We start from the raw sequence: 286,140 nt of genomic DNA, 5'->3' as shown, positions 1-286,140 counted from the left end.
GAAGTCGGACGCTTAACCGACTGCGCCACCCAGGCGCCCCAGGATCTGGTCATTTTAAACCCAATTTGAGTTCCATTATTTTGTTCTGGGAACGGAATACATAGGAAATGTTGTATCACCCTTCAAGGTTGATGACAGAATCATGGTATCAGTTAGACAACCTCCACAATTGTTTGAAACAGAGATTCACAAAAGAATGGCTTAAAAAATATGTGGGTCTTTTTCTCTAACCTAAGGTGATGCGCAGAAGTAGGTGGTTTTGAGCCGGTACAGCAGGTGGAAGAGTCCACGGAGTCTCACAGTCTTTCCATCTTTCTGTTCTGCCATCCTTAGGGTGTAGCTTCCATTCTTTAGTGTGCCTTAAGGTCACGAGGTGGCTATGAGAGCCACACCATCTCATCTATATTCCAGGCAGGAAGAAGGAGGAGGTGAAAAAAGATTAAAAAAAAAAAAAAAGCATATATGAACCCAGTTAGCCCCTCTTTATTATTTCGTTTTCTTCCAAGATTTTATTTAAATTCAAGTTGGTTAACATATAGTACAGTATGGGTTTCAGGAGGAGAATTTAATGATTCATCAGTTACATATGGCACCCAGTGCTCATCCCAACAAGTGCCCTCCTTCATGCCCATCACCCACCCACCTTCTCTCCAGCAACCCTCAGTTTGTTCTCTATTATTAAGAGTCTCTCATGGTTTGCCTCCCCCTCTGTTTTTATCTTATTTTATTTTTCCTTCCCTTCCCCTAGGTTCATCTGTTTTGTTTCTTAAAATTCCACATGTGAGTGAAATCATATGATATTTGTCTTTCTCTGACTGACTTATTTCGCTTAGCATAATACACTCTAGTTCCATCCACGTCGTTGCAAATGGCAGGATTTCATTCTTTTTGATGGAGTCAGCCCCTCTTTTAAGGAGCTTTTCTAGAAGCCTCATCCAGTAATGGTCACTCATACCTCATTGGCCAGAACTTAGTACAAGTCTTAGTGCTTAGCTTAAGGGAGGATTGGAACTATTTTTTTTTTAAGGTGGCCACTTTGGTATTTCTAACAAAGTCTGATTTCTTTTACTAAGAAAAGAGGAGAGTGGCTACTGGTGAGCCCCTTCCCACCTCTGTCATAACTTTACTTTGCTTGACCTGACTCGGGTGAGTTATGATGGTCAAGGTCAGCCATGAGAAGCATTTTTATAGAGACGAAAGTGTAAGCCTCTCAACCGTAAGAAACTTTGAGGTGAGCCTGGCCAGCTCTAAACCCTTCCCAGCAGCATCCCGTCTCTGGGGGGCCTCAGGTAGGAAAGCACCTATACATGAACTTGACTTTGTCCGGTGGCTCCTATGAGCCTCAGGGGAGCTAATGCATGTAACAGCACCTCATAAAATATGGGGTACTACCATCGTCCAGGACCGCACTACTTAATGGGGTCCAAGAACCCGGAGCATCGGCACCACCTGGGAGCTTGCCAGAAATGAACATTCTCAGCCGCCCCTCCAGCCCTACTGAGCCAGAATCTGCATTTTAACGGGGTCCCAGGTGATGCAGGAGCACATTTAGGCCTAACAAGCATTTCTGTGAAGAATTGTGAGCTTGTCTCCTAGGGAAGGCCAGGTGACAGGAGACCGGTAAGCTCGCCCCAGACGCTTCCTCAAGCCTGATCAAGTATCTTGGGAAAATCACTCTCCCCAGCTGGGCTCTACCTTCCCACCTGTTACAACAGTGGCTCGCACCAGAGCTTCACTCCATGAACGTGGTCTTGGACCCGCTTTCAGCAGCAGAAGGGAGGGGAGCCTACCTCGCCAGTCTTCGTGCCAGTTTCGTGCTACGAAACATTTGGTTATTAACAAGAATCCTTTAAAAGACTGCTTGATGTTTGGGACTAAATAAAGCTGTGCTCCCACTCCAATTGAGCTTATAATAGAGTCTAATTTTATAAAGGAGCCGATTAATGGCTTTGTAAATATAAAAGAAAGGATCCCTGCTTCTTTCTTTCTTGACCAGAAGGCCCCCGAAGTTCGTCTTGTAAAAATGTCAAATCTTGCTTTAAAGAATGGCAGGACTTCTCCAAGGAGAATAACAGGAAGTGACTCACAGAGGGCACCCCGAGGCAGTTCCACTCGACAAAGGGGCCCCCTGCGCAGTAATGCGAGGCTGCTGGTAGCTGCAGGAGGAAGGTGCCCCGCCTACCCATGGGTGTGTGTGTGTGCGTTCGTGCGCACGCACGCGCACACACACACACACCAGCAGGCACAGTCTTCTCTAAGCTGGGACTGTCTGTGGGGCCTGGGGGCAGCTGGCATGCTGGTCCCCAGAGACAGAGCAGCATGGGAGGCTGAGAGCCAACACAGACAGCATTTGCCGCTTCAAGAAAACTTGCCTAGAGATAAGGCTAAATGAACCACCCCGAGCTGCCAGCCTAGAGACTCTTACCTGTACTGCACTCGCTTTGGGTCTCACCTTGATCCCATTTGATGAGCGGGTGGAGGCGGGAAGATGCCTCTCCTGGTGTTTTGTGGACTAACTCAGACCTGAATCTTCTATTCTGCCATCTACCCCTCCCACCTGCCCCCTTTCCATCCCATCTCCCTCTTCTTCTATTCCTTCCTCAGTCCCCAGGCTTGCGCTGTCCAAGGCCCTCACTGAGGACAGTGGTTCTTCCCCAGACTCCCCCGGTTCACACACTGTCCCACATTTCTGAAGCAGCCTCAACGCAGAACAGAATCACACTCTTGTGCCCCATAGGGAAGGTCTCCCCTGGCTCAAAAGAGCTGCCTTTTAGGCTATGGAACGAACCTCTCGGGGCCACCAGCGTCTTATCCAGGATTTTTTATGCAGTGGGGGGCCCCCGTGGTGGGATGGGGAGCAGACAAAGCCCATGGTTCCAGAGCCTCCACATCGTGTCTGAGCTGTTCCCTGCATAGTGCTGGCATGTGTAGAGTTTAAGGATAGAAATCTTCCAAGGCATCTCAGAGTGCAGTTAGGCAGAGAAGGTTCCTGAGGTGGAGCCCAGAGCTGCTTTGGCAGGGAACAGGAAGGCGAGGACATTTCCAGGATTATGCAGAGACCCACTGAGGGATGGCAGGGCCTGAATGGGAAACAACGAATGGCTAGATCAGAGGTAAAGTGCCCATTATGGAAGACCCAGGCGCCATCGTTCTTTTTCTCCCTGGGCCTGTCTGAGCCATGTAGCCCCTGCCTGAAGCCAGCTGTGCACACGTGGGGCCGGCTGGGGCCAGCTGATGAAACAGCTACAATGGCACCGGGAGCTGGATGCCACACAGGAAAGGTGGCCAGGTCGCTGTAACCTGCACTGTGTTTTGCAGAATTCTCTGTGCGTTCATTGTAAAGTAGTCACCCTCTAAGAGAACAGAAACGCATCCAGAATCTCTCCCCTTTGGCCCCCGAACTTCTGTGTTTTGACATTTCTGGCCCTGGCCATTGCACCCCAGGTCTCTACCCTGGGGTGTCCTCTTATTCTCTCCCTCCGCGGCGCGCGGAGCTGTGAGCATGAAAGAGCCAAGCACGCATCTCAGAGAGGATCCCAAGTAGCCTTTCCTTTTTTTATGCACATCAAAGTTAGGCCCACAGAGGGGATGGGACTTGCTCCAGGTCACTTAGCAAGTTGGGGGCAAAGCAGGAGGTCAGGCCCCTGCTGTGCTGTGAGGAAGGGCGGGGAGGTTTTCTCAGCATCGCGTAGAAGGATCCGGAAAGCAGCTGCAGGCCCCGGTGGCTCTGAGAAAAGGCTGCTGTGGGGCTCATCAGAGCATTCTTAAGTGTAATTGACTTTTAGGCATTAAATTTTTACCAGAATGAGCTCACAAGGTCTGTAGGGAGAAGGAAAGTGCCTGGCATTTCCTGCCTCTTGGGGCTGCGTCTGGGGTGCAGAAAGCTCATCCTCGGGGCTGCAGTGTGAAGTCCTCTCCTGGGAGAGAGAAGAGGGGTGAGGCCCTGGGAGAGAGTGCAGATCAGGATGCAGGGTTCAGTGGCCGCCTGATTCTCATTAAATCTAGGGGAAGAAGGGGGGGATGGGAGCCAAGAGCACCTACCCAACAGCCCTCAGGCAGTCAAGCCTGTTGGATGAGTGCCCACTGCAGGGGAGGGGAGAAGAGACATGTAACGCAGTCCCTGCTCATAGGGAGCATCCCTCCCTCCCCTGACCATGCTCACTCACCATTCCGTCCCTGAACCTGTCCCACCATCAGTCATGGACCTTGGGTTGGATCACTACCAATCTCAGGGCATCGGTTTTCTTTTCTACACACGGCAATGAGGAGTTGGTCAAGATGATGTCTTGAAGTTTTTTGAGCTTTGTCATTCCTCAATGAGGGAGTTACCCCAGGTCTTATCCCAAGAGCACCTCCCCCCTCCCCCCAACCCCAGGTAGGGTATCACCTTTGATGTGCAGGTGGCAAGGCTTAGCAGCCCTCCCCGGAACAGTAGCAGCCTGCCCCTGTGGACTTGAGCGCTGAAATAAAGATCCAGAGGCTTACGGAGACTTCCACTTAGATCCAAAAAACTCAAGAACTGGCCCTTTTTTTTTTAATATAGGCTTATTGACATATAATTGACATACCATGAACTGCACATTTTTAAAGTGTACAATTGGATAAATTTTGATATTTATTATTCACTTATAAAACCATCACCAGTATCAAGATAGTCAACATATCCATCATTCCCCAAAGTTTCCTCATTCACCTTTGTCCTCCCTCTTACCAACCCTTCCTTCCCCCAGCCCCTGATCCCCGCTGATTGACTTTCTGTCACTACCGTTCAGTTTATGTTTCCCGGAGTTTTATAGAAATGGAAACATGCAGCCCGTATTCATTTGTATCCAGTTTATTTCATCTAGAATAATTCTTTCGAGCATCATTCATGTTATGACTTGTACAAATAGTTTGCTCCATTGTACCAAGTAGTACAGCATTGGATGGATATACCACAATTCATTTATCCATTCACCTGTTAATGGACATTTGACTTGTTTGCAGTTTGAAATGAAAGGGCGCTAAGAGCCAACATAAAAACACATGAAAGCATAAAGTTCACTCGTATAAGCAAAGGGGTGCCTGGGTGGCTCAGTTGGCTAAGCATCTGACTCGTGATCTCAGCTCAGGTCTCGATCTCAGGGTAGTGAGCGTAAGCCCCGGGTTGCATGGAGCCTACTTAAAAAACAAAAACATAACAAAACAAAAACTCACTGGTGAAGGTAAATATATAGTCAAACTCAAAATACTCTAACACTATCACGGTGGTGTATAAATCACTTTTATCTCTAGTATAAAAGTTAAAAGTCAGTAGTATTAAAAATAACTGTAGCTACAATACATGTTAATGGATACACAATATAAAGAGATACAAGGCGTGATGTCAATATCATTAAATGTGGAGACAGGAGAAGTAAAGGTATAGGGTTTTGTATGTGATTGAATGTAAGTTTTTATTAGTTTTAAAGAGATTGTTAGAGCCATAAGATGTTTTATGTAAGCCTTGTGGTAATAACCAAACAAACGCAAAATACTGCCAAGAGATACGCAAAAGATGAAGAGAAAGGAATTAAAGCCTTTCACACCACTATGAAAAATAAATAACAAAGGAAGAAAATGACAGAGGAAGAAAGGAACTACAAACAGACAGAAAACAATTAACAAAATGGTAATAGTAAGTCTTTACTTCTCAGTAATTACGTGCACATGGATTAAATTCTCCAATCCAAAGTCCTGAGACCTGACACCATAAACTCTTGGAGGCCAACATAGGGGAAAAGCTCTTTGCCATTGGTCTTGGCGATAATTTTTTGGATATGACACCAAAAGCACAGGCAACAAAGCTAAAATGAACAGGTGGGACTACATCGAACTAAAAAGCTTCCACACAGCAAAGGAAACCATCGACAAAAGAAAAGGCAACCTATGAAATGGAAGAAAATATTTGCAAAGCATATATCAGATTAAGGATTAATATCCAAAGCATATAAAGAACTCAATAGCAAAAAACCAAATAACGCAATTTAAAAATGCACAAGGGATCTGAGTAGACACTTTTCCGAAAAAGATATAAAAAATTGGGGCGCCTGGGTGGCGCAGTCGGTTAAGCGTCCGACTTCAGCCAGGTCACGATCTCACGGTCCGTGGGTTCGAGCCCCGCGTCGGGCTCTGGGCTGATGGCTCAGAGCCTGGACCCTTTTTCCGATTCTGTGTGTCCCTCTCTCTCTGCCCCTCCCCCGTTCATGCTCTGTCTCTCTCTGTCCCAAAAATAAATAAAAAACGTTGAAAAAAAATTAAAAAAAAAATGGCCAACAGGTACTCAATATCACTAATTATCAGGGAAATGCAAGTCAAAACTAATGAGATATCACCTCACCCCTGTTAGAACGGCTATTATCAGGGGCACCTGGGGGGCTCGCCGGTGAAGCAACCCACTTCGGCTCAGGTCATGATCTCACAGTTTGTGAGTTCGAGCCCCGCATCAGGTGGCTCGAGCCCCATTCCAGACTCTGCACTCTCACTCCCTTTGTCTCTCGCTCTCCCTCTCTGCCCCTCACTCACTCACTCTTTCTCAAAAAAAAATAAATAAATAATACTAATGGCTATTATCAAAAAGATAAGACGTAACAAGTGTCGATAAAGGTGTGGAGTAAAAGGAACCCTTGTATATTGTTGGTGGGAATGTAAATCGGTACAGCTATTGTGGAAAACACTATGCAAGTTCCTCAAAAAATAAAAAATAGAACTAACCGTACAATGCAGCAGGCCCATTACTGGATATATATCTAAAGGAAATGAAATCACTTTCTCGAAGAAGTATCTGCACTCCAATTATCAATTGCAGCATTATTCATAACCACCAAGATGTAAAAATGACCTAAGAGTCCATCAACAGATAAACAGATTTTAAAAATGTGAACGAAATATCATTTGGAATGGGAATGGAATATCACGTAGCCGTGAAAAAAGAAGGAAATCCTGTCATTTGTGACAACATAGAAGAACCTGGAGGGCATTATGCTAACTGGAGTAAGCCAGACCCAGCAAGACAAATGCTGCATGATTTCACTTATCTATGGAATCTAGAAAACATCAAACTCCTAGAACCCGAAAGTAGAAAGGGGGTCAGCAGGAGCTGCGGGTGGGGTGAAGAAAGGGAAACATATCCAGGTTAAAGGGTGTAAGCTTTCAGTTGCGAGATGAATTAAGCTCTGGGAATTGAACGTACAGCAAGGTGACTATAGTTAATAACACTGTGTCATACACCAGACATTTGCTAGGAAACTAAGTGAGGCGTTGGACGTGGGAATTAGCTTGATTGCGGTAACCATTTCACAATGTATCCGTGTCTCAAACCATCATGCTGTGTACCTTAAATATACACAATTTTTATACCTCAATAAAGCTGGGGAAAAAAATAGAGTGCATCAGTGTGATTTGGATCCGGAAGTGATTTTAACATTTGGATCCGGAAGTGATTTTAACATTTGGATCCGGAAGTGATTTTAACATTTGGATCCGGAAGTGATTTTAAAATACGAAAAGAGCTTAGAGGAGGTAAGGGCATTCGAACGTCCAACGGCTCAGCAGACACAGTGGTTTTCGGGGGACTGTGTGCTTGTCCCGGGTGGCTTGGGCCGGGGATGGAGATTACGGTGGACTAAATCAGCACCCCCACGATACCTCTTGTACCGTCGCGGTCATGTTAGCACGCTTGAAGCTGACGTTAATAGCCATACATAAATTGTCCAAAAGGAGATAGACTAACCAGAGTTTGTCTGGAGAAGGAGGGGGAGAGCGGGAAAAGGATGGAAACTACATCAAAATGTTAGGGAACCGAGTACATGGACAGAACTGAGGATGTGACATGTGCGGGGTGGGAGGGGGTGGGGGGGCAGCATCTGTGTCCCCCCGCTGTAGGGGATGTTTCCACAATGCAAGAACTTGGAAAACATGCGTTATCTCCAGAGGAGAAGAGGGGGGTGGTGAAAGGTTCACGGACGTAACCGGGGAGACTCTGTCCCCCCCCCCCCCCTCGACTCCAGTCACACTACCCCTTTGTGTCTGGCCAGTGGAGGGCAGCGGCTGATAGCTTGCGCTCTGTGGCCCGACTGCTTGGGTTTGAATCCTGCCAGGGCCCCACGTTGGCTAGGTGGCCTTGAACAGGCCTCTTATACCCCGTACATGCCTCAGTTTTCTCATTAGAACGGTGAGGATTAAAACCAGTCTTTGTCTAATAGAGCCGTTGTGCCGATGAAACGGGGTCGTCCCGGTAAAGTGGCACCGGGTCCAGAATAAGCGTTCAATAAATGTTAGCTCTTGTTTCCTTACCGCCTCTCTGATTACTCCTTGTGCAGCCACGGGGACAGGACTGCCCAGTGAATGACCCTGGCGCTTCTCTCTGTGTTGCCAGGCAACAAGCTCTCCGGACCGGCGGCTCCCCCTCCTTGAGCGGGAGGAGCTCGCACAGGATTTCAACTTTCCCAAGGGCACCGAGCACGAGTGGCTGACATTCCAAGACGGCTCCCCAGAGCAGCCGGCTCCCGAGCCTGGACTGTGTATACGGCAAGGTCTCATGCTTGCTCCACAGACAGGGAGAAGAGCGGGCAGTGGGGTCCTTTCCTGGAACCCAACGACCCCGCGTCCTGGTTCCTGGCTTGCTTCCTGGTGGAAGGGGTGGGAGGGTGGGACCACGTAACTCATCCTGTTGGCTGTGAATTTCTCGTGAAGCCCGCTCCACGCCCAAACGGCCTGGCATCGTGTTTCCCTTCCCCTGCCTCCCCACGCCCTTGGCCGAACTGTCTCTCCTCCTCGTCTTTACCCTCTGAAAGCATGTCCCCCGGGGCGAGGCCCCTGCCTCCTTCTAGATCTGGGTATGCTCCTCTCCTCCATGAGTTCATCTGTTCCTGGGGCTTCAAACGCCATCCCTGCTCATGCCTTATCCTCGCGGTCTTGGCTGGACACCGTCACTTGGACGGAATCTTAAACCTTCAAAATGTTCCCAACTGTTAAAAATGTTATGAATTGGTAAAAAATAAAAAAAATAAATAAATAATTTCCTCTGCCAGGGGTGCCTGGGTGGCTCCGTCGGTTGGACGTCCGACTTCAGCTCGGGTCGTGATCTCACGGTCTGTGGGTTCAAGCCCCGTGTCGGGCTCTGTGCTGACAGCTCGGAGCCTGGAGCCCGCTTCGGATTCTGGGTCTCCCCCTCTCTCTGCCCCTCCCCCACTCATGCTCTGTCTCTCTCTCTCTCTGTCAAAAATAAATGAACATTAAAAAAAATTTATATAAAAAATTTCCTCCCCTGTACCCGTGAAATCAAATGACTTCTTGCCCTCCTATAGTCATGAACTTGGCAACTTGTACTGCTGTCTACCCTGTCACCTTGACCCTCAAGTCCTAAGGTTCCCCCTGGATCCCTGCACCACGGCCGGTCAGTGGGCACAAGCATCCTAGGGTCACACTGCATTGCCCCTGCCTCCCTCCTCAGTGCCTCTTCCCCTCCAAGACCAGTATTCTGCTCTCTTTCCACTGTATTCCACCCTGCATCCTCTGATTAGTTTTTCTCCCCGTTTCAAACACCTTCAGTGCCTCCCTATTACCTAAATATGTTATAGCTCCTCACCCTGGCATTTAAGGCTCTTCAGAGAACAGCCCATTTCCAAGATTCTGTTGGGGCTGCTCCACCAAGGTGCTCTTACGTCCCAATGGGTCAGTTGGATGGCTGGTCCTTCCTTACACCTTCTACACCTTCTCCTTCCCCTCCACGGCGCCACCTCTGCCGTCTCCACTTTAACACCCTCCCGAGCCAGCTTCCCTTGCCACAATCCTGCACATCTATCAGTGTCACGTCGGGTACCCCACTTTCTCTTGTGAAGCCTTCCCGGGAGCTTGCCTACTACAGTCACACTCTCGAGAACAGAGGGATGTCCCTGGTTTACTGCACCTGTTACGTTGCATTGTATTATTATCCCATGAGTCCTTGTCTAACTCCCCTCCCCACCAGCGTATGTGCTCGTGACGTTAAGGGCTATTGGCTGTGAGCAGTTTACCCAGGGTGCTCCTGCACTGGCCCTCAGGGACATGGCTGTCGATTGAATTCAGCAGGGGCTGATTTGCCTGGAAATACAACTCAGAAGACAAGACGCCTGGCTTCTTGTGCCTGTAGGACTGTTTGCCCTGGACATGCAGCTTAGCCCCAGGAGGACAGAGTATCGTCTCTGTGTCCTGGGGGTACCCTGGAGCCCCGCACAGTGCGAGCTCTCTCAGAGGAGAGAGACTTCTAGCACCCGCCCAGGATTTGGATAATTCGCCCGCCTTGGCTTTCCTCCCTTAGCCCTTTGGGTCTCCCAGTGCCAGGCTCACACACAGATGCCGGGCAGCGCTCGGAAAAGAGCACGTCGGGCATTTGCTGCCATCTAGTGAAGGAAGCGTGGCTCAGTCTGTGGCTAAAGCGAAGCAGAGCCTGTGCCCTCCCCGCGACAAGGAGCAGCAGGTCAGAGGCTCAGACCTGAGACCCGGGGCCGCTGGCAGGCACCGGCCCCTCCAGCCTGCCTGCAGCCCCGGTTTGCACAGGGTTTTCCTCCACGCCTCCACTGTCACGAGGTAGGTGCTCCGCCCCCAGGGCAGCCTCTTTGCCAAGCCTGTCTTGGTCTGTAGACACCTCCAGTTTTTAGGGAGGTCCTGGGCCTTTTGAGAGAGGCCTGGTTGGTTCTCTGGACTGCATTTCACGCATTCAGCCAGAACTGAATGTAGGGCTCATCAGCTCACCCGCTATGGCTCCCCCACCCAGGGGTCCGTGTGTGGCTAAGAAGGTGCTCTCCCTGCCCAAGGTGGCCACTGCAGATATTTTAAGTGAGGCTTTCTTTCTTTTTCCCCTAATGTTTTTTTTACTTTTGAGAGAGAGAGACAGAGTGCAAGCTGGGGTGGGGCACAGAGAGATGGAGACACAGAATCCGAAGCAGGTTCCAGACTCTGAGCTGTCAGCAGAGAGCCTGACGCGGGGCTCGAACTCACAAACCATGAGATCATGACCTGAGCCGAAGTCGGACGCCCAACTGACTAAACCCCCCAGGCGCCCCATTAAGGGAGGCTTTCTTACTGGTTCCAGCCAGTGGTGTGCTGGGGCCAGCTCATGAGAACTGGTCGGGCATCTCTTCCCCGCTCCACATTCAGTAATATCACGTCGGTAGCCTGAAATCAGGCCTGATGGGAGAGTTCACCACAGAAATCAGTACATGTTACAAATCGTGGCCCTTTTTTTTTTTTTCCTGAAGAGCCAGTTGCTATACATTTATCAGCATATGACTGGCTTCCATCGAAATTCGAAGCAAAGCACCACTTTTAAATGACTACTTAGACAACCGCCAAACAAGATGTTTTTTTAGTGTGCCATCTGAATGAAAGGCCAACTAAAAGTCTCATTTATTTATTTATTTTTTCGAAATGTATATAACGGAGATTGCAGCTGGTGAAAGATAGGGTGGTAACTGAGAAGTCAAGATCATGCCTTAGGTTCAAAACAAAACCAAAATACTAATGGCTGGTAAAAAAAATATCTGCAATAGGTTATTTATTTATTAGCAGGTTTTGAATTTTTACTCATCATGCAAAGGAGTTATATGGGATAAGCCACATACTTGCATTGGGGAAAACATTGAACGAAGGTATTGAACAATGTGCTTAGAAACAATATGGAAAAACACCATCTACAGTTTTAATGTGGTTTTTGTTTTGTTTATTCTTTTTTTTCTCCATGATTTGAAGTGTGTTTCAATCCTAACATTGGTGTGTCCTCTACAGCCCTTCTAGTGTCTTCCTTGCTAAGATACTGCCAGTGGTTCATAGTCAGGCAGCCTTATCGTCTATCTCTGTAAGAACCATTTGAAATACACATTGACATATCACTTCTTTTAGGCAGAAAAAGAAATGGGATGGCTATTTTGGGGAGTCAGTTGCTTGTTCACACACCGAGCTGTGGACCCCTGGAGCTGAGAGGCCGGAGGCAAGGTTGTGAGGCTGTGAGGTAAGGGTGGAGGTAGGGGCTCAGTCGTAGTGGACCTTGCCCTCGGCCACCCCGGAGCTGGAGAGGTCTCCATTGCAGAGTGTCTGGAGTGGTGAACGAGGCCCGTCTTCTAAGGCACACATGGACATCTTCAGCTTGTATTTTCGAAAGGCCTTTTGAATAACAGCAGCACATCTTTCCTCTTCCTTCCTCTTGGTGGTGGTGACTATGGGTTCATACAACTTCTTGGAAGGGTTGGCCTCCATGAACTTCTCCTCCATCATTGCTTTCATGCTGTCCAGGCCGCTGGAGTCACCAAGTACCCTAGTGGTGAACGCGAAGAGAATATCCAGGCAGTGGAGGCGATCTCCACTCACCATGGGCAAGTCCATCATTAGGAACTGAAATCTGTTTGGCTTTGCCACCCGTAAAGGCTCAGGAAGGGCATCGGCAAAGTCAGAAAGGGCAGGATACTTGATAAACTGTGTTGCCTCTGGGTCAAACTTTTCCCAGACTTCATAGAATATTTCAAAGTCATCTTCACCCAAAGGGTCCTCGCTTTCTTCAGTGGCAGTATTGAAGTTCTCTAAGATCACAGCAATGTACATGTTGACAACAATGAGGAAGGAAATGATGATGTAACTAACAAAGTAGGCTATGGCTATGGCAGGGAGGTGACGGCTGTCTAAGTTGGGGTTGCATGAATCATTTGATTGCAGCATGGGCCTGAGGAGGGCATCCCAGCCTGCCGAGGTGGTGATCTGGAAGAGACAGAGTATGCTGCCAACAAAAGTCTTGAAGTTGAATATGTCATCAATTCCAAACCCTTCCTTCACTTTGCAAAAGCAGTTCATACCAAAAATGGCATAGATAAACATAACCAGAAAAAGCAGAAGACCAATGTTGAACAGAGAGGGAAGGGACATCATCAGAGCAAAAAGGAGGGTTCTAATTCCTCGGGCTGCCCGAACAAGTCTCAGGATCCGACCAATCCGAGCCAAGCGCACAACTCTGAAGAGCGTTGGAGGGAAGGGAATGTGCTGCTGGTTCTCCAAGGCAGAAACCATGGCACCTTAGGAGAAGGAGATAGGTCGATTAATTTCCAGCAGGCACACTGCTTTCAGATCCAGCTTGTCGCTCCTGCCTTGGAATCTTAGCGTGACCGACTTTTCTCGGTACTTTGCAATTTACGCACCGCACACTTACCAATATCAGGGCAATATCTATCTGTGCCTTAACTTGGAAAATAATTTCCAAGCACCGTACAACTTTAAGATGGGACTTTGGAGGGAATAGGAGATGATCTAAAATATTGAAGGCACCCAAGGAATGGAAAGAGAATGCAGTTTATAAAAGACTATTTTGTGAGTTATCTCATACACTCGAAGTACATTTTCTGTGCCGGGTATTGAAAGTCATTCACGGGATAAATAGTTTTCCATATTTGTTGGAAATGGAAGTGGAAAACAGATGGAAAACAGATAAACTAAGGATGGAGTCCTTCCGATTAGAGCGCAGGGAGGGATGCCTGTTACCGAAGGTTGGCTTGAACCTGAGCTGTCATCAGAAACTGTGGAAACTCTAACCCCAAAACTCCTTAAAAAGGCCAGTTCCTATTTGTGTAGGGGAATGTGAGCACAGCCTGCTACAGGTGATGACAGGGCTGGAGGGAGAAGGTGTTGGGAGGCTCAAATCTGGGCGGAAGCTGCCACGGGCGTCTCATATTTGTCAATATGCTCATCCCAAGGAAGGACTCCTGGGGTCTGCTCAAAGAGCTTGAGGGACTGGAGATACTTTCCGTATTGCTGAAGACACCCCCCAAAAGAGCATCTCGAGCAGAGGTTTCCGCAAACAGCTGAATATTTGCCCTAAAATGTCATCCTGTTCTCTCATCACCTGCTCTGCAAGGAAATGATACAGGATTTGAAACAGCTCACATTTTGGCCTAAATATTATAGAACGGCTGGAACCTGCTTACCCTGTGTAGATATGGCCTTGGTCTTGCTCTGGGGGGTCCTCTGAGGTCATTAGAGGTGGTGGGCAGCCAGAATTGTCTGCTATCACCTAATGACTAAAGAGAAGTGGTGGATAATATACTTCACCAACTGCCCTGTTGTGCCAATGAAGTTAAATTCACATGTTAATTTTGCAGCCAACGCTGGTAGATGTGGAATTTATTAAGTTCCAATTTAGCAACAACTGGAGGAGGTCCACCCTTTAAGGCCACCTCCTCCACGAATATTTGTCTGACTAATTGAGCCAACAGTAACCCGTCCTTTATCTGAGCTTAATTCTTCTGTGTACCATGAGATTTGGTGTGCAGCTAATTCCTCGGTTTCTGACTCTTTAAGGTGAGTAAGTCGCAATACGTCACCTGCCTCGTTAACTCCTAGAGAGATTCGCTTTGACTCGCACTCATTTTGTATTTATCTAAAAGCTTAGGAAAGAGCTTGAGAAAGCGTAGAAGCTTAGTGTTGGGTGGCATATCTATTTACTGGCAAAGGCAGATAAAATGCTGCCCACATCGGTGAGTAGGATTTGGCTCAGCGCATGCATTTTCTCATCCACTGGAGCAAAGTGCGATATACAGTGCTCTGCTGGGGTCTGTTCAAATTGCCTAGCAGTTGTTCAAAGGACAGAAGTAAGAGATACTCCCACAAACTGCACAATGGCTGGCACTGCCTGGAAGGAGCTCAGTAAGTGGTGAGACAAGTGAGCTGCTCTCTACATATTGGAGGAAGGGCTCTTCAAGTTCTCCGAGGGCTGTGCCAGACCCATCCTTACCACAGTTTTCTGGTTTTGCTGTTGCTGTCAGTTTCACCAGGACTTGGGATTGGAATTGATTGATGAACATAAGCGATCCATTTCACTGTAGGCGTGTGGAAGGATCTATTGCTAAACTTTATCTACATAAGTTTCATGGCTTAGAAGCCAGAACAGACTATCATCCGTACCATTTTCTCGTTCTTGGAAACATCGGCATTGCTGCCGTAGTGATAGGAACCAAAATATTTTGATCTCGCGTATCTGTTGAACGCATCCTTTCTGAAGGAGCACAAAAGCTCCCACTTGTGAAGTCAGTTTTCATTATCTTCATTGCTTTTTGAACTACGAGAATGGCCTCTGGGTGGTTGCACGCAATTATAAAAAGTCAAATTATCGGTTTAGTTAAAAGCAAACTGCAAAAACCCAGAGTGTTAACTCTCACGGTTTAGCCATGAAGAATTTAATTTCAAAGTTGATGTGTGTGTGTATGTATGTGTGTTAGAAAAGGTATACAGCAACAGCTCTTTTTTTTTCTGTATTCTTCTTCCATAAATCTTCTAGGTAATCCTGCTTATGTTAAGAAAAATATACTGATTATAGAGTAAGGCTGGTTGGTGAATGGGGTCCAAGCAGTAGAGACAAGCATCGTTCATGCTGTGGTTTAGGTTAATGTGGGATTCAGAATAAAGAGAAAGCTCTGCTTATCTTTAGGACACACTCTTGGAAGCCCAATTTGGAAGCCATGGAGGCCCTGTATGGGAGGTGAGAGAGGGCCTAGGAATGTCCCAGGGATACAGTAATTGTGATCTGATATCCACATGGATTTTGAACTAAGGAAAACCGTGGGAACTAAGTGCCAAATCCTTCAAACTAAAAGATGCTCACGAGAGCTTATAGTTGCACAGGAAAGGTAGAGCTTTGGCTCAACTATGTGACTGTACCAGGTACCCCCACAAACACTTTAAGGTCATCTTAACTTTGTCTCTCTCCACTGAATAAATGGATCCGCACATTTATTGGACTCTATTTCACTCATGTAAACAGTCAAGAGAATGAAGATTGCTCCGTATCTCCTAGCAACTTCCCAGGAGAGAATGGCATCAATACACCTATTTTTTCAGAATCCACGTTAAGCCTAATTTGTTGCGTTGCGGATAGTCTGGACACGCTACCAAATGATAAGATTTACTTCTAGCTCTCAGATGAAGGCCCCTCTGGCTTCTGATTTTACTTACTAACAATAGAGAGAACCACGATCACACAGTCGAATAAGTTCCAGCCATTGGTGAAGTAGTATTGCCTCAAAGCAAAGATTTTGATGAGACACTCAATTGTAAAGATGACCACAAAGGCCAGGTTGAGATCCTCAAGGATGGCTTTTGTGTCTTTGGGATGGTTATTTGATTCAGCCATCATGATAACCATGTTGAGGAAAATGAGGATGATGATGATGACGTCAAAGACCTGGTTTGTGACCAGGTCGAACGCGAGACCCTGGCATTTATTCTGAGAGGGGGGAAAAAAAAAGAAATCTTAGATCATTTTGCATTGTAAGAACGAAGTCACATACATAAGGAAGACACACACGACAGAATTTGTCCTCCCTTACAATTAAAGCAGTTTGTTGAAAAATGAACACCCTTTTTAAACAAGAAATTCTTGCATATACATGTTCATTTAAATTTAATTACATGACTGCTTTTAAGCTGTAGGCTTACAGCTTTAATTCCATTTTAAAACACAAAAAATTAAAAATTCTTAGTAACAGCATAACTTTGATATGATGGATGATGTTTTGCTGAAATAGAACAGCTCATGTTGGGTTTAATGACAAAAAGATGACCTTTGGTCTCTATACTTCATCTGTTTCTTTACTTTGACTTCAATAATACCTGCTTACATAAGTATGCTGGACAAAATGGAATTCACATCCCCAAGGCTCCGTTCATTAATTCAGAATAGTCAGACCTTGTACTTAACCCAAACTCTGTATGCGAGCAGTTCTTGAATGCCAATGTTCCACATGTGGCTCACTTGAAAATAAGGCTAGGTAAATGGGATTGTGAGGCAATGATTACTAAAGACAGAAATGGAAAAATGATTTCATTTTATTACTGGTGGTGAACTTGCACAGTTGGCTGGTACACAGATGGCCATCCGATGCACAGTTGCTCTGGTACAGGTTCTATCTCAAGTTTGCACACCTAACCCACCACACGCAGTGATATGACTCAACTATTCCACTATATTTTCCGTAATCTAACGGCTGTGAAGCACTACTTTGCTCTTAGTGGAAAGCTATTCTTAAACACAAACTCATACACTAATATTGCATAGCATGCTTGACTATAAATTGATTGTTTTATAATATATGTACATGTTAAGGTATTTTGTATTATCACCCAATCAAAAATATACACACGCCAGTCTACTTGGAAAACTCCTAAACCCCTAAGAATCATCATTAGAACTCTAGCATCTGTTATGGTAATCAGGCAAAAGATGATGGTGGCTTGTGGTGGTGATAGTGGAGAGAGATATAAGCATTTAGGCCGAAGAGCTAAGAGGGAAGTAAATGCAGGAAGGGAAGTGGCTGCAGGAAAATGATAAGCTGAGGCTATCATCTCAGGCTGGTGGAACCGGTCAGCCAGCCACAGAGCAGACAGTGAGGAATTTCAGAGGGAGATGTTAAGATCTGTCCTGAGAACATTGAGTTTGAGGCACCAGTGAGGCATCCGAGGGCCCTGGGCAGGTAACAGTATGGGTACGGAGCTCAGGTGCAGAGCTGGAACGCAGATGTGGAGTTCAAGGGCACCAGTGCCGACATGACTTAAAACCATGAGAGTGAACGGTATCAGTCAGGAAGGGCGAGAGCAATGAGAAGAGGGGTTAGGGACAGCACTGGAGGGATACTACGCGTAAGTTGGTGTCTTCCAAATTTTGTCCCAGAATCATTAAAGGAGTCTGGAGGAGAAACTTGAAAGTCAATTGCATTTGCTATGTGAGAATGCATCTGGGAAGTCAGAAAGGAACTGGAGAAAAGGTACTTTTAAGGGCGCTGTCCGGGGAAGCCCAGTGAGTGGCAAGAATTAAGAGTGAGGGAGGGTAAGCCTAGGCCTAAGAGTTCAACTCTGACAAACAGAGGAGATCAAGAATACAAGGTAGCTAAGTTGGCAGAGATAAAAAAGCATTTGCATGTACAAAAAAGCGTTAGAATGTACAGTGAATCCTGCATCTCAGTACCATTTTTAAACCGGTAATGGAGCCCCCCTCCCCCCCGCCACTGTGTGGATGGTTCAGGAAGAATCAGAAATGACTCCAGATCCCTTCCTCTACTGTTAAAAAGAAAATGCATCACTGCTCAGGTAAAAACAGTTAGATTTCCCCCCCATGCAATTGTTATTCATCTGTCCCAAAGATAATATTTAGATTTTAGAGACTGAAAAAAGTCAGTAGGAGGGGCGCCTGGGTGGCTCAGTCGGTTGAGGGCCAGACTTCAGCACAGGTCATGATTTTACAGTTTGTGGGTTCGAACCCCGCGTCGGGCTCTGTGCTGACAGCTCGGAGCCTGGAGCCTGCTTCGGATTCTGTGTCTCCCTCGCTCTCTGCCCCTCCCCCACTTGCGCTCTGTCTCTCTCGCTCTCAAAAATAAATAAGCATTTAAAAAAAATTTTTTTTAATGTCAGTAGGGAGATCAAGTTGCAAGTTAAGTGCTAACAGCTGATGTAAAGTCTTAAATTCAGGGACATCGGGGAGTATGTATTTACCTCTTGCAAGACTGCTGTCTGGAACATAGAAGTTAACGTAAACCTGATGCGTTAACTGGGGAAATGATACTCGGTTGTTGGAATCGCTCGGTGTGAAGCTATGACTGGTAAGCTGCAGCTACACAGGGGATTACGGGGTGACACCTACCCGCAGACAATCCATGGGCCACAAATGCCATAAGACATGGTTCAAGCACGGAGGTGGCAGCTTCCCTGGGGTAAAGTAGCTCGTGCCCACTGGAAGCTCGGCGCTTGCAGCCTAGCATGCAAAGTGCAGCGGAAAGGCCTAGAAGCTGCATCTGTGCCCTTGCAACATCTGTCTGGCTGTGTGCTTGCTTCATACCCTTTATGAGGTCGACGGGTAAATACGTGGGAACATACTGTGTCTCTTGAGTCTTCCAGTTAATTTCAAACCTAGGACCAACCAGTCCCGAATCAGCGGTTGCACAACACCCACGGGCAAATAAAAATTCTCTCTTTTCTGTTGGCTCGAGGTCAAATGACAACCTCCTCAAATATAGTTATATCATTAACCTCCCAGTGAAAAATTCTTCCTGGTATAAATTCTAAACCCTTTGCCCGAACAGTCATAGGTATTTTTAGCGCAACGCAAATATTTAATCCTAGTGGCGTGGACTCTGTGTGGACCCTCGAACATAACCTCTCACTCAGCTAATGGTTACGGACAATACACACTATGCCACGCTCTATTCTGCGTCACGGGAATAGCAGTAAACGAAACATACCTTGGATCATTTGGGGTCTCGTGTTCGAGTGGAAGTCTCTATGTCCTCTACACGCTGCAGACATCAAGCCCCTCTTCCATATTGCCTTCCTGAACTTTTCAGCAACCTCCCTACCTTGAAACTCACTTGTCAGAGCTGCTAACTATGGTTAGCCATCCCTTTTTAATCTGGTGTGCCCCATTTCCAGAGCCTCAATTAAGCTGCAAGCCTGAGACAGCCCCAGACTACCTGAGAAAGCACGATTCACAGACAGCAGGGGTCAGATCTGGCCTGCAGTTGGTTTTTGTGTCGCCTGGGAGCTCAGCATGGGTGTCACATTTTTTTAATGTTTGGGGGAAAACTCACGAGAAAAATAAAATGTCAGCATGTGAAAATTAAAGAAATCCAAGTTTCAGTGTCTATAAATCAAGTTGCCCTAGAACACAGCCATGCTTTATGACCATTAGTTCAATACTGTCTACGGCTGCCTTTGTGCTAATGCCAGAGTGGAGACCACGCGGCCCGCAAAGCCTGAAATATTTACTATCTGACCCTTTGCGGAAAAAGGTGTGTCAACTCCCGATACAGAAACTTCGTCGTAAATGCTGGTGAGGCGGAAGCCAGTAGGCATGGCCTAGACTTCACACCAGAAAAGACCGGTCAAGGATAGTGTAAATACATTCTAAACTGGTCAAGATTTAGTCAAAACTACAGGGAGAAATCACCTCACACCTGTCACGGTGGGCGGAATTAACAACGTAAGAAACAACAGGTGTTGGTAAGGACGTGGAGAAAAAGGAACCCTCTTGCCCTGTTGGTGTGAATGCAAACCGGGGCAGCCATTGTGCAAAACAGTATGGAGTTTCCTCAAACACTTAAAAGTAGAACTACCTTAAGGTCCCACAATCGCACTCCTAGATATTTGCCCAAAGAACATAAACATACTAATTTGGGGGGATACATCCACCCCGATATTTATAACAGCCTATCTACAATAGCCAAATTATGGGAACAGTCCCAAGTGTCCATCAACTAATGAATGGGCAAAGGTGGATATACACAATGGAGTATCACTCAGCCATAAAAAGAATGAAATTTTGCTACTTGCAACAACATGGAGGGAGCTAGAGCCAAGTGAAATAAGTCAGTCAGAGAAAGACAAACACCATAGGATCACACTTGCATGGGGAATTTAAGAAACAAAACCAACGAGCAAAGAGAGGAAAAAGAAAGAGAGAGAGAGAGAGACAAACAAAGAAACAGACTCTTAACTGCAGAGAACACACTGAGGATTACCAGGGGGAGCTGTGTAGGGGGAGGGGTGAAATAAGTGATGAAGATTAAGGAGTGCACTTGTCGTGGGGTGCCTGGGTGGCTCAGTCAGTTAAGCTTCCACCTCTTGATTTCGGCTCAGGTCACGATCTCACGGTTTGTGAGTTTGAGCCCCGCGTTGGGTTCTGCAATGATAGTGTGGCGCCTGCTTGGGGTTCTCTCTCTCCCCCTCTGTCTCTCTGCCCCTCCCCCACTTGTGTTCTCTCTCTCTCTCTCTCTCTCTCAAGAAATAAACGTACAAAAAAAAAGGGGGGAGTGCACTTGTTGCAATCATCACCAAGTGATGTACGGAAGTTTTGAATCACTATACTCTACACCTGAAACTAATATAACACTGTGCGTTAACCACAACTGGAATTTAAAATTAAAAAAGAAAAAAAGATTTAAACTGTTAAGTTCACATCATTGCAATAAGCATATACTAAACACCTATTGTGCGCTTACCAAAAAGCAAATGAAAGGTTTTTTGCCCAAGTTCTTATTATTGAATTTGAATGTCTCATTTCCTTAAAGACACTAGTGTATCTGGGTTTTTATGGAGTTCTTAGATAATGTGTGTAAACTTAGAAAATAAAGGAGAATGGCACAGTAGACATCTGAGCTCAAGACTACTTAATAGATCTATGTGTTTAGAACAAATCAATTGCTCTCACCAGAGGCCTCGGAATGGGCTTTTGAGGTTTTTTGGATCCTAATTTTTTCATTGCATTATAGTATTTCTTCTGTTCTTCTGTCATAAAAATATCTTCACCACCTAAGTATATGGAGAAGATGAGAGCTAATTATCATTAACAGTATTTTTTTTTTTGGAAACAAGTTCTAAATTTTCAGAAACAGTTTCAAAATTCTGCTACATTCTATCCTAAAATTCCAGTGGGAAGCAAAAGAGGCGGGACTCTAGGGGAAGGCTGAAAGGTAACAGGGTTTAAATTAAGGAATGAGGAAATAATGTTACTTTTATCAGCTATATTTTACTTTTTAGAATGTCAACAAAGATTACTTACTCTTTGCAAACAGCCATGGAATCTTTACAAGAACTGAATATATTTCAGGTTTCATAAATCAAACCACAGTGCAACAAAAATCTAGTAACAAACATTTAAACAAAAACTCTCACGAAGTGGCAATTAAAATTCTCCCGAATAAGTGTATAAATGCACATACCACCATTAATAGGATTTCATAAGATTTGTTCCGACCAATTCTCAGAAAACAGTAACAACTAGAGAGCTTTAAATGTCACTATTGAGCAAGAAAGAATAGAAATATGAACAAGAATTTCTGTTTCTGGAAAACTTGGGAGGGAGTAAAATATCTAGAAATGCTGAGTAAATCAGAACAAATTCTTTTAAAACGTACAGCTAAACTGGCACAAAAGACAGGAAAATCTCCAGGGTCTGAAAATCAATAGTGATCAAAAAAGACAGAGAGTAGGAAACTAGCTTGAAGCCATTGTGGGCCAAGAGCATTTGCTAATCTCTGTAAAAACTAGAATCTTGGGCCTTAATAAGTATAAGGGAGTCATGACAGAAAAAGGCAGTGGGTTTATGCCAAGATGCCTCCATGAATCTGGGACTCCCCAAGTGCTACCAATGAAAGGGTGAAGAAGAAAACAGAATCTGTCTGTTGGTGGAGGAAGATAAGTAGGAAACTTAGTTTGGACTCTGGGTAAAAATCCAGTCTTCCCTGATAATTTGTGAATCCAGGCCTGCCTTGATGACAGTGTGGGATTTGAATTTTCACCCTACCAGTGTAGACCAAAAATATACTGCCTTATGGCAGTGTTTTCAACAATGGTGCTGGGGAAACTGGATATCCCCAATTTTCCCAGCACTAAGAATAAAGGTAAATCCTTACTTAACACCACACACACAAAAAAATAGCTCAAAAAAGATCAAAGACATAAAGGTAAGATCTAAAACAATAAAACTCTTAGAAGAAAACATAGGACAAAAACTTCACAACGTTAGATTTGGCAATGATTTCTTGCATGTGATGTGAAAGGCACAGAGAACAAAATTAAAAATAGACAAATTGGACTTCATGAAAATTTTTAAATTTTGTACATTAAAAGACATTATCAGTGGAGCCAAAAGGCAACTCACAGAATGGGGGGAAATATTTACATATATATACATACATATATATATATGTATATGTATTTATTTTATATATGTATATATCATATACATATTTTTCTATGATTTTATTTTTAAGTAATATTTATACCCAACATGGGGCTCAAACTCAAACCCGAGACCAAGAGTCGCACACTTCACTGACTCAGCCAGCCAGGTGCCCCTTATATATCAGAAATCATGTATCTGATAAGGGATTAATCAGAATATATGGAAAACTCCTAAAACTTAAAAACAAAAAAACCAAACAGCCAATGTCAGAGAAATGACTATGGGTGTTCTCTTCTAGAATTTTATGGTTTTAAGTCTCACATTTAGGTTTTTGATCCATTTTGAGTTTATTTTGGGGTATGGTGTTAGAAAGTGGTCCAGTTTCATTCTTTTACGCGTAGCTGTCCTGTTTTCCCAACGCCGCTTATTGAAGAGACTGTTTTTCACCCATTGTATATTCTTGCCTCCTTTGTCACAGATTAATTCACCAGATAAGCATGTATTTATTTCTGGGCTCTCTATCCTGTTCCATTGGTCTGTGTGTCTATTTGTGCCCCAGTGCCATGCTGCTTTGATTACTACAGCTTTGTAGCATATCTTAAAATCTGAAATTGCAATACTTCCAGCTTTGTTCTTCTTTCTCAAGATTGCTTTGACTCTTCAGGGTCTTTTGTGGTTCCACACAAAGTTTCGTGTTATTTGTTCTTGTTCTGTGAAAAATGCTGTTGGTATTTTGATGGGGATTGCATTGAATTCATAGATTGCTTTGGGTAGTATGGACATTTTAACAATATTAATTCTTCCAGTCCATGAGCATGGAATATCTTTCCATTTGTATCATCTTCGATTTCTTTCATCAATGTTTGTAGTTTTCAGAGTATAGGTCTTTCACCTCTGTGATTAAATTTATTCCTAGGCATTTTATTCTTTTAAGTGTAATTGTAAATGGAGTTGTTTTCTTAGTTTCTCTTTCTGCTACTTCATTATCAGTGTATTAAAATGCTACCAATTGGTGGGTATTAATTTTGTGTCCTGCACATTTACTGAACTTATCTATTACTTCTGGTAGTTTTTTGGTAGAGTCTTTAGGATTTTGTTTGTATCGTTTCATGTCATCTGCAAATAGTGGCAATTTAACTTCTTTAACAATATGGATGACTCATTCCTTTTTTCTTGTCTCCAGCCATGGCTGGAACTTCCAGTACTATGTTGAATAAAAGTGCCAAGAGTGAATATGTTTGTCTTCTTCCTGATCTTAGAGGAAAAGCTCTCAGTTTCCCCTCCACTGAGTATGATGTTAGCTGTGGGCTTTTCGTATATGGCCTTTAATACGTTGAGGTATTTCCTTCTAAATCCCCTTTGTTAAGAGTTTTTTATCATGAATGAGTGTAGTATTTTTGTCAATATTTTTCTAGATGTCTCCTGAGGCAAGGGGGAAAAAAAGCAAAGATAAATTATCAGGAGTACATCAAAATAAAAACTTTTGCACGGTGAAGAAAACCATCAACAAAACAAAAAGGCAACCTACTAAATGGGAGAAGACCTTTACAAATGATTTATCCAGTAAGGGTAAATATCTAAAATATATAAAGAACTTATACAACTCAACAGCCCAATTAAAAAATGGACAGGGGACCTGAATAGACACTTTTCCAAAGAGGACATACAAATGGCCAACAGACACATGAAAAAGGGCTCAACATCACTGTTGGGATCTTGATGCAAATCAAAATCACAGTGAGATATCACCTCACACCTGTCAGAATGACTAAAATAAAAAGGATAAGAAAGAACGAGTGTTGACAAGAATGTGGAGAAAAAGGAGCCCTCACGCACATTGGTAGGAATGCAAAATGGTGCAGCCACCGTGGAAAACAGTACGGAGGTTCCCCAAAACATTAAAAATAGAAATAGCATATGATCCAATAATTCTACTCCTGGGTATTTACCAAGAGAAAATGAAAACGCTAACTTAAAAAGATGCACACACCTCTATGTTTATTGTAGCATTATTTATAATAGCCAAGACATGGAAGAAACCTAAGCATCTATTGATAGACGAATGGAGAAGGAAGATGTACTTCAGGGCGGGTGCCTGGGTGGCTCAGTCGGTTAAGCATCTGAATCTGGCTCAGGTCATGATCTCACGGTTCATGAATCCGAGCCCCACATCGGGCTCTCTGCTGTCAGTGCGGAACCCGCTTTGGATCCTCTGTCTCCCTCTCTCCCTCTCTGCCCATGCAGGGCGCACTCTCTCTCTGTTCCTCTCTCCCTCAAAAATAAATAGACATTAAAAAAAAGGGAAGATGTGGCACACATGTGTGCAATATTATGCGACCATTAAAAAAGGAGGAGTTTGTGCCATTTGTGACCACCTGGGTGGGCCTAGAGCGTATTATGCTAAGTAAAATAAGTCAAACTGAGAAAGACAAATTCCACATGATTTCACACCGACGCGGAATCTAAAAACCAAACGGATAAATAAACAGAAAGCAGAATCAGACCTAGAATACAGAGAACAAAGTGATGATTGCCAGAGGGAAGGGGGGAGGGGGGCAAAATGGGGGAGGGGAGTGGGAGACCCAGGCTTCCAGTTATGGAGGGAATAAGTCATGGGAACAAAAGGCACGGCATATGGAATAGAGGCAGTGATACTGTAATAATGTTGAAGAGTGACAGATGGCAGCCACACCGTGGTGAACACACCGTAACGTATAACCTTGGCAAATCACTATGTGCTACACCTGAAAGTAATGTGATATCATGCGTCCACTATACTCTAAATAAATAAATAAATAAATAAATAAATAAATAAATAAAACAATCCAATTCAGAAACTGGCAAAGGACTCGACTAGCCATGTGTCTAAAGAAGACATATAAATAGGCAACAGGCCTATGAAAAACAAAAAAAAATGCTCACCACCGGGAGTCAGAGATATCTGCACACCGATGTTCACGGCAGCTCTAGTCACGAAAGCTAAAATGTGGAAGCAACCCAGGTTGCTTCACCGTCCATCAAGAGCTGAGCGGCTGGGCAAAATGCGGCATATATACGCGGTGGAATATTCTTCAGCCTTAAAAAAGGAGATTCTGACATATGCTACAGCACGGACGAACCTTGAGGACACGATGCTGAGGGAAATAAGTCCATCACAAATGGACAAATGCCATAGAATTCCACTTACACGAGGTACTCAGAGCAGCCAGATTCATAGCAAAAGAAAGTAGAATGGGAGTTGCCAAGGGCTGGGGGAGGGGGAAGGAAAATGGGGAGGCAGGGTTGAACAGGTACAGAGTTTCGGTTTTACAAGATGAAAAGAGTTGTGGGGATGGGTAGGGGTGATGATTGCACAACATTATGAATGTACTTAATACCCCTGAACTGTACATGGAAAATGGTTAAGGTGGTAAATTTTATGTTATGTATATTGTACCACCGTAAAAAAAATAAATAAATACATTTTTTTTGTAAAAAAAAAAAAAAATGCAGCCCTAGAAGTTAACCAGATTGTCTCAGGATGCCTGGCAGATATGCGTCTTCAGTAATCATATGCATCATGACAGTATGTATTAGTGCTGTTATTCTGAGACTGTCCTGTGTGTGTGTTGGGGTATAAAGCAAAAATGAGTAATCATGGAAAATGTTAATTCTATCATTTCCTGTGCCCATGAGAATCGGTTTTCTCAGCATGGGAAAGAAGAGATTCAATTCAAGTTATTATCAGAGAAGAGGTTAAGTGAAAACCTTACAGTTCTCAACTTGAATGACCAGTATTCATATTTCTACATACATTTCCTTGAAGTCCTAAATGTAAATAGCTCTGGCCACTGAAAAATCCTAGAAGCAATGGCAATGAGCGTTCCAGGTTGTGATCTTGGGATACCACCTCCCCACGCCACCCCCCGCAAAAAAAAAACAAAAAAAAAAAAAAACAGAACTCCTTAGAGAAATGGCTGATTCTTGATCTGGCACAGGAGTGATACCACTTAGCCCTGGAACATCTTGTCATTCCAGATGGCAAGGAAGCTGTCAAACGGGAGGACCTGATTTTAATCCTGATTTGAAAAGAAACAAACTTTAAGATCACTTGGTCAAAGGATGAAAGATAAATATTTTAAGAAAATGAAAGACTCAAAGAAATCTGAATGTTGACTGGGAACTTGACAAGCTTAAAGATTTCATGTTAAACTTCTTAGGTGTGATCATGGACTGTGTTTATGTTTAAAAAGAGATATGTCTTGAAATATCGGTGGATGAAATGATGTGCTGTCATTTGCTCTGTTGAAAAACCTGGTGGCAGGATTGGATAAGGGGAGAGATGCCATAAAGATGTTTTTTTTTTTTAATTTTTAAAAATGCTTTATTCACTTTTGAGTGAGAAAGAGAGACAGAGCATGAACAGGGGGAGGGGCAGAGAGAGAGAGAGAAAAATAGAATCCGAAGCAGGTTCCAGGCTCTGAGCTGTCCGCACAGAGCCCAACGCGGGGCTTGAACTCACGAACAGTGAGATCATGACCTGAGCGAAAGTCGAACGTCTAACCAAATGAGCCACCCAAGCGCCCCCATAAAGAAGCTCTTAAATCAATAAACATGTTGGGTGATGGGTAGTGTAGGTTCATTTTAGTAGACTCTTGTGCATGTTGGAAATCTTCTACAATAAAAGGTAAAGACAAAACGAAATGCCATGGCCTGATCAAAACAGTGATTTCAAATGTAAGCTGAAATCTAAAATCACAAGGCCTTGACATCCAAATTATAAGTATTGACTGAAGTCAAGCCGCATATAACAGAGGTGACGCCACACCACACACCTCCAAGTAATAGCAGCAGTAAACTTACAGAAGGACAATGAGTGACTTTCCCAGAAGTCACTAAAGGCTAATCAGGGGCACCTGGGAGGCTCAGTCAGTTAAACGTCTGACTTCGGCTCAGGTCATGATCTCACGCACGGTTTGTGGGTTCGAGCCCCGCGTCAGGCTCTGTGCCGACAGCTCGGAGCCTGGAGCCTGCTTCAGATTCTGTGTCTCCCTCTCTCTCTGCCCCTCCCTTGCTCTCTCTCTCTCTCTCTCTCTCTCACTCTCTCTCAAAAATAAACATTAAAAAAATATTTTTAATAAGTAACAAAGCTAATCAGTATCGGTCTACATTTTGGATAGATTACAAGAGTTCAAGAAAAATTGAAAAGAGCCATAAAAAAGTTAGAAAACCAAAGGTGAATATTTAGTTACCTGATTTTAGGATTTGGGGATTCAGTTCCTACATGTAAGAGAAGAAGCCAAAAAAGGACAAGATTGGGAGTTCGGCCCCATAAAAATACTAAATGCCTACAAATCAAAAATGTCATTACAGAAATATAAGAAGCAAGTCACAAATTGGACTTAATATATAAAAACATAAGAAAAAATGACAATTTCCATTTGGAAAAGAGACAAAGGGAGAAATATAGCCATCAATCTGAAAAATATATAAGCTCACAAATGATTAAATAAATGAATATAAAACAATGAGATAACACCTTTACCCATCAAGCTGGAAACGAAAAATTATAAAAATACGAATGATGAGAACAGAGCAAACAGGCATTTTTATATCTTGCAATCCTGTTGCAAGGAGCGCCGAGCACAGCATTTCTGAAAGGTTATTTGACAATATATGTTTAATGCCTTAAATTCTAGAAACTTATCCTGAGAAAATAATCACAGATACAGAGAGAATTTCAAGAATGTTCACGATTGTTTTAGAAGAGCAAGAAATTTAGAAATGACCTAAATGTCCAAAAAAGAAGGGAATGATTAAGATAAATTACTATCTATCTATAATATGAGATGCAATTCAGCCCTGAAAATTCTCACAATAGAGATGATTTCATCACATGGGCTCAGTACTAATGGGGAAGGGGGGTGCTACAAAATTAAAAATATTCTGTCATCTCAACCATGTACAAGGAATACATATTTAGTGAGAAAGTAACTGATGAGGCTTACTCTAAACCTGTTATCATCTAGTGACCACCTTAGTGGCAATTAAATTTTTTTAGTCTTCTTTTATTTTCCACATTCACTAAACATCCCCTTATAGACTACAGAATCAGAAAAAAAATACACATCTGTTTATTACAATGCATGACGAAAAAAATCTCCCTAAAAAAACCCTGCCTCTTCCCCAACCAACTTGTTTCCAAGTAAGTTCACAAAATCTGCCGAGACTCGCGTGCTGGGAGCCAGGACACAAGTTTGCTGGGAAAGGAGAGTTCTTCTTTTTGTCTTGGGTTACAAGGTACACTTGAAAGGTTACTTAAATATGACTGTAGAGTCATAAATACTAATCCTAGTACGTGTTTTTCTGTTGGGGTTCAACAATGTCCTCTGTGTAAGGGGGTAGAATGGAGAATAAAAAGCAGCGATTTAATAGAAACCAGCTATCCTCAATCTCTTTTCAGCCATATCTCCAAGAATCTTCTCCAGGTGGCTTTGTTCCCATGCAGATGATGCTTTGCACCACAATCTAGATCAGCACTGTGTTCCTTCCAAGCCCTTTGGGGAAGACGTAAAACCACCAAATCAGAACAACCCCCATACTTATCTTTTTCTGCTGTTGGTTGAAGTTGTCAATAATAACACCGATGAAGAGATTCAGAGTAAAGAATGAGCCAAAGATGATAAAAGCCACGAAGAAAAGGTAGTTTTGTGGGTTCTCCTCAAACCCTGGCTGTAGTTCTTTCTGTTAGGGAGTTTTTTAAACAAGAAAAGAAAACAATTACTGGAGAAAATTAGAAGCCATCTTAACTACCTTATCTAAAAGACCACAGTGTCTCTCGGCAGGAGCTTTAGCTCCCCAGCCTCCTCCAACCAGCCATGGCTCGTGCAGGGAGACCCTCTTTAAGCTTCCCCTTGAGGGGCTTAAGTTGTACCATGCAATGGGGAGGGCATGTGAAAAGAGGCGTAGGCTTTTTCTCCTAAGCAATAGAGAATCATGAAAGGGTTGTAAGATTGGGGAATGGCATGACCCCATGTGTCCTTTGAGAAGGTCTCTAGAATGTCTATATGGACACATAACTGGAAGGAGCCAGACTGGAGATGAGGCCACTGGAGAAGGGGCACAGTCCCTTCAGGCAGAGGTGACTACCAACTCTTGATGAACAGCTACATCCTTCAGATAGAGCCCACTGTTGTATCTAGTCTGTGCTTGTGCCCGGTCACTCTTGAATTCCCAGTACCTGGCATACTTTGTGACATGTAGATTCTCAATACACCTTGGATGGATGGATGGATGGATGAGTGAATTAGTAATCAAGCGCTAGAGCAGACGCAAAAATGGACCACAACTAACTTCCCCCAACTCAAGGTGTGACCAAAAGCATCCAAAATCCCCTTTGTCCAAGTTCTTCACATTGTCATTGGCTTTATGCAGTTTGGGAACAGGTGACAGGAAGATTTCTCTATTCTTTCTCCAGATGACATGCGAAGATATATCTATGAGTGTTAATAGCTCTGTCACTTGTTGAATGTTTTTATGATGTTTGCTATTTAATACCCACCACACAGACTAATGTAATGAAGGTAATATTTGAAAATATTTTTGTCTTTTGCCTTGAAGTGTACCTGGCCTTGGTCCCAATTGGCTTGAGATGTCCATTTGTTTGAACTAAGGGTAGCCATTAGTACCAAAACTATATAATGGAAAGAATCACCACTCAGCATCTGACATTTAAAATAAGGTTATAATGCAGGCTAACCATCCTGCAAAGGGAGGTTCAACTAGGGTAAGTAAATGATAAAAGCTCACCTCTCTTGTACCCAGAAAAAGCAGTAGAGAGACAGAGAATATCAGAGTCATGAGATGTGTATCCTGATTCTCCCTCCATGGGTTTGGAGAGGGGACTTGGGATTCAGTAAATTGAAAGGAACATGAAGCGGGGAAAGAGGATAGTTTTGCTCAACTTCTGTATTTTTCTAAAAGGAAGCTGCTGCCGGGAAGGCCTGGGATACATTGTGCAGGCAGGATGACTTAAGAGGTTAGAGTAGCATACTTGGACAGAAAGAGTCTCTCAAACTTTTCAGTTTTCATGAGGCTGGGAAATGGAGTTGATAGCCATGGGCCCGCCCTGATGGGCTTTTGGTAAGTGATGGGAGTAGCCTGCTGGGCCAGGGAGCCAAGTAGAGGACATGACAGAGAGTCAGTGTTTAAGGCCAGGAAGAGTTAAGGGGGGAGAAAGGCCCATGTTTTCAACAATATTTGAGACCCGCAAGATTCTCTGTGACTACACAGACAAGGATATCATCATGCTAGGTGCCAGCACATACCAGCTATAATGTCCCAGGACCAGCATCAGGATGGGCATCCCTCCACCACCGCCACCCACCTATCATTCGCTCAGGGAACATACGTAAGCCACACTTCCTGCAGACTTCTGCATAAGATTCCCTCCCCATCCCCCATCTCCACCTCAAGGCAAATGGATGCCTAAGGTAAACTAGGGTGAAGGTCATATACTCAAAAGACAAAAATTAAGCACATTAATACTTTAAAATACTGCATTTGTTATAATTTACTACTGTACCACTTCTCATACCCCCAGTGCTGCCTCTACCAGCTCACATGTATTGAACATCCACTATGTGCCAGGCATCAATTCTGCAGACTCTCAAACAGAACAACATGTGTGTGACGACAAGGAAAAAATAATGCTGGCTCCATTCTTGATTCAACCTTTTGCTTACTCCATGGCTTTGGGCAGCATTCTTCCCTTCTACTCCTCAGTTCTCCCTACTGGGAAATAGAAATGGCCTAGATGGCTGAGTACCCTTCCAACTTTGGGAATCCATGATTTTACTTCTTACTTAACTAGAATTTAACAGGTGGCAATCGCCAGAAGCCCGTTTAGTCTCTGGAGAGACTGTAGCCATGGGAAGCCTCTCTTATCGGACGCACTCCATCTGTAAGGTCTTCCCACAGCCCTTGGCTGGCACCCTTTGAAATCTGGCTTCTGCCTGTATACCCATTTGGAAAAGAAGTGAGAGAGGAAAATGAAGGCATTCTGTGATTCTGTTGCTTCTGGCTTCAAAGCATCCCAAATCCCTTTTGTCCAAGTTCTCCTCCGTGAGAGGTTGTTCCTTGGTCACTATGGAGAAACAGGACTGGGCTTTGGAGCAGAATGGAATGGAACACTCATCAGAAGATGAATGGAAACTTTTTTTTTTTTTTTGATCCCTATTTCATAGTGTTTGTCCCAAGGAAAACAGGGCAAGAACGCTAGCCAGTGGAACTACGACGTGGGAAGTTCTAGACCGTGTAGTGATGACATCCCTGATGTGACCCTGGCACTCTCTGTAACATGGCAGAACACAAGCTCACCCCTCTGGAGTCGACAGCTGCATACATGATATCCATCCAGCCCTTGAATGTTGCCTGCAACAAAAGCAGAGAAACATGAACACAGAGACTTGCTATCTACAGATGAGTGCCGTAAAACAGCCAGCGAGGCCCAGTGGGCAGATGCGTCCAAGACGATGCCCCACCCTTCCAGGACGGAATGGCCAGGTGAAAGAGAATTCCTTTCCTTTACAAAGGAATTCAGACTATGGGTGTCTTGTGGGTTGTTTTTTTTTTTCTTCTTCTTCATTTATACAAAATAAAGAGTTGTTTTTTTTTTTTTTTTAAAGAAATTCCTGCCTTAAAAATTTCTGGAGAAGCTGTGTTAAAGCTGCCGGAAAGAGCCTGGCTGAGGCTTCCCTCGTGCCTCATGTTTGTGCTGTTCAAGCCCTGGCAACCGTGGTTTGACCAGAGGACTGACTTCCCACAAAGAAATGCTGCTTAGCAACTGAGTCTCCGCTCCTGTTTGGCTCTGGAGAGTAAGGCGCCATACGGGACAGGGTGAGAGACGTACAGGGCCTTGCGTGGAGGTTGAGGCTCAGTAAACAAGAAAGTTGGAGACACTCAGTGGGGGGCAGTTCCAGAGGGCACTGGCTTCCACATGAGGAACCGGGATTCGATTCTACCAGCTCAATGCAGTCACTGTGTTTTTCATTAACCTGAGCAACAGTTTATGCTTCTTTTAAGGTTTCTCTCCTCAGAGTGAAAAATATACCAACGGCACTTACCACTTGCAAGAGGGCAAGGTAAGCCATTCCCACATTGTCAAAGTTGACCGGCGGGGTGACCCAAGAGAAATTTCCACTTTCGCATTGACTTTGGTTTGCAACAACGCTGTAATTTATAACTGAGTTTGTATCTGATACATTAATGCATCTTCCAAATTTTCCAGAGAAGAAGTTTACTCCCAGGATACAAAATATGAGCCAGAAAATGAGGCAGACAAGCAAAACATTCAGAATGGCAGGTATGGCACCTATGAGAGCATTGACGACCACCTTAAAAAAGAAAACGGAAGAAAAAGTAGGATTCACCAAGCTCCGGATCTCAGGATGGGCCTGATGTGCAGGACTGGACCTCTTAGGGTCTGTCTTTACTTTCTACCCTCAAACTCCCAACCCCGCATCCTAGGACAAGCCCTGCTCTCGGCTCCATATGGACCCGTTTCTCTTGTCACTGAGGATCACTTGAGAAGTGTCCTCTGATGACAGTGTCACAGACCTATGGGACACCTGCCCTAGGATTGAAGGAAAGCCGGAACCCATCTTGCCTACCACAGAATGCACGCTACGTCCTGAGTTTTTCATCTCTCAAATTCTAAACAGCGCGTTAGGTAGGAAGGAGTCCAGAAACAGCTTGACGATTTAAGGGAAGCCCAGCCCAAGAAGAACGATTGGTGTTTCCACCTCTCCCTGACAGCTGACCTTCCTCCCCTTTGCTGAAGAACGTACCTTCATTCCTTCAAACTGGGACAGTGCACGCAGGGGCCTCAGTGCTCGTAGAGTCCTGAAGGACTTCAAGCTCTTTAGGTCGATGAGACTGGTCACAGAGACCTGGTGAGAAGAGAAGCGATAGGTAGTGTACCTGACTTGGCTCCCAGCGAAGCCAGTGGGGGGCTGGTAGCCCTCATTCCGAGAGGCAGACACAGGGTGTCCTCGGTGGATTATCCAGAAACAGAAGCCAGCCAGCCTTCTAGAAGTCAGAAGGCAAGTGAAGAGGCTATTTTTGCTCCAGTCTGACAAAGCTACAACCCATGCAGGTGAGGGCAATGCACTTACATGATTTGTTTAATGAAAGACAAAGAAAAGTGAGAAATTGTTAAAGGAAACCAAAGGACATGACAATGATGTGTCACTTAGGGTCCTGAATTGGATCCTGGACTAGGGGGAGGTGAGGGAAGGTGACACAGGTGGATAGAAAGAATTAACCATAAAGGACCTTATTGAAACGATTGACAAAATTAGAAAATGTGTATGGATCTTACTATTGAGTCACGTTAAATTTCCTAACTTTGATAATGGTGCTGTGACCGTGTGAGACAATGTCATTGTTCTCAGGAAATATACACTGGAATGTTTAGGGGTAAAGAGGTGTGGTGCCTGCAACCTAATCTCAAGCAGTTTAGCAAGAAAAATGAAGAGAAAAGGACAAAGCAGATGGGGTGAAATGTTAACAACTGGTGAATCTGGGGAAAGAGTATAAGGGGTTCTTTAGGCTGTTTCTTGCAACTTTTCTGTAACATCCTCAACTATCCGTTTCAATATCAAAATTAAAAGTTACAATGAAATAATAAATTGTTTGCTAGTATTTCCCCTCACTCAGTTAAATTTGGGGGGGAATTAAATCCAATTTTCTCTCCCAACATACTTCTTCCCAATGAGTCAGGACTAAGGATTGGAAAGCTCTATAACCACACTAAATTGAAACTTAAATATAATGAGCTTAAGTTGCACACCACCATCTGCGGATTCCAGTCACTATCATCGATTATGCAGAGGCTCAGCTTGCAAGACGGGTTGCTCAGCGGGACAGGAAGTGAGTTATCCTACAACTGACTATGCTGATATTAGAGTTCGCTATTATCTAAAACCATTCCTCACTAATCCTGCCAATCTCATCGTAGTAGTAAAATACTGGCAAATTCAGAGAAATTAAGTGAGTTGGTATGGCAGAATGACAAAATTTTTAAATGGGTAATTCAGCTTTTAAAAAATTATCGATTCAAAATGCTCTTATTTTTAAAGGTTTCCTAAAATAGGCTGTTTGTTTGTAATGGCACTGCCTGTCGGGAGAGTTATTTCAGCAGCTTTTCCACAAATACTCCTTCTACCTGGTTCCTGGCAAGAGGGAAAAGAAAGGCACAGCTTAACGGTTCTTCTGGCTTTACCCAGTAGCTGTTATGGGTGGGGAAGAAGGGTCCCTAGAGGGACATTGTACACCTCTTCACCTGGAATCCGATCCCCAGTCTCCGTTCCACTAGATTCAGAAGCACTGATGAGACACGCAGACATAAAAACACCCGCATTCTTTCCCACTCTACAGTCTTCTGCTGCTTTTTATCTTATCTTTTTTTCCTATCTAACTTGCATTTATCAGTCCGCACCGTGTGAACGGTCACCATTTTGATACATATCTTTTTTTCCTTGTGGTTTATTCCTTTTAACTGTTGTAAAATATTACAGTACATAAATATTCATATTTTATGGATCCATTCCCCCTTGGTGAGTATCTAGGTTATTTCAATTTCTTTGCTGCTATGAACAACAAACTGGACAGCTGTATGCATTTCTTCTGCCTACGTACTCAAGAATTTTCCTTACATGTCTAACTAGAAGTGGTATTTCTGGATAGTAAATTACAAATTGGGCTCATTTGCAATTTTACTTAATAGTGCAAAATTTTTCTGGGGCACCTGGGTGGCTTAGTTGGTTAAGTGTCTGACTTTTGATTTCAGCTCAGGTCATGATCCCAGGGTTACAGGATCGAGCCCCATATCAGGCTCGGTGCTGAGTGTGGAGCCTGCTTGGGATTCTCTCTCTCCTTCTGTCCCTCTGTCCTGCTCTCTCTCTCTCTCTAAAAATAAACAAATAAACCTTTTTTAAAAATACTGCAAAAATGTCCCTGAAATTTTATTACATTAGTAGCAGTGATTAGAGATTCCATTTTCTTATATCTTTCTAAGTATTACAGATTATCCAACTTTAAAATTTTTGTCAGTCTGATGAGTAACACAGTTTCTCATTTTAACATGTACTTCTGTGCTAATTGGTGATGCAGCTAGTATGTATTTCTTCATATATTTATTACAACTTGAGTTCCTTATGTGAATTACCTGTTTGCATCCTTCTCCCATTCTTACATTGGGTTGTCTTTCTCTTAAGAGCTGTAGGGAGTTTTTTATACCATGGATAATAATTTTCTGTTATGTATATGTCAAATACTGTCTCCAGGCCCTAGCCTGTCTTTATAATTACAATTCTACTGAATAAAAAACCCAGAAGTTTTACATTTTGGGATAGTTGAATTCAATTATGTTCTTATGGTTGTGTTTGTATTTTTCTTTTTACATACATTTTTTTTTAAGTCCAACCATTTATTTTGAGAGACAGAGTGCATGCAAGCAGGGGAGGGGAAGAGAGAGAGGGAGAGAAGATCCCACACAGGCTTCTTGCTGTCAGTGCAGAACCCAGTGCAGGTCTCCAACTCACAAACTGTGAGATCATTACCTGAGTCGAAATCCAGTGTTGGATGTTTAACCGACTGAGCCACCCAGGCGCCCCTCTATTTTTCTACTTCAAAATTGTAAAGATCATTTTACACAATGCTGATTAACAAGCAGTGTAAAAGGATTACTCACAGACATTCTCTTACTTAATCTGCACAATAATTTTCTGAATTAAGTACATTTTATATCACCTACCATGTTACAGACAAGGAAACCCAAAGCCCAGAGGATTAACAACTTACTTCAAGTGGAATTGGCGTTCACACCCTGGCCTATGTGATGCTAAAGCTAATAATAGCAATAGTGGACCACACTTATCCAGTGCCTTGTCTGGGATTTATAAAGCATATAATTATAAGATTATTTCTTTCCTTGTTCTACTCATTTTTGTTCCGTTCATTTTGTTATCAAGGTTATACTTGTCTCATTAAGTAAAGTTTGTAAGCTTCCTCTCTTTTCTTATTCTTTGTCACAATTTGAATAAGGTTGGGGTTAACTGCCTATCTTAGTTCAGGCTGCTGTAACAGAATATCGTAGCCTGGGTTGCTTATAAATAATGGAAATTTATTTCTCACAGTCTGGAGCTGGGAAGTCCAAGATCAAGGTGTCAGCAGAATCACTGTCTGGTGAGAGGCCACATCCTGGCTCACCTATTGCTTTCTTCTCCCTGTGTCTTCCCGTGACAGAAGGGGTGAGGAAGCTCTGTGGGGTTCTCTTTTATAGCAACTGTAGTTCCATTCATGAGGGCTCTTCCCTCATAACCTCAGCTCGTAACCTAATAAACACCTCTAAATAGGAACACATCGAGGATTACGTTTCAACATATGAATTTTAGGGGATGCAAACATTCAGTATATAGCACTACTCCTTGAAAGTTTGATACAACTTGCCTGTAAAACCATCTCGGCCTGGTACCTTTTTTGACAGTGTGGTATTGAACTACTGTTTTGGTATTTTAAATGGTTATTGTTAGATTTATGCTTTCCATTTTGTATCTGGTCAAATTTTGGCACTCAGTAAAAAGTCTATACTCTCATTTTTATTAATGTGAAGATCTATGTCAAAAGAAGGAAGCACTTTGATTAAGGTTGCACAGAAAAAGCACAGACAAGAGAGCTTTAGGATCAGTTTCCTGAGTTGAGGTCAGTGGACCACAGGTCCCTAGAATGGAGATGCCAATCATTTGTCCACTGTCTTATGGGTTCTTCACTCTAATATAAGAAGATAATGGATTCAGAATGATTTGCACCCTGGAAACTGACAGGGTTGACAGACGTGGATATATTTATTTCCTTTTATCACTCCTGTTGGAGCTCCCATAGCACTGCTGCCTTTCTAAAATGCCTGAAACATATGGCTACTTGTGTCCACCAATAATTTTTTTAATTTTTATTTAAACTCTAGTTAGTTAACATACAGTGCAATACTGGTTTCAGGAGTAGAATTCAGTGATTCATCACTTACATACAACACCCAGTGCTCATCCCAACAAGTGCCCTCCTTAATGCCCACCACCCATCTAGCCCATCTCCCTACCCACCTCCCCTCCAGCAACACTCAGTCTGTTCTTTATTGTTAAGAGTCTCTTATGGTTTGTTTCCCTCTTTCCCTTTCTCCCCCTTCCCATATGTTTATCTGTTTCTTAAATCCCACACATGAGTAAAACCATATGGTTTTTGTCTTTCTCAGTGTGACTTATTTCGCTTAGCATAATACACTCTGGTTCTATCTACATTGTTTCAAATGGCAAGATTTCATTCTTTTGATGGCTGAGTAATATTCCACTATGTACATATATACCACATCTTCTTTACCCATTCATGAGTCGATGGACGCTTGGGTGTGTCCACCAACATTAGCAACATTATGGTTCTCCAAATAGGTATGCTGACCACATGGTTTATGCACGTATCATGTCTACTTCTTTAAATAGCAGGGACAAAGTCTAACTAGTTAGCTCATGGTAGAAAGGATATCAATGTTAAAATCAAGGGCTTTAGAGTGAGGCTTCCCGGGTTTTTGAGTTTCACCTCCGCCATTTCTAGCCAATCTTTGACACGTTTCTTAACTTCTCTATGACTTAGTTTCTTCCTGCGTATATGAGAAAAGTAATAGTGCCTACCGTACTGAGTGGTTGTGATAGCTAAAAGAGAGAATGCATGTGAAGCATATAGCAGAGTATCTGGTACAGACAAAGCTTTTGATAAGTGTGATATACTATTATTAGCTTTAGCATCACACAGACCAAGGTGTGAGTCCCAGTTTCATCTGAAGCAAGTTGCTAACCACCTGAGCTTCAAAGTTCTTTGTCCGTAATCTGGTAGGTGATGTATAACTCTGCTTAAGCCAGAGCACTGATGTGCAGATTAAATGAAAGAATGTTCTTATGTTGCTTGACAATCAAAAGGGAGACCAGCTTAGTCTACTGGCTTCTGACCTGCTTGGAGAAGTCTTCAGAGAAAATAGAAAGTTGGAAGGAGAAGGGTAGGACACTCAATATTATTCTAGGCATACATCAGACATAAGCAGCGCTTATGGAGAGAACTGGATGAGTCATCATGGAAAGGGCTGGGGTGGTGAGAATATGAAGTGCAGTGCGAAGAATGTGACCCAGAACAGACGGGACTGCTGATGGGTAGATGACGACTATTTGCAAGTACTGTGGAGAAAAATATTTTGGAGAGGCACCCATATAAGGCACACAGGAAAGGCAGCTCCCGTATGATGCCCACCCCTCCCCTCCCCCCAACCCTTGCCCGCATGGGACACAGATATGGTAAACTTACAATTACAATGATGAAGTCAAGCCAGCACCAGACACTGGTGAAATACTTCCCAAATCCAAAGGCTACCCATTTTAGACCCATCTCCAGGATAAAAATGTATGTGAAAATATGGTCAGTACAATTAAGTAATGCTTGGATATTGGGTCGTTTCTCAAGGTGAATATCTTCAAATACCTGAAATGATAAAGCATAGCCATGGGCCAGGTTGAATATTTGCACAGAACTGCTTGAGGACTTTACTTTTTAATTTTTCTTCCTTATTTGAATAAACTAGTATCTCTTTTGGTGACAAGGTTTTGCTCAAAAGGTATTAAGGATGAAATGTCTCAGTGGAATCAATTCCTTGAGTAAGTAAAACCACAAGAAGGAAGATCCTATTTCTAGACTTCCATTGCCACAAGAGCTCCCTAGGTTCTCATCACTGACCCCTGAAATATGAAAACATCTTCCTAACAGATCACCACACAATTTCCTGATCTTCCTGATCCTTCCAACTCTTGTCAACAATATCTTGCCAACGTTTCCAGAACCACTCAGTGAAATATTCCATCTCTCTCATCCTCCTAGTTACTTTAGTAGCCCTATTCAGTGGCTCTCCATTGCCTGTAACACCTTAGGTCCAAACACCTTAGCTCCCACTCTAAATCCAGCCAACCCTGATGCCAACGACCTACCACAAACAGCCTTACCACTTACCCCTGTGCTCACGATGTATGTGCTCATTTTTATGTGTACCAACACATGCAAAAGTTGAGGAAGTTCTGGGCTAGTGTAAATTACTTTGAATGTGAAACATTCATTCAATGTGATCATGAAAATGAGACGCCTTAGCTTCTGAAGAGACCCTTTTTCATGCTACATGCAAGCATCTCCCTCATTCAAAGTGCATATGTGATTCTTCGGGGTCTATATAACTAGGGTAAAAACTGAGAGTGAAAAAAAAGAAGATAAGGGGACCTAGTACTGAACCTGTCAAGACATCTGGGCAAACACTGAAGGCAAGAAAGAAATCGGTCCTGCTGTTGAGTACGAAGGTAAGCCCACGGCCCCATGGCCCTAGGGAACAATAATGCAAAAGAATAAAACAGTCTGACTTTCAACTCCTAGGTGGGCTTTGACTGGAGAAGACCCTCCACTTCCTCTTGTCCCCTGTCATCTCCTCATCATTTTTGAAGTCTCATTTTGGCTGATATTTTCCATAGGAAACTGTCCTTCTTCCACCAAGAATGAGTTAGATGCCCATTCTACATGGCCCCATGTCATCCACTGCTTCTCTGAGTGTATCACTATGGTCCTGGTCTATAATTCTTGGACCCCATCTGTCTTCCCTACTAGACTCCCTGCTCCTGGAAGTCAGGGACTTATCTGTGTGTTTGCCTCTTAAAGACAGACAAATGGGAATGGTGTGGAAGCTCAGTTCCTCTGTCATTTTGGAAGCTGAGCAGCAAGCTGGCTCAGCAGATCTGTTTGCTCTGCAGAAGAGTAGGCCAATATTAGCAACTGAGCTTTGGAGGCTCCCACATTATAATGAGGACATTTAAGGAAATGTCCAGGAAGCTTGTCCAGGAAGCTCCCATTATTACACAGTTGTCCAGACCAGGGCTTCCCAAACTCTAATGAGTCCCGAAGCATCTAGGTTCTGATTTCAGCGGGCCTGGGGTGGGCCCAAGACTGCATTTCTAACAAGTTTCCAAGTGATACTAAAGCTGCTGGTCCACACAGCACAGACAGTGGCAAGAGACCAGATGTTTCCTGTCTTCCTTTCTCTGCAGATACGTTAAGTGGAACTAGACCCGAGTCCCTCTCCTATAACCCTCAACATTGTGTGTTCAGTCTTGCTTTGTCCAACCTACACTTCTCTTAACATAACAAAGATGAGAACTAGAAGGAGGGTACCATGTCTCCCTGGCCTTCTGACAACACCGTGCTTTCCCACTGAGTAACACAGGGTTTGGTAGACACCAATTACCATTGTGGAATAAATGAAGAGCCCTATTACTTGAATAAGGTAAATAGCCAGTGAAAATGTAAGCCCAGAAGACTTCAGGGGATCCTAGACCAAGGGTTCGCAACAAAAAGTAAGAGAGTTCTCTGATACGGTTTAGAAAAATTTACTTTTTTTTTTCTTGAGAAATAATTTGTACTGCAAGTAGATAAATGGAGATGGGTGCTGATCATAGGGTCTGGGGGGCCCCAGCGTGCACTCATCTGCTTTCACCTGGAGATCACACAAACGTAAAGCACTAGCCAGGAAAGCAGTGGTGATGAAGCAAGACATTTCCTTGTCCCTTCCAATGGCTAGTGACTTAATGTTCTGTGACCCCAAATCAATAAGGGAGAACCTAAGGTTCCATTCACTTACATACCAAATAGTAAGAGAGTTTAGTTATATATTCTGTCCATTTTAAGGGAAAACACAAGATAGAAGGGGACGAAGGGAAAGAGAGAGAGAAACATGTAGGTAGTAAGGAAGAAGATACTATCACTCAAGGGTGGGAGGCAAAGAGAAGGCAAGGACCAAAAGGTGAGGAGAGAGAGAAGGAAGGATATATGCTATGGAGGCCAATGGATTTGGAGTTATTTCCAAACCTCACTGGGACACACCTGACACCTCAGTCTAGAAGGATCTGCCATGTACATAAAGCAGTATCTCTTTGTTTCTCCTCCCAAGGGAACAGGAGTGGTGGAAAATACCAAGACAACGTATTATATCCTCATCTGGTCCCTGTAGCCTTTCGCTCTTAATGTTTTACCTTTTGGAGAGCAGCTCTATGTTCTTCTAGAAAAGAGAGGTAGAAACATTGCTGTCCAGAGGAAGAAATATGTAGGATACAGTGAAAATGTCTAGAAATTCTCCAAGAATGAGGGACAGGCCTGGGGTCAAGGGCAGGCTCCAGTAGCCACTTTAAAGTGCTGATTTGAGTCACGCTTCCCCACAGGTAAAGTGCCTTTGGCTTGGGGACTTGCCAGTTGGAGCATGACTCTAGAAGTTGGGTAAAATCTTGCCCTTGAGGGGACCCAGCAGCAGAGATCCTGCTTCTGCCTTGTCTCCCCACATTCACAGTCCCATGTCAGAATGTAGCCCAGCTGCCTTGATCCCCAATGTCCCCACAAGACCGTGATAATTTACCAGTGCCCCACTGCTCAGCAGAATCACAAAGATAACAAAGCTCTCAAACCAACTGTGTTTCACTATTTGGTAGCAGGTTTTCCGCAGGTTCCACCAAATGATCCAGTGGGACTTTCTCTTGTCCATGGCACAGCATGGGAAGCAGTGACCCAGGCCTGCAAGAAATAAGCAGTAGCATTATCATTAGTGCCTGCCTTGAACTGTATTAATAATCCTAACTCTTCATCCCTGCCTTTATGCTTATCCCTTACCTTTGCAGTTTTTCCCACTGAAGAAAGAGGTGAAGTCGTTTTCCAACCCCTCAGTTCCGGGCTTGGCCATATGACTTGATTTGGCCAATAGAGCAGAGTGAAAGTCACACATGCCAGGCCCGAGCTTCAGCCTTTACAGGCCGTGCATGTGTCCACTTGCTCTCCAGGACCATTTCCATAAGAAAGGAATATTTGGGCCAGCCCACTGGTTTCAGGAGAAGGAGGATGGACATGTGGTACAGAACCAAATGGCCCAGGTAAGCCCAGGCTAGGTTGGCCGGCTCCCAGTCATTACCACTCATACGAATAAAGCCAGCCAAAATCAGCAGAGATACCAGCCTAGATGAGCGGAATCATGTAGATGCACGTTCACTCTTGTGTGCCACTGGGGCTGCATGGCTGTTTGTTATACTGCAATTTCTTTTGGCAATAGTAAGCTGTGTCCTAAGGACTGAGGGGAATGAGGTAAGCAGGGGCACAGGCTCTGTGAACCACCCAAACCACACAGGGGAGAATCTGATCCACTGTCGAGGTGCTTGCACATAGCTGAACATTTGCCTTCAACACACACGAGCCCTCGGCATGAATCACGTCACCCTTCTCCCCTTGTCTCCTCCGCCCAACCTCCAAGTCCTGTGGATGCTAATTTCACAGTGATCACAACATTCCACTCCCTTCCTCATCATCTTCCTAAGCAACCGTGAGGTCTCCTCAGTCTGTCCCTGCCATCCTCCATTGTTTAGAACACCAATAGGTCAATCTCCCTGAAAGGTTATTTCTTCTTTTATGCCACCCCTCCCTTCTTGAAACCAACCTTTCTTCTCCAACTCCACTGCTGACAACCTGTGCATACCTCAAAGACCAGTCCAAATGTAAGTCAGGAGAACGGTGATCTATTCCTAGCCTGACTTCTGACCCCGTGGGAAGTTGGGGGGCCGTCAAACAACCTGGAATATGTTTCAAACCATTCTTGGTGTCTTGTCTGAGACCGGTCTAGTGTCGAACTTATGGAGAAATTTTTAATTTTTAGATTCATTCATTCACTTAAGTCCCTATCTATCTATCTATCTATCTATCTATCTATCTATCTATGTTGAGCCCATAATCTAGGAAAGATTCCATTCTCACCCTAGAGATACAATATTAAGTCACTGCCTATGTTTTTAAGGACCTCACAAGAGAGACAGACACAAATAAATTCCCCACATGAATATAGGAAATAATAAAGGCACATAGGAACGAACCACTATAACTACTCAAGGAATCAGGAGAGACTGCATTTATTGATTGCTTATTATATGCCAGATACTCTTCTAGAAGGTGATTTACATTCACTCATTTAATACTAACAATAACCCTTTGCAGTAGATACTAGTATTATAGCCATCTTATAAATGAGGCACAGAGTGGCTAAGTAAATTAAGTCACACAGCTAGTAAGTGGAGAGGCCAAAATTAAACTCAGGCAGTCTGGGTCCAGAGCCAAAGGTCCTAACTACAATGCTATCTTTCTTTCAGAGAAAAATCTTGAGGGATGGCAGGGCTCCATTCAACCTTGGTCAGGTTCCCTTTTCTACCACCTCGTCCACGTCCTGACAATGGGTGTACTGGGGGTTAGAGAAAGTGGAAGACATATTGGCCCAGGGGGCTCTCTCGGAAAGTTTTCTAGAGTTTCTACCCTAGTTGTTAGGTTATATAAGTTGAGCCCACCTAAATCAAGAATTTCCTGAAATCTCCTTTGCCTGGATCTGATAATGGCCCCAAGAATTGATAGATGCCCTCTCTTCACTTTTGTCTCCAGTAGAAGTAGAAAGAAGGCATCTACAGAGCTTCCAAGAATAACAGAATTTCCTCCAAATGTTCTGCGAACTGGATGCAGGAATACTGCCACTTACCTTTGGGAAAACATCTCTCTGGTTCTTTTTTGGGAACCATTTCCGGTACCCTTGCGAAAGGATCCTGTGGATCAATGGTGCTACATTCTGAGAAAACACTGGTAGTATCAGACTTCTGCACATGAGAACAAAGGAAAAAGGGAATCATTTACCAAGACTGTTTGTCACCATGGTAGCACCTGATACCTTAGTGTGTGACATTTTAGGAATAAAGCTAGCTAGACAAAGATTCCAGGTATAGGGGTTTCTAGAAAGTGTCCCTCTCATTGGGTGTTTTTAAAAAGTGCTCTGAGTAGCCCTGACATTAGGAGAGAATTTCCTAACTGCTCTCCCTGGCTGAAAAAAAGACAAGGTATATGAAGATACAGTGTCTCAACCTTCCCCCCGCTACAAATCATATCTCTGATACACTACCTAACTCCAAATAGGGAAGCTGGGTGATGAGGTGAAGGCTACTTTACTGAGACTAATTTTCAGCTCTCTCAATCCCTAGAAGAGTAGGCCTATGTTAGTGGCTCTCATTGATTTTTGTCTTCCAGGATACATTTTGACAATGTCTAGAGACACTTTTGATTTCACAACTGGGGGATACTATTTGCATCTAGTGGGTAGATGCCACGAATGTTGCCAAACATCCTACAGTAGACAGAAGAACCTACCACCATGAGGAATTATCATGCCCCAAATGTCTTAGTGGAGAGGTTAAGAAACCCTGGCCTACACCTTTGCTTAAGATCGGACTCTGGCAATTGGTTCCGCATTAGTCTTGATAGCCATAGTGACTGTCTTGGAGAATGTGTATGGATAAGCCACAGGTTCCTCTTGGGAGCACCCTGGGAAAATTACCTTTCGGGGGTTCTGTGCTGACAGATAAATGTCACCTTCAGAGAACACATCAATTTCCACACTTTGAGCTCCTGGGCTGGTAGACGTCTTGGTCTCCTGAGGGAGTTCATAGGCCTGACACAGAGGAGGCCAATTAAGTACAATTAATATTCCTCCTGGACAGCTCACTTGAGATAAAACAACTTTGAATTATGACATTTTACTCCTTTTCTTTTCACTTTTTAAAACTCTCCTGGAGAAACTCCACACAAAATAATTCTGGGAAAGCTACCATAAGAAACAGGTAATGAAACTTACCCAAAAGTCATTTAAGCAAAACTATATGGTTTTGGTACAAAATTCACCAAATAATTCAGAAGGGAATGGCTAAATAATAAATTATTTAAAAAGTGGTACTGGTATAATTATCCCTGAAACAAATAATATAATACAGAATGCAGTAAAAATAAAATCCACAATGATTTGATGTACTAATATAAAAATAGATGAGTAAAAAATGTTAGAAGAATAATTTGGAAAATAATTTTTTTTTATTCTTTGGGGTACAGAGGGTTGGCTTAGTGAAATAGAAAAGGGCATAAAGAGACAAATGAAGATGTATTACTACAGAAAAATACAAAGTAAATTTTGTGTGACAACCTGCGGGTATATTCAAGAAAGATGTACAAAGTCATGCAGGTATATGTGATTACACCTGCAGGTATAATCAAGAAGGATGTCACGTTGTATGTAAATATTCCTGTGACTCTGACACTCTAAGGTCATAATTTAAGAACACTTCTCCCATTCGAACACATGCATGGACACATTACACACACACACACACACACACACACACACACACACACACACGAAACACAGGTAAATGTATCTATGGACCAGACACAGAACAGAAATATGTAGTAACAATTTAAAGTGTGTAGCAGAGAGGGGCTCCTGGGGGGATTCAGTCGGTTGGGTGTCTGACTTCGGCTCAGGACATGATCTCATGCTTTGTGAGTTCAAGCCCCGCGTCGGGCTCTGTGCTGACAGCTCGGGAGCCTGGAGCCTGCTTCAGATTCTGCGTCTCCTCCTCTCTCTTCCACTCCAACGCTCATGCTCTGTCTCTCTCTGTCTCTCAGTCATAAATAAACATTAAAAAAAAATTAAAGTGTGTAGCAGAGAATGATAACTAAAAGTGCCCCATATGAGGAAGGGAACCACAGCTATGTCCACAGCTTGAAACTGGGGACTGGGTTGAAGTTCTTGCACTTAAGAGAGAAGGCCAAAACAAGTTGTCAAAGCTTGGAATTACAATTATACACAGCTGCCTATCTAGGGAGGCAGAAGGAAGGAAGGCCTCAGCAATAAGACCTGAGTAAAGGTACCTACTGGATCTGAAATACGCCTAGTGTCACTATTAGACAAGAATCTCAGGTTGGCAATTTAAGACTTGGTTCTGCGCTGGTTGCCCCAGAAGTATCTATTAAAGACATCACAGAACTTAGACTGCAGAGGGAGTGACAGATCCTCTCACTAAAGATGAAATTTTAAACGAAGACTCCGAAATACAGGAGGAGACAAACAAATCAGTAGCCCTGTAAATTAACTACTAGGAGGTGGATCTACTTGAGAAAAAAACAAAATCATATAGTAATCTGGAAGTGTCATCAAAATGAGTAAGTTTAGGATTTAATCAAAAGTATACAGAGTTTCACTTCCTGAATGGCAATGTAAGGAGTTCTGTGGACATGTTCTCCAGAGAAATGAGCCTAAGTGGGGAAAAATATTTTTAAGAAATCACTTAGAGTCTCTGGAAATTGTCCTAAGGGCATACAGCAAAGGAAGAAACATTTATTCAAAAAAATCTTCAGAATTCAGGAACTGCAGCAGGAGTCCATGGCAATCGAGCCATGAGTTCCCTCTCCCTCTCACCTTCAAGCTCAGTTTGATGGAAGCCTTACTTGAGGCAGCTGTGACAAAGATGAGGTTCCCTCTATCCTCAGCCCCCAAGGAAGGGATATGTATCTTATCAGGAGGTGGAGATCACTAGCTTTTCTTATCCTCTCCAATGCGGAGTTGACGAGGCCACGTTCCTGGTGAATGTGGCCAAGAATTTGGGCTCTCTTTTTCAAACCAGTCTCCTAGGACAGAGACTATTCCAGGCTCCCCAGCTTGATAATACTGGAATCCTGATAAGCCTCACGCCAGCTAGTTTGTAGGGAAGAGGTTCCCTCTTTTTACAAAGACGGAAGCTGAGAAGATGTGAGACCACTGCCCCTCCAAGCACTTGCATTAGTAGCTAAGGGCTTTTGTCTATGGAAGGAGGCATTCCATAAGAAACAAGAACTTTGAAGCTCTCCACAAAAGAATCGACTTTATCTGACACAATGTGAGGGAGTCCAAGCCTAAGGGTATTCTTGAAAACAACGGAGATTTTGACGGTAAGCAAGTAAGAAGAGACTGGTGGCTCTTCATTAAAAGCAACAAACTCTAATTTGGATGTAGGTCTTAAAAAATAAAAAAATAAATTTAAAAAAAGCAACAAACTAAACCACAGGTCAGCAAGTTCACCACAGAGAACCGAGGAAAGAGACAACTGAGAAGAATCTCCCTGGGTTGGGGGCGGAGGGGAGGGACCTGAGTGGCTCAGTCAGTTGAACATCTGACCTCGGCTCAGGTCATGATCTCGCAGTTTGTGAGTTTGAGCCCCACACTGGGTTCACTGCTGTCAGTCTGTCAGCTCAGATCCCACTTTGGATCCTCTGTCCCCTTCTCTCTGCCCCTCCCCGGCTTGCGTGCCTCCAATAAATAAATAAATAAATAAATAAATAAATAAATAAATATTTTTTTAAAGAAGGAGGAGGAGGAGGAGGAGGAGGAAGAGGAGGAGAAGAATCTCCCTGGGGTCAGAACAAATCTCCAAGACTGGCCTAATAAGTAAACCCTACCTGAATTTAATTAGGTCAGACTGCGGAGCAATCAATGCCCTGTGGTATCGTCAAAAACAATAGAGCAATTAAGCCAGCAATTAGTTGAGCCTAAAATCTGGGTGTGACGCCATATATGGCAGACAGAGTAACAGAGAGATCTTGGAAAGAGACAGTCAAAGAGAGACCTACTAAAATAACTGTCATCCTGCAGTGACGGCCAGCAAACCCAAGGATGTGCCCTCCAAAGTGGCACCAAAGACTTCACATTTGTGTGTGTGTGTGCGGTGAGGGGAGGTAGGAAAAGGAGGGAATAGATTTCACTAGAATAGTCTAGCCAAGTCACCAAAGAATCCCCAGAGAGGAGAAAAGGGAATAAGTTCCAGGTCCGCTACAACATATTAAAATGTTTTAAACAGTTTTAAACAGAAATTATAAAACATGGGAAAAAGCCCAGGAAAGTATGACCCATACATAGGAAGAAAGAGGACAACATATACTGCCTGTGAGAGGGCCTGGATGCCAGAGTTAATAAACAAAGAATACAAAACAGTGAGTATAAATATGTTCAAAGAATTTTTAACAATATTTAATAAATAAGGGATGCTATGATAACAATGTATAATCAAATACAGATTATCAATGAAGTGAGAAAAGTTATTTAAAAAACAATAAAAATTCGGGGCGCCTGGGTGGCTCAGTCGGTTGAGCGTCCGACTTCGGCTCAGGTCATGATCTCACGGTTTGTGAGGTCGAGCCCCGCATCGGGCTCTGTGCTGACAGCTCAGAGCCTGGAGCCTGCTTCAGATTCTGGGTCTCCCTCTCTCTCTTCCCCTTCCCTGCTCATGCTCTGTCTCTCTCTGTCTCTCAAAAATGAATAAACCTTAAAAAAAATATTTTTTAAAAAACAATAAAAATTCTAGAGTTGAAATGTGTAATAACGGAAATGAAAAACTCACTAAGTTGAGCAACAGTACATCTGAACTGGCAGAAGAAAGAATCAGTGGACTTGAAGAGGGATCAGGACAGATTGTACAATCCAAAGAGCACAGGAAAGAAAGAAGAGAGAAAACCTAAAGGAAACTCAGAGGAATGTAGGACACTATTAAGCACACCAACCACAAAGAAAGGAGAGAGAAAAAGGAGCAGAATAATGGCTGAAGACTTCCCAATTTTGACCAAAAATATTAATCGACACCTTTAAGAAGCTCAGAAAACTCAAAATAGGATAAACACAAAGGGATCCAAACATAGATATACCATAGTAAAAATGCTGAAAGCCAAGGACAGAGGAAATATTGAAAATAGCAAGAAAGAAGCCATTCATCATGTACCATGGGATTCCAACAAAATTAACAGCTGACTTCTTATTAGAAACAATGGAGACTAGAAAGCAGTGGAATGATATGCCATGAGTGCTGAAATTAAAAAGCAAATGTGAACCAAGATTTTATTATCCAGCAAAACTATCTTTCAAAAATGAAGGTGAAATAAAGACATTCCCAGATTAACAAAAAGGAAATTCTTGGCTAGCTGACCCACCTTACAAAAAAATGCTGAAAAAGATCTTTCAGGCTGAAAGTAAGTGATCCTAAATGATAGTAAAAGTGCACACAAGAGAGCAAAGAGCGGAGGTAAAGGTAAGTCTGTAATTATAAAAGATGAGAAAAATGCATATTTCTTTTCTTCCCTTCTGATTTCCAAAGAAATCATCTGAAACAGTTTAAAATTAACGTATTTTTGGACATGTAACGTATAAAAATAAAATATATGTGAGAATAATAATACCAAAGAGGCAACCAGGAGCAAAGTTTTATTGTAGTAAGGATATGACACCTGAAGGTAACTCACATTCACAGAAACAAATGAAGAGAGCTAGAAATGATAGATGAGAAAATTAATAAACTTTATAAATAGATACTTGTTTTCCTTCTTTTCTCAGCTTCACTAGTAAACATATAATTATATAAAGCAACGATAAAAGTGTATTGTTGTGTTTTTAACATATATGAATGCAATATGTATAATAAAAATAGTACAAAAATGTGGGAGAGGGAACAGAGCTACACATGAGTAATGTTTCTGTATCTCATTAGAACTAAGTTAACTTATCAGACATCAATTCTGAAGAAGTTACATGTATGTGGCAGCTCCTAGAGCAATCAATAAGGAAGTAACTCAAAAAATGATGTGAAAGTCGTTAAAGGAATGAAGATGTTATACTAGAAAATACTTAAATAATGCAAAATAAGGCAATAAAGGAGGAAAAGAGGAATAAAAACACATGGAACTTATAAAAACAAAAAGTAAAATATTAGTAGACAAACTAGATCAATAATAATATTAAATGTGAATGGGTCAAACAATCTAATAAAAAGGTAGAAAATGTTAGACTGGATAAGAAAACAAGATCCAATTATGTACTGTCTACAGAAGAGACATTTTAGATTCAAAGATACAAACAGTTTGAAAGTAAAAGGATGGAAAAAGCTATCATACAAGCAGAAGCCAGAATAAAGCTGTAATAACTATATTAATATCATACAAAACAGACTTTGAAACAAAAAAATTTACTAGAGATAAAGAGGGACATTTTATAATGACTACAAATCACTATATCAGAAAGATATAACATTTATAAACATGTATGCACCTAACAGAGGAGCCACAAAATATATGAGGCAAAAACTGACAGAATTGAAGGGAGAAATAGACACTTCAATAATAATAGTTGGAGACGTCAATAACCCATTTTCAAAAATGAATATAACAACTAAGTAGAAGATAGAAATAGAAGACTCGAACAACCTGATCTATCAATTATACTGAAAAGACACCTGTGGAATCCTCAACTCCAAACAGCAGAATATACATTCTTCTCCCATGCACACGGAACACTTCCAGGATAGACAATATGCTAGGCCATAAAACAATCGTCAATAAATTTAAATGTATTGAAATTGTACAGACTGTGTTCTCCGATCATAATGAAATAAAATTGGAAGAACAAAAAGACACTTGAAAAATCACAACTATGTGGAAATTAAACAAAACATTCCTAAACAACCAATTTGACTTGTAGTCAAATAAAAAATCACAAAAGATATTAGACTTTAAGGCTTGAAGTATAAAAGACTTTAAGATCAATGGAAATAAAAATATTATATGCCAAAATACATTGTTGGATACATATAGCTAACGTAGCACTTAGAGGGAAATTTATAGCTATAGATACCTACAATTAAAAAACATCTCAAATCAATAACCTAACCTTCCACCTTAAGGCACTGGGAGAGGAAGAGAAAACTAACTCAAAACAAGCATACATAAGCATACAGTAAGTATTTGAGCAGAGATTCAGAAAATAATAGATATAATCAACAAAATCAAACGTTGATTATTTTAAAAGATCAACAAAATTGACAAAACTTTAATAAGACTGGCCAAGAGAAAATGAAAGATCAAATTGCTAAAATCAGGAACAAGGGGGGACATTGCTATCAACCTTACAGAAACCAAAAGGATTCCAAGGAAATATTATGATTAACTATATGTTAACAAATCAGATAACTTCAAAAAAAGGACATATTCCTAGAAATACAAAAACTACCAAAACAGCCACAAGAAGAAACAGAAAATCAGAACATCCCTGTAATTCCTATAACAAAGTAAACAGATTTAATTTGTAATTTAAAAACTTCTCACGGAGGGTGGCTCAGTCGGTTAAGTGACTTCCGCTCAGGTCATGATCTCAGGGTTTGTGAGTTTGAGCCCCACATCAGGCTCTGTGCTGACAGCTCAGAGCCTGGAGCCTGCTTCAGATTCTCTGTCTCCCTCTCTCTCTCTGCTCCTCCCCTGTTCATGCTCTGTCTCTCTCTCTCTCTTCCAGTTTCTGGTCTGACATGTAAGAAGGCATGGAAGTCTCCACTCCATCCTAACATGTGAAAAGCTAAACGAACTGGAAAACCAATAACTCTTCTTAGAGCCATAAGAGAAATAAGTCCAGGGCAAATTATTGTCCCCCAAATTGGAGAGAAAGACAGGATAATACAGAGAATCACAATTTACCAAAGAGGAAGCCCAGGAGCAAAATCCTCCGTGGGAATCAGTCCCCAAGGAGGGAAACCTAAACTGTAATTGACAAACTGCTGGAGGCTCAGTGTGGCCAAGTCTAAGAGATAAAAGTCCTAGGGGACCCAGTCAACAGAGGCCCCCACACATTTGTGAGTTTTAACTCTTAGGGCTCTACCAGGTTCTCACAGTAAATGTAGGAGAAAAATCCACACTTGCTTCCAGCAGGGGGAGAGTAAAAGGAACCATTTTGAAACATGCTAGAGAATTCTATTCTTAACAAGCCCTTCCCTCAAGAGAAACTAACCAGAGCCTAACCTGCTGGGGTTTTATCAGGACCTAACTTACCCCGGGGTGGGAAATACCCGACTCTAGCTCACGCTAGCCACACTGAGAAGCACTGTTCACGGTCCAGAAGCACAGGCTCACTAAAAGACTGAGATCTAATCATAGGACCACAGAGCTTCTTCATTCCCCTCAAACCTCACCAACACATTGATAAAGGCCCATTTAGAGCATTTCCATCTACCCAGCACATCATGTCTGATTCTGAAGAAAAAATAGAAGGCAGACTAGAAGGCAAAAAATATAGGCTGAAGAGACAGGCAAGCATCAGAACCAGTCTCAATATGGCAGTGTTGTTGGAATTGTCAGACCAGGAATTTAAAACAGCTATGATTAAAATACTCGGGGCTCTAATGGACAGAGTAGACAGCATGCAAGAACACACAGGCAAATTGAGCAAGAGAGATGAAAATTCTAAGAAAGGATTTAAAAAATGCTAGAGATCTAACACATTGTAATAGAAATAAAGAATGTCACTGATGGGCCTATTAGTAGACTGGATACAGCTGAGGAAAGGATCTCTGAGCTTGAGGCTATCTCAGTAAACATCTCCAAACCTGAAAGACAAAGAGAACAAATACGGGGAAAAAAAGGAACAGAATCCTTAAGACCTGTGGGGCACCTACATAGGTGAAACATACATGTAATGGGAATACCAGAAGGAGAAGAGAGAAAAGAACAGAATATTTGAAACAATACACACAATGTTCTAGCCTCAATTATAACTGATAATATTTGGATGGACCCCAGGACATCAAGCTCAAGTGAAACAAGTCAGAGAAAGACAAATACAGCACGGTATCACTTATGTGTGAAATCTAAAAAAGCCAAATTTGCAGAGACAGAGAACGGAATGGTAGTTAACAGGGGCTAGGGGGTGGGGGTTGGGGGGAGTGGGTAGCTGTTGGTCCCAAAATACAAACTTTCAGTTAGAAGATGAATAAGGATATAATGTACAGTGTTGTGATTATAATTAATAATACTATGGTATATACTTGAAAGTTGCTAAGAGAGTAAACCTTAAATATTCTTACCACAATAAAGAAATAATTATGTGACATGACAGAGGTGTTAGCTAATACTATGGTGGTAATCATAGTATAAGGAGGCCCATGTTAACCTGATACCAAAACCAGGCAGACACATTATAAGGGGAAAACCTAGGGATGCAAAATCTTTAACAAAATACTAGCCAGTTGGATGCAAATATACATAAGAGGATAATAATATACCATGCCCGAATAGGGATAATCCAAGAAATGCCTAAGTGATTTAGCATCCAAAATAAATGTTAAAAATGATTATCCCAATAAATATAGGAAAAGTATTTCAGAAAAATCGATATACATTCATAATTTAAAAAAAAATAAAACTTCCTGGCAAATGGAATGAAGGGAACTTCCTCCACTAAGATCTTACTTAATGGCAAAAGACTTTATGTTTCTAACTAAGACCAGGAGCAAGGCAAGGAATACATTCCCATGATTCCTATTCAACATTATACCAAAGGTTCTAACCAATGGAATAAGGCAAGAAAAAAAAAGCCCACATAAAAAAAAAAAAAAAAGAAGTTTTTATTTACAGATGAAATACTTATATGCCTAGAAAATCCTAAGGAAACTACAAAAAAGCTATTGGAATTAATAAGTCAGTTTACCAACACTGCAGGATAGATACAAAGTCAAAACACAAAAGCCTATTTATATCCATGTGCTAATACCGAACATTCAGAAACTAAAATTTTGAAAATTACATTTACAATAACGTAAAAATATTAACAGATAGAGCCAATTTGATTTTTGACAAAGATACCAAGTTGATTCAGTGGGATAAGAACAGTCTTTTCAAAATACGGTACTATAATCACTCATATATACAGGAAAAAATGACTCAACTCATATCATACACAAGAATTAAGTTGAAATGGATCATAGACCTGAACCTGAGAGTTAAACCTGTAAAATTCTCAAAGCAAACATACGGGAAAATATGTCCAGTTTTGGGTTATACAAAGATTTCTTAGAATGGAATGAAAACCCACGGACCATAGGAATAATATTGATGAGTGATACTTCACCAAAATTAAAAATTTCTGCTCACTGGAAGATACCGGGAAGAAAATAAAAGATGAACCACAGGCAGTTAGAAAATTTGTGCAGTGTTATACCTATCAAAGGACTTGTATCCAAATATGTAATCGACTCTTACAACTCAATAATAAGAAATAAAGATGGACAATAGATACTTTACCAACGAAGATATATTATGCAGTATCATTATTTATCAGTGACATGAAACTTGAAACCACAATGAGATACCGCCACAAACCCGTTAGAATGATTACAATGATTGCTAATGGGAATGCAATATGCTACAACCACTGTGGAAAACTCAGGAATATTGAGACAGCCCAGCTGCATCCAGAATGAAGCCTGTAGTTGTTTATTTAGGGCGCTTATCTCCCACCACTTCTCGCCTACTGGTCCGTTCAGAGACTTTGTTCTCACCACCATCTCCTTCTCTGTGCTGTTCAGTTCACTTCCCACCTTTCAGCTAATCCAAACGCTACGCTTCTTTCAGGGCTCAACCGCAGTCACTTGATTCCCCTGTCACCCTGGCCCACTCTGATCTCGCTCCCCCCTGGACTCCTCTGCCATCTCTCCACCTCCGTACGTGCGGGAGCACGATTCGAACCGGCACTAGGATGTGCACGCAAATACTGCATGGCGCTCAGAACAGGGCGGGCCACCAGTGCCCCATGGCAGCTCTCCCTTCATGTGACCTCTACGTCTACGTATGAAGCTTCGTACCTGTTTGCCAGCCTCAGGGGGTGCAACGCACTGTGCACTGATTTTGCCAGAAGATTCAAAATCATCCTCTTCCTCTGCAAGTGGGGCCAACCAAGTCCGGTCATGCTCTACACTCAAGGTCTTTGGTGCAGACGTGACTACACCGAACTCCTCCCAGGTCTCCGAGCCCCTTTTCACCCCTGCGACCAGTGGAATGATGTCTTTGCTTTTGGCAGGAGGGCCTCCCGACACCTCTTTTTGCTGCGGTAACGTTTGCCTCCTGCACCACGTGTGACAAAAACGCGCAAGAGTATGGATTACAAAGCAAAAAGCCCGGTGGAACCGATCCAGGGCTAACTGGACTTTGGTTTTTTTGGCCTCTCCATCCAAGCTTCCATCCCTCTCCTCATTACTGAAGGAATTGAGCAGCAAGGCAATGAAGAGGTTGAGTACCTGGGGTGGGGCAGGGGGAGGGGAGACACAAGGGGAATAGGAAGCTTAGCAGACGGGAAGATACAGTAGGTTTCCGGAGCAACTTCTCCCCCAAGACCCAAAACTAACTCAAATGAGAGTTCTACGTCCTTCTGGCTTCTAAGAAAGTTTACCTATAAAATGAATAAGAGGAGAAAAATTGAGGAAGAGAGCAAGGTAAAAGAAAAACGGAAGGGAAATGGTGCAAACAGCCCAAGTCTGGCTTGTCTACATACAAGCAACAGATGTTGTAAACCCTGGCCATGGTAAAGCAGAGCTGTGTGGCCATGTATATTCCTTGGGGATCCGTCGAATCCTGGCTTTGGTTTTCCTGGAATTGCCCACAGGGATATGGGTCTGATGTCTCATACTGCTGTGGAGTCCTCTCCTGTTGGTACAGTTTGAGAGAGGATGTGCTTTGGGCAGGCTTTTTAGGTCCTATTGCCTGAACCACAACAAAGTATTGGGACTGAGCCGGAGGGGTTGGAATCGAATCTGCGACTCTTCTGTTGAAGCTTGGATCAATTTAAATTCAGATCATCTCATCAGCTTCCTACTTGGGGTTTTTTTGCTGACACTTACACACCCTCCCATTCATCATCTTTACCTCCTCAAGCGCCTTTGTGGCTGTCACCCACTCAAAAATAGACTGCCTTCGGGGAGGCGTATCTCATGAGCTTGAATGGGTCTCGTCACTCTCCCTCAGCTTCACCATAAGAATTCCCAACTGTAGATCTTTGCTCAAGCTTTCCTCTCTTTGCTAAGTCCACCTTGCCTCTTTTGTTTTTGTAATTTTTTTTTTTTTTGAGAGAGAGAGAGAGTGTAAGCAGGGGAGGGGCAGAGAGAGAGGGGGACAGAGGATCCGAAGCACTCTCTGGGCTGACAGCAGCGAGAGTGATGTGGGGCCTGAAATCACAAACCGTGAGATCATGACCTGAGCTGAAGTTGGACACTCAACCGACTGAGCCGCCCAGGCGCCACCTCCTTGCCTCTTGAGTACCCTTCTCAAGTACTGTATCTTCCACACATCCTTTGTTAACACTCCGTTCCCACTCCCACTGGTGGTACCCTGTTCTGAAACTTTTGTATCCCTTACTGTCTTTCTAACAACACTGATCTCGTACATAGGATGAAGCAATGGTGTTCATGCGGATGGTTCATTATATTTGCACGATAGCCCCAACTTGATTCTCAAGACCTTGTGGTCAGATGTCCTGTGTGTCTCTTGTCTCTTCATATCTTTACTGGGTACCCAATTAGCTAATAGTGTCTATGTTTCCGGCTGCAGGTAATAGACTCAAGGTAACTTACACAACAAGAAAATGTAACATAACAAGATGCTTGAAAATAAAACAGGGGGATGGGGTGTCTGGGTGGCTCAGTTGGTTAAGCGTCTGACTCTTGATTTCAGCTCAGGTCATGATGTCACAGTTGTGAGATCAAGCCCCGTCCCAAGCTTGGGATTCTCTCTTTCTCCCACTCTGTCCCCCCCTGCTTGCACACATGTGCGTGTTCTCTCTCTCTCTCTCCCTCTCTCTCAAAAAATAAAATAAAATAAAAAAATAAAATATGGGGAACATGAAGATAGGTTCGTTCCACCTTTTCCCTCTACCTTCCTAACAACTTTGTGTTAGGCTGGCTCTTCTCCTGCTTGGATAATGTTTGCAGCTCTGAGATGAATCAGTCTTTAATAAAAAGGCCCAGGGAAAGTAAAAGGACCATTTTTTTTTTTTAGCTCATCCCTTTTTTTTTTTTTAAGACCAAGAAATCTTCCTTACTAGATATCCCTTTACATCTTATTGCCCAAATTAAGTCACACATCCCTACCTCAGCCATTCATGGACAAAGAGAATACAATTATCTTAGAATAATCACCTGTAGTAGAATAGATATTGAGGCATCAGTCAACATGAGCGCTGTGTGACGAGGAGGTTTTGTTTCATGCTTATAATAATTTCCTCAAGTCAAATTCAAATGCATATTTTAATATCATATAACAATACATGCATAATTTTATATTTAGAGTAATGATCACTAGCGAAGCATTGCAAAAGAAGGTAATGCATCCGTTTAGTCCGTATATTAAAAAAAAAGATATAAGACACTCACCACGAGTTTTCCTATCACCATGATCAACAGAAAGACGACAACGCACAGTGGTTTACTAGTTTCTTGCATACATTCCCACATGTTTTCGATCCATTCCCCACAGAGGATGCGGAATACCACCAGAAAGGAACGGTAGAAGTCCCCCATGTGCCAGCGTCGTAAACATGGGACTGTAGGGCCACAGGATTTGGTGTTATTCCTTACAGAATTGAATTTAGAGCCAAAAAGCTGCATGCCAACTACTGAGAAAATGAAGACCACAATGGCCAGGACCACGGTCAGGTTTCCCAGGGCTCCGACGGAGTGACCAATTATCTTTATCAGTGTGTTTAAAGTCGGCCAGGATTTGGCTAACTTGAAAACCCTTAGCTGTAGAAACAGACGATAAACAAAAGTGGAAGAAAAGCCTGTTAAAGACAAATTCCATCTGCTCAGCTATGTAGTAAATGACACGTTCCCAAAGCACAGCATTTATGATTATCAAAAATCTTTTCAAAGCCAAATCCATCCTAAACATAGTCATCAACTCCTTGTCCTACGCTAACACCCATATTTACTTTTTGTTTTAAAAATGGAAATATTTGGGGCGCCTGGGTGGCTCAGTCAGTTAAGTGTCTGACTTCAGCTCAGGTCATGATCTCACGGTTCGTTGGTCGGAGCCCCGCGTCAGGCTCTGTGCTGACAGCTCAGAGCCTGGAGCCTGCTTCGAATTCTGTGTCTCCCTCTCCCTCTGCCCTCCCTGCTCATGCTGTCTCTCTCTCGCTGTCTCTCTCGCTCTCTCTCTCTCAAAAATAAATAAACATTAAAAAAGTTAAAAAAAATAAAAATGGAAATATTCTACAGAGAACAAACTAAGGGTTGCTGGAGGGGAAGTGGGTAGGGGGATAGGCTAGATGGGTGATGGGTATTAAGGAGGGCACTTGTTGGGATGGGCACTGGGATATATGTAAGTGATGAATCACTAAATTCTACTCCTGAAACCAATATACACTATATGTTAACTAACTAGAATTTAAATAAATTTAAAAAAAGAAATATTTTGTTCTGATTTTTGTTAAATGATACTTTGGAGTCATGAGATGGTGGAATTAAGCATACGTGTCTGTTGCATAAAATGAAATGTTTTGGAATTCTATACTATAGAATACTATAGAATACTATACCCAGAGTCAAAAATGTCTGGCCCAAGGACCAAATCCAGCCAATGCCTGTTTTGGTATGGCCTAAGGGCTTAGAATATTTTACATTTTTAAATGGTTAGACAATAATCAAAAGAAGGGTATTTCATCACACATGAGAACTGTATGAAGTTCAAATTTCCACGCCTGTAAATAAAATTCTATCAGAACACAATCACGTCCATTTCTTCTCGAATGTCTATGGCTACTTCTGTGCTATAACAGCAGAGTTGAATGATTTCGACAGAGACCATATAGCCTATAATGCTGAAAATATTTACCATCTGGCCTTTTACAGAAAAAAAATGCTAACTCCTGCTTTACATAATTCAGGTCACAAGTCTGAATCTAAACTGTCTAACAGTGATGAGAGTAATATGACATTTTGTACCCAGGAGAGAAAAAGCAATCAGCTACTCAAAACACACACACTTTTTCCAAAAAGAACATTTTTTCCCTGGAACCTTATAGATCCTGTAGGAGACAACGTGGCAACTACGTTCATAGGTCATTTCCTACATTAACTTCCAATGTAAACCAATGGGTTTCATTCCAAACCACAATCCTATCAACTATTTGGGAGAAACATTTCATGTCAGTAAGACTTATGGCCCAAGAGAAGGATCAGCGCTGTGTCCCCAGAGGGTAGATGGGAGAAATCACGGTTCTGTTCTCATATAGACAACTCCACAGAGTCCCTCCCCTCAGAGCATGGCTGTAATAAGCCTAAACAATCGTAAAGCAAATGTAACTTTGCCCACCTGAGCACCAATAAAACTTCAGGAGAGCAGCCTAAAACGATGCATGACTTTGGGCAGTGTGATCACCTAACATATCCCAAGTATAAAATGTACACCTTCTGTAACTGGGGCAACTGTCTTACTCCTGGAAATCTCATCCCTGCCAAAATCAAAAGCAAATCTCTGGAAGGGGACAAAAGGCCACCTTTTCTGGCTTCCTGCTTCCCCTGTTAGATGTGGTCTCTCTGTAGCTTTCTATCCATACTTCTCATGGGGTCTGTCACGTTCTCTACTTTGCCTCATGGTCATTTCTGGCCCTGCCTTGTCTCGTCTCTAGATGCCAGACTCCTTGAAGACAGTACTTTTCCTTACCTTTCAGCCCTCCTTCGGGTCAGCTCCTATCAGGTGCCTCTGCAAAGGTCACCAGCATGCCTCCATGGGCAGTAGATGGAGGGCCGAGACGACAGGATGGGAATGTGGCCCTGGAAGCCGTGAGGTGGAACCTCGTGCCTGTCGGTCTTCACCCCCCCTTGGTGAGCCCAGATGTGAGGGTGCCTGGCTCAGAGCTCAGGGGTGGGTGGTGGGGAAGAGATGGAGGGAGGGGTGGTACGCTAATCAAGGAGCAGAATCCTGACACCAGAAGACACAACACTGCACCTGCTTGCCTAAACGATCATCTTGGGAGTGGGGAGGGAGGGGTTCAGCTGGGAGGAGACTCCCGCAGACTCCCAAGAATATCCAAAACCTGGGTGGCAGGGGGAGCACAGTTTTGAGTCTCTGGTTAAGGCAAGAGGAGTTCAAGTTGAGTGCAAAATAGCCACTGAACTCACTCAAGACTCTCGTCAACCCTGGCAGCTAAGGCATTTCAGTCAAATACAACAGTAAGTGCCTTACCACTCTTAAGGAATGGAAAAACAGAGGACTTTGTTTTCCTACAACTACACTGTTCATCACATCTGCAAAACTCAGAAGAGCGACGATGCTGTCAAAAATGTTCCAGCCTCGGCGGAAGTAGTTGTAGGGATCGAGCGCGATGATTTTTAGGCACATCTCTGCCATGAAAATGCCAGTGAAAACCTGCAGTGAGACAGGGAAGAATGAGAAAAGGGAGCTACTGCTCCTTGAAGATACAATTCTAAGAATGGTCCAAGGGAATTGCAGAAGTCACGAAGAAATACAGCGCATTTTGATTTACTTGGCTCCTCTCCCCCCATTCCTCTCCCCATAGTGCCCATTCCAGTGTTCCCAAACTCGCAGACATCGGCATAGAGAATAAATATTAGTTCCCATTCAGCTGAAAATAAGGCAGAGTGATAGAAAATGTCAAGTGATCCCTCCTCTAAGTTCCTTTAAAATGTCAATGAAAGTTCCAAAATGGGGGAGGCGGGGAGTACACGGCAGCTCTGAAAACTGAAGATAAATATCCTCCATAAAGCAGAACCCAGGAGGAGTTCACCCAACCACTTTGATCAGAAAAAGATTTAAAAGGGGCCCAGAGCAGAGACTTGAAAAAACACTGCCGGGAACAGGAAACATCGTTGAGCAACTCAATATGTAGGCTCAGCCTCTATGATGAATACCATGGGCTAAACCCCACATTGGTCATGGTTGAAAGGAGGAGAGGTGAGTTGGCGTATAATCCTAAACATTCACTCGCAGAATGCAGGGTTCCTTATTCCAGAACAAAATACCGGAGAATCAAAAAGAAGGGCAAGAGTTACAGAAAGCGCTAAACGATGTGATTTCCACAGGCACAAATATATGTTTTTGGTTTTGTCTTTGAAAATTAGATAAATACAGGCTGAAAAACACTGCAGTGTTGAATAAGCAGCAGCCAAATTCTATATCATCTACATTTTTGCAGACGATAAAACAAAGCATTTCTTCATAGCAAATAGCACATTCTCTCTCACACATACACAAATAAATAGATATGAGAAAACAATAGTATGAAATAATATGAAATATGAAAACAACAGCATGAAATAAGTAATAATAGTATGAAATAAGGTAATATAAAAAGGTTGTCAGCTATAGGACTCTACAGCTTTGGAAAAGAAAAAGAAACACCCCAGAAATGATTTTTAAACGTCCTTATTAAAAGTAACAGATGATCCATTTTTATAAATAATTTGATGACGTACTATTTATCTTTAAAAATCCCTAAAATAAAGTGACACAAGTTAAAAAAAAGGGGGGGGGAGGGGGGAATAGGCAAAGATAAATCCAAGATAGGCAAATAGAAATCAAGGGGGCAAAACCAAAAACCAAAAACCAAAAAACCCAAAGCTCGTATCAGTCTTTTCCCTTTAAATATTTCTATCTACTTCTGCCCAAAGCTGCAACCAGAGTCTAAAAGCACGCAGTGTTACCTGTTCTAGTTAATTGTGCTGGACTGATCCCTGTCCCCTTTTGAGCTCCTCCTCCCCCTCCTGTCCCCTTCAGGCTTAAACTGTCTAGCCCTACAGCAACCCTACATGCCTTGGAACCATGGGTTTTGCAAGCCGACTCAACTGCTACTCATGGCTTTTCGGGAGCTCAACGTACTCCCCTGATTTAAGCTGTCCCAAAGCCTAGGGAGTCCATTTTCAAGTCCAGTCCCACAGAACCTCCACAGGCCAGTTAAAGCCTCGTCCACCCATCAGAGGAGGGAGGCTTGGATGTGTTCTTGGGAACTCAGGGCTCCAAAGCCTCCTTCCACCGCTGCTACGGGGGCACAGATGAGGTGGCTACACCCTCGTATCGTGTGCCTAGGGAATGGGGCGCAGGGGATGGAAGCACAGGCTACGTGGCCAGCAATGCAGGTTTCGTGTCAATTTTCAGGGGCCGGGGTGCAGCCGCTGCCTGTGAACTCAGACACCAACAATGTCCCTGGGCCTCCTTCTATACCACTTCTGGGGAGAGTGAAGAAGAATGTCACTTAATTATCCAACTTCTGACTGCAAAATGCAGCTTCACCTCAACACCCAGAACGTCTAATCAGTGGGAAATCTGAGAGGGTGGCTTTTGTCATTTCCCACACTTGGATCAGAAAATGAAGAGATGGACAGACAGGCCACCTTTGCAACTGGAAAGCCCTGTCTAGGGGCATGACTTTGGGTTCTTTGGGTTATTCTCTGGAACTAATCTAATAACTCCATCCACCAGGAGGTGATGAAGGATGGCTCTGCTGACTCTGTTGAGCCGGGAACCATGGTCTCGTGGGCACAGCTTTCTGTCTCCAAGGGAAATAACACTGTCAGCCCATGTCTGGGATACGTCAGCAGGAGATAGCTGAATACGCTGGCCTAGAGCCCAGAAGACACCAGCCTATTAGAAGGGACCATGTGTGTTAGTTTCATCGAGCAGCATGAAATCTGATCTGACCCACACACACCCACAAGGGCACTTCCTCCCAAGGGCAGTTTGGGGAAAGAAACTTAAATGCAGACTGTATGGAGAGCCACCTTGGTCCTGCACTGTGGTCCCACTGGATCCCTGCTCCTCCTGAGGGGCCCTGGAACTGAGGGTGACAGTTACCTAAACCTGATGCATGGAAGCAGCTCTGTGAACCAGCTTCTGATTCAATAGGCATAGCGGGTTCCGATCAGCGGAAAATAATTAAAAAACACATACGTACATATTGCCTAGAAATCCTCTGCAATGCTAAAAAATGATCATCTTTGCCAACAGGACCATAGGAAATAAGTTTCTGCTTTGTATTCCCCTCATCTTTAAAATTTTCCTTAGTTTTAAAATTAAAAAAAAAATGTATTACTTTTTTAAGCTGGAAAAATAAAATAAAACTTTAAGAATAAATGGCTACAATTTGCAACTATGTAGATGGAACTAGCGGGTATTATGCTAGGCGAAATTAGTCAGAGAAAGACAAATATCATCTGACTTCACTCATATGAGGAATTTAAGATACAAAAAAGATGAGCATAAGGGAAGGGAAGCAAAAATAATATAAAAACAAGGAGGGGGACAAAACATAAGAGACACTTCAATACAGAGAACAAACAGAGGGTTGCTGGAGGGGTTGTGCGAGGGGGGATGGGCTAAATGGGGAAGGGGCATTAAGGAATCTACTCCTGAAATCATTGTTGCACCATATGCTAACTAACTTGGATGTAAATTAAACAATAAATAAATTAAAAAAAAGAAAAAGAAAAAATGGCTACATACTCTGGTAAGATTTTTAGCCTATTCACTCATTAGCTAATTAGGATAGAACATTCAGCGGGTAATTTGCTATTTCTGATATTTAGGAGACTAATTAATCCTCGGGAAAAATGCCTTCTCCGGGAACAATAAATTGAGCAGTTCATGAAACGTCTGCTCTCCTACCTTAATTTTCCCAATTTAACTTGGATTAGATACATCTAACGAGAAACATACTGAAGCAGGCTCAAGTCGGGAGCCCCACCCCACCTTCATAAGCATTGTACTTCATAAGCTTTGCACATAAGCATAAGCTTTCCCTCCTGGGAAAGCAAGCCTCCCACAGCTGCCACGCCCTGGCCCACCTTTCCAGGGGGAATAATAACTAGTAATGGCAGTCACATTATTTTGTGACAAATGATGCCATCAGCATCACTGGGGACCATGAGACACGTTACCAAGGGTCTCTGGACATCATTAACGTTTTCTTGCCCCCAAGATCGTGCCAAATAGCTGACCTTTTAAGATGGCTGCTGCCTTCTGGCTTACCACTGGATGGCTAAAGAGATGCCTTGGCATACCAGAGGGCCAACACGGGGGCCATGGAAAATTACCAAATGAGTAAAAACAAAATTCTAACAGTTGTATTTGCCCTCGACTCTACTTAAGGGGACCAGGGACCTAGGCTAGGTTAGGCCACTTACAAAATGTTTAGACTTTGAAAGAGTTATAAGTCACAGTTTGGAATATTTGTATACTTTAAAAAGCCTAAAGTTACCAAATTCCCTGTATACAACATATACTCAAAACTCTGGTCCATTTTGTGATGCTCCAAGGCCAAGAAGACAGTGTTGATTACGATGCAGATGGTGATGACCAGCTCAGTAAAGGGGTCGGTCGTCACGACTCGCAGGGCCTTCTTAACGCACAGCCACTGGGGGCTGCAGTTCCACACGAGGTATCTGGACGCCACGTTTCCCCCACACGGGAGGCAAGGCTCCTGCGATTTTTCTTGCTCTGGAGAAGGAGAATGGGAGAGCAGTTGAGTAGTTAGCTATGAATCCATCTGGCCGCTGTTTGCCTGAGTGCATTCCACTCTCTTCCCCCCCTCTTCCCTACGGTCTCTTGTGAACAACGTGATCAGCCAAGAAGGGCGCTGACGGGTGCAGCCAGAAAGGTTTGCCATATACAACTTCCCTGCGGTACAGCCGTGTACATCCAGTCTTTATACTTGTGTTGAGCATCTGGGAGCTGAGCCGCACCGTTAGAGATACAGATGGGGAAGTCAACACTCACAGGCTGTGAACCCATGAGAGAGAAAGGTATAAGCTCAAATTATGTTCATTCAAGGCAGACCACGGTGACAGCTGTACCAGAGGCACACAGAGCTACCAGGGCTCAGAGGAAGGCCAGGTATTCAGGCAGGGGCATCTTTTGTTTTGAAGCAAAAGGTACTCTATCAGCAGGTTGAATTCAGGCCACAAGGCCACTGTACCCCTGATTTCCGATTTCCCCGGCACCATTTCAAGAGACTCATACAAGCCAAATGAAGCGATGCAATAGGGCTCAAAAGTGCTAAGGACGAATCTGACCCCGTCCCTGTAAGGACTTGGGTCCTGCCTTTGAACACCAACCCCTCAGTTGGGGATCCTGGTTACCTGCTGTTGATGAGGTCCATCAGATGATTCCAGCCTATCTACACAGGTCTTCCACTTTGCATGCCAGATTCCTAACTCTAACTTCCATGACAACCGTCACCTTCTGGAAACTTCTGTGTCGTCTCTTCTTTGGTCACTGTCATTGCCACTGCGACCCCCTGTGACTGCCTGGCCTGATCAGGGTGGGTAAGGGTGGGGGTCTTGTCTGTACTCTTGGTCCTAAATGCCAAAGCTAGCCAGTTCCCACCAATACCCAAGGGCCAACTCAGGGTGGGCCTGCTTCCTCAAGCCACTTGGCTCCCATGCTCCAAAGAGGCACAAGAAGCCACTCTGCAGGAAGCAGAAGGGGCTACAGAGGGCTTCTGGGGGAGATGGAAAGAAGGAAAAGGGAGGGACGTCACTGCAGTTGGGCTGTCCCTGGGGCCAGGAGGGCAGAGCTTACCCTGCATGGTGATGGTGAGGATGCTGACGGCACTCAGGGCCCTCTGCCTTTGGAAGGGGTCCCCGTGCTCATCACAGAAATCCACTGACAGATTCTGGGACAGCCGTTTGGTTTGCTCTAGGATGTGTGGCTGTAAGAGAAGGAAGGCATGGTAGACCTTCAAAGGGAAGGGACTGCCCCTCCTCAAAAGGTCACAGGCTACTCTGTTTGAACGCCACGTGCCTGGAAAGCACTTAGTATCTTATGTAGCTCCGCTCCCTTCCATCTCACGGCAGGACGAAGGTTCAGCTTTCCTGTTTCAGATTTCATAAATAACTAAAACGCAGGGTGGCGTTCACACTTTTTCATGTATGCACATTTCCAGGATCCTAACCATGGAAATGTTCCTTTCTCTGTGATTTATTCATTGTCAACAAAGAGCAAACGAAATTTTACAAAAAACGAAGGAGCAGTAAACGGTTCAGGACACAAAAGCAATAAAAAGTCAAAATTAGAAACAATGTCTTGGGGTGGCAGGAGTGGGGGATAGATACTTTTAGAAGGGTGGATGGGGCCAGGTTAGAATGGCTGCCTAAACTGATTTTGAAACAGTCAGTAACTAAAAAGAACAGCCAAAATAAATATGACAAAGTCTATGTACTAAACCTCAAGCACTCTCCCAGGCTGTGCTTGGGGGCTCGACTCTCGCCTTACCTACAATTCTAAAGTCTCTGGACACGACAGTACATAAATCTTCAGCTACCTAGATGACGTATTTCCCTGACGTTCTGACCAACCGTGGCCCCAGAGGGAACTATTTTATTTTAGTTAAGTTTATTCATTTATTCTGAGAGAGAAAGCATGAGTTGGGGAGGGGCAGAGAGAGGAGAGAGAGAGAATCCCAAGCAGGCTTCACGCTGTCAGCACGGAGCCCCATGCGGGGTTCAAACCGTGAGATCATGACCTGAGTTGAAGTCAGATGCTTAACTGACTGAGCCGCCCAGGGGCCCCAGTGATAAGCTATTTTAAAGGCAACCTGTAGTCTTTCTATAGCTATTTCCTATTTTGGCTTAGGGAAAAGACACGTTTTATTAGCTGTCTGCTCTTGGTCTATTGTTTTGTGAAATGAGAAAAAAAAAACCCTTCAAAATATTAAAAAGTATTTGCAGGCTCTTCAATATGCTATGGTCTGACATTAGAGAAGCCTCTAAACTGAAAGATGGGTCCCTGTCACTCCACCAGAGACCTGCACACAGCAATGGACGAGGTCTGCCCACCTACTTCTGTAAAGGCCCCCGACCCCCTTTCCCCACCTCCCCTCAGGCATGCACCCTCCCTTCCGACCACTTCACCTCTTCCTCCCATCTCAGAAAAGTGGCTCTCGCCATGATTCCCTGGCCTGTATCTTCAACATTTTCCTCTCCTCCGATTTCTCTCTCCACAGTTAAAACATGTTCAAACATCCCCCACCACACTGATAAAGATAGGGTTTTTCTCTACCCCTCATAGCTTCATATCCACTTGGCCTACAAAACATCCCTGCTAGGATGCCCCACAGGCATTTCAAACTTGCCACACCCAAAACTGAGCTCGCCATCCTTCCCTCCCCCAGGACAAGCTCCTTTCCGGTCTCGGTAAACTACCGTCCATCAAGTTGGCTACCCAAGCAATCAACCTGGCATCTTCCCCCTCTCTGCATCTATCTAGTCAAGTGCCAAATTTTCTCTTCTGGAAATCACTGTACCACTATTGTCTCTTCATCCTCTTGCCCTCACCACAGTTTAAGCCCCTGTTGCCTCTTACTTGGATTGCCACCACAACTTCTCAACTGGTTCCCTCCAGTCTCGTCCTGCTCTGGTCCGGTCTCTTCAGTGCATCTAGGATTTCAAAACTGTCAACCTGGTCAAGTCACTCTTTTGCTTAAAACCTTTCACGGGCGCCCGGGGGGCTCAGTCGGTTGAGTGTCCAACTTTGGCTCAGGTCATGACCTCATGGTTCATGAGTTCAAGCCCCGTATCGTACCAGGCTCTCTGCTGTCGGCTCAGAGCCTGGAGCTGCTTTGGATTCTGTGTCTCCCTCTCTCTCTGCCCCTCCCCTGCTCGCACTCTGTCTCTTTCTCTATCTCAAAAATAAATAAATATTTAAAAAAACAAACAAACAACTTTCAATACTGCTTAGCCCTTGGTCCCTGAGTAAAGGGTGAGCCCCTCAGCTCGGCTTCAAGGCCTTTTGTGATGACCCCATCCTACCGCTATAGCCTCTTGCCAGGCCGTCTCCAGCCTCATACACACATGCACGTGCACACACACACTCACAAGTGTTCTACGAGGTCACATTCTCTCGCTCTCCTTCGCCGCCAGGCCTTTGCGTGTGCCGCTCCCTCTACCTGTGGTGCTCCATTCACTTTTTACCCAGGGATGAAACATTAATTCATCCTTTGGGCACAGATGCTTTTTTCCTCTGGGAACTCTTCTGATCCATGGCTCTTCTGCCCCCCACCCTCCCAAGTCATAGATGCTGCCGTTGGCTGGATATGTATGTCCCCGGGTCCTCCCTGAGGGCTTTCTCTGGCGACCTGACCACCCTCTGCCCTAATGAACACAAAGTCAGAAATGCAGGAAAATGATTGTCACCTGAATCCAGCAGTCTGGAACCAATGATGGACCAAAGTCGGTGTATAAATACTCTAGTGCCCTCACTCCACGGAGATTAAACTCCAAGTACCTTCAGTGGTAACCAGCTTAAGGACGAACCTTAGTTGGCCACTTTATCTTCCGTGTAACCCTTCTTCTCACTCCTCTTGGTGCTTCTTGGGATCACTTCCCAAATAATCTACCCGCACTTTAACGTCTCAGGGTTTGCTTCGCAAGGAACCCCCGCTAAGACATGGCTTCTCCTCTGTTCTCCCATATGTGATCATCATGTCAGCTGTCATACTAAGCAATAACTGCCTCCTTGTTCGTGTGTCTTCATCGTTAGTCGTCTGTTTCAGACATCTCATAGAGCCCTCGTACCTACCCCAGTGCCATGTGGCTGGTAAACCCTGTCAACACTTCAAATAGATGTTTGTAAAGAAATGGGTAGTTGAACAGATGCATGGATGTGGGAAAGTACGTGCAAATGGATGAATGACTAAATGAATGAATGAATCCCTTCAATTAGGCTGACAACTTGACCTGTCCCCCTAACGGTGCTATAGGATCATTAATCCCTGGGCCGAGACTTGCCTTTTTCGTGGAATCTTCATCAGAATCTGATTCTGGAGGCTGGTCTTTCCCAGAGTCTCTCAAAAAAAAGGACTTTCGTTTCCTATTACCAAATAGCTTTCTCTTCTTTGGGGAAAAAGATGATGCCTCAAGGGAATTAAGTGAACTTCTGTCAATTCCCATGGCAACCAGAGCCTTAGAAAGTGAACAAAAGCAATTAATAAACAGATTATACCTCCCCATAAAACACTGCAAATGACCTGACCTCCGTGAGCGTTCTCTCCTCCCTTCTGGAGGCGTCCACCCACTTAGATTGCTCATCGCCGACTTGGAATAGGCTAGCTTTGTTATTATTTACCAGAGGGACATATCCTGTTTATTTATCCACAGAGACTGTAGCCTCAAAGGCAAGGTTAATGCTTTCATGTCTCTATCGCTAAACCGTAGCACGGCACTCTATACGTGTCTGTGCCTGATGATGCCGGTATTAAACATGGTGGGGCCTCCCTCTGACAAATCTCCGTGGAGGCTGAGAAAGAGAACAAAACATGTTCCTGAAGTCTTCGAATTGGAAAAATGTAAAGACGCCAAGAAACAATGAGAATGGCCTGTAAATATGACGGGAATTTCAAGAAGGGAGAGGTAATCACGGCTATTGTGTCTAGAGCACCATTGTACTTTCCCAAAGCCTCGGCAAGAAAGGCCCTGAATACAAGCATCTCCGGGTTCCCATCAACAAGCCTGGAGCACAGCCTTAATTTACATATATGTATATTTTATCCTCTAGCCCCGGTTTGGGGTCTGTCCTACAAGGCCCAGGTCTCAGAAGACCGAGGATTTCCTGCTCTCAAGAGCTCTGTGCCTGGACAGCTCAGGAAGAACAGCAGCAGAGCCAGTCTTCAAGGGGCTTAAATTCTCCAAAAAGCATAGTAGAGAAGGCTCTGAGCCCCGGCCTAAGGCTCAAGGCTTCGTGACCTCTGCAGTCCACCCCCTAAGCAGACCCCACTGTCTGACGCTGCGTGTCCCTACCTCCTTTTCCTCCTTCAGCAGCCGCTGGGCTTCCTGGAACATCTTCTCCTTGGCCTCGGTCTCGGCAGCTACGTTTCTGTTCTGCTCCTCGTAAGCCATGGTGACAACAGCCAGGGTTAAGTTAATCAGGTAGAAGGAGCCCAGGAAGATGACCACCACGAAGAAGAAGACTGAGAAAAGCCCTGAGGTACGCAAGGTCTGCAAAGGACACAGCACACGCTTGCGTCTGAAGCCTTGTTCTGCAGGAGGTGACCGTCACCTCGAGGAGACACAGCACAGTGGCAAGCGGCCCGCCCCCAGCACCGGTTGGCTGAGCCGCCCACAGCAGCATCATGGATAGCCTCCCGTTCCTGGGGGGCTGCTGCTGCCCATCAGTGAGGAGAGGCCGGCCCTGAACTCCCATGTGAGTCTCGGAACTTTATGATGACTTTCTCAAGGGTATTTGCATTTTAGAATTGAAAAGGCAGGAGAGAAAGGAATGCTTCCTGAAAACCCCAGCATGGGTAGCAGAATCGCAGGCTGCAGGGAATCTGGAGAGGGGCGGCATTTCTAGGAAAAGGAGGCACTTTTTTTGGCATTTCTAACGGAATATCTGAAGTAGAACCTAACAGTACAACTGCTGAGGACAGAGAGCAGAGGACAATGGCGGGGAGTGGATGGCAAGTTATGAATAAACAACAGAAATGTCAATGAGTGATGGAGGGGGAGGGAGGGAGGGAGGAGAGGGAGAGGAGGGGGAGGGGGAGGGAGGGTAATTGATAACCTGTTGATAAAGCTTCTCCCAGGAATCTTGGGTTATCAGCCGAAACATGGACAGAAAAGACCAGCCAAAGTTGTCAAAATTGGTATAATTATAGTCAGGATTCCTTTTGGTGTGGTTGCACTGAAATTGTTCAGAACAGGCACTAGATGGAAACAAAGGAACAGAGGAGGAATTACATTCCAGGCCAGCTTTGCTCCTGCCTCCCGCCCATCCTGACCAACGCACCTGCTCTTCTGGGGACCACGGCTCCCATTGGAAAGCCCTAGAGCTTTTGTCACGTGACTGTGCCCCAGCTGCCAAGCTTCCCAGCCTGCACCTTACTGTGGGCACTCACTGGCTCTTTTCAACTGGATTGATTAGTAAGTTCATATTAGCAGGTTTTTTCTTTTCATTAAATGGGAGCGTTCTTTGACCGCTCTCTTGCGCCTTGTTTTTTTTCATGGAACAAGATAGCACGGAGGCCTTTCCACACGACCATACAGGGAAATATCTCATTTCTTTTCGTGCCTTACAGCCCGATGATTTATTTAACTGCTGTGCTAATGGTGAAGATTTATGCTTCAGTTGTTAAGTCTTTTTGGTCTCACAAACATTTGGGTTCTATTTTACAAACAGTGGATATCGTGTACATGGGTCTTTGCCCACGTCATCAGAGCACACATCACTAAGTGCATCTATCAGATAATACTAAGGGTACATACTTTCTTCATTTTTGATAAGTACAGCATTTTGATCGAAGGAATACATGCATACAGTTTAAAAGCCATGTGGTACCCAAAGACTTGTAATTAAGACCTTTATCACCACTCTTTAACCACCATTTACATACCCCAAAGTCAACAACTTTCAACTCGTTTATGTCCGTACCTCTAAAGATAATGTTTATGCCGATATCTCTCAATTTTAGTCCTTGGTGATTAGGTTGCTGCTCTGGTAGATGAGGGTTAGCTCCCCAATATCCTATCCCACTCCATCACCACTTACATCCCTCTTTCCAGAAAAGTACCGCGGCCTTGGTTGATGGCTCTCCCCAGTCAGATCCATTTTTTGTTGGCTCTTGTGTGTTGCTTTTTCCAAGTTGTATTTCCTCATTTTTCTGGAACAAATCTCAAGTGGCTTATTAAGAAGACTGGGTGATCTTTGCCTATGTGAGTATACTTTTATCCTGCCTTCACAGTTGATGGTTTGGTCAGAAGTAGAATTCTGGTTTGAAAATAATTTTTCCTTAGAAATATGAAGGCATTGTGCAGTGGTTATCCTGTGTCGCTGTTGAGAATTCTGATGTCATTTTGATTTTTGTTCCTTTGTGGGTAACCTTTTTCTCTTTAAGATCTTGACTCCTAAAGGTTCTGAAATGCCACAATAATGCCCTTGGCATGGCCTTTCTTCATTCACGGTGTTGGGCACTTTATGGGACACGGAGGGACAGAGAGACGTGCATCCTCAAGCTCAGGAAAATTCTTTGTATTGTTGCATTGCTAATTTTCTCCCTTTTGTTTTTTCTGTACTCTGTTTCAGAAATTTCTATTTAGTTGAAAGTTGGAATTTCTGGATTGATACTTATTCTCATATTTTCTGTCTCTGTTGTTGCTACTTTCTGGGGAGTATTTCCTCAACTTAATCTTTAAAAAAAAATTTTTTTAATGTATTTATTTTAGGGAGAGAGAGCGCGCGCGCGCGCACACGTGCGCACAAATGGGGGAGGGGCACAAAGATACAGAGGATCTGAATCGGGCTCTGTGCTGACAGCAGAGAACCCAGTGTAGGGCTCGAACTCATAAACCATGGAATCATGACCTGAGCCAAAGTTGGACGCTTAACCGACTAAGCCACCCAGGTGCCCCTCTTCAACTTAATCTTTTAATTCTATTATTGAGTTTTTGTAATCATGTTACAAAAAAAACTTGTGTTCACTGTTCCTTTTTTTATGTTTATATTAAAAATTTTAATATAATAATTAAGTAAATAATAATTTAATAATTAAATAATATTTAAATTTTTAATGTTTATATTTATTTTTGAGACAGAGAGAGACAGAGCATTGACTGGGGGAGGGGCAGAGAGAGAGGGAGACACAGAATCTGAAGCAGGCTCCAGGCTCCGGAGCTGTCAGCACAGAGCCCAACGCGGGGCTGAACTCACAAACTGGAAATCATGACCTGAGCCGAAGTCAGACGCTCAACCGACTGAGCCACCCAGACACCCCTGTCCCTTTTTCATAATGAGCTATTTTTGTTTTTATGTATACAATAGCTCTTTTAATTTCACTGAGGACCCTATTTAAGGTTTTAAAAGTCCTTGTTGGTTCTCTCTAAACTGTTGTTTTGTCCACAGCTCTTATGGCCTGAATGTTTGGGTCCTCCTGAAATTTGTACCTCGCAGTTGTTATCTTCAGTGGGATACTGTTTGGAGGTGGGGCCTGTGGGTGGTGATTAGAGCAGGAGAGTGGAACCCTCATGATGGGATTCGTACCCTCATAAAAGAGACCCCAGAGAGCTCTCTCACCCCCTTTCTGCCATGCGAGGACACAGCAGAGAAGACTGCCACCTACAATCTGGAAGAGATCCCCACTAGAACCCAACCAAGCTGGTGCCCTCATCTTGAACTACCAGCCTCCAGAGCTGTGAGAAATAAATTCCTGTTGTCGATAAGTCACTCCGTCTACTGTATTTTATTATAGCTGCCTGAACTATGACAACGATCATTTTTCCCATTTCTTTATGTCGGCCCCTTTATGCCAAAGGCTTTCTTCAGATACCTGGTAAGCCTGGGATGTTCAGTCACATTTAATCAAAGGTCCTGACAAATTGACTGGGAGTTTGCTTGGTGGGCAGAATAGGACTCGGTGAGGGGTAGACTTGGCATTAGGGTGACTCAGAAGGAAGACATCCATTGTGCCCCTTTCTCAGACCTCAGTGAAACCCTACTATTCAATTCACAAATCTTGCTCTTTCTGTCTCCTAAATGCCTTTGGAACTCATCCATCCATTTCCCATCCTCTCCACCGCACTGCTTCGTGACTCTCACCTGTATCAACGTAGTCTCCTAAGTGGCTGCCTCATCTACTCCATGCATCCATTCTCCATGTAGTAGCCACAGGGACCTTTATAAACCCCTAACCTGGTCAGGTCTTGTTTCCTTTGTGATCAAAGTAAAAATCCTAGGCACTGACAGGCTACCAGATCCTGCAGAGTTAGTTCCCGTCTCCTGCCCCTCTGCCCAACAAGCTGCTGGGTTTCTTCTTACTCCCCCTGACCACTTACCCTCAGGCGCAAAGCCTTCCCCGTTACTTTTCTACTGAATGGACTTGTTCACACTATCTCCTCACCTGCCAGAACCTCCTACTCATGCTTCAGAACCAGCCGGATGGTCTTCAGGGCACGAGGCAGCGAGGAAAGGCTGAAGACCAGGCCTGGGCCCTGGGCAGATGGAGACCTGCCTAGGAAGGTGACCTGAGACCTGCCATCTCCTTGGAAACTACTGTGCTATGATCAATGCAGAAGATCATGTACTAAGAGTTGGTCTACCAAACACCTGGCCCACCTGGGTGGCTCAGTCGGTTGGGCATCCGACTTCGGCTCAGGTCACGATCTCGTGGTCCATGAGTTCAAGCCCCGATTGGGCTCTGTGCTGACAGCTCAGAGCCTGGAGCCTGTTTCAGATTCTGTGTCACCCTCTCCCTCTGCCCCTTCCCTGCTCACGCTCTGTCTCTCTGTCTCTGAGAAATGAATAAACCTTAAAAAAAATTTTTTTAGAAAAAACAATGCCTGAGCTTTGAGACTACACCTAGACTAGAGAACTAAGACCGGCATGCAAGCTTAGAGAGACGAAGGCACAATAAAGACCATTTAGAAGCCAAGGCTGCGGTGTCTGTGTGTCCAGGTGGCCCAACCCCCCTTGGATTTTGCCCATAGTAACTGTACCTGCCCTGTGCGGGGTCAAGGAAGCACTGTACGTTACAGTGTTTGTCTCCTCATTAAACGAAAGCACTGTGGATGCAGTGTCCTGCCGAGGATCCTTTCAGAAAGCTCAATAAACTGTGTATTAGATTAAAGCCTATGGCGTCTTGTGAGTTTGGCTGAGTCTGAACCTGTGACCGTCCCACGTGGTATTGCAGGATGCTTCTCTCATGTTATACACAGGGTTATATCCCCTGTTATTTCTATCAGTATCTACACATCTCTCTTAAAACACTCATCATACTTTCAAAGAGTCAAACACATTTTCTCTCGTTCCTGCGAGAGGCCAGCTTCAAGAGGAATATGCTCCCTGGTTCGCACTTGGACTCTTTGGGCTTAGCACAGAGCTTGGCATGCTGCTGGCCTTTGATACTTATCTGTTACTGGGGCGCAAATTTAGCCTATTTTGTGAGAAGGATTTGCGTATTATCTTAATTTGAAATATGCTCATTAGGGGAGCCTGGGTGGCTTGGTCGGTTGGGCGTCCGACTTCGGCTCAGGTCATGATCTCACGGCCTGTGAGTTCGAGTCCCGCATCGGGCTCTGTGCTGACTGCTCAGAGCCTGCAGCCTGTTTCAGATTCTGTGTCTCCCTCTCTCTCTGCCCCTCTCCTGTTCATGCTCTGTCTCTCTCTGTCTCAAAAATAAATAAACGTTGAAATATGCTCATTAAATCACCCTGAATTGAATTTCTCACCACAAGAGAGCACTGAGACCCTGGAAGAAAGAAGGGTATCCCCAAAGGGCCAGAGGGCTACGAGTGGCCTGTGAACACACATAAAACCGTGTATGAAATTAGAGGCTTTGGTGATCAACACGTGAGCACCTGAGAAAGACGTTCAGATAGCCTTGCATCAGGAGCATGCCACTGAACAGAAAGTAAGGATTCCATGAGGCTCTCAGTTATAACATTCTTCCTAACCTTTGAAAGTCCTGAATACTCACTCCATAAAGTCAAAATACTACATTCTCAGTAGGTTTCTCCAGCTACTAATTCAACCTAACTTTGGGGAGGAAGGGAAGCTGCTGTAAACACTTGGAAATAATTATTATATTATTTTTTAAAATTATGTTACATTATTTTTTTATTATTTTTAAGCCATATGAAATTAATTGAATTATATTAAATTCATGTTTAAATGAATATATCAATTACAGTAAGTTTATTGTTTTATTATTAATTTTAAAAATAATTGATTTTATTTTTATTAATTACAGTGGTGAGTTGTTAATAACTTAATAATGCATGTCGAAACTTGCGTAGATGCGTGCAATAATCGGGACTGTTTGTCAACTGCCATCACTGCCTCCACGAGTCATTAGATGAAGACCGTTTGCAACATCACCCCAAAAGGTCCACAAGTGATCTGCTTGGGAGAAAACAGGAGAGTGTGAACCTCTTACCTTTCACCCATCCAGCTGCCACATATTCTGAGTTCAGTGGAATCTTTCTTTTCAAAGCAATGGTCTGAAAAGGAAAGAATCATAAATTCAGATTTAAAAGCAAAACCTGAAAGGAAAGGCAACAGCCAATGTGCCAGGTTTGCTTGAAACCAATGCTTTGGAATCCTCTAAAATGATCGGAGTGGGCAGCCAGAGAAGAAGCAGACAGTAAGCCCTCAGGAAGGAGCAAGAGAAAAGGAGGGAAAGGAAGAAGGAAGAAGGACGAGGAGGAAGCAGGGACACCACCATGACCCCCTGGCCTCTCAGTGTATAAACTGAACCAGAGACCAGGCCCTGGGGGAAGCTGGACACAGACTCAACCCACGAGAAGTTAAATAAACCAAGACAACATGGAAACGGGGTAGCCATGTGAGATCCAGGACATGCGGAATTGCTGGAGGGTCGACCTCAGTGTGGAGAGGGTGCAGCAGAAAAAGAAGTGATATCGGGGCTCCTGGGTGCCTTAGTCGGTTGAGTGTCTGACTTTGGCTCAGCTCTTGGTCTCATGGTGTGTGAGTTGAAGCCCCACAGTGGTCTCTGTGCAGACAGCTCAGAGCCTGGAGCCTGCTTCAGATTCTGTGTCTCCTCTCTCTACCCTCCCCTGCTCACGCTCAGTCTCTCTCTCTCTCTCTCTCCCTCCCTCCCTCTCCCTCTCTCTCTCTCTCTCTTTCTTAAATTAAAAAAAAAAAATAAAGCAAAACATGACACAGCGTGGACAGATCCACAGGGGAAGGGATGGGAGCTGACACCACTTGTATGGATATGGCTTCAGGCTTTGCCTTTTCCATGGAAACCCAAAGAATGAGGCAGTTCCCTAAGAAGCGCATCTGCCCATGTGAGACCCCTCGAAGGATGAAATCATCCTTCCTGCTAAGACTCTCGAACGTAGATCTGTAGATAGCATGAATGGTGAGAATAAAAGTTAACCATGCACGGACCAAGGTGTGGAAGGTAGAATATTTACCGTCAAGGTTATCCATATCCTTACAGTCCTTCCTGACACATCTCTGGTTCAGATTTTCCTTAAAGAGCTGCTGACCTACCAGGGCGAAGATGCTGAGGCAAAAGAGAGTCAGGATCATCACGTCAACAAGCTTCTTCACAGAGCGCAGCAAGGCCCCAACGATGACCTTCAGACCTGGGGAGGAAAAGGACCAGGGTGGGAAGAAGCCCCCACTCACGTCTACAGCAGACACAGGCAAAGGGCATGGAGCGAATGTCCAAGGCCTCGGGTGTCACCTGACTGCAGGCTGGGACTGTAAACTAGCCTGGCCCGGGATTCTGCTGCCACGGGTTCTGGTTCTAACTCTGCCAGAGCAGTTAATGTGCCATCGGGTGGACGCCGGTCTAGGGCTCAGCCTCTTCCTCCCGCCCTGTGTCTGTGACGGGGTTGCTCCGCAGGGCAAGTTAGAAGACCGAACAGAAACATCAGGCATATAGGCATATATGCCTACATATAGGCAACTTGATTACAGTTGTGCAGACAACGCACAGCTGGGGCTCACGTGCAGCATTAAGGCCACAGTGAGGCCACCCTAGAGGAGGACACAGAGCTGTATTTAACATGCAGTGGTCACTACCAACCACAAGCTCTGCAAGGTGCCATGAGACCTCGCTAAATCAGGGGGCAGGGAGCTAGAAGGAGGAGCTCTTTCTGGACTCAGATAATGAGAATATTCTAGGGAGGGGGGAACTCAGATTACTACTTCTAATAGGGGTTTTTTGAATTCAAGAAATATTTACTAAACACCTACTGTGTCCACGGCACTCTATAGGCTGCCAAGTTACAAAATAAGGACACCATGTTTGGTACGACGGCAAATGTTTAAAATCAGCTTTCTGGGGAGGGGAGAGGGGGTGTATGTGCAGGGAAATTCCCATCTGTAGCATTTACAGCCTTCCTTGTTTGCAGAATTGTGTAGCAGATCCCTCTTCTCCCTCCGTACAGCCCTCCCATCCAGCTGGTTTCAGGCTACACAGCACGACGTCCCTGGATGCGGAGCTGGCAAAGGATGTGCACGTTCTCCTGCTGCGGAGCCAGAACAAGTCAGCCCCAGCACATGACTGAGCCAGGGGCCCCGCTGTCAGCACAGGTGGAGAGATAAACAACCAGACAGGACTTACAGTGTGTGGGATGGCACCAAGTGACAAAGTTTCCAGTGATCAGTGTAAACCACGACGGGTAGACTTGAGAACAGAAAGTGCCACCTGACAGGAGGCCAAAGGGGCAGCAAATGACTTTCCCACAAAGTGCAGTGCCGCATAAGGAGGAGGCTTCCGGCCAAGCTGGGACATTCACTGTGTCCCCAGCGGCACCAAACAAGTGGACGCTTCAACCTTACCTAAGCCCGACTCTCATCTATAACAACATGTTTGAGTCTTCTCCAAAGCAAGAAGATTTGGCTGGAAGACGGCTGGGACACCTGAATAATTTTTACAAAGTTCCTTAAAGGATCATACCTCACGCCCTTACTTCCAGAAAGTATCCAGGGATCTCATGTGTTTCATGGGTCAAAACAGAGACTACGGTCACCCGTTTAGAGATGAAGAAGGAAACTCTACAGCTGCTAAGTGACTGCCTGATGTATATTTTACCCATAGGAAACACAAGGCACTGAGTCCCTCACTTAACTTGGGAAACCAAGGCCGACCTTGCAAAAGAGGAAGAAAAGGAGAGGGGCAAATCCTACATAAAGTGTCCTTGACTTTATGTAAATGCCAGTTTACCATTACGCGGCTGTTTTTCTGAGGTTTCAAAAAATAACCAACCCACTGCCTCTTTTTGAAAGGATCCAAATTGCCTAGCGTTTTGGTGGGGGAGCTAAGCATTGATAGAAGAGACTAGAAGGGAAGGGAAGAAGAAGGGGCAAGGGAAGGACTGCAGAGAGGGAAAATTTTTTAGTGAAGAGGGTTTACAGTTAATGGTGACTCCATCTGGCCAGTCACTCGGGCCAAGAACCTTGACTCACTCCTCCACACCACCTGATCCTAGAGCACAACCGTCTCTCCTCTTGGATTATGACAGTGGCCTCTTGTGCCTCTGTCTGAGTTCTCTGAGAAGCAGACACTCTGGAATGAAAACTGCGTGGGATGTGTTGGGTGACATGCCCGTGAAGAAAAAGGGGAAGAGAGCACAGCTGGCAGGGAGAGCCTCGGGCTGTGACACAGCGCCGACAGCTGGGAAAGGAGATTGGGAAGGAAGCAGGAGTGGACAAGAAGAGAGCCACTGTGAGAGAGTCGCAGCCTGGCTGCTGAGGAGCCCCTGAACTAATGTCTCCCACTAGACGGGGCCCATGTCCTTCAGCAGTGGGTCTGCACTAGGCCCCCTGACATGCAGGGAAAGCATGATCTTGGCGTGGACACGGATGCAGTGGTGAATCCAGAGACGTGGCAGCTGGGATCATTATTCAGCTATGCTGCCCGCAGCAGATCTGAGTGACACCTTTCCATGGCGACCACCATGTCTCCTATCTGATTTCCCTGCTTCTGCCTTTCCTTCCCTTCACTCTATTCTCCATGCAACAGCCAGAGCAGTCCATTTAAAACCTGTCAGATTAGATGAATGGATAAATAAGACGTGGTAAATGTAAATACACACACACACACACACACACACACACACACACACATATACACAATGGAATATTACTCAGCCATAAAAAAGAACAAAAGCGTGCCATTTGCAACAACATGGATAGACCTAGAGGGTACTACGCTCAGTGAAATAAGTCAGATGGAGAGAGGCAAAGACCACATGATTTCACTGACATGTGGAATCTCAAAAACAAAATAAATGAACAAACAAAACAAAATAGAAACTCATAGATACAGAGAATCGACTGGTGGTTGCCAGAGAGGGGGAAGAAGGAGGATGGGCAGAAGAAGGGGAGTGGGAGGTACAGGCTTCCAGTTTTGTAATGAGTAATCCGTGCAGAAGAAAGGCACAAAATAGGGAACAGAGGAGCCCCCGGTGGCTGAGTTGGTTGAGCATCCAGCTTTTGATTTTGGCTCAGGTCATGGTCTCACGGTTCATAAGATCGAGCCCCGCGTTAGGCTCTGCCCTGACAGTGGGGAGTCTGCTTGGGATTCTCTCTCTCTCTCTCTCTCTCTCTCTCTGCCCCTCCCCTGCTTGCACTCTCTCTCCCTCTCAAAATAAATAGACATTTAAAGAAAAGAATAAGGAATATAGTCAATGGTATTGTAAGAGTGTTGTATGGCGACAGACCGTAGCTACGCTTGCGGTGAGCACAGCATAGTTTATAGAGCTGTTGAATCACTATATTGTGCACCTGAAACGAACGTATCATGGTGTGTTGGCCAACTTCCATAAAAACAAAACAAAACAAAAGCCTTGTCAGGTCATGTGACAAAGTCTCCCATTTATCTCACAGCAAAGCCCAAGTCCTCCTAGTGCTTACATACCTCCCCGCCTTCACTAGGGTGGTCCACCTCCACCACCTGGCCCCTCACTCTGTCTGCTCGGCGCATCTGTATCCTTTCTATTCCTCAGTCTCAGCACTCCTAGCTCTTGCCTGTGCTCAGGACACTCCTTCCCATACACCCGCTTGTGGGACTCTCTCTCGCTGCCTTCAAATCCACTCCCGTACGCCCTCCCCAATGACACCTATCCTGATCACTTTATTGAAAATCGCATCCTGTTTCCCTGAACCCACGGCTTCCAGTAGCCCTCCTGTTGTTTACTTTTCTTTTTTATTTTTCCATGGCACATAGCACTTTCTAACAGGGCAGGTAATTACCTATTTATTATAGTTATTGCTCAGTATCTGTCTCCCTATTCCCACTCAGAATGTAGACTCCCTGAGGGCAGGGACCTCTGTGTGTTCACTCACTGATATACCCCAAGTAGTTAGCACAGTGTCTAGACATATGAGGTGCTCAAAGACACATTTGTTGAATGATCAAATAAATGAAGAAAGCAGAATTTGTTTGGTTTTGGTTTATAGGTCATCTTGAGAAACGTTTAACATACAAGAACATTCCTCCCACTAAAAGGCAATGCTGAAAGTCAGGTTGACTTACCTGAAACCACCGAAATTGCTTTCAAAGCTCTGAACACCCGGAAGGTACGTAGGGACGACAGACTGATGCCACTGGCCCTGATACTTGGTGAGTATGATACAAACCTAGAAGACAAAGCACAGGAAAAACCTGGGCCTACTCAGTCCTGCAGCTGCACTGTGTATCTCCACGCAGGCCACAAATAAACGTGGCCTCAGCTCTCTGTCCACCAAGGTGAAATCTGGGGCCTCACCTTCTTGGCCCCACTTTCATCTCGGGGTCTGTAGTATCATTCTCCATAGCTGTGGGCCACAGATTGCACGGGAGGCTGTTCTCAGCTAATTTTTATATTTGGACATAGAGTAAGATCCCTTGGAATAGCCCATGCAGTTGTGGCTACAGCTATCGATAAGAGAAATCAATCAAAACATGTATTGACTGACTACTGGGTTCCAGGCCCAGTGCATTTACGTAAGGTCTCACTACGTGGCCAAGCCCAGAAGGAACCCAGGCAATCTGACTCTTGAGCTCTCACCACTGCACTACGCCGCCTTTCAATAGCCAAGATCACCCAACCGTGGAATTTCAAATGTAAAACTTGGGAATTAATAGCATCTACCTCAAAGGGCTTTTGCAGATACTAAACAGGAAAGCATAAGCAAAGTGCTTACGACGATGGCTGGCACAAATTAAGTAATGTTAGGTTACTATTATTGTGCCAGTGATGGGCCATTGCTTTTCTTGTTCCTCATTTTGCCGGCCCTGTGTCATCATTCAGATGCCAAACTGATGCCCTTTCCTCCGGGAAGAACTTCAATCCTCGCCTCATGTCATATACAATATACACACAATAATTAACTCAAAAGGGGCCATGGACTTAAACATAAAGGCCAAATCTAGAAAACTTCTAGAGGGAAATGAGGAAAACTCCTTGAGAGCTTGCAGTAGCCAAAGATTTTCCAGATTCCGTGGTTCCTCCTACACGTTCTGACAGCCCGATACATGCCCAGCTCCTGTCCCAGCACTCACCCTACCAGATTGCAATGGTTGTTAATTTTCCCTCTTCCCATCTGGACTGTGAGCTTCAAGAGGGTGAGAACCATGTCTGTTTGTTTTGTTTTGTTTTCATTATCACAACCCTTGTATCTTGCACAGAACTTGGCCCATCATAGGCCACTGTTTGGGGAGTGAATGGCTGGAGGAAGGAGAGCATGAATGTGGCCTAGAAATGGATTCACGTGTGGAGGCCTCTGGCCAATTGGCTGCATGATGCTGTTCAGGGCCAACTCACGCTGCACTCAGAGCTCTAGGCATTATTAGGACATGCTTAGCTACTCACATGGATCCACAGAGACCCCTGGTGGAAGCCAAGGAGCTTCTTTCCCACCCCAAGTCTCCTCAATAAACATCTTTGACATTCTTACGCTGTTGCAATGACAATGGAGTCCAGCCAGTTCCATGGATCTCGAAGAAAAGAAAACTCATCCAGAACAAAACCTCTTGCCAATATTTTTATCAAAGCTTCAAAAATATAAATCCCAGTGAAGACATACCTGCAAAGTAAATCATTCAGAACAAGAAGGAATATGGTAAGTGATGTGAAAAGCAGAGAGGCCATCTGTCTTATCTGGCCTTTATGTGGTTTTTTTACATTTCAGTGTGACGTTTAGCATTCTGATTTTCAGTAAACCCGAGTTCAGAGTGGCAAGCATCGTAAGCAAGTTCTAGTAGTCAGAATTTCTAAGCAACAGGCCCACAGATAAAGTTGTAAGCTGCTGTTCAGTGCTTAGTTCCATGGCCACATTCTTGAGAGTTGTTTTAGCAACCTGGGGCCTTGGGACGGGGGTTGTCACTGCTATTTTGTCATCACTATTCTAGAAGTGTCACTTTGATGTACAGAAGGGGATGATGGCAAAGAAACAAGGAGAATAAACGAAAAGATTAAAAGCTGGATCTTTCCATAGCCCATGTTCATGGATCAGAAGACTTAATACAGTTAAGATGTTTGTACCACTCAAAGTGATCTACAGATTCAGTACAATCTCTATCAAAATCCCAATGACATTCTTTGCAAACATAAAAACATCCATCCTGGAATTCATATTTTGGGACCCCAAATTTCAAGGGACCTTGAAAAGCCAAAATGATCTTGAAAAACTTGGAGGTCTCAGATTTTCTTATATCAAAACCTATCACAAAGCTAAACTAATCAAAACAGTGTGGTGCCTGTATAAACACAGACATATAGAACACTGGAATAGAACAGAGAGCCCAGAAATAAGCCTTAACATATATGGTCATATGATTTTCCACAAAGATGCCAAGACTATTCCATGGAAAAAAGACAGCCTTTCAGCAAATAACGCTGGGAAAGCTCAGTACCCACATGCAAAAAAATGAAGTTGGACCCCTACCTTACGCCATGTATAAAAATTAACTCAAAATATCTAAATATCTAAGTGCAAGGGCAGAAACTATAAAACTTCAAGAAGAAAATATTTGTAAATCATATTACTGATGAGAGGTTAATATCTAGAAGATACAAAGAACTCCCACAACTTAACAACCAAAAAAAATCACACCATACACAAAAACAAACTTAAAATGTCTTAAAGATTTAAAGGCAAGAACCAAACCATAAAATTCCTAGATAAAAACTTGGGCGGTAAGCTTTCGGACACTGGTCTCAGGAATATTTTTTTGGTTCTGTCTCCCCAGACAAGGATAACAAAAGCAAAAATAAACAAACAGAGCTACATCAAAGTAAAAAGCTTTTGCACAGCTAAGGAAACATCAACAAAATGAAAAGGTAACCTACTAGGGGTGCCTGGGTGGCTCAGAGTAAACGAAAAGGTTCCAAGCTGGATCTTTCCATAGCCCATGTTTGTGGATCAGAAGACTTAATACGGTTAAGATGTTTGTACCACTCAAAGTGATCTACAGATTCAGTACAATCTCTATCAAAATCCCAATGACATTCTTCGACTCAATGACAACTTCGGCTCAGGTCATGATCTCGCAGTTCACGAGTTTGAGCCCCTCACGCCCGTGTTTGGCTCTGGGCTGACAGCTCAGAGCCTGGAGCCTGCTTGGGATTCTGCATCTCCCTTTCTCTGCTCCACCCCACTTGTGCTCTATCTGTCTGTCTGTGTCTCTCTCTTTCTCTCAGAAATAAACATTAAAAAAAATTGAAAAGGCAACCTACTAAATGGGAGAAGATTTGCAAATGATATATATCACATGGGGGTTAACATCCAAAATATATTTAAAAAAAAAACCCCTACAACTCAATATCAAGTGAACAAATAATCTGATTAAAAATGGGCAGAAGACCTGAATAGACACACACATTGCCAACAGGAATATGAAAAGACATTCAACATCACTAATCATGAAGAAAATGCAAATCAGGACCACAGTGAGATATTACCTCACACCTGTCGCAGTGAATATTATCAAAAAGCCAAGAAACAAGTGCTGGCAGGGATGCAGCAAAGGGAACCCTTGTGCACTGTTAACGGGAATGGAAATTGGTGCAGCCACTGTGGAAAACAATATGGAGGTTCCTTCAAAAATTAAAAATGGAAGTACCATATGATCCAGCAATTCCACTTCTGAGTGTTTATCCAAGGAAAGTGAAAACACGAATTTGAAAAGGTACACATACTGCCATGTTCATTGTAACATTACTTACAATAGCCAACATATGGAAGGAATCTAAGTATCCATCAATGGATAAATGGGTAAAGAAAATGTGGTGTATGTACACAATGGAATATTATTCCACCCTAAAAAAGAATGAAATCTTGCCCTTCATGAAAACAAAGATAGACTAGAGGGTATCATGCTAAGTAAAATTAGACACAGAAAGACAGATACTGTATGATTTCACTTCTATGTAGAAACTAGAGAGCGAAACAAAACAAAACAGACTTCTAGACACGGAGAGCAAACTGATGGTTGCCAGAGGGGAGGGGGTTGGGAGATGGATGAAATAGGTGAAGGGGATTAAGAAGTACAATCTTTCAGTTATAAAATAAATAAGACATGAGGATGTAATGTACACCGTGGGGACTACAGTCAATAACACTGTAAAACTTTGTATGGTGACTAGACTTATGGTGATCATTCCATAATGTATATAAACTTTGAATCACTATACACCTGAAACTAATACAGTATTGATGTCATTACATTTCCATAAGAAGATTTTAATTAAAAAACGAAATTTAAAAAGAAACAGCACAAATCAAGTAACCTAATTTAAAAATGGCTAAATGACTTGAATTAGACGTTTCTCCAAAGATGACATCCAGATGGCCAACCAAGCACACGACAAGATGCTCAATACCACTAATCATCAGGGAAATGCACACCAAAACCACAGTGAAATATCACCTCATACCCATTAGGATGGCTGCTTTCAAAAAAAAAAGCCTCAGAACATAACAAGTGTTGGTAAGGATGCAGAAAAACAGAAACTCTCGTGCAGTACTGTAAAATGAGGCAAACAGCCATGGAGAACACTACGAAGGCTCTTCAAAAGAATTAAAAATAGAATTACCATGTGATCCAGCAATCCCACTTGTGGGCATGCACACAGAAGAACTGAAGCAAGATTTCAAAGAAATAATTGTACATGCACGTTCACAGCAGCATTATTCACGATAGCCGAGAGTTGGAAACAACCCTTAATGTCCACTGATGGATAAACAGATCAATGGGGTACATACCAAAAAATATTATTCAGCCTTAAAAAGGAAGGAAACCCTGACCCAGGCTACAACGTGGATGAACCTTGAAGTCATTCTGCTAAGGGAAACAAACCAGGTGCAAAAAGATAAATACTGTATTATTCCACGTAAGTGAGGTGCCTAGAGCAGTCAAATACATAGCAACCAAAGGTAGAATGGTGGTTGCCAGGGACTGGAGGGGAGTTAGTGTTTAATAGGCACAGAGTTTCAGTTTTGCAAAATGAAAAGAGTTCTGGAGCCGGATGGTGATAATTGGTTGCACAACTATGTGACTGTACTTAATACCACTCAAAAGTGGTTAACATGGTACATTTTATGTAATGTGTATTTTACCACAATTAAAACAGTCTGTCAAAAATGCTGGGTCTGTCCGTGTGCACGTGGCACACGCACACAAACGGGTTCCACTTTGGGGACAGAAACAATCAATTCAAACAATCTGTTGGTTCACAGTAAAAGAAATGGACCTTTTCTGGTAGAACATCCAACCACTGTCAGCCCACAAAGCTAAAGAGCTAAGATCTTGGAAACTTGAAAAATCCAAAGTAGCCAAATCCAAGGGCTGAAATGGTTATGAGCTGCTCTCTGCTTCAGCCTTTTTTTTTCTAAGCTGATCACCTTTTAGGTGACAAAAGAACACAGCAGATTAATTCATGTCTGCCCTGAAATACTGTTTTAAAAAACCAGGCATAATTTACAAAGTTAAGGGTATTTTGGGAAAAGCTGTAATTGCAGATTTGTGGGATTTTGCAAATCTCCATCTAGGTCTCAGGCAAATGAGACAGCAGCCCTGGACTGCCATTTCTACCTAACCACCTGGTCTCCCACCTCCCACTCCCAGCCGAAGCCTGGCCAATAGAGGGACAGGCAGACCAACCATGATATCTGATATGGAGTACAGCCATGCCCACCACAAGGAACAGGGCTTGGGAGCTCCGTGACAGAGAGATCCCAACCCACCAGGCAAATGAGGCCCTCTGGAACATGTCACTGTCAGTTCAAGCATGGTTAGGGTATCCAATCAGGGCCATGGGTGGTGTCCAGGTAGGTTAAGAGAACACCATCGCCTGATCCTAGGGCACTTTGGCATTCATTCTCTGAGAGCTATAGACCTGGAATCAATTTCCCATTTAAAAGTTTTCTAACCAAAGGACACTGACAAAATTAGAGAAACTCTCCCCCCATGGGCCTAATAACTCAGTCACATGCCTTCTTTTGTAAAAACATTTTCAACCTCCTCCTCCCACCCTCACTTTTATGCATCCATTGTCAGTACAAATGCCACCAGGAGACAGCAGCAGCTTCCCTACAGCCTAGACAAGGGTTTTTTCATATCTTTGCCTTATGGGTCTTTTAGTAGTGAAAATGACCTTTGAGCAGATTAGCATCCAATTGGGCCACTGCTTTCCATTAAAAGGAAAAAGAAGACTCATTGCATCTCACTAGAAGAGCCGAGCAGGCTCAGCTACACTTTGACTACAAAGGCTTCCAGAGACACTGCAGTAAATAATGAGCAACTCCTCCACTCTCAATTAGCTCCTCACATGGAATAGCCAACTATCTAAAGGGGAGACCATTTTCCCCAGTGATATTGCCCAGGATCACTTCTATTCTCAGCAGTATCCATGCCCCTTGCTTCAAGGCATAGCCCCAAACTCACTGTCCTTAACTAGACCCAAGTCCCACTTAACGACAGAGAAGGAGCAATCACTAAAAAGTAATGCAAAGAAGTAAGTCTAAAAGAAAAACAGTAGAGATTTAAAATGAAATACTAAATATACCTGATTAACAAAAAAGAAGGTAGGAATGGAAGAACAATAGAAGAGGAAAGGAACAAAAAACAGATGAGAGCAACAGAAAACCAATAGAAAAACAGCAGACCTGAATTTAAGCATATTCATAATTACATTAGATGCAAATGAAATAAATATACCATCAAAAGGCAGAGATTAGAAAATAGACTGCATAAAAAACAAAAACCAACTATGTGCTCTTTACAAGAGATACACTATAAATACAAAAACACGAAAGGGTTGAGAGTAAAAGGATGGAAAAAGATATACCATGCAAACAATGAGCCTAAGAAAACTGGAGTAGCTGTATTAACCTCAGACAAAACAAAAACTAAAAGGAATATTACTAAAGATGAAGAAGGGCATTTCATGCTGATAAAAGAATGCATACATCAGAAAGATATAATAACCATAAATCTGTATGTGCCTAATAATAGTGCTGCAAAAATATATAAAGCAAAATTTGCCAAAAATGAAGGTATAATAGACAAACTCACAATCATAGATGGAGATTTCAAGCCTCTCCTCAGTAATTCATAGAAGTACTAATTGAAATGGCAAAAGGATAAAATATATAAATGCCACTATCAACCACCTCAACCTAATAGGACTATTTACAGACAATCATATCAAACTGCAGAATCCACATTTTTTCATGTACACATGAAACATTCCCCATAGAGCCATAAAATAAGTTTCTCCTAATTTCAAAAGATTGAAAACTTACAGAGTATATTCTTTCCACAGAATTAAATTGGAAATCATTAACAATAAGGCAACTAGAAAAATATAAAATATTTGGAAAAAAAACACACTTCTAAACAACACATGGGACAAAGAAGTAATCATAAGAAGTAGGGAATGTTTACCCAAAAGGTAATAAAAACACAACATATCAAAATAGGTGGGATGAAGCTTTCTTTAGCAGTGCGTAGTGGAAATTTGTAGCTTTATACAATTGTACAAGAAAAGAAGAATGGTCTAAACCCAACTATTTAAGTTTCTACCTTAAGAAGCTAGAAATAGAAGAGCAAATTAAGGATGAAATTAATAAAGACTTTGAAGCCTTCACATATTGCAGGAATGTAAAACAGTCCAGCCACTTTGGAGAAGTTTGGCCATTTCTTACAAAGTTACTCACTCATATACTTCACATATGTCACAGCATTCTACTCCTACGTATTTACCCAAGGGAAATGCAAACATATATCTACAAAAAGACTTTTACTTACCTACTTAATTAATTCAATTTTTAGAGAGAGAAAAAGAAAGAGCATGAGCAGGGTAGAGGGCAGAGGAAGAGACAGCATCTTAAGCAGCTTCCTCACCCATCACAGAGCCCAACATGGGGCTCTGTCTCACGACCCTGGGATCATGACCTGACCCCAAATCAAGAGTCAGATGCTCAACCGACTGAGTCACCCAGGTGATCCCCATAAACAGACTTTTATACAGAAATGTTCTTAGCAGCTTTATTCGTAATGGCCGAAAACTAGAAACAGCCCACATGTCCATCAACAGGTGAATGGGAAAACAAATTGTGATATGCTCATAGAAAGGAATACAACTCAACACCAAGGAGGGGAGAAGCTAGTGATACAAACAAGAGCACGGGTGCACCTCAAAACATGCTAAGTGGAAGAAGCCAGATAGGAAAGTATGGTATCATATACATTATATGAGCCCATTTATATTAAATTCTAGAAAAGGCAATACTGGTCTAGAGCGACAGAAGGCAGATCAGTATTTGTCTGGGGTTGCGAGTGGGGGTCAAGGGATTGACTGCCAAGTGGAAATTTTAGAGTCTCTGGAATGTTCTGTACGTTCTGTATGTTGACTGTGATGGTTTCTATCACACAGTTAAATATGGGATAAAAATATGTGAATAAAATAAGTGATTTCTTATTATTCTCTCAATGATTCAATATATTCCTGAAAGACTAAAGCAGCAAATATGTTAAATTAGAAAAACTAGGACAACATTCTCTTTGATAAGAGAATACTTATCAAAATATAGAACTTTCTAAGTTGAAAAATTAACTTGCATTACTGAGTAGCCAACTAAAAATTACGAAAAGTTAATATTTTAATTATAGGAAGAACTCACTCAAACTCACCAGGGAAAAAGCAAAAATGATACATGGGAAATGGAAATATTGTTAACTCTATAAATTAACAACTATCCCAAACCTTTTGGAAAACATTTTGTCCCCATATGTTTTTCAAGCATTGAAATGTACTTTTGATCTAGTAAACCCATTTCTAAGACTCTACCCTAAGAAAAGTAATCATTTTTGAAAAGTAGCTTTATGCAAAAAAGATGCTTGTTGCAGTGATATTTATAGGAGTAAGATACTTAGAACGGTTAAGTAAATTATGGTTTATTCACCTGATAGAATATTATATTACCATAAAAGCAGATTCCTATAAAGCCTCTATAAACACAAAGAAAACCTCTTAAAAGCTAGACATAAAAGTTGTAAGTGTGCTGCTTATTATTTTTGAGGTCTTTAAAAATAATTGTTGGGGCGCCTGGGTGGCGCAGTCGGTTAAGCGTCCGGCTTCAGCCAGGTCACGATCTCGCGGTCCGGGAGTTCGAGCCCCGCGTCGGGCTCTGGGCTGATGGCTCGGAGCCTGGAGCCTGCTTCCGATTCTGTGTCTCCCTCTCTCTCTGCCCCTCCCCCGTTCATGCTCTGTCTCTCTGTGTCCCAAAAATAAATAAAAAAACGTTGAAAAAAAATGAAAAATAATTGTTAAAAATATGTGTACCAAACTAAAATGGACCCTTCCGACATTTGCACTGGGAAGTTGGGATTAAGAGTGACTTTGTCTTTCTCTGTATAGCTGAACTCTGACCTAATCACAGGTCGTTTAGGCGTATTTGTTCCAAACCTTAGGTTGGATGAGCGCAGGACAAACACTTACTCGGCATTGTCGGTATATATGTTGCTGTTGTCCTTCCCACAGGCGGTGGCCATGAACACGCAGTTGATGATGACGGTGCAGATGATGAACATGCTGAACAATGTAACCGCTGTCTGTTAAGGCAGGTACACTTCAGGGTGGCCCGGGTCATCCGTCACAGTGGAGGCTGCGGGCATACCTCCAGGCCCCATTGGCTGCAGGTGCAACCTGTCTGCGGACGGTGCGTGTTGGCGGGCGACCGCCCACACCTGTCCCCTCCCCTGAAGAACTGTCCTCAGCCAAAAGGCAGCCCCTTCACCTGGAGGGCTACAACTCCCTCCCTCATGTCTGACTGACTGAGACGTAGAGAAAAGCTGGCCCTCGTTTCCAGGTGGGCTTCCTCTGTGATGTAATCGGTGCTCTAGAGCTCCTGGTGGACTCCAGCTGATGTGGGCTCAGCTGAGACCCCATCCTTGTTTGCTCCTCTTTCTCTCCATCCTGCTTCCCTCTTTCCTTCTCCAGAGGGCAACTCCTCTACTAAGTCATCATTTAGTATTAAATAATTAAATAATAAAGATGGGGGCGGGGGGCGCCTGGGTGGCTCAGTCGGTTCGGCGTCCGACTTCGGCTCCGGTCATGATCTCGCGGCTCGTGGGTTCGAGCCCCACGTCGGGCTCTGTGCTGACAGCTCGGGGCCTGGAGCCTGCTTCGGATTCTGGGTCTCCCCTTCTCTCTGCCCCTCCCCTGCTCATGCTCTGTCTCTCTCTGTCTCTCAATAATAAATAAACGTTAAAAAATTTTTAAAAATAATAATAATATTAAAGATGGGGATTAAATAAGAATCCCCATCTCAGATTCTGCTTCTAGGGAAGCCAACCTGAACAGTTATTCCTTCCCATCCCCCCAGTACTTCAATACATGTACCAGTCCATGTCTTTCTGACCTCCCCCAGTCTAAAACTGCCTGGCATCTTCCACCACCCCCTGCACACAGCAGGAATGCTCAATAATCCCCTCCTGTCTTTATCCTTAAGACTGAGGTTGCAAACTCAAAGCCTTAAGAGTCTCGGGAGTCCTTTAAATGGGTAAAATGGGCCACAAATAGGGGTGGAGAGGTGGTGAAGCAGAGCTTGCATGGCCCCTCTAAAACAGGCAGTGGTTCCTCAGTACACCGATTTTTGCCAGCTAGGACTATAGACTGAGCCTTGAGAGAGGTTCCGTTTTTCAAAAGAAGCCAGAAATCCGGACTTTTCACATTACACAGTGTTTCCATAAAGCTTTAAATTCTGTCTAGGTCCGGGGCGCCTGGGTGGCTCAGTTGGTTAAGCGTCCGACTTCAGCTCAGGTCACGATCTCGTGGTCCGTGAGTTCGAGCCCCGCGTCGGGCTCCGGGCTGATGGCTCAGAGCCTGGAGCCTGCTTCCGATTCTGTGTCTCCCTCTCTCTCTGCCCCTCCCCCGTTCATGCTCTCTCTCTGTCTCAAAAATAAATAAAATGTTAAAAAAATTAAAAAAAAAATTCTGTCTAGGTCCAACACAACACCGTTAGCAGGTAAATACAGAGACAGGTAGATGGTTTGCCACCTTTGTCTGGGCCCCAACTTAGATGTTCCTTTCTCCGGGAAGTCCCCCTGGATGCCTCCAAAGCACAGCGGTGCCTCTCCACACTACCGCTCCCAAACTGCCCACCCCACTGAAGAAATTGCCTGCCTTTTGGCCCCTCTCCTTCTGAGGCCACAGGATCCCAGGGCAGGGCCAAGCCTTGTTCACACACAGTAAAAGCACAGCCCCCGCCATGCAGCTGCAGGCACTCTGCCATTATTGGTTCCAAGAATCAGCTACTTCCCCCTCAGTCTGGGGCTCTGGCACTTTTCACATGGCCTGGACTTGGCGGAAGATGCAACGAAAGGATATGAATGGACTGAGATCCTAATGGCTAAACTTCGGATTGGATTGAAAGGCCCAAATATGAACAAGGCACGATTGGCACTGAAGCGATAGATGGTCCTCTTTTTGTTCAACACCATAAACGTCTGCGAAGACAAGCAAACAAATGCCACAAGAATTACATGCAGTGACGGAACAATATTTATCGCGAGTTAGTTCATTCAGAGGAAATTCAGTGGGACCGCGGACTGAGGCGTGGCTTGGCTTATTATGATCATGACAGTTTCTGATTGGGCTACTGTCACTCTGTAGCCTGAGGCACTTTCCCACCGGCCCACGCTGTGACTCTGGACACCAGCAAAACCCTTCGTCTTGTATCTCCGTCTAGAGAGATAAGAACTAGGAGGGCACTTGAAGAGATGGGGAGTAGTATTGAACATTCACATTCAGCAGATTATTTTAAATTATTTTGATTACGAATAAGAGCTTCGTAACAAAGGTTAGAACAGTCAGGGACCCGGCGAGTCTGTGTTGCTGTACCTGAGCAGTTCTATGCGAGATAGTCTGCCGATCAATTCCAACCTTGAGGCTCTTCAACAGAAAAAGTCATCAAGCTTCCCAGACTTGCTCTCCCATTCTCCCCACTGATGTATGAGCAAATCTGCCTCCGGTTCCCAACTGGTGGGGGAGGCCTTACAGAAGGCGTCTGGAAATACATGTGGGTGTTTTTGGCTGTCTGTCACAACGACTGGAGGCTCTACTGGTCTTTAGTGGGTAGGTCTAGGGATGCTGAACCCCGGACAGATCTGCTAAGTGGTACACTGTCCCATCCAAAATGCCCACTGGGCTCCACTGAAGACAACACCAGACGTGTGTCCAATTCTTCCTGGGACCTAGGAATGAGGCAGTGCCTGCAGAAGAACCCATCACTCACAGGGTCTCACATCAACGCCCCGAAACCTCCTTCTTTCCATTTAGCTATAATCTGGCTGTCCCCTTACATGTCCCCAAGGCTGTTGGTTACAAAAGCCTTCACAGAATGAGGGTCATTCCTGTTTCCCCATGTCTCTGCTCCTTTCAGATCTGCAAAAGTACTACTTGGCGTGTAATCCAGTATGTTCTTATACAGGAAAGACAGGCCTTGTCGCCAAGGCCCAATATAGCAGGGTGGGTGCTGCCTTGGCTGAGGTACCAGAACTTCAGCCACTGCCAACCATCAACCTCCCTTTGCTGAGTTGCTGGAACTTACTTGTCTGCTGGCCATCTGGCGGCAGGAAAAAAATGGGGCAGGATATTTTCTGTTGCCTCCATAACAAAAAGGAAATGGGCCACGGGCTTCTTTGAAAGCTATGAGCTCAGGAGCCCAAGACCCACTTTAGGGATTCTGGGCCCTTCCTTCGGCTAGAAAGACAATTTTAGGGCAGAGAGCAAACCCCTCCTTGAGGCAGATCACCCCAGATTAATAGGTGGCATGATACGGCTCTGTCTCTGTGCCCCTTGATATTTTATTAATGCCATCTCTCACTGCTTTAAATATTTCAGCTAATGGTGTATTTAACTATACTCACCAGGGTTTAAATTATTAAAATGATAGGTACCCGCTCCTTCTGTCTTCTTGCTGACATATCTCCACCCCTTTCTCTGTAGCTCTTCAAAATGGAAGTTTCAAAAGACAGGAAGTGGCCTTAGACTATCGAAAGAGCCCTTGGGTTTAGGGCCCAGCTTCATCCCTTACTGGTTGCTTGACCTGTCATAATCCACTTCCCCATCCAGTCTTTGGATTCTCATTTATGAGGTGGAGGGCTAACTATCACATATACCTCACATGACTGCTGAGAGCACCAGCCATGCGGGGTCATGGGTGTGCAGAGCTCTAAAAAAGTATCGTGTCTTCTAATTTAAAGGGAGAGCCCAAGCTGAGAAGAGATAGATAGTCCTAGGACATTCAGCCAGGCTGGAACAGAACCTGTCCTCCCAGGACTGTCTGCAGCATACCAAGCTGCCACCTGCTCCAGCCTTGAAGCAGAGGACCTCCAGAAATTAATTCGCATTTAACAACTCTGCCTCCAAGAAGCCCCTGGGATTCTGGGGCATAAGAAGAAGGAGAAATATTGGGGTGTTTTCGTTCCTTCATCTCTCTTCTTCTTTCTTGTCTTTCCCACTCACACCCCACTCTCCTCTATACACACAGTTCCCATTTGGTCAGGTAACCCTAAGTCTGTCCCAATGCAAGGTAACATACCAGGCAATATTTCTCTGGAGAGATCGATTTCTCATGGTTGCCAGCAGAGAATGGTCTCAGCATCTCATATTTCTAGGACTTCTACCCAAACTTCCTTCCTCTCTGCCCTCAGTCTGGTGAGGTGGGTTTTCCATTCTCTGCTGGATCACACAATGGGATTATTATGGCAAGGTCTTCTGAGCTTTTCCGGATGGTCTGCAGAGGACCGTCCTCACTGTCCCAGGCTTCCAAGCAGCCATCAGAGGAGCCCAGAGCTCACATTTCCTCACTTAGGAGCCCCTTTAAAGAACTTTTACTAGAATTTCCCTGCAACAACTATATTCAGGTAGGTTAAATAGCAAGCCTATCACATATCGGCATGGGATTTATGCAAAATCTCCACCTGCCCACTTGATTACCATATTCTTGAACATCACTTATTGAACTTCTACTATGCATCATGTTGGTGTATGGTTCCAACCTCCAGAATTCTCATTTAATAGCCTAAAAAGCCTATAGCTGGGGAGTTTTTCAAGGAAAACTTATTACTGAATTGGACGTTCCTGGACAGTGATATTCATCTCTCATATGAGTATAATGCTTTACAGTTTATAAGTGCTTCCATGGCCTGTCCATGTTGTAGGAAGCATGCTTTATTCCCATTTTACAGATTAGAAGAATGAGGATTAGGGATTTATCCAAAGTCAAAAAGCCAGTCACTTAAATGGCCTACACCTAATTCTTCTGACTGCTAGTCCAGTCCTCTTTCCTGACACCATTTATGTTTTCTCTGTTTTCCTTTTAACCTTCCTACTGCCCCCTGGACCTTCTCTTCCTTGCCAAGACATGCATTACAGAGAGAAAATGAAGACTGAAAGAGGGTCTCAGGACTATAGAGGCAATGACAAGTGGTGATAGCAAAGGAGGACAGACACCCCTGCAAACCCCAAGATCAATGTTTGGAGGTTCTTGTGACACCGGTTATAACTGCATGGCTAGAACACCCCAGAACCCCATCCAACTACCTTATGATTTCTGTAGAACGGGTCCAAGTCTTCCAGGGGCCTTGCTATCAGCTCATGGGGAATGTTGCCATAGAGTTTGGGCAACTTCCTGGAGACCTTTAGGTCAAGCTGAGGCCGAGGCTGGGGTTCTGCTGGTGTCTGGTCTTTGCACTTCTTTTTCTCCTTTTGGATGGCAATCCGCTTCTCAATTGTAGCCAGGGTGTCCGAAGTGAAGGGACGGAAATTTCGTTCATCTGGAAAGATCACCGGGTAGCACCTGTCATCCATTTTCATCCTAGGGACAGAGATAAGCAGCAGATCCTCAGAGAGCTCTGGAAGATAGAAATCACACAGCCTGCCCTGGAATTCTGCTCCTTAGGGGTGATGTCATGGGGAGCTATAAGATTGGGTGAGGTGAGGGGGCTTGGGAGCTCACTGATTGTGGGGCAGGCCAGCAGAGGTGACCACCATTGTGGATACCGCAGGAATTCTGGGCGCAGGGAAGACCAAAGCAGGCCATCATTCCTGGAGGACCTAGATATAAGTGGAAAGTTAAGTTCAGGAACAGTGGGCAGAAGAAGCCCAGTCTCTAAAATTGAGACCCAAGCATTGAGCAACACAGTAAGACTGAACCAGCTAAACTTCTGAAATGGGGCCTGCAGATGGTGACTAAGTGGCCACAGTGTGAACAGGAGAGGAAAAAATAGGGAATCAAGTGGGACATAAGTATGAGCTGCAAAATCAAAACTATTAAGTGCACACATCTTCTCACATTTGGTCAGCAAAGTTCTTAAAATATGATGAAATGGAAACAAAAAGGCCATAAGCACAGGCAAGAACATTTACACTAACACCTCTGATTCCATGCCAACTCTCTTACTTCTGAAACCCAGACCTGGCAGAAGTAAGGACCCAAGAAAGCAGAAATGATTTGCCAACACTAACGGGGTCGCTCTACCACGGGATAATAGCTGTACTGGCCCCTATCCCTGACAACCCTTCTACAAGGACTTTCTCTATAGCTTCAAGTTTAAAAGTAGGCTCTGAAAGGGGCACCTGGGCGGCTCAGTTGGTTCAGCGTCCAACTTCAGCTCAGGTCATGATCTCACAGTTGGTGAGTTTGAGCCCCGCATCGGGCTCTGTGCTGACAGCTCAGAGCCTGGAGCCTGCTTGGGATTCTGTGTCTCCCTCTCTCTCTGCTCCTCCCCTGATCACTTGTGCTCTTGCTCTCTCTCTCTCTCTCAAAAATAAGTAAACATTTAAAGAAACAAAAAAGTAGGCTATGAGAAAAGGCAGTAGGGCTCATGTTAAATGCCTTTACTTCCCATGCCATGCATCGTCTTCCTTTCTTATTTACCTGAATACCAATCTACGATTGACTTCCAAGGCACTCCAGAGAATTACGAGTAATCCAACATAGCACTGGTTTGTTCATTCAGCAACCACATGCGTGGTGTCTGCTCTAAGAACAGTGGTAGGCACTAATGGAAAAACACAACAGTCCCTCCTCCTGGTCCTATAAGTTATGCTCTCCTGTTGTAAGTGGAGAAGACAGATAAAAGGCAGGAAATTATAAGAGTAAGACAGATGCTGTTATAGGGAGAAAGACAGGGTACTATGTCTGTGCATGGGATAGGCGTCTAACCAGTCTTGGGGAATCAGGGATGGTCTCCCAAAGCTTTAATGTCTCAGCTGAAACCTGAAGGAGATGTAAGACATAGATAAGCAAAAAGGAGGACATTAGAGTATGGTAGGGGAAACAAGCAGCATGTGCAGTGACCCGTGGGTGAAAAAGAACATCATGTCCATCAACAAGTTCTATCTGCCATTGTAAAATGGCCAGATAAGGCCCCAGTCAGCACTGAGAGAGCATGTGGGACCCTAGAATCCTAGTGAAAACCATGGACCTCACCCTGACGGTAATGGGGGGTTGCTAAAGAGTGAGTTGCTACTGTTGTTGTTGTTGTTGTTGTTGTTGTTGTTGTTGTTGTTGTTGTTACAGAGGAGTAACACTATCAGGGTTTCAAAAAAAATCCCTCTTACTGATGAGAATAGATAGGACTTGGGACAGGGGCTGAAAGAGGTGAGGAGGTAGAACTGAAGAAATTGTTGCAATGATCACAACCACTGAGGATGACCTAATGGAGTGGGTAGATTGGAGAGTCACTTTCGAAATAGCCATGGTGAGGGAAAGATTCGAGGGACAGGAAGGAGCTGAGGTTCCCGGCTTGGGCACCAATGGCTTGGTCAGAGGTGCCACTCACTCAGACAGAGAGCACTAGGGAAGGAAGAAGCTTTGGGGGAATAAATTGAGTTTAAAACAGATAAAGCTGAAGCTGTTTATGAACGTGCAAGTAGAGAGAGCCAGGAGGCATTTGAATGCAGGGCAATCATAGCTTACACGTTAGCCTCTGAATATAGCATATAAGAAAAAAAAAAGCATAGTCTAGTTTCTCTTGGAAATCCCTCAGGAAGGCACCATACTGAAGAGACATCCCAACTCACTGGTCAACGAGGTCAACACGGCCAGTTTTTCTTCTAGTGCCAGAACCAGTCACCCTTCAGTTATCCACAAACAGAGTGGTCAGGTTGTGTTTAAGGGCCATGATAAAGGCAACATATGTGTCTTTAAACACACTAAGGGTAATGCAATGCCCATAGTGTGAGTCATATGTCAACTGAAATGACATATGGAACCTAGATTCACTGCATTCTGTCCCATCCATTCAGCATTAAGCTCTTTATGGATATGCCTGGATGATGGAATTGGCCACACAATTTAAATTACTCTCTCTCCCTTCCCACCCCTCCAATCCTCTTCTCTTCCATTCCACTTCCTTCTCTCTCATAAACATATATTATTGAATTTGTATAAATAAAGTGGGACTATGTGAGTCTCTACTGTATTTGGTTCTGGAGCTCATGAAAGACATTTGAGACAGGGATGAAGTCCTCTGCAGTCAACAGCCTATGGATGCTACTTGATCCTGGAAAATAGATGAGCCTAGAAAGACCCTGGATGGCAAAAGCTTACGCTAAGTTACCGCAAGGAATCCAATACAGGACTGCTACCGTAATAAGGAGACTATTAAAGAAGAAACTGTATACTCTGACCCTGTTGTTCTGACCCTAGGCATATTTCACCCAGGTTCTAGCAGAAAAGAGACTTAATGGAAATAAGTAACACAAAATAAAAACTGCACACATTAAAATTGTTTATAGATATATGCATGAAAAGATGCCCAACATCACTCATCATCAGGGGAATGCAAATCAAAACCACAATGAGATAGCACCTCACACTTGTCAGAATGGCTAAAATGAACAACTCAGGAAACAACAGATGTTGGCGAGGATGCTGAGAAAGGGGAAACCTTTTGCACTGCTGTTGGGAATGCAAGCTGGTGCAGCCACTCTGGAAAACAGTATGGAGGTTCCTCAAAAAATTAAAAATAGAGCTACCCTACGAACCAGCAATTGCAATACTAGGAATTTACCCAAAGGATACAAAAATGCTGATTCAAAGGGGCACATGCACCCCAATGTTTATAGCAGCACTATTGACAATAGCCAAAATATGGAAACAGTCCATTCATTGACTGATGAATGGATAAAGAAGATGTGGTATATATATAATATACAATGGAATACCACTTGGCAATGAAAAAGAATGAATTCTTGACATTTGCAGCAACATGGACGGAACTAGAGTGTATTATGCTAACCAAAATAAGCCAGTCAGAGAAAGACAGATATCATATGATTTCATTCATATGTGGAATTTGAGAAAACAACAGATGAACATAAAGGGAAAAAAATAAGATGAAAACAGGGAGGGGTGCAAACCATAAGAGACTCTTAAATACAGAGAACAAACTGAGGGTTGTTGTAGGGGAGGCGGGTGGGGGGATGGGTTAAATGGGTGATGGGCATTAAGGAGGGCACTTTTTGGGATGAGCACTGGGTGTCATACATAAGAGATGAATCACTGGGTTCTACTCCTGACGCCAAGACTACACTGTATGCTAACTAACTTGAATTTGAATTAAAAATGAATAAATAAATAAAATTTGTTATAGACGTGGAAATAACTAAAGAACCACATGTTAAAGGTAACATTGAAAACTACAAAGATTGACCTAGGAACAAGAGGACTTTAGGGGACCCTGGGTGGCTCAGTCGGTTAAGTGTCTGACTCTTGATTTCAGCTCAGGTCATGTTCTCACGGTCATTAGATGAAGCCCAACATTGGGTTCTGTGTTGAGGGCGGATACCGCTTAAGATTCTCTTTCCCTCTCCCTCTGCCCCCCCTTCCCCGCTCATGCTCTCTCTCTCTCTCTCAAATAAAAAATAAAAATAAAAATAAATAAAAAAGAGGACTTTATAAACATTGTCAACTCAAATAAATCTGAAAAAATAAATCACACACAGTAAAATTGTCTTATAATTGAAAAACATTGCTGAATCAAATCTTTTTAATAAAAGTAGACTCAGGAAAATTGGACTGTGGAAATAAAGCCTGTGCCTGCAAAATTAACTCAATTAATAAATTAATAAAATCGGTATGCATAATTGGTAACACCTGGAACAATTCAAATCTTCATTGTGAAATTTATACCCCAGATACTTGACGCTGAGAATTTTTCTATATAGCAAGTAGACTGCGTTGCATGGAAAAATTGGTTGAAAAATTGGCTGCAGCGCAATCTTTCTCAAGCTTTACTAATCATCAAATATGACGGCAAGGTTTGCAGACAGTGAGTGATTCTTTACAAAAAAAGAAAAATTATTTGGGTATATGCTTCCAAATAATGAAAACAGAATCTCAAAAATGGTGGGCACATGAATTCCAAAACATAATGTACCAAACCCAAGAGTGCAGTAAGAAAAAAAATTCTGGGATGACTGCACTACGATCAGCTTAAAAAGCAATTGATCTAAGAAGAACTAGAAGTCAGAGAGCCCTAAGAAAAACCTTTCAAGTTAAGTTCTCTGTCACAAGGAAAATGATTAAGCAAGTGGTTTCTTAATAGGTAAAAAAGAAAGGTAACTAGAAATTCCATCAAAACAACAGCTCTTCAGAAAGTCAGATTTTACGTATGAAGCTGACTAAATGGCTTGAGCAGCTGACAGAAGAGGGGAAAAAGTCCATTTGACCTTGACACTTAGGACATTCTCCTTCATGAAACAGAAGGTCAGTGACATCAGAGTCCATTCGCATCTCTATGGGTCCAAATAAGATACGAAATATTGGTTTTAGAGACTAGAAGCTACAAATTCATTATATCATAAAAGTTATACACCAGTTTTTTATTTTAACAAACATCCTATAGATAAAGCAGAATGGATTACAATTACAGAATAGCATTCAAATGACATAAATGTTATAAAATTGTATTGCAAGCTGGAGCTGGAGAGCAAAGATGAAGGGATGCTCAGAGCTACAGTTTCCTCATCCTAAGCACCTGAAGAATCAACACATTCTATAGAAGGTCTGTGGATCAAGCAATACAAGTATAAGTCTATCCCTGAAAATTATGCAGGTAATCCAGCACAAGACCAAATTAAAAACATGCTAAGTAGCAGAAACTGAAGGAATCCTGGGTACGGAAGAAGGATCACGGTCAGTACACTAAATTCCTCATCTTGCACAGGGGCAATTCAATAACTGTTACTTAAACTTGATAACTCAAGAAATAAAAGCATTAACAGGATCAGTTCGAGTTAGCTAGACAACAACCAGAACACTGAAACACTGAAGGGATTCAAAGTGGGACGGAGGAGATAGGCAAGGGGGAGAGGGGCGGGGGGGCATTTTATTTTTCATGTGATACCTTTCCCAGCATTTCTTCCTTCTGAGTTATTGGAATTACGTACACCTAAGTGTCACTTTTACAGATTTGCTAAAAGACTAAAAATCCTTCCAGGCCTCCAAACATTCTCGGATTTAAAACACAGAGTCAAAATATCAGGTACAATGACAGGCTCTAAACTAACTCGAGTCCTAAAAGAAGCAAGCAGAATCTCAAGTTGAAGTCCAAAGCAGGAGGCCAGCGCCGTGTGAATTATGATGTGATAGGGAAACCACAGAGACCAGGAGCCGCCCCCCCCCCCAGAAGGCTCTGCCAGACCTCCCTGAGGGGATGCCCTAGACTGGCTGGAGGGCTCCCCGTCAGAGGGGGCTCTGTCCCTGCTCCTCTAAGGACTGGCCCTCAGCAGGCTCACAGGCCCACAGGCCCACGCTTACCAAATAAAAAACAAGCTCCCATCCAGGGAAACAGGGCTGAAGCTTCATTCCCTAAGCAGAGAGCTTAAATTACTCAGGGAATTCACTTGCAGTTAAGATCAGGTCGCTCCGGGCTTTGTGTCCAATCTACAAGCCTTACAGAGGCATTAGATCTGAACTCCGATTGCGCGCTCATTCATGCTCTGGGCACGGGCAATGCAAAATGATTTAAAACACCATCCCAGGCCTCAAGGGTCTTAACAGTGGGGTGGGCACCTGGGTGAGTCAGGGACCGAGGCTGAAACCACACAGTGAATACGGCTGCACTAGCGGGGAACCCGAGGTGCTGTGGGAGCCCAGAGGACAACGTGGTTATGAAGAATCGGAAATCACTGAGCTGGGAGGATGGAGGGAGGTGTGAGCATGTGTGAAAACACTGAGGGTAGCAAATGGCTTTTTTCCCCTATTTATGACTCTACCAGTCATTATAAAAGTTGAGTAACCTCATTGTGCTGCACATCTGCAGTTTGTGCTCCAAGCCTCCCCCTGTGCTTCTCCTCCTTGCTCAGTGCCTGTGCAGCTGATCCACGTGGACCCCTCAGTGGGAGCCCCGGAATTCTGGCTTCTGGTTCCGTTTGGCCAATGGGAGGCACCAGCAAGAGACCCAGAGAATGGTGGAGAGTGAGGTCAGGGTTTTCCTTCCCAGCTCTCTCCCCAGTGGCGGCCATGCGCCACGGCTCCTGCCTGGTGGCCCATCCACACGGCTCTCTCTGGTTCTGTAACACCTCCCTCCCCCGGCCCCTTCAGATGTGGGTGTAAGGCACCCCATTCTCACCACACCTGAGAACTGCACCCTCAACGGTTGCTGTCACTGAGCTCTGCCTGTACCTTTTAAAAAAAAAAATGTCCCTTTAATAAAATATCCTCGAAATGCCCAGTTTGAATGTGCCATCTGCTTCCTGCCAGGGCTCTGGCTGATGGAATCATCCATTAAATAAAATTTAGAAAACAAGAAAAGGAAATGATCGCCCACAAACCAAAGCCACCTAGCACATGCAAGTTTTAACATTTGGGTATATTTCTGTTCCGCGGTCTTTTTTCCATATATTTACACTGCTGGCATTGTCATGCATAGGCAATTTTATCTCGTGAACTTTTCAATTAATGTGATATTGCAAACATTTTTGCAAAGATAGGTATCACTTAATGGCATCTACCCTGTTCCAGGTAAAATTTTAAGTGTGCTAACACACATTATCTCCTTTAAGCCTCAGAACAATCTCATGAGATAAATATTAACCTTGAGGGGTTTCTGAAAGGAAATGTTCATCTGGAATGAAGGTGAATTATTTGTGGCCTTCTCTTAAGAGGCAGGGGTTTTAACCTTATACCTTCCTTGGCTAGAGTTTCTCTCCAGCTCTCTGTTAGTAGGAGAAAGGACAAACCGACCCTCACACTTGACCCTAACCAGTAGGGGAGGCCATTGGGCAAGTCACCAAAGGTTTGCAACCCAAAGCCTTTCGATGTGGATCTGGTCCACACAACCTGAGACGCAACACTGAGGTTAATAAAAGCTATACACTATGGGCCAAGCACTAGGTCAAATGCTTTAGATGGATCATCTCTCATAATCCCTCCTAACCTCCCAGGAAATCTACAAGGTAGATATTGTTATATCACCCCCATTCTACAGAAGAAAGCACAAGGACGTAAAGGAATTGGGAGGCTTGCCTAAGATCACATACGGAAGTGCCAGAGAATCTCAATCCCAAGTAATCACCACTGTGCAATCCACCTACCTGCCTAGTTCTTCATAGTCCAAGCTAAGACAACCCAAGAAGGTGAGAGAAGGGAGTCAGGAGGAGAAAGCCACACAGCTTCCAGCTGGGCTGGGTGGGGTCTATGACATCCTCACTGTGTGACGTGCTTCCCAGGACATCAGCCTTACTGCCACAGCCTCACACGTCACTCCCTCGGGCATCCCACCACCCCCACCGTGACACTGTCTCATCCACCCAAGCCAGACAGCCCGATGGTAACGTACCCTATAAGACACCCCCTTGTCCATTTTGGATGGTGGTCTGAACAACAAGATCTTAACTCTGGTGACACACAAACCAAGTCCATTAACACAGGTTACAAATAAATAATGGCCCCTTCGTCCTTCCTAGATCCCACAAGAAGATCAGAAAACAAACGAACATGAATAGACTTTCATTGATCTCAATCCAAAATCAATCCCAGGTTGATGAGCTTACTACCTCTTCAGAAAAAAAATTTTTTTTTTTAAGTACACATTAATTTCTGATTAAGCTAATTGGCCACAGGGAACTCAGAAACTATTTGGAGGGTCTGCACTGCAGTCTCGGGATAGAAGACTTGAGCACATCTTTTCTAGAAAAACCCAGTTCCTGACATGAAGTCCGGTGTTGCGAGCACCTATCAGGCCAGGCAGCCATCTCCCGTCCCCCTGGCCCCATGTCTTCTCAGAGCACTTGAATGGAGGAGAAGCACCCGATGGACCCCATCACCCGAGCCATGTATCTTGTACCTGGTCCCTGACTCTGATCTGAGTAGGACGTGGTTACAAGAGGCCTGTACTCCATCCTGATGGAGAACACAGAGCAAGTTCCGTAGTGACAGGTCTAGCCTCGAAAGCCCAGAAGAACAGGGATGCCACCGGCCCAGAGGACTTACCTGCCTTGGGAAGGCGGCTCCGGACAGCAGCCCCTCTCGAAGCTCTCCACGGAGCAAGTCTCACAGAGCCTGAGCCTCTCTGCTCCTGGCAGTTGGAGGCCTTCTGGGAGGGGCAGCTCGGAAGCTGGGTGGAGAGTGTTGAGGAAGGCAAATGGGAACACAGCCAAAGTGATTTTAAAGAATCGTGTAGGAAACCCTGTAACCGGAGAAGTGACTGAGATGGTACTTACATTTATACTTTGGAAGCATCTGCCTTTAATCAGCGCTTAATCTAACCCTGCAGAGAGCATCATTAATAAAGAAACAGGTTGTTTTTTTTCTTTGGCCTCGTCCAAGTGGGTGAGAGAACAGCGAAGAGTCTAGCTGAAAAGCCACGCCGCTCAGCCTGGAGGCCACCTGACCCAGGCGCTCCGGCTTCTTGCCCCCCGGAACCTGCCAAGGCCCACGATGTGAAATGGTTCATAAGGCGCCCGGTCGGCTGCTCCTCCCTTCTTTTCTCTCGGGCCATCAACACCGAGGGTTCAGACCTGTGAAAAGACATGCTTACCTAGGTGGTTGTCACAAGGGACGCCAAGCACATCCCTTGGCCACCAAAGCGATGCGACAATGATCTGTCACCAAACCCCAAACTCCCCCAACTTAGCTTTTGTTTTATTAATTCTTGGGGAAAACTTAGATCTCTTTGGGAAGTGTTGCACCATAAGCTATTTTCAGCCGCTGTCCCCTTCCAGAGGCTAGCTGACAACCAGCTGAGATAAACGATACAAGATGTTTATACGGGGGCAGGAGGCAGGAAGTAGGTGTTTAAAGGAGTGTTGGATTGCAATTACAGGCAGATTTCGGTCCTGTCAGAAGTGGCACTGAACACTCGTCAGAAGAACTGGGCATAAATCCCAGCTCTACCGCTAAAGCTGCATGATATTGGATGAAGCACTCAATTTCCCTGAGCCTTAATTTTCTTCGCAGAAAATGGGATCATTCTTTCAAACCTCCTTAGCCTTAAGAAGCAAATATGATAATAGCTACAAAAACACTGTGCAAACACCGGATATGAGTGTCTTCATTTTTAAGAGGGAAAAGGCCTCGTTGCTTTTCTCCCCCTACTGACTCAACACCTAAATCCCACGCAGCCACACTGAAGTCACAGACATGGGATTAGTGCTGGGCTTGGCACAATGTATATGCCCTGACTTTTCAAAGCAGTGATCAGAAATTCTAAACCTCTGTCTGATTTCAGGGAGATTCTCAGAATAAGAGAAGACCAGTGAATAGGAAAAGGACGTAGAGCTAATAAGTAAGCATTTTTTTTACATGGTTAAAAATGTGTGTGTCTGAAGAGGTTAAAGGAGGCCTCTAAATCCATTATCTTAAAAGGCCCTGGCTTTTTTTTAAATATAAACTCTTGGCAAATATTATTTTCCTAAGCTATTAAGTCATTTTCTGACTTCCCACTCTGAAGTCTCAGAGAACATCCTAGCTTCTGTCTTCAAGGTAAATGCAAATGATTCCAAATGTAAGGACTTCCAAACAGTAATACACCAACGCAGGCCACAGAAGCAGCATGGGGTTTGCATGCAGGACGTTCCCCAGACTCGCCTCTCCTGCGGAGCACTTGGGGAAAGCGAATGTGCACCTGAAGGCTGGAGCAGAGCCCCTGTGTTGAGTCTGCATTATAAGGGGATGCTAACATCAGCACGTGGGCAGGATGCCCCCACATCTGCTGTATCCCTGGAGCACTGTCACCTCCCTTGGGTGCTAGCAGGGAGCAAGATCCTGACAGTCTCAGTCTTTCCATCTGATAGGCTGACCAGCTTTGACATCAGTGGCCAAGTAGGGATCATCAGCTTTAGCAGCAGCCACACACCCATCTGTTTATTTAGCAAAGATGACATTGAACCTCCATTACTGCAGAACGCCTGGAAATACCAAAACAGGACCTGAGTCCTTGAGGAGCATGCAGCCTCCTGCATGGGAAAGAAAGATGTACGAAGAACTAAAAACAAGACAGAGGGCTTCAAGAAGCTGCAAGCAAGATGCAAACAGAGGCCTTCACAGAAGGGAGCAGAGAGCCTTGGGAAGGCTTCCAAGAGGAGGTGGGAATTTGAGCTGAGGCTGAGAAGATGAATGAGAACTCAGTATGCAGAGCAGGTAGGGATGGACCTTCCAGGAAAAGCCTGAGCAAGGACACACAGGCCGGCAAGGACAGGACATGTGTAGAGAACCTCAGGTTGTTCCATGAGGATGAAGTGGTGACAAAGAAGAGGATACAGAAGAGGAGGAGGCTTTGCGTGGCCTTGAACACCACTTGACTACCACTCGGGAGTTTGAACTTGAACTTGTATGGAGTCACAGGCATGGCGCCGGCACAGCCTTAAGCTTCTGATGATGTATACCCACCAAGTCTTCTGTTTCCCTAATGTGCACCACCACCGATATCTCACCGACGGTGAGACATCCGTGCAAATAAACAATGTTCACGGATAATGCCGAGGGTTTGACGTATGCCACAGCAGGTGTGGGCAGCCGAAGTGAGCAGAACGTGTGCGGGAAAACTTGGGAGGGAGCAAACCAACCCGGGGGAACTGGCTGTGACCTATTTAGCTGAAATCGGAGGTAGTCCGAGGAAATGTAGCAGTGGGTACCAAAAGCAGCCGCTCTAGTCAGAGACCTCCTAAAAGCTGGTTCCTATATATTCTTCCCTTCCCCGATGCCACACGGTCAGCCAAAGGCTCGTACAAGCATGTAGGGACTGAGCGAAGGCTTCAATGTCCAGCTCGTGAGGTCTCGTGCGACACAGGAGTGAAGACGGCCCCATCACCTAACCCCTACCGTTCATTGCTGGAGCCTGCATTTAGCATTTAGTCCACAGAGCTTCCACTGTCTGATATGCATGCTGACATGATGCGTATTTCTGATATGTAACCGTGAGGACTCTTTGGGTTGCAGCTAACAAAATCCTAACCCTAGCGTTTAGTATAAGCAGAAAAGAGATTTTATTGGCAGGGATCAGGGGTGTCGCACAGAATCCAAGGGACGAATGGCTGTGGCCCCTGACGGAAAAGCCGAAGTCCAGCAGGAAACGCAGGAAGCTCTGTCTCTCCTCATCTCCTGTTCCTGTTGCAGTTCCCCAGCCCCTGTGCTCCCTTTTCTGCTGTACATGAGTTTTCTGTGATCCTAGTTGACCCGGCAGAAAATGGCATCTCAACCTCTGCGTTGAAATGTGGAGCCTTTCCATTCTGGGATGCAAAATCCCTGGGGAAGGATCTGCATGACCCCCCTTGGCTCCGAGGCCTGACTCTGAACCGATCAACAGAGGTCAGGGCGCTGGAGGTTGGCCACTCCCACTGCCAACCCGAACGGATCCAGGGGGAGCAGCTCCTGGAGAACCCCGAATGCGGACAGCACCAACATCACCATGTTTTAAGGATCAAATGAGGCAACATGTGTGAACTTCTCTCTGTACAGTCCTCCCCGGTATACAAAGAAACAACTTTATCTTTCTTGGGGAACCACAAGACCTGGCCTGGAATCCTGCCTTGTGCTACCTAAAAGCCATGTGATCTCTTTTTCAACGTTCTCTAAATCTTGGTTTCTTCGTCCAGAAGCGGCACTGATAACGCCTGCTGTATGCAGCATTTGTGAGACTTAACTGATCAGGGGCTACCGCGTTTGTGAACTGTAAAGTACAAGCTGAAATGAACGCAGGCTCCTTGCGGTGAGAGTCAGCGTTCCCCTGTGTGGTCGCCCACTGGCTTTACCACCCCACCCCCATAGATACAAATACACACAAGCTCCAAAGTCTTTATGCCCACCGCAGCCCCTACCCTTTTTAATCCCCAGCAAGTAGTAGCTACAGTGTATTGCTAACTTATTTGTGTAGGAGGGAGAGGGGAAGAGGTAGAGGGAGGGAGCGAAGGACGGAGGGAGGGGGGAAACAAGGCAGGCAGACAGGCATGCCGCCAGCCCGAGGCTGGGATAGGTGGCCAAGTCTATAAGGAAGCCCAGGGAAGGGACTGGCTGGAAGTCAAAAAGGATATAATTAACTTAAGAATCACAATAAACTTGTAGCCACACTTAATAGGTTTCAAATATTTTCTCAATTTACCCTGGCTTCATTCTTCTCGGTGGTTTGCCCGTGTGGAGGAGGAAGGGAAGGAAAGGAATACAGGCAAGGAAAAGTCTTAAAGGGACAGCACCCCCCAAGCGTGTAAAGGAGAGGGACCGGTCTAGGCTTTGAACAAACACGCAGCGGCCTGCCTGACATCAGACCTCTGCACAGCTCTCCTTCAGAGAATAGATAGAGGAGGGGGGGTTGAGCTGTAGTGACAGGAAGAAACACATCTACCTATGAAGCTATCTTGCCCCAACTGCCTCCCCACCCCGCTCCCGGCCCCCCTCCCCCAACCCCTCCCCAGCAGCCCTTAATCCCCTAGGGGTTGAAGGTGGTCTCAGGACTGCAGTTCAGCAGGTTTGCCTCAGGATGTCCCCCCCCCCCCCCCCCCCCCCCCCCCGTTGTTTTGTCATTTCAGCGTCTTCTCTGCTTTTCCCTGACTGGGCAGAAAGTGGATGTTGGTATTTCTGGAGCAAATGTAAAGCCATCTGGAAATGAATTCACCGTGTGCAACAGAAGAGAAACAAGGTCTTCTGAGGTTCAAGTTCAGAAACAGAAGGGGGGTCCCAGGAGAAGCCCGAAGATGTTCCTCCTCTGCCTCCCCTGGCCTCGGGTTAAGTGCTTCACGCCAAAGCCTAAACTTGATGCTATTCCGGTCTCTTTAAAACCCTCAGCACAGTAGCTCCTCTGGCCACCGCTGAAAAACGTGGCCCGACCCAAACCTCTAGGAGGGCTGGAGCCTGTGGCCATCGGCGGCCATCTAGAGAACGTAGCCTTTTAACTGTAGCACTGATGTCAGCGGTCTGTCCCTCCAACGTCTCCTGGACCCACCCCGGCTGTCCCTTGCTTCTGGCTCTGGGGAAATCTCTCTCGGCCTTCCCCAGCCCCCCTGGGCCCTCAAGTCTTTGTATTCACTTCAATATCCTGCCATCTTTCCCCTCAAGAATGAGGCACATTTCTTTCCAAGCCTTGAGCATAACGGTTTCAAAGATGCCCCCTCAATTTTTTTACCCGCAGGCCCTCGGGTCTCGCCTGCCATCTCAAGCGATTTATCTGAGCATTTCTTTCGAGCAAATAATATGCTCTCTGCAAAAGAAATGTGGTAAAGAAACAAGTCTTTACCTCACTGGATTGCCATACTTGGGAATTAAAGGTAATACTGCCTTATTTTGTTTGCCATCGGTTTTACGTTTAACTTTAGAAATCAAAATGGATGCTGCAAATCCTCATGTTTTTGAGGCCTCGTTTTTAAGACAGTTTAGTCTTAAATGACACCATGAAGCGAGTACGTGTGTAGACGTTCCTAGATGCCTGGGGAGTCAGACCACTGGGGTGCAGCTTCTCCCCCTCTGCTCCTCTCCACTCTCTGGAATTATCTGTGCCCTGACCAGTCCAACCTGCCAGCACCTCAGCCCCTCGAGGCCAGTGAGACCACTCTCCCACCGCACTCAGCATGAATTTCCTTCTGAGAAGGGGCCGGCTCAGTGGGTCGGTGGGCCCTGACCATGGGACCTTCCGTGTGTCCCCAGAGGCCTAGGACCTTGCTCAAGAGGAAGGGCCTTCCTGGGTGCTCCCTCAGCCCCTCTGAAGGCCCAGGATTCCCTACCTCCCCATCCTTGGGCCCATCCTCCACTATCAAGGAGCCTGGCAGACCTCAAGGTGAGGACAGAGCTGCTACCAGGGTCCCCGTAGTGGGGCTGAGGGTCTCACAGCGTCAGTGACTCAAAGCTACCGCCCCTGCTGCACCAAGTCTGTTATTATCGCCCCAGGCTCAAGTCCAGAACACAAGTGTCTGATGAGGCTCCCTGAGAGCCCAGGTATGCATTCACACACACACACACACACGCGCGCGCGCACACACACACACACACACACACACACTCATCCACACAACCCAGCAAACAGAGACGTGACAGTAAATAACACCAAGAAAACCTAAAACTTCGTTGGGGCCATTACCTGATTTCTTCTATAAGAGTGTGCTCCCCACACCCCCAAACACCAGGAGGCTAAGAAAGGGAGGCTCACAGGCCAGGTGATCCCAAAGAGGAGACAAACTAGCAAGCAGGCAGACAAAGGGCCGCCCTGAGCAGCCCTGGCTTGGTTAAGGCTCACCTCCCTGACCTTTCCTTACCTCCCTTGTGCCAGCTGGAGGCTCACATTCAAAGCCACACCTGTGCTCCTGCCAGTCTCCTGCCCACGCTGCCCTCCCCGCTACCTCCTCCTGGAATCCACACCAACATTCTGAACTTAGGTGACGCCCTCTCCTCTAGGGAGCTTTTCTCATAGCAAGGTCGCACTTTGCTGACACTGACTGCCCCCCCGCCCCTTCCTCCTCTGACCATTCCCTGTTGGATGAGCCTCGTCACCCTATTTGAAGGCTGGTCCAGGGCAAAGGCTGCGTCCTCTTCCCTTTGCGTCTCTCAGCACCCCGCTCTCTGGGTGCCCATGAATTAGCATTCAAGCTCCCTATTAAATGGGATGAAGGAAGCTAGATGAGGGATGGCTCAGCTGCTTCCAGAAAGACCCTTGTGCTTCAGAGCTCGAGGAAAGCAGGAGGAGGGCGGGAGGGAGGGAGAGGGAGGGAAGGAAAGGCTCACTAAAAGCTTCTCGAATACACAGAAGAGCTGAGCATCAGAACAAAGACTCATTTAAAAGGGCAAAGGAAACACTAGATGGCTGTTAATGGTGAACTGAATATGATAAATTATTGCTTAAATCGCTTGGTTTCACTCCTTGTTGTTATGCACAGTTAATTGGAGGGAACGCTGAGCCTGCCGAACGGGGTGGGAGATGGCAGCAATCTCAGGCTTGCAGCTTCCCTAGGACCGCAAAGCCATCACGCAGGGGTGACAAGCATGGGGCCAACCTCACTCCCTAGCCCCCTGCGGTGGCCAGGTCCCCTCACCCACACTCTGGTCCCCAGCGGCTGTAGCTGTTTGCAGTCAAGTCTCCTAAGGGAGAGAGAATCAGAGGGGTGAGCTGAGTGGCAGGAGGCCACCTTACGATCCCCCAGGCTCTGAACACCAACCTTGCCCCACGGGGCCCTACTCAGATGTCTCTCACCCTAAAGAAAGCCAGGTGGCTTCAACAGCAGATTCAATCTCTGTTCAAAAGCTTGGATTTTGACTGTTATTTCTCATGTTTCTATTCTATTTCCTATATATATCCTGAGTTCCTACCAAATTATAAAGCGCTTAGTGGGAGAGAGGGTTAAGGAGACCCAGAAATAAGTAAGACGCAGCTTCTGCCTTCACTCAGCTGAGAGAACAGACATGGAACTCACTGGCTGCATAGAAAAAAAAAAATCTCTCTAACATTTAATTTAAGACAAAGGATCTGTTAGAGTCTGGGATTTTATTGACAATCCTGTGGCCGAATGAAGAAGAAGCAGGCAAAGCTAGCCTGATAACAACATCGGCAAAGAAAGAAGTTTCGAAACAGTTAGAACTGTTACAGACTAGATTTTCACAAGTAATGTTTACATGACAATTAGTTAGCAAGGCTTGGAGAGTTACAGCTACCTGATATGGGAGACGACATTCAAATGTTGAAGTCTACCCATCTACAAGATAGTTTAACAAATACTATCAAGAGACATTTTTATGGTTACAGAAATAAAAAACAAGGGTTATATAAGACATAGCACAAGTAGAAGGTTGAAGACCCTGCCCCTTTTCCTAAACGTGGATTTAAATTTATATTTAATCTTATGTTTAAAGACTGTTCTCAACCTTCAGTGTTATCACAGGAAAAACTTTTTAATTGCTGTACTCCTTTCATGAAGCTTTTGTGTAAATACATGTTATCTCAGGAGAAAAAGCTTTTTCACAGGACTATCAATTAGAGGTTCACAGACTCTCCTTACAGTCAGGAGTCAGTACTGGGAGAAAAAAAATAATTAATATATATATATATACATATATATATATTAATTATTTTTTATAATGATAAAATTACATGTATACATAAAATTTTATAATTATAAAATTATATAAAATACATGTATATATAAAAAATATATGTATATACATGTATATGTGTATATATATACTGTATATATACGTGTATATATATACAGTATATATATATAATACACATATATATATAACACGTGTGTGTGTGTGTATATATATATATATATATATATATATGGAGAGTTAGATACCTTGAAAATTTCTTGTATTTGAAACAACTAATATACTGGATAAAACATTAAAAGATGAAAAATTAAAATATTTAAAAAGCTCGAAGGACTCTATAGATAAAGACAAAACAGAAACCCTTGGATGGAAAAGAGTGTTGGAACCAGCTTTTACCTAAAGGATCTCTGCCAAGCCTTAGAGACCTTATGTGTCCAATAGACGGCTGCACAGTGTGTGGGGCAGGACAGAAAGCCTAGGGCTTATCTAAAGTGGGATGTGTCAGAACAGTCCACTGTATAAGGTGGAAGCCTCAAAGTGCTTACACCCACAATGCACAGTAAACAAGAAATAAAATCTGCCTCTAGAAGGAGTCTGGCAGAAGCAAACACAAATCCTTTCAGGAGAAATTCCACTGTGATCCAGGGCCTCAAGCAATTCCCACAATAATGTTCTAATAAAACTCAGCAGTTCACAATCAAGATCACAAAACATGGAAGGAAATAAGTCACCAAGAGCGAGAACCAGTCAAAGCAACAGACAACACAAAGATTTCAGGTGGTAGAATTATCTGACAGGAAATTTAGGAACTGATTTTAAAAAGCTTAAAAATATGAGGGAGCAAGAGACTGTAAATAATGATCTTTGCAAATTTTAAAACGAAACGAAAAATGTCTAGAAAGTAAAACATTTACTAACTGCAATTAGAAATGCAATATACAAGTAAAGCAGCAGATTAGACACATATAAAGAGAAAAATTTTAAACTGGAAGATAAATATAAGGAAATTAGAACAAAGAGCAGCACAGGATGTAAAATTAGTAAGAGGGGTTAGGAGATATGGAAGATAGATTAAGCCTAACATAAGTTCATATTGAAGTTCCAAAAGGAAAAAATAGAATAAAGAAAAGAACGTTCAAAGTACAGTTGGCAGAAATTCCCAGAACTGTTAGAAAACATCAATCTTCAAGTCCAAGGAGCTCAATAAATCCAAAGAAGGGAAAAAAATTTTTAATAAAAAAAAAAAATTTCAGAACCTCCAAAGTAACTAGATTCTAAAAGCTTCCATGGAGAAAAGACAGATCATGTACCAACGGATGGTGATGTAATTGACGGTTAACAACTCAACAGCAAAAAAATAATCCAGGAAGGAACCGAATAAAACATCCAATGGAATGGGAGAGAGAAAAAAAAAGTAAACCTGAAATTCCATGTTGACAAAACTATCTTTTGAGAACAACAGTGAAATATAGACAATTTTGGACAAAAACTAGGAAAGGTTTCTCAACAAAAGATCCTCACTAAAAATATACTGTAGTAGGATTCTCACACAGTCGTGACACCAAGACTTTTCTGTCCAGGAAGCAACTTTATGCCTGCCGCCCCACTCAGGCTCAGTTGGGTTCCTACCTGAAGAACTGAGCCCCACAGGCCACGTAGCCTCTTTTATATACATTTTCTATTTCTTTGTCTCCCATATATGGTAACACACAAACATGCAGTCTGATCAAGTGGTCTCATGTTACAAGGTCCTATAGCCAGGTTGCCTTGAGTTGTTTGTTTGTTTCTTTGTTTCCTCTCCTTAGGGAGGGAACTCTGCCACAATCCCTCAAGCCAAAGAAAAATTTTCCCAGATGGAAAGTCTGAGACACATGAAACGATATTGAGTAAAAATATGTTTTTAAAACATTTTTTTTAATGTGTATTTCTGAGACAGAGAGAGACAGAACATGAGCAGGGGAGGGGCAGAGAGAGAGAGAGAGACACACACAGAATCTGAAGCAGGCTCCAGGCTCCGAGCTGTCAGCACAGAGCCCGACGCGGGGCTCGACCTCACAAACCGTGAGACCATGACCCGAGCCGAAGTCGGTCGCTCAAGCAACTGAGCCACCCAGGCACCCCAAGTAAAAATATGTTAATATGTGGGTAAAGCTAAACAAACACTGACTTTAAAAATTAATAATAATAACAGTAACATTAATAATAATGCTTAATTTGAGGGGTGAAAGGTAGGCTAGAAATAAAATACTGGATCACAGGGAGAAGGATCAAAGCATGCTCAGACCCTTGGATTGTCTAACTCAGTAGGATTAAAATGTTGATTAACTTTCAGCTAGCGAAGGCATGTTAAAATAACTTGCTAAGAAATAGACACAGAGGGGCGCCTGGCTGGCTCAGTCAGAGGAGCGTGCAATTCGGGGTTGTGGGTTCAAGCCTCGTGTTGGGTTTAGAGAGTACTTAAATAAAACTTAAAAAAAAAAAAAAAGAAATAGATACAGAGTATATAACTGCTAAACAAGTTGACAAAGAAATTACAATAAAAAGAAGAAGACGAAAACAAGGAGGAGATTGTTGGGCATTCTGCTAGGAGAAATAAGCCAGTCGGAAAAAGATTGCACCTACATGAGGTACTTGGAGTAGTGACTTCATACAGAAAGTAGAAGGGCAGTTGCCAGGGGCTAGAGGGAGGGGAGAACAGGGGATTGTTGTTTAGCGGATAGAGAGTTTCAGTTTTGCAAGGTGAGAAGAGTTCCCGGGATTTGGTCTCACGACCACGCGAATGTATTTGACGCTTGAACTATACCCTTAAAACGGCTGATGGTAAATTTTATGTCGTGTGGATCTTACCACAAGTTTTTTAAAAAGAAAAAAGAACGGAGATTTTCCTTCTTAACAAATTAGAAAACAGTGCAGTATAAGAAGAAAACAATAATGTAGTAGAAATGTATCTTGGTATATCAGAAATTACTGTAAAAGTGAACAGGGCTCTCCAGTTTCAGACAATGTTGTAATATTAGATTTAAAATTAAAACTCCAGGTGTAGGCTCGTTTTGAGACATGATTAAAACAAGGAAACAGAAATACTGAAAGTCAACCAACAAAACACACATACCATGACAAACCAAGTTTCCATAGTTATGAGTATTGTTTCTCGCTTTTTACACACTCGAAGCATCCACTCACACCCCACATTAGACGTTTCTGCGTGCAGGGGACATTACTGAAGGTCTTGGGAGATGGTGACAGGGCCTGCACATTGCAGGCATACAAACCTTTTCAAACCAAAGTTTGAACAGTTCTTTGGTCACCCCCAGAGCCCCATGCCTCAAGTGACCTCACTGGCTTAGTCCTTCTCCCTCCACCCGCCTCTCTGTTTGGCAACCAGGGTCCCCAATCCTCCCTGGTCTTTGTTCTGAGCAACTCAGTTTTCTCCCGTCCCTCTGTCCAAACTCAGAGGAGCCTTCCTCCTCAGAAGGTAGTGACTTATCACTACATGTAGAACGAGAAGTGGTCGGAGAAATAATTTAATGTCCAATACGGCTCACAGAGTGTAGATCATTCGGGAGCGGTGGTTCCTAACCAGGGTTGAGAAGCAAACCCTCTGAAAGCCTCCCTTCAAACCCTCTCAATCAGATGTCTTATGGTGAATTTGGATCCACGTGCATTTCTGCTAAAAAAAAAAAAAAAAAAAAAAAGGGAAAAAGAAAATGACATGAACAAAATTATTGTTGCTGAGTGCACAGTGATTACTCCAAACAAAACGAAACGAAACAGTAGGTTTCTGCTTCACAACGAATTTCCACCAGGCTAGTCCAGCGCTCACAGTTTGTCCGGAATGTTATGGTTTCCTCCCTGGCCATCGCTTCTCGGCTTCTGTTCCTCTTCCCCTCCATCCGCCCGGCACACAAGCACTCCTGAGACCACAGCTGCTCAGAAGGCTTGGAGGACCCCCCGCATCAGCTACTGCATTAAGAGTTGCACAACCTTGAACACGTCACTTAAGCCCTCTGTGCCTCAGTTTCCTCCTCTGTGAATTATAGAAAGCGAAACTCGCATGAGGCATGAGGCTGATAAGAGAAGGAACACTTAGTGTTTGAAAAGCCTTTCAAACATTGCCGGACACATCATGAGCACTCGACAAATGTCAGCTGTTACCACTGTTGGTGATTTTGTTTTCTTTCTTGCTCTGTCTGGCTTTGCCCACAACTGTCCACCCTGCAGATGAGGCTGTGCACTGTGGCCCTACCCTCACTGACGCTTCTGGACTCATTGCATGCTGTGACTCAAACTGGACCATCTCCATCGCCCCCAAACGTGCCCATGAGTTCCTATCCCTGCACTTTAGATCACTCTGTAATTTCCACTTGGAATGCATGCTTTTTCTCTCTACATATTGGTTAATAGGCCGATGGGCCATTTTCTTAAAGGTGTAACTCAAACATTACTTTCTCTCCAGACGTTCCTCTTGTTGCCACCATCCTGTATCAGATTTGCATCACCTCCAAGCGGGAATATTTGCAGAGTCAAACAACCCTCATCCTCTCTCCACCAATGTCACCATCCCTGACGCTTCCAGAAAATTCTCGTCTCCTGAGACGAACATTCTCTGATTACCTGGGATGTGCCAAGCACCGCTAGAACCTTCTACAAGATTTCATTACTCGTCACAAGCACCCTCATGAAGTGGGTATTACCATACTTATTTTACAGACAAGAAAGCTGCTACGCAGAGCCAAGGTCACAGAGCTAGTGGTGGAGGGGCCAGAATTTCGAACCAGGTCTGTTTCCTCAATTCCACAAGTATGGTCTCTGAGCTGCGTTTGCAATGTTTGCCATTTCTGTTTACCACCTAACTATTAACTTACCATTTTTATTTAAATCAAGCCAAATTTTAGTCTTAAATATGTTCTTCTGAGAAAATCTGAATGTTACTACTGTCCATTAAAAACTAACAACACTTGCCATAGATAGAAAGTAATCCTGAATAACAATACCGGGAAGGTGCCATTAGGTCTCGCCTGCCCCTCCAGCCTTGAATCCCTTCATTCTTCCCCTGCCCTTTCCACTCTGGTCACAATAGTTTGCTTTCTGTTCTCAGTGCTTGCCACGCCCCCTGAAGCCACAGGGTATTTGCACATGCTGTTCCCCCACTCAGAACACTCTTCCCCACTCTCTTAGCTTACTCTGAAACTCCTTCAGGCCTTGGGGCACCTGGGTGGTGCAATCAGCTAAGCGTCCGACTCTTGATTTCGGCTCAGGCCATGATCTCATGCTTGGTGAGATTGAGCCCTGCCTCAGGCTCTGTGCTGACAGGGCTGAACCTGCTTGGGATTCTCTCTCCCACTCTCTCTGCCCCTCCCCCACTTTGCACAAGCTCTCTCTCTCTGTCTCTCAATAAACTTAAAAGAAGCTATGAAAAAAATTCCTTCCGGCCTTCCAGATACCAGTGTAAAATATTTCCCGGGGAAAACCTTCACAGACCTCCCTGAGTGAACTGAATCCCCCTACTCTCAGGTCCCAGAGCACTGCTGGTCTCTCCTCAGCACTTCTGCCAGCAACACTTTTCTTTTCTTTTCTCTTTTTAAATTTTTTTTTAATGTTTGTTTATTTCTGAGAGACAGAGAGCGACAAAGCATGCGCAGGGGAGGGGCAGAGAGACAGGGAGACACGGAGTCCAAAACAGGCTCCAGGCTCTGAGCTGTGAGCACAGAGCCCGAACTCACTACCCGTGAGATCACGACCTGAGCCCAAGTCGGACACTCAAACCGACTGAGCCACCGAGGCGCCCCATCCACCACACTTTTCCGTTTGTCCACTAACATCGGTCTTTCCCGCCGGCTCATGTAAATTCCACCAGGGGTATGCACGCTGTTGGTTTTGCTCACCACTGCATTTCCAGAGTCAAGCATAGGCACTTAATGGTATTTGCTGAACGAATGACTCGCTGAACGAATGAACGATTCCTGAATTTTGGAGATAGCAAGTAGTGAAGTCCTGCAATTCCTTGTGGGTGTAGCAGGGAAGTCTTCTGTTCCCTGCTCAGCTTCTTTGTCTCTGATTGGACGGTGAGGCATGGATTTGCCGGACAAGCCTGCAGGGTGGTCCTCTGAAGCTTCTGGATCTCCCCGTCTCCACTGCCGACCTCTAATGCGTGCCCTCATGCTCTGGCACCTGGACCATCATGACACGCCCCTCCGGTCCCTGTCTTCTTCAACCGATTCGCCACACAGTCAAAAATTCATAGATGAGCAGACTGTCTCTTAGCTGAAAAACCCTCGGTCCCCAAGATGTCCTCAAAACCCCCCGGCAAACATTTAAGGCCCTCTTCAGCGCGGCCCCAACCTCACATCCAGCCTCTGTGAAGAGTGGGAGAAAGAAGGGGCTCCTTTCCAGGGGCAAAGTGGTTTTTAAAACATCTTTCCGGGGAGGGAAGTTAATGGGCGAGCAGCACAACAAAAGACCCAGAACCACCGCAGGCAGCCGTGGCACGGCGATCTCAGTCATTAGTGGGAGTCAGGGGTCACCGCTACCACGCGCCCTCCCTGCAGGGACTCAGGCACGTCCCTACCCGTGGACTCTCCAAGTCCGTACCAGGATCCGCAACAGATCGTAAACTGAATGCCACTGGAAAGGCAGGGTGACAAGGAGAAATGTGTGAGAGGCTGCTCTAACTGTAACCGGGCTGCGAGGGCATCCGAGCCCAGGAGAGATCTGGGGGCTTTTCGAGTTTCCAGTAGGTGCTGGTGTCCCCCAGGGAGGAGCTCACGGTACAGTCAGGTCAGACGTGGATTTTGGTCCTGAGCTTTGCTGCATCAGGAGCATTTCGTTTATTAATAAAACAGTTGTGACTGCTATCCTGGGCAGCCTCTTCCCAGCATCAGGATTCCAGGGAAGCCAAATTAGTACCCAGAAGTTCACTCACTGGGTGGAAGTGAGCCGGAGGGGACCAGACAGTTGTAGACATATTTTTGTTTGTTTGTTTCGTAACCAAGACTACACAGGGCCTGGGATGTTCGATGTAGTGGGGAACTGGCCTGCCTAAAACCCAGAGTGAGGTACTCAAGAATGCCAGACGCCGTGCCTCCCTCCCTAGGCTGCAGCTGAATAAACCTTGACATTGGTTTTCTCCCATCTACCTTCGTCTACCCTCTCTGTGGGTACATGTCTGTCATTACCATGTCACCGTTTCTAAGGCTACAGTTTATTTGATGTGGCTCCTTATCTTCCTCATTCGGAAAAACCGGAATCTCACATCACCCATGGGTTTACAAGCCTTCTCTGGCATTGGGCTTCCCATCTATTAGCCAAATTCTTGGCACCCAGGGATGTCGCTTCCTGACCTGAGGGACAAATGCAAGGGTGCAACTGTCTCGCCTTGCACCTTAATTATATTTCCAAGAAGTGGTTCAGAAAAAAAGAGACCTGGAAAACGGCTTCAAGTTGGCTCCAGTATGAATCAGAGCTCTGTCTGCTGAGGATAACTGAAAACCAAGGGCAGCCAGTGCCCCCCCCCCCCGCCCCAGCCCCATGGGGCTGTCTTTAGGGATCAGTCTCGAGTCTCTCTTTCTGCACCCTTATCCACGGTCTTGGGAAAGGGCAGCAGGCCATCCGACTTAAGGCAGGCTTTTGAGGTTCAAGTGCCATAGTGGCCATCCTAGGGCAAAGACGAGGCTAGCTACAGGTCAAACAACAGGAACATTCCAGTTCAAAACATGCGAGGGATGGGGAGTGACCTCACTCAACCTCAGACTTTCCAATGAGTGGGATGAATCTGACACAGAGTGCAAAGTGCAACACGACTGACTCAGAACTATGCAAACGAGTATAAGACAAACGTAGGGACTGGGGTCAACACCAGGCCCTATTTAGAGCTGTGATGAAGGACCAAAAAACTGAGGAGGAAACAGTAGCCCTGACACCTGGTCTGTTGGGATCACACCTGGAGCAGCCCAGGATGCAGAATTCCTGGAACTTTTAATGAGTGTAAAGGGCATTTTCCACAGAGCAAGAGGAAATGAGCTTTACTCCCAGCAAAGTGCACAGATCGCCCTGGCCCGCTAAGCATCGCTGTTCCTAATGGTTTCATGGGCCCTGGTGAAACAGTAGGTGAGCCCCTGACTTAAATGGAAAAGTCTGAGTTTATAGAATACAGCCCCACAGAGCTAATAAAGCGGGGGGGGGGGGGGGGGGGGAGCTACTTTAAAGTTGCTACTCCTGCGTGAACCTAAAGGGACATAAAAGAACCCTGTGGACTGTTCTACTGGAATAAGCCGAAAGAACGGCTTCGTTTACTAAGGGAAGGAGATTCCTGTGAGAGTAGGCAATCGGCAGAAATGTTGCATGGGAGCTACAACAGCAAGGCATTATGCGGTTACCTGAAATGTGTCGTGCTACATCATAAAGATGGTTGATGGCTTAGGAAAGGGGTGACGGCAGGAGGGGGAAGCCGGGAAGGAGGGCCCTGGCCCAGGGTCGGGAGCCTGGGCTGTCATGTGACATCTACCTGTTCATTGTAAGCTTGGGGGGCCCCATTCTGGGCCTTGGCTTCTACATCTGTGAAGTGCTGTGATGATAATAGCGACCAACACTTGGTTCCCTCCAGATGGCAGATGCACGTTCCAAGCACCTTGTATGCAGTTATCTCGTTTAATTGTCACAACGATCTCAGGAGGTAGGAGAAGAAAATTTCTGATTTCTCTGAAAAACAAATCAGGAAGCCTGACAATGTTGGGCGCCAGTCCAACATAGCAGAAAAAAGCCAGAGCTGAGTAGAAGCTGGGCTTTTTTAAGTGAGACCATCGGCCACACCATCACACTCCTATCATACTGTTTATCTTCTTTATGGTGCCTGGATGGCCCTTGCAGCAGGTGGGCTCGTGGCTCCTGGGTTCAAGGTCTCCATGATCCTGCCCTCTACTCCTGAGAGTTGGTGTTCTTTGCTCTGCATCACCCCGCCCAGAGTGATGAGGCCGCTCATTTCTCAACACTCAGGCCTCAGACAGAGGGTGCTGGGTGTTGGGCCCCCCCATTCAAGGACTCCAAGGTAGCAGGCACTGGGGACAGAGGGCGGGCACTACGCTGCCCTGTAAAGTGGCGTTTCAATGGACACTGGGCCCTCTGCAGCCTGCCTACCCCTGAGCCAGAAGCTTGAGTCTCATTTGAATGGGGAAAGAAAGTAGTAAAGAACAAGGACATTCTGAAACCCCCAGGCACTGTGCCAGGATGAATGAGGACCCTCCTATCCTAGAGGCAAGACAAGATGTGACACTAAGGCAAGTTATTCAACCTCTCTATGCATCGGCTTTCCTCAACTATAAATTAATAATAGTCCCTACCTCATAAGGAGGCTGCGAGAAGCACAGTAAGAACCCCTATAGGTTGCCAAAAACTCTGGTCCCAGTCCTTTGGCCATCATAAGAGAACTGCGGGTTCATAAAACAATGATCTAACTCTATTAAAAAAAAAAACACAAGCAAAAACCTTTTTCTGCTTAAGCTAGCTTGTTTTGGGTTTCACCCACCAGGAAGTTAGAAACCGAACCTACTTAGAGATGAGCTTACACATTATAAATCCTTCAAGTCTGTGTGGTTCTTCCATTACTCTCTTTCTAAATGGTCCTCTGGTGCAGGTCAAGGTCAGTTCACTGGTTTGTTTCCAGGACGAGAATGGGGTAAAATGAAATCCTGCTCGTCACATTTCTAATTCCTTTTAGTCCAGTCGCTTTGGGAAGGTTTCCAGAGCAGTCACCATTCCCCAACCTCAACCACCAGACCAAAGGAGGAATCCTGGAGCAGTCTTGCTCTATGACCTTGGTCATATGGTCCTTTTCACTAGGAGCTCTCTCTAACCACATTTCTCCAGTTGGGTTTACTCATTCTTCATCTGCGGCCCCTGCCCTGGGGCAGGTGCTCTATTCAGAAACTTCAGAGCTGCCCAACGCCTGCTCCTTCCTGGCCCTTCAACACTGCCTTCCATCAAATTCTGCTCCCCCTGGCTTCTCATAATTGCTATTTTAGCTTAAATAGGAAAGAGCTGGTTTCTGTTGCTTGCAACTCAAGAACCTTGGCTTCAATATGATACCTCACCTGTGAGGGAAAGAGAATAGACGGGGAAAGGGAGCTGTTTATATAGAGTTGTCAAGAAAGGCCTTTCTAAGGAGGCAAAATTTCTGATGATCCTTCAACAAAGTGTGTGAACAAGGCAGGCAAGGGGTTGGGAAGGAGCATTCTAGGAAGGCAACAGTAAATGCAAAGACCTTGAGGTGGGAACATCATCGAGGAGTAGCAAGGAGGTCAGTGTGGCTAGAGCCAAGTGAACAAGTGAGTGGAAGGAGTCGAGGGCAGAGAGCTAGGCAGGAGCTGGATCCTGAAGCGTCTCTAGGCTGCAGTGAGGGGTTGTGGTTTTATGATATGGTAAGAGCCCCTAAAGGGCTTGAACAGACTGACCTATTCTGATTTAAAAACCAAACGTATTTCTGGCTGGTTGTCTTGAGAACTTCCCATGGAAGACAAGTGTAGAAACAGAAAGGCCAGTGAAGACACTATTTCAGGAGTCCACAAACACACACTATTTCAGGAAGTGACTGTGGCTTGGGTGCAAGTCAGGGTAGTGGAGGTGGGAAAGAGTGGACATACTTGTGATAAGGTTTTAAGGAAAAGGTGCCTTTAAAAACGTGTTGATGTGGGGTGGGAGGGGAAGAAAAGAATCCAGTTTTACTCTTGGATTTTGGACTGAGCTACAGAGTAGATGGAGTTGCCATCTGCTGGGATGGTGGAAACCATGGGAGAGAGAGGCCTGTCATTGTATTCGTCATCTAGCTCCATAACAATGACCACAAAATTTAGTGGCTTACAGTAACAATAAACTGTCACTATCTCACTGTTTCTGTGAGTGGCCACAGAATTCAGGAGTGGCCAGCTGGGTGCTTCTGACTCAGGCTCTTTCATGAGGCTGCAAGGAAGCTGTTGACTGGGGCTGCAGCCCCTGTAAGTCCTCTTTGGGGTCGGAGGATGTGCTTTGCAAGTGGCTCACTCACTGGCCGGCGGGCTGTGCTTGCCATCGGTAGGCAACTTCCGTTACTCACTACCTAGACCTCTCTCCAATCTCCTTAGTGTCCTTACAACACGACAGCTGCCTTACTCCAGGCAAGTGATGTAAAACCCCTTATGACTTAGCCTCAGCAGTCATACTCTGTTATTCCCATAGTATCCTGTTGGTTACAAAGGTTGGCCCTATTCAGTGTGAGAGGGGCATGATCCCAGGGGACAAAAATGACTAGGAGCCATCTTGGTGACTGGCTCCCACACCGTCCACACTGATGCTAGAACACAATGCAGACAGAGCAATCAGGGTGTTGAGGGGCCCACCTGGCAAAAGGGACCTGGAGAATAGGATTAGAGCAGATTTTAGAGGTACAAATGAGAAAACGGGAGTGATTCCAGACGTGTAAAAGTGGACTTGAGTGGGGCGCGATGTTCCTCGTTAAGAGGCGAGCTGGGCTAGAGAGACACAAAGCCCTATTTGTGGATAGGGCTTGTGGATTCCTGCTTGGGGTTCAGAACACACGGAGGGGCCCACAAGAGTTAATGAATCATCATACAGGGAGGTGACCGTATCTGCTGAAGGAAGAGGAAACCTGGAGCTGAAGATATAAAAGAAATCGACTAAGGCTAGTGGTCAGTGTTGAGATGCAAGCATCCCCACCCTACAAACACATACCCCTCTCTTCTTTTACAGGAGTCACTGTTACCTTACAGGTCTGGCTAAAGGCACAGGTATGCCTGGGACCCATATCCCTAGTTTATGCCTTCTGCCACAGGTGATCCAGGTGACAGGATCTCTCCCAGTGCCGGAAACTTCTCAAAGACTTCACCAAGGAATGTGGGTCGAATACTGAGGAAGGTATTAATCTCCCTGAGACACTCTGAGACCAAGAGTTGGCTCCTAAGAGCAGGCAGCACAAGAAGGAGGAAGCTCTCCACCCCTGTGATCTGAAGGGTTGTAACCTCAGCTCCGAGATGGTCACCTTGTGAACACTATCAAACTCAGCCTGGGCACTGACACGTCCATAAATGCTAACTGATCGGATTTACTGAGTCTTACCTTAAAAATGCAAAGACCGGGCTCTGTGAACGCCCAGGTCGGCTCCCTCGGCGAGCCCAGGTCCTGTCTTGCCCCAGGACTGGCCTTAAGGAAGAGTTCTCTTAACAAAGGACTGTGCCTCATACCCATCCGTCTTCGCCAGTGGCAGGACATTTTCCCACCCTGTGCCATCCCCAGCCTCCATCCACAGAAGCACGTGCGTTCACTTTGCTATCCCATGAGGGATCTAGGCACAAATTCTGCAGCTGAGCCTCTGATTAAGCCTGAAGGCGACAGTCAAGCTGCCCTGCCTACAGGACCAAGTTTATCATTTGCAGCGCCCCGTGCAAATGGAACCGTGAGGTTCCTTGTTCGTACATTATTAAGAATTTCAAAATGGTGACAGCAGAGCATTAAACCAAGTGCAAGGCCCTTCGAAGTGCAGGGCTCTGTGTGGCTGCACAAGGCTGCACACACACCAAGCCGGCCCTGCCCACCTGTCCCTTCCCCTGAGTCCGTAGCTTTGATGCCTGCCATTGACATTCATCCTGCCAGTCTCCCTGTGTGCCCCCTCCAGCCCTGGGCTGGGCCACCCAGGACCCTGAAGGAGAAATATTCTTCCTTCCTCTACTTATTATCCATCTTGTACTCTCTGAGCCTAAGCAATTTCATCTGCCCCCCTCCCGGCCTCCACATATCCTGTGGTCTCCATCATCAAAGTTTCTGGACCATCCCATCCCTCCTCCTTACAATGTTCTTCCTATTTTGGGGCAGCAGTGGCAGCCCTATAGCCCACACTCACCCTCTCGGATCACCTTCCAGTCTCTTTCTGTCTCCGGTGATCCTACACGTGCCTCTCACCTCTGTCCAGCTCCGCTGCATTTTCCCCACCGTTGCTCTCAAGGCCCTCTACCCATTTCTCCATTGTTACCAAGGTTTTGCCTGACAAGAACCATACACAAATTTGGGGACATTCCAATCCTTTCCAAAAACCTTTTTCAGATCTTTTTTAGGACAGCTACCTTTTAAAGATATTTTATAAGTGACAAAAGATATCCAAAAGTTTGTTTGTTTTATAGTAAATGATTTTGTAAATGAGAAAATGGAAATTTGGATGGGTTAGGTAAATTGTCCAAGGTCACACAACTAGGAAGTGGCAAAGCAAAGGCAGGATTTCAGCACCTGCTGACTCCGGCCACAGTTTCTAAAGTAATTAGGAATTAGAGGGGTCATAAAAAAATAAATAAATAAAGCAACAACGACATAAAGGAATAAGACAATGGTGGTTTTTAAAAACGATGGCTGTGTGTTCTTTGGCATTATTGAGTGGTGGGGTATCTGTGTTCCTTCCTTTGAGTCTGAGCACCCTTATGACTGCCTCAATCAATAGAATGGGTCAGAAGTGATGCTAGGTCAAAAAAGGTCTGTCAAGTGCTCCTGGGAGGCTCACTCTGGGGAAAGCCAGCCCCCGTGTAAGGGTACCAAGTACCTGGAGACTGCCATGCTACAGGGGCCACACGTGGGGCTCTACTCAATAGCACCAGCTGAGCCCCATGATAGCCAACATCAACTGCCAGCCATTGATAAGCAACCCTGGACATCCACCCAGGTGGACCCTTAGAAGATTCTAGCCCCAGCTGTCAAGTGACCCTCGTGGGTAAGTCTTCCCAGCAGACCCCCAGAAAGAAGACACCATCCTCACTGTTGCCCTGTCTGAATCCCTGAGCCACACAACCTGTGACTATAATGAAATGGTTGTTGCGAGACCATTAGTTCTGGGGTGACCTGTAATGCCGCGGTAACCAGAACAGACGTAGACAGGCCGTACGTCTGTCCCCTGAGGTTTAAGTCATAAATTTCACATGACTTCTTCTAACAGTGTTCTCTTAATAGACAACAAGGAGGTGCTTTTGGAAGATGTGCTTGGGAGGAGCAAGGCTTCTTCCCCGCTCCTCATTTACACTCCTCGCTCCAGCCAGGTTTGCTTTCTGGAAAGAAGTGGACAAGCTGGAGTTTCACATCCAGTGCTGTATTAAGGTCTCTGAACTTCAGTTCCTCTTCTATAAATGACAGATGGGGTGTGATTTTCACTTTGTGGATCTGGTGGGGGGTGAGGGAGGGTCCAGGAAAGTGAAGGCATAAACCTATTCACTCTAAGGGGATCACAGAGGCCACCTACCATCTGTTCCCCGTCCTGCCTACTCCACAGCCCCCCTCGCCTTGAGGCCTGGGAGATACAGCTTGACTTGGTCCAAACAACGCTCCCAGCCCAAGCCATTAACTCGAGAGCCTCTCACAGCTGCCATCCTTCCCCTCTAGTTTGCACCTTTCCAATAAAAGCATTGCCTCTTTTGATTACAAGAGAATTCTCCGCTCTAATTGACTTCCAGGCATTAAAGTTTTACTGAGATGATCTCAGAAGCTCCCTGGGGACGGGAGAAGTGCCGAGCAGTGCCGCCCTGAGGGCCCTGGTGCGAGGGAAGAGTTTCTAAAACTGTTTGCTCTAAATTTTGGCAGGGCACCTTCTGGCGCATATAAAGAGCAGCTCAAAACAAGAGAAGCCCTCCATTTTCCTCTCACCCCAAGCCCTGGACAAGAGGGGCAGCTGGGTCCCAGGTCCCTGCTGCAGCTCACTGATCTCTGTGACAGGGGACAGAGCAGGACAGAGATATGGAGGCACCTGTGCTCCTGCCCCAACTCTGTTCAAGCGGTGCCTTTACAGAGACACGAAGAAGAGGCGTGGCCCCTGCCTTGACAGTCAGCAGGACACATGCACATATGACAGACGGTGGGACAATACGAGGCAGTATAATTGGGTGCCAAATTAAATGGCATGATTAGCACTAAAAGAGGTAAACTGGAGGGGAGCAGGGATTAGGGCTAATTGAAGGTTTCCTAGTAAGGAGGAAACAAGTGCTAGGCTTTTGAGAAGAAGAAGAAGAAGAAGAAGAAGAAGAAGAAGAAGAAGAAGAAGAAGAAGAAGAAGAATAAACATGTATTTATTTTTTTAATGCACCCATTTTAATGTTTTATTTATTTTTGAGAGAGCGAGAGAGACAGGGTATGGGTGGGGGAGGGGCAGAGAGAGAGGGAGACACAGAATGGGAAACAGGCTCCAGGCTCCGAGCCGTCAGCACAGAGCCCGACGCGGGGCTCAAACACATGAACTGTAAGGTCATGACCTGAGCCCAAGTGGGACGCTCAACCGACTGAACCACCCAGGAGCCCACTTATACACCACTTGCTTTGTGCCAAATCCTGCCCCAAGCCCTTTATACACTTTAGCATATTTTACTCCTCGTAACAACCCTTTGAGGTGGATTCTGCTTTTAATCCCCTTTTACAGATGAGAAAATCATGGCACGAAAATGTTGAGTAACTCAGCTAGAATCAGAGTTAGCAAATGGTAGAACGGATGTGCAGCCAGAAAGTCTGACTCGGGAATCTGTCCTTTACCACTACATGGTGCCGCCATTCAAGGCATTAATACAAAGAGGTGAGGGGACAGGGAAAGGAGGAGACCCTACAGGTGAAAGGCACAGAGGTGGGGCTGCGCTCTTCATTCAGTGGCCAATCACGTCTTTCCTCTGACTCCTGGGAAAAAAAGGAAGCGTGCGTATGGCTTTATATGCTTAGCAAATTTCTGGAACGATACACACAAAAACATGTTATCAGTGATTACCTCTTAGGAGTGGAAATGGAAGTGAGTAGGGGGGAAGGAAGAGGAGCTCTTACTTTTTACTTTGTACTTTCCAAATGTGAGAAATTTTTGTCTTGTGTCACTTTTACAATTCTATATTGTTTGGTTAAAAATGAACAAAGGAAAGACTCTCCTCCACCTGCCCCCACCATTCCCTTAAGGGAATGTCAAGAGGGGGAAAACAGATCAAGCCAGAGCCAGCCCTTGGGCTACGGGAGTAGCCAGGGACCATGAGCCTCTGTATCTTGTCCTCCCCAGAGCGAGCTGGGGACCCGCCCTCCTGCCATGCAGAGGGCCCATCCTTCGGTCCCAGGATGCCAAGCTTACCCCCACCACTCCTTTCTCTAGGAGCCCCCCCAGCTTTCCACTCACCACTACATGTTTGCAAAGATCCCAAAGAGAGCTACAGACCCATGTTTTATAATTTTTTTAATTAGTTGAGAACCTACAAAAATTCAGAAATTCCATATAAACATCTGGATTTCTTATCTCTTTTGACCAAACCAGAAGACCTGGCAACCATAGGCCTTCATTCTCGCTGGGCAACTTGGGAGCTGAGCTGAGGTTCCTGGCCTGTTCAACAGGACCCATGCTGTTTGCCTCTGTCTTTACCACCCCCTATATTTTCCTATTAAGTCTAAATGCCATCGATATGGCATCTATGCATTTCTTTCTCTTATAACTGGTGTCTTTCCTCAGCTATGTCACCTGCTGGGCCCTGATAAGCAGTCGAATTTTCAGTTCGTGGTTTAGATTGCAAATAATTCCCAGTTGTCTCACAACTCTATTCTCCCCACGATCCTGGAGCACAGGAACAAAGTCCAACACATCCTTTCCATTCTGTGCGTCCTCTAGCAGTGAGACATTTCATTGAGGGCCTGAGGAATTGATCTGTCAAAGTTAATTTCAGGGTAAAGACCCAGATTTCAATCTATCCAGGATGGGTCATGGCCAAATCATCCATACAGCTCCCCCTCATGAATGCTGTGCTTTTATGCCTCAAAACGTTAATAGACAACACACCGCTCACCCCGAGGCCTATAGTTTTGCTAAATATAACTGCTGACTTCTGTTATGTGTTTACAGACAACCTGCATCCCTTCGGCTGATCTCGTTTCCCCATTGACAGTCAACTCCCCATCACCTCTCTCCTGCTCGCGCATATTATATAAATGACTCATACCCTGACCTTCTACTTATTTTAAATAGTAAAAATGCCCTTACAGTTATTCTGTCAAGCTAATATTCTTTCACACGTTTAATCTCACTTGACTCTTACAGCAACCTCATTAGAGTGGCACGGCACTATTTTAGAGATTAGGAAACCAATGCACAGACAGGTTAAGTGCCTTGCCAAGCATCATACTGCCCAGATGGGGCCCGACTCTAATCCAGTGCATTTTCTTGATTTTCAAAGACAGGTAGAGTTGGCTGATTTTTAGGAGCAGTGGTTAATGCTGCACTTGGCCCACTGAGCCCCAGAGAATGGGTTGCAGTGAGAGGAGGAAAGGAAAATTCGATTTTTCCAAGGCACTTCTCTGTCACAGATCAGCTGTGGCTGGTTGGTTGTTTGGAGTGACTGACTCCCAAGTGTTTGGGTATCCACCTGGACTTCTTTGGGGGTGCCCATGAGAGCAGAAGGAGGCTTTCTAAAGGGTCTTGAGAGGGGCAACAGACCCCAGACTGGGGGTACTCCTTGGAGTCCTACTCATTCAAGAATCCAGGATCAAGTCTATGAGAAACCACAAAAATGGAGCCCTACCAAAAATGAATCTCCATTGCCACTTAGAGGCACTGAGCCAAAATCATGTCTCGCCTTTTCTCAGCCAAGTTACATCATATTTAGGTGTCCCAAAGTTATGCTGCTTTTCTTGGTCATCTCAGGCTTCAACAAACACCATAACTAGGTGGCTTGAACAACAAATATTTCTCACAGTCCTGGAGATGGGGAAGTGCAAGATCAAGGTGCTGAGAGATTCAGTGTCTGGTGAGAGCCCACCAGATGGTGGTTTACAGATGGTCACCTTCTTGCTTTGTCTTCACGCAGTGAAGAGAGAGAGCATGGAGCATGAGCTCTGGTCTCCTCTTATAAGGGCACTAATCCCATCATGAGGGTCTCACCTCATGACTTGATCTAAACCTAATTACTTCCCAAAGGCCCCACCTCTTAATACTATCATACTGAGGGTCAGGGCGTCAATATACTAATTTGGGCGTACAGGGCGGAATAGGGACATTAACATTCAGTCCATAAAACTGACCTTGGCTCCTTCTCCTCCTTCTACAATTATTAGTTCCCAATCAAATATTTTTATACTAACCAAGAGAAGGATGAGGTTCACTACAAGAATCAAATTATGCACTGATCATAAAACCAGGCCGATAGAAGCTTCTAGTCACTGAATGACATTTCATAAAATTACAGGGAGACACTGTAAATCCAGAAGAAACAGAGGTCTGAAAAAAATCTATACATTCAAAGAAAGAAAAATCCAAGTGGAAATACCTCTCAGAACACTGGTAGTTAAACTGGTAAAGATTCAGGTAAAGGTTGGGATAACATATATTTGAAAAGTCAAAATGGCCCCAGGACCACAACAGCAAGAACAGAAGTCCACCACAGCCTCATTAATAACATATGCAGTACAGAGTAGGTAGATAAAGGGGTTGGTCCACAGAGAAAATATACTCAAAAAGCAGAGTCCAGAGGCACCCGTATAGCATTATCCAGAGTGGGGGATGCCCAGTAGACAGGATATTTCAATCTGTCCTTTTCAAGGATGGGTGCATCTCGCTGTTAAGTTCCATGACATCAGTCATCAATTACCCAGTTAGTCCCTTTTGTTGGAATCCCAGGCTTCATGGTTGGGTGGCTTCCATGAAACAGTCCCCTAAAGGAGGACTCTAGAAAGGTGCCATAAAGACCTAGTTCTCTAAGCAGTTTTGTTGTTCATCGTAAATGAATAAATCAACATCAGCCTGGTGTGAGCTTCGAACTTGAGACCTTAACTTAAGGAAACTGAAGCACTCAGAAGAGAATTCCCCAGAATCCCACAATTATATCCGTTTACCTACTGGGATCTGCATTCATATTCACTGCCTTCTGTCCTGTCGCCAATTGCAAAAATGGCCACAAACTCTTCCCCTCCCTGAATCCATGTCCCGTTGGAATGTACTTATGCAGCTTCTTCTATCAGGAGACAGAATGTATTTCTCTAACGTTTGACTCACTTTAGCCAGGAGGACATTAGTCAGTGCGATGCAAATAGAGGCTTCAGAAATATTTGCACACTGGGGTCTGCCTTCCCCTGGAAATCTGAGACTACCATGTCAACAAGTTCAAGTGAGCCTCCCAGCAGAGTGGTGGCCACGTGGAAAACCACCGACACACTCCGGTTGACAGCCAACTGCCAGATAGATGAGTGATGCTTGAGTTCCAAATGATGATCTGGATCACCCAACTTCTAGCCAACCCACCAGCTGACCCACAGCAAGCCCAGGAAAGACCATTCAAGCCAGCCCAGACAGGAAGAATCACCCCACTGATCCACTAATCCATTAAGCTTCGGGGTGGTTTGTTAGGCCACAAAAGCTAACCAACACACTCCCTATTACTTTGGATGGACTCTCTGCAACCCATCTAAAGCCAGCCCCTCACTTGCACACCTGTCTTATCCCCTCTTATAACTTTAGAGCCACAATTTCATCATTTCTCCCCTCTCTTTTCTGTCCCAAATGTTTCCCACTTTAAGGAATCATCCCTACCGGCTTGCAAACATGCTGATATTTCTCCCACACCAAAAAATAAAATAAAACCTTCTCTTGACTCCACTTCCCCTGCCAGTTTCTGCCCCAATTCTCTACTTCCTTTTGCTCTAAACCTCCCCAAAGTGTTGTCTCTTCTTTCAGTCTCCTGTTATTTTCCTCCTGCCTTTTCTGAATCCCATTCCAGTCAGGCTTTTGCCTCGATCCCCATGACAAAACCTCTCATGCCAAAGTCACCGCTGCATCCCAAGTTGTTAAACCCAATGACTAGCTTTCAGCCATTTAGTGACATGTGATAAAGTTGGCCATTCTCTCCTCTTATATACACTTTCTTCCCTTTGTTTCCAGGTCACCATACTCCCTTGGTTCTCCTCTGCAGCTCCTTCTCAGTCTTCAGTTCGGGTCCTCCTATTTTTCCCAACACCTTTACATGTTAGTGCCCAGGGACTCCATCCTGGGCCCCTTGTCTTCTTTACTACCCTTGGCAACCTCCTCGATCGATGTGGCTTTAATTATCATCTATCTGCTGGTGACAGTCAGTTTATATCTCCAGCCTATACCACTCTCCTAATCTCTAAACTCTATTTTCAACTGCTTATTTACTATCTCCACGGGGATGACTAGCAGACATCTCAAATTTCGCATATCCAAAGCTAAACGGCTAAGATTTTCTTACGCTTGAAACAGTCTTCCCTCATCAGCTGATGGAAACTCAGTCCTTCCAGGAGCCAAGAAACTTAGACTCATTCTTTGCTTCTCTTGCATCACACATCCAATGTACCAAAATACATGTTGGATCTACCTTCAAAGCGAATCAGTTCTGAACACTTTCTTTGCCTCTACCTCGGTTTAAGTGACCATCATTTCTTGCTTTGGTTATTGCAGATAACTGACCTCCCCGCTTTCACCCTGGTCACACAGTTTAAAAAATAAATACATTAAATATCTATAAATTAGGGATAGGGAAAGGAAGAATTTTCAAAACATTTCTCTTCCAAAAAAGGAGGAATTCTTTGCTCCTAGTATAACATGGGGATTCTGTTTTTTAAGTATGAACTTCCCCCCTCACTTAGAATTGATTCACTTGATAAATATTTTATTTACATGTATCACTTTTTAAGAAATGTGGCTGCACCAGGGGTGCCTGGGTGGCTCAGTTGGTTGAGCATCCGACTTCAGCTCAGGTCATGATATCACGGCTTGTGAGTTCGAGCCCCACGTCAGGCCCTGTGCGGACAGCTCAGAGCTTGGAGCCTGATTCTGATTCTGTGTCTCCTTCTCTCTCTGCCCCTCCCCCACTTTTGCTCTGTCTCTGCCTCTCAAAAATAAATAAATGTAAAAAAAAGAAAAGTAAAAAAAAAAAAAAGAAAAGAAAAGAAATGTGGCTGCACCATTAAAGGAAGGATGGACAGCCAGTTATATCAGCAGCTGAATTCCTCACAAAGCCCAGAGAGTCTGCAATTTCCACTAACCAAATACAGAGCACATCTAAAATGCTCTCACGCCTAGTGGGCCCTATAGGCTCTCACAGGGTAGAATTAAGGAGTTCCTTAAGAAAAAAAAAAAAAAAAGGTTTTTGAGGATAATTGGTCCTGGCAAAAGGTCACTTTAAGTGAATCCACTTAAATGGAAAGCAACATTTTATAGCAAATAGAGGGGGTAAATGGGAATGCGGATTAGAGATTTATCTCAAAAAGAACTAAAAATGATGAAAGTAAATTTATTTTATATTTAACCACATTTTGATTATAACTGCAATGGACTAATTCGTGGAACAGAAAAATGAATCCAGACTTGTTTGGGGCATGCTTTTTTTCTGAAAAAAGGAAATTGTAACATAGCAAAATACAACATTCATCATTTCTCACTGGAACTTCACAGTGAGGTTTTAAAGAAAGTAAATTTTGCAAATAGTCGAGGGCTTCATGACTTTTCCCCAGGGCTGCTCCTAATTTTTGAATTTCTCTTCATCCCCTTCTGAAACCTCCATTATGTCATCATCATTGTTGAGTTTCTTTTTTTCAGTTGTAACCAGATAAACTCTGCCAGACCCTCATTTCTTGGAGGCTTTGTAATAATTACTGAATCTGTCCTCCACCAACACTTCCATTATCTTAGCGAAATCCTACATCTTTGGTGAGACTGGCAATTTCACTTTGCAATTGTTTGACACAGTAGTAATCACAATGAAAACATCTGACATCAAGGTTGGGTGGGAGTAGATTGTCAGCGTTAAGCCACAAGGAGATGTGATGGGGGACTGGCTTTAAGGGATTTGTCTGTCAGTGAACATTTCATGTTGGGAGGTTGCTTCCCAACTGGTAATTATGGGTACTCCGATAACAAACACTCTGATAATGCCGTTCCTTTGCACTCAAAAACAGGAATTGGCACCGCAGTTTCTGGGTGAAAGGACTCCTCTGGGAGAAATGTGAGGAGTCCACCACGGGTGAAGGTGGTCAGCTCTGATGTAAGTGATGCTGGCTGAGAGGCTGACTAGGGTCCCTCCAGGCTCTGGCTTCCAGACCCTGCATGGTGAAGCCCTAAGGCTATGGTCAACACCTACAGCCAAAATCCTGGGGGAAAAGAAGACACAAGTATCTGCTTTGTGAACACTGCCACCTATTGAAAGTAAGCGTCATTTCCAATGTTACTGTTGTAGACAATATAAAGGACTCTAGGGGGCAATGCATTGCAGTCTATGATTTGTGTAGATTTGCTTAGGCCTAGTCAGGGCTGAGGAGTCCCTCTGAGGAGGTCTGGCAAGGCTTAAAACCCCTTCCTCCTAATGGGAGACTGTTGAGAGATTCTGGTTTTGTGTCTGGTTTGCTCTGGACTGTGTTGGGTGTGGCTCTACAAGCCTTCAAGGCTTGCACAGTAACAGGGAAATCCATTCTTGGAATATGGCTCATTCTTTCATATCTGACTTTGCACACGTTCTTTATACTACTGGTCCAATCAGCAAACTGTTCTTCAAGATCAAGCTCAAATGTCCCCTCTACAAAGACTTTCTCAACTTTCCCAAAGTTGTTCTCCCTTTCCTCTGTGCTTCAAACAAGTTTTAGTCAGTTCTGTTGACAACACTTAACCACATGCAAACTAATTGTTTAATAGTCCATCTCCTCCTCTAGACTCAAGCTTTTTGAGTGTAGCTGTCATGATTTAATTTTATTAGCAGGTGTTCCACTACCTAGCACATGGAAAACACTCACTCAAAATTTATTAAATGAATGAATCCTGTAATTGTGTCAAACAGCTCAAGGTTTCATCAGTCTCCTGAAGTCAGTGTTTTCAAATGGGGTAAAATTCATGTAACATACAATTCACCATTTAAGTCCTCTTAAAGTGGACAATCAGTGGTTTTAGTATATTCGCCATGTTTCACACTAGATATAGCCACCCTAGTGAGTATGAAGTGGTATCTTATTATGATTTTGGTTTGCATTTCTTTAATGACTAGTGATATTGAGCATCTTTTCATGTGCTTGTTGGCTATTTGTATGCAGTGGCTCAGAATATATCACCTCAAGCTTTGCCATTTGGCATACTGATTATTTTGAATTAAACTTGAGAAACACCATGCACAAGAAACACCAACACAAACTTGAGAAACACCATGCACATCTGACCTGTCTTTGTCCTTCTGAAAGCAGGAGATAAATCTCCCCTATGAAAGGAAGCACCCTTATCACTAGAGACAGGGAATTTAAGGCCAAAAAGGATCCTTAAAACTTGTTACTTCCCCTTTACCAGTCAATTCTTCAGAAATGTATTGTTTCCTTGTCTAAAAGGTAAAATACTTCCTACTTTGGTCACTTCTTTATCCCATATCTTTGTGGGGCTCCTGTACATACACATGTAATTAAATATGTTTTCTCTTGTTAATCTTTTTATTATAAGGGATCTCAGCCAAGAACCTAGAAGAGTACAGGAAAACTACTTTTCCTCCCCTACATGTATATGTTCTTAGAAGAAATATCTATTTCTATTGGGTTGTCTCTTTGTTGCTCAGATGTAAGAATTCTATGTTCTAGATATGAGGTCCTTATCAGATCCTATAATTTGCAAATATTTCCCCCATTCTGTGAGTTGTCTTTTCACTTTCTCGGTAATATCTTTTGGGGCACAAAAGTTTTAATTTTGATGAAGTCCAATTTGTCTATTTTTTCCTTTTGTTGCTTATGTTTTTGGTGTCCTATTTAAGAAACAATTGCCTAACCCAAGGTCATGAAGGTTTATACCTACATTAGCTTCTCAGAGGTTTATAGTTTCAGGCCTCACATCTAGGTCTTTGTTCCATTTTAATTTTTGTATATGGTGTAAGGTAAGGAGTCCAACTTCATTCTTTGGCATGTGGCTATCCAGTTGTCCCAACACCATTTGTTGAAAAGGCTATTCTGTTCCCAATGAATGGTTTTTGCATCCTTATTAAAAATCAATTGACCAGAGACATATGAGTTTATTTGTGAACTTTCAATTCTATTCCATTCATCTACATGGTTATCCTTATGCTGGTACCACAATGTTTAGATCACTGTAGCTTATAGTAAGTTTTGAAATCTCACCAGTGAGTCTTAAGCAATAAGGCATAAAGAAGTTTAAGTGAAATACAAAGACTATGAAAGCATGAACTTGTAAGTTTATTTTGCCCATAATACGCCCCATGACCTGTGCTATAATAAATTCTCTTTACTCAAAGATGTTTTGTGTGAATGGAATATGTTTATGAAGTAAAAAGAGAGCTGAGTTTCACCATTTGGAATGATTCATATGAGCAAAAGCACAGAGGCAAAAGGGATCGTGAAAACTTGGAAGCAAATGAGAGGTCCTTTAGTCAGTGAATGGATAAATCAATTATGGTACATCCAGAAATGGAATATTATTTAGTACTGAAAAGAAATGAGCTATCATGATATGAAAAGAGAGGAACCTTAAATGCATACTACTGAATGCAAGAAGCCAATGTGAAAAGGCTATATGTGGTATGATTCCAACAATATGATATTCTGGAAAAAGCAAAAATATGAGGACAGTAAAAAGATCAGTGGTGTCAGGGGTTAGGGGTCAGGGAGGGACAGATAGGTCTAGCACAGAATACTTCTAAGGCATTGAAGCTATTTGATATAACACTACAGTGGTGGATACATGACATTATACATTTGTCAAAGCCCATAGAATGTACAATATCAAGAGTGAAACCTAACGTTAACTATGGACTTTGGTCGATACTGATGTGTCAATGTAGATTCATTGACTGTAACAAGTGTACCACTTTGGTTTGGGGTGTTGATAGTTGGGGAGAGTATGAATGTGTGGCAGTAGAAGGTATTTGGGGAAATATCTGTACCTTCTACTTGATTTTGCTGTGAACATAAAATTGATCTAAACAATAAAGTACAGGGGCACCCTGGTGACTCAGTTAAGCGTCTAACTCTTGATCTCAGCACAGGTCATGGTCTCATGGTTTGTGGGATTGAGCCCCATGTCAGGCTCTGTGTTGACAGTGTGGAGCCTGCTTGGGATTCTCTCTCTCCAACTCTCTGTGCCCCTCCCCCGCTCATGCTCGTGCTCTCTCCCTCTCTCAAAATAAATAGATAAACATTAAAAAAAAATAAAGTATAGGGGCTCCTGGGTGGCTCAGTCGGTTAAGCGTCCGACTTCGGCTCAGGTCATGATCTCACCGTCCGTGAGTTCAAGCCCCGCATCGGGCTGATAGCCCGGAGCCTGGAGCCTGCTTCGGATTCTGTGTCTCCCTCTCTCTCTCTGCCCCTCCCCTGCTCATGCACTGTCTCTCTCTGTCTCAAAAATAAATAAAAACATTAAAAAAAAGTTTAAAAAAATAAAAAATAAAGTATATTAAAAACTTTAAAAAGATTTGAGGGGCTCTAGGTGAACTAACAATGTCTGCAACAGGCACCATTTTGAAATTAGGAAGACTGAATGTTTACTTGCTGAGTGCTAAGATGCCCAGTGCTCTTCCCTCCAGAACAGTGGTAGCCAGACCTGTGTATATTCTTATGAGATTGTAATATGTAATAAATATGTACATTTGGTCTTTGTCTCATTCCCGGAACAGAGCTCCTAAAACATCCTGAAGGATAAAGAGTGATGGGAACATCTTTTGCTATAATATTTGGTCTTTTGTCCTTGGTTCCTAAAACGTCTCCAAAGCGGTAAAGATTTTGTCACTCATAACAAGCCCCTTTCAACCACACCTGAGTTCATGTTAATGACATAATTTTTGTAAAGTCCCTAGACAGACTCAGGATGGGGGGTGGTTGCCTGGGAGCACCAACCATGTGACTAGAGGGTTGGATCTAGCAGTCCCAACACCTGACCTGCAGATAGAGGACAGGGACTAGAGGTTAAGTCAGTCACTAATGGCCAATGATCCAACCAGTCATACCTATCACAGGTCATAGGTCTTCAGGTTACCTATCCTTCTGTCTGATTTGGTTACAAAATGGAGGTTCCTACAACTCTCTCCTCAGGTTCAATAATGGCTCACAAACTCAGGGAAACACTTCACTTAATATCACTGATATATTATAAAGCATACAGATAAAAAGCCAGATGAAGAGGTACATTGGGCAAGGTCCAGAAGGGTCCCAAGCACAGGAGCTTCTGTTATCATGGAGTTTGAGGTGCACCACCTTCTCAGCTTCACCAACCAAGAAGCTCTCCAAACCCTTTCTTTTAGGGTTTTTATGAAGGTTTCATTACGTAGGCATGATTAATTAAAAATTGGTCACTGGTGACTAACTCCATTCATAGCCTTCCCCTCCCTTTCCCCAACTCCTGACACCCCAGAAGTCAGGGGGTAAAGCTACAAGCTCCAACCCTCCAACCACAGGGTTGGTTCCTCTGGCAACCAGCCCCCAACCTTCGAGTCACTTCATTAACATAAACTCAGGTATGCTTGAAATGGATTTGTTATAAATAACAAAAGATGTTCCTCTCACTCCTACCACTCAGGAAACTCCAGTGGGCTCACACCAAGATATATCACTGTGAGATTTCAGAACAGGGGGAACAAAGAGAAAGTACTAAAAATTCCCTGAGGATAAAATACCAGGATCAGGAATCACAATGGCTTTTGACTCATCAGCGACAACGTAGGAAGCTAAAAGAAAAGATGATGGAGTAATGCGTTCAAAATAATGATGGAAAGATAATTTCCAATCATTATAAATTCAGCCAAATTCCAATGGAGTATGAAGGTAGAATATTTTTGGACATGCAAGTTCTATGAAAGTGTGTTTCCCATGCATCATTTTAAAGAAAGCTACTGCAGGATATACTCCACCAAAACCAGAAAGAGGAAGCCTTGGGATATATGAAACAAAGGATGTTTCCTTTGGAGACAGGTGAAGGGAGATCCCGGGATAATAGCTAAGCACGTGACATAGAGGGAAACCAGGCCGTATTGGAGAACTCAGAGGATCCAGAAACACCTGTTGCATCTGAACATATTTAAACCAATAATTCTCAAAATGAGGTCCAGTGACTGTAGGAGGTCCTCAAGATCCTGTCAGGGAATTTGCAAGGTCAAACTATTTCCACATGGGCATACAGTGGAGTTTTCCAGAGGCTACTTAACATACAACATACATACAACAGATTGAATGCAGAAGTAGAAATGAGAAGCCAGATGTCCACTGATAAGCCCAACATTAAAGATACTTGAAAATACATAAAATAATACCACTCTTCTTATTAAATGTATTTTGATTTGGAAAATATAGTTATATTTCATTAAAAATATTATTTATGTTTACATGAAATAGATTTACTAATTCTTTTTGAATGTATATATAAATTTTTTTTTCGGTTTTGATTTCCAATATGGCACATGTCAGTGGATATGACCTACATAAACAAAAACTCTTTGGGATCCTTCATAATATTATGAGACCAAAAAGGTTGAGAACTACTAATTTAGACAGCTAGTGGAGTGTGTGGACTGCATTAGCGTTAAGTAGACCTAAGCAAACGAACAACTGTAAACTCCAGAGAAAAGAGAAAATCAAATAGAAAAGGAAGGTATCCATAGCATACTGCATGGCTCAGCTGAGGAAAGCATTTATTTACATAGACATATTAATGTAAACTGATATTGTCTAATCAAAAGTATGGCATAACTGGGGCACCTGGGTGGCTCGGTCAGTTAAGCGGCCGGCTGTTGGTTTTGGCTCAGGTCATGATCTCGTGGTTTCATGAGTTCAAGCCCCATATCAGGCTCTGTGCTAGCAGCACAGAGCTTGCTTGGGATACTCTGTCTCCCTCTCTCTGCCCCTCTCCCACTTGTGCTGTCTCTGTATCTCTCAAAATAAATAAATAAACTTAAAAAAAAAAAAGGTATGGCATAACTATGTTGGGGGACTGGGGGCAGGACCGGGGGGCTAAAAGGACGGTAGGCAAAAGAACGCTAACCCCACATCTCCCACAGTAGAAAGCCAAGAGATAACATAGTAAATTGGGGATTTTAAATTCTTAATTGAGAGGTGGGAGATTATAACATGCTGGTTTTCAACTGGGGAAGGGAACATAAGAGAATCACAAGAGTCAGAACACTGAGGAGGGTAGGTGTGGTTTGCAGACAAACCACTATTTGAGAGCCGCTAGTATTTATGGGAAGCAGTGAAGGTAGAATCAAGAGGGTGGTTTGTGGTCCTGGCTTTGCCACTTACTCGCCTAACCAAGTCACTTGGTCTCAATTTCCTATTAAATTAGAGGGCTGCACTTGATGGTCACTAAGATTATAATTAAGTCTAAAAACCTATTGTAGGCTCTACCAGTAACATTCTGGACAGCAAAGGCAGGTCAGATTGATCTGAACAAGGAAACTCTTTTATCTTTAACACAGAAATGAAAACATTTTGGAGAAGAAAATAGCATTTGATTTGGGCTTCAAGATTTGCCAATTAAATAATCCATAATTCTATTCATCGAATAAAATTGGCGTTGTGGATACAGTTTCATTACATGCAAATGCCATGGTGTTTTTATCTGAGCTCCTTGTCAACAGCTTCTCTGCTTGGTAAATTCTATTTAAGATGCTGTTTCTCTTCCTGATCTCTGTGGCTAGAAAAAAGGAATTATGCTTAAGTAATAAGTGATGATACTCTTACTTTTTCTTATGTTCATTTCTATGGTTTCTACTGCAATTATGTTTCTTTACTGAGGATAGCTAAAAATGTACCTGTAGCAAGAGCCTGTAAATGCAAGGTAAATGCTTGATTAGCTGCAATTAGGCGTGCATGAAAATAAATACCAGGTGACAGTTTGCACTATTCATCAAAGAGTATTAACGGAGGTGAGAGGGGGCATACTGTTTTTTCTTTTTTAAAAATAACCAAATGAAGAAAAGTCATCAATAATGCTACCACTTAGAGAAAACCACCTTTAACAGACTGCATCATTAATAGTGTCTTCCAATCTTTTTCCTTAGCAGCTCTAGCAACCAGAGTGACCCAGCGACACATTTCAAAAGCACATTTTAAAAGCGCGCGCGCGCGCGCGCGCGCGCACACACACACACACACACACTGTCACAGACATAAAAGGGTATACATGTCATAGCTGTTCTATGGAGGAGACGTGGCCCCCCGCCACAGATGATGCCCAGAACAGAGAAGAAGACAAAGAAATTCCCTGGCTTCCTCCTTTCTTTTCTTTCCGGGTTCCCAGTGGTGCCAAACGCGGCCAGAAGCCAGCAGACATGAGGGTCTGGAAAGTGTGGCGGGTGGCAGGCAAGCCCCCATCAATCAGGGAAGGGGCCAGGTGAGGCATGACAAGAGCCGCATCAGCACAGTCCACCCCTTTTGCTACTCAGCATTCGTTCCCATCTTTCTACCCATGCGTAACCCTCTGAAACAACTCCATGCCCCTACCTAACATAAAACTGCAGTGTATGTGCCTGGCGTTAAGCTTTCAATTGCTGAGGCATCCACTTTCAAAGACATTTTAATAAACAAAATGAATAAACATTTTGCCGGCTGTGTGACACAGCTACTAGCAAAACAACCAGATAAGGGATTGAGCCACCACTACCCATGAAGTTTCCGCTTTCAGAGAGCACTGAGTAACCTAGACAACTGACCACTCAAATGACCCTGATTCTCTTGTCCCATGCCCTAATTAATTCCCACTCTTCAGTGTTACATTAGCCAATGAAACTTATGAAACCCCAGACAACCCACCCTTGGACCCTAATAAAGGCAGAGCCCTAGGTCCTCTCTCTCCCTCTCTTTTTCTCTCTCCCTCTATCTTTCCTTCCTTCCCTCTTTTCCCTTTACCCTAGACCTCACTATATGGCCCTCCAGCACTTGTGAGTAATAAATCCTGTTCCTCAAAGTTCTCTGATCATTTCTTGCTGAAATGCATCCTACAATCATGATAAGAATCAGAAGGGGCACCTGGGTGGCTCAGTCGGTTAAGTATCTGACTTCAGCCCAGGTCATGACCTCAAGGTTTGTGAGTTTGAGCCCTGGGGTTGGGCTCTGTGCTGACAGCTCAGAGCCTGGAGCCTGCAGCCTGCTTCGGATGCTGTGTCTCCCCTCTCTCTGCCCCTCCCCTGTTTGCATTCTCTCTCTCTCTCTCTCTCCCAACCTCTCTCTCTCTCAAAAATAAATAAACATTAAAAAATAATAAAATAATAATTAAAAAGTAAGAAGAAGAATCTCAAGGGCTAATCCAGCCACAATGCTGGCCCTGGTGGGGAACTGTCTGTGGGGTCTTGCTAACAATAAAATAGGTCTGGGTAAGTGCTTCAGGCATTCCTAGCCAATAGCATCACTATGAATCAGCTGGAACCAACACAACACAAAGGGTTGTCAGTCTATGGGTTTCTGGAGATTAGGCCAGGCAGAAGATGTATCCTACAAATGAAGATGCTCTCACCTTCTCCCCAACAAGAGGGAACACAGTTCCATCTACCAGGTTGTCTGTATCAAGTCTAGGATCTCCAAGGGATATGCAGCACCATTGGGCCTGAGTGTGATGCCTCATAACCTGGTTGCCTATAAAGTTTGAAATTATAAAATTATAAACACTTTTTTTAGAGACAGCGAGCGGGGGTGGGGGAGTGGAGAGAGAGAGAGAGAGAGAGAGAGAGAGAGAGAGAGAGAGAGAGAGAATCTCCATGCTGAGCATGGAGCCTGATGCAGGGCTCGATCCCATGACCTTGGGATCATGACCTGAGCTGAAATTAAGAATCAAATGCTTAACCAACTGAGCCCCCCCCCCTCCACAAGCACTGCCAAAACTCTTTATGCAAAACCACAGGGAAAGGAAGGGGGTGTTGAAATCACTCATTAAAATACACATAATAGAGCAGCCTTAGTTCTCAACTTCATAACTGATCACAAGGCCATAGCTGATTATTTATCATATCCTTCTCCCTCTACCCATTCCATGTTGCCCTTGACTTCATTCAGAACCTTGGCTGCTTGGCATTCTTTACCTAGTAAGGTGACCCCAACCTTCATTCTTAATCATCCTGCCTTTTGGGGTTGCTATTATCCCTTTCCCCTATAGTGACTGACCTTTCCTATCGAATTTGCAGGTATTAGGAAGTACCTTAATGAATCCCAATTCCAGACAAAGTCTTATTTATCTCCATTGTGTAGAAATGCCTCCACATCAATGGAACCGTTGCTGTGTATTTCATTGTATAGATCCACATTTCTATGTGGCATCATTTTCCTCCTGCCTGAAGGACATCCTTTAATATTTCTTCTTGTGTGTGATGTAGTAGTGATTAATTCTTTCCACCTTCGTTAAGTCTAAAAACCTTTCACCTTATTTCACCTTTTTTTTTTATTTAAAAAAAATTTTTTTAAGAGACACAGCATGAGTGGGGAGGGGCAGAGAGAGAGGGAGACACAGCATCCGAAGCAGGCTCCAGGCTCCAAGCTGTCAGCACAGAGCCCGACGCAGAGCTTGAACTCACAGACCGCGAGATCATGACCTGAGCCAAAGTCGGACGCTCAACCGACTGAGCCACCCAGGCACCCCTCACCTTCATTTTTGAAAGATATTTTATTGAGTATAGAATTCTAGGTTGATGGGTTTTTTTTTTTCTTTTAGCGCTTGAAGCTATTGCTCTATTATCTTCTCACTTGCATTATTTCCAACAAGAAATCTGAACTCATCCTTACCCTTGTTCCTCCATATGTAAAATGCCTTTTTTCTCTAGTTGTTTTCAAGATTCTCTCTTTATCACTGCTTTTAAGCCATTTGATTATTGACGGGGTTTTGGAGTAGTAGGGGTCCGGAGCTGATGGCCAAGAAAGAATTCTTGAGATGTCTTTGACGCAAAAAGACATTATTAAAGCACAGGGACCCTACCCATGGGCCGAAAGAGCAGCACTGGGGTTGTGAAGAGCAACTGATTATATACCATGGATTTGAGGTAGATTAAAAGCAAAAGGGAGGCCTGCAAAAGGACTTTCATATGCTAATGAGGACTCCTAAGACGCCAGAGGCCTTGCTATTGTCAAGCTAAGATTGTTTTCCCTTTAGTGAGGCATTAACGTTAGGACAGTAGGGGGTTCCCGGAGAAATGGTCTCTGTATTTGCCTCAAGTATTTGTCAATGGACTGCATGTTACAGAGAAATTTAATTTTACCTGCCATTTCCTTCTTGTCTTTGTTCCCCATCACTATGGAGGGGAGGGGGCTCCAGGAAACTGAGTCTATGGGTTTCTGGAGATTAGGCTATTGATAAGATTGCCTTTTTCTTATAATTTGCTAAGACATTTGTACATTTGTAAACTGATGGAAACTCATGTCCTGCAGAACCGTGATCTCTCAGTTAACCATTTATTTTCCCCTTTCCTTTATTCTTGGGCAGCCAGGAGTGCCTGAGGAATGTCACACATATCCCTACTGGGAGTGGGGGGGGGGGGTATGGGGGTGTCAGCTTGCCTTACGCTCCCTCATCAATTATGATGGGCGCCAATGTTGTTTTCTTCAACTTTATTGTGCTTGAATATTTGTGAAGTTTCATATGTATATGTTTATAGTTTCCCTCAAGTTTGGGAAATTTTCAATCATTATTTATTTAAATTTTTTTTTGTCTTCCCCGCCCCCCCCCCAGAGACTCCAACTATATTTATATTAGGGTACTTGAAGTTGTCCCACAGCTCACTTATTAATTTTCATCTCTGAAAGCACTATTTGAGTGTTTTTAAAAACATCTTCCATGTCTCTACCTAACTTTTTGAACATATGTATATGGTTATAACTTTATATCCTTGTCTACTAATTCTTATATCTGTGTCCATTCTGGGTGGTTTCAACTGAATAATTTGTCCCTTCATCATGGGTCATATTTCCTACTTCTTTGCATTGCCTGGCAGTTATATATTGGATAGCAGATATTATAAAATTCACTTGTTATGTATGGACAATTTGTCTTCCAGTAAATATTTCTGAGCTTCGTTCTGGGTCCCTACTAAGTAACTTGGAAAGCGTTTGATCCTTTGGTCTTGGTTTGATGATTTGTTGGGTGGGACTTCCACAGTGCTCATTCTAGGGCTGACTGTTTCCCAGTATGGAGGTTAAGACTCTTGTGTGTACCTTACCCAGTGCCCTGTGCGTCTTGAGGTTTCCCAGTCTGGCTGGTGGGAAGAGGCACCATTCCTGGCTCTGTGTGAGCACTGTGCATTGCTACCTCTCACACTTTTGGGTGCTGCTTTCCCTGTCCGCAGGTTATTTCTCTACATGCATTCACTGACCAGTGTTCTGCTGAAGACGTGAGAACACTCTACATGTCTCTGGGTTTCTCCCAATGTGCAGTTTTCTCCTGTTTCGTAGCCCATCCTGAGAACTCCAGCTTTCTTATTCTCCTCCAGACTCCGAGTTCCTTCCTCCTCAAGGAGTCTGCTGGGTTCCCCTTCTTCCACCAAGGCCTGGAAACTCTCTCAAGGTGGGGCTCACCTGGTTTCCCATCAGGGATCACTGTCCTTTGTTGCCTGGTAGAGCGCCTTGAAAACCTGTTTCATACGTTTTGTCTGCTTTTTGATTATCCAGGCAGGAGGGTACATCTAATTCCTGTTACTCCATCTTGAGCTGAATTGGAAGTCCTCTCTATTGTTATTTTTACGAATTCCTTACTTACATTATCCAATGCTGATTTATTCTTTTCCTAACCTTTTGAGCAGAATGCTTGATTCATATAATGTCACTCTTACTTATAATGATACTCCTTTTCATCACAGCTATAACCAGAACTCATCTGTTTGGCCATATAGGGTTTTTCTTATTGGCGTTTTCATTTTCTCTATAGAGAAATTTTTTTAATCCCCAAACGATAGGAGTATTTATTGTTGGATCGTTATAGCATTGTTATTATTAATCTGTAGTTTTCCCACATCATGATTAAAGGCTATGTGGAAGCATACCGCGGAGCGGTTAGCACTGTTTTCTGGAGTCAGGAGGCTGGGATTTAAATCCCTGCTCTGTCTTTCCTGGTTGTATGACCTTGGGCAGAGTATTTCACCTGAGGCTCAATTTCTTCATTTGTAAAACTGAGATAATAATCATACCTATTTCAGGTGTTGCCCTGAGAATTAAACGAAGATAATCCATGTAAATCCTTTAGCACATAGTAAGTATCCAACAAATCTTAGTTAAAATGTCTGTTTGTGGGAACTTATAGGGAATCCTTTGTGGCCAACTTTTGCCATTCGATTGGCACTCGCCAGAAGTGAAAAGGGGGTATTCTCTGTAGGTATAAAGTTCAACACAGTAGCACACGCTCTTGATTCCAGTTCCATACCCCTCGGACTTTGCCTGCAGCTGCAGGGGACAATGTGCTGATGGTCCCCTCAAAAACCTATACATTTCTGCTTCTCTGCTTGAAAGTGCCCAGCAAAGTTTGGGACTTAAAACCCTCAGAGACAACTGCTCAACCAGTGAAGGACAGGAGAAAGCGGATAAATACTCCAGCTTTGCTGTCCCTGGAGAGGTCAAATCTAACATACATTCTACATGTTCTTCCAAGAGTCCCCCAAAGGAACTAAGTTTCAGTTACCCATAGGTGAAACCTGCTCGTTGTGCATCCTGGATGGGGTTCTCCTCCATCCTGCTCTCTCTCTTGTGCTTCCTGAGATTACCTCCTAAATAAACCATCTGCACAAGACCTCGCCTCAGAACCTGTTCTCTAGAGGAACACAAAACACAGATATATATGTATTGGATTATCCTCATAATTGCATGGTTAACATCTGTTAAGCAGTGGTTCTCAAATCTCATTTCATATTATAATCAATGGGAGATAAATCTATCAAAATTTCTGGGGCTTGTCAAATAAAAAAACAAATCCAGATTTCGTAAGGAGAGACTCCTGGAAAGGACTAATGAGAAGGAGCTGGGAGGGACTGGTGCTGCAGGGAGAGGCTCTGACCATAAGATCTCGAGTGTTAGGCAAGAAGAATTCTGCCTTTATGGAGAAGAATAAACAAGACTAGAAGGAACTAGATGTGGGGAAGTGGGGTGAAAGGGTGACCTAACGGGACAGTAGATCAGAGAATGTAAACCCTGAGGAGAGGCTTTTAAGGAGGAGTTATGTGCTGGCTCAGGCTAGGGGTGGGGCAAAGCTCAGAGACTTGAAGAGACTCTTTACCAAAGTTTGGTTAACAAGGATTTTGTTCTGATTGGTCAGCGGGAACAAGCGGGTCAGCTAATCATCTATGAGGCCACAGCTGGGAACTGAGAGGGTCTGTGCCTAGCCCTGTGAAAGGTAAACAAGGGAGCATGCATGAGACTTACCTAAGTCATATGGGAAATGATGGTTCTTTGTAGTAAGCCTTTTCCAGAACACAAAAGAGATTCTGTGCGTGTGCGTGCCTTGACTGTCACTGTTTTCCAGAGCACTGGGCTCAGGTAAAATTCAACACTGTCAGGATGGAGCCTGGACAACAACAGTTTCTAGAAGCCCCCCAGATAATGTTTAGATTACAATAAAAGACTTGAGAGATGCGTCAACTAATCAAAATGTGTGGACCTTATTCAGGTCCTAATTCAAACAAAACTGTTTTTTTTTTAATGACATTCATAAAACAATTAGAGATTTTAACACTGAATCTTTGATGAAGTTAAAGAGTTGCCGTTTATTTTTCAGGTGTGATAAGAATACTGTGCTTGTGATTTTTTTATTTAAAAAAGTGATAATGGTATTGTGGCTATGTTTTTTACAAGATTCCTTACATTTTAGAGATACTTGCTAGAGAAAATGTTTGTATATGAAAGCATATGATTCCTGGGATTGCTTCAATATAGTATGGAAAGAGGGAAAGTGGAGGGAGAATTAGCTGGCCATGAATTGGTAAAACTGTGAAAGGTGGGTGCTGGGTCCCCTGGGTTCATTAGGCCGGTCTGTCTGCTTCTGCATAGGTTTGAAATAAAACAGCTTTTCCAAAGAAGCTCCCTAATTGGTCTTAATATGCAATCCATGCTGAAAGCTGCTTTTCATTGCTTTATCTATTTTTTGTCTGATCAACAATCAAAGCCCGAAAGAGGTTTGTTAAGGACTCCCCTCCCCTATTACATTTCTATGCATTTCTCCGCGTACTTCCTGTGATGCTTGATTTATACATGTTATTGCTTTACTATTTGTCACACGGAGGTTTACAAAAGATTGCCTTGGAAAAATAATACATACTCATGGCAAACGTAAAGGAAAAAAATCAAGCAATATATAAAGGTGGACGGTGAAAAGCAGATTCCTCTTTCGCTTCACATTCCCAACTTTCAATCCCTCTCCTGAGTGTCAGCCACAATCACCGATTTCTTCTGTCTCCGTAGAGGAACAGTCGATGTGTATGTGCATATATACATGTGCCCATACTTCAACGTCCTTTTTGGAATATAATTGGGCCTCCAGTGTCTTACACTCTATTAGACTCCTCGCGTTTATCACTTAAGTCACTTAAAGCTCGTACAGAAAATAGCTACCGTGGAAACTGCACCACAGCACACCCTGCAGCCTAACTGATTCGGTTTCTGAGAGCTATTTTACAACTCTGTAAATCACAGATAACAATGCAAAGTAACTCCTGTCTACCCACATGCAAATCAATGCTGGCAGGTGCAGGGACAAGCTCCCCCACCTGTGGAAAACCCGCATTTTGCACATTCATTTCAACACTCCTTTACTCCACATGAATTTGTCCTTCTCTGACTTCTCCTTTGAGCCAGTTATGACATCTGCCTAGTTCCTTCGTTATGAGCAAAATAAAATCTGGAACACGTGTTCATTTTATATCTGCATGAGAGTCATGATTTTACTTTTTTTTTTTTTTTTTTTTTTTGAGAATTATCCTTTAACAGTGTTTAGCCAATAGGCTGAACACACAACTCATGGGGTGTGAGGAAAACCTAACTTTATTTTGGTCTCTGTCTGAGTAACTGTCTGATTTATCAGTAACTCATTTAATCTATTCATCATTTGCTTCAACAAGGCTCCGATAAATATGATTTTACTTGTGTTTTTAAGTCAAATGTAATTACACTTGTAGGATGTCTTTCTAGAAGAAGGACTAAATCATTCTCCAAAGAAATTATACCCATTTATCCACCCACTAAGAGTGTATAAAATGATGGTTTTTCATATTCTCTGAACACAGCACATTATCAAACCTTAAGATCTTTTCCAGGGTGGTAGGTAAAAAATGGAATCTTTATCTAATTAAGTACATATCTCTTTCATTATGAATTAGATTGGCATATTTTCATATAATGTAAGCCATCAATTTTCTTTCTCTGGGAGCTATTTATGTCCTTTGCCCATTTTTCCCTATTGTTTTGGTATTGTTCACATTAACTTGTTCGGGTGTTAAGGAAATTGACCTTTTGTCATGGGTGTTGCAAACATCTTTTCCCACAGTGGGGCTGGGGCAACCGTGTAGAGATGGGACCAGGCAAGCATAGTACAACTCAGCGGGTTCACAATGTATCTGCATCTAGAAAGGCTGCATCTAGATGCAGCCTCCTGCCCTCCAGATGTGACCGAGTCCTTACCTTCTCATTCACAGCAGCTCAGCAATGAAGATCTAATTGAAGTGCAAGGAAAAGGGTGCGCTGAAAAGTCACCATGGAAACTGCCCCTCCCACAGCATTTACCACTCAAAGGCTTCTACAGGCATTCATGTACAACAAATTAGCAAAGAAAGATTTCCAGACTCACAGCCCTGATTTTGAATGCAGTTGGAAGGTGCTTAGAGGCATGAAGAATGCCTGTGGTTTCCATTGGGAGATGACTAGGCAAAGAATGGTCTTCAGTTCCAGCTTCTGTGGGGATAATTTGTTAAGACATTAGACTGTATTTTGGTTTTCTGCAATTTTCCTTCCTTCCCCACCTTCTGCTGATGGTTGCCAGTCCCCAGTGCTTAGTAGGCCTTATGCCTAAAGACTACATTTGGTTTTGCCTTTAGTGAAAGCCGGGGATCACTGAAGAGGTTAAACTATGAATCTAGGTGGGAAAGGGTGAGTAGGGGAAAAAAATCCATTCTCTTTGGAAGGCAGAGAAGTCAATGAAATCAGGAAAGGTTCTGCAAGGGCTGACGACCTGCGACCACTGTTGAAAGCGTCCAGGTTGGTGACTGACTGTAAAGGATGCAAATTTGCCTCCCCAAAATGTTTCTCTTTGGCTTGTGGATTATTTTAGGCTGGTTATTTTTAAGAAACAAAAGGCTGAGGAAGAAACTTTGACCTTCCCACTGACTGCCTAAAAGAATTTAGACAGAGGACCTGCTCCAGGAAGGGAGCAATCACCATAAACAACTACAGTACAAAACTCCTCTTTATGTCCCATTGTTTCTGGATGGCCCAACACACATTTGTTTACCAAACGTTTATCTCTTTTGTCTTCCTGGGAATTATCTTCCTTTTGAAGTCCCAGACCCCTAGCCCTTTCTCCTTAGCTCTGGATAAGCCTCAATTTCCTGACTGCCTGTGGGTTTCATATTCTTATGGAGTCCCCCTATGTATGTAATCAAATTAAATTTTTTTTCCTGTGATTCTGCCTCATGTCAACTTAATTCTTAGGCCAGCCAAGAGAACCGTGAAGGGTAAAGGAAAAATTTTCCTCCTAACAGTGACAGAACCTGATCAATGATGGCTAGTGATCTCAGGGAAACAGGGACCAAGGCACCGGGATTTCCAGCTATAACAAAAAAAATCCCATTTCCTGTGCAGGAAAAAGCCAGAAGCCTGGCTACTTTCAAAGGGCACTGGGCATCGCAGACCTAACCACTGTGGCCTGGGACTACTGTGCCTCCCTATATATAACTCCTGAAATCTATGAGTGATTTACTTGGATCAGGGTGACTAGGGGAGTCTAAGAAATGACTTAAGTAGACTTCGCCATCATTTTGGCTGGCTGGGTGCTCAAAATTACGGTTGATATAATTTTAATAATCTAATGTGCTATAGCAGAGTTTGTGGAGCAAGATTCACATCCAATGTACTTTTTAGGACTAGCATTTTGGGAAGTTTCAGCCAGTCAGCTACAAAAATCCCACCGCAAACAAAGCACATTTGTGATGTAGTTTTAATTTTTTCCACTTAGTATATGCTTATAAATGCAAAACTTTTGCTCTATTTTCTTTTGTTTTTACAATAAATTATGGCTTTTTTATGGAAGCATATTGATTTCCTGAAAAGATACTTTGATTATGACATTTTAGCAGAAGGAAATAAGTATTAGGCATTTTAAGATTTAATTTGTCACATTACAGCCAGGGAGGTCCAAAATCAGTGATGGTCTGGATGGTTCTCTACTGCCCTCCAGTGGGAGGTTGGAAGGAGGTGGAAACATTTTTGGAGCTCAAGAGACTGGTGTATATTTCTAATATTGGCATGTGGAAAATATAGACAAAAAGTAATAAAAAGAACCAAAGGCTATTTTTTCCCAGTGTGTTCAGAAATAAGTGAACTGTTGAATGATGAGTCACTTAGTATCATACCTTCTAAAACTGCATTTAAACCTGAGGAGTTACTGACAAGGCATAAAATAGCACAATTTTTGATATAAACATCTTATGCATTCTGAGTCTCTGTATTTACTTGTATAAAATTGACTTACTTATGCATACTTACATAGTTATGATGTTATAATGTTATGATATTATAATGTAGTTATGATGTTATGATGTCTGTTATATATCAAACTCTTCTTAGTAGAGAATCATTAAAGAGTTACAGGAAAATTTATGCAGCTTCTCAATTTCCCCACATTTCTGACTGATGTCATGACAGGCTTACATTAAAAAGCTTATTTCGCACTTCCATGTGAGGCTGAAAATTTTATACTTTTTAAAAAATTCATCTTTCAAATATCCAAATTAATGCATTAGGACAGCAGTAGTTGCAAACCAAGGCTCTATATGGTTTCGTGTTTGTAAACAAATTTTCAAAAGCATATTAATTCTTCGGGCACCTGGGGGGCTTCAGTCAGTTGACCATCTGATTCTTGATTTCAGCTCAGGTCATGATCACACAGTTCATGGGTTCAAGCCCCACATCTGGCTCTGTGCTGACAGTGCAGAGCCTGCTTGGGATTCTTTCTCTCCCTCTCTCTCTGCCCCTCCCTGGCTCATTTTCTCTGTCTCTCTCTCTCTCTCTCTCTCTCTCTCAAAAGTAAATAAATAGGGGCACCTGGGTGGCTCAGTCGGTTGAGCATCTGACTTCAGCTCAGGTCATGATCTTACGGTTCATGGGTTCGAGTCCCGTGTCAGGTTCTGTGCTGACAGCTCAAAGCCTGGACCCTGCTTTGGATTCTGTGTCTCCCTCTCCCTCTGCCCTCCCCTGCTCGCACTCTGTCTTTCTATCTCTCTCAAAAATAAATAAGCATTAAAAAATTAAAAATAAATAAACATTAAAAAAACATAGTAATTCCTCTTAAATAATTAAAACAAAAAACAAGACAACATTCATGTCTCCCCCTAGTGATGGCAAGATGGCAAGTCGGAGGTATGGTACAAAGACATATCTGTTTACCTTCACTTTGTTCAATAAATGGATTGATCATGGAACCAAAAAAACAGGGATTTAAGCATGAGGGTGCTCACGCTTTAAAAACGCCTTATCATCTCACAAATCTTTTTCCAGTCTGTTGAGAACAAGAGAGGAGGCAAGAATAAAAGATATGAAATTTTTAGTTGGTCTGAAAACTTTAAAAAGTGATAGAGCCTACATTACATGAAACTTCTGAGACAATCTACCCTCAGAAAATACAGCACTTTGGCAATGCTTCCTGAGCAAGGTGATGATTAAAAATGATACCTAAAATGTACTGAATATTCCCTACATACCAGGTAATATGTTAGCATAGATTATTTCACTTACCTTCATAAGAACCATATGAGATAGATACCCTTGTTATTCTATTTTACAGATACGGAAACTGAAGAGAGAAGTTAGTTAACTTGCTCAAGTAACTGGCAGCATCAACCACCAGAGAGATTTAGAAAGAACATATCTGGTCTATTTGGATGTAGAAGCCTTCTAGAACTCTAATTTACTTTTTACATTTACTGCATTTTTACTTAATATGTGTGAGGATTTTTCTTGCAGGATAGCAAAGTTTTCATGTTGCCCAGGACCCTAGGCAGAGATCTCAAAATCTGAGAACAATATAATAGTTGTCAAGCCTTCTTACATTTTGAATAAAGTTGCTAATCTGCCCATGCCAGAAATGCTAAGAGATTGATGAAGGAATTCTTCCAGGATAAGCCGCCTGGCAGTTACACAAGACAAGACAAAGAATGAAATAGTGATTGTGGAGACCGATGATGAGAATATCTTTGCACAGCTGTGTAGGTACTGTGACGTGTCCCCTCCTTATGGAGAAGGGAGGATGTATCAGCTATCTATTGCTGCATAACAAATTCTCCCACAAGGAAGGTACCTAAAACAAGAAACATTATCTCACACAGTTTCTATAAATCAGGAATTTGGGAGCATTTTTGTGAATGTGTTGGCTCAGAGTTTCTCATAAAGTTGAAGTCAAGGTGTCATCTGATTGATCAAGCTGAGGTCACATGCATACACTCTCACTGTTAAGAAGGCTAGAAAAAGCGAGTAACCGTCTTTCTCACTTTCTGTAAGCAATGCTCATCACCACCAAGAAACACAGCGGGGATTCCCCAAACACAGAAAAAGAACTCAAATGGCAAATGGCGGAAAATAACACCACACAAATGTCTAACTCAAAGTCATCTCTTTGGCTGCCCAACACTGATACAACCGCTGCTTTCAATGCTTATACTTCAAAAAAGGTGCTACTTAAAATGTTGCAAATATCCTTCATACAATCAGAGGCCCACTTCACTCTACAACTCTCCGAGAAAGTCAGCCAATGTTTCATCAGTTACCACATCCATCTGTCCATGTCCAAGTCCAGAACCTCTGGTTGATATCCATTCCTTTGTAACTTGTAGGCTAAATAAATAATGAAGTTTACCAACAATAGCACACCCTACACAGAACAGTGGAGTAGAGGGCAAAGAAATAAAATAAAAATTAAAACACATAGAAGTGTACATGATACTCTTCAAGAAAGGAGATACAAGGATAGATGCCAGCTCTCACTGCTTCCGCTGATCATGAGGACTTCACCACCTTAGTGACTCCCTTTCTCCACAAGCCATTCTGAGTTCCCTTTACTTTCAGCCAGTACCTTCATCGCTAAGGGATCTGTGTGTCTGATAGAACTATCCGCTGGACGATCAGGGTGACTCACTCCAGCTAATACCATAACCTTGTTCTTCTCCTTTTCCTTCTCTTGCCTCTCCAGTGACACAAGGCGTGCAACATGGTTAGATGGCAGTCTTACCCCCAGATCAGTGGCACCATTGCTCAGCCTTTGTTGGAAGAATTCCTTTCTTTGGTAACAAACCCTTCAAACCAGCAAAACCTCCAAACCAGAATCTCAGAGAATGGAAGTTCAAAAAAAATTTAAGTTCCATAACATCCCTTTGTTCCTAAATCCATTAATTTGGCCTATGGAAGCCTGATAGTTTTAAAACATATCCACAGGGCACCTGGGTGGCTCAGAGGGTTAAGCGTCCGACTCTTGGTTTCAGCTCAGGTCACGGTCCCACAGTTCATGAGATGGAGCCCCATATGGGGCTCTGTGCTAACAGTGCAGAGCCTGCTTGGGATTCTCTCTCTCTCTCCCTCTCTCTCTGCCCTTCCCTCATTCTTGCTGTTTCAAAATAAACTTTAAAAAAGTTATTGGGCTTCCACTGTTAGTTTAGAAAAGACATTACAGTTTCCACCCACATTTCTCTCTCTGGGGATGCTTGCCCTTGGAACCCAGATACTATGTTGTGAGGAACCAAACAGCACTGTGGAAAGGCCATGAGTAGATGTTCTGGCCACAGATTCAGCATCAGTCCCCAGACATGTGAAAGAGGGAGGCTTTAGATGATTTCAGCCCCCAACTTTTTGGCTGCCCCAGATGGCATTAAGTGGAAAGTGAAACAGAGATAAGCTGTCCTCACGAGCCCTGCATAAATTATGGATTTGTAAGCAAAGTAAATGTAGTTGTTTTAAACCACTACGTTTTGGGATAGTTATACAGCAATAGACAGCAAGAACATTAAGGAAAAGTACCAAATATTGGACACTAAGTTCAAAGCATATGCTGCAAAAAGGGCTATCTCCAAGAAAGCACCATAACTAACATCTTCAGTAAGACATGTGCTTCCTGGGGACAGACAGTGCAATTAGACCAATGAATTCTATGGGCAATAGCCCAGTGTGCTATTTCTTTCATTACAGAGTGAGTTTCCTGGTCAGAAGCTATATGGCATCAGACACAATGATTGTATGTAAAGCATTCATTCAATCCCCAGATGGTGGTGTTTACACCAGCACAGCAAGCAGGGAAACAAATGGAAATGTAGGGTAAGTATATTGCAGAGAGGACATAACTGCTCTCTCTCTCAATGACTGGGTAGGGCCAAAGGAAATGACTTGCCTCCAAGTGGTTGGTTGATCCTCCCGGAGCAGGGGCTATCTCACCAACTCAGAACTGGTCATTGTTGCTGGCAACCTGAACGCCCGACAGTGCGTGGTGGTCCTAGGCAGAGCTCCAGTCCTGTTACCCTTTCTGTTTCATTCATGATTCCACTGAGCCAGTGCTGAGCCTGGAAAAGGAGGCTGAGCTTCCTCCACAGAGCAGAAGTTTCCTTTTGCTAGGTCCATCGGCATATCCCATCCCAAATCTTCCTTGTCACCAGTTCTCCAGTCTTGCTCTTTCCAATGTCCTTGACCAACTGGCCAAATAATTAGCCTTGCGCCATCAATTATTATTACCCAAGGCCATCTCTCCTTTTAGGCAAAGTGAACTTCAAGACATATTGCTGGATATTCTTTTCTTCTTCTTCTTTTCTTTTTTAACTTTTCTTCCTGTTTGTTCTACTTATTTGTGAGAGAGAGAAAGAGTGCACGCAGGGAGGGACAGAGAGGGAGACAGACAGACAGAATCCAAGGCAGACTCCATCCACTGTATCAGCACAGAGCCCAATGCAGGGCTTGAATCTACAAACTGTGAGATCACAACCTGAGCTGGAATCAAGAGTCGGCTGCTTATCCAACTGAGCCACCCAGGTGCCCCAATACTGTTGGATATTCTGCACATTAAAAGGACATCATGACTTCACTGTCCTTCAGGACCAAAGCAGGACCACTGCAATCTAACAAACCATTTCTGGCAGGTACCACCATATTGTGCAGAGCAACAAGCCTGCACAATGCCTGGCACTTCATGGGTACACAACTGGCATTTTCTGGGTATGGCCTCTGCCTGTCTTTCTCCTTGTTCTCTGTACGCTGAGCACTGGTCCTCAACTCTTGGAATGTTCCATGCTCCCTCCTGCCACAAGACCTTTGCTCACACTGTTTCCTCTCCTTGCCAAATTAACTCTATCCTCAGATCCTGACTCAAGGATTCTTTCCTGTCTTATAACCATTTTTCTGCATTGTACTTATTCCATATTCACTTATGTGTTTAATTAAATCCTGCGGTTTAAGTACTGGGGTTCTAAGTACTATGATTATGTGCACTCACCACTAGATGCCCAGCACCTAATATAGTGCCTGGCACTTAACAGATGCTAAATAATATTTTGTTGAATGAACACATTAATAAATGAGTGAACGTGTCATAATAAAATGCAGTAATGGTAACTTATCTACAAGTTATCACTGCTAGGGGTGCCTGGGTGGTTCAGTTCGTTGAGGGTCTGACTCTTGGTTTTGGCTAAGGTCATAATCTCGTGGTTCATGAGTTGAAGCCTCGTGCCAGGCTCTGCACTGAAAGTGTGGAGCCTGACTGGGATTCTCTCTCTCCCTTTGTCTACTCCTCCCCTGTTCATGCTCTCTCTCTCAAAATAAATAAACTTAAAAAAAAACCACACAAGTTACCACTGCAAGTTTTAAGAAGCTTTCTGATATCAGTTTCTACTTTTCTAATCCACATTTATTAACTTAAAAAGGCATTTGTCTGGACAAGAACTTTCTAAAGCATCATTCTATACTGGCACTATGCAATAGAAATACGTGAGATATGTATGTAACTTCAAATATACTAATAGCCACATTATACAAAGTAAAAAGAAATAACCTATGGGTGCCTGGGTGGCTCAGTCGGTTAAGCATCTGACTTCGGCTCAGGTTATGATCTAGTGGTTCATGATCTCGTGGTTCGCAGGTTTGAGCCCCACATAGGGCTCTGTGCTGACAACTCAGAGCCTGGAGCCTGCTTTGCGTTCTGTCTCCCCCTCTCTCTGCCCCTCCCCTGCTTGCGCTTTCTCTCTCTCTCTCTCTCTTTTTCAAAAATAAACATTAAAAAAATTTAAAAAAAAAGAAATAATCTATTTTATTTTACCAGTATTTCCAAGACATCATTTCAACGTGAGAACTATATTAAAATTATTAATGAAATATTTTAGTCCTTTCTTTACCCTTTCTTTGAAATCTGTTAGGTAGTTTAGTTTCAGCCTACCTGTTTGAAGTTGCTAATTTCAAGTACTCAGTAGCCACATGTGGCTAGCGGATGCTGTATGGGACAGTGCCGTTCTAAAGAATTCACTTTCACAAGGAAGAGCCTGGCGCTCTTCAACACCTATAATTAGTGTCAGGAAAGCGTCCTCAAGGCAAACTTTCATCCAGATCTAACCGTCCTAGTGTAAGAGATGCCTTGAAGCAGATACAAGAGTGAGCCTCAACTCCTTCAGGATTTGTTAACTTAGAAAAGTTATCTCCAGGACCAATCTAATGTTCGCCTTCTTATAACACCCTTTTATCTCTTATTTAAATAGAAATTTTGCTCCTCCTGAAGATACGGGCCACTTCTTTCCGAACCTTCTATTTCTCCCCGCCCTGGAAACCAATTTAGTAATTCTACAATTTCAGGTACTTCGTGGCAAATCGGTAGGTTCCTTTGGCGGCCTAGGAAAGCTGGGGCAGAGAGAGGAGAGGTCTGTCCAAGCCTCCCATGTCCAGCATTAATTCTTTCAGCGTTTTCGTTTTGCCTGCTTGGACCTCTGGAGGAGGCATCCCGAACGGAGGGCAGCGCAAGCCATGGTTTAAGGCCACGAAGCTGGAGTCGGACTGCTCCTTCGGCTCAGAAAGCGGCGCTCTTTCCGCCACCACTACACCACACAACGATTTTTAGGTGCTTCTACCTCACCAGAGAGCCGCCGGCCACACGGACAAACAGCATCAGGTGAGCACAAGGCCAGGCCAACTTTGGCTCCACCACCTGCCCTTGGCTAAAGGGGAAGAGGCGGGACATCCGCCCGGTCCCAGACACTTCCGGAAGTGACGTAGGAGTGTCAACATGCAAGATGGCGGCCCATCACCGGCAGAACACGGCAGGGCGGAGGAAAGTGCAGGTATGGGAGCCCGGCTCCTCGACCTCCCGGACGCGGCCTGCGGCCCCGGGCCCACCTCCAACGAGCAGCTGCCTCGGGCCGCGGTCGGCCAGGGTAGCGTCTTGGGGCGAGCGGGACGGGGCGCAGCCAGCGGCGAGGGGTGGGGCCGCGGCGTTAACGGCTTGAGAAAGGGGCGGGGGGCGGCTGGCTGGGCCCGCCCGGCCCGGTCCCAGGACCCTCAGGTGCGCGATTCGGAGCCCAGGGTTGCGGGTCTGCAGCTCTCTTGTGGGCTTGCGGGATCTGGATGGCCTCGATCCCCGCCCACCTGCCTCCCCTTTCCCTTGGTTTTCTTCAAAGCGCTCTGCCCTAGCCGCGTCTGAGCAGAGGCCTCCGGGCAATTCCCCGGCGGGCAGCCACGGAGTGGGCTTGTGCGGGGGCGTGGCGGGGCAGCGGGGCGCCCACGGTCCTGCGGGGTTTCTGCGGAGGATTCTGCTCGGGAGCCCCCTGCCTTCCCGACCCTCCCCCCCCACCCCCGGAAGCTTTGTCCCTTGTGAGGTGGAAACGACGTGGGAGTGTGCCAGTGTTAGTGGGGAAACGATCATTTTTATTAATTTTTTTCATCTTGTGCATCCTCGAGTCTTTCTTTCCTGTTTCTGTAATTTATTCTCCAAGCGTAGAGTTATCCAACCCTTCGGTGTGTGCTTTATGCCTTCGTGAATCCACTTTTATTTTGGGTACGTTTAAGAGTTATTGCTACCTATTATTTTAAACGGTGCGAGGAGTAAAAGCCCTATTACAGGTGTTTGCCTGCAGGTGGATTGTATGTAGGAGTGAAGGTTTGTGTACTTATTCATTAAACATTTCCTGAGCACTTATTTAGTCCCAAAGATGTGCAAAGAATTGAGACAGTGTAGGAATAAGTAATATGGAACACTGCGTATGTAGATCTACAGGTTGAAATCGAGTGTGTAATAGGTAAAAACAAACAAACAAACAAAAAAACCCCTTATCTTCAGTAAGGTAACCCTTACTGGCTGTAGGCCATAGTCTTCTGGGCAGTTTACTTGTTTTATTGATCTCATTGATCAATGCAGTGTCCTGAGTTAGAATCTACAATTGCTTACCCTGTTAGGGGATTTTTAAGTGCACCAGTAATGGGATTATATAACCCCAGCATCCAAGCCAGGTGGGTGAGAATGACTGCTCCTGACTAAAATGCAGCTCAAAATTGTCTTAATTGTATTCTAGACACTGGAGTGGTACACCATAAGGTAGTAAATAAAGGAGAGTTAATCAGCCACCTCAGTTTCTTGTATTTAAATTTAAAAAGCAATATAAGGGTGCCTGGGTGGCTCAGTCAGTTAAGTGTCTGACTTCAGCTCAGGCCATGATCTCACAGTTCATGGATTTGAGCCCTCCATCAGGCTCTCTGCTGTTAGCACAGAGCCTGTTTTGGATTTTCTGCCCCCCCACCCCCACCCCCGCTTGCTCACTCACTCTCTCTCTCTGTCTTTCTCTCAAAAATAAGCATTTAAAAAATTAAAAAGCAATATAAAAGTGCAAGATGAGGAAATGTAAATTCACCACAGTGTGTATGGAAAAACTGAATGTTTTAATAAGCTGAATGTGAGCCATCACATGTTTAACGAGGGAGATAATTCCATTCTTTGCTGATCAGAGTACAAAACTACAATTTGGGGGCCAGCACTTAGTACCTTGTTCTTGATAGGTCTAGCCATCAGATTGGTGAAGTAACCTAAAACTATGTCCTATGAAGAGCATTCAGCAGAGCTAAGATTAGTCTGATGAAGAGAATCTTCCGTGAATCTTATTAGCTGCTTTCAGAATTTGTCCCCAAGAGACAGAACCAATGTGAGAAGCTACAGAGATTGATTTTATCTCAATGTGAGAGAGAACTTTTATTTATGGAAGTGTTTTTTTTTTTTTTTAACTAGTGCATGTTTGTTGCCAAAGAACCCCACAAAACAATATAAAGGTAAAGATGATAATTGTCCTCTACTCTTCAAAGAATGCTACTTTGGACCATATGATATATAATCCTAGACCAGTTTTTTTTTTTTTTCACTCTGTGTGCTGTTGGCACGTTGGGCTGCATGATTCTTTATTGGGGGGGTGGGTTTATCCTATGCATTGTAAGTTGTTTTGCATTATCCTGGCTTCTGTCTACTAGATGTTACCATCTTCCCGGTTTCAACAACCAGAAATGACTAGATCCTTTCAAATGTCCCCTGGAGGGCAAAATTGCCCCTGGTTGAAGACCAATGTTCTGGGGCGCCTGGGTGGCTCAGTCGGTTGAGCGTCTGACTTCGGCTCAGGTCATGATCTCACAGTCCGTGAGTTCGAGCCCCGCATCGGGCTCTGTGCTGATGGCTCAGAGCCTGGAGCCTGCTTCGGATTCTGTGTCTCCCTCTCTCCTGACCCTCCCCTGCTCATGCTCTGTCTCTCTCTGTCTCAAAAATAAGTAAACATTAAAAAAATTTAAAAAAGAAAGAAAACCAATGTTCTATACCTCCTTGTGCGTGTGTACCCAACTTATGTGATTTTTTTTTAATTCTAAATGTCATAATATTTGTTTAGTGTCTTGCTGTTTGTCAAAATTTTAAATACACATTCCCATTGACCCAGCGATTCCTCGTCTGTTTTACAAAAGTACAGGAGTGCCTGGGTGGTTCAGTCAGTTAAGTGTCTGACTTCGGCTCAGGTCATGATCTCGTGGTTTGTGAGTTTGAGCACCACATTGGGCTCTGTGCTGACAACTGTGAGCCTGGAGCCTGCTTTGGATTCTGTGTCTCCCTCTTTCTGTGCCCCTCCCTTGCTCACATTGTCTGTCTGTCTCTCTCAAAAATGAACATTAAAAATATTTTAAAAAAACAGAAGCGCATATGCATGTATCTTTCTCTGGTTGTGCTAGCGGGTTTATTTTTAGAATGCTGTCATTGTGAAAAAAATTTAAATGTCTATCGGTAGTCACTTGGCAGGTAACTTAGGTACAGTATGTAGTAGATTAATCTATAGTTGTTAAAAAGATAAGTTCAGTCTGTATTACTAAAAAGGAAAAGTGTCCAGAAGTAAAAAAAAATAAGTCAACATTACATAGTCCCATTTCCACAAGGAAATAATGTATTTCAAAAGTCTGAAAAGCTATTAACAGTGATTATCTCTATGTTTTAGATTATGTGATTATGGGTAAGGCAGGAAATGGGGTATCTTTTATTTTAAAATATGTATTAACTTTTATATTTTTGAGCTTTTTAAAACATTCTTTGTTCTCATAAAATCTTTCCATTTTGGAAAACATATATATGGCTACATAAATATATTGTGCCTCTTGGCTGTCTGTGTCTTGTACCAAGAGGCAGTAGCCCTGAGCTTCGTGATTAAATTGTAGGCCAAAAAGAACCTTGAGACTTATAATACTGATAAATAGACAGTGGAGAGGGGTCCAAACATACTGCTTATTAATTATAGACATAATGAAGAATGAACACGTGTCTTACCATTTTCAACTTCTAAAAAGCCTGAAAGTGAGTATGAGGGGTAGGGGTGGATTTGTGATTGGCAAAAACATTATCAGACTATCAAATTGGTGAACTCAGATATATGATGCAGATTTTTTTCCTGGTAAAGTATCAAAGCAAGTCATTTCACTCCCTGGTGGTCCCTTGGTGTTACGATTTTCCAAAACCTGAGTCTTTTGGTTGTCACGCATATGTGTGCGTGCTCTCTCTCTCTCCCCACCCCCCCCCCCCAACTCTCCATCTTCCCTTCAACAATGACCTTTTTCCTCACTTGCTTCAGAATTCTTGGGGTGAGGTTGTCACTGCTGTTACTGGTTTAGGAGAAACAACTATGCTGACTATGCCATAGTACTCAGTGATGGTTCAAACATATAAATACTTGGCCTTCCATTAACAGGAGGACTCTTTTCCTTGGAAATGACCCCAAATCCAAGTTAATCCGGCTCCCATAATAAAAGATATGTATTGGCTCATGTAAATGAAAACTCAAGAGGTAGTTCTAGTTTCATGCAAATCTTGAACCAGCAGGCTCACTGTGACTCTCTAACCTAAGAAACTTTACCATCGGGCTGCTTAGGAGTTCTCTTCGATTCCCAAACTCCCAGCTTTGGCCTTTCCACTTGGTGGCTGTCCCATCCCAAGCCTCATGTCCTTTCACGCAGTATCCAAGATTACAGTGTCTTAAGTAGCTCCTGTACATTTTCTCCCAGGATTTGCTTGCCTTAAGGAAAATATTAGTTGCAGAAATGGGGAATGGAGAGGCAACCAACAAAGTTCTCTTCTATCAGTACTTACCTTCTTTCTCTGCTAAATATTTAGTTATTCCAGACCTATTCAAAGGTAGTGTGGGTCCTTACTTCTGAGTCTGAGTCCCAGTTTTGGGTTGGTTGTTTAATCTTTGAGACTTTTTAAAAGAAGTACAGTGAATCCAAATCCTGGCTTCTCAAGGAAAGACCCTTACAAATTAGCCAGATGTCCAAGATGAGTTACTTTTTATACTTACTTTTTATACAGGATGGATAGTAAAAAAAAAAAAAAAAATTGTACCACTGTGGCATCCATTGGAACAGAGGTCAATAAACTTTTTCTCTAAGGGATCAGATGGTAAGTATTTTAGGCTTTGCAGGCCACATTACTGTGTCATAGCCACTCAACTCAGCCATTGTATATGTGGCTGTGAAATCAGCCACAGGATTGAACAGGGAAAACAGATGTGAGAATTACTGAAACTTGGCCAGTTTTTCTTGGCCAAATTTGACCTGATTTAACCTGGATAGCTGGAAGTATCCTTCCACAAAAGAGCGGTGTGATTCCACTTACGGATTGTTTTAGAACAGACAAACCTAATCTATGGTGAAAAAAAGTGAGCTCTAGTTTGCCTAGAAATGGCATGTAGAGGTTGGGAAGCAGAGGAGGGAGCTTCCTAGGGTGGTAATGATGTTCTGTATGTCTTCGTAGGGGTTTGTATCATACAGATACATGCGTTTGTCAGAAGTATCTGTGTACCCTTAAGATTTCTACATTTCGTTGTATGTAAATTCTACCTTAAAAAAGGAACCACTAAAAAAAAGCCATAAATAAATAATGGAGTCTAGACAGTGATATACACGTTGAAGTACTTAGGGGGAAGTGATGTTGATGATGTGCAACTTATTTTGAAACGCATTGAAAATAGCAGATCATATGGTTGGATGGGTATGAGATAAAGCAAACATAAACAGTGTTCATTGTAGAACAGATGTGGGTATACAGACACTGGCTGTGTAATTCTTTCGATCTTTATATGTGTTTGAAATTTCCGTAAGATAATGTGGGGGAAAATAAGTTTCAGATGTGAAAAATGGTTAGTGGTGAGCAGCGGAGGGGGAAGTGAAATTTTAGTGGTGGTGGCCAGAGAAGGCCTTGCTGAGAGGCTGACTTTTGAGTAAGGAGCTGAAGGAAATGAGATTGCCATCTGGGAGAGCATTCCAGTGAGAACATCAAATGCAGAAGTCCCGAGTGGGAATGTGCCTGGCCTGCTTGTGGAGTGCTCGAGATGCCTTTGTGGCTGGCATGGAATGAGTGAGGGAAGAGGAGCAGGCGATGAGATCAGAGAGGTCGTTGCAGGCCAGATCTTTTAGGAGCGCTGCGGGTCATAGGGAGGGCTTTGGCTTTTACACTGAGCGAGCTGGGAAGCCCTGGCGAATTTGGAGTAGAGGAATATACATGATATATCTGTGTTTTAACAGGACCAGCCTGGCGGCTATATTCAGAGCAGGGGCAGAGCAGGGGGACCAAGAGCTGTTCAAGAAACCCGGGTGGGGGTGGGTAGGGACTGGGTGGCTCAGTCGGTTAAACTTGAACGTCCAGCTCTTGATTTGGGCTCCAGTTGTGATCTCCCGGGTTCGCTGGGTCGAGCCCCGCATCGGGGAGGGGGGAGCACTGGCACACAGCGCAGAGCCTGCTTGGGATTCTCTCTCCCTTAGAATGAATAAATGAACAGGAAAACAAAAAGAAATCCAGATGCTATGTGATAGTGGCTCCACACGGGGTGGTGAGAAGTAGTTAAATTTTGCAAGACTAGACTTGCTGACAGGATGTGAGATGAGACAAATTGAATTAACCATGGCACCAAGGTTTTTGGCCCGAGCGACTGGAAGAATGGAGTTGCCGTTAACGCCTCTCAGTGAGGAAGACTGGGAAAAACTAGTTTGGAGAGGACTGTTAGGAGCGTGGTTTGGGCAATGGCACGATTAAGATGCCTGTTAGACATCCAGCTGGAGGTGAGTCAGTGCACACTGTGGGGGGGGCGGGGGGGCGGGGTGCAGGGTAATAGCTCAGAGTGCCTCCATTGTGAGCCTGAAATGCCGGCAAGTACCCCTTCTTTTCTTAAAAAGATAGTGAATTTTGTACTTATTACATGATACATCTATATTTGTTTTCATATAAAAAATTGTTACTGTGATAGGCAGAATCCCCCCTCCCCCAGCAAATGCCCATGCCCTAATCCCTGGAATTTGTGAATATGTTATGTTGCATGATAAAAAGGACTTTGCAGATGTAATTAAGGTTACAGACCTTAAAGGGGGGATTATCCTGGATTATCCCAGCGGGCCCAATTTAATTATATGATCCCTTAAAAACAGAGAATGTTCTCCCACTGGATGCAGAAGTCAGATTGGAGGCACGAGAGAGTCCCTCTTTTGCAGGAGAGGGCACGTAGAAACTTTGAGAAGGATTGCAGGCAGCCTCTAGGAGCAAGGATGGACCCCTGGCTGACCGCCAGCAAGGAAACGGCCTGCAGGCCTGCAACTTGAATTAGCTTAGAAGCCAACTGTCCTAGAGCCTCGGAGAAGGAACAGACCAATCAAATTTTGACCAATCAGTTTAGACCTTGTGAGAGACCCTAAGCAGAGGACCTACCCAAGCTCATCCTGGACTTCTGACCTTCAGAACTGTGAAATAATAAATGGGAATTGTTTGAAACCACTAAATGTGTAGTAATGTATATCTCAGCGATAGAAAACTAATCTGATTATCTTGAAATAAAATAATCAAGGATAGTGTTTCCTCTGCCCTCTGGCACATTACCAAATACTCTAGGGGTATTACCACATGAAGTTTAGTGGATCGTCCCCACTCTGATTTCTTTGTTTTGGGTCCCACATAATTGCTAGACAAGTTAATCAAACAGTGCTTACTTATTGAGCCAGCTACAAATACTTACAGTGTAGTCTGGCTGGGTACTCCCTGCTAGGGCACTGCCCTAGTCTTCTTCCTGTCAGTCCCCTTTACATGTCTCTTCCAAAATGCATAGTTCCTACCGAAGGTCTATCTTCCCATTCCTTGCAGAGTTCTTACAGTACCCTCTGCTCCTTGCCTTGCCCTTTTTTTTTTTTTTTTTTAAGATATGAGTCTTCATCTTCTCTGCCTTTGCTTGTACTCTTGACTCTGTCTAAATGAGTTTTTCCAGGACGTTGTTCACTCATTCATTGCTTCTGTCTCCAGTACCTTCTGCTTTTCTCTTTCTTTTACTTCCATCTCATCTGCCTACACAGCTTGCCTGTATCCTGCAGGGGGAGGGCAGCCAATGTCACTTAACTTGCTGTGACTTATATTCTCTAGCCCCAGCCCCCACTAGAACGAAAGCTCCAAGCGGACTTCTGTGCTTGCTCACAAGATCCTCAGCATTTAGAATCGAGCCTGGCCACCGGTGGATGCTTCATCCGTGTTTGTTAAAAGACCTGAATCCTGTTTTCCTGATCTCTACAGCCAATATGTTTTTTCTTTAACAACAAGGTTTTACTGTAATAGGTCTTGGAGCCTTTCAGTGTGTATAGTTCATGTTGATTCTTTAATGACCACCTGGGACGGATGTGCCATAATTTACCAAGTCATTTCCTTTTTGAAGATACCACCTCTGTTTTGTCCATCATACTGAAATTTACTAAAAAAAATGATAGCAGTTAAAAAATAGTAAAGGAGGTATTACAAAAGGAAACAAAAGGGCAAAGATCGATAATATAGAATAAAAGATGAAGGATCAGTTTGAAAGTTCCAACATCTGCGGAGCCTGGGTGGCTCAGTAGGTTAAGCGTCCAACTTCAGTTCAGGGCATGATCTCGCAGTTTGTGGGTTCGAGCCCCGCGTTGGGCTCTGTGCCGACAGCTTGGAGCCTGGAGCCTGCTTCAGATTCTGTGTCTCTGTCTCTGCCCCTCCTCCACTCCTGTGCTTGCGCGCGTACTCTCTCTCTCCCTCTCTCTCTCTCTCTCTCAAAAACAGACATTGTTTAAAAATTTAAAAAAAGAAAGTTCCAACATCTGATTGATGGGGATTTAAGAAGGAGCAAAGGAAGCAAAGATCATTATTAATGATTTGATACAAGAAAGTTTCTCAGAGCTGAAGTGCCACAAGTTTCTAGATTGAAAGGGCTTTCTCAAAGCATAGGAAACTTAATGATAAAAGGAAAAAAAGAAATATGGAGTGTGGTAAGAACCACGGGAGAAATAAGTAGGGTAAGTGACGAAGGAGATCAGGGGATGCCTTTTGGAAGAGGTGACCTTTCTGCTAAGACACGAAGGGCCAGGGTGAGCCAGACAAGATAAAAGCCAGGGGGAGGGTATTCCTGTGGGTGTTGTAGACTCAGGGGATCTTCTTGGCACAGGCAACAGTAAAAGAGTTTGTTGTATCGGAGGAACAGAAAGGAGTTTGGGGTGACTCTCATGAAAGACGCTGGGGGGAGTTAGTTAGAGGTGAGTGTGAAGGCACAGGATAGATCCAAAGCACGTGAGGAATTTGGACTTTCAATGCAGTGAAAAAATCTTTGGAAGGCTTCAACAGAGAAGTGCCATGATTTTATTTTAAAATGTCTCTTATGAGTCACGACTATATATATTTCTTGCCCTTGGGCTCTGATAGATATCCTTGTATCTCTATGTTAAATTATCTCTCTCTCTCTCTCTTTTTTTTTTCAATTTAAGCTCATTTGCAAATTTCTATTACAGTTACTTGTACCCAAAAGACTAGGCCAAAAACAACAGTCTTGTTGTCTTTGTGCATACAACCCTGGCCTGTTTTGTGACTTTATTTATGCGTTTGCTGGCCATTTTCTTTTCTTTTTTAAAAATTTCCCCTTTGTGATCTTTGTTCCTCTTTCTGTTAAGGAGTTTGACTTTTTCTTACTGTTTTGTAAGGATGCTTAGTATGTTCTCAAGAGTGAACTTTTGTCTTTCATATCTGTTTCATTATTCTCCCAGTTAGGTGTTTGCCTTTTAACCTTACTCATATTATTTTTTGACATTCAGGGTTTTTTTTTTCCCTAAATAACAGCTGTATTAAGATAAAATTTACAAGTTCACCCTGCTAAAGTATACAATTTAGTGCTTTTTAGTTAACTCCCAACATTGTGCATTGATCACCTAGTTCAGAACATTTTATCACCCCGGAAAGAAACATCATACCTGTTAGTAGTCACCGCCATTTTCCTGTCCTCTAAGCCCCTGGCAACCCTCATCTGCTTTCTTTCTCTGTAGATTGATTTACCTGTCTGGATGTTTCATATAAATAGAATAAAATAGGTGGTCTTTTGTAACTGGTCTCTTTAACTTAGCCTAATAATGTTTTTAAGATTCTGGCTGTGTCATAAGCTATGTCAATACTTCCCTGCTTTTTATGGCTGAATAATATTCCGTTGCACAGATATACCACATTTTGTCTGTCCATCCGTCAGTTGGTGGACATTTGAGTTGTTTCCACTTTTTGGCTGTTGTGAATAATGCTGTTGTGAACAGTTGTGTATACACGCAAGGTATAGACTTGTGTTTGCTCATAGCCACGTTGGCCTTTTTCTTTGAAAAGATTACCCTGTTGCTTTTCATGTTAGCAGAGCCTTCTCTGTCTAGAGATTATAAATATTTGCCTGTCTTTTTAAAAAGTATTTTTATGATTAAATTGTTAAATTTCAACCTTTAGTTCATATAAAAATTCATTTTGGTTTCAGATTTGGAGAAAGGATATAATTATTCCTGGTGGAATCACTAGATGCTCCTAGATAATTTATTAAATGACTTATCATGCCCTCATTCATTTGACATACTATGTTTATATCAAAAATTAAAAATTTATAACAGGAAAATATGTTTCCAAATGTTGTTTCATTCTAGTGATCCTTTTTTCTATATTCCTGTGGTGGTACTCCATTGTAATTCTAGTAGCTTTACAATAATACCTCTTAAGATCTCTAAGGAATATCTTTTCATTTTTAACAATGACTGGGTATTCCCTCAGAGACAGTATACTGTATGTACTTTGTCTTCTAGGAAGAAATCTGACAGGATTCTGACCAAAGTTGGGCTAAATTCACAAATTTAGGCAAGAATTACTAATTTTGAATCTTCCTGTACGGCATGTCTCCTTTATTCAAGTCGTTCTTTTACATACCTTGTCCTGCCGATTATGTGTCTTCCTTGCAAAATATATTTCTGGGTATTCATTCTTGTTCCTATTGTAAGTACCTCCCCCCCCCCCCCAATTTTGTCTTCACTGGTTATTTCATTAGATTAGAAACATTTTGCTTTTGGCTGCCTTTTTCTTAGTTGTAATTGCTTTTAGTTGATTCTCCTGGGTTTTCACAGTGATCAGACAGGTTACCGACGGCGGCGAAGTAAGGCAAGGTACTCTGAAGGAAGGGGTTAGTGTATTACAGGAATACAAAAGCTCACTTTGTTTGGCAGGTCAGACGAGGCCTTTGGAGGAAGCGTCATCTAAACACGTGTAAAGACTGCGGCAGAGTAGGAAGGGGAGCTTCCACACAGAGGGGCCAGGGCACCGATGGTCTGGAGCCACGGTGTGTAAGAACCACGAGCAGAGTGTGCAAAGATGGGTGGCAGTAGAGATGAAGAAGGCACTGGAGATCAGTAGAGGAGTTCGGGTCAAATGACGGGTCTAGGAGGGTGAGCACCTGAAGAGGTTTTTGAGCAGCGGTGAGACACGTTCCAATTTACAACTGCTTTGTAGAAAGTGGATTCGAGAGACAAGACTGGGGAAGAGTCTGGTTAGGAAGTTGCGGGAAGTTAGCTTCATTCGTGCTTATCCTGGACTCAGCTGTTGTTGGTGTCATTCTTCTCCACTCCTCAGCGTCTCAGCGGGTTGAAAAATAAGTTTTATATTGGGAAACAAGGGATTTTGAATTTCAGATTGGCCACTAGTAGGCTACATATTGTTATCGCATGTCTTACAACTTTATAAAAAGCAAATTTGGACGTATTTCTCAGGTTTCCTATGTTATTCGAGATGAAGTAGAGAAGTACAATCGAAATGGAGTCAATGCCCTGCAGCTGGATCCAGCACTGAACAGACTTTTCACGGCCGGTCGAGACTCCATCATAAGAATATGGAGTGTCAATCAGCACAAGGTAAGGCAGGGATTGAGTTTCACATTTCACATTTATTCAGTGATTGTAGTCTGTCCAAGTGGCACCTTTCACAGTTTCAGACTTAATCTCTGAGCAGTGAGGTATTTGGTACACTGCAACCAGAATTCTGTAAGCCTCTGAGAAAACACCCGTAGGAGAGTATTCAAAAGTGTTTTAGCTAAGGTAGGGACTCCGTAAACTAGGTGTGTGATAAGAGCTCTCTCCTACAAAAGAACAGAGAGATTTGTCTGGTAGGAGGATTACTCTCAACAATTTATTTTTCTGTTTTAAGTATGTTTCCCAAAAGCTTCTTGGCAACCCTTGTCAGTGCTTTAAAAAAAAAAAAAAAAAAGGTCGAGTATGCTTTTACATTTAGAATTAATCTTGAACAAACATTTGGTTTCTTTATTTAAAAGTGAGTAGGGTACCCAAAAAGAAATCAATAGGCCTCATTCGTTAATAGAAAGTTGATATAAAACCATAAAGACAACATGTTCCACTTCTTCGGGAGATTGAAGGTCTGTTTTCTTAAACAGGGAACAGGACTTAAATCTATGTAAAGACAAATCCCCAGTCAGATGGAAAGGAACTGTTCCTGTATTTTGTTTGAATGCATGTATTGTCAATGACATAGAAAGGAAGATTCAGGAAAGGAGAAGGAGCATTTAGAGCCCCTAGCCATGTACCAGACAGTCTTAGCGCTTTCCTATCCAGTGTGGTTTTAACTCTCACATCAACCTTCAGGGCAGCTGTTATGATTCATTTTCATCGCTGGGAAGATAGGCTCAGAGAAGCCCATGCTTAAATAGCTAGTAGGTGACAGAGAATTAGAGCACAGTTTAACTTCAGAACCCTGGCGCTTGACCTTGTGGTTTTAAAAGTCCGTGTCTCTCTAGCAAGCTTTGCAAGTCTGAGGTGCAGTCTGAAAAAGAGCCACTGCTTTGCACAGTTGCTGGATAATGTTTCTTTAAGTGGACTTTGGTCCTGTGGGTTTTGAATTTTGTGACCAACGGAAACAGTGGTGGCCCGGTGTCAGAAACATAGAAACTAAGAAAATAGGACTTTGAAATGCTTTTTGGAACTCACATTTGAATTGGAATGTCACCATTCTGGGAACTTACAGTATTTCAGGCAAATTACGGAAAACACTCACAAGAGTTTAAACCTGGAAGAATAAATATTGTTAAAATGTCAATACTACCCAAAACTATCTACACGTTCAATGCAGTCCCAATCAAAATTGCACCAGCATTCTTCTCGAAGCTAGAACAAGCAATCCTAAAATTTGTATGGAACCACAAAAGACCCCGAATAGCCAAAGTAATTTTGAAGAAGAAGACCAAAGCAGGAGGCATCACAATCCCAGACTTTAGCCTCTACTACGAAGCTGTAATCATCAAGACAGCATGGTATTGGCACGAAAACAGACACATAGACCAATGGAATAGAATAGAAACCCCAGAACTAGACCCACAAACGTATGGCCAGCTAATCTTTGACAAAGCAAGAAAGAATATCCAGTGGAAAAAAGACAGTCTCTTTAACAAATGGTGCTGGGAGAACTGGACAGCAACATGCAGAAGGTTGAAACTAGACCACTTTCTTACATCACAAAATAAACTCAAAATGGATAAAGGACCACTTTCTTACATCACAAGAAGAAACTCAAAATGGATAAAGGACCTGAATGTGAGACAGGAAACCATCAAAATCCTAGAGGAGAAAGCAGGAAAAAACCTCTCTGACCTCAGCCGCAGCAATTTCTTACTTGACACATCCCCAAAGGCAAGGGAATTAAAAGCAAAAATGAACTATTGGGACCTCATGAAGATAAAAAGCTTCTGCACTGCCAAGGAAACAATCAACAAAACTAAAAGGCAACCGACGGGTTGGGAAAAGATATTTGCAAATGACATATAGGACAAAGGGCTAGTATCCAAAAATCTATAAAGAGCTCACCAAACTCCACACCTGACAAACAAATAATCCAGTGAAGAAATGGGCAGAAAACATGAATAGACACTTCTCTAAAGAAGACATCCGGATGGCCAACAGGCACATGAAAAGATGCTCAACGTCGCTCCTCATCAGGGAAATATAAATCAGAACCACACTCAGATACTGCCTCATGCCAGAGTGGCTAAAATGAACAAATCAGGAGACTATAGATGCTGGCGAGGATGTGGAGAAACCAGAGCCCTCTTGCATCATTAGTGGGAATGCAAACTGGTGCAGCTGCTCTGGGAAACAGTGTGGAGGCTCCTCAAAAAATTCAAAATAGATCTACCCTATGACCCAGCAATAGCACTGCTAGGAATTTACCCAAGAGATACAGGAGTGCTGAGGCATGGGGGCACTTGTACCCCAATGTTTATAGCAGCACTTTCAACAATAGCCAAATGATGGAAAGAGCCTAAATGTCCATCAACTGACGAATGGATAAAGAAGATGTGGTTTATATACACAATGGAATACTACTTGGCAATGAGAAAGAATGAAATATGGCCTTTTGTAGCAACGTGGATGGAACTGGAGAGTGTGATGCTAAGTGAATTAAGTCAGAGAGAGAAAGACAGATACCATATCTTTTCACTCTTATGTGGATCCTGAGAAACTTAACAGAAGACCATGGGGGGAGGGGAAGGAAAAAAAAAGAGGGGGGGGAGCCAAAACATAAGAGACTCTTAAAAACTGAGAACTGAGGGTTGATGGGGGGTGGGAGGGAGGGGGAGGGAGGGTGGGTGATGGGTACTGAGGAGGGCACCTGTTGGGATGAGCCCTGGGTGTTGTATGGAAGCCAATTTGACAATAAATTTCATATTTAAAAAAAAAAAAAAAAGTTTAAGCCTGAAAGAATCTAGAAAACCTACCCATCCTGCCCTTAGACATCTTTTTTTCCGGTCTTCATTTTACAACGAGACTGAGTAGCATCACTTGTCAGATAGACTTGTAGAAAACTGTTCTCTTCCCCCTTGAAGTGTTGGGTGTAGCATGTAATGAAATACTGTTCTTTAACTCCTGGTAATTAAGCCAAGAGAGAAGAGTGGAAGAATCTCAAGTTACTGAATTGATACGGTAGCATGGGGAGTACTCTTATAGCCTTCTGAAGGACTGTAGATACCATGAGGAAGACATTAATTCAGAAAGTCAAAACAGCAGTAGGGGGTTAGGCTGGGCTCCTCTCCACTTTCATCAGCCTCATTTTCATATCTGTGTCTGTGGTGAGCCTTCACCACCACTGATTCAGACGCCGCCAGCCTGCAGATCTGCTCACGTCCTGTCCTAGGAAACCTCTGCCTGCAGCGCTCTGTGTCACGTGCGGTGCCTAGCCCAGATCTTGTTGCCTTCACTCACTCGAGGCGTAAAAAGTAAGCATTTGCCCTAGGAACCCAGGCTTTCGTCAGTAATAAAACTCCTGAAACAAAACTTCTATTCACATCTGTAATACAGAAGCATCAACTGTTTGATGAAATTGTACTCTGAATTCAGTTGTCAATTTTACGACCCGAGAGTAACGGGTCACATTAATTGAAGAATGCAAACATATCTGTAATTCATAATATATATTTTGTCCTCTAATGTAAACTAGTGACATTCTCACAATTTTTCTTTTTATTTTAGCAAGATCCATATATAGCATCTATGGAACACCATACCGATTGGGTAAACGACATTGTGCTTTGTTGTAATGGGAAAACATGTAAGTACTTCTTTAGATTATTGGGTTTCTGGGAGTTTTTCACTCAACTTGGTATGTTTTTTTATTTTTCATATGCCTTTTTAATTGAAATCTGACATACATGCAGAAAAGCACACACCTTGAGAATACAGCTCAGTAAAATTTCATAAGGTGAATACCCGTGTCTAGGTACAGATTACCAAAATCCCCCTTGGACCACCCTTTCAGTCACTCCCTCATGCCCCAAGATAACTGCTCTCCTGTCTGCTAAACACTATAAATTAGTTTTGCCTACATTCAAGCTATATATATGTAAACAGATTCATACAATATGTAGTCTTCTGTTAGCCTTATTAATGTCTCTTTTTGTTCTTATTATGGTAAGATTCATTTCTTAGTTTTGCAGTCTGTGTTAGAAAAATTTTTTTCAATCAAATTAGTTGTGCCTTCAACTGGAACATTAAAAAACTTTGCCCTGCATATTTAAAAACATGTTTCGAAAATAGGTTCTAGGAAGAGCTTTTAGATGTGTGTGTGTGTGAACATTAACAGATACTGGAATTAATGTTACAAATACTGTAAATATTCAAGTATATGTGTGTGCCTATGAATGTCAGTTTGAAAGCATGTTACGTTGTTATGAGTCCTTAAAATGACGGAAAGTCTTACTAAGGGGTTCGTTTATTCTTTGCCTCTTCTAGTAATATCTGCTTCTTCTGACACAACAGTGAAAGTGTGGAATGCACATAAGGGATTTTGCATGTCAACACTAAGGACACATAAGGTAAAACGGCAAACATAATTTTCAGGGTCTTTAGTGTAACGTTGAGATCTCAGTACTTTCTGTGACTCCTGTTCTTACCGATCTAGTAGATCATCGTGTGTGTGTTCTGTTACAGGATTATGTAAAGGCCTTAGCCTATGCCAAGGATAAAGAACTGGTAGCTTCAGCTGGGTTGGACAGACAGATATTCCTTTGGGATGTGAATACCTTAACAGCATTGACTGCCTCAAACAACACTGTCACAAGTAAGGTGTTTGAAAAAAATTTCTTTGGAAGTGATTCAAGTTGACATAAGTAAAGAATGGTTGATGAAACATCTTTGATAGGTTTGCATCGAGACAGTGGTTTATATTTTGAGAGTGCTTCTACCTATAGCGTTCTAGCCCCCAAGAGTATGATTGAACAACAAGGAGCTAGTTCCTCGCTGCAGTCTAAACATGGTAACTTCTCCAGGTGTAACCTGGCTATTTTTGTACATGTGCATGTCTTAGCTCCCTAGCTAAAGTGTAAGTTCCTGCAGGGCAAAAGAGTCTGTCTTACTACCACTTTGTACCTCCCATAGCATTGCCTGGTCCAGGGTCACAATCTCAGCAGACACTGTTGATGGAGGTGGTAATTACTTGACAAAGCAGGCAGTTTCTGACTCTTAAAAGTATTACTATGAGCCCTTGAGTTAATGGCCAACATGGAAAATACACAAAGACAGAAAAGGCTCCCTGCACTGATTTTGCAGGACCCTTTCAGAGCCACCCTAAAGAATCCAGCCAATTTCATAAGAGATCAGGAGAGGCTAGGGTGCCTCCAGAGGCAATTCAGAAACATTCACAACACGTTAATTGCACAGATGCCTCATCAGCTAAGAGATCTGAGATTACCAGGTCAGACCCATAGGAGTCTAAATTTGACACTGAGCCTCACACTTGAGCCAGCCCACTAGCGTCCTCTAGGCCAGGTGTCAGAGGGCTTTTAGGAGCACATTTGTGGCTAAGGCTGGCCTGGCAGGTCTGTGTTCAGGACATAGGCCTGAACTATCTAGATCTCTACATACAGGTCCAGCTTTTCATGACTGTGGAATACTCACATTGACATAACTAAAACAGGCCTAATATAATCTAGGATGTGCCAGGAAGGGCAGGTTGGGAGACTGATGTTTATAATTTCTTGAATACTGTTCCCACCCTTTTCCCTAGGAAGTATGCAGAGCTCTAAACACTGCTCGCCCCTTGATCTCCTTGATTTTTCACCAGGGCATTACTGTAGTGATCCAGCAGCTGATCTCTGCTGGGGGCTGTCATGACACATTATTTAGCTCTCTAGATGTAGGGCCTGCCCCAAAGAAACACTAACAAGAGGGAACAAAGCAGAAGAAGGCAGGATTGTCCCCAGGTCAGAGACCAGGCTTAGGGTTACAGATTCTGCAACAGATACATCTTGCTTAGAATCATTTAGAGAGGATATCACACAAGCTGATTTATGATTATAGAAGTACTAAGAGCTAACAGTTACTGAGCACTTACTACATAACCTGTTACTTTTCTAAATACGTATATTAACTCCTTTACTCGTAACTTCTCAGTATTTTTGCTTATATTTATTCTTTATTGAAAATTAGGATGATACTGTATAGACAGTTTATATGTAGCTTCCTTCAATTCAGTGAAACTGAGTTCTGAATTGTAGAGCATGAACATGATTCTCACTAAACATTGCCTAATATCCTTCCAAGAGTTGTACCAAACAAGTTGTACTTATCCCACAAGTAATGTATGAGAGTACCATTGTACTGTTTTTTGAGAATTAATTATTGCCTCATTGAAAATCTGATTTGATAGGTGAAAATAATATTTTTTGTTTTGGCTTGTGTTTCCTTGAAAACGGTGAGTTTGGATATGTTGTTCATATTTTTTGGCACGAGTATATCTTTGAAAATACATTACTTATGTGGATAGTTTTTAAATGGCAGTGCAGTTCAATTTAGCAAATATTTATTGAGCACTTTTGTGTCTCAAATCTAGACAAGATGTAAATTTTGGAAACAGTATTGTTGTTTAGAATGATCTCCCTCATAGCAAGATTTCTTTTCCTTAGAACACTCACAAAGATTTTCTAAGCCAAATAATTAAACTTAAATTTTTGCTGGCTAACTGCTGAACAGATGATGATTTTGTTAACATTTAGTTTTGTTTATCCTTAATAGCCTCTTCTTTAAGCGGGAACAAAGATTCCATTTATAGCCTGGCAATGAATCAACTGGGAACAATCATTGTATCAGGGTCCACTGAGAAGGTAAGGGGGAGCTAACGGGTATATTTTAACACCGGAAAACAGAGACACCAAAATAATTCTATCCATATAATTACTAAATACACAGACAGAGATTTTGTTAAGGGAAAGGTTTTATTTGAACAAATAAGAATATAACTATATAATTACTGTCGTTTGTGGTGACGGGGGTGGGCTGAATGGGTGGGGGAGGCCTATTCACGTTTTGACATTAGAAGGGGTTCCTCCTACTTGAAAAGATCGGGAGCCTCAGTCGGTGCCCATTGGCAAAACAGTATTTCCTTCACAGTGTAATGGTTGTCATTTGACCTCTCGGTCATTTATTATTGAAATTTGTTCAGGTGTGTGTTCAGTTGATGTAACATTTTGTTAAAATACACAGGTTTTAAGGGTGTGGGATCCAAGAACATGTGCGAAACTAATGAAGCTGAAAGGGCACACAGACAATGTCAAAGCACTGCTGTTGAACAGGGATGGTACACAGGTACGTACTTGCACGTGGATGTTTACCTAGTGACCTTGTCTCAAATTTCATGCACCAGAAACTTCTGAAGAGTGGTCTACTTTCCAATCCTTAAAATACCCCAGATGCACCTAATAGTAATCCACATTTTGAAATTAATTCTGTTTGCCTCACTTAAATAGAGACCAAACAAGAGGTTCCCTCAGAATAACTCTAATGCCAATGACTATATGCAGTTACGATGGGTATAGGATAAAATAATTTATTTTTTATTTATTTTTTAATGTTTATTTTTGAGAGAGAGACACAGAGTGTGAGCGGGCGAGGGGTAGAGAGAGAGGGAGACACAGAATCCGAAGCAGGCTCCAGGCTCCCCGCTGTCAGCACAGAGCCCGATGCGGGGCCCGAACCCACGAACCAGGAGATCATGACCCGAGCCCAAGTCGGACGCTTAACCAACTGAGCCACCCAGGCACCCTTAGGATAAGATAATTTAAAATGTTACTTTGTGTAAAGCAGAAGGAAGTTTTGGTATTGAATGCTTTCTGCTAGTGAAAATTTCCTGACAGTGGGTCTGACTTTGGGCCAAATCCTGTCATTTGACTCTGTAGATACAGTCTGTAAGTTTAGACATCTGACATAATACTTACAAACATTTTGGTAATGTTTGAACACGTACTGGTACCCTAGTACTTTGTTGGGTACATAATTTGTGGATTATAAATCACAATTCAGTTTGTTCTGTAGCAGTGGGAAAATGATCTTCCATCAATGTAGGTAATAAAAACAAAAACCGAGCACCGTTTGCAGTTAGGGCCTACTTCTGCCCCGTGCCCCCCGTCTCCCCAGCCATGTTTGCTCACGGGCCAGGGAGGAGCCCGGAGCTAGCTGGAATTGATTGCGAGTGGGTTAGGAAAAGCAGAGTGGGGAGGTGGCACAGTGAGAAGCGCCATCGGTCTGTCACTCCTGTGGGAATTACGTCATGCAAGTTGCCTCCCATGTGAATTAGAGGAGCCTTTGTCTCCGGAGGTGAGAGGAAATCATCCTTCAGAACCAGGCAAAGAGAAGTTAGACGATGCCCACGGAGGTCTTTAGAGCTACATCCCAGTGTTCATGTACTTACTGTGTGGCCTCAAGGAGAGGACTTCACTTTCCTAGTCCTTGGTTTGCTCATCTGCAAAGTGGGGATCATAATGTCGGTAAAGTTAGAAGTAGTAAGTATATTCTTGTCTGTAAGCTGTGGCATTTTCTAGAGCTCTTGAGTTCCTTTGCAGCCCCGTTTTCATGGGAGTCTGAGGAGCCCAGTTCAGTCCGCTCCTCACTGTTTTTGCAGTGTAGCTGCTGAGCTCCACGTGGGATGGCTGACCCTGCCTTGTTCTGTTGGCTTTGTTCGGGATTTGACTGGGTCACGTGGTCTTTGTGCAACTGCCCCGAAACAGGGGATGTGGATAAGATGGTTTTCGGAAGGGGGCTGTGGGCTGGGCAGATTTTCTAAAGCTCCTCTTGCTCCTATACTCCTTGCTTTGTCTCCTGTGTGTACAGATAGGAGTGTGCTTTTACCTAAGGCAATTTAGCACACGTGGTTACAGACGCACTTCACGTGAAGTCACCTCCACGGACTGTACGCAGACCGCTTGAAAGGCTGCCGTCAGCCCTGGGGTGCGTAATCAGGCAGCGACTCCTTCTCCCTTTCCTCCTCCGTCCATTGTCCTTACTGGCAGCTGGAGGCTAAATGTAAATTTAACCACCAACTGCACAACATATTAACATTAGGGAATCTGATCAACATAACAGCAATGCTAACTAGTTGTTTGGGTAAAAGAGAGGAAGGAAAACGAAACCTTGGCATACTGATTCTCAAACTCTTGTAATATATGAGAGAAATAGTCAACAATTACCGGACCAGGGTATGTACTGTATCCTGCGGAGTTGCCCTGTAAGCTTCTAACACAGGATCTCCGGTGTCATTGTAAGTCAGGACTAGTGATAAGATAACGTATAAGGGTCACCTGCGTGGCTCAGTGGTTCAGCTTGAGTCATGATCTTGTAGTTCGTGGGTTCTAGCCCCACGCTGGGGCTGACAGTGCAGTCGGCTTCAGATTCTCTGTCTCCCTCTTTCTGCCTCTCTCTCAAAAATAATAAGCATTAAAAAATAATGTGTGTGCGTGTGTGTGTGTGTAATAGGCCTGTGAATCCTGTGGACATCCTCTTCCTTTGTTGTTGTTATTGTTTAGCAAATCTTACTGTTTGAGGTCTGTCGCCACTGAGCTTGTTTTGATCGGTGCCAACATTACTGGGCCGAGCCACTGGACATCTCATCCCTTGTACTTGCTCAGGCAATTGCTTGAGGAGCTGGGACCATCTGCCATCTTAGTTTGAGTCAGTGACATCCTTATGTGTCCCTCAGAGGGTTTTCCTGGTAACCTAAGTACTGCGTAACCTTATCTTATGGGTCCAGGGGTCTTTAAGCATCAGGCTATTCCTTGCCAGCTTACCATGCCCACGTGGCTGCTATTGGGAGTTGAGTTATGTATGAGCGACCATCCCAGAAACACTCGTGTTGGTCAACAGCAGCCTGGCTTTGGTACACTGGCCCCTCTACTTTCTCGTGCAGGAGCACAGACCCCCCTGACCAGAGCTGTAGACTCTGTGCCCCTAAGTCTGATGTAGCAGAACCATTCAGGGCCTCCTGTCCTAGTCCCAAGAGCTACCTCCTAATGACAGGGTCTTCACGTGTATCTGCCGGAAGGGTGGAGATAGTTTGGTGCACGACTCTAGCTCCTGCAAGATGTCAGGCACTAGAAGTCCTATAAAATAGGCACATCCTTCAACCACACTACCGACCACTACAAGGAAGTTCACCAACATTATACTTTAAAAGCAATCGTTGTCTATTTGGGGGCCTGCTTTTTAGCAGTCTCAGAATACAGTTACCATCAGAGATTATTTTGTCTTCCATATCAGGGTTGATACAGCTCTGTGTTCCCTCATCGGCTTTCAGCTCTACACTTTGGGTTTGGGAGTAACTGCAAGTTGCCCAGGCTCTGAGGACTTCCAGCCCATCACCTTAGGGTGGAGTTTCCTCCTCCTCAAGTTGTCAGACTTACTCTCTGTAGGTACACGGCCTAGGATCTGAGGGATCAGAGCTGTACTGACAGCTTCACCACCTCAGAGTAGCGTCTCTTCGTGGAAGGCGAGCCCTTCCTTGCCCTTCCTCCATTAGATTGTGTTGGTCCTCCCGCGCGCACGTTGGAGGTCTGCTTGTAACTTAGCTGGGACAGTTTCTTTGTTGGCTGGTCTCTCGGTTGCCTTGTAGACCAGTTGGAACAGGTGATTCAAACACGGATGCTCCCGGCCACTTATGGGGGAGTCTCCCGGTACGTGTTCATTTAGTTAACCTTGTCCAGAGTTCTAAAGGGTCTTCCCAGTCACGGGGCACACCGGTATATCTTTAACATTCCTGAAGGCCTCATCTATTCGGACACTTCCCAAATCTCTAAGCCCACAGCTACCTGCTCTAAGCTTTTGCCTACTTGATTTCATACGCCAGCACCAGCACTTGCTTCTCCTTGAGGCCATTTGTTCCCTCAGAGGAGTAAGGTTTATTCTCTTTGGCAAGTCACCATGGGAACTGGTAGCCAACACCAGGCATGTGGCTGATTCAGCCTCCTTCTGTCGGACTCACAGCGTGCTTGGCCCTAATTTGTGTGCCAGCAACTTCTACGCAGTTGATGCTCCGGAACCTTTAGAAAGCGTCAGAATTGCTAATGTTAACTCTGAGTGCTGGAGGTCCCCATTTTATATTAATAGACATTGAACTTGAGGCTCAGATGGGAAGTATCCAAGGTCACAGAGAGTGAGTGGTAAGCCTGGGACTAGGATTTGCTTCTGACTCCTATTAGTAGAATCTCAGAGACCTGGCAGGCCATCAGGAATCCATTGCCATGAGCAGGAGGATGAGACGGAGTGTGACCCCTAGCTCTAATAGGCTTGCTGGCCTAGTGCAAAGCTTGTCAACCTTAGAGTACCAGAATGACCTGGAGAGCCCATCAAAGCATGGATTGCTGGGCCCCACCACAGTTTCTGCCACATTAAGTCTGGAATCGGACCCAGGAATCTGTATTTTTAACAACTTCCCAGGGGATGCTAATTCTGCATGTGGCCAGGCAAGAGAGGACCAAGGCAGTTTTTTCCCCCGGCTTGAGCAGGTACTGTTGCCTTCGGTCATGTGAGCCTATGGTGCGTGCTTATCAGAAGTCTTTATCAGAGGCAGAAATACAGGTTGTCAGACATGTGCGTTTGACAGTGTAGAGTCAACAAGGACAGACACCGGCTACAGAACACAGGAAAGCAGGAATCTTCTGGCCGGAACTTTTTCTAACGTTAACTTTCTCTGTTTTCAGTGCCTTTCGGGCAGTTCTGATGGGACAATTCGCCTTTGGTCCCTTGGCCAACAGAGGTGTATAGCGACGTACCGAGTCCATGATGAAGGCGTTTGGGCTCTGCAGGTCAATGACGCCTTCACACACGTGTATTCTGGTGGAAGGGACAGGAAGATTTACTGTACAGACCTAAGAAACCCTGACATTCGGGTACTAATTTGTGAAGAAAAAGCACCAGTTCTCAAGGTATGTCCTGTGTTTTAGTTTTGTGCCTAAGATTGTTACACGTGCTGGCCAAATCCAGCAAAATCTGTATTAGAACACAACTCACACAGCTGTGGGGTGGTGAAAAAAAGATATTTTAAGTTTTATTAGTCATCTGTAGAAGAAATTGTGACTTTTTGGGTACGTTCGTGACACGTAGCTCTCCCACTGGCGAATCCTAGTGCGATTGCCCCACGTTGCTCCTGAGCTCCCCTGGCTTTCCTAACCTGTCCTAAGTGGAGGAATGTGACAAGTTCAGGTATCTGCGAGCAGACAGCAAAGCAGAAAGACCACTGCCTCAGAGGGAGGATGTGGAAGAATGCTTCGGAAGAAGAGAACGAGCCGGTTCATACTCCAAACCTGACGTTTCTACCTCACAGTCGTCCCGATTGCTGACCAGCGTCCGGCGTGTTGGTGAGAGAGTACTTGGGAAGCCGTCCATACTGACACCTGGTAAAAGTGAAGCCTGGACTGCAGAATGGCCTATCATCACGTGACCGCGCGTTCAGCCTCACTGATCATCTCAGCATCGCACGTTAAAACCGTACTGAAGAGAACTCCAGGTTTAAAATGGAGGCATAAAGGCAGCACGACTTCCTTTTCACAACAATCGTCCAAAAACAATCAGGAAAGCAAGAGACAAAACTGCAGATACCCACAAAACTGAGCGACATCTGACACCCAGACCACAGTAGAAGAGGAAGAGCTGAAGCAAAGGAATAGAGGTCAAAGGAGACGGTTGAGGGGATGCTTGTGGCCTATGAGCGCACACATGCTGGCCGAGTACAGCTCTTCAGAATAGGTGGTGCCCCCCAGGGACACACCCAGTAATCCTAGAGAAGCAAGGGAGTTGCTGCAGTCAGAGCCTGTGTGCAGGAAGCAGGCTCCTGGGGGCAGACGGCAGGGAGGAGAAACACAGCGTTTTGCAGTGCCCGGGGAGAGGAAAGCCAAAAAGGACTCAGTGCCCACATAGCTGTGTGTTACAAGAAACGTCGCTCTGAACTGGGGGGATTCCTTCTTGCGAGGAGTCCAGCCTGTCCCACAGCTCCCAACCTTCCGTTTCCTGGCACGGGAAGAATAGTGGTTGACTGACTACAGAGTGATTTTGTGTGCAGACTATGTACATGGGCGCAGGGATGTGTTTCTATACGTGTGCTATTTTAAAAATACAGAAGACGCAGTAAGCTATTCACAGGTGTACTATTCTTAGGTGGGGGGGGAGGACTTACTTGCATACTTTTCCCTTTTGCTGTATTCTCAGGATGCTTTTTTAGTACAAACATCTTCATAGAGAAAGATCTATTTCTTTATCATTAAGAAAGAATAGGGGCGCCAGGTCGGTTAAGCATCCAACTCTTGATCTCGGGTCAGGTCACGATCTCATGGTTCGTGAGTTTGAGCCCTACATCAGGCTCTGCACTGATGGCACGGAACCTGCATGGGATTCTGTCTCTCCTTTTCTCTGCCCCTCCCCTCCGCCTTGTGTGCACACGCGTGCACGCTCTCTCTCAAAAAATAAAATAAACTTAAAAAAGAACAGAAAAATAAAAGAGCAAAAACAAAAATTATGTAAGTCATCCTTTTGACTGTACCTGTTTGGATCCCCTGATTAATTAATTAATTTAAAATCACACAGACTTTAAGCCACTGTTTTTGATGAGAAGTCACCCCTATTATACTTTTATGAGGCCACGCTTCCTTTAGCAAAGAGACTGCCTCGTTATTCTGTGCATCCCTAGCTTTTCTCCCTCTTTTTAAAAAATTTTTATTTGAGAGCAAGCAGGGGAGAGGGGCAGAGGGAGATAGAGAATCCCAAGCAGGTTCCACACTCAGCACAGAGCCTTCTGCGGGGCTCATTCCCATGAGCCTGGGACCACGACCTGAGCTGAAATCAAGTCAGACACTCAACCAACTGAGCCACCCAGGTACCCCTGTGCATCCCTAGCTTTTTTTTTTTTTTTCTCAATGCTTATTATTTATTTTTGAGAGCGAGAGAGAGCACGAGTGGGGGGAAGGACAGAGAGAGAGGGAGACACAGAATTTGGAGCAGGCTCCAGGCTCCGAGCTGTCAGCACAGAACCCAACACAAGGTTTGAACCCACGAACCATAAGCTCACGACCTGAGCCGAGGTCAGACACTTGACGGACTGAGCCACCCAGGCGCCCCATGCCCCCTAGCTTTTTAATGCATGCCAGGGTACCGTCAGCAGGAGTCGATATTTAATAATACATAGCTAGTCCCAGCGACTCAGGAGAGTCAGCACTCAAGAAAGCAATGTTTCTGTGCTTTGTTTTCAGATGGAGCTTGATAGGTCAGCTGATCCCCCTCCCGCAATCTGGGTTGCGACGACTAAGTCTACAGTAAATAAATGGGTAAGTGAGCTTCCATACACCTGGCAAAGGTGTGCAAACATGTGGTTTGTTATCAGAGACCTGCCGGATACCAGTAACAAATGCGCAAGATGAAAAAGCCCAGCATGCTTTTGAACAGTGGCAAAAACATGAAAGCCTCTGTGAATCATCCTAAGGATTGTACTAAAATTAAGGTAAAAGTCAATATGAAGCTTCCGACTTCTTTGTCAGGAGCCAAGATGGACATTTGTTGTGCTTAGAATAGGCACCGTTGCCCGGTAAAACCAAAAAATACCAGTATAGCTTCTGACCTCACAGAACTGCATTTGAAGGCAGCCTGGGTACAGGTTTCCCCCACTGTCCAGAAGTTTGCTTTATACTACTTCACTTCTGCAAATTCCTGTGTTACCCAGTTTCTGTAACCAAAAGAAATCGGAAGAGGATTGTTGCTTTTATGAAATGGCGATTGCTTCCTTGTCTTTACAGTTTCGGCTAATGGAAGTTTCATATGAACGCTTTATTTTTGGAAAGCAGGGAATCCCTGTACCAACACGGCAGGGACACTTGGCTAGGATTCTGTTTTTCTAAGCATAAGAGAATTAGAAAATGGTGCTTTCAAATTCATTTCCTTTTCCCTCATGGTTTGTAGAACAGGGATAGAATTAGAGGATACGCATAGAGAAGTCATCAAAAATACTACTAATCCTTAAGTGTTATTTAAAGAACATTTAAATTTTCTTGCTTATCAGATTATGTGTGGATAACAAAAGAGAGTGTGTTTACATTTATTTGTTGATATGCCAGTCAAGTGGGCTTTCTTGGTATGGTAAAAAATGTTATATATCTTGTCTAAATTTCATTGTCCCAGTTTTAAATCAACAATAGCTTTACCTGGAAGATTGCTTATTTTTCTCTCCAAAAAGATAATGTTGACATTCCCTTCTTAATACTTTTTTTTTTTTTTTAAATCGTGGTAGGTAATTGTACTTTGTCACTAAATATTTTGTGGTTGACTTTACTGTTTTGTTTTTTCTTGTTCTTTGTTTTTCTTGCCACATGAAACGGATTGGCAAATTATAAAACGTAAAATGATTAAAAAATGAATTTTGTTCCTTTAGACCTTGAAGGGAATTCATAATTTCAGAGCCTCCGGAGATTATGACAATGACTGTACAAATCCTATAACACCACTTTGTACGCAGCCTGACCAGGTTATTAAAGGTGAGTAGGGAAGGTGGAAGGTACGATACTTTTTACTAAGGTTAATTATAGTTATTAAGAGATAGACAAAAAGGAGATGACTTTCCTTTAAATGTAATTCTTCTGTCAACAAGAGACACAGTATATAGGTTTATTTTTAATAGAAGAAATATATTTTTTAAATGCTACTTAGTGTTGGGGTGCCTGGGTGGCTCAGTCGGTTAAATGTCTGACTTCGTCTCAGGCCGTGAGTTCAAGCCCCGCATCAGGCTCTCTGTGGTCAGCGCAGAACCCGCTTCAGATATTCTGTCCCCCTCCCCACTCATTTTCTCTCTCTCTCTCTCTCTCTCTCTCTCTCACTCTCAAAAATAAGTTGTTGGTTTTTTTTTTAATGCGATTTAGTGACTTTAAAAAGTGGGCTTTCTTGAGGTACAGTCTTTTTGCCTAGCATCAGAATAATGATGGTGTTGGAAAAGCCAAACCACTTTGCAAAATCTAGAGAGTTGAATGTTGTCTCTTGGCACAAGGCAGAAAGAGTCAGGTCTGATCCTTGTATTCTGTGCTGCCCCTGGAAGTGGCAACTCTGTCTTGAATGCTGGAGTATGGGGTCAAGGTACTTACTGGTGTCTTCGTCTACAGTTCGATGTCCGTGCAGATGGCATCAGAGAGAGAAGGAAGACAGGAAGCAAAAGTTAGCCATGGGACTGATTCAGAGATTTTCTGTCACTGATTGAACTTTTCCCAGTGGGTATTTATAGCAGCCCTTTCAACAGTAGCCAAATGATGGAAAGAGCCTAAATGTCCATCAACTGATGAGTGGATAAAGAAATTGTGGTTTATATACACAATGGAGTACTATGAGGCAATGAGAAAGAGTGAAATATGGCCCTTTGTAGCAATGTGGACGGAACTAGAGAGTGTGATGCTAAGTGAAATAAGCCATACAGAGAAAGACAGATACCATATGGTTTCACTCTTATGTGGATCCTGAGAAACTTAACAGAAACCCATGGGGGAGGGGAAGGAACAAAAAAAAAAAGAGGTTAGAGTGGGAGAGAGCCAAAGCATAAGAGACTCTTAAAAACTGAGAACAAACTGAGGGTTGATGGGGGGTGGGAGGGAGGGGAAGGTGGGTGATGGGTATCAAGGAGGGCACCTGTGGGGATGAGCACTGGGTGTTGTAGGTAAACCAATTTGACAATAAATTATATTAAAAAATAACAATAATAATAATTGTGAACTTTTCCCACTGGGTAAAACTGTTTGCCCTTAACAGTTTTCCACTAGAAGCCCCTCGAAGTAGTGAGTTTTTAAAGCTATAATCTGTTTTTAAGATGAGACAGTTTTTTTTTGGCCTTAAATTGCCTTAGATATAATTATATGTATATATATTAATATCTATGTATCTTTTGACTTGCCTTCTTTCTGATGGATGTTATGATTTATGTTGTTACATGCCAATTAGTGATTATTGCCATACTGTGAATTTAAATAGAGAATTGTTTTGCTAATCGTGTGGGTTTCTTTTTTCCTTTAGGGGGTGCTAGTATTATTCAGTGTCACATTCTTAATGATAAGAGACATATATTAACCAAAGATACCAATAATAATGTGGCATATTGGGATGTATTGAAGGTGAGTATCTTTTTGTATAAAACGTAAGTTATTGGACCATGTATCACTTGTATTGTTTATTGTAAAAAATATACGTAGTAACCAAGATAGCAAGTGTGTAAGTTAAGATTTGATTGCAATAATAGCTTATTTGGGGGTACTTTTTAATACAAATAATAGGTAAGGCCATAGTTCATCTTTTTAAGCACCTAAAATTTGAATGGAACCTTTCTGCTATATGCTGCCTTGCCTTAACAAGAATACATCACAGTTCCTGATCCTTGACACTATTGACATTTTGGGCCAAATAAGTCTTTGTCGAGGGAGGCAGGGTGGAGTGGGATCTGTCCTGTGCACTGTAGGATGTTAGCAGGATCCCCAGCCTCTACTCAGGGAGAGCGGCCACAGAGGTTGCCTGGTGGAATGAGGGAACGGGCTAGAGTATCCTGCAGCCTCAGAAATAGGCATCTCTATGTGGAGGCGAGGGAATAAGTGGTCTCCATGTGCCATCGGGGAGGCACGGGATAGAGGAGAAGCAGCAGGGTCAGCTTTCGAGAAGACAGCTGACCCTCAGGAAAGAGCCACATTGATGTGACGAGGTGGTGGAGGGAGTATTCCGAGACACGGATAGGAATGGAGGTGAGCTGTGATGGGAAACGCCCCAGGGCTCCCCGCGGAGGTCAGGACACGCCTCTGGGGAGCACTCGAGGGCAGTGAAGGAGAGATCAGAAGGGTCAAGAAAGAGAAACCTTACCAGGCTGCCTGTAGGGTATCTCTCCTCTTCACAGCAGCTGCCCGGGTCTCCTAGGGTGTTTAGTAACTGTTCTTTGTTCCTGGAAGATTGTCTGTGCCTCATTTAACATTGCTTCCAGGTCAGTGTGATGATGTGTTTTATCAGTATGACCAACATGACAATTCCAAAAAAAGAACGTTTTGTGTTTTGGGTTTTTTTTTTCTTTTAACTTAAAAGTGTAATAGCGGATATTTTTGTCTTAAAGCATCTACCTGCAACTGTTTGGCCACGTCCTTGTTGAAATGTTTCTTTGACTCCATTTTATTGAGACAGATGTGAATATGTGTAAAATTTTGAGTACCTAAGTCGGAATCAAATCAGTTCACCACTTATGTTGATAATTCCCATACTTTCTTTTTGCTGTATAGGCATGTAAAGTTGAAGATCTGGGCAAAGTGGATTTTGAGGATGAAATTAAGAAAAGATTTAAGATGGTGTATGTGCCAAATTGGTTCTCAGTAGACTTAAAAACAGGGGTGAGTTTGCAACTGATATTCGTACAATTTGGGATAGTTGAAAGTTTCTTATGTAGCTCAAAATTAAGTATTATTAAGTACGGAGTCCTATGTTTAAGTATGAACGCAGTAAGTTTTTCATGTTAATACTTGCCAAATGCAGTTAAAAAGTGCCTTTTGGTATCCCAGGAAATTAAACTGTAGCTCCAGTGAATCCCATGAAACACATTTTGGTCCTGAATCTGTGGCTTAGCACTTAGTACAGATATGTAGGGGCATATTAGGAGAATGTGTTGAAATGGAATGCTGCTAACAGTGTTTTTATTTTGACAGATGTTGACTATTACTTTGGATGAGAGTGATTGTTTTGCTGCTTGGGTTTCTGCAAAAGACGCTGGCTTCAGCAGCCCTGACGGGTCAGATCCAAAACGTGCGTTTAAGTGTCCTTCCCTCCCTCCTTTCGAAAGAGAAGGTGGATCTGTGCTGGGTTAGGTTTTTTTGTTTGTGTTTGGTTTGCTTTGCTTTTCTTTGCTATGTGCTCCCTTTTTTTTTTTAACAATATTTGGGCATTTTTAAATCACTTTTCAAGAAATACATATATTCCCTCATGGAATTTGAAAATACTATACCATTTTAAATGTTTTGGGGGTCTTGGGGCGCCTGGGTGGCTCAGTCGGTTAAGTGTCCAACTCTTGGTTTTGGCTCAGGTCGTGATCTCACGGTGGGTGAGTTTGAGTCCTGTGTTGGGCCCCACGCTGACAGCACGGAGCCTGCTTGGGATTCTCTTCTCCCTCCCTTTCTCCCCCCTCCCCAGCTCAGGCTCTCTTTCTCTCTCAAAATAAATAAATAAGTAACTTTGAATAAATTGGTTTTAAGATAAATAAATGTTTTGGGGGCCTGGGTTTTTCTCGCAGTCTGTGGTTTACCTTTAACAATTAAACACACAGCACACTCTCTACCCCTAATCCTTTCTGGAAATCTGTTAGGGTAGGAAAAGTGAAGCTGGGAAACAGTTCTGGTGTCTTCCTTTGTTTTGTTTGTTTGTTTTTAATTGAGGTATAATTGACATGTGACATTATATTAGTTTCAGATGTCCAACCTGATTCAATATTTGTATATATTGCAAAATGATCATAAATCTAGTTAATATCCATTACCACCGTACATAGTTACACATTTTTGTTGTTGTTGTTGTTGCTTATGATGAGAACATCTAAGATCTGCCCTGTTAGCAGCTTTCAAATGTGCACAATAGTAGTCGCCGTGACTTACTTACGTGATAACTGGAAGTTTGTACCTTTTGATATCCTCTTCACGTCACTGCTCCCTGCCTCTGGCGACCACCAGTCTATTTTGTCTTTTGTTTCTTTTTAAGATTCGACATATATGTGAGATCATCTGGTATTTTCTTTCTCTGTCTTACTCCACATAGCCCTCAGGGTCCAACTGAATTATCACAGATGGCAGGATTGTGTTCTTTCTTGTGGCTGAATAACATTCCGTTGTACCTACGTACCACATTTTTTCTTTATCCGTTCATCTATCGATGAACACTTGGTTTCCATATCTTGGCTACTGTAAATACTGCTGCAGTGAACATAAGGGTGTGTATATCTTTTTGAGTTGGTTTTTTTCATTTTCTTTGGGTAAATACCCAGAAGTGGAATTGCGAGATAATACGGCATTTACTATTTTTAATTTCTTGAGGAGACTGCATACTGTTTTGCACAGTGACTGCACCAGTTTACGTTCCCACCAACAGTGTAAGAGGGTTCCCTTTACGCACATTTTCATGAACACTTACCTTGTATCTTTTTGGTACTAGCCATTCTAATGTGTGTGAGATTGTGCTTTTGATTTGCATTTCCCCGACGATTAGTGATGTTGAGCATTTTTTTTCATGTACTTGTTGGCCATCTGTATGTCTTCTTTGGGAAAATGTCTATTCAGATCTTCTGTCCATTTTTTTTTTTTTTAAGATTTTATTCTTAAGCAATCTCTGTACCCAGTGTGGGGCTTGAACTCACAATCCCTGAGAACGGAGTCACATGCTCCACCAACTGAACCAGCCGGGAGCCCCTTTCTGCCCATTTTTTAATTGGATTGCTTGTTTTCCATTTCTGTTTTTGCCGTTGAGTTGTATGAATTCCTTGTATATTTTGGGTATTAACCCCTTATCAGATCTATGATTTGTAGAGATTTCTCCTATGCCGTAGGCTGCCTTTTCATTTTGTTGATGGTTTCCTTTGCTGTGCAGAGCTGGTTAGCTTGATGTAGTCCCACTAGCTCACTTTTGCTTTTGGTGTCAGATCCAAAAAATCATCACCAAGCTCCAGGACCTTGCTGCCTATGTTTTCTTCTAGGGTTTTTTTTTTTTTCCTTAGTTTTTAAAATTTTTATTTAATCTTGAGAGAGAAAGAGAGCGCGAGCAGGGGAGGAACAGAGAGAGAGGGAGACACAGAATCCGAAGCAGGTTCCAGGCTCTGAGCTCTCAGCACAGAGCCCGACGTGGGGCTCGAGCTCACAAACCACGAGATCATGAGCTGAGCCGAAGTTGGACGCTTGACGGACTGAGCCACCCAGGCACCCCTTCTTCTAGGAGTTTTATGGTTCTGACAGTCAAATCTTTAATCTATTTTGAGTTAATTCTTGTGTATTGTGAGAAGAAACGTATAAAAGTCTATTATATTTTGTTGATTACATCTTTGGTTGCTATTCTCCTGAGAATGTAGTATGTAGACATACCTGATGTACATAAATATAGTTTTAGTGGCTCCATATGGAAATAGTTCTTTAAAGAATGTAATTCCCATTTTTGTTCATTTTTAATTTTTTTTAAGTTATTTATTTATTTTCAGAGACAGAGACAGTGTGAGCGGGGGATGGGGAGAGAGAGAGAATCCCAAGCAGGCTCCCCACTGTCAGCAGAGAGAAATCATGTGAAATCATGACCTGAGCCAAAATCAAGAGTCAGACGCTTAACCAGCTGAGCCACCCAGGCGTCTGTTTTTGTTCATTTTTTTAAAATGGTCCTATTTGGGGCACCTAGGTGGTTCAGTTGGTTAAGTGTTCTACTCCAGCTCAGGTCATGATCTCACTGTTCATAGGTTCACGCCCTACGTTGGGCTCTGCTCTGACAACACGGCATCTGCTGGGGATTCTCTGTCTCCCTTCCTCTGCCCCTCCCCTGCTCACCTGCTCTTTCTCTCTCTCAAAAATAAACATTAAAAAAAAAAAAGAATGGTTATATCTGAACAACCAGATAGCTCCATATTATCAGAACAACCAGTTAATTGCTCCGTATTATCACTGCTGAAACATTCTAAGATAAATTTTAATAGACTTGGCAAAATCTTTAAAGTCTTTTAAACATCATTGGCATCGGGTTACGAGTGTAACATCCGAATATGTGGAAACAATTTTTATTTCTTTCCCTCTGTTTTTAGGTGAAAACTAATAACTCTCTTTTCCATGTCTTTTCATTTTAACTCTTTTGCAGTGAACTTAGGAGGACTTTTACTGCAGGCACTCCTAGAATATTGGCCTAGAACACACGTGAATCCAATGGATGAAGAAGAAAATGAAGTAAACCATGGTTCGTGTTTCTATATCCAAATAATTGACTTAAAATTACTCAGAAGTTTAAGATGCTTGGAGTGTTTGTTATTCTAAGGATGTTTAAGAAATGTTTGGAAGCATTTACTAAATCATGACAAAATAAATATTTGTGATGTGCCCAATTTATCACCCTTCCACGTTATCAAAGAACGTCCGGTCTTGACTTGAGATTCCAAGAGCACTTTCCGTGAAGCTGCTCAAGATGGGTAAAAAAAACCCTATATATCCAAATGACCTTCTCCTTAAAAGCAAGCGGCTTAGCGGTCTTCTTCCAAAGAAGACTGTTCCTCAGAGCATCTGTGGTCCTGCTGGACTCACCTCCAGAGCTAGCTACTTAGCTGCATCAGGAAGCCATTTCTGTCCTTACCTGGTCATGATTCATTTCGGCCTGAAACACAGGCATTACCTAGTCTGATGATCTACCTGATTTTGGCTCCAAACGTTTCAAAGAATCAAATTTCAACCCAGAAGTGTCAGGATAAGCGAATGGGTATTTGTAAAGAATTAATGTCACTGAGGACATTGAAAAGTTATGTGTGCCTCAGACAGTGGCAATAACTTTCTCTGGGCAGTAGAGGAGAACATGTTTCAAGTTTGTAATTTCGATTCAGTTTGATTGAATGAAGAGAAAAAAAAGAAAACAATTTCACAGCTCATTTGTCACCTATTAGCCAGTTGAAGAATCCTTGAGTCCTACCTGCCAAGGGCTCACTCTGTTGAATATTCTCTGAATTCTCTGAAGATTCTGCTGAAGAGCGCCCACTTCTGGTGGCCAGTAATGACCAGGACCTCCTGCCAGAGCCTTTGTTCTGGCTGATTCATCCATAATCAGTTTAAATCTCTTGTGCGCAAGGTCTCTTGTGCATGCTTCTCTGCAAGCCAGTCTTCTGATATCCCTGTCGCAGAGGGCGCCGACCCCACCCGTGGTGGCTTTTGTTCTGTGTCATCTGGTGCACGCCCCTCCCCATCAGAATCGTACAGGGGGCTCTGAGCCAGAGAAACTCAACGGAAAGATCTTCAGCAGAGGGTGGAAAAAGCCAGGTCTCAGTGTGGGCTCTGGCATTTATCAGCTGTGTAGCTGTGGGCATGTCATTCCCAGCCATGCCCGTCCCTCTCCACCTGCAGGTTGACAGTTAGAATGCCCTAGAGGCCAAGTAGACGATCAAGATCAAAAACTAGTAGGACAGTCTGCACCACTGGCGTCCAGGCTTTGGCTGTGGGAGTAAGGAAAGAGTCGCAGGAATCTGGGTCATCCTCAAATCAAACTGCCGTAGTAAGGGCGGGACCCACCCACCGTGCAGCCAGACCACTGCTTGCTCCACCCGTGTGGTGATCTGCACCAGCACCGTGGGCTCTCCAGAGTCGTGTAGATGCCCCTCGGTGAGCAGCTCAGGCGTCCAGAGGCCTGTCATGAGCTGCTGGCAGGGTTGATAGAGATAAATGGGCACGGACCGCATCCTTTCAGGCCTGACGTTCCGGCAGGGCAGAAAGCTCCTTGGATGGAGCAGATAGAGCATTATGAGATTGCAGGGAGGTGTCGGGTGCTGTGGGAGAGGGTCTGAAAGTGCTGTAGGGTCAGAGGGTGACGTGGCTTCCAGATTCACCAGAGGTGTCTCTGTGAACAAAGTGGCACTGGAGTGGGGCTCAACCGCACTTCGTCAAAAGGTTACGAAGAAAGCAGGGAAATGAAATCTGCAGGGAATAACAAGAAGGAGATTCGGGCCGCTTTGGGGGTTTTACTTTTCGCTGATCCCTCTGCCATCGGCTATGGCGGCCGTTAAAACATAAATTTGTTTCTGGCCGCAGAAATTTTCCTGATCTTGGTGTTCTACCCACGTGCACAACAGCGGACCGCCGTTTGTAAACAGGCTGTCCTAGACTTCCCTGTGGCTGAAGTAGATGGTTCGCTCTTTATTTCACATCTCAGATGTTAATGTCTTGGATTAAAATTCCCTAAAAGTATACAGTCATTTCCCATGAGGTACACCCCAAGTTGCCGTCCTTATTCTTTGTGGAAATTTAACTTTGATTGGTTCTGTACCTTTATCTGACTGGCTGACTTCTCAGACTTTGAACTTTAAAAGCTTGGCGGTTTGAAGCCTGTAGAAACAAAATGTTACATTTGAGCACTAGCTCTGGATACTGACACCATGTGCATCTTTTCCTAGTAAATGGGGAGCAGGAGAACCGAGTGCAGAAGGGAAATGGATATTTTCAAGTCCCCCCCCACACTCCTGTGATCTTTGGTGAAGCTGGGGGACGCACACTGTTCAGGTATGGGTAAGGAAGGTCGGAGACCCTGCCTAAGAGAGCATCCCATTTGCTAAGAGATACGGACTCAAACATGATAAACTGGGGTTTGTTTTTTTTTAAGATTTTACTTTTTTTAGCCAATTGATTAATTATTTTTAAAGATTTTATTTTTAAAGTGATCACTCCAACATGGGGCTCAGCCTCACAACCCTGAGATCAAGAGTCACTTGCTTTACTGACGGAGCCAGCCAGGCACGTCCAAACATAAGTTGTTCATTACTAACTTTTATGGGTGTGATTCGGAAGCTTTTCCATCTCCGTGCCATAATTCAGTGTCTGATGCCAGTCGGCCCCATTCTAACTGAGAGCTGAGCCTCTCGTGTGAAAGTAAGGTCGGGACCTTGCTTTCAGGCAGCTTCTCTGGTGGTTTCTGCAGGAAGCTCTCCCTCTCTCTCACGGAAGCCAGCGTGACTGGGGGGTCAGGAATCCCCAGGTGTCCCTGCTCAGAGCATCAGAGCAGGGCACTTCCCTCGGGCTGGGCCCTGCAGGACCGCCTGGGCTGCTCCTGAGAACCGTCGTGCTCGGTGGTGCCCCAGCCTGAGGTGCAAGGCGGTCAGTCCCTCGTGAGGCCCCGCGGGGAAGCTGGAGTAGCTTCCCCTCAGGTTGCCAGCGAGGCCCTGCTGGAGCCACAGGGGAGCTCACTAGAGTCTCCTCTGGGCCAGAAGTGAGAGGAACGCTTCTGCGCTTCTGTTGCCCTTGAGCTCAGAATCCTCCTGCCCCGCCCCCCGTCAGGCACGGGGAGGGGGGGTGGCTGTGCCGTGCACGGGAGCGGGAGCCCCGCAGGAGAGCTTTCCGGGCTGTTCCGCCTCCACCCAGGGTTCCTGTCGTCACCCGACGACTCAGAGGAGCGGCACTAGTGTGCGCCTGGCCTCGAGGTCTGGGGCCCTGCTCTCCCTCCCGGCAGACTGAGTCAGGCCGCCTGGCTGCCGTCAAGGGGGGGTTGCCCAGAATGAGCTCCATAGGGTCCCTCCCTCTAATGTTTGCTGACGGGGGGGTTGTCATTTGTGCTGCTTGTGTCACTTACTACCTGACGGGTTATGTTTAGGCTGCTCTGCCGAGACTCCGGGGGTGAGACTGAGTCGATGCTTCTTAATGAGACAGTGCCACAATGGGTCATTGACATCACTGTGGATGTAAGTGTCCTTCGCTCCTGCTTCGCCCTTTTGTCCTTTCCAGATCACGAAGGCGGCATGAGAACAGCTTTAGACTGTGCCGTCCTAAACTTGAGTCAAAACTAGGCTCCAAGTGGAATCCCCCTCTGCTTCCCTGCAGCTCCAGGGCTGCGGAAGAAGTTGGTAATGAGTCGTGTCAGTTTAGATCTCTGTTGGATTGAGTTATAAACATGTCATGTGCTTATTAAAGAAAATAAACGAATAAAGGCAAACGCCCACCTCTTTCCCAGTCATCCCTTTCTTCCATCCACTCCTGTCCTTCTCCCTAGAGCGATAACTTTTCGTAGTTTAATGCACAACCTTCAGGACTTTTTTCTGTGCATACACAAGCAGGGACTATCCAGGTGTGTGTAGGTGCCTCTGTGTGTGTGTAGATACAGACACACACACACACACACACGCAGTTCATTATTTTGCACAAAATCTTATTACACATTCTGTTCTGCAACTTGGTTTGGTTTTGTTTTTTGCTTAAAAATATGTCTTGGATGGTTTTTCATGTCTGTACGTCATATGGGTCATTCCCTTTTAATGATTACATAGTATGTCTTTGTATAAATGTGTCCTAATTAATTATCTGGTCCCCGATTGAGGGACGTTAAGGTTGTTTCCAGTGTTTTCTATCACAAACAATGCTTCCGTCAACATCCTTGTACGTGTATCTTTGTATACTTTTTGGGGAAATTCCTAGAAGTGGAATTGCTGGATCCAAGGGTCTGCATGTTTTAAATTTTACGATACAGCCCATTTGCCCCCACAGAGGCTCCAACAGTGCATGAGTGCCCATTTTTCCACACTGACCGACACTGTCGGTCTTTGCTTTGTCGGTCTTTAATGTGGGTTGGTTTGTTTGTTTCCATCTGTACTGAGGTTAGGCATCTTTTCGTATTGGCTGTTTGTGCTTCTCCTGTGAATTGCCTCTGTATCCTTCACTCCTTTTTCTGTTGGGGAGTTTGTGTGTCTTCCTGATTTGTAGGACTTCTTCGTATTGAACAGTCACCCTTTGACTATTATCTGTGCCTCTCAGTTGAAGTATTGCTTTTTCGTGGTTGGTGTCTTTTACCAGGCAAAAAGTTTGAATTTTTATGTAATCAGATTGATCTTCATGGCTCTGAGTGTCACATCTTGCTTGGCTATTCTCTAGTACGTCTGTGATCATTGTTTGTGTCTAGATCTGTAATTTATGAGAATGTGTGCTGTTTAGTGTGAGGTAGGATGCTAACTTCCTCCAAACAGATAGCCAGTGTGCCAAAACAATTTTTTTGAATAACCTATCCTTTTCTTAGTAATTAAAAATGCTGTCTTTATCAGGCACTAAATTTCTCTATGCACATGGGCCTGTTTCTAGACTCTCTTATGTGCTGTTGATCTGTTTTATATATTCCTAAAGCCTTATGAAAAGAGATTGAATCTCTAGAACCTCCAGAAAATGTGCTTTCTGTCCAGATATACCTCCAAGAACCTAAAGCCAGTGTGACACCTGATGGGTATTCTGTGCTCTTAGCTCTGAGTCCGAGCTCCCCATAAGCACTACTTTCTTTGAGTATGAAACTCACCTGGGATGCATTGCTGACATTCAGCCTGTGGCTTATTCCTGAGAGGAGACACCCAGACAGGATATGACATGGAGGCTTGAAGGGGAGTGATACCCAGAGAAAAGATGACCAGTTAATTTTATCCTTCATCTGAGTATGTGGTTTACTTCATGGTAGACACCTAGGTGTTTGGCTGAAGTTTCCACTCTTGATTAAAACCTCAGACCTGATGTGAGAGGGAGAGAAAGTTGGAGGACCTCAGTGACCTTTCCAGCTAGATGATGGGCCTCACCAGCCTAGAGTGTGTGGTTTTGCTCAGAAGTGGATGCTGTGGGTTTCTCTCCAGACACTGAATTTTCTGTTTGGGCCCTTAAGTATCAGCCCCAATGTTTTAATGTGGAATTGAGATTTTGCTTTAAATAGCAAGTAATATTTGTTTCCCTTTAATACCTTGAATTGTTATTTGGGAAGAGCCATACTGCAGTTTCACACTGCCACTGACGTATCATTTATCTTGTATACGTTTTATTACGAAACTGAACACGAGACTTTTCTGGATACACTTTCACTAGGCTTAGGTGATTGGATAGCTTACTATAAATTTCATAGAAAGTTCATTTGAATTGTAAAATAACTATTAACTGGTAAATCATGTTTTTTGTTGACTTCATTTTCACTCATCAGCTAATAGAAATGATTATGCCTTTTTTACTTTTAATATTTCAGAAAAATATGCCCAAATTCAACAAAATTCCTTTCTACCTCCAACCTCACGCATCTTCGGGAGCAAAAACCTTAAAAAAGTAAGTAAATGTAGTGTCATGTGATGCCGGATCTAATCAATTGCCAGAGATTTTTTTATTCTTTATGATTGCTTTTATAGCAAAGGAGACATGTCGTAGATCTAAAGCTAGTTTCATAATACTGAAAGTTTGCACAATTTACCCTTTACCAAGTACCTATGTGGTAGGCCACAGAAGTTCAAAAAAGTAAGACTTGGATTTTGTTTCTTGCCACAGCATAGTTTAGAACAGTTTGTATATAAAGACTGCTTTCACAGATACTTGGGGAATGAGGAGAGAGGGAGAAACGGATTTGGGGCTGGAGCTTTCTGGAAAGGCTTCTTGAAGGGCACGGAATTTGAGCTGCACATGTAAGGATGGATAGAGTTTCAAAAGAGAGGTATTCAACAAGACTTAAAAACCTCTTGTTAGGGAAATTTCCAGACATAACGAAAAGGAGATTAGAATGAACCCTGTTATGCTGTCAAACAGCTTCAGGGTTATTGACACATGTCTGAACATTTTCCTTCTTCTCTGCCTCCCCCCCCCCCACCTACACACACACACACACACACACACACACACACACACACACACACCCCGGATTATGTTAAAGCGAGTCCTAGATTCCGCTTGTAATGACTGACGTTCAAGATGGCTTTCAGAGTTTGAGCCTGAGCTGCTTGGGTTGGCAACCTGACGTCAGTGATACAGAAATAGGTTTGGGAGTGAGGAAGCTGATGAATGTAGTTTTGGACACGGAGAGTTTGAGGTTCCTGCAGGACATCCATCTGGAGATACCCGGCTGGCTGTTGGGCTTGTGGGTGATCACCGGGGGCTGCCTTCCCTCCCAGGAGCATTCAGTCTGCTGCTGTGCTAGGAAAGTCTTTAAGGGAATAAAACCCAGAAGGCTGTTCTTTATGTATGTGTAAGTGTTAATGTGCATTTAATCTCAGTTACCCGCTATCTGTGTCTCAGGAGGACACTATAGAGAATATGTTGGCAATTCTAAAATAGATGAAGGCAGTGACTGAAAACATTTATTGGTTTATGCTTCTGCGCTTTGCTTTATCTTTACCAAATGGGGACACCAAAGAGCATGTAAGACAACGTCCGGCAATTGGCTGACGTCACACTCTGCCCTTGCTTTTTTTTTTTTTTTTGCAGAGACAGACTCTCCGCCAGTGACATGCTCCAAGTCCGGAAGGTAATGGAACACGTTTACGAGAAAATCATCAACTTGGATAATGAGTCGCAAACCACTAGCTCTTCTAACAACGAAAAGCCAGGGGAACAGGAAAAAGAGGAGGATATTGCTGTGCTGGCAGAGGAGAAAATCGAACTTTTGTGCCAGGACCAGGTAAGTGCACTCGAGGACCGCGGCCCCATTCTCTCTAGTGCTGATGCTCAGAAAGCCAGGTGTCGTGTGATTACGCTTCCCACGTCTGTGGCCTTTGGGGGTGCTTCTGCTTTTAAGGAGACTCTGAGGAGGGAGTGCTGGGTCTCTCCCACCTACTGGTGAGGCCCCTTCCGAAGGGGCTCTTCGGCCCACCCTGAAGCTCCCGTTTACCCCGGGGAGGTTCTCCGGAAAAGGACACAGAGACGGTAAATGTGAATGTGCCGGTGGCTGTTTCTTTCCCCGACCAGAGAAGGACAGCCGTTGGCCTCGGTGCACGGAGCAGCACCTGCTGTGCTGGGTGGAGACGTGCAGCGGAGGTGGGTGGCGCCCCGGGGGAGCTGTTTGAAGTAAAGGTGCACTCGAGGCATTTCCTCAGAGGAACGGCTGGAGTTGGGATTTCTGGCCCAGCCGCACTCGGGGCCCCGGTTTGTGTCCGCGTCACGGTGGCTGTGTCAGCACGAGCAGGCCGGCAGGTGGGGACGAGCTGGGTCGCCTGCTGAGAGTCTGAGTTCACAATAAAGGTCTTAGGTATCACGCAGTAGAGGCTCTGACATTTTTTATGACCTGTTTTTTTGCCGTTCAGGTTTTGGATCCAAACATGGACCTCCGGACGGTGAAGCACTTCATCTGGAAGAGCGGGGGCGACCTCACCCTCCATTACCGCCAGAAGTCCACGTGAAGGGCGGGCAGGCGCTCCTGGGTATGCATTTACCGACCTTCCTCCGTGGCCCCGAGAGTAGTCCTAGGAAGCCTGCCGAGCCCCAATGGGAGCAAGACTTCTAGCGGCCGATTTGGTATGGACCGAGATTCTCTTTCAGTTGAAGCGACTAATCGAGATGTAATATAGAAACCAGTCTCCATGTGTAGATTAAGCTGTCCCCAGGGAGGCAGAGAGTGAGAGCAGGACAACCCCCACCCCCCCCCGCCCCCGAAGAGGACTGTGTCTTGCAAGATGTACAGAGAACGGACGACAGGCCAGCACAGACTCGGCTTCCTCCTTTTGTTTCAAAGGACCTTATCTTTGTCTGTTAGCACTTGTTAGAGACACATCGGTAGAGCCACCTCTGTCACTGTGTTTCAACTTCAAACCCACACGCTCTGTAGCTTTTCTAAGAGAGTACATTCCATCCACGCAGCACCTATGAAGGCTTTTTCCGAGTTGGTCATTAAAAACAAACACAACAAATGTTCTCACACTTACGACAGTTATTTTTAATAGGAATTTGCTGTTGTACAATTCAGGAGCCAGCCCACTTCAAAATAAATTCTCCTCCTTGGGCTCGTTTTAACCCTGCATCTCAGATGCGTTCTTTTAGGAAGACCTGTAGAGATTCCGGGTGCCGGACCGCAGCCCTCGGACTGCCAGACTGGAGTGCGCCCCGCGGTGCCCCGCGGTGCCGTGGGCCGCAGGGAGGTGCGGCTTTCACTCCTCCTCGCGGTGCCCGGTTTTGTTTATGGGCAAAAGCCAGGCGACGCCACAGGCTCTCGCTCTGGGTGAACAGTGTGATGCCATCAAAGCCCAAGACCGTGATGGAACGGTAGCTTCATTTACACGCGACCCAAAACGCCTGGTGTCCTGGTGAGCTGACTGGATACTCTGTCCTGGGAGTACACATACTCGTTCCTCCGGAGTTTCACAGGCAGGGCGGTGGTGTGGTGCCTGCACCCAGAGTTCTCTTCACTGTTCTTTCTAAAGCTTTCCTAGAATCCTTTGAGTCTTGTACAGAATATAACTTATTGGGGATAAACACTTCGACTTTTGGCAAGAAGAAATACTTTGGATCCTCCCCAAGGTCATTTGTATTCAGCACAGAACAATGGTCCACCCCATAAAACTACTTAAGACAAGCCTCCTGTATGAAGCCAGAAGCACAAGTGCCTTCGGAGGGCAGTTTATTCGGGTCCAGTCGCCTCCCCCTCTCGTGTGCGGTCAGTCCCCACGGCAGCAGGGGCCGGGGAGGGCGGGGAAGGTCTTTCTTCCTCCTTGTCCTCTTCCCGGGCTCCGCTGGAGGCAGCTGACGGGCCCGGGTCCAGACCTGACCATTTGAGATTCCCTTGCCTGCACGACTGTAGAGACAGGGCTCCCTCACCGCCGGTCAGGCTCCTTTGGAAAGTGGACAGGTCACTGCCTCCAGCACTTTGAAGAAGTCAGCAAAGAGGTGCCACGTTCCCAAGGAGTCTTTCCCCCTCATGCACAGAGCCACCGGCTTCTTTTTTTAAAGTCCTTTCTATCTGTTGGATACAACGGTGCACTTTTGGTGCACATTTTTTAGCAATAGTTGTGAATTAATGAAACACAACAACCAAAAATCCCCACAGCTCATTTACCAGCCCTCAGCTGTGTCTGCGGGAGGGGGCCTTGGGCCACAGAACGGGTTTTGCTGGGCCGTTTTGCCCTGTGTGCCGAGGCGTGAGGGGCGGCTGCACTCCCTTCCTGTCATCCATCTGACCCTCGGCATGCTTCTACTTTTTTTCCTTCCAGTCAAACCAGTAATAGTTTCCAGAAAATTTGACAGCCTGCAATGCCAAAAGGGTAAAAATCTGTATTTCACGGTTGTATAGAATAAAGGCTTTAATTAAAATATTTAAAGTGTAGTACACATTTATTTCTGTCACCTGTCACTTTCCTTCATAGCAGATTACAGAGAAACTTCTGGTTCCATGTTTAGTGTTTATCCTGACAATAATCAGCATCAACGCCCATTTTATCACCCAGTTTAAGGAGGGGAGTGCGTAAAAGGGAGGGAAGAGCCACCGCTCTGAAGGGAAGGGCACTTTGGGCCAGACTCCCAGGCTGCAGTTCAGGGAAGCTGCTCTCAGAACGGTCCCGTGGTGATGCTGTTCCGCTGCCCGGATTCCCGCAGGCGGACCGACGCTGGGCTCCCAGACCATCCAAGAACCAAGCCCCGGCGCTGGCTTCGGACACCGTGTCTTCCTGTTCGGCAGCGTATCGGCTGCTCCGGTAGATTTGACAAGGGCTTGCTTTCAATGCTGTCACAGTGCCAGGAAGTTGAAGTGTTCGCTAACCGGGGGCCCTCCCTCCGTATACTTGACCTGTGCCGCCCAGAGCAGAGTCCCCGTCCCGTGGGCCTTGGGCCTAACAGAAATCGGGGCCCCGTTAAGTGCAGACGTTACACATCAAGCAGCAAAGGTGGCACCTCCCGCTGGGTGGCAGCTAGAAGACAAGGCCAGAGGCAGCCCAAGTGGCAATCAGCAAGTAGGAAGGGGAGGGACTGAAGCCAAGTCAGGAAGCACTTCCGTGGAGGGGAGGGGCCCTTCCTGGATGGAGCCCTCCCCCGCCTGCAGGAGCCAAGTAGAGCAGAAAACCTGGCCTCGTGTTAGCCTCTCAGGGCACCTGGAGGTGGAGGGAGCAGCCTCCTCCCGAACTGTGGGGAAGAACGGAGCGGCCCTTACCCACTCTCGTCCAGCACCCCCCCTTCCCCCGTGGAGCGGGAGCAGTGTCTAAAGAGGTCCGGTCAGGACCCGCTTTGAAAGAGTCTGCTTAGGATGGTGACCTTAAATTTGTCATTTTTATTCACCACTGGGGCTGACAAAGCCTTGTGTATTTAAAAGAGATGGTTGTAGAAGTTTGGGAGCTGACAGGAGGCACCACTGGGTCTGAGGGGCGTCGGCCCTGGGGAAGAAGAAACGTCATGATCCAAGATCAAGGGAGTCTCTGCTGCAGGGCCTAGAGTCTCCACCCCTCCTCTCCCAGGAGAGGTGGACACGTTCACTGCTTCTCTCCTCCAGCTGGGACTGGCGTATGTCAGCCTGAACCGCCCGTGCAGTGCAGCATGGAGAGGAGGGCACGCGACCGAAGAGACCGTGATTGCGGCTCCAGGGGTCCCCAAGGCGCGGGGCTGCCTTCTAGTACACGCAGGGCCAGCTGAGCTGTGCGGGCCGAGTCAAGGCCAGCGCCATGAAGTGCCAGGCAAACACTCCACACCCGTCCCTTCCTCCTTCACTCCCATCTGCACCCCTGACCCCGCCTGGATGCTGTGGCCTCCCGGACAGCCATAGCGACCAGAGCAGGAGAAGCGCCGGACTTACGGGTACGTGGCCTAAAGATGCCAAGGCCCACGGCCTCCCCTTACTACCCACTCGCTTTGTCCCACCCAAGCAGCAGAGTCCCTTCCTCTCCCACCCCAGCTCCTGCAGAACTTAACCTGGGTGCCGCTCCCAGCCTCCCACCGCCCCAAACGGACTCGTCTGAGACTCTCAAGTGCCCGATTCCCCAAAGCCAGGACCGTCGGGCAGAATTAAGGCCGACACGTCATCTCTTCGAGACCAGTAGGGTCCGAGCGGACACAAGAGCCCTTGCCTGCCGAAGTCCCTGCACGTCACTGGGGGCCGCAGCCTAGGAAGCTGGACACGCCGGGCCGGAGGCTGGGCCGCGCGGCACGGCCCAAGCTGCTGCCCCACACCGAGGCCTCGTGAAATGCCACCGGGCCTCGTCCCACCCTAGGGCGTTATTTCTGGGGTAGAGAGCCGGGCCTGGCCGGACGCCCCCTCAGCCTCCGCCTCCGAGTCCGGGCTCTCTGTGCTCGCCGGCTCCTCCTCGGCCTGTGCTTCGAGCAGCTCAGCAGACAGCCCGTCTTCCGGTGAGGCCGTAAAGGTGAGGCTGTCGGGAAGGGTTAGCTGAGGCAGGTGGTCTGGCTGGGCCTGGGGGCCTGGGCTGTCCGGGAAGGAGACCTCAAACTCTGACCCCGACCACGTGGCCTCACCTGAAACACACAGGGTGGGGCTCAGGAGGCCTGCGGGACCCGGGGCCAGCCACTCCTCTGACCCCCAACCCCCAGCCCAGGCGGTGATGGGGAAGGGGGGCTCCGGTGTACAAATGCCTTGACGAGGCTCTATCTCACCCCAAAGCCAGCCTCCCTCCCAGCTGAGAAACTCGGGGCAGCCTTCCCAACAGCCCAGGGCCCTTCCCGGAAAGCTTCCGCGGGCGTCGGCCACTCACCAGCCCGCTCGTGAGAACCACTGCTGGAGCAGACGTCCTCGGGCCCTGCGGCTGTCACGGCTGTGGGGGTCGGCTCCGTGGGAGACGGCAGGCTGGGCCACACGCTGGCATTGCTGCTGTCCAACAGGGAGATACCCGACACGTCCAGGAAGCCTAGAGGAAGGGGCGCGAGTCTTTCCCAGCACAAAACCCCGGCCACCGGAAGACCAGTACCCTGGGGCACCTGGCCCGGCCTAAACCTGCAATGTCCTCAGCCCGTGGGGGCGCCCCCACCCAACCCCCAAGCGGTCCCCACTGCCTCCCGCCGAGCAAAGAAGAGAGTCCGCGTTTGGGCCTCAGGGGAATAGCACTGTGGCCGGGAGCCCAGACCCTGCCTGCTCTGTCCCCAGAGTGCCGCGTGACCTTGAGCAGGCCACTTCCCTTCTGCCGTCCCCCCATCTGCACGCGGCACTGGCTCACTTGCAACCATCCTCACATATATGACATAGGACATATATGCCACAGGACGACAGGTCCCGGGAAGGTTTTGGCACTTGGGTGAAAGCCCCGCCCTAAACCTGACGCCCACTCCAGCACCGAGGGGTGGCAGGCCCCCGAGCCTGCCGTCCGGGGCCCGCTCGCTACCTGGGTCCATGACTCGCTGGACTGGAGGTGGAGGCTGAAGAGGAGTCTCCATGGGACGTGCAAGTCCCCCAAGGTCTGGAGCACCACGGCTGGGACTCCCAGGCTCAGAAAGCTGTTCCTCCAAGGAGGAGCCGGGTGCCTGCAGCAGGGCCTGCGGGGGCCAGGGACGAGGAGGGAACAGGGCAGGGGCATTTCAGGTCACACAGTCCACCCTAACCCCCGGCCCACGCTTGCCAGGTGATCAGCGCTCCGCTTGAAGGTGCAGACAGCCTCGATGACCTGCCCCCTCCCCATCCAGGTTGGGCACGAGGGGCCTGGTGTGGCCTCTCCCGCAGCGCTGACAGGAGGAGCCCCTGGTGTCCACCCGGCCGGGTCCTCCCATGACCCGCCAGAAGAGAAGGCCCTCCCTGAACTCCAGCGTGCCTGGGGAACGAACCTTGCATGCCCCCCCGGTACAGACCCCAGGCACCAGCCCGGTGCCCCAGAGGCACTCGGGTGCCTCTTCCAACAGCCGAGAAGGCAGGTCTGGTGCTCTCCTACGGACTCGGCCAGACACCCGCCCAGCCCGGGTTCCGCGAGCCCGGCCTCTGACCCGACGTTACCAGACTCACCGAGGCACAGGACGAGGCTATGCCCACCTCTGAGCCTCAGTTTCAAATGAAAATGACAACTAGTGCCTTGCCATTACTCTCACCTCCAGACCCAAGTGGCAGGAGAACCCAAGTGGGCTTCACTGTCCCAGGACCGGACCGTCCGCTTCCACTAGGTCCCAGAAGCAAAAGGTCCTCCCCAGAGCTCCACAAATGGGCCCCCGGCGATGCCAGAGTCCTCTTTTCCCAGGTGGCAGGCCCCTGTGCCCACAGGAAGGTCCCCCCACTGGCAGAAGCCCCCCACGCACCTCCATGTAGTCACCCTGCCTGGAGCCGGTCCCTGGGCGAGGAGGGGCAGGAGAGTCCTGGGGGGTGGGTCCAGGTGGCGGGGCATCAGGTGGCGGGGCATCAGGCGGCGGGGCACCAGGTGGCTTCTTGTGGTGGCTGGAGGGCTGGGTTGGGATCCGGTGCAGATACCCGTAGCCGATGCCACACCCCAGACTGCCAAAGTCCAGAAACAGTCGATCCGAGGGGTGGTCCCCTAGTCGGTCCTAGATCCGCCAACCCCACCCACGACTGGCAGTGGAAGAGCGAAAAGGGCGCCTCCCGGCCCCGTGTTCATCCTCAGCATCTCTGCACCCAGAGCCCAGCCTCCACACCCCCCCTGTGCGATTCTGGTCCACGGCCAGCGGCCAGGTCCCGCCCCGCAGCCCTCCCACTGAGCAAGTACCTGCCCTCTCCACCCCAGGCTGCGTTGGGAGTTACAGTCACCTCCCGACAGGAGTCCGACTCGCAGTTGTAAACCATCAGCTTCAAGGGCTTCCCCTCGTGGGACTCGATGAGTGTAAAGAAGTCCTCGGACTACGACAAAGCCAGCGTCTGAGCCCTGCTCCCGGCACAGGAATCGGAGGCCCCAACAAAACGAGGCCCACCCCGCGGCCAGCACCCATCTCCACACCGGCGGCGACAGGCTTCAGGGACCCGGGGAGGGCAAGCCAAATCCTGCTCACCTCCTGGAGGATCTGGTCTGAGCCAACCACATAGTCTGTGTAGGGGCGCAGGCCGGCAAGGGAGGCGGGTGAAGAGGGTTCCACTTCCTGCGGAAAGAAGCACCAACTGCCTGTCTTGCTCCTGGAGCTGGGGGCGGGGAGGATAGAGGGGCCTGCCTCTCCAGGTACTCAGTGGGACTTCTGTCCTCTGTCCCCAGGCCCTACAGGACCTCAAGCCCAGACCCTCCTACTCCACCCCCTAATTTCCGCAGGCTGTCCAGCAGAGGGCAGCACCGAGGCGCCGCTCACGGCCCTGAGCTCTGCGATCTGACCTGGGTTAACTCCTGACTCCACCAACCCCGAGCCAGTGACTGTGGACAAATACTTAACCCCTTAGCATCAGTTTCCCCCCAGTTAAAGCAGGATACACAGTACTTCCCCACGGGCAACCTCAGGGTTGCCGAGAAGATTAAAAATAGAACACACATGAACAATGAAAACCACACGTCGGCTCGTAGTCAGTGCCAACTGTGTGGTTCCTGCTGCGGGCCTGCGGCTGGAGACCCCTGCGGAGGGGCTGGAGGCGGAGGCAGTGAGCAGGCCTGGGTCCGAGGATTGTTTCCTCCCTTGGGGTGGGGGGGAGAGTGCAAAGGGATTACCGCATCGTCACCCCCACTGCATTCCTGGACCAACCGAGGGAGGCTGAAAGACGGAGAAGCCTCCCACGAGAAGCCAGTAAGCGACAGTGGAGGCCACAAATCGGATCAGTCCACTGCCAGCTCAGGAAGCCCTCCGCCCACCGAGCTGCAGGACTCCTTCAAGGACCTGGGCACCACCAGGGAACGCAGGTGTGTGTCTGCGAACAGACCTTAACAGCAACACCTGTGACAGCTCAGTCGCTGAGATTCGTCAAGACCCAGCCCCCCAGGCAGCAAGCCAAGGCCCGAGGGGGCCTAAAGCAGGGGACCTGCCAGCAAAGACGAGATCCCGGCAGACCACCGAGTGGACCGGAAGAGACGCTATGAAGGGCGGCCGCCTTCTGGCAGCACGACCACCCCTCCAGGAGAAGGTACCCCGCCTCTCAGAACAAGAAACCAAGGTTTCGGGGGTAAGAACGTGCCCAGAGTCACCTGGCTCACAAGCGGGGTGACGAGGAGCTGACCTCCGGGACTCTAACAGAGAAGCACTGGCCGCTGGCCTCTCCCGGTTGCCCCCCCCCCACCCCCTACCCTTCCCCCCGCCCCCGCCTCCGCCTCCCCCTGCGCGCGGGCACCACCTCCCCCGCACGCCCACCCTGGCCCACTCACCAGCACATGCCACACGTGCTCGCTGGCCCTGCGGAAGCTGCAGAAGCGCACACTGGCTCCCAGCAGGCCCTGGCCGCCCCACATGTTGCTGGGCACCACCTCCACCTCGCGCACCTTCATGGTCTTCATATTGAACACCTCCAGCTTCACGGGCTTCTCCACGTTGGCCTTCAGCAGGGCCTTGAGCGTGTCGTTCTCCTTGTTCTGCAGGGGCAGTGGGGCTGACGCCGGGGCCCCACCCCCCACCCCCACTCCCGGGTCGGGGCCCCTCGCACCGGTCTGGGTCTGAGATGAGGAAGGGCCTGGGCGGCCAGCGGCCCCGGCAGGACCCGGTGAGGGCATGGGCCCCGGGGGGGGTGGGGGGGGGCTCTGGGCCGGCGACCCCTGCAGCCCCCACAGGGTGCCCCCAGGCACCACTAAACCTGCCTCCCTCAGCCCCTGGGGAACACAACAAAGTGGTCCAGAGCATGGCAGGACTGCCCCTCTAAGAGGCACCCCTCGGCCAGAGCCTTCGCACCTCTCAGGCCCCGAAAGGCAGCTCCAAGAGCCCCCTCGCCTCCTCCCGGAAAGCTTAGGAGCAGAGCCCTGGGAGAGCCCCAGTGAGGCTAAGTAGAGGCCTGGAGAAGGAAAGATGGGTTGGGCCTCCCTCCAGAAAAGGGAGGCAGAGCAGGATGGGGCCTGCCGTGGGACAGGAGACACACACACACACACACACACACACACACACACACACACACAAGCAAGGCAGACAGACGTCATATGGTGGAGCCTCACCAGCCTTGAGTGCCCGATGGTGATGATGAAGTCAAAGTAGGGCTCCAGGCCTGCCTGCTGGGCTGGGGAGTTCTCCTGTACCTGTCCCACAGCAGAGGCCACCGTCACCACCCCAACCCCGTGACTCTCCCAGAAAGCCCCAGCCCCCAATTTCAGAGGCCACGCATCACGGATCCCTGCGTCCCAGCAGGGACACGTGCACTGCACGAACTGTTCCAGGCAGGCCACACATGGGCACGGTCGAGGTAACTCAATCCTCTCTTGCCGCCTTCCGGGGCACAAATTTTCCTCTATAGGAAATGGCTCTTGTCTGATCATGATCCGCACAGCATGCTTCCGGACAGGCCTCCTAGGAGAGCTCAGGGCAGCCCTGGGGGCTTCTAGAAGGCCACAGAGACACAGGGTGGCACAGGCCTGTGGGGAGGCTTAGGAGACAGGGAAGCCGAAGAGTTTACCAGAAAGGTTTAGATGTGGACAGGAAGGGAGGGTCCCAGGACGGAACCAGGGTTGTGCTCAGAAAGAGGGGGAAGGCAGCCTGTGGCCAGATCCCAGAGGGCTCCGGACCCTGTGGTGACGGACTCAAGACCAGCCGGGGAGGCGTGGCAGCGGCTGAGGAGTGTGGCTGAGGAAAGCAGACCGGAGGGACTGCCCCAAGGGATGAGCCTGAGCAGGGCACCCAGTGAGCAGAGCCAGATCCCAGCCTCACAGCCTAGTCCCCACTGCACGGTACACAGGTCCCCCAGGAGCCACTCCTAGCCCAGGGGGGCCCCCTGCCCTGTCCTCCCGGAACTCACTGCTGGCTCCAAACACACAACAACCAGGCCTCACTGCTGGCTCCAAACACACAACAACCAGGCCTCCCAGCTGGGGTAGAAATCCATCTCAAAGGCCCCATTTACAGAGCCTTGCTCAAACAATGCAGGCTTTATACCCGGGGCTGGACCCTGCGGTGCCCCCACCCCCACCCACACCCTCAGGCCTTTGGCTGTGAGCACTTGATGTCCTGCTGGTCAGGCATCAGCCCAGAGGACACTGGGCTCCTGTGGCCTCCACAATGGAAAGGCCCTGTGGCTTCGACTACCCACCAGCCCCTAGAGTCTTGGATCCCCCCAGCTGAAGGAGAGCTCACACTGAGCCTCTGGATCAAAGCTAATTCGGCCCTGGAATTAGGAACCCCTCCTGGCTGTGACACCACCAGCTGGGCCCCTGCTCACCACCTCCCAAAGCTGCCATGGTTTCCCATGACAGTGAGCTCAGGAAGTGACTCCAATCCCAGCTGGCCCCTCTCCCAGCTGCCTCCTGCACCTCTACTCAGCCTCGGCTGTGACCTTGTCCTCTGGCTGTACTCCACTGCCTTCGCCCTGGGCTCTGCCATCACTCACTGTGGCTCTACGGGACCAATAATCTATGCCGCTGCCGCAGCACCCCCACTCCTGCACCCCCACTCCAGCAGCAAGCGCTGCCCTCAGTCCCACTCTCCCTGGCGGGGGGGCTCTCATCACCCCCACCCCACAGCCCCACCGGGTGTGCTTTTGTAACACTTTCCACTGTGTCCCCCAGCAGGGGACCTAATGTAATTAACGGTGACAGCTTACCCTTGCTGAGGACAGGCTCCGTGCCAGGGGACTGTGACACCTGCTCTACCTTGCATTTAACCCTTAAACTCCTACCGACTTACAGAAGAGGGGAAGCCCCAGGAAATGCAACCCAGAGCCAGCTCTGTTCCACCATCCTGTAACAACCAGTGCCTGGGAACCCTCCGTGGCTCTAAGCTTGCCGAGGGCAGGGTCTTCTCCAACGTGCCTGGCACACGGTGAGGATGCCAATATTGACAGAGGGCGGCACACGAGTCCTCCATTTTTAAAGAAACGTTAGTAAAGGGCGCCTGGGTGGCCCAGTCGGTTAAGCATCTGACTGTGGCTCAGGTCGTGATCTCACGGTTTGCGAGTTCGAGCCCCGCGTGGGGATCAGAGCCCACTTCGGATCCTCTGTCTCCCTCTCTAGCTCTCTCACGCACACAAATAAATAAACATTAGAAAAAAGAGGTTAGCAGGAAATGTCACACCTCCACGTAAAACGTCCCGATGGCTCCACAGGGCAGAATAAAATCCTAGACCTTCAGGACAACATGCCAGGCCCAATATAATCCGGCCTCGTCCTTTACCGCTGCCCTCCTTACAGGGGCCGCCCCGTCCATGCACTTCCTCAACACAACAAGCCCAGCCCACCTCAGGGCCTCCCTCTGCCCAGAAGGCTCTTTCTTCCACCAAGTATCGTACTGCCCACTCCTTCCTTCCGAGGTGCTTTGATGAGAGGCCTGTCCTGACCCATCTGTCACTTCCTCGGCTTTATCCTCCACCTCAGCAGCGATCTCCACTTACCGTGGAGATCTATTTCGTCTGTGCCTGCCTCCTCTCAGGGCCAGCAACCAAACGTAAGCTCCAAGAGAACAGGGACAACTTCTGTTCTGTCCCCTGATTTATCTCTGGCACCCCGAACTCCGCCTGCCAGAGCAGGTGCTTACAAATGTCCGTTTGGGGGGAATGGAAGACCTCCAGTCCTTTGACCTCTCCACTCTGCCCTCTCCAGCAGGCCTCTCCTGTCTTCACTGCCCCCATCGCCCCACCCCTCCCTCTTGCCAAATCCTCAGTTCTTTCCCTTTCCATCAACCTGTTGCAAAACTCTCCTGGATGCATCCCAACGTCCACCTTTTCTGTCAGGGGCCTCACCGTGATGCCAACCAGAGAAAGCCCATCACCCAGGCAGAATCCTGAAGCCCGCCTGGCTTTCCTTTTAGGAAAAGCCTCCTCTAGCCCTCCCCTCTTGTGGTTGTTAACAGAGCCTCCCACCACGATACAGACACGCCCTGCCTACACTCAGCCCTGCATCTATCCACGGTGCCCAAGGGAAAACACAGGGTCCTTACCCACTGTGCTCTGGGGTCAGAGACCCTCCTGTCCCAGCCCTCCTTCTCCGGGGTACACATTGTCACCCCAACTCTCCATCTGGCTGCTGGCCCCTCTCCTCCTCTTCAGACTCGAGGAACCCCACTCCGTCTTCACTTTGCCCGGAACTGCCAGTCCAGACCTCCTGGTCGCAGCACCAAGACGACTTTCTCGGTCGCGCCTCTCCACGGGTTTCACCCGAGGTCCCTCCCCTGCTGCCAGCGCTCTCCCCGTGCCCTCTGCGCCATCCTCCTGGCTCTCCCGCTCCCGCTCTCCCTGGCTGGTTCGCGCTGCCCCTCGAGCCCCCGACCCGAGGCCTGTCGACCCCATGACGGCGGCGCGCGGGCCGGCCGGCTCCCTGGCAGTCGGCATCCTCTCGGCCACCCCGACTCCCTGGACCCGAGGGCGGCGAGCTAGCGTCTCAGTGTTGCTGGCTCTCTCCCCAGGTCCAGCCCGGAGGCGCCCGCAAATAGGACCTAAGTGCACAAGTGCCTCCCGGCTGAACCTGGTGCAATCTTCATCCGGGCGAAGTGCCACTTCGGGACCAGGAAACGCTCCCGTTTCCTGCTTGGCTGGCACTCGGGGCCGGGGCCGGCGCCGGGCCGACCGCGGCCGCAGACAGGCCGGGGGCCGGAGGGCCGCGGCGCCGCCTCCCGGAGGAGGCTCCCACCAGGAAGGAGGCACATCCCGCCCCCGCCCCCACCGACACCACCCGGCGGCCCCTCGGGGGCCGAGACCCCGCCGCTGCCGACCTCGGGCCGCCGATAAGCGTCCCGTCGCTTCCGTGCGGGCGCCCAGCCAAGGTCACCGGCGCCGCGGGGGGCGACTCACCCCGTGCAGGTGGAAGCCCTCGGCACCGCCCGCGGGCTGCTCGGCGCTGGCGCCCAGGCCCATGGCGGCGGCCCGGCGGCGGCGCCCACCCAGCGGCCCGGCCCGGCGCCACCAGCGCGCACCGGCCGTCTCGGCGCTCGACTGCCCGCGCCTTGTCACGTGGGCGCCTGCCCCTCCCACCCTAGATTCTGACGCCCTAGGCAACCGGCCCGCCCCCTGCGTTTCCAGGGACGCGCTCTTCCAACTTCCGGCCGCGAGAGGCTTGCCCAGGACCCTGACTCCGGAATCCGGCTCAGCGCGACGCCCCCTGAGCCGGGCTCGGAGCCGCGAGCGCCGGAGATGAGCACCAGCGACTCTTCCCTTATGGTGCGTGGCCCGAGCGCTGCCCAGCCTTGCCCTTCGGGACTCTCCGCCTCTGGCCCCGAGACCCTCGCGCCCGGCTGCTCTCCTGCCACCTCTCCGACCCTTCCTGCTGCGCCTTTTACCCGCCTTTCGCTCCCCGCGCCGGCCGCTAACGAAGGGCCTGGCCCCTTCTGGCCTCACTGTTCCTGGCGAGCTCATCTTTTTCTCTCTGGTGTTCTCTGTGCACCCTAAGCCCCAAATCGGTATCCCCACCCAATCCTGTCCTCGAGTTCCCCCAAACCAAAGTGTCCTGAACCCATCTCTGTCGTCTTGCCATCATCTCCCTCTCCCCTGCCTCTGCCTCTTCTGCGTGCCCCATCTCAGTTATGGCACCGCTGTTTGATCCTGCAGCCTTAACTGTAACCCATCTCAGGTCCTTTCTAATCAGCAGGAAATGTCAGCTCCTACATGTCTCCTGACATCACCCACTGCTTTTTATCTCCTAGTCCAGAATCACCACCGTCCCTCCCCAGGCACCTGAAACAGTCCCCCCACCCCCACCCCCACCCCACATAGTTCTCTGCTTCACCTCTCTTCAGGAGCAGTCCCTGCGCCAGAGCCACTGCTCATCCATCCGCGCGCACACCCCCCCCCACACACACATATGAACACATCCCTCCTCCCGCTTAAACCCATTCTGGCTGCTTCCTATTACCCTGAGGATGATGTCTGAGCTCTTTCAAATGGCCCACGAGGCTGTTTACAACCCAACCACATCTCTCCCCAACCCCCGTACCCACAACCTTTAGGGGAAGTGAGACTTCACTTTGACATCTCAGCCCGTCTTACTGCATGACCTTTGTGAAGCCACACTCTGCATGGGCTTTAGCTTCTTTAACTGTGAAGGCTATGGAGAGAATAATGCATAGGATAATGGATGGAAAGCCCTAGATACAGTTCCCAACAGGCGATTAACCCACAATAACTTGCAACTCTCACGAGTGGCGTCACCATTCTTATCATTTGTCCTCTCTCTTTCCCCTTATTCCCTTCCTGAGACAAAGCCTCAGTTGAATTCTCCATCACGTTGACCCATAATCTGTGGATAATTCACAAACACCTCCAGACTCCTTCCTAGGGAATGGCATGGAGTTGCTCTTGGGGCTGGGGAAGAACAGAATGAGGCCTGAATGTCCTTTCTCTCTTCCTTTTCCGGAACAGAGGAGGAGCAGGGAGCGGGGGAGAAAGTGGGTCCGAACCGAGACAGAGAAGGGACTGGGGCTGTTGCAGCTGTGACTTCCTCCCCACAGGCTGGGATCGTTTACTACAGCCAGGAACGGTATTTCCACCACGTGCAGCAGGCTGCGGCCTTGGGCCTGGACAAATTCAGCAATGACCCCGTACTGCAGTTCTTCAAAACCTATGGGATCCTCAGAGAAGGTAAGGACTGGGCAGTGTCGGCCTCGCGACCTCAGGCACCAGCCCAGCACTGTCGCTCTGGCTCAGCCTGGACGCCTGCCTCCACCCCAGTCACGTTCCCACGGAAGAAGTCTTACGCTCAGTAGCTAGACTCCCAGCTTAATCCGCAGATGGCTGTGTGATCCGTATCTAGTTTGGGCGCAGGGGGATACATGTAGTTTGTGGCTCTTGGGCAGCTGGCTGGGAATGCCCTGAGGCCGTTCTTCAGAAATGGCCCCCAGCCCCGAAGTCCCAGCCTGCGAGGACTCACAGGTACATCTGAGCTCCAAGCCCTCCAGCCGCCCCTTGCAGCCTGGACCCTGGTACCAACAGCCCCTTCAGGGAACTTGGGCCACTGGGGACGTTTGGGACCAGTTAGCCCAATGATTCTGGCTGGAGCCAGGTGGTGCCAAGTCTTGGGTCAGCTCCGCGACGGGTTCCCACGTGTCTGCCGCAGAGCGTCCTGCCCTCTGGGCCTGGAGCCCCAGAACGTAACCACATGGGCTCTTCTTTGCAGAGCGCATCCAGGATGCCATCAGCAACCTGGAGAGCATCCGGAACCACCCAGACGTGTCCCTCTGCTCCATCATGGCCCTCATTTATGCTCACAAGTGCTGTGCAGCTGTCGGTGAGTGTGGCCATGCCCAGCGGGGCAGAGACCGCCCCGCTCCAGAGATGCAGCCCCCAAGGGCCGCCGCAGGAGATACGTACCCCGATGACAGCACATGCTGTTGGCCAGTGAGGAGGGGCTTCCATTCCCTCCCCCAGGGGCCTCAAGGAAGACCCGTGCCCAGGCCCGACTGAGTGGGAGCCATGCGCAGAGAGGGTGACAGCGGGAGGGGTCCTCCTTCCAGCTCCCAAAAGTTGGGAAGACACCCTCTTTCCTTCGCCAAGATCTTGATGAGGGCGAATCGAGTTGGTGTAAATAGTCCCACCCCTAACGTCCACCTCTCTAGAGGCAGGGAAAGATTCCAAGACGCTACGAACCACGATGTCCCCTCCCAGGATGGACTGTGGGCCTGAGGTAGGCGATTCAGTTTGGTCTGTCTGCTCAGCAAGCTGCCAGGCACAGAGGAGAAAAGATAAATCTCAGCCAAGTGCAGGCGTGGGCGGCTCCTGGGGTTTCCAGCGCCTGGGCTCCTTGGAGTCTCCCGCGTGTTAGAGGAGGCTCAGAGCGGCCAGAGAGGTCCCCGAGCCCTCAGTGCCTCCTGCGGGGCCAGGCCGCCCTGCTCACTCTGCCTTGCCCTCCCCCCTGCTCTCGGATTCACAGACCGAGAAGCCGTTCAGGAGCTCGAGAACAGCCTGAAGGAAATCCGCAAGACAGCCGGCGGAACTGCCCTGTACTATGCCGGCCTCTTCCTCTGGCTCGTGGGCCACCGTGACAAGGCCAAGGAGTACATCAACCGCACGCTGAAAGTTTCCAGCAGCCCCAGAGAGGTACCTGCCTCGGGCATCATGAGGGCAGCAGCTGCAGAAAGCAGCATCCAAACACATCAGCCTGGGGTGACCGTTACTCCCCCCGGGGCACCCCGGGGACTGGGAGAGGGCCGCACCTGAGCACGGACGAGACCCTGGGTCTCACAAGGGCCCCCGCCCACGTTGTCTCAGGGTTCAGCCGAGTGAGTACACGCTGGCACGTGTCCGGAGTCTAATCTGCAGACAGGTGTTCCGTAGCCGGTGCTGTATATTTTTAAAATCTCGGATGAGTTGCTGACATTGAGAAACCAAAAGGTTTTTACCTAAAAGGCCAGATTTCCTGGTTCTTTTGGCAAACTAGATGAGCGGTCTCCACCGTGGGCCTACCTTGCCTTCTTGCAGGGGTCTGCTGGCCATCAGCGGCGGCCCATACCGTGGATCGCATATTGGATCTCACATGCTGTGGATCTCACACGTGGGGGATCTCACACGTGGGGCATCTGTACTAATGGTAGAGTTTGAAGCCTCAATCTAGGCTCAGTCTAGTCACCACCGCAGCAGGGGTGATGTCACCCCCCCCCCAAAGGGGTGAAAATTGGTTCCCAGAGAAGGGGGTGAAAAAAATCTTACTATATAACACACAGAGGGGCGGGGGCAAAAAAAACAAAAAGTATAAAACACAGATTTACACACTACATAAACAGGTAGTATATCTGATATTAAAATGTCTTGGAGGGAGGGGAAACGATTCGGGAAAATGTCTGGAAAGGCTCCTTAGGAGGAGAGTAATGGTAAAGAGTGAGAAACCCTGGTCCAGGGCAGAGGGATGCTTCAGGGCAATGTGGTCCAACTACACCTCGGACCTCACCTCCCAGGCCCGGCTGCCTATCAGCAGAGACTGGGTGAAGGCTGGAACAGAACTGGCAAGGCCCCCGAGCTCACAATGGCCCCTGCTCGTTCCTGCCTCCATGCAGGCCGGGCCCTGCGCTGGGCTAGGACATGGAGAGGGCTGGAGTGGTGGCCCCCTGATCCCAGTGCTGAGTAGACAGCCAATGACAAGACGGGTGGGAGTGTGTCAGTAGGGGTAGCAGAGCCACAGGGGTCAGGGAAGGGCCCAAGCCCAGCCTGGAAGGTCACGGAAGGCTTCTGACAGGAGGGCCCTCCCAGGCTGAGCTTTAGAGACCAGTGGTAGTTGACTGGGTGAGGGGGCTTTGGTCAGGAGAGCTGGGCTGGGAAGGAGCAATCAGAGTGAAGTCCTGAGAGTGAGAGAGAGCAGGGCTGCCCTGGAGTCTGCAAGTAGGTGTGCCTGGCAGGGCCTGGGGGTGGAGAGTGACAGGGGTCGGACAAGAGGCTCTGCGCGGCCAAGGACTTCATCTTCTGTCTTGTTCTGATCCCAGGGTTATGTGCTCAGAGGCTGGGTGGACCTCACCTCAGACAAGCCCCACATCGTGAAGAAATCCATCAAGTACCTGGAACAAGGAATGCAGGACGCCAAAGATGTGCTGGGGCTGATGGGAAAGGTGGGCAGCGGGGGACGGAGGCGGGGCGGGGGGTTGTCTCTGCCTGGGCCATTGGAGCCAAAGATCCACCAGGGGACTTCGGGCCAGACGCTCTGTCTCCAGGCCCTCTCCTGGCCGATGAGGAGCGGGGGCCCAGAGACAGTCAGGGTCACACGGCAGCCCAGGGCCCACTTGGTTCTCACAGTCCTTCCGGCTCGGTGTGGGTTCCCGTCTCATTCTGCATGGGTGGGGCGGGGGGGGGGGGTTCTTCTCAGGGTCTGTCCTTTTGTCTCTGCCTCTCCTTTCTCACCCGTTAAATTCAATGGGCTGTAAGAGGAGGGAGGTGCGTTGCAAGTTTTATGTTTTCTGATCTCCACTTAAGTTCCTTTTTTCTTACGTGACCCTCATGGAATCAGCCTATGAAAGAAAAACTAGCCTCTTATTCCCTTCTCTTTGTATATACCTTAGAAAAGTGAACGTGTCCTCATTTAAAAACAAAACAAAACAAAACAAAACAGAAGGCTACTAAAGTCAAAAGATGAATGAAAATGACATCCTCAGCCCCCCTGCTCCAGACAACTCACGCGGCCATTTTAGGGCAGCGTCTCCCAGTCTTTCTTCTAAGCACGCGGTTCCGCATGTGCCCTCGCCGGGCTTTCTGGGAAGCAGGAGCCAAGGGGATCCTGGAGCAGGAGGTTTATCGGGGGGTGCCCTTGGGACCAGCACCTGTGGGGAAAGGGACAGGAGCAGGGCTGGGTGACAGAAGTGGCTTCGTGACATGGCGCAGGCCTCAGCCGAGTCGAAGTTCTAGGGCTGGGGCGGCCCCTCCCTGACCACGTGCTGAATGGGGGCTGCCCCCTGGGGACGGGTGTGACCTGGCACGAGGCTGCTTCCTTTAGCCACGGATGACCCCACAGGGGTCAGCTGTCAGCTGCCAGCTCTCCTGGTCCTGAAAGGGTTCCCACTGAGCACCTCCGCAGGGCAGGAGATAGCGTTGTTTGGTATGTTTAATATTGACATCTTTAATATGTTTAATACAGCTGTAATCACAGGGCATCCTGTCATTTGGTTCCCTTTTCTTCACGTAAGATTCCACCATATGTAAATGTCACCTTGAACATCTCCATCAAGCCAGTCCCCTGTCGCCTGGGCCCAATATAATTTGTCACCCAATCTCCTGTTGTTTGGACCCTGAGATCATCTACAGTTTATACTTAGAGTGCTGCAGTGGGGTCCCTGGGTGGCTCAGTCAGTTAAGCGTCCGATTCAGGATCTCAAGGTTCATGGGTTCGAGCCCCGCGTTGGGCTCTGTGCTGACAGCCCAGAACCTGGAGCCTGCTTCGGATTCGGTGTCTCCCTCTCTCTCTGCTCCTCCCCGACTCTCACTCTCTCTCTCTCATTCTCTCTCTCTCTCTCTCTCTCTCAAAAATAAATAAACATTAAAAAGAAAGAAAGAAAGAGGGCTGCAGTGAGCACATGTATGCATAAACCTTCATCTAGAACAGTCCTCCTCTTGTTCTCAATAAGTCGTGGAAGGGCGGGTTGCCGAAGGTCTAACAAAAGCTCCCCTCAGAGCCCAGTTTCAAGTCCTTTGGGAGCAGTGCCCTCTGCCCCTCAGGCACATGTCGTGCCTCACTCAGGAGAACCTGGTGGCTGACACTGGCCTGCAGAAGCCAAACTCTGGCCCAGGGGGCCCTGATAGAGAAAAACAAAACGCTTTAGCCGCCCCTGGGCCTGGGTGAGCGGTTTTCAGCGATAAGCTCGAAGAAAGCGAACGGGGTTCAGCATCTGACTTCGGCTCAGGTCATGACCTTGCAGTTTGTGACTCCGAGCCCCGCACGGGGCCCTCCGCTGTCAGTGCAGATCCTCTGTCCCCCTCCCTCTGGCCCTCCCTCACTTCACACCCTCTCTCTCTCTCAAAAATAAACATTAAAAAAAAAATATTTAGAAGAGAAAGCGAATGGGAAACGAGTGGGCCGTTGGTGGAACTCAGAAGTGCCCAGCACCCCCGGGCCTCCCTCTAGCGGGTCCCCTCACGTGGCCCTGCTGGACCCCACGCCTGCTCGGGGCTCACCCGTCTCCCTGGAGCCCCTGCCTTGCCTGTCCAGGAGCCCAAGATGGCTGTGGACCCTGATTTGTCGCTCTGAGCGCTGACTGCTTCCCCAGGGGCTTCGAGGGGGCCTACAGTGCCCACGTGTCAGGCTCTGCTCCTGCTCCCTTCGTGGGCACCGACGGAGACTCCTCTCTTGGGCTTTCAACAGGCGACATACTTCATGCTGCAGCAGAACTACTCGGAGGCCCTGGAGGTGGTGAACCAGATCACCGGCACCTCGGGGAGCTTCCTGCCCGCCCTCATCCTAAAGATGCGGCTGTTCTTGGCTCGGCAGGACTGGGAGCAGGCGGTAGAAACAGGACACAGGTGAGGGGCGGGGGTCGCTTCCTTTCTTTGCCAGCCGAGGGCGCCGATAGGGTCCCATCGTACGAGCTGGAGAGATAGGAGACATCATGTATTTGACGGAACAAGACAAAAAAGTGACTATTGTTGACAGCGGAGGTATGAATGGTGATGCGATCACACGGGGAGGGCAGGGAGGACGCGGTCTGATGGGCACACAGAGAAATGGGCATTATCTAGAGGCACGAGCTGATCGTGTAGGAGGGCGCTGGAGGGAACGACCCAAAGAACCCAAAGCGCCAGGTTATGGGACGACAAGCAGTTGTCTCTAAGGAGAGGAGGGCAGGGGGGAGTAAAGGGACCACTGCACTATTTAATTGTTTTCAACTACGGGTATGATATACTGTGATAAAAGCTTCAGGGGGAGAGGTCCCGGTGACTTAGCTGAGGCTGGGCACGTCAGCCAGACGGCCAGCTCTAGGGAGTCCCTGGGCCATGTAGAACCAGGCACCTCGTCAGGGTGACCTGGGAGCGCTGTCCTCGTCTATAGAAAACAAGACCACTTCAGGGGAAGGGTTGTCTGATGGAAGGTTTTCTGAGGATGGGATTTTCTAGATAAACTGAAGCCTCTCTCTTTAAACTCTTAGCGCCTCAACTATTTCTATTAAGTAATTCTAAATGTTCTCCCCCAAAGAGAGTCGCAGGCTAATTTCTTTTTTTTCCCTGAGCGATCACAAGTTATCACTGTGAAGCGTTACTGAATTGTGGTAATACACCCCACACAGTTCAAGAACAAAACAAATCGCAAGCAGACCCCTTGCCCCGCTGTGGACGGGTGGTAATTTCTCTGATGATCTTCACTGATACCTGCATCTCCGAGAGAGGCGGCCGGTCACAAATGAACGGGATTCCTGCCAGCTCGGCCCGCGGGGGCCCCCACGTGCAGTGCCTGTGTGGGCCTGGCTGATACCTGGGGACACCTGGCCGAAAGCCACAACCTCAGTGTGCACCACCTCCCTCACCCAGCCCCCCTGCCCCGGTGTTCAGTGCCAAAGGGCTGAGGCCCACACCCGATGCCTGCCCTCCTGGAGGTTTTCCCAGGTAGTGGTGCTCCCAGAACTTATCTTTTTAAGTTTGTTTGTTGGTTTAAGTAATCTCTACACCCAACGTGGGGCTTGAACTCACCACCCCAAGATCAAGAGTCTCATGCTTTTCACACTGAGCCAGCCGGGCGCCTAGCCCCCATTGTTTTGTTTTGTTTTTTTTAAATCTCTGCCCCCCTCTATGTGTGTTTCTCTTTCCATCCCTAATATGATTTATTTTTCCCTGTCCTCTTGTTTTCCTTCGTCAACATTAGAATAAGTTCTTTTATTAGTCTTTTCAAAAACTTTTTTTTTAATGCTCATTTTTAAGAGAGACAGAACAGGAGCAGGGGAGACAGGGAGAGAGGGAGACACGGAGAAAGAGAGAGAGACACGGGGCGGGGGGAGACACAGAATCTGAAGCAGGCCTCAGGCTCCCGATGTGGGGCTCGAACTCAAGAACCATGAGTTCATGACTTGAGCCAAAATCAGACGCGTAATCGACTGAGTCGCCCAGGAGCCCCCTTATTGGTCTTTCTAAAGATGCAGCTTTGAGTTTTGTTAATGGTCTCTACCACATCTCTGTTTTCTACTTCATTAATGTCTGCTCTTTATGATTTCCAGCGACTTCTTCCTTTGGGGCTGTTCTGCTCTTGTTGGATCAAGGGCTGTTCAACTCTTGAGGTGGATGCCTGGCTGACCCATTCTCAATCTTCTTTTAGAATATCAGTGTGTACGTCTGTGGATGTCCCTCAAGGCACCATTTTTAGTAGTATCTACACATTTGGATGCATATATTTTCAGGATCATTTTGGCTCTAAGAATTTTCTAATATCCACTCTGATTCTTCTTTAGTGCATAAGTTATTTAAAAGTTTTTTGGGGGGACGGGGCGCCTGGGTGGCTCAGTCGGTTGAGCGTCCGACTTCAGCTCAGGTCACGATCTCGCGGTCCGTGGGTTCGAGCCCCGCGTCGGGCTCTGGGCTGATGGCTCGGAGCCTGGAGCCTGCTTCCGGTTCTGTGTCTCCCTCTCTCTCTCTTTAAAACAAAATTTTTTACGAGAGCCTGGGTGGCTCAGTCGGTTAGGCAACTGACTTGGGTTCAGGTCATGATCTCACGGCTCGTGGGTTCGAGCCCCGCATCAGGCTCTGTGCTTACAGGTGAGAGCCTGGAGCCTGCTTTGGGTTCTGTGTCTCCCTCTCTCTCTGTTCCTCCCCTGCTCGTTCTCTGTCTCTCTCTGTCAAAATTAAATAAACATTAAAAAAAATTTTCTAAATAAATAATTTTTAATTTTGAGTTTTTTTTAAATATCCAAATGTTTTTGGTTAGTACCTTCAGAATCATCATGAATGGTTAGAACTGTTTGAATGTTAACTGTGCCTAACTAATCATGTTAGAATTTTGTGTGTTCATTAGAGTAACACCCTTTTTTCTAATGTTTATTTGAGAGAGAGAGAGAGAGAGAGAGAGAGTATGTGTGTGTGTGTGTGTGTGAGAGAGAGAGAGAGAGAGAGAGAGAGAGAGAGAGAGAGAGAGAGAGTGGGGGAGGGGCAGAGAGAGAGGGAGACACAGAATCGGAAGCAGGTCCCAGGCTCTGAGCTGTCAGCACAGAGCCCGACGCAGGGCTCAAACTCACAACCTGTGAGATCATAACCTGAGCTGAAGTTGGACACTTAACCACCCAGGCGCCCCTAAAGTAACCCTCTATTAAGCAGAAGGCCATCCCTGACCAGGCTGAAAAATATATGAAGTTTCCTACAAAGAAACAGAACATCGAAAACCCCACAGTACGTATGACCAGAAACCGCATGTTCACAATGAAACACATGATGGAAAGCGAGGTTCCCTTCCCATCTGGCAGCCACGGATTGCCCCCCAAGCACCTCTCCGCCACCCCAGGACCATGCTACGATAATCACGCCTGTGTTCGCTGCAATATGAATGGCCTCTGTCACAAAGACACCCCAGACACATGACTTAAATAATGTGAAAGGTTATTCCTCTGTCAGGTAAAAGTTCAGGTGGTTGCCCGGGACAGGGACAGCAACTTCACTCTGGAGGGTCCCGCGCCCCTTCTTTCTTGCCACTCTACCTAGGATGCGGCTCACATGGCCCACATGTCAGCCAGTAGGAAGGAGGAAAGAGAAGAAATGGAAGGCATATGCTGTGAGGATACAGCTGGACATCACATGGGACACTTGCATTCACATCCTGTCGGCCAGAACTTAGTCACAGGGCCACACCTAAGCTGCAGGGGGAGGCTAGGAGATGTAGTGTTTATCCTGGGTAGCAAGTACCCAGCCAAGTGGGGAGTTCTAGTCTGTTTGTTTGTTTGTTTGTTTGTTTGTTTGTTTTAAGTAGGCTCCTCACCAAGCACGGAGCCCAACACAGGGCTTGAACTCACAGCCCTGAGCTCAAGACCTGAGCTGAAGTGACACCTGGGTGGCTCATTGGTTAAGCATCTGACTCTTGATCTCAGCTCAGATCTTTTTTTTTTAATGAATATAATTTATCGTCAAATTGGCTTACAAACAACACCCAGTGCTCATCCCAACAAGTGCCCTCCTCAATGTGCATCACCCACTCTCCCTTCTGCCCCCCGCCATCCACCCTCAGTTTGTTCTCTGTATTTAAGAGTCTCTTGTGGTTTGCCTCCCTCCCTGTCTGTTTTTTTTCCCCTTCCCCTTCCCCTCCCCCATGGTCTTCTGTTAAGTTTCTCAAGACCCACATATGAGTGTAAACATGATATCTGTCCTTCTCTGACTGACTTATTTCACTCAGCATAATACCTTCCAGATCCATCCAAGTTGCTGCAGATGGCATGATTTCATTCTTTCTCATTGCCAAGTAGTATTCCATTGTGTATATAAACCACATCTTCTTTATCCATTCGTCAGTTGATGGACATTTAGGCTCTTTCCATCATTTGGCTATTGTTGAAAGTGCTGCTATAAACATTGGGGTACAAGTGCCCCCGTGCCTCAGCACTCCTATATCCCTTGGGTAAATTCCTACCAGTGCTATTGCTGGGTCATAGGGTAGATCTATTTTGAATTTTTTGAGGAGCCTCCACACTGTTTTCCAGAGCGTTAACTCAGATCGTGATCTCAGGATCGTGAGTTCAAGCCCTGGTCTCCCTCCACGCTGGGGGTGGAGCCTATTTAAAAAAAAAAAAAAAAAAAAAAAGACCTGAGCTGAAATCAAGAGTCAGACACTTCACCTACTGAGCCACCCAGGTGCTGCCCTGGGAGTTCTGTTATTAGAAGGAGAAGGGTAGAATGGATAATACAAGACCATCAGAAGTGGCTGCCACATCACCCTGGCCTTGCCTGTGAATACTCTCGATTCATGGGGCTCCTCTTCCTATTTCAGAATCCTAGAAAAAGATGAAAGCAATATTGACGCCTGCCAAATCCTAGCTGTGCATGAACTTGCAAGAGAAGGAAACATAACCATAGTAAGTTCTTTCAAGACTCAGGAGTCAAACCTTGAAACACGCACAGCCTGAGAGGAAGCCCTCTTAGTGCCCTCATCCCCAGGGTCTTGGAGGGTGCTCCCTGGATCTCAGCTCCTTCCCTCCCTCCCTCCCTCCCTCCTACTCCCTGTCAAGGGGAAGTCCTCTGGTTTGCTCTTTGGGTCGGCAGTGAGGTTGACTGTGGTTCGGGTTCACCTGGATAAGCCTTGGGATCCTCACTCATAAAGTGGAGAAAATTCCCACCACTTTGTGAGGTTGTTATAAGGATTAAACGGGATGACAAACGGGAGAGCTTGGAACAGTGCCTGATGTCACGAAATGCCATTTAAAAAAAAATTTTTTTTAAGTCAATAAATGTTTATGTAAGGATTTTCACATGTGATTCCTTCCACTGCCAATCACCATAGTTCCTCCTAAGTCCAAATCTAATCTTCAAAATAACCCAGAGTTCTTTCTGTTGGGCATCTTTGATCTCCACTTGAATATGGACGTACCTCAAAAATTCCCCACCTGTAATGTTTGGGATCCAATTTTTGTACTTTAGGGCCACGTTTGGGGTCAGAGTAGATACATCTGCCTCGTTCTCAATTTCAAACAGCCTCTGAATGTGAATGAGTCCAAATCATATTCACCCCTAAACCAGCACACCCTAGAATTGTACAGATTGTTGGGATACTCCACCACCTAAGATTTTTTAAATTTGTTAGGTCTTTCGCAGAGTTTTAGCAGATAGATGTCTTGTCGAACACATAGTTCTGTGAATAAAGGAAACCGCACATATACTCTATTAGGCGTTTCCAATGATGTAGGTCTGCAGAAAAAGCAGGTATTGGCCAGGTAGAGCCTAGCCCCAAACTTGCTCCTAAGCCCTGTAGTGTTCCACAGAAACCCAAAACAGCCCCCAAACACAGAAACAGTTCTTCATGAAAACCTCAATACTGGGATAGGTTTTTATCTTTAAGAAGAGTTTGCATTCTCAACCCATACCATTGCCTTTTGAGTAAATACACTGCTTCTGTGAAAAGCGTGGCAAATCAGGAGTCGCTAAGGGGGTCATGATGGGAAGAAGAAGCTTCCGGTTCCTTATGCGCAGCTCTGAGATTGTGGGTTTTGTGCGGTGGGGTGAGACAGAGGGTACAGTCCATGTTTAGAAGGAACCCGCAAAAGAGTCCCCAGCACCATCGCTGGGTAGGAACCAGAGAACAGATGGGCCTGTCTTCAACTTTATGCAACCCAGGAGCCTTGGGCAGGCCTTCCCGGGGCCTGAGGGTTAATTCTAAGGGCAGAGTTGTCTGAATGCCCCTCCTTCACCCCCCGCCTCTCCCTGGCCCAGGCTGCTCAGTGCTAAGCTTGCTTTGCACTGACTGAGCAGAGTAGACCTGCCCCATCCGGGGTTTCACTCCTGGCACTTTTTTGCAGCCGGGAACTAAGAACTCCCCGCTCCTCGCTCCTCGGTAGGGGATGGACAGAGGAGTCAACCAGAAAGCACAAAGGCTTTGGAGCCAGTCACCCGGTTGGCTGAGTGACCTCAAGCAAATTACCTAACCTTTCTGACCCTCTGTCTGCTGGACTGGACCATTCAGACAGCTCTATTGACTCCCAGGGCCTTTGAGAGGATTCACTGGCATGACAAGGGGGCACCAGTGTGGTGACTCATGTCACCATGGAGCAGAGGCTCGAGGCCAGGGACTCGCCATGAACATCTGCTCTTGGGCCAGCCCAGGTGATGTGCCGCCGGCCTGGTCAGCCGCTGTGTGGGCACCGTGACAGCTGGCTTCTGGCTCTGGCCGGGTGGGTCCGAAAGGGCAACTTCTCTTTGCAAATCCATGAACAAAGGGGCACTGCCAGCTCTTGGGTGCATAAGCTCCTGAAAGTTCCACTACGGGGCTTTGAAATCATACTGGTGCCTGGGCCCACCCCAGTCCAGTTGAACCCAAATCTCTGGGGCTGGCCTCTGGGCATGGGTGTTTTAAGATCTCCCAGGGGGTGCTAAGGGACGGCGGGGTTGTGAACCTCTGCCCAGCTTCCACTTCATATATTGCCTCTGACGTTGTCTGTTTTGTCCCCACAGGCTGCCAATCATGTTAGAAACCTGATTAAGGCACTGGAGACAAGAGAGCCCCAAAATCCAAACCTCCATTTTAAAAAAATCCTTGTGGTTAGCAGGCTGGTAAGAAGGCTCTTTTCCAGGTTTCTGAAACCGTGCTTCTGGCCTGGTATTCCTAAGGGGAGCCCTATGGCCCCCCTGGGAGCCCCCTGGGGACCCTGCCCTCCCCTCTTTGGCTCCAACTTGGCCTCTCAGGCCGATGGCCCATACCTAGCGGCCCCTACCCGCCTCTGAACAACACCTGTGTCTCATACACTCCGTTTCCTTGGCCCAGATGTCGCTCAGGGACGCTGGAAAGATCAGAGCCATTGGGTCTGACAGTGCTTTTAGAGTAGGAGGCTCCTCATTTGGGGGAAGAGAGCAGTGTTGTGGCTGTTACACAGCAGAGCTATGCCTGCCTCTAGCTCGGGGTGCCAGGGCACCCAACTGCCATATTGTCTCTCTGTGGAAGTGACCTGGAAAGTCAGGCCTGCCCGCACCCCCTCTGCCATCAGGCAGGTGCAAACAGACCAGGTCGCCAAACAGTCTGTCTCTGTCAGACCCTTCAGCCCCAAAGCAGATTGACTAGAAGGAGTTGCTGCAAAATCTGGGGTGGCTGTGGGGCCTCAGGAACCAGAACCGCGCGGTTGAATGCCACTGGGACACCATCCCTCCCTCAGGGACACACATCTGTGTCTGCTTCTCTGTGCTCGTTCTCCACACACGGCCGGGAACATGGCTGCCCTCGGGGCCACGTCCCACCAACAGGGCACAAAGAACTCTGCCCACCCCCCCTTCAGTTTTTGAAAAACTTCTTGGCAACTCAGACAGGAGGTGGGCCCTTTGGAGGGCCCCGTTCCTGGAGGCAAATTCCACAGATGTGGCCAGTGTGAGGCTTTGGAAGCTGGACAAGTGCACAATATGGGTCATGGGCCCCTCTTAGTCTCTCCTAAGCACCCGAAACGGGACTGCCAAAGTGTCCCCCATTTCTGACACGGCCTTGCTTGGACAGGCTGGACTGACGGGTCTCCCTATTCCCACGTGTCCGTTCCTTGCAGTGTGGAAGGCACCAGGTGATTCTGCAGCTGGTGTGTGGCTTCATTGAGCGCACATTCGTGGCCACAGCTGCCTATGCCCACATGGCCACAGAGCTGGGCTATCTCTTCACCCTACAGGACCAAGTGAAGGAGGCATCTCTGTGGTACTCGGAGGCCATGAAATTGGATGAGAGCAGTGTGGCTGCCTTGACAGGTCTATGCGGTCCGGGCAAGGGAGGGGGTGGGGGGTGCGGGAAGGCAGGTCGCAAGGTAGCCTCTGTGGGTCCAGAAGAGAGATGCTGGGAAGTATCTTCCCTAGAGGGTGTGTGAGTTTTGGAGTACATTGTATGATGGGGTGCCTTTCCATGAATTGTTGTCTGTTTGAGAGAGAGAGAGAGAGAGAGAGAGAGAGAGAGTGTGTGTGTGTGTGTGTGTGTGTGTGTGTGTGTGTGTGAGAGTGGGGGAGGGGCAGAGGGAGTGAGGGAATCTCAGGCAGGCTCCACATACGGGGCTCGATCCCACAACCCTGGGGTCATGACCTGGGCCAAAATCAAGAGTTAGGCACTCAACCAACTGAGTCACCCAGGCACCCCATGAATCAGCAAGCATAGATGTAAGAGACACAGGAACTGTCAGAGTGTGGCCACAGCCACTCGGATCTGCATCAGACCTCCGATGTCCACACTGTGACCCCCTGGAGGACCAGCAGCCTGCCCCTCCCGCTCAGGGGCCCTGCCTCTTCTCAGGCCCAGCAAGGCCAGTGTTGGAGAGGGTCCCAGTCCGGGAGCACCCCAACCCAAAGCCCCTAGACTCTCCCTCTGCAGGCCCTGAGCTGAAAGGCCACCAGAGCAATAGTTTTGAGAGTTTTACTTCCCTGTCTGTCCAGAGGCCCGCCCACCCCGCTCTAGAGAAAGGTCAGTAAATTTCCCAGACCCCAATTTTCATTTTACACATTTTGTTTTTAAGCCGTCAAATCTATGGCTTAAAGAGTCTGGTGAACTCTGAACCAGCAATTTAATTTTGGTTGAGGAAACTGTATGGTCCCAGGCTCAAGGCAGGCTGGCTCCTTGCCCCAGCTCTCAGGAGCCGTGTCTTTTGGGTCCAGACACTTCTCTCTATGGTCCAGGCTCTTCGCCAGCACAGCATGGTTATCTGAGAGGTTGTTCACCACGTCAGCTGACTCGTGAGCCCATGCATCTTCCTCCACTTCCAAACCCATAAAATCCTGGAAGACGTTTTGAAAAGATAACGCAGCCCTAGAAACAGAGAAAGCTGCCTTTGGTGGACCAGCAACTTTGAGAACGTCACATTTCTAGAGGATATAAAACACATAGCATCAAAAGTAAGGAAATGACAAGCCACTCTGGAAAGCCATATGCCAACATGGTACACAGACGGGGCAGCTAAAGAAACAAGTAGACCCGTTTTCTCCCAAAGAGCTCCAAGAAAAACAAAAGTTGACAAATAACAAGGGGCGCCTGGGTGACTCAGTCGGTTGAGTGTCTGACTCTTGGTTTCGGCTCAGGTCATGATCTCACGCTTTGTGAGATTGAGCCCCGCGTCGGGCTCTGCGCTCCCAGCGCCTGCTGGGCATTCTCTCTCTCCCTCTCTCGCCTCTCTTTCTCACTCTCTCTTTCTCAAAATAAAAAAATAAACATTAAAAAAAAAGCGAAAAAAAAAAAAAGCAAGCTCATGGTCGCTGGAGGCTGGGAGCTACACAAGCCACGGGGCAGTCAGCGAGATGACGGGGGACCAGAGAATGGAATCAAGGAGACCTTTGAAAGCGGTGGGGCAGGAGGGAGCAGAGCGGAGCCCTGTTTCCCACCGCCACCAGGGACATGAAGGACAAAAAGATTTGCTCCACACACAGGCCACACCCCCTAGGACAGCCCCCACCCAGCTCAGTCCTTCCCCACTTCCTCATTCAGGGGAGCCCCCTCGCCAGTCAGCCAGAAGGGAAGTCCAGTGCCCAGAAAAACAGTGACCTTAACAATTTGGGAAATCTGCCTCAGCTGCTAATACTCATCAGTCTAGTCCGTTTGTAAATCTGCTAACAGTTTGAAAGGGACCAAGTGGACCATGCAAAGCCAAGGCCCTCTGAGAAGCCAAGTTTAAAGCCAGATACAGAAAAGACTTCGCCACCACCCACTAAAACACCAGGGTTTCCAGAGGCTACAATGTCAGTCAATAAGTAAAGAAGAGGCTACAATGGCAAAGATTGTAGAGAACGAAAAAGTTACTGAACATTACAAATACGATTGCAAAGTAAATTAACTCCATAGATGAGCCAAATAGTGGGATGCATATAAGTGAAAAACCAAGATGTTCATTAGGAAGACAGTCAGGAATACACCAAAATGACCAAGAAATATCTATAAAAGAGATTCCTCTTTTATAGTAGTAGGAGTAGAAGGATTTGTCTTCCCAAACTCAAAACACATTACAGAACGTCAGTAGGTAAGTCAGCTCCAGGTCAATGCTGGAGTAAACAAGGCGATAAACAGAACAGAAACAGGTCTTACAAATAAAGTGACATTTCAAACCAATATGGCGGTAGGTTTCAACAATTCATGGTTGGACATCTGGCTATCCAGTATGAAAAACGTAAAGGGAAGTTCCCAGCTCACGCCATATTCAGAAATAAACTTCAGGGGCGCCTGGCTGGCTCAGTTGGTAAAGCATGTGACTATTAATCTTGAGGTCGTGAGTTCAAGCCCCACATCAGGGGTAAAAATTATTTTAAAAAATGTTTTTTTAATTTAAAAGCTCCAGATGAATTAAACATTTAGACATAAAAGTTCAGTTGGACTTGGGTTCCCTGGAGGAAACTCAGAAGCCCTAAAAGAAAATATTTTACTGATCTATGTAAAACTTTAAAACTAATGGGTGGCAAAAGACAGTGAAAAATAGTTAAAAGGTGAATGGCAAACTGGTAGAAAATGTTTGCTATAAAGGGTTAATAATCTTAATATTTATGAAGAGAAAACAAATCGCCCTAAAATAAAATCAGGCTAGGGGCGCCTGGGTGGCTCAGCCGGTTAAGCGTCTGACTTTGGCTCGGGTCATGATCTCACGGTTCGTGGGTTCGAGCCCCACATCGGGCTCTGTGCTGACAGCTCAGAGCCTGGAGCCTGCTTCAGAACCTGTGTCTCCTTCTCTCTCTCTCCTTCTTCCCTCCCCCGCTCGTGCTCTGTCTCTGTCTCTCAGAAATAAATAAAAATTTAAAAAAAAAAAAAAAAGAATCAGGCTAAAGCTAGGTACAGGAGATTCACAGGAGAAAGGAAAGGGGCATTAAATGTATGGAAAAATGCTCCTTTCCCCTCTTGGTAAAAAAAAAAAAAAGGAACTAAAATGAGTTGTTTTTCACGTTTTCACTGGCAAAGAGTGAAGCACGTCATCGAGGTTGTGGGGAAAGGCTACTTTCAAATTCTTGGCAGTAACACTAATTCAAACATCTCCAGAGGACAAGTTGGCCTTATCTATCAACATTTTAGGTATACACGCCCTTTGACCAATCAACTCGACTGCAGGAATTAGAACGCGGAAATATGTTTACCGTGGCACTGGAGCATTTAAGCATCGAAAGCAAACTAGATGCGAAATGAGGTGTCCTTCAACGGGGCAGTAGTTAAATAAAATGTCCCAGCCACAGTGCATGGTTAAAGGCAGAGCACGAGCTAGGGATATGCTTCCCTGCCTGCCTCGTGCCTCGAATTCTTTATCAGGAGCGAGCATCGCTCTTTACGTTTGTGGAGATGTTGGGAAAGGCCCCCTGCACAGCCGCCCGTCCTTCCGCTGTCTCATCCCTGCTCTTGGCCCGCGGGCCTGCTGGCTCCGTGTCCGAGCTGGCTCCTCACGCTTGTTCTGCCCCGTTCCCAGGGATCATCTGGTGTCAGATCTTGGACGGCCACCTGGAGGAGGCTGAACAGCAGTTGGAATTTATGAAGGAGGTGCAGCAGTGTCTCGGGAAGTCTGAGGTCAGAGCTCCCTGGGGACGCGGGCCGCTCCAGGCTTGTGTCCCCGGCCCTCCCCTCGCCCCAGTTTCCGGCACCCAGCAGCCAACACGGCCCGGACTCCTGCTTTGCGCTCGCCTCCCCACGGCCCGGCTGGCATTGGTGCCGAGACCTGGGCTTGCCTCCCCCAGGTGCTGGTTTTCCTCCAGGCCCTTCTGGCGTCCAGGAAGCACAAGGGGGAGCAGGAGGCCACCGGGCTCCTGAAGGAGGCTGCGGGGCTGCACTTCACCGGCATGCAGGGCCTCCCCCTGGGCTCCGAGTACTTTGAAAAGCTGGACCCCCTCTTCCTGGTCTGCATCGCCAGGGAGTACTTGTTCTTCTGCCCCAAGCAGGTTAGAGGAAGTCCCATCTGCACGGCGGGGGTCTGGAGCATAGGCCTGGACGGGGGCAAAGACCTCGTCTGGCCCCATCAGCAGGCGGCTCTGAGCCCCTGAAGTTCGGGGACCCATGCTTTTCAATTTTTTTTTTTAATGTTTATTTATTTTCGAGAGACTGAGAGAGACAGAGCGTGTGCAGGGGAGGAGCAGAGAGAGAGAGAGAGAGAGAGAGAGACACACACACACACACACACACACACACACACACACAGAATCTGAAGCGGGCTCCAGGCTCTGAGCTGTCAGCACAGCCCCCAGGGTGTCCCACTGCTGCTGGCCCACAGACCACACTCGCGGGAACAGGGCACTGCTCCACGCCTCTGCCTTTATCCTAGACAATAACCAGCTCCCTTTTCCCCCACAAGTCTTCTAAGAAGTCTGTTAGTCTTTACTTCTTTGCCTGCTTTACTTGTTTGTCTATTTGCCCAGCCAGTCAAGATTCTCCGTGGGCAAGGATCTTATCTTGCTATCGTAATGTCCTCCCCAGTGCCACGTAATGAGTCATTCCACAAATATCTATTAAGTGCACCACCGTGTGCCGGACGCCGTGGTAGGTACTGGGGACACAACCGTCAGCAAAACAAAGTGCAGCTTATGCGGTAGCACTAGATGGCACGGACTGGATAAGAAACACGAGGAAGAAAGTAAAATTCCTTCACTGAGAGAGTGTTTCCTGAGAGCTTTAGGAGTCTCTCTGGAATGGGCCAAACCGTCCAGCCAGGCCCCGTGTTCCTACAGCCCCGGTCGCCGGGCCAGATCGTGTCTCCACTTCTCAAACAAGTCGCTGTGATCCTGAATCCTGTCGTCAAAGCGGCGCCAGCTCTGATCGACCCCCTGTATGTGATGGCCCAGGTCAAGTACCTCTCAGGTGAGCCCGCGTCTGTTCATCCGTTCAGCCACCGCCCCGGGGGTCGCAGCCCCCTGCCTCAGGAGGTTTACACAGACACACACCCCCTCACCAGGCCCGGCCACATCCCTGGCCTCCACTCCCCAGAAACCGGCCTGACTTCCCTCGCCAGCAGGGGTCTCTCCCACCCGCCCTGCTACTGGCGGCTTCCTCGCTCTGCGCGGGGTACCGCGGCTGAAGTGGCTGAACTTCAGTTCCGCACAGGATCCACTGGTCCTCAGGATAGGCAGAAATGCCCTCATGAGGTCTGCATTCTAGTAAGGGGAAATAGACGATACGCGGAACAGAGAAGCACGCAGCCTTGTTTGTTAGGACACAGGAATTCCGTGGAGGAAACCAAAGCGGGGGAGGGGATGGGAACTGGCAGGGTCGCAGTTATTAAAAGGTGGGCAGGAGGGCATCACGGGGAGGTGGGACCCTGTAGCATTCGGCTCTCAGAGCCTCAGGGTGGCCAGAGCAGTATCCTTCCAGCTTCTCCTGTCTCGAGACCCAGGTCCTGGAGAGAGAGGGAAAGGGGAGACGCGTCCCTGGGAACCTTGCTGTCCCCTCTGAGGACTCTCCACCTGTGGCCTTGCACCCCAGTCTGCCTGGAAGGCAGGCTGATCTCTGGTGCGCTGGGGGCTTCCGAAGGATCCCAAATGCCATGGCATGTGTCTGGCTTCTGGCACGGCCTGGCGTGGGTCACACCGAGCAGAGACAGCCCCTCCCCCAACCCTGTCTTCATCCGTGGGCCTCCCCGTTGTCAGCTGGGTTTCCAGGTTTACCCACAAGCTTCAGGGGCTCCTGGGTACGAGGCAAGGGCAGGAGCACTCCCCCAGGGGGGCGGGCAGCTGGCAACAAGCAAGTTAAGGGCCAAAGCAAGGTCTCCAGCTGCTTAGGTTGCCATAGTGACATCTTTGCATTTCTGCAGCAGCGCACATGGAAGGAGCAGGGAGTTTGGGACCCAGAAGCAGCTGCTCCCCTCCCCGCCAGGTTATGAGCCCTGAGCAGGAGCTGTTGAGGGACCTGGATGGAGAGAGAGGGGGACTCTCCTACCAGCTCACTGCACCCCGCCCCTGGGCTTGCACTGCTGCTGGCTGTGGGCCAGTCCGGCTGCAGGGAGAGCCCTCAGCCCCTGAGCGCCAAGGCAGGCAGAGCTCAGCCTCAGGAGCCGATGGCCCTGGGTCTAAATGCTGACTTTGTCCCTCGTAAGCTGACTTACTTATGTAACTGGGTTCCAGTCCTACATCAAAAAGACAAAGACAATACCGCCCATCTTGCAGGGCTGGTATTAACTACCTAGCTAACGAACCGGCAGGAAAGTAACCCCGACTTTCCAAAAGTGCTTTGCATAAAGCAAGTGCTTTGTAAGACGGGGCTATTACAGTTGCTGTTATCGTTAGGTTCCGTTCTACTCTGAGGTGTGGGACTCGAGACTTAAGCGGCCCCCGGAGCTTCTGGACAGAGCAGTGACGTGCCTTAGCCATCTCCTCGAGGGTTACCCCACAGTCTGAGTTTCCAGGCTTTGGTCTGGGTAGTTGTAATTTCAAGAAGAGACCTCTGAGTGAAACAGAACAGAACTGGGTAAAATGGCCAACTCGTGTATTTCTGGGTAACGGAACACACAAAATTCATTCTGCCTCTACATACTGGGTCCTGGGAGTCCCCCAGGGACCCCTGGATGTAGAGGTCTGTTTATCGCTTCTAGGAGAGTTAGAGAATGCCCAGAGCACCCTGCAGCGTTGCCTGGAGCTGGACCCCACCTCCGTGGACGCCCACCTCCTCATGTCCCACATCTACCTGGCGCAGGGCAATTTTGCCATGTGCTCCCACTGCTTAGAGCTGGGCGTCAGTCACAACTTCCAGGTGGGGGTCCTCTGTGCCCAGTCGCCCCGCCCCCGCCTCCCCAAGCCCAGCTGGCCAACAGCCCCCACTTGCCCTGGGAGAGGCCCCAGGAGCTCCCGGCATCCCTCAGACCCTTCTGCGGGCCAAAGGCCAGGGCAGGCTCGGTGGGCTTCCGCGGCCTTCTCCAGTCCGGGTGCCTTGAGCAGCAGCCGTGAACCGGGGCCCCACACTCCACTCTGCTCCTCTAGGTCCGAGACCACCCCCTCTACCACTTGGTCAAGGCCAGGGCCCTCAACAAGTGTGGGGACTATCCAGAAGCCATAAGGACGCTGAAAATGATCATAAAATTACCAACTCGGAAGACAGAAGAAGGCAAGAAATTCCACGGGCCCTCCATGCAGCCCAGTGAGCGGGCGTCCCTCTTACTGGAACTGGCAGACGCCCTCCGCATGAATGGGGAGCTGGTAAGAAATACCACGCTCTCGTCCCTGGGGACTGGGGCATGTTGGAGGTCCGGGGTAAGCTTGGAAACCAGGCTCTTTGGTTCTGGCTGATGTTTATTCGTTCTATTATTCGAGCCTTTATTCATTTGGGAGCATATCTTACCCCCGCCCAAAGGCCTCGATGGCTCCCGGTGCCCTCTAGATAACGTCCAAAGCCTACTGAGCCCCACCTGATCTGTCCCCTGCCTGCTTGCCTCACTGTCCCCATGAGGATCTCACAGAGTTAGAGCACACAGGCCCATCGGGACAGCCACGGGTGGTTGTGCAGATTGGGTAAGGCACAGCCCCGGTAGACGCCATAATCACACCACAGTCTTTACGAACTGTGTCCCCTTGGGAGTTTTGTGGTATATAATTTGCTCAACCGTATGAGGCAGCCCTGGGGCCTTGGCAGGTCTGGCTTGGCAAAGACAGGAAGCACCTGAGCGTCCTACGCTGGTGTGAAGGAGCAGCAGGGAACACGGGGGGGGGGGGGGGGGGTTGTGTAGAGCTGACTCCACAGGCTCCCACGGCCTCGCTGTCCTCACTCACTCACCTGCTCAGCGGAGAGGGTCGGCAGAGTTCCAGGACCATCTCTAATCCGCCGGTACGGGGGCATCTGGCTGCCATAGAGAAGGAACAGCTCGCGAGGCCCTTTTCTCCTTAAAGTTAAAAACTGCCTTCTGGGGGGCGTCTGGTTGGCTCAGTCGGTTGGGCCTCTGACCTCCGCTCAGGTCATGATCTCACAGTTCGTGAGTTCGAGCCCCGTGTAGGGCTCTGTGCTAATGGCTCAGATTCTGTGTCTCCCTCTCTCTCTCCCCTCCCCCCATGCACGCTCTGTCTCCCTCACTCTCTCTCTCTCTGTCTCTTAAAAATAAACATTAAAAAAGAAAACCGCCTTCTGGGTAGAGGTGGGGATGTGGAAGCCTGTTTGTTGTCCTTTCCTCCTTTAAATCTGCCCAAAGGAGCACAGGAATTAAAAGTAGAGAAGGAATCTCCACCTAGGACAAACCTAGGGAACGGCCACATCCCAGCACAGTCGATTCAGTCAGTCGATTCAGCTATTGATTGAGGGCCAGCTAGCTACCAGGCACCATCTGGCAGCTGGGGATAGAGGAGAGAAGCTAGCAAGGTCCTTTTGGAACTTACCATCGGTGGGCGAGAGAGAAAGCAGGGTGCAGTGAGGCGGGGCCCGAGGTTCCTGCCTTTGCTTGAAACCTTCTGAACTGGAGATGTGCTCAAGCGGGGAGAAGCAGGGGCATTCCTAGAGGGACTCGGGTCCAGCCCATGGAAGGGCAGGGCCACTGAGCAAGAACTCCCTGCTCAGATGCCTCCTTGCTTCTCTCTGTCCGGGCTCCTTTCTAGGAGACGTGGCCCGAGGAAAGTAAGGAGGGAAATAACCTGAAAAAGAGTTCTGCAGCATGCTTTGCTAAGATGACAGGTCTGCAGACTGGGGCCTTCACAGTGAGCCAGGGGTTCTGTCCTGACCCCAGCTTCTCATTAAGCCCACCCCCAAAAGGAAGACCCACAGAAAGCTCAGGGGAAATGTGAGCCTAAGGCAGCTGTGCTAGACCCTGTCCGTCCCCAGCCTAGTTCCTGGGCAAAGGGCCAGGTTAGGGGGGGACCGGTCCCATTTGAGGAAGGGGTCCAATATGGTGACTACAGGGAAGGACAGAGGTGAGGGAGGGAGGAGAAGAAGGGAAGGAAAGAAGAAAGGGTGGGAGGGAAGGAAGGAAAGGAGGAAAGAGGGGAGAGGAAACAAAATCACAAGCAAAAGACAAGTGAAGATTACACTTGGGGAGAAAGAGTTCTATAAAAAATGGAAGAGATACTTTTTTAAAGTTTATTTATTTTGAAAGAGAGCATGTGATCGCTTCTTGGCCTTTTGGCTAAGATCAAGTGTGAAAGAGAGCATGTGAGCAGGGGACGGGTGGACAGAGAGGAAGAGAGAGGGAGAGAGAGAGAACCCCAAGCAGGCTCCACAGCGCCAGCACTGAGCCCAACATGGGGCTCGAACTCTCCAACCCTGAGATCATGACCTGAGCTGAAATCAAGAGTCGGACACTCAACAGCTGAGCCACCCAGGCATCCCTAAGAAGAAATACTTCCAAGAGAACTTGTCTACATTCGATGAAAATGGAAACATGGAATCTTGTAAAACCAGCTCAAAGCAGAGCACCAGAGATCCCCAGAGGTGTTCAGCTGGCAGAATTAAAGCAAGTAAGCATAGAAAACAGTGATGCTATTAGAAAATTATAGCCCCACGAGACAAAACAGAAAGTGGCTGAACCCTTGCTGAAGCTCTCTGATGCAGGAAAGGGGTGAGAAAATCATTGAAGTGATGTGAGGGGATGACGGGTAAGAGAGAGAGACCACAGATATCCAACCAAGGCAAAATAAACGTTCCTGCAGAAGAGAGAAGAAATGGATGAGGGGAGAGCCCCACGTTGGGTGTGGAAATTACTTTTAAATAAATAAATAAACAGATAAATAAATGAGTAAATAAATATTTAAAAAATCCTAATACTAATATCCTAATGGAGTCATGGGAACCAAGGATTAACGGTCACTGGGGGCGCCTGGGTGGCTCAGTCAGTTGAGCGTCCAACTTCAGCTCAGGTCGTGATCTCACGGTTCGCGAGTTCGAGCCCCACCTCTGGTTCTCTGCTGTCAGCACAGAGCTCACTTCGGATCCCTGTCCTCCCACTCTCTATACCTCTCCCCATATACCTCTCTATACCTTTGGGCTTGACCCAAAGCCAGTATAATTGCTAAGTTCTTAAAATAAAAGTTATTAAAATCAAAATAACAATAACATCCTATAAAAAAATTTAGGGAGAAGGTGGCATTATTATAAGCATGCTAATTGTTTCGACTTTATAGAATGTGGGGAAAAAATGTACACAGGACATTTCTTAATAGAAAGATGACTCTTGGTAGAATTTAAGAGGCGATCTCCACCACATTAATCAAGAGTTAAGAAGAAAAGAAAGGACCACGCAGGTCATAAAGGCAGAAATAAAGCCAAACACAACAGCATGTAAAAATGAAAACGGGCGCCTGGGGGGCTCAGTCGGTTAAGCATCCAACTTCAGCTCAGGTCATAATCTTCCAGTTTGTGAGTTGGAGCCTTGCGTCGGGCTCTGTGCTGACAGCTCGGAGCCTGGAGCCTGCTTGGGATTCTGTGTCTCCCTCTCTCTCTGCCCCTCCCCTGCTCATGCTGCCTCTCTCTCTCTCTCTCTCTCTCTCTCTCTCTCTCTCTCTCTCAAAAAATAAATATTTTTTAAAAAATGAAAACAGAAACTTTTCTGTTGCCAGAAAACCCAAGAACGTATCTGTGGTAACAAAATTGTAAATGAAATAAATGTACCTCTTAAATAAAAGAGGCATCAGAGTGGTTTAAACTAGCAACAGAGAGAACCCTTACTCTCTATACTTCAAACACCAAAGGGCCCAGGATGAGAGGAAAAAGATGATACAAATATACCAAGCAAACAAAAAGAAAGCAGAGATTGAGGAAGAAATGTCTGGTAAGGCTGAATCCCAGTCTGAAAGTACCAAAATGGGGAAAGAAAGCAACTTCGTTAAAATAACCAAGGGCATGAATATAATGAGGAAATAATTCAAACAGACCGTTAACGTGCCAAATACAATAACATTAAAATACTTTTGACCGAAAGCAGGAAAGTACAAGGAGATGCATCCATCGGTCTCCCACAAGAAGGAATTGCCAACAGATGTAGAGGTGCTAAGGAACAGTCGAGGGTTTCTGTACCCCCAGCTAGCCGGGCACCTTTCCCCTGCCCCCAGGAAGAGTGGTGGTGGACACTGAAGGGATCTCTCTTCTTTCTGCCGCTGGAGCCTCTCTGCAGGTGGCTGTGAGCCATCCTCCCCTCGCCTTCCGTGGAGCAAGGCTGCTCCTGGCTGTCTCCATATTTCATTTCTCTCTGGGGGCAGGAGTGGGAAGAGGGATCCCTTTAAGTCGCCTCCAAGAGATTTCAAGTGTTTTCAGGTCACCCGTGGTGGGTGACAGCTAACAGAGGTCTGTTGGGTTCCCATGCTCTAGCATGAGGCCACCAAGGTCATGCAGGACGCCATCAACGAGTTCAGTGGCACACCGGAGGAGATCCGCATCGCCATTGCCAACGTGGACCTGGCCCTGAGCAGTGGGAACGTGGACGTGGCCCTGAGCATGCTGAGGAACATCACACCCAAGCAGCCCTTCTACGTGGAAGCCAAGGAGAAGATGGCCAACATCTACCTGCAGACCCGCAAAGACATCCGCCTCTACATCGGCTGCTACAGGTAAGCCCCAGGCAGCGCCCTGACAGCCTCCTTCCCGGTGGTGTTTTAGGGAGTGGCTTCTCCAGGTTGTGTTTCCTCAACCTGGGTCTCCAGTCTGCACCCTCCAAGTGCGTTAGATGCAATGCAAGTACAGAATTTCCCATGGGTCCACATTTGAGCGTGATAGCTTAGCCAGGCCGGCTCACTGCCGAGTTCTGAAGATACAGAACTGAATCCATCCTGCTTGGCCTCCCCCGAATGGCCCACATTCTGGTGGGAATCACGGGTATGCACTTTTGCCCTGGCCCCTGACTCTGCCTGTCCTTGAAGAAATGTCCAGTGACTCGATGTGGCCAAGGTGAGGTGCAGGAGGGTGGAGAGCTAGCTGTCTTTATGATTTGACCTTCCCAGCCCCTCCCTCAAGCAGAACTCTATCTAGGCAATCCAGGTGGGAGGCAGCGCTGGGGGGCGGGGTGGGGGGAGCCAAAGCCAAGAGCAGTGGGACACTAATAGTGGGGTGGGGTGACACGGCCACACCATAGTTTTAGAAAGAGCAGGATGCCTGCTTATGCAGAGGGGCCTAGAGGGTTAGGACTGGAGGCCAGAAGAAAGGGTAGATGTTCTGGCATGGTCCAGATAACAGATAAGCAGAGCTTGGACTAAGGTAGCTAGCACAGTGCCTCGTGCACAGTGGGCTTTCAGTAAGTATTAGGTGAATGAATGAATGAATGAATGGGAAAGAAGAGTTGGAGATGAATTCAGAAACACAAAGAGTGCATAGGTTCAAGCTAAGTCTTTGGTTACTTTTGCAGGGAACTCTGTGAACAACTGCCTGGCCCCCACACCAGCCTGCTACTGGGGGATGCTTTCATGAACATTCAGGAGGTGAGTGAAAGCCTCGTGGCCTTGCCAAGTGGCCCCCCAATCTCACGTCTCCAGTGGGAGAGAAGAGAGACTGAGACCTTTGGACGCTTTCCCCACCAGCCTGAGAAGGCCCTGGAGGCTTATGACGAGGCCTATAGAAAGAACCCACATGATGCATCGCTGGTCAGCAGGATCGGGCAAGCCTATGTGAAGACCCACCAGTACACCAAGGTCAGGCTAGGCTGGGGTGGGGAGAGGTGTGGGCCAGCCCAGCAGGGAAGAGGGAGGGGGGTGCATGAGTGGAAGTTTCTGGATGGGAAGGGAGTGGCTGCGTTCCCACCGTAGCTCCCTGTTGAAGTAGGTGGGGGAGGGGGGCTGGCTAGGGGAGAATTCAGAAGCTATCCACACACACACACACACACACACACACACACACACACGCCGAGCCTGAGCCCTCTGCCAGCTGGGAGGGCCTTCTCATCGCAGGCTTCTGTGTTCTGGAGGGACACACAGATGTGGTGGCCGCCGAGGAGAACACGGTTTGAGGCACTCAAGGTAGAACCAGACCTCGAGGCCAATATTTCCTGTTTGCCCAAAGGCAATTAATTATTATGAGGCTGCGCAGAAGGTCAATGGACAGGACTTTTTGTGCTGTGATCTCGCTGAACTCCTCCTGAAGTTAAAGAAGTTCAACAAAGCAGAAAAAGTTTTGAAACAGTCACTGGAACATGACTTTGGTGAGACTCCCTTCGAAGTCACTTCCCTAGCCTACTGCCCCCGCCCTGCAGTCTCTTCCTGCAGAATGGGGATGGGCGCTAGCTGGGGTCCTGAGCCCAGTCCCCTACCTCCCCCATCCCTGGCTTCCCAGGCACCAGAGAACACTGATTTGGGTTTCTACTCAAATCAGAGTAGTTTCTACTCTTTGCAGCCAAAGACCTCCCATCCATGATGAACAATGTCAAGTGCTTGCTTTTGCTGGCAAAGGTTTACAAGAGTCATAAAAAAGAAGACGTGATGGGAACTTTGAACAAGGTAATCGACATTAGACAATAGACTCAAGCTCTTTAGTGGCCATTTCCTGGTGGGAGCTATAAAAGGAAGGATAGGACTTCAGGTCTGGAAGGCTCCAGGGCTGGCACTCAAAAGAGGACCTGGGCCACACCTCTGACCTCGGCCTTCCATTTATTCCCCGACCTGTGCTCTTTGTTGATGGTGCCCCGGAGTGCCCCAAGCCCGGCTGGGCTGGGTCGGAGAAAGCAGGGAGTCGGCAGGGATGCCCGTGGGATAATAATGGACAATGCGAGCAGCTCCCGGGCACTGAATGCTCTATGGTGGGTTCTGTACTGGGCTTTTTGCTTTCTTATTAATTCTCACAGTAGCCCTTTGAGATACACACTGTGACATTCCTATTTCACAGATATGGCTCCAAGAGGTTAAGAAATGTGCCCAAAGTCAGACTGCCAGTAAATGGGGGAGCTGACAATTGAACCAGGTCTGGCCTGTCCCAACCTAAGCTCTTTTCTCCCCTGGGCTGCCCCAGTGGGAAGTTCCTGGCCATTCCTATCCCACCTCCCTTGCTCTTTCTCTGCAAGGGTGTGGCTGGCTTCTTGTTCCTGAGATGCCTTCTGCACTTGTACCAGGAAAGCCCACTCTGATGGCTTGAGACGATTTATTCCCTTGTTACCCGCTGGATTCCCACTCCCGTTTGGCCCTTAGAAAGCCGAGTGCTGATTTGTGCCCACTTCCCAAGACTTAACCCCGGCATCACCAATTCTTCTTGTCCCGATGCTCCCTGGTTACTCACTTGATCACTTTATGTTGTGGATATTTGTGGAGGCTGCCCCCAAGTTCCCAGCAGGGCAACATTCAGAGCAAATGCATCCATCAAAACGCAGCCTGCCCTGCGCACCTACTGTGTGCTTCTTCTAGCCCGTAGGAGGGCCAGAGCAAATTAGACACGGTAAGTATCAAGGCGTGATGGAAACAGGTAAACAAGTACAGGCACAACAGAGTGTTTTGTTTGAGTGCCTTTGCTTCAGATCTTGCCCCAGGGGCAGAGCCAGCTTGCCTCCTGAGTACTCAGCCAGGGGCCTTGCCTGCCCAGAGTGACCCAGATTTGCTCAAGGGCACTTGAGATGCCCTTTCTGATAATCTGCTGACACAGAAACGAGAGTAAGGATTCTTTCTGTGAATTGGCCTGAGATCTGGCACATCAGGCCCCGGGATTCTGATCCCGAGTTTACTGGTTTCCCAAGGCCATGGACCTCCAGTCTCAGATCCTGAAGCGTGTTGCACTGGAGCAACCAGACATGATCCCCTCCCAGAAACAACTCGCAGCCTCCATCTGTGTCCAGTTTGGGGAGCACCACCTGGCAGAGAAGGAGTTTGCCAAGGCAGTACGGTCTTACAAGGATGCCCTCTTCTACTCGCCTGATGACAATAAGGTGGGGTCCTCAAAGCCAGAGGCTGCTCCTTCTCTTGGGCCCTGCTGCCTTGCGGAGTCCCCTGACTAGGGGCAGAGGCCGGGTCCTTCCCTGTGCCTCCCTGAGGAGCTGTAGGTCAAGGGGCCCGGGACCCCTGGTGTGGGGAGCCTGCTCTGGCTGACCCCAGGGCCCTCAGCCATCAGCCCTTGGACCAAGACTGGGAGGCCTCACTTCGGACAGCTCCTTGTGCGGGGTAGAGCGGGGAAGATGCTCCCAAAAGTCATGTTAGTCTGGCATTTTCAGGTCCCCCTTGAAGGCGCGGGCACAGTGACAGCCGTGGCTGCCAGGGGTCTTTGGGCACGAAGCCAGGCTAAGCTTCCAAGGAGGTTTAGAGTCGTGAAGGGGGTGTGGCCCAGATGTGGCAGTGGTGGCTGGAGTCCACACTAGGAGAACCGATGAAGAGCTTAGTGACAGCCATTCATTCGTTCAACACGCACTCATTTAAGAGACGTATCATACGCGCCAGGCACGGTGCTAGGCCCGGGGGGCCACGGGGGGCAAGACAGGGTCCCTGCCCACAGATTGCCTCAGGCAGAGGGACAGATGAGCACATTTTTAGTTCCATTGCCTGCATGTGGGTCTGCACACTGCGGGAACTCAGAAGACGGGTGCCTGGCCCAGAGGCTACCACAGAGGGCTGCCCAGAGGGGGCTAGGTCCAAGCCAAAGGAGGAGGACGAGTTGCCCAGGCCCCCAGTTTCAGAGGTTGGTTGGTAAAACACGTGGTATGATTGGGGGAGAAGGGGGAGCCGGGGACGTATGTTGAAGGCGGAACGAATAAAAATGGACTAGGCGAGAGTGAGACACCAGCCCGAGTTTTCCCATGATGCTCCCTGGTTGATCACATCCGGCCTCGTCCCAGGTGTTGCTGGAGCTGGCCCGCCTCTACCTGCTGCAGGGCCACCTGGACTTGTGTGAGCAGCACTGTGCCGATCTCCTGCAGATGGAGAAGAGCCACGAGATGGCCTCAGTGGTATGGGGCCACAGGACCTACCCCCCCCCCCACCCCCGCCCTCCCCAGGGTCCCTGCCACCGCGCGAGGGCTGCTTCCCGGCCCCATAACTCCGATGCTTGGCTGACCCACCCCCAGGGGCCACCAGGCAGAGGGGACTGAGCACTGGGCCTGATGCCCTTCACGTGGTAGGGGTGGGCCGGCAGCCGGCAGCCGGGGCAACATCAGCCTCCCGGGGCCAATCCAAGGGGAGGCGGGGAGGCTGATCGGCTCCAGGGGAAACCACACCCACAGTGGGTGAAGGCAAGGGTGGACAGGTTCCTGGGTTTAAAGAAATACGTGGGAAAAGGCCTCTCCAGTCTGACTTCTCTCCCTAACACCCAGACCACCGCCAGGGCCGCCCCACAGGAGTGGGGAGTCCTCATTCTGCCTCCACTGCCTGCTGCTGGCAGTTCTCGGACACGGGTGGAGGGTCCGGCTGTGCTGGCTGTCAAAGGGACCCACTGGTGTCTACCCCTGGGCTTACCTTCCCACCTGTGACCTCACCCCCGCACTCCTCCCACCCCAAGCAGGCCCTGTCTTCTGGGCTCCTCCTGTGGCCGCTCCTCCCAGGGCCCAGAGAGGCGACCTTGGACGTCCTTGTCCACCTTCTCTGCTTACCCCCACGCCCACCCAGCCTCCCCACCACGGCCAGGCGAACTGTCAGGAGTTCCCGGAGCATTGTGTGTTTTCTGACAGATGATGGCTGACCTGATGTTTCGAAAACAGAAATACGAAGCTGCCGTCAATCTCTACCACCAAGTCCTGGAGAAAGCACCAGGTAACGAACTGCCCACATCAAGACTGCCCACTGAGATGGCCTGCGTCAGTTCCCACCAAGCAAGGGCTGCTCTCCCCCACGAGGGTGGGCCGCCTCCCCTCCTTCCTGACTGGGCAGAGGAAGCCCCTTCCTCTCTGAGTGTTCCCAGAGAGACAGGAGACTGATAAAGCACCGATGGAACGTGCTGGCCCTTCCCGAGTCCGAGGGGCCAGTTCCTGGTCTCAGGCAGGGCAGTGCTTGGCCCTGGACCCAGGACAGCCTGTCTGTCTCCAAATCGCAGCCACTGGACTGGACGTAGCCCCCTTCTGAAGCGACAGCCACCTGGAGGTGGCTAGAAACTCCCCCTGTTAGGTAGCTACATTCCCGCCACACCTGAGGCTCAGACGACAGCCCCTGCGGGCCCACAGCCAACTCGGCCCCGAGGCCCAGCAGACTGCGGCCCTTAGGAGCGCGGGGTCCTGGAGCCAGACTGCCTACGTCTAACTCACGGTCTTCCACTTACCAGCTGTGTGACTTTTGGCCGAAAACTTTTGTGTCTCGGTGGAAAGGGAAAAATAGCTACCTCGTGTGTGTGTGTAGGTAAAGCCCTTAATGCTTAACGTACTGTGTAAGCTCTAGCTGCTACTTTTCAGTGTGATGATTATCCTTTGCTCAGCTTTGGAGACCAGGGGAGACATTGAAGCTGCTGGGAGGTCCCCGCTCAGCCCAAATAGGCAGTGTCTGCTGGGCCCCTCACTTCTCCATGCCAGGCCACAGCGCCCAATCGGCCTTGGCCGTTGGTTTTCACAGCCTGGCATCTTCTCTCCTATTGTAGACAACTTTCTGGCATGGAATAAACTAATTGACCTGCTATGGAGAAGCGGCAGACTTGAGGATGCCCCTGTCTTCTTTGAATTGGTCAAGAGGATGTCCAGCCGTGTTCCTTTGGACCCAGGTTTCAACTACTGCAGAGGCATCTACTGCTGGTGAGCTGGGCAGTGGGGTGTCTTCGTCTTCCGGGCAGTTCCCTGCAGGGGGCCCTTCCTGGCAGGCAAGCTGGGCTTCCGCTCAGCACTGGGGAAGCAGAAATTCGACTGACTTGCGGGGCAGGCGTTTGGGAGACCAGCCACCCAGCCCCGCTCCGTGCAGACTCCAGGAGTGGCGCCCGTGTGTCCCTGCACTCCCCGGACCTCAGTTTCCCTCTCTGGTTCTTGGTATCTGTGTCTCATTTCCACTACAGGCGCATAGGGCAGCCCAACAAAGCACTGAAGTTCCTAAACAAGGCGCGCAAGGACAGCACTTGGGGCCAGAGTGCCACCTACTACATGGTGCAGATCTGCCTGAACCCGGACAACGAGGTCGTGGGCGGAGAGGTTTTCAAGAACCTGGTGGCGGAGAGCAAGTAGGGGCCCGGCTGACCTCGGGGCGTGGCGGGGGTGGGGGGGGGGGGGGGCTGGGGGGTGGGAGGCGAGGTGCAGGGGCCGGGCCCCTGGGAAAAGCGGGGAGAGCCACGTGGCGGGGTAGAGACCACGTGAGGGCCCGTGGGCCCTGGGCCCGCAGGCGGCCTGCCAGCCTGCCACGCTCACGTCGGATGCCCGCAGCTCCACCGACAGGAAGGCCCTCGAGCAGCACGCCGTGCGCACCGCCGAGAAGCTGCTGCGCGATTTCTACCCGCGCTCAGACTGGGGCCAGACCCAGCTGCGGCTGCTGCAGAGCCTCTGCCTGCTGGCCACCAGGGACAAGGCCAACGTGGAGGCGGCGCTGGGCACCTTCATCGCGATGGCACAGGCCGAGGTGGGCCGGCTCGCTGGGTGGGCCGCGGGGGGCCCGGCTGGGGGGGCCCAGCGCGCCGACGCCCGCTTCCCACCCGTGTGCAGAAGGACAGCGTCCCCGCCCTGCTGGCCACGGCGCAGGCCCACGCGCTGCTGAAGCAGGTCCCCAAGGCACGCACGCAGCTGAAGCGTCTGGCCAAGGCCCCGTGGACGCCGGACGAGGCCGAGGACCTGGAGAAGAGCTGGCTCCTACTGGCTGACGTTTACTGCCAGGGCGGCAAGTTCGACCTGGCCTCGGAGCTGCTGCGGCGCTGCGTGCAATACAACAAGGCAGGGCGGGCGCGCTGCCGTCGGGGAAGCGGGGACGCCCCGTCCAGGCGGCCGGGAGGGGCGCGCGGGGCGTGGGGGCAGAGGAGATGCAAGGGCAGGGGCGAGGTGAGAGGAGGCGCGCAGAGTCGGGGAGCCGGGAGAGGGGAATGCGGGATGGTGAAGAGAGATGGGAAGGGTTCATGAGATCCAGGGGCCTGCAGGTCAGCGCAGAGCGCTGTGGAGAAAGGGGCCATGCAAACATAGGGGTATCCTAGAAGGGGCGCACAGGTGACCCCTCCCCAGCAAAGGTGGGGGGTGCTGCTGGAGTCGGTGAGAGGTCGGCGTTAATGCGGCTCCCCACCCTCCCTTGCCCCGCCCCGCGCCCCGTGTCCCCTCCTCCCACCGCTGGTTCCACCCTGTGCTGGGATCCGGTACGGCTTTCCCTGCAGTCCTGCTTCAGGGCCTATGAGTACATGGGCTTCATCATGGAGAAGGAGCAGGCCTACAAAGACGCAGCCGCCAACTACGAGCTGGCCTGGAAGTACAGTCATCACGCCAGCCCGGCCGTGGGTAAGGCCACCAGCCAGGGCCCATGTGGGTGAGGAGGAAGCTGGGCGGGAGGATCACCACCCTGGCTCTTGGGTGGTCAAGGTGCCACCGTGTGTGTTTCCTCTGCCCCTGGACAGGCTTCAAACTCGCTTTCAACTACTTGAAGGATAAGAGATTTGTGGAGGCCATTGAAGTCTGTCACACGGTAAGCCACCATCAGCGGCTGGGAGGCACCAGGAGGAGGGGTGAAGGGGCTTGGTGACAGGGCCCTGCCTGATGCCGCACACCCTTTCTCCCTCTGTTCCCAGGTCCTCGGAGAGCATCCTAACTACCCCCAAATCAGAGAAGAAATTTTGGAAAAGGCCCAAGGGTCTCTGAGGCCCTAGCTGTGGTCAGTGGGAGCCAGGGCGGGGAGAAGCCATTAACCTACAGACATTTCACTTCTACAGAAGTAGAGATCAGAAGTGGGTCGGTGAGAGGAGATTCGAAAATGACGTATTCTTCTCGTGTCTGTATGGTGTGTGGTTTCTTTGGATGGTGCCTCGTCTGATCTAAGGGGCATCCCAAAGCTTTGTGTTTTTCAGGCACAAGAAGCAGTTTTGCTCAGAGGAAAAAAGGGCATCAACCAAGCTAGTTTATGCCAGGCTCATTGGGCACCTTCTGTTGGGCTCCGTTTTTATTCCAGACTCTGTGAGGGAGCAAAGAGGTGATTTTTTTAAAATCCCCACAGCGATTTTAATATGGTTAGGTCAGTGCCTCCCCTCTCCCGTCTGGTCCCCAGAGCCCCCAAGCTCAAGAAGTGACTGCTCGCCCCTGTCCTGCTGCCCGCACACCCTTCCCGGCAGTGGCACAGATAGGAGAGCCAGCTCAGAAGGCCCCGTAGCTGAGGTTCTGTGCGAGGGACGCCATTGTCCTGCAGGTTCTGAGGCTCATTGGCTCACTCTGTCCATTCATTCTGATTCCTCATCAAGTCCTTGGCTGGCCTCGGCTGGTCCTCTCTGGTTTGGGACAAACGTGATTCCCCATGCCTGGTACGGGGAAATACAACCCAGGAAAAAATAGTTCTCACTTAAGATTTTGTAAAAGACACTGACCAACAAACTTAATCCTCCAGAAACCCATTCGCCACCTCTGGGGACAAAAGCAGTGTCTCTAGTTAGATGACTTGTATTACTTGTACCTGGCAAGAGGGTGACAGCGGTCACTTTTGGCTGGAGCTCCCAACACCTCTCTTCTGTGTTTCATGACGGCAAGAATGGGCCAATCAGGCCTCAGGGGAAGGACCTCTGAACTGGAAGCCCGGAGCGTGACCTTCCCAAGAGTTTCTACTCTTTGGGCCTCCGTGTTCCCCTCCGTGGCAGGAAATTAGACTAGATCTGTGTTCCCAAACCATGATACAAATCCCTGCCAGTGATATACAGCAGACAGCTGAAGTTGAATAACTATGTGTTAAAACATCATTCCTCTCTATTATATATTCTCTATTAGAGAAAAACAGCATGATGAACTGGTGAACTCATGAGTGCTGTTACAATGGTTCTAACTTTTAAGCACATGGATACAATTGATGTAAAGTGAAATACGCACTTAGCGTGAGTGCGAGGACGAGGACGCAGCTGTGGTACAGTTTTTATGAGTTGTCGTCCAGTGACTACAGCTTGGAAACTGAACCGGTAGGGGTCCCTTGTAGAACAGACAGTTATCCTTCGTGACAGCAGAACCTTGTTTCTATAACATCCTGCTGATCGGGTGCACGGCCTCTTGGTCTGAGTCAATGACCTGGAACGCTTTCCCCAGGTTACTTAGCATCCTTCCTTTGGGAAACCAGTCCCTTTTCCTGGCATCCGTGTTACAATCCGGTTTCTTGGGGGTGGGTTGTGGAGAGACAGGTTTGCCCGTCTGGAGAATGATGCTGTCATGGATTGTATATTAATCACATTTTTGTTGCTGTAAAACCTAAGTTGTCTTCATTTACCTAAAAGAAAGAAAGAAAGAAAGAAAGAAAGAAAGAAAGAAGAAAGAAAGAAACGAAGAGAAAGCCAGGAAGTGATCCTGTTGCCCTAGAGGGGAGGTGGGCAGGTCCAGTCCAGCCATGGGCCGTATCCACGGGGCAGGAACCTGTGGGGGTTCCAGCCAGGGACGGGGTGGGGCTGCAGGAACCTGCCACCTGGACCCCCAGGCTCGTCAGAGCAGGGCCTCAGAGCCCTTGGAGAGACCCAGATTTTGAAGCATCCATGCTGACACAATCTCTGCAAAAGGGCTCCCAGGGACCAGTGAGAGGGGAGGCAGCATCGCGGACCGTATGGGGATACTCCACCCCGAGGAGCCTAAGTCCTGGCTGTCCCTGGCTAAGCTGGTTACAGGAACAGGCTGCGCACCACGGGCCAGGCTCCAAGCTCTGGGTCCTCTCACGGCCACTGACAATATGGCCACACGGTCACATCCATGCATGTCCAGAGGCAAGAGACAGATACCCGAAGAGTGACAGAACTGGCAAAAAAAAAAGAGAGAGAGGGGATAAAACATAGAGGCAGCAATACGAAAACAGAACGGAAGTCACAAACATGCACACAAGGCTTGCACCCTCCTGGCACTGTCCTAAGTGCTGTGTATGCGTGAACGGAAAAAGCTTTCATGAGGCAAGTAGTGTTATTACTTGCACAGCACTGGGGACAGCAAGACACTGCAGTCGTAGAAAGGAAGTGATTTGCATAGGTCACCTTGCCAGGTAGTAGAACTGGGATGTGAACCTGGCACTCAGGGTCCATGCTCTTACCCCGTAAGCCACAGAGATGAAATAAAGGGGAGCCCAGCCCAGGCCGAAAGGCAGAGAAAAGGGAGACCCAAATCTGCTGTCCTTGTTTGGTCCTCCTCCCTCCCAGCACTCGTATAAGCCATTATTCCTAAGGGGGAGGTCGACCTTGCTCCTCCTCAGGCCCCACACTTGGGACTCCCCAGGGCAGGGCGAGGCCTGCTCCTCTGGCCTAGGCCGGGGACAGGTCAGACCGCCTGCTGGGGACAGGTCAGACGGGTCCGGCTGGTGCAGGAGGAGGCGGTCTTCCGGGGCTCAAGTCCCCAGGGACCCCAGCCGCTGGGCCCCACAGGAGGCCTCTACCAGCTACATCCCACTGTCTGCCCCTAAAGGGGGAGGGCGTTGGGGGGGGGTACTTCACCCTTGAAGCCAGGCCCCAGCTCCGCGTGGCCGAGTGGGAAAAACCCCGGGCAGATAGCCCTGTCTCAGAAGACTGCCCTGCTGCTCCCACCCCAGGTGACCACTGGGGAGAGACGGGTTTACACAAGGAGAAAACTGCTGGGCCTGCCCTGCCCGGCCAGCCTCCCACTTGGCCATGACTGGCCTGTGCAGAAGGAGGCCCACTATGTGGTGTCTCCACCCCTACCCCAGCAGAGGCTCGGTGTCCACGCTGCCCTGCAGGTCCCGCCTTCCCCTCCCTCCCCAGCACCTCCTGAGGGTAGACCCCCCCCCCCACCCCCATCTCCAGGTCCCACAAACGCAAACCACCGGTTTTAAAAATAGAGCCTCTTTATTGGTACCTGTAAGCTCAGGTACAAGGTGTTCCCACAAGCACGCGGGCTGGTAAGGCCTCCTAGGCAAGAAGGCAGGCCCACAGCCTGGGCTTCTTGGCACAGACATGGAGAAAGATGAATAAATTATATAGCTCTAACACTCAGGGACGATATAGAAATTAGGATGCAAAACTTAACATCAGCAAACGAACGGCATAAAAGCCACAAGGAGCCGCCCCTCACCCCAGCCAGGTGGCCTCAGGGCATGGGCAGGCAGCCCAGGCTGGCATGCGTGCCCAGAAAGCCCTGAGATAGTGGTCAGGGGCGTGCTGCGGGCCCCGAGGCTAGCCCCTTGCCCTCGCTGGGGCTTCCTGCTTCCCTTCTACACTGATGGGCCCAAATGAAGGCTGTGACCTTTGGGGAGGAGGAAGATACGGCAGAGGACAGGAAAAAGAGGAGGCCGTGTGGGGCAGGTTTTGGTCACGGTTGGTCAGCCCCACCCAGCCCCCTGCCTGGACGCTGTCCTCAGCCACCTGGGGCCAGGCAGCTGCCACAGCAGACCACAGGGCCCAAATCCACACCTGGTTTATACCAAAGCCCAGGAAGGGCAGGGATATAGTACTACAAGGCAAAAGGGACTCACGGGGGTCTCTGTCCCACCCCAACCCCAGCATTGCCTGCCAGCCGGGGGGAGAGGCCTACACCTCCTAGTCTCCAAATAAATTATGGAAATAAATTATAGTCTTTACAGTCCAGAGAACGCAGCCACCCATGGGTCTGGGGCTCAGGATGGCAGGAGAAGCCGTAAGAAGTGGCTGATTGCTGCCCTGTCTTGCTGTCTTTGGGCTAAGGAACATCATCTGAGACCGAAAAGGGGTCTGCGAAGCTCCAGGGAAGGCTTACGTCCTCCTGTCCCTGGCACGCACACCGTGGAAGTGGAAGGAGAGACTGTGTGGGCTTGGGGGGCGGGGGAGCAGGGTGGCGGAAAGGGAAGGCCCCCTCCCCGCCCTCTCTTCGGCACAGAAACTTACAAAAATAAATAAATCAATCCAGAGTGTTGCACAAAAATCAGGAGTGCCCGCACGGGCGAGCCAGCCAACGGGAGACCCTTACCTACAGGCCTCAGGGAGCCCCCAAATTTACAACAAAGCAGCAACAGGGCTCTTGGGGCCGTGACAAGGTGCCCCGGGGCCTTACACGGGCACAGGCTCCACCAGAGACGCTGGGGCGGTGTCCTCAAGCAACTGGCTGTCTATGAAGGGAGCCAGGGCCTCGGCGGCTGAGTCAGGCAAGCCCATGACAGACTCCAGGAAGCAAGAGCCCGCGTCCCCAGGCGGAGAGAAGGCAGGCAAGGGGAAGTAGGGTGCCTCGAGGTTGTCCAGGCTGTCGGACACCTTCCGGGAGGTGTAGTGGGGCCCCAGACTGTAGTCTGGCAGGGCCTGGAGCAGCTCGAAGGAGTCGCAGGAAGACAAGCTGAGGTCCACGGAGTTGCTCTGGCCAGCGTCCGAGCCGGGCGGCACCGAGGTGCCCGGGAGGCTGCCTTCTCCCAACCCTTCAAGGCCACCGTTTAGGAAGAAGCTGGCATCCAGGTTGGCATTTTCATCCAGGATGCCTGACGTGAGGCTGGAGCTGGAATAGCTGTGGGTCCAGCTGGCTGGGCCACCGGGGTCACCAGTCCCAAAGAGGTCAGCTGGGTGGAAGCAGCTGAGGTTGTCGAGGGTTCCCACTCCCCCTTCCTCCTCCTCCTCCTCCTCTCCTCCCAGGTCCGAGTCACTGAAACTCAGGACCCGGGCCAGGCTGTCATCATCCATGTCAGGCTGGAAGCCAGGGCCGGGCAGGGCTGGGCAGGTGGGGCCGCTGGGGGTCTCGCTCGTGCCTGAAGCTGTGGAGGAGTCGGTCATGTCACTGCTACAGCTGTCATCTCCCAGCTCGCTGCTCGCGGGGGGCTTGGCCGGCGGGAAAGTGGGAGCCGGCGCCTGCTCACCGGGGCTGGCCGGGCCGCCCTGAGCGGGAGCCTCCAGCTCCCCCGGGCTCTCAGCCCCCTGCTCCAGCTGCAGGCGGGTGAGCGTGTGGATGAAATGGGTCTGCACCCGCGCCTGATTAAATTCCACGCGGCCCTTGGGGTTCGCACAGCCCTCCCGGCAGCAGCCGCAGGGGAACGCGGTGTGGTCCATCTGCAGAGAGAGCAGAGCGTGAGAGAGGGTCCCCCCCGAGCCCAGACAAGCCCCCGCACTCGGGCCTCCCTCCCCGGCCCACACCTGGCACTTGATGCCCGCCAGGCTGCAGCTGCAGGTCTCGGGGTCACAGACCCGGTCACAGCGACAGCCACAGTCCTCGCGGGACTGGCGCACAGCCTGCAGCTCCCGCTTCTCCTCGCGATCGATCCTCCGCACTCCGGCAGCCCGCAGCAGAGCCCGCCGGCGCCGGGCCGGATAGGGCTGTAGGAAGGTCATTTCCTCCAACCGGCCACCGGCCACGGCCACAGCCAAGTCCTCCTCCACGGAGGCATCATCGATCGCGTCCACTGTGAGTGGCAGGCCAGCCTCCGTCTCGGGTACGCCAGCCTCCGTGAGCTGTATCCAGTGGGAGAGAGGAGGGATGTGAGAGACAGAAGGGGGTCTCTGCCCCCACCCACGGCCATCGGTCACCCGACAAGCGCTCTGGGTGGGCACCATAGAGACCACAGTGAGCTGGGGGGCCAAGAACACTGCCTTCGGGGCATTTGCAGAGATTTCCCGTTCCTGTCATTCCCCAGTCCATGGACAAACCCACCCAACCATCAACCAGCCCGACACAATGACCCCCAGGGTCACATCAACTCCAGATTCCCGCCCTCCCTGCAATGCTCCTGACACCCCCCGCCCCCAGACAGCTCCCGGCGCCGCGCCCGCAACCCCTGCAGCAAACAGGCCCTCCCACACCCCACTCTGCAGATAATGCAGGCGACAGGCCCTGGCCGAGCAACACTGGCCCCAGGGGCCTCTTTCCCCAAATGTATAATGAGCACCCGGGCTCCCACCCCAGAGGCCCCGCTCCCTCACGGCCAGGACTCGAGAAGCTGGCCCAGGCGCCGGCGCGGGGCAGCGGGTCTCCCTACCTTCCATCGCAGGGCTTCCAGCTTCTCCTCCTTCAAGCGCAGGCGCAGTTTCTCCCGCCGAGCCCGGGCTTGCTCCTGTGCAAACTCGGCCAAGGAGAAGCGGCGGCAGGCGCTGTGGCGGGGGGCCATACCCAGAGTGCAGCCACCGCGGCTGGGCACGCTGGTGAAGCCCTGACACCGAGGAAAGTAGAAGACGGTGATGCCATCGAAGGCAACGCGGCCTGGGCGCTTCCGGGGCGCCCTCTTCAGGATGGACAGGGCTGGAAAGGCAGGGAGGGAAGGGGCAGGGCATTAGTTCTGCCGTGAGGGACGGCTTCACCTCCAGGAAGATGTCGAGTTGCCTCTTCTCACACTCCCCCTCCGATCTCCCAGCCCAAAGAAAGCAATGGATCCGAACGGATCTGGAGAAATGGAGCCAGCCTGGCTGGGATGCGAGCTGGTACATTTGAACGCCACGCCTAGGTCACCATGGGCTTACTGTTATTTACCAGTCCAAATGAGAGCATTTGGTGACATTAAGCATCTTTCCCATCTTTATTAGCCATTTATAGGTTCCTTATGCAGTTTTCTGTAGTTTTGTATTGATTTGCAGGAGCTCTTTATATATGACATTAGAGATAGTAATCATCTAGCCTATCTGTGCAAATATTTTAGTCTTTTAATATTTATTTATTCATTTATTCATTTATTTTTTAAATAAAATGTTTATTCATTTTGAGAGACGGTGGGAAACAGAGCATGAGCGGGGGAGGGGCAGAGAGAGAGAGAGAGAGAGAGAGAGAGAGAGAGAGAGGGTGACACAATCCGAAGCAAGCTCCAGGCTCTGAGCTATCAGCACAGAGCCGGACTCCGGGAATCACGACCTGAGCTGCAGTGGGATGCTTGACCGACTGAGCCACCCTCGCGCCCCATTAGTCTTTTATTTTTGTCCAAGGCATTTTATAAAATAACTTCTAAGGCTACATAATTAAAAATATATTGATCTTTTCCTTTATAGCTTCTGCATTTTGGAACACATTTAGGCTATTATTTGGGATTACCTTTCTAAATTATGGATTGTATACTGGGTAGTAAGCTATGTATTTGGTATCTTCTGTACACATATTGGTATACCGTTCCTTTTTATTAGGCTGAACCATAGGCAGAACCATAAAGCAGCTGAATACTGGCAGTTTCATGTATTTCCACGGAATATATTATTTTGTCTGTCTCAATCCAATATATAGAATTCTCATCCTCTCTGCTAACTGGCGAGTACTTACTGAACAATGCTAACTACCAGTGGTGACAGGGTCCCCATCTCTTTCTTTAGTTGGACTGCTTCTAATATTTCCTCATTAATCAGAATGCCAGCTTTTTGGGTCGAGACACATATTTTTTAATCATGTAAGGTAGCATCCATTTATTGCTACTTTATCAAGGGTCTTATCCAGAAGGAACATGACATTTTTATCAAATGTCCTTCAACATCTACAGTGGCTCCTATATTTTATAGTAAACTATAAAAGTATAAAATCGGATTTTATAGTATTTTATATTTTATGATATTTATAATATTAAGCCATTCTTGTATTTCCAGAATAAACCTACAGGAGTTTAGTCAACCTACTGTTAGATTCTATGTGCTACAAATCATACTCTTTTTCTAGTATAATATAAGGATGTACAACAAGTACATAAACAAAGACACCATATCTGAGGTATTAAAATGTCATGGCAGGAATGTCATAATTAGGAAAACTCTGTCTCGGGGTGCCTGGGTGGCTCAGTGGGTTGAGTGTCTGACTCTTGATTTCAGCTCAGGTCATGATCTCATGGTCATGAGATCGAGCTCTGCGTCGGGCTCCTCGCAGAACGTGGAGCCTGCTTCAGGTTCTCTCTCTCCCCCTCTGTCCCTCTCCCCTGCTCTCTCTCTCTCTCTCTCTAAAAAAATAAATAAAATGAAAAAAATATATACAAAACAAAAAGAAATTAAAAAAGAAAGAAAAATATGTCTAAAAAGGCTCCTTACGGTTGGGGGCAATAATCATGGAAAACAAGGTTGAGGAATACTACTTTAGGGTTGTCTTTGTCAGTTCGAAATCAAAGTTATGCCAGCTTGAAAAATAACTGGGGGAAAGAGACCTTTCCACTATGTTCAGGCAAAGCCAAACAGCATTCTGACAGGAGAGGGACCGGCCTGACAGGCCCCGCGGTGCAGAAGTGTGGGGCGTGGGACTCCGGTGGTTCCGTAGGTAGGACAGGGTGTGCAAGCTGGAGAAACGAAACTGGAACAGAAGGGAGGAGCTGCAGCCGGAGGGCCCGAGGGCCACAGTGAGGAGCTCCGGTCCTGCCTGGCAGGACTTCTAAGCAGGGAGTCCCAAGGTCAAAGGTGAATCTAGCCGGCCCGGTGCCTCTGGACAGAGGGCATTCCTGAGTAACCACTGTATTACGGGAAGTGGACAAGGTGGGGAGCCAAAGCCGCGGGGACATGACCTCCAGGGGCCAGAATGGCTCTGTCGGGGGACAAGGTGGGCCTCCCAATTTCATCTTCAGGAAGGATGAAGGGGTGTGGTGGTTCCCGGGAGGGGGGGTGGGGGGAGACTCACGGGTGAAACTCCGGGGGCCACAGAAGTCACGGTCAGGCAGGGGTATCTGATCCCAGGGGCCCTCCTCATCTGAGTCCCAGGTCAGGGAGACGGAAGAGCTTGGGGAGCAGGAGCCAGAACGGCGGCCCGAGGACAAGGAGGAGGAAGAGGAGCAGAGCGAGGAGGAGTCCTCATCCAGCTGGTCAAACTTCCTCTTTAGCGGCCCAGTCATGGTGGCGCTGGGGGTACTCTGGGCTTTGGGCACCGACGGCCTGGAACGGAAAGGAGAGCGCTCTCAGCGGCAGGCCTGAGGGCAGGCGGTGGGGCGCCCGGCCACGATCCCCCGCTCCCCCTGCCCTCCCAGGTGTCCCGGGCCGCCCCCTCGACTGTGTGTGCAGGGGGCCGGGGGGCCGGGGGGCCGGGCTCCAGGAGGCTTCCTTCCACCAGCGCAGGCGCTGAGGGCCAAGGCCTCCTCCTGGCGCTTGCAGACTCCCACCACCGCTGCCCAAACGCCTTCCCAGGACACCACCAGGCACCTTCCCCGCTACCTCCCACGACCCACCTACACACATGCATACACCAGACCGACAGATGGACCGGCAGACCTCAGCCCGGCCTCGCTCATTCCCCGACAGGAATCCTGGGGGCTGACTCACTGGCTGGCTGATTCACACGGCTCGCATCTGTGTGCCTTTGTGTGTGTGAGGCCGTCTGCCACAGCCCGCACAGCCCTGTATGGTGGCTTTGCTTCCTCCTCCTCCTCCTCCTCCTCCTCCTCCTCCACCACCGGCTGCCCCAGCACACCCACCGACACACCACCCTGCACACACACACAGACTCCCTCTCCCTCTCCCTCTCGGGGGCCAGGTTGACCAGGGCACTCCGGGAAACAGGCTGGCTTTGACACTGGCCCCGATTCCCAGACACAGGACTTTCCAGAGCCCCTCCTCTCCTGTGACAGAGCCGCTCAGACTTTCCCTCAGAAACCCCCGCCCCACCGAAGTCCCCTGCCTCCAGGCCTGGCAGTGCTTCATGCTTCTCTAACAACTCCTGTTTTGGTTTTAAAAACCCATCTACATGGTGTCTCTCCTCCAATATCTAACCCCGTTTGTTTGACTTAACTTCCTATGTAGATTGTTTGTTTCCCCTTAAAACAAACAAACAAACCAACCCACCAACCAACCACACACACAACTCTTAGTGAAACTGACCGGTCAAGATGTTCCACTCTCTCCTGTTTGTAGCTTGGTGACATGGGCCACGTCAGGACACAGAGCTTACTGTGTCTTCCCCTTTGGAGGGTCTCAACCACAGAGCCTCCCACAGCCTGGCTGGCCTCGGGTAAGGGGACTGGACTTGGGGCTCCTTCCCCTAAATGCCTCGGCCACCCTTGGCAATCCCCAAAGGACTCAGTCCTGAGGGCTGGGCTACCTTGTACTTTGTCTGTGTCCTACAGTGCTCAGGCCTGGGCCCCAGGAGGTCACCAGGAGGAAGGGGAAACGATGCAGAGGCCCCAGTGCTGGGGAGCCCCTCCCCCACTGCCATCACAGGAAATGAGAACAGGAAAAACCAACCAGAAGGCTGCCGATCTCCCCTACTCAGGTGTCCTTTCGAAAGGCCCCTGTCCCCTTTTGGCGAGCCTACCACAAAGTGTCTGGATCCCAGACCTAGGGGGTCCGCGGTCGGCGGACTCACCGGATAAAATTCGTCCCTGGGACAGCCTCTCCCCGCAGGCATGAGACAAGCAAGAGAAACCCCCCTCCTTGCTAACCTTTCGTTCACACTGGGCCAGGGGAAGAGAATGCACAGGTGCTTCCGGGGGCTTCTCAGCGGGGAGTTTCTCAGGCCGGGCGCCCCCCCCCACCCCACCCCCTGCAAAACCACAAACAAAAACAACGCAGCTCCCAGCTGACCTGCAGGCTCTCCCAGGAGATGGGGAAACTCATGACCCGGAGCCAGGCACACACATACATACACGTGCAGCCCACAGACACACACAGAAACACACACAGACAGAGCATACCCACACAGCCTGCCCCTACCGGCCCCGCTGGGAGACCCCATCCTTTCCCAAACCCCAGATGCTGTCCACAGGGTGCCGAATGCCTAATCCCATGCCCAAGCCCCAGGCCCACCCCCCGCCAAAACCAAATGCCCGCTTTTTATCTGTGCCTGGCTGTCCCTTAGAAACATAGAATTCCATAGGCCCCAAATCGAACCCCTTGTCTCTGTTCCCCACCCCCCATGCCATCTGTTCCTCTTCCTGTGTTCCCTATCTTAGTAACGGCACTGCCACCCACCCAGTTACTCAAGCCAGAAACCTGCAGCCATCCTCACTCCACTCCTTCCTCCCGCTCCCTCCGGCCACATCCAGGCACCCAGACCTCCAAGTGCACACTAGCTCACTTCGCGCACGCAAGGCTAGGCACAGACACAGCACTGTGGGGGCCATCAGCAGAGTGTTAAGAACCTTGGCTCCGGAACCAGACTGCCTGCATTTGAACCCTGGCTTGGCTATTGCTTGATCGCGTGACCCCAGTCAAGGTCCTTAGGCTCTCCGTTTCTCCGGTTCTTGGCCTTCAAACCTCCTAGAGTTGGGAGGTTTACGTGAATCCATGCATGCCAAGTTCTTAGACCGGCAGTAAGCGCTTAGTGGATATGTCATTCCGAACTGTGAGAAAAACGAGCTCCTCGATACACACATGTGAATCTCAATGATGTCATGTGGAATGAAAGGAGCCAGACACAAGAATACACGGGAATGAAGTTCAAGGAAAGGCAAACCCAATCAGTGATGATACAAGTCAGAACGCGGGGGGGGGGGGGGGGGGGGGCGCGAGGGATAGCAGAAATCTCACCGGGGGGAGGGGGGTGGAATCCTCTCGAAACATTCTGTGCTGACCTAGCTGGGGGTCCCATGAATGTCGAAAACTAAAAATTCACCTAACTGTACACGTGGGATTCGTAGACTTTATGCATTTTATGTATGTCTCCTTCACCTTTAAAAGTTTATTACCCTTATGCCTCTGTCCCCACTGCTACCGCCCAATGTCCCCTGCCTCTGCTCCTGTCACCCCCCTGCAGCCAGAGTGGTCTTCCTAAACCACATGGCTCCCTGCCACCCCCATGCTGAGGAAAGCTGGCCCTTAGGATCAAGCCTAGAATTCCACGAGAGGCTGAGGCAGGCTTGGCTCCTGCTTCCCCACCCTCCCCTCACTATATTCCAGCTGAACTTGCAGTTTCCCTAATTGCCATGACCTGCCCGCCTCCTGGCCTTTGCACAAGCTGGAACCCAGCCTCGCTCTCCTTTAATAGTCATTTCCAAGAGGGCCTCCCTGAAACCTCCACCCCTCACTCCTGACTATATGCCTCTCTGGGCTCCCACGGGCCCTGGGATTCCCCTATTCGGGCCCTTCTCTCACGGTCTCACTGCCCCTCCCTCACACCAGGCTGACGGCCTCTCTGCCTGGCCATTACGGTGCCCATGCCTAGAGCAGTCTGGCATAGAGTAGGCACCTCTAGCAGAGGTGGACCTCTGAGGGGTGACTGCTCAGAGTGATCTCCTGGTCCTGTCACAGTCAGTCGGGGCGGGGAGGGGGGTGCCATGCCCACTCCCCAGCCTGCACCAGAGGGTTTGAGCCACAGAAGGCAGTGGTTCTGGGAGTTAAGAAGCATTGGCTGCAGACAGGTGCCAACACAGACATCTCAGGAGGCTCCCTGTTCCCCAGAAGTAAACAAATAGATATCAAGGAAGCAGGTTTAAGCCTGACACCCTGGTTCTGCCTCAGGCTTGTCTACAGAATGGGAACTCAAGGTGAGGGGGTTAGAGGCTCCAAGGCTGCAGACGGGGAAACAGGGACACAGATAAGCTCCCGCCACACTGTCCATTCTAGGGGTGACCCTCCCCCCCCCAGGATCTGCACACCCGCAAAGTCTCTGATGCTCCCCTGGGGTGGAGGGGGTGGAGGGAGAGGGGACAGCCCTTGGATCTCAGTGCCTCCCTGTCCCACCTGGGAATCCAGAGGCAGGAGATGAGGCAAAAACACAGCCAGAGACAAGGACAGGCCAAGTCAGAGAAAGGAATGAAAGATAGTGAAAGAGTCCAAGAAAAGTGTCAGACAGTGAGTCAGAGGAGGGGGGAGGGGCCCTCAGTAGCTACCCAGGAATCAAGATCCCAACCATGGCACTGTTCCCAGGGTGAACACAGCCCCCATCCTAGGGTCCCGGGGGAAGGAGAAGCGATTCCCAGGAGCTGGCTCAGACAGAAATACCACACCCCCAGGAGCCCCAGAGGCAGGCTCTGAATCAAAGACAGCCAGGCTTCTTCCGGGATCTGCCTGGGCCCTGAGAATCAGGCCACCCTCCTGTCACCACACACAGGAGTTGACAGCTCAGGACGAAGGGGTGACACTTCCCCACTCTACTACCCACAACTATCTACACATTCAGGCCACACTATGTGAACCCAGGGAAGGCCACCTCAGCCTGGGCACCAGGCAAACAAAGGCTCGTTGGGGGTCAGGGGGATATCTCAGGGCCTCTGGGAAGTCTCATCAACTTCTCTGTGCCACTCGTTAGTCCCAGTGCCCCAACCCCCGACCACAGCTGGTACTGGGGAGAGGGCACCTTGGGCTGGCCCTATCCTCCTCTGGGAATCTGAAGAATTATGTCGTTTAACCTCAGAGCCCCAGGCCTTGGTCAGGCCAGTACCCCCAACACCTGGGGGCACATGACCCCAGACTCTCAGGAGCTACTTCTGGGACAAGGGGAGGGCACCCCTGAGTCCCTCTGGCCCTCACTGGGATTGGCTAGGAAAACAACCTGGGCAGCACAAAGAGGGCAGAAGGGAAGCCTTAGCACACCCCTCCCCCCCCCATCCCTCTGAAAGTGATCCGGGCGGGGGGGGGGGGGGAGGGCATGGTTCCTCAGCCTTGGCCTCCAGAGCCTGGCACTGGGTAGGTGCCAAATGTTTGCCAGCTACAGAAGGCAACTGCTCCTGCAGAAGGGAAACTGTACCTGACACCTGAGCAAGGCCTCCTTCGTTCTCATTCATTCATTCATTCAACAAACATTTATTGAGCTCCTATAAGATGCCAGGCGCAGTGTCAGGCACTCGGGCACACAGGGACAGCAAGACCTACACTGGCTGCACTCTCCCAGCTTTTGAATTTAGTGGCAAGGAGTGTGTAGTTACAGAATGGTGGTGAGCGCTGGGAACACAGGTCTGAGGCAATGTGGGGCAGGAGGGGCAAAGCTGAGGGTAAAAACAGTCTCTGGGAGGAAAGGAAGTAGAAAGAGCTCCAAAGGGGGGGGGCACAGCCGAGGGGGGGGAGGGGCATCCAGCCACAGGTTTCTGGAGCCGCGGCCGCCGGGACAGGCTTTAGCCCCAGGGCACTGGAAGCCTCAGCAGGGTTTAAGGAGGGAGTTGACAATATACCAGATTTGCATTTTAAAAAGATGGCTCAGTCGCCGACTGGAGGGGGTGTGACCTGCTGGGCCGGTGCCAGGGCTAGGTGAGAGATGACAGGACAGGGAGGGCACAGGAGAAAGGGGAATAGACTCGGTAACCTCTGGATGTGGAGGTGGAAGAGGGCAGTGATGTCAAGGATGGGGGGCCAGCGGAGCTGGGGAGGGTCCCTCCGGTGTCAGGAGTGGGGACTACGAGTGTGATTGTGCCAGGGAGCAGGAGTGCCTAAGTGTGTGCCGGCTGCTGTGGCCAGGGCATCCAGAGGTGCGTGCCTGCGGAGGGGCCCCCGGGGAGGGGAAACTGAGGACCGGGAGGAAGTACGTGCAGGGGAGCCGAGAAGTGCGTGGGAGAGAGCCTACGTGTGCCCGCGGGTGTCCGGCGGGGCTGCGCCCGTGACTCACAGCGGTGGCCTCCGCGTGTGACGGTGACTGACAAACAGGTGAGCGCACGACACAATCCCTCCCTCCCTCCTTCCGCCCTCCCACCCTCCGGGGTCCGTGACTCACGGAGCCTCACTCCTTCTGGCTCTTCCCTCCACTCCCTCCCTGACCCCTGCTGGCCGGGGGCGCCGGGCACGGCACGCGCCGCAGCCCTGGCGCCCGCCCCCGGGGGGAGCCCGAGGAGGAAGGCGACAAATGTCACCTGCTCCGGCCACGCGAGGAACTTCTGAAAAGTTCTCAGGCAACTGGGTCAAAAGGAAACTCTCCCGTGGACGCGCGCACCCCGTCACCCAGCCGCCCGCGCCAACCTGGGCTCGGCCGTCACCCGCACTGAGCTCGGGGCGCCGCGACTTCTCGGGGTACCCTCGGTGGCGCGGGGGAGGGGAGCGGAAAACCTGCCACTCTCGCCTCCCCGCCTCCTCGCCCCGGACGCCGGCCGGGCGCGCAGTCAGGGGCCGGGCCGGGCCGTCCCCCCGCCCCGGTGCCCGCTCGGGGAGGCGGGGGGACAAGTGGCAGGGACCGGAGGGGCGCAGCCCGCCCACCCCCACCCCCCGCCCCGCGCGGGACGCCCCCGACGTCCCGGACAGCCGGGCCCGCAGCTGCTCGGTGCTCACCTGCGATCCGGACGCTCGCCAAGGGCACCGATGCGACCCGCGTCCCGGCCGGGGACGCCCCCGGTGCCGCGACCCCGTGCGCGCTCCGCCGAGCCGCAGTCGGCCCAGCCGCCCCTCTCTCTGAGCGTCCGGCGGCGGCGGCGGCGGCGGCGGCGGCGGCGGCGGGAGACTGGCTGCGCCCGGCCCCGCCCGCCGCTCCGCCCTCCTCGTCAGTGGAAAACTCCGGGGCTCGCAGCGCTGACGCACGCCCGGCCTCCCGCCAGGCCGCCCGGCAGCCCCGCCCCGGAGGCGCCGCCTCCCCCCCCCCCCCCCCGCCCGGAGCCCGGCGCGGCGGCCGCGGGGCCTCCCTGCGGACTCTGACCCCGCGCGGCCGCCGCGACCGCCCCGCGCCCTCGGCCCTCCGCCGCCCTCGCCCGTCCCCCTCCCGCGGTTTCCCGAAGTCGCCAACGCGCCCGGCCGGCGGAGCCGGGTCGCGAGGATCCCCACCTCGCCACGCGGCCCCCGTTCGCGGATGGGTAGACTGAGGCCCGGCGACGGCGGCGGAGCCGAGGCCTCCTTCCAGGCCTAGACCCCAACCCTGCCTGAGCCAGTTGCTATCGTCCAATCTAAACGTCCTTCCTGTGCCCCCTCCTTACCACCCCCCCCCCCCCAGATGCGCCGGAAAAGTAAACTGTGACTGGAGACCAACCTGGGCCGGGAGGGGGAGGGGAGGAGGTAATCGGTGGGCGTGACCTTCACCTCGGCCCCGGGGCCAGAGACCCTGCAGAAGTACTGAGCCGGGGGTGGGGGGGTGGTCCTGGATACAACTTCCCTCGCCCCCCACCCCGCGCCCCGCAATCCCATCCCTCCCTAAAAAAAAAAAAAAAAAAAAGAAGAAGAAGAAGAATTTCTTCTGAGCCAGACCCTAGCCACTTAACATGGCCCACTGCCTTCTCTGCTCCCGCCAAGGCCTTCCCTGACTAGGGGCCAACTCTCCTTGTATCACTGCACAGGGAAAAGTGTGTGCATGCCCCCGCAGCGAGTCCTGGCCGGGAGACCATCCTCTGCCCTTCTTCCCAACCTCAGTTCAAACCTTACCCACCACCCGTGTCCCTTGAGCGTTTCTACCCTCACACCTTTGCTACAGGGCGTTCCTCCCGCCTGGAATGCCTTTCGGCCCTCTCGCCGGCCGCCGCTTACCAGAATCTCATCGCCTTTAAGGTCTCGGCTTGCACTGCCTCCTCCAGGGAGCCTTCGTGGGAGCTTGACCCTCCCCCTTTCCAGTCCCGCTCCCGCTGCATTCTGGGTTTTTCTCCGACTGTCCTAGATGAATGCTGTCTCTGACTAGCCCAACCCTCGGGATTCCTTTCTACCTTCCTCCAGGTGGGGGGTGGGGGTGACCTCTCCTGCCTGGACGGCTCTGGGGTGGAGATGATGGCGAAGGTCCTTCTTGAGCCACAGGTGCTTATGTAGAGCGGGCCAGAAGGGGTCCACCTGCCCTGTACCTTTCCAGGGAAGAAAACTGGGAGGAAAGCAGGTTGAAGGAAGCTTCCTACAGCCCTCGTCCTTCCTGCATGCATTGAGTGTGCGCCTGTGTGCGCTAGGTATCTGGACCGCTGGCACCAAGCTTCCAGTGGCTTCCCAGTGTCCTCAAGATGAAGTCGCAACTCTGTGGGGCCTACAAAGGCCAGATAACCTGGCCTGTGCCCACCTTTGCAGCCTGGCCTCTCTCTCTTCATGGCCCCACCCCCCACTCCCTTCCCTGCTCCTCCATTTCAGCATCTCTAATCTGTGTACGTGGCCTTTTACACATTCTACACGTGATATTGGTACGGATGCGTGTAGTTTTAATTTACACAGGAGGTATTCTGTTCTAAGTCTCGTTAAGTTTCTCCCAGCCTTATCCCTGCGCTCCCACCCACACTCTCGATAATCACTCCAGCCCAGGTTGTCAGTGATCAGTTTTTGGTCCTGATTCAGACTTCCAAAGATGCTCCTCTCCAGCCTGCCCTTTACCTTGCACTCAGTTGTGTTTTACTTGTGGGTTTCCTTGTGTTTTCTAGGAGTCGTGGGAGGGCAGGGGCTGTGTCTCACTCTCCTCAGTGCTCGGTGCTCGGTAAGAACCAGCTGAATAAATTAAGTTTACCTAGTAAACGTGCACTTGGTGCTCTAGGGGAGTGCTGGGCTGGAAGTGGAGACAGAAGGGTCATCAGCATACAGCGCTGTAAGGAAGCCATGGGTGTGGCTGAGACAGCTCAGGAGGGAGTTTAAAGGCTACAGAGCTGGGTGTCAGTTGTTAGAGGTGACTCAGCCCTTAGGGTATGATGGCAGGTGGCCACCCACCCACCACCACCCCCTCAGACAGTCAGCCCTGTCCTCCCTGTGGCTGCTGGTTGCAGACCTTTTTGGTTCCAAAGAATCCTTTTTTCCACTGCTGCCTCCTTCCTGCCTCTAATCCCTTCCCTTGGTCAGGTCCCCAGGAGAAAAGGGGGTTTCTATGATGACCTACAGTGGAGTGGAGTTCTAGTTCTCTCTCTCTCTCCCTCTCTCTCTCTTAACTTCAGTCTTCCAACTTGTAAAATAGAGGCATTGGACCAGAGAACTGCACCAGCTTCAACATTCCTTGAGTTAATTTTCTAGAAGACGCTGCCTGCTGATCAACTGGGCAGGATTGAACACTGGAGTTAATAGGGGGTCTCTCAGGCTGCCCAGGTTTGCATCCTGCTGGGCTGTGTATTGGGGAAACCAGATGAGACAGAGGCCAGGGCAGGGAGTTGGCAAGGGCTGGAGTGGGGACTTAGAGCAGGGGACCCAGTGGGTAATGGGGCTTGGGGGGGGGGGGGTGGGCAGGAAAGGAAGAGAATAAGAGAAAATATAGGAAAACAAAAATAATCCAATAAGTGATGTGTTTTCTCCAGCAAAGTGTCTCCCTGTCCTGGGATGGGCTCTCCAGATGTTCCCCAGATGTTGTTGGTGATGGGAAACATCTCCCTCTGGGATCCCAACTAAGCTCTTCCTGTTCACGGGGAAGTGCAGGGTCTGTTCCAAGGCAAGGAGGGTGGGGTCTGGAGCAAATCGTCTGTGACTGTGGCACATACATAGGCAGAAACACACCCACACATCCTTGGGGAATTTCTGAATACTTAACAACTGAGTCCAAAAATTTTCTCAAACATTCAGCATCCCTGGACCACCCATTTTAGGTAAATAAAAAAACTATTACTAGTTTTAAATACATATTTTTCAAAGTTACAAAGGAACGGTCCCATCAGAAAAATTAAAAAAAGAATAATGCCAAGATCTGTCATGAATGAGGCAGACCTATCATGCATTTGGGGTGGGAGGGTGAATTTATGCAATGACTTTGGAAAATCGTGTGGCAGTAAAATCGTGTGGTAGGAAAATCGGCTGAGCATAGGTAAGGTCTACAATCCTCCAACTCCATTTCTCAGTGTATACCCAGGAGGGAAACAAAGTGCTTATGTCCACCAAAAGACACTTACAAAAATTGTATAGCAACTTTATCCCTAACAACCTAGAACTGGAAACAAACCCAGATGTCCAATGGATGAATGGAAACAAACTGTGATTTATCTTGCAATGGAATGTTACACAGCAATGAAAAAGAACAAACGCTCGCCCCATGAGATGACAGGGTGAGTCTTTCAAATATTATATTGACTGAAAGAAGCCAAGCACAAAAGAGCAATAACTATAATTCCATTTATTTCTATGACGTTTAAGCAGTAGAACTAAACAGGGATAGAGAACATTGCCTTGGAGGGTATTGATGGGGAAGGGCCATAAGGGAGGCTTCTGCAGGGGCACCTGGGTGGCTCAGTCGGTTGGTTAAGTGTCGACTTCGGCTCAGGTCATGATCTCACAGTTAATGGGTTCAAGCCCCACGTCGGGCTCCGTGCTGACAGTGCAGAGCCTGCTTGGGATTCTGTCTCTCCGTCTCTCTCTCTGCCCCTCCCCCACTTGCACTCACGCGCGCGCGCTCTCTCTCTCTTTAAAATAAATAAACTTTGAAAAAAAAGAGAGAGGCATCTAGGATGCTGGAGATGTTCTGTATCCTGATCTGGGCCCTGGTTGGACAGGTACATACATATGTAAAAACTCAACTTCTACACTTCAGATTTGTTCACTTCACTGTTTTACCTTGATAAAAGAAGGGTGGGGGGTGCAACGATTGTGAAAAGGATGCCCTTGTTCTCAGCCTTCCACTAGGAAGTCAGTCTGCCTCCTGACCAGTGAGGGATACCTGGGGCTCTCAGGTCAGGTTCAGCTGTTTAGATTTCTTAGATGGGTAAGAATTTTCCTCTACCTTGATTCTCAGGTGCAAGGAGCTTCGTGTCGTTTGGCTTCTAAGAGTTTTATAGTATTCGGTCTTGTGTTTAGGGCTTTGATCCGCTTAGAGTTAGTTTTTATATATGGTGTGAGGTCCGAGTCTAACGTCACCCTTTTGCATGTGAATATCCAGTTTTCCCAGCACCATATTTTGAAAAGATGTTATTTTTCAAAATCAAATCAAAGCAGCTGAGTCCCCAGGAGCACTTTCTACCTCCCTCCCTCGGCTGGGATACCTTCCAGTGTGCCACCCCAACGTCACCACCTCCAAGGCTTGTGTGAGGAATGGGGGTGCCTTTCCCTGTCCAGGGCGGCCTGGCTCTCTGATTCGCAATCCTTGTCTGCTCACAGCTAACATGCTCCTTACCCTATGGGTTTATGGAGAATAGGTGAGTTGGGGCGGGGTATGGGAGAAGTCTTTGTGAGGCAGGGAACAAGGACTAAAGTCCTATCTGCTTAGGTGGCTCAAACGTCCCTCTCTGGGCAGCTCACTCCATCACTTCCTCCTCTACACAGTCCTAGGTTGGGGAGTCCTGCTCTTCTCCACCTTGCTTCATCCTCCTTCCCTCAGAGGAACTCACCCCCCCAGGTCCCCATCCCTCTACCCACCCGAGTCCCCACAAGCTAAAGGGGTGGTGGCCCCCAGACCAGCAGCATCAGCATCACCCAAAACTTGTTAGAAATGCAGATGCTTGGGTTCTCCCCAGACCCGCTAGGTCAGGAACTATAGCGGTGGGGCCCAGCAACCTGTCTCCCACAAGCCCTCCAGTGGTTCTGATGCACAAAGTGGATTTGGGACCCACTGTGCTAAGGCCTTGGGAAGCAAACCCAGGAAAGGTTTGCAAGTAAGGTCTTGAGCACTTGTTTGTCCAAACTGGAAGGTTTCTGAATGGAAATCTGCGGATTGAAAACCTGAGCAGTTGAGGGGCACTCGGGTGGCTCAGTCAGTTGGGTTGGTGGGATCGAGCCCTACGTAGGGCTCCACGCAAGAGCCCGCATGGGATTCTCTCTCTCTCCCTCTCTCTGCCCCTCCCCTGCTCATGCTCTCTCTCCTCAAAATAAATAAATAGATATGAAAAACATTTTGAAAAAAAAAAATCTGAGCAGCTGAATTCTGGGGCAAAGGATTTTGACAGATGTTACCAAATCACCCTCCCCCAAAGTTGCCCCAATTTCACTCTCAAGGGTATCCGAGTGAGCGTGTTTCCCAACACTCTCTCTGGCACTGGGCGTCATCAAACTTAGTGATCTCTGCCAATCTGATAGGGAAAACAAAGAAGATGCCTAACTGTTTTAATTAGCATTTCTCTAGTTATGAGTGAAGTTGAGACTTTTATAAGCCACTTGTGTTTCTCTCCAAACTGCTGGTTTATATTCATCACGTATTTCGTATACGGTTAAGTCTTTGAGGATTAAGGGGATGAGCCCTTTTGCCTGTCACTCATGACGTGCTCATTCCTGCTTTGTTTTCTACCTTGGATTATAGTATGTTTTACCATAGAGAAGTGTAACATTTTTATAAAGTCAAATTTCTTAAGTACTTACACTAGGGATCCTATTGTGTTTCCTGTCCTAATATTATAAATTCACCTGTTCTTTCCTCTAGAGTTTTATGGTCTAGCTTAAAGATATAAATCCTTTATCCATTTGGCATTTATCTATTTATTTTTAAAAATGTTTTAACGTTTATTTATTTTTGAGAGACAGAGACAGTGTGAGAGCCTGGAAGGGGCAGAGAGAGAGGGAGACACAGAATCCAAAGCAGGCTCCAGGCTCCGAGCTGTCAGCACAGAGCCCGACGGCGGGCTTGAACTCACCAACGGTGAGATCACGACCTGAGTCAAAGTCTGACGCTTAACCGACTGAGCCACCCAGGTGCCCCTGTGATTTTCAATCATGCCGTTTATAGGTAATTTTACTGGTCAGTTATGGTTTTGTTTGTTTTAAGCAAGGATAGATGTGGAATATCTGTCAAATGTCTTTTTGGCATCTATTGAATTATTATATAGTTCTCCTGTGATCTATTAATATGGTCTATTTTATTAGAGATTCCCTAGTATTATTGAACTATTTGCATTACTAGGATCAACTTACTTGGATATGATGAATGATTCATATGAGATATAGCTGATTTGCATTTGCAAGGATTTTAAGGATTTTTTTGCCTCTCAAATTCAATCATGTTTAATTACTATTCAGATTCTCCACATTCCTTGTCACCATTTGTTTTCTTGATAGTTCATGAGCTGATGGGGTCGATTAAAATGTCTTCTTGTGCTTCATTCAGTTTATACCTGCATTATCTGTGTATTGTTAGTCTTAACTGTCATATCTCATTCTTGATTTTGATGCTATGCTATTCGGTACATGGGGAATTCTAAAAACTAGACTCTTAATGTTGGATACTGCTCTCTCTCCTTTTGTCTCATTTAACGTTTTCTTTTTTTTTTTTCAATTTTTTTTCAACGTTTATTTATTTTTCGGACAGAGAGAGACAGAGCATGAACGGGGGAGGGGCAGAGAGAGAGGGAGACACAGAATCGGAAACAGGCTCCAGGCTCTGAGCCATCAGCCCAGAGCCTGACGCAGGGCTCGAACTCACGGACCGCGAGATCGTGACCTGGCTGAAGTCGGACGCTTAACCGACTGCGCCACCCAGGCGCCCCTAACATTTTCATTTTTAATTTAACCCTGACTGATGGTCATTGAAGCCTCAGCTCAGTATTTTCCTGTATAACTTAATTTATATTACATTTTTAAGTTTTCTAAGTTACTTTGGTACAGATGCCTCTCTTCTATACAACATACATTGGGAGATTGTTCTATGATTCGACGTGAGAATCTTTTTCCTATTATAAGGATGGGTTTATCCTATTTACATCTGTTGATGTAACTGACATATTAGTCTTAATTCTATCATCTTATTGCTGTTATGTTTTCTACTTTAATGCTTCCTCTGTTTTTTGTTTTACTATGTGTGCTTTTTCGTTTTCTTTGATATGCATGTGTGTGCGCCCATGTGTTTGTATTTTCGTCTGATGATTTGAAAGTTTATAGTCTGTTTCTAATTTGTCTAGTGGTTGCCTTTCTATTGATTTATTTCTCTGCCAAGAGAAGGAAAATCTTCAAATGTAGGGAAAGGGTCATATTCTCAAAGGCTGAGCCTTGGCACCACAGTTCTGTCTTCAAATTCTTGATATCTTATCCTCAACATGAAAAATGGTTGTAGTCTCGCCCTGAAGCCAAAGGTTCAGGGTAATCAAGATACTGAACAGGCGGCTGAGTCGCTGCGTGAGCTAGCCACGGACAGCCAGGAACCGCCCGTGCCACAAAGCGATGCTGTATGTCCCCTCCTATTTCAGAACCTCAAGTGGCTATCTTTCCCCAACAAGCCGGCACACTTTGTCCGACGCTGTCTTTTACTTGCCGCCCATTTGTCTGCGCGGTATTTTAAGAGACACAGTCAGAGAGGCCGTGAATTGAGTGCCTGGACTCTTCCGGCTACTTGTTTTCACACATACCGAGGTCAGGAGCCAGCCTGTTGCCTGACAGCTGGCCTTTGTGAATGCGGTGGTCTGTGGCCGGTGATCTGATGCAAGTTGTGTGCGTGTGTGCGTGCGCGCGTGTGCGCGTGTTTTCTTTCAAATCTGTGGATTGATGCCGGTAGATCAGCCGGCCTACCGACAGATAAAGGCACGCTTGGAGTAAGATGATTTTAGGAAAGCTTGTTTACAAGGACTGTTTACCAACAGGTAGGTGTAGGAGCACCTCAGGGGATGTTGCAATCAGGTGGGAGCAGCTGTTACCACCCAGGGGCCCGAAGGGAACGGGGGATGGTCACCAGGAAGGAGAGAACTGAGTAGAGAGAACTGGCCCACCCCCACGCTAAGAGCACATCTAAGGCCGGGAGACTCACAGGCAGGCAGGGAACCCGGGGACCCAATGCCTTGATCTCATTCTCTAGCCTCTCCTTTTCCTGCTGGGGAAGCTGAGCCCACCTGGAAACCAGAAGCGCATTCAGCTCACCTGGCGAAGGGATTTTGTGGTAAATCGCGCAAAAAAGTCATCAGGTACACGTTTCCCTCACGTGTTTTCTGAAACTCTGTGGAGAGCTCACACCTCAGTGGTACACCCACCGGAAATGCCTTCAATGGCCAGGACTAGAGAATCCAAGCCACAATGGCTTTGAACATAGAGGAGTTTACAAGAAGGCTGGAAGGAGGCAGTCACTGACGTTCAATAATGTCAGTGCTGATGTCTCTAGAATTCTCTCAGACTTTACCTTGTGCTGGGTGCTTCATATGTGCAAGATGGCTGCCCCAGCACCAGGCATCATGACCATGGTTAAGTTGGGAAGGGGGAGCGGCCCCTGGGAGGCTCAGTCGGTTAAACCTGGCACTCTGGATTTCGACTCTGAATCTCGGCTCAGGTCATGATCTCATGAACCCAACCATGAGATTGAGCCCCACATCTGGCTCTGCACAGACAGCACAGAGCCTGCTTGGTATCCTCTTTCTGCCCCTCCCCTGCTCATTCTCTCTCTCTCTCTCTCTCTCAAAAATGAATAAATAAACATTAAAAAAAAAGTTGGGAAGAGGGAGAAGAGGGGTACCAGCACGTATGCCCATTTTATTAAAAAACAAAAAACAAAACAAAACAAAACAACCTTTGCAGCCCCCAGGGTGGCTCAGTCGGTTAAGCATCCTACTCTTGATTTTGGCTCAGGTCATGATCTCACGGTTCCTGAGACTGGGTCCTGAGTTGGGCTCTGTGTTAACAGCATGGAGCCTGCTTGGGATTCTTTCTCCTTCTCTCTATGCCCCTCCACCCTCAAAACAAACAAACAAACAAACAAACAAACAAAAACAAAACTTTCATAGATGTAGCCTCACCACACTTTCCATTATATTTCACTGGCCAGGACAGTGTTTCATGGTCCCCTATAGCAGCTGGGGAGACTGGGAAAGTGGGAAATGGGCTGCCCGTGAGTGAGTGAGACTACTTGTAATTAATTGCTGGAGATTGGAGACGTTGGTGCATGGACCAAAGTCAGGAATCTGCTATCAAGAAAGTAGGGGTGGAATACATTCTGGATCAACAATGAACAAGCCTTACCACAAGTGGTTTCAGTCAACAATAAAGCCCATTGTCTGCTAGCACTCACTCAGGACAGAAATTGCTCTCTCACACTATGCGCTATTGATAATTGTATGTGACATCCGGAAGTGTTGTTTGATCAAGTAATTTTGCCAAGAGCTTGCTCTGCTTTCCCCCAGTAGCCTATGACTCCATTTGCAAGCCGTGGTTTGAATTGTGTTGGTTTTCACTGCAAATTACACAACTTTAATGGTGCTTCTCTGTTTTTTTTTTTTTTAATTTTTTTTTTTCAACGTTTATTTATTTTTTGGGACAGAGAGAGACAGAGCATGAACGGGGGAGGGGCAGAGAGAGAGAGAGGGAGACACAGAATCGGAAACAGGCTCCAGGCTCTGAGCCATCAGCCCAGAGCCCGATGCGGGGCTCGAACTCACGCACCGTGAGATCGTGACCTGGCTGAAGTCGGACGCTTAACCGATTGTGCCACCCAGGCGCCCCGCTTCTCTGGTTTTGATCTTTTCTCTGTCCTCGGTGACAAAATGCATAATTATCACGCACACATGATTATTCTACCCATATTCTGGAAAGGCTTGATTGGTTTTCTAACTAGCTTACAGGGCCTGATGTGAAGATGATGCAAAAGTCTCAGTGGGCCTCAGGCCAGTATTTGACAAAGTTTCATAATAGACGATGCCTCCGGGACCGGAGGAAATGCATTATCAGCTAACAAAATTCTATTTTCAGATCTCCATTCCCACGTCGGTCTTTCTGATTCACTCTTTTTTTTTTTTTCTACTTGTGTAAAATCATCTCCTTCTACACACTCACCTACCCTGGTATATATGCTCACATTTTATATTGTAGCATGTTTGTAACCATTTTCAGTACCACAACTTTGCTTTAATGAACCTCTTTTGAACTATGGATCCATTTTTATGACTGGGGGCCACACTGCCCCACGATAGTGACAATAAAATGGAAATAGGGGAGATGGAAACAATAACACGAGAGCAGTTGAAAATACCTTAGCAAGTTGAACTACAGTTAATGGCCCCCTCTCTCTGCCACACATGAGCTGAGCTGAACTGGCCAACAAAGTTCTGGAGGCACAAGTGTACCTACAAAACCATGATAATGATCACAAGGTAATGGATTTCTATGGAAATCGTTATGTACCTTATGAGATGTACATAAACAAAATTGCTTCTGTGTCTGGCAGATCCTGCCATGCCCCGCTTGTGTCCTGATGCTCAACCTGGGGCGTTTCTCTGGCCGCAGGACCACGCTCAGCTGGCACACAGGGCAGGCTGGTGGTGCCAGGGAGCCAGTGCCCCAGATGCAGCCCTTAAGCAGAGCGGGCCACAGTGAGGCTCTCTGGGGCGTGTTTTTTGCACACAACATCCCAGAGGCCCCAGGGGGACTGAGCCACACTTGCCCGCCGGGGCAAACACTCATCAGCACACCCCGTGTCGGTTTCCTTCCCCCTCCCCACCTCCCCTTCTCTCCACCTCTCCACTAGGATCACTGGGATCATTCCCAAGTGAAAAACTTCTACTCAAATCTTTGTCTCAGGGCCTGCTTCTGGGGGAAATGGGCCCAAGGCAGTTTTTTTTTTTCCTCTGAAATATCATCCCTGCTGGCTATGAGATTCATGAACCCCACTTTAGGAAAGTCTTCTCCAGATGACTCTGCTGCTTTTACAAGTGACTGAGCTGGGGCACCTGATGAGCCTAGGGTTGGTCATTCTATGGTCACAGGCAGCCCAATTCCCTGTGTTGGAGGCAGTCCCAGTAAGAGGCCCCGATGTCCTTAGGGGTTGTCTTGGAAGGTCTGACCAGAACTCCTGACCTAGACGTGGCACACAGGGACCTCGAGGGATAAGGGAAAGGGCAGCTGAGGGGCTGGGTCTGGCCGGTCTGCACCTCCACGTCCCCTCCCAGCTTGTTGTCTGCCCCCACCGTTGAAATGGAGGTTCCTCTGAGTCTCTCTTTCCTGGGTCTTTCCTGAAAAAGTTCTCACCAAATATCACACACACACACACACACACACACACACACACACACACTTACTTCTCTCTGGGATCCCAGCTTTGTGGATTTCAAAGACACTATGAGATGGGATTCATGTCCTAGCACAAGGGAAGAGATTTCTCTCGGCTTTTTTTTTTTTTCTTAGAGAGGCTTGCAACCTTGTCAACCATTTCTAGAAGAAGAAATTGGATTCTAGCCCAACGTTATAAATAATATGATCATCTATTCCAAATGCCCAACCCACAGACCTTTTCTTATTTCCATCTGACAGACTGGGACATCTAAGGCCAAGACAGAAATTATATCATGAGCCCATGATCTGACTCCCAGACAGTGATTTGCCAACCCATCTTCAGAGCAGGCTTGTAAGGGAGTTTGTTTAGGCCATGAACTTACCCTCATGGTCACCCACAGCCCCAGGATGAGTAGAGGCTGTTGGGGTCTGGGGTCGTGGTCCTGGCCTCCTGGCTGTGCCCTGCCCAGTCCCTCACCTCGTTTTCTATGGGACCAACAGGGTGTCATCCAGTGAAGTACAAATGTCCAGGGCCAGCTCCTGTAAGAAGAAATTCACTTCTATAACATTTACTGAACTCTGCAGCAAACAGAGCCCTAGGTTCACTTGGGGAGCAGTGAGGGAGAGGGATCTTAATGAATCCAAAGGATCCCTGTCCTCCTGCAGAGAGCTCATAGGCTAAGAAGTGGGATAATTCACTTACAAGAAACTAGAGTATCCTAAGGGCCACGATAATAACAGTCGTGATGGTTTAAAAACATGCCCATAAATTCTTTCACGCTCTTCTTATCAAAAGGAGGAATCTCATTCCTCTCCCCTTAAATATGGGCCAGCCTTAGTGACTTGCTTCTCATGAATACAATGTGGAAGAAGGGATACTGGGTGATTTCCAAGGTTAAGTTAGAAAAAGTGATAGAGCTGCTCCCTGGCTGTTTCCTGGGACATTCACCCTCGAAACCCAGCCACCGTCTGGTCCGTGAGGAAGCCTGGATTACATGGAGAAGTCATTCGTGGGTGTTCTGATCAAGAGCCACAGCTAAGGGCCCTGGCAGCCAGCTTACATGGCAGGTGTCTGAGTGAACATGGCTTCCGATGATCCCAGCCTTTACGCTTCTCCAGTTAGGGGTGATCTTTACTAAGTCCTGGCCATGTTACAGACTCATGGGCAAAATAAATGTGTCTGAAGCCGCTACATTTCGCGGGTGGTTTGTTATGCAGCAATAGAGCACTGGAACTATACTAAAGCGTACTGCGTATTTTACTAGAAGCCAAATATTGCGCTAAACACGTTACAGAATTATAATCGCATTTAATCCTCCAGACGATTCCATTAGGTAGATACCATGGGATCTCCACACTGTGGCAAACTGAAGCTCAGAGTGATTATGTGACTTGTGTGAGTCATAGAGCTGGTAAGTGGCAGAGACGAGACCGGAGGCAGTAGTGTGCTGGTTAATGTTTGACAGTCAGTCGGGGGTGGGGAGGAACCATGATTTGCAGTGTTTGCCAACGTTCATGGTGTAAATTCTCCCACCACGGCTGATTTCAAGCTACCGGCACTGCGCACGAAGCTGGGAAGAGATGGGCACACGCCGGGCAGCAACCTTGACTGGAGGCTGCCGACACCGGGAACCATGTTCTGAGATAACAGAGATTGTAGTGAGCAATGGGCAGGGGAGTCTTCTGGTAGGTAGAGCTGTGGAAAAGTCCATTTGGGCAGTCATGCATGCTGTTTACCAAACTATGTGCCAGGCACTATTCTAGTCACCCCTCCAGGTGCTAGGAGAAGCTTCCTGAAGTTGGCCTGAGGCTCTTCAGGGCTGGTTCCACTGGGACCCTTAACTGGGTCCCTGTCCTCAGGATCTGCGATGGGAATCAGAATCAGTGCCCAATCCTGAAGCAATATCCACTCGGAGCTGATTCTGAACTGGGGCTGGGGCTGGGCAGGGGATGCTTCTAATCCTAAGGATTCTGTGCTGTGCCGGGAAGAACTACCTTACCCAAGCCCAGCTTCAGCAGAGAGAGAATGATGAGGCATCGCTCAGTTCCAAGATGACAACATCCAAGCTCGTGTGGTTCCTTCCGAGGCAGGGGATTTATTTATTTATTCGTTTATTCTTAACATACAAGATTGAAAATACTTAAAGCATGACATGTACAATTATTAAAAAGACACTAGAACGGGAAGGATTAAGTTCTCCTGAAGTCTTGGATTGTGCAGAGCGGGGTTAGGGCAAGTAACTGAGGGGACGACAGCACAAACAGAACACAATTCAAACACATTTCCGAGGTCACTGCTCCCAAAGGTGGTGGCTGGGCTGACAGGGAGGGGATCCTTCCAATAACACCCTCCCAGACGCCAGGTCAGTTCTCTTCAAATCCCAAGGCTACCCCAAGACTATCTTCCAGCTTATTGGAAAACTGTGGATCTGCTCTTTCTGTATAATTATCTCTCTCCTGCCATGAGAGATTCTTTTAAAAACATAAAATAAAATTGTATTTTCTTCCCTTTGATAGAAGCCATACATGTACTTTGTTGAAAATATCCAAAATGGAAGAAAATAAAAAGCTGGGCCTCAGTGTCTCTGCCTACCTTGGGTCTCTACTAGAGGCACTATTAACAGGGCTTTTTCTTTTTGTCTTTTTCTAGAAGCAGTCGGTGTACATTATTCACACACACACGCACACGCGTGCACACATCCCACACACATATACCCCCTCATTCTACTTGACCCACGGGGAGCATGTCCCAGCTCCTGGACTCTCTCCCTTCCTCTTTCTGGTGACACACTGGTGTCGCTTGGCCAGGAGCATGGCCTTCTTGGTTCCCCTGTCTGAATCAATGTAGCTTTGGAGGGCCCTTTCCTGCTCTATTTTCTCTCTCAATCTGTACATGTCAGAAGGCTCAGGGGCAGCAACCTTTGTGCCTAAGCAGCCCCTCCTCCAGCCATGGCCTTGCCCAGCGGTGCTCCCCACGGGCCCCAGGGCCGGGTTCTGTGCTTCCCGTTTGCTGCCCCGGACCCTCTCTCCACCCTTCTCCTCCCAGCTCTGCGCCCGGGGGAATGAACTGTCTGGCTTTCCGTGGGGTCTGACCACTGGCCAAGGCACACATGAGTTCAGAGGGAGGAGAGTGAGGTCAGGATGCATGTTTTCCGTGTAGCGTTGCCAGGGACTACCTACGCTCCTCCGCCGAAGTTCTCCACTCGTGGCAGGGTGCAGCCTCCAAACGAGTGTCCCCAAAATAAATCCCCTTCCCTGGAGGAAATCACATACGTCTGGATACTGTCCCCTCCACTGAACTCTGCCTCCAGGTACCGGCAACCCTCCCCATTTCTCCCTCATACCTACGGATGGTCAAGTCCCCATTGTACCCGCCCAGGGGTCGTACTTTGTCCTGGTGGTTTCCCCTCACTCTGCTACCCTCCTGTAAAGGGCCCTTTTGTTAAAGCCTCCTCAAATCTCTCCCTCCAAGTGCTCCAGCTGTTTCCCTCTGCAAACATCTCTGCTACAGATTCCAAGTAACTTCTGGGAGTTCTGCCATCCCTGAACTCCTGACCCACACAAGCAGCTCAGGCTATTGATCCCTCCCCGGGCTCACCGAAAGCCTGGCTCCTCCCAGGCTCCCCCGCCCTGGTAAATGGGAACTTCAAGCTTGTAGGTTGCGGGCACGCCTGGCTCTCCCAGGCGCGTCTGGTCTCTCAGCAAGCCGTGCAGCCAAAGCCGCCTTCAGAATTTATCTCTGCATGCAAGTCCGCAGGACAAGTCAATCCCTACGTGTGCCATTCTTACGTTAAAGGTTGCTCCCTTTAAAATTCTGCTCATTGGAGACCCATTTGACAATACATTTCATATATTGGAAAAAACCAAAAATAAATAAATAAATAAAGTTCGGCTCCTCTAGTCGAGTTGCTCCCTAACCTGGAAGGCCCAGCCGGTGCCCGTGCGCCCCGCCCCCCACATACACCCCACCCCACCCCCGCCCCCTCCTCCAACAGCGGGTATCGCTCCTGTTCCCCCACCCGCTCTGATCTCAGGCAGGATCAGCCTTTCTGCTCTTGCTTGCCACCCCGGGATACTGCTGTCTAGCCGGCATTCCTACGCCCGTGGGAGCAGCGAAGCACTCTTTCCGGGGCACCTCCCCGGGGGTCGACTGCAGGCCGGCGTGGGACCCGCCGAGCCAGGCGCCCCGCCCACGGCGCCCCCGGCTCCGCTCGCTCCCGGGTTTTTTGTGTTTCCTTCCCGCCCCAGCCCCCACAAGCTTCTGATTCCTGGAACCGGGCTCGGTGACCTCACGCCGGTGACTTCACATCCGGGACCTTCTGGGAATTCTCCGCAGCACTTTTTCGTACGAAATCTAACGGGGGAGGCGCGAGGGCGGGAGGAAGGGGGCGCGACGGAAGGAGGAGCGCCGAGCTTTTGGGGAAGAAGAGAGCGAACCGCGGAGGCAGCTTCCTTCTTCCGATCAGGGACGGGCGGGGCTGGCAGGGGCGTGTGGCCGAGTCCCCGCCCCCGTCCCCGCGGCCGGCAGCCCGGCACCCGCGCGCGCCCTCCCCCGGACGCGGACCCCAGCCCCGATCGCCACTCGCGGGGGCTCCCAGTCTGAGCCTCTGAGTCAGGTCCGCTACAGGCCGGGAGCAGGTACCAAGGAGGAGAGGACGGGGGTGGGGTGGCGATTGACTTGCAGGTGCCAACGGAAGACAGATGCACTAAACCAAAAGGCTACACTCGGGTTTTCCAAGCTACAAAACTGCATAAGGTTGAGAGGTCAAAGAGGGCCACTCTTGATGGCTTTTCCTTCCTTGAAGAGGTGGCCTCAGAGCTGAGTCTTCCTCCATAAAATAAGTATTTAAAAATAGATTTTACAACCGTGGTGGTATAAAGACGAATCCGGTGATGTTAAGTATTGAGATCATTTCTTCCACTTAAAAATTCCTTTTTACCCTGGGGCGCCTCGGTGGCTCAGTCGGTTAAGCATCCGACTTGGGCTCAGGTCATATGTCACCGTTTGTGGGTTCCAGCCAACCGCCACCCCACCCCCACCCCAATCGGGCTCTGTGCTGACAGCTCAGAGCCTGGAGCCTGCTAAGGATTCTGTGTCTCCCTCTCTCTCTGCCCCTAACCCACTCGCATTCTGTCTCTCTCAAAAATAAACAAACATTAGAAAATAAAATAAAAATAAACAAAAGAGAACAAAAAAACGGTCCTTTGTTTCCCATCTGATTTTAGAAGTGAAAACATTTTCACGGGTCCCTAAAAGTTATTGTGGGCCCCAGACCCCCTGCCTGCTGTGTCCACTGGGTAAGCTGCCTCTGGCCAAACCAGGGCTGTGTGACACAGCCTGGATGGAATATCAGTGGGGGAGTGGATGGAGAAAGGGTATAAACACAGGTAGCAGCTGTACACGAAGAGCCTTGAATGACCTTAAGGAATGTGAATTTTATGGGAGATCTGGTGAGGAGTCCGCTCCTCAGCGGACGGCTGATCAGCCCTGATCAGGACGGCAGGGCTGGACTCGAGGACTCGGGTTTGGAGGTGGCAGTGGAGTTGGGTAGGACACCGGGCTGGCTATTCCCGCAGTAGGACATCCAAGTCTTAGCCACAGTGGAGATGGCAGGGCGGGAGAAGAGAGATCCGGGAAGCCAGCAGATTGATGTTTGGGGGTGGGGCAGGGAGAAGCCTGGGCTGATTCTCATGTAAAAGAAGAAAACAAAGAGGAGAAACCGTTCGTGCCTCAGGACTGCAGGAAGATCAGAAGGAAAGTCCTTCACCAATAACAAAGCAGGGAAAATGTGCATACCATAAGAGGCTTGTGGGTGGCTTCAGTGTCACCTCTGGCCCAGATCTCTGCAGTCGCTCCTAGGAGGTGTTCCAGCCCCCTCTCTGTTGCCCCAGGCACCTCTCCAAAGCTCTATTTCCATTGGGTCACTTTCCTGCTCCCTGTGGCCCAGAGGACAAACTGCAGTCCTCACCTGGGCATTTCCAGAGTTTACAGTGAGAAAAATGAGATTGAGGTTTCAACACCTTCTCCAGGAGAACATTTCTAGAACTTCATGTGGCTTCCTCAATCTCCAATAACGCCCCCCCCCCCCCCAAACACACACGCAAAGAAACAAACAACTGTACTTGACTCCCATCTTCCAGTGCAAACTGCTGTGGGCTTCCTCCACAGCAGACCAGGCCAAAATGAAGGGCTGGGTCAGGAAATACACCTTCAGGAAGAGGATCTGGGCTCCAAGGACTCCTTGAAAGATAAACCTTCACTTATTCACTCTGGAACATGGATCGGGGAGCTACGAAGTGCTTTTGTACAATTCTGGCAGGCACAGGGGTTGCAACAATAAATGAGAAGTGGTTTGTCATGGAGATGATATTCCAGTGGGGGAAAACTCCATGTGGAAACAGCACCTTCCAAAAATGGCCACAAGTTCTTCTAGAACTTTGCCTCTTCCTCATTAAAAGGCGGTATCTAATACCCCTTGCATTCAGTCTAAGCAGACTTGTGACTCATTTGTAACCAACAAAACGTAGCAGAGTTGATTTCGTGTGATTTGCAAAGCTGGGTCACACAAGGTGATGCAGCTTCTGCCTTGTTAAGTTGGGAAGCATGCATCTGGAGCCTTGAGATGAAATGTAGAAAGTCCAATTACCCCGAGACTGCCATGCCAGGAGGAAGCCCAGGCCACATGGAGAGGCCATGCATCTGTGTTCCGGCTGACATCCCAGCCGATGGCCAGCGTCAACGGCCAGACACGAGTGGATGAGTTTTCAGATGTTTCCAGGCACTCGCTATTAAATTACCCCAGCCTTCGAGTCTTCTCAACTGAGGCCCCATACGTCACGGTACAGAGACAAGCCATCCGCACTGTGTTCTGTCCGATTCATGAGTATTACAAAATGGTTGTTTAAACCACTAAGGTTGAGGTGATTTGCTATGCAGGAATAGTATTGAGAACACTGACAGTAAGCAAATACGTGAGCAAGATAATTTCATATCGACAGGTCTTCATGCAAACATAAAATTGCATGGTAACTTTTTGGAAGGCCTCTTTAGATGGCGGGGCAGGGGCAATGGGCAGGAGAGGGATAGATCAAGAAGGCCTTTCTGGAGAAACATCTGAATGCGATCTGACTGAGAAGGAGCCCAGCCACTAAAGAGCTGAAAGAGATTTCAAGGCAGAGGGTGCAGCAAGTGCAAAGGCCCTGAGACAGGAATCAGTTTTGTAAGGATTCTGTGAAGGTCCAGAAGGCCCATGTAACTAGGGAGCTGTGGGTAAGGAGGAGAGTGGGGGTAAAGGAGTTGGGACAGGAAGACAGAGAGACAGTCATTTTGGTCCTAAAGGCAGAGAAGACTTAGATTTAAGACTGAATGAGCTGGGAAGCCACTGGAGGGTATTTACAGGAAAGCGACTCTATCTGGTAAACTCTCAAGAGTTTTGGCTGCCGGGTGGATGACAGATTGTTAGGACAGACAGGGGGAAGCAAGGAAGACCACTTGGCAGACTACGGCAGTGGCTCGGGAAAGGGGGGAATGAGGTGGCCCAAGGCAGGGTGCTGGCAGCGAAGGGCAGTGACGAGAAGGGAGGAGGCGCCCTGCCCCGCAGGTCGGCCCCGGGTGGGGCCGCGACTTGGGTGAGGACCGGAACCCGCACCCGCCAGGAATCCCGGAGGGAGGCTCCGAGCGAGGGCCGGCCGGGACGGCGCGTCCTGGCGTCCAGCGTCTGCCGCGAGGAGCCGGCCTCTGGCTGCGCGCCTGCCCGGCGTTTCCGGGCAACGGCGGCGGCCGCCTGAACGTCCCGAACAAGGCGGCCTGGGTGACGTCATCATCACCTTGGCGACGGCGGGTGGGAAGACGCCCCCCCCCCACCTCCGCCTGCCCCGCCCCGCTCCGGGGGCGGGCTCTGGGGTGCGCGCGTTCGGCCTCCGGTCCCGCCCCATCTCTAGCCCCGCCCACTCCGGCCAGGAGGAGAGGCGGAGCCTCGGGCTCCGCGGCAGGTGTGGCGGCAGGTGTGCAGGGCTCCGGGCGAGGCCTCGCCGAGAGGCCGCTACTCTCCTAGGTGCCCGCCGCCGCAGGCGTGCTCACCGCCCACCCGCCTGTCCCCTTAGGCTGCCACCTCCAGTCGTTGGGCCTGGCCCCAAAGTCATTAAGGTTATCTCCGCAGAGATGCTTGCCCTTGACCACCCAAGCTAAAGTAACAGCCATTCCTCTTCTCGTGGACTGACCTTGTTTTTATTTCCTTCACAATATCTGACATTATCTTCTTCTGATATTATCTCCTTCTAATATGTTGTCCTCCCTCTTTAAGCCCAAGTTCCATGAAGTGAGGGATAAATTCTGCCTTGTTCATCTCTATTCTCAGCATCCTGAATGGAACCTGGCACGAAGTAGGGGCTCGATAAATGTTAGCTGGGCGAATCACTGACTTCACTTCATCATTTCATTCATCTTTGCATCACTTGTTTGACATCTACAGCGTGCCTTCTATGCACTTTTGATAAGCAGCAGTGATACTGAGATGAACAAGACAGACCTCCACCCGGAGCTGAGAAAGATACATTAAAACTAATAGTTACCAATAACACTACAAATGGACATCTTTGAGTTCCAAGATGCTAGGCATAGCTCCAAGCCCTGTACACATAATAATTTGCTTCATCTTCACAAGATGAGGTACCGTAATCACACCCGCTTTTCAGATGAGAAAAATGAGAACGGTCCTGCTGTAATCAAGCGAGATTGCACAGAGGGCAGAGGAGAGGGACATGTGGCCAGGAACCCAGAGGGATGTAGCTTTTAGTCCCAAGTGGGTAGATCTGCTATCTTAATTGCTCCTACACACCACTGTCTTCCACGGGACTGGCTCTTTCCGGTTCAGAGCTCTGCTGCCCCAGGGGAACTCACCATATGAGAAGAGCAGGTAATACCGGAGCTGTGACAGGTGTAGAGGGCTGAATCCAGGGCTGGCGGGAGACTAGGAGCCTACCTGCTCAACTGAAGCAACGTGTGGACAAGTTCCCACATAACCTTGTGGGGGGCAGGATGTAGGGGGAGGCAGGTGGATGGAGGGGTACCCAGGAAATTCAGGAGCTAAACTGATCCCCATCTCTGGATTTTTGTGTGTGCTCTTCCTTCTGCCTAGCGTGCACCTCCCCTGGATTTTCACATATGTGACTCTTTGTTATTTAGATCCTAGGTCAGTTTTTCCCCCTTAGAGAGGTTTACCTTGGCCACGTCCTCTAAGGCAATCACCTGTTATTGTCACATCACCATATTTTAAGACTCCTCCCCTAGAGTGGGAGAGTGGCCTAGTCAGGTGCATTGCCCTTACTCCTGATCTGGTTTTTCCTGTCTATTCATGGTCTCTCTGTCCCCTCATTCTACAGGGTCAGTTCCCTGCGAGCATGACCCCATGAGACCTCACCTGAGTGCAACAGGTGCTCGGTACTTTTTGAAAGAGTGCAAAGGGCCCTGCACTAAGTCATTCTGGTTTTCCAGGCCAATCTCCAGGCACTCCCCTTCCCAGGAGCCCCTGCTCTGCACACAGCACCTGGTCTGAGCAGGGGAGAGGGCCCAGCCATCTTGGCAGCTAGAGTTCTCCTGCGGTGAGACCCTCCCTCCTTCCCAGGCCTGACCGGGCTGCTTTCCCACTCTGGAGCAGGATTCTGGTCAGATTCCACTCGAGCATGATGTCCGAGAAAGACCAGAGGTAGAGGGGAAGCAGTGTATGTATGGGCTGGGGAAGGGGGGAGGGGAGCAAGTGTGCAGGGCCTCTGTTTCCCAGCCAAGATGGTGGAAGAAGGGGTGGCTTTTCAGAGCCTTCCAACCCTGCTATTGCCAGGAAAATGGGGCATGCGGAGGTCGTGGCTGTTTTCCCCCCCATGGTGGGAACCCAGACTCCGGAGCAGACGCGCAAACCGTCAGATGGACGCACGCAGGTGACAGAATAAAACCTGTGTTTATTCCGACCGTATCGTTTCCGTCTGGGGTACAGAGTGAAGGGTGGTGGGGGCAGAGAGGCAGTACATTTGGTTTTACGGACACGGCTGATTGCTGAGCCTCTTGTGTGTGATCTTTGGGCTGCCGGGATGAGCCGCTGAATGAGGGAGATAGTGACGAGAGGGCTGCAGCAGGGCCCTTCTGGAGCCCTCAGGCCAATCCTGAACAGCAACCGGTCCTGTTGCCCAGCTGGCCCTGTCTTCTCCAAGAATCAAGGAGCAGAGGGCTGAGAACATTTTGGCTCCTAATAAAAGAAAGAACGGCCGAGGGGGAAGGATCACTCAGGGGCTCCGAGTCAGGCCTGCAGACTCATGCGGACGGCCGGGCCTGTGGGAGAAGCAGGTGCGTCTGTCCACGTTCCGTCCTCCAGAAGCAGCGACCGGCCCCCGTGCCACTCCCATGTCCGTGCCGCTTGGCGGGCCTCTTCCCAACCTTTCTTCCCTTTGCAAGAATTGGGCCTACTGATGGAGCTGAGGAAACGGAAACCTCCCACAGGTCTCCAAAGATGCCCTTTCTTCTTGGTCCTGCCTCAGGTGTGCAAGGAGGTCGGCACCCGCCTCGGTCCTGGGGCCCCGGAGGGAAGCCCCCCAGTGCGGGTCGGAGGCTATGGTAGAGGCTCAGGGGCTCACTGGGCTTCGGGCTGGGAGTGGCCGCAGGGAGCACGCACCCTGCCAGCCTCTGCCAGGCCCCCGCTGAGCCTGGCTGGGCTGTGCAGAAACTGCCGGAGCAAGGGGGAAGCGTGGAGCTCAAGGTGGGGTCCTGGGGCCCTGGGCAGCTCTGCCTCCTCCGTGACCCTGGTGGAGGGCTGGAGGGCTGGGTTCCTGCACTGGTCCACCCCTTCGTACTGCTGGGTAGCCGTTCTTGTGGCTCCATAGCACTGGGGGCCGCCCGGTCCAGTCTGCAGCTCCACAATGCTTCTCTGCCCAGCGGGCAGGGGGCTTCCTAAGGAGGCAGGGGCGGGCTCTGGCTGCCCAGAGCACGGGGTGACCTCCTTCTTTCCAGCCTTGTCTTGGAAACCCTTCTGGTGGAGCTGGGCCTGGCCCACATCCTGTGCCAGGTGAGTGCCCCTGGGGCTGGGAGCCTCTGGAAGCTTCCTTGTGGCTGACTCAATGGAGATGAAGGTCGGGGAGCAAGATGAATCTCGGCGGGAAGGGAAGACCCCAGGGAGGCCCGAGTCTTCTCTCAATGTCTCTGGCCTCCTGGTGGAAGGAACCATTGGGGCTGATTGACCCCCGGCCTCTGCGTGATTTCTGACCTTGGCCTGACTCTGGACCTCAGAGTCCAGAGCATCTGGGTTTGGGCATGCATCCTGGGTTTGGTTCTTGACTGCAGTCTGCCCTCTGACCTCCCTGCCTGAGCAGTTAGGTCCGGCTTTCCTCCTGTCCGTGTTACCGATCTTGCGGGCACCGTGGTCCTTCAGGGGTCCTTGGGACTGGCTCTTGGTGTTTGTCTCAGGCTGGAGGCCAGACATGGAGCTCAGGGCCTTGTGTATAGCCTCCTCAATGTCCAGCAGCCTGGCCAGGGTCTGTTCCCTCAGCCGGGCCACCTCTGTGCCGACCTTTGTCAGTTCCCCAAAGGCCTGCACCACTGAGGCCTCAGGCTTTTGGG

General features: G+C 47.3%; 6 protein-coding genes across 15 annotated transcripts in view; 2 read left to right on the top strand and 4 right to left on the bottom strand.

The window, feature by feature from the left end:
* Positions 1 to 11,394: 11,394 nt before the first annotated feature.
* On the bottom strand, positions 11,395 to 105,766 carry SCN11A (sodium voltage-gated channel alpha subunit 11). Its single transcript, XM_053221653.1, has 27 exons — positions 105,178 to 105,766; positions 96,046 to 96,356; positions 92,827 to 92,945; positions 90,937 to 91,038; positions 82,889 to 83,017; positions 81,486 to 81,589; positions 77,410 to 77,583; positions 76,407 to 76,470; positions 71,045 to 71,186; positions 70,282 to 70,479; positions 69,274 to 69,447; positions 66,068 to 66,197; positions 64,746 to 64,984; positions 60,719 to 60,901; positions 57,907 to 58,275; positions 55,348 to 55,779; positions 45,213 to 45,326; positions 44,367 to 44,481; positions 42,222 to 42,376; positions 39,092 to 39,265; positions 33,532 to 33,633; positions 32,809 to 33,078; positions 32,063 to 32,116; positions 29,287 to 29,428; positions 21,230 to 21,330; positions 15,988 to 16,258; positions 11,395 to 13,058 (listed from the first exon to the last, which is right to left on the bottom strand). Exons 2-27 carry the CDS (start codon positions 96,316 to 96,318, stop codon positions 12,028 to 12,030), a joined length of 5,361 nt encoding a protein of 1,786 aa, XP_053077628.1. The 5' UTR covers positions 96,319 to 96,356; positions 105,178 to 105,766; the 3' UTR covers positions 11,395 to 12,027.
* Positions 105,767 to 159,288: 53,522 nt separating this feature from the next.
* Positions 159,289 to 202,520, top strand: WDR48 (WD repeat domain 48). Of its 3 annotated transcripts, XM_027040725.2 has the most exons (20): positions 159,289 to 159,438; positions 170,708 to 170,848; positions 174,470 to 174,548; positions 175,229 to 175,311; positions 175,427 to 175,556; positions 175,638 to 175,751; positions 177,509 to 177,597; positions 177,977 to 178,078; positions 182,461 to 182,685; positions 185,002 to 185,076; positions 186,174 to 186,276; positions 187,793 to 187,890; positions 189,031 to 189,138; positions 189,451 to 189,547; positions 192,617 to 192,712; positions 194,904 to 195,009; positions 196,094 to 196,181; positions 198,482 to 198,558; positions 199,705 to 199,897; positions 200,520 to 202,520. In XM_027040725.2, exons 1-20 carry the CDS (start codon positions 159,391 to 159,393, stop codon positions 200,613 to 200,615), a joined length of 2,148 nt encoding a protein of 715 aa, XP_026896526.1. In that variant the 5' UTR covers positions 159,289 to 159,390; the 3' UTR covers positions 200,616 to 202,520. The 3 variants fall into 3 exon arrangements, with proteins under 3 accessions (XP_026896526.1, XP_014918263.2, XP_026896525.1); XM_015062777.3 differs by lacking the exon at positions 175,638 to 175,751; XM_027040724.2 differs by lacking the exon at positions 175,638 to 175,751 and having other exon boundaries at positions 189,451 to 189,604.
* A 783-nt stretch (positions 202,521 to 203,303) lies between these two features.
* GORASP1 (golgi reassembly stacking protein 1) lies at positions 203,304 to 213,111 on the bottom strand. 4 transcript variants are annotated; one of them, XM_027040731.2, is made up of 9 exons: positions 212,957 to 213,111; positions 209,181 to 209,261; positions 208,407 to 208,610; positions 207,121 to 207,207; positions 206,841 to 206,971; positions 206,419 to 206,611; positions 205,521 to 205,671; positions 204,897 to 205,049; positions 203,304 to 204,660 (listed from the first exon to the last, which is right to left on the bottom strand). In XM_027040731.2, the coding sequence occupies exons 1-9, from the start codon at positions 213,017 to 213,019 to the stop codon at positions 204,398 to 204,400; spliced, it is 1,326 nt and encodes a 441-aa protein (XP_026896532.1). In that variant the 5' UTR covers positions 213,020 to 213,111; the 3' UTR covers positions 203,304 to 204,397. The 4 variants fall into 4 exon arrangements, with proteins under 4 accessions (XP_026896532.1, XP_026896535.1, XP_014918264.2 ...); XM_027040734.2 differs by lacking the exon at positions 212,957 to 213,111 and adding an exon at positions 212,631 to 212,802; XM_015062778.3 differs by lacking the exon at positions 212,957 to 213,111 and adding an exon at positions 212,107 to 212,596.
* A 14-nt stretch (positions 213,112 to 213,125) lies between these two features.
* Positions 213,126 to 248,801, top strand: TTC21A (tetratricopeptide repeat domain 21A). Of its 3 annotated transcripts, none has more exons than XM_053221650.1 (29): positions 213,126 to 213,322; positions 214,609 to 214,738; positions 215,274 to 215,384; positions 216,027 to 216,193; positions 217,570 to 217,692; positions 219,933 to 220,090; positions 224,520 to 224,604; positions 226,694 to 226,792; positions 227,767 to 227,959; positions 231,625 to 231,722; positions 231,890 to 232,090; positions 232,874 to 233,003; positions 234,730 to 234,887; positions 235,115 to 235,330; positions 239,415 to 239,653; positions 240,445 to 240,517; positions 240,617 to 240,727; positions 241,095 to 241,233; positions 241,425 to 241,528; positions 242,752 to 242,940; positions 243,877 to 243,951; positions 244,669 to 244,750; positions 245,565 to 245,715; positions 245,970 to 246,131; positions 246,331 to 246,523; positions 246,607 to 246,831; positions 247,260 to 247,380; positions 247,497 to 247,564; positions 247,668 to 248,801. In XM_053221650.1, exons 1-29 carry the CDS (start codon positions 213,296 to 213,298, stop codon positions 247,743 to 247,745), a joined length of 3,906 nt encoding a protein of 1,301 aa, XP_053077625.1. In that variant the 5' UTR covers positions 213,126 to 213,295; the 3' UTR covers positions 247,746 to 248,801. The 3 variants fall into 3 exon arrangements, with proteins under 3 accessions (XP_053077625.1, XP_053077626.1, XP_026896522.2); XM_027040721.2 differs by having other exon boundaries at positions 213,132 to 213,322; positions 243,841 to 243,951; XM_053221651.1 differs by lacking the exon at positions 231,890 to 232,090 and having other exon boundaries at positions 213,131 to 213,322; positions 243,841 to 243,951.
* A 2,081-nt stretch (positions 248,802 to 250,882) lies between these two features.
* On the bottom strand, positions 250,883 to 264,349 carry CSRNP1 (cysteine and serine rich nuclear protein 1). 3 transcript variants are annotated; one of them, XM_027040726.2, is made up of 5 exons: positions 264,249 to 264,349; positions 256,570 to 256,820; positions 253,982 to 254,241; positions 253,143 to 253,457; positions 250,883 to 253,058 (listed from the first exon to the last, which is right to left on the bottom strand). In XM_027040726.2, exons 1-5 carry the CDS (start codon positions 264,347 to 264,349, stop codon positions 252,078 to 252,080), a joined length of 1,908 nt encoding a protein of 635 aa, XP_026896527.2. In that variant the 3' UTR covers positions 250,883 to 252,077. The 3 variants fall into 3 exon arrangements, with proteins under 3 accessions (XP_026896527.2, XP_026896531.1, XP_026896528.1); XM_027040730.2 differs by lacking the exon at positions 264,249 to 264,349 and adding an exon at positions 263,070 to 263,230; XM_027040727.2 differs by lacking the exon at positions 264,249 to 264,349 and adding an exon at positions 257,760 to 259,372.
* Positions 264,350 to 284,472: 20,123 nt separating this feature from the next.
* The window catches only part of XIRP1 (xin actin binding repeat containing 1), a 9,191-nt gene continuing 7,523 nt past the window's right edge, over positions 284,473 to 286,140 (bottom strand). Inside the window, exon 2 of the mRNA XM_053221649.1 lies at positions 284,473 to 286,140. This exon is cut by the window's right edge and continues 4,496 nt beyond it. Coding sequence (XP_053077624.1) covers positions 285,158 to 286,140 — 983 coding nt within the window. The 3' untranslated portion in view covers positions 284,473 to 285,157.

The sequence above is a fragment of the Acinonyx jubatus genome, chromosome C2 (assembly GCF_027475565.1).
Source record: "Acinonyx jubatus isolate Ajub_Pintada_27869175 chromosome C2, VMU_Ajub_asm_v1.0, whole genome shotgun sequence".
Lineage (NCBI taxonomy): Eukaryota > Metazoa > Chordata > Mammalia > Carnivora > Felidae > Acinonyx > Acinonyx jubatus.
The sequence above is the reverse complement of the archived record's forward strand: the minus strand, read 5'-3'. Positions and strand labels throughout refer to the sequence as shown.

Coding starts and splice junctions, on each gene's coding strand:
- SCN11A (XM_053221653.1), bottom strand. CDS start 96,318: ATGAAAATGGATGACAGGTGCTACCCGGTGATCTTTCCAGATGAACGA. Junction 76,471..77,409: donor GGATATGGATAACCTTGACG/GTAAATATTCTA, acceptor TTTCCTTTTCAG/ACCATTGCTTTGAAAAGAAA. Junction 64,985..66,067: donor CCTCACCATCACCATGCAGG/GTAAGCTCTGCC, acceptor CTCCTTCTCCAG/AGCAAGAAAAATCGCAGGAG.
- WDR48 (XM_027040725.2), top strand. CDS start 159,391: ATGGCGGCCCATCACCGGCAGAACACGGCAGGGCGGAGGAAAGTGCAG. Junction 175,557..175,637: donor CTCAAACAACACTGTCACAA/GTAAGGTGTTTG, acceptor CATCTTTGATAG/GTTTGCATCGAGACAGTGGT. Junction 198,559..199,704: donor GGAGCAAAAACCTTAAAAAA/GTAAGTAAATGT, acceptor TTTTTTTTGCAG/AGACAGACTCTCCGCCAGTG.
- GORASP1 (XM_027040731.2), bottom strand. CDS start 213,019: ATGGGCCTGGGCGCCAGCGCCGAGCAGCCCGCGGGCGGTGCCGAGGGC. Junction 207,208..208,406: donor AGCACGTGTGGCATGTGCTG/GTGAGTGGGCCA, acceptor TTCTTTCCGCAG/GAAGTGGAACCCTCTTCACC. Junction 206,612..206,840: donor GCCTGGGGTGGAGAGGGCAG/GTACTTGCTCAG, acceptor GGACTTTGGCAG/TCTGGGGTGTGGCATCGGCT.
- TTC21A (XM_027040721.2), top strand. CDS start 213,296: ATGAGCACCAGCGACTCTTCCCTTATG. Junction 232,091..232,873: donor TGTTCTTCTGCCCCAAGCAG/GTTAGAGGAAGT, acceptor GTGTTCCTACAG/CCCCGGTCGCCGGGCCAGAT. Junction 246,524..246,606: donor TCGCGATGGCACAGGCCGAG/GTGGGCCGGCTC, acceptor ACCCGTGTGCAG/AAGGACAGCGTCCCCGCCCT.
- CSRNP1 (XM_027040726.2), bottom strand. CDS start 264,349: ATGCAGCGGGAGCGGGACTGGAAAGGGGGAGGGTCAAGCTCCCACGAA. Junction 253,458..253,981: donor TGGAAGCCCTGCGATGGAAG/GTAGGGAGACCC, acceptor CACTGGATACAG/CTCACGGAGGCTGGCGTACC. Junction 253,059..253,142: donor TGGCGGGCATCAAGTGCCAG/GTGTGGGCCGGG, acceptor CTCTCTCTGCAG/ATGGACCACACCGCGTTCCC.